At 44.2% G+C, this 288,358-nt stretch overlaps 2 protein-coding genes across 2 annotated transcripts in view; both read left to right on the plus strand.

The window, feature by feature from the left end:
• Positions 1 to 23,792: 23,792 nt before the first annotated feature.
• GPR149 (G protein-coupled receptor 149) lies at positions 23,793 to 202,913 on the plus strand. Its single transcript, XM_077290715.1, has 4 exons — positions 23,793 to 25,126; positions 56,143 to 56,335; positions 92,518 to 92,978; positions 200,725 to 202,913. Exons 1-4 carry the CDS (start codon positions 24,200 to 24,202, stop codon positions 201,292 to 201,294), a joined length of 2,151 nt encoding a protein of 716 aa, XP_077146830.1. The 5' UTR covers positions 23,793 to 24,199; the 3' UTR covers positions 201,295 to 202,913.
• A 67,975-nt stretch (positions 202,914 to 270,888) lies between these two features.
• DHX36 (DEAH-box helicase 36) overlaps positions 270,889 to 288,358 on the plus strand; it is a 103,283-nt gene continuing 85,813 nt past the window's right edge. Inside the window, exon 1 of the mRNA XM_077290716.1 lies at positions 270,889 to 271,284. Within this exon, the coding sequence (XP_077146831.1) occupies positions 271,081 to 271,284 (204 nt within the window). The 5' untranslated portion in view covers positions 270,889 to 271,080. The remainder of the gene's footprint in view (positions 271,285 to 288,358) is intronic.

Raw genomic sequence — 288,358 nt, forward strand, 5'->3', positions numbered from 1 at the left:
CTTTAGAAACCCAATAATATTTAAAAAAAAAAATAAATAGGCTTTCTATGGCCCACTGAATGAGAGGGAGAGAGGTGGCACACCCAGGAGTCAAGACTGGCACACAAGCTGAAAGGGCAATATTACTCTCCCACTGTTTTTTTAGGGTTTTTTTTTTTTTTCAGGGAGACTTTAGAAACCAAATAATATAAAAAAAAAAAAAAAAAAAAAATAGGCTTGCTATAGCCCACTGAATGAGAGATAGCACACACAGCAGTGGCACACAAGCCCTGACTGAGGCCAATATTTTTCTCCCACTGATTGATGTAGTGTTTTTGTGTTGAGGTAGAATTTAGAACACAAATCACGGAAAAAATAAATAGGCTTTCTATGGCCCACTGAATGAAAGGGAGAGAGGTGGCACACCCAGGAGTCAAGACTGGCACACAAGCTGAAAGGGCAATATTACTCTCCCACTGTTTTTTTATGTATTTTTTGTTTTTTCAGGGAGACTTTAGAAACCCAATAATATTTAAAAAAAAAAATAAATAGGCTTTCTATGGCCCACTGAATGAGAGGGAGAGAGGTGGCACACCCAGGAGTCAAGACTGGCACACAAGCTGAAAGGGCAATATTACTCTCCCACTGTTTTTTTAGGTTTTTTTTTTTTTTTCAGGGAGACTTTAGAAACCCAATAATATTTTAAAAAAAAAATAAATAGGCTTTCTATGGCCCACTGAATGAGAGGGAGAGAGGTGGCACACCCAGGAGTCAAGACTGGCACACAAGCTGAAAGGGCAATATTACTCTCCCACTGTTTTTTTAGGTTTTTTTTTTTTTTTCAGGGAGACTTTAGAAACCCAATAATATTTAAAAAAAAAAATAAATAGGCTTTCTATGGCCCACTGAATGAAAGGGAGAGAGGTGGCACACCCAGGAGTCAAGACTGGCACACAAGCTGAAAGGGCAATATTACTCTCCCACTGTTTTTTTATGTATTTTTTGTTTTTTCAGGGAGACTTTAGAAACCCAATAATATTTTTTAAAAAAAATAAATAGGCTTTCTATGGCCCACTGAATGAGAGGGAGAGAGGTGGCACACCCAGGAGTCAAGACTGGCACACAAGCTGAAAGGGCAATATTACTCTCCCACTGTTTTTTTAGGTTTTTTTTTTTTTTCAGGGAGACTTTAGAAACCCAATAATATTTAAAAAAAAAAATAAATAGGCTTTCTATGGCCCACTGAATGAGAGGGAGAGAGGTGGCACACCCAGGAGTCAAGACTGGCACACAAGCTGAAAGGGCAATATTACTCTCCCACTGTTTTTTTAGGTTTTTTTTTTTTTTTTCAGGGAGACTTTAGAAACCCAATAATATTTTAAAAAAAAAATAAATAGGCTTTCTATGGCCCACTGAATGAGAGGGAGAGAGGTGGCACACCCAGGAGTCAAGACTGGCACACAAGCTGAAAGGGCAATATTACTCTCCCACTGTTTTTTTAGGTTTTTTTTTTTTTTTCAGGGAGACTTTAGAAACCCAATAATATTTAAAAAAAAAAATAAATAGGCTTTCTATGGCCCACTGAATGAAAGGGAGAGAGGTGGCACACCCAGGAGTCAAGACTGGCACACAAGCTGAAAGGGCAATATTACTCTCCCACTGTTTTTTTATGTATTTTTTGTTTTTTCAGGGAGACTTTAGAAACCCAATAATATTTTTAAAAAAAAATAAATAGGCTTTCTATGGCCCGCTGAATGAGAGGGAGAGAGGTGGCACACCCAGGAGTCAAGACTGGCACACAAGCTGAAAGGGCAATATTATTCTCCCACTGTTTTTTTAGGTTTTTTTTTTTTTTTCAGGGAGAATTAGAAACCAAATAATATTAAAAAAAAAAAATAAATAGGCTTTCTATGGCCCACTGAATGAGAGGGAGAGAGGTGGCACACCCAGGAGTCAAGACTGGCACACAAGCTGAAAGGGCAATATTACTCTCCCACTGTTTTTTTAGGTTTTTTTTTTTTTTTCAGGGAGACTTTAGAAACCAAATAATATTAAAAAAAAAAAAAAAAAAAAAAAAAATAGGCTTGCTATAGCCCACTGAATGAGAGATAGCACACACAGCAGTGGCACACAAGCCCTGACTGAGGCCAATATTTTTCTCCCACTGATTGATGTAGTGTTTTTGTGTTGAGGTAGAATTTAGAACACAAATCACGGAAAAAATAAATAGGCTTTCTATGGCCCACTGAATGAAAGGGAGAGAGGTGGCACACCCAGGAGTCAAGACTGGCACACAAGCTGAAAGGGCAATATTACTCTCCCACTGTTTTTTTATGTATTTTTTGTTTTTTCAGGGAGACTTTAGAAACCCAATAATATTTTTTAAAAAAAATAAATAGGCTTTCTATGGCCCACTGAATGAGAGGGAGAGAGGTGGCACACCCAGGAGTCAAGACTGGCACACAAGCTGAAAGGGCAATATTACTCTCCCACTGTTTTTTTAGGTTTTTTTTTTTTTTCAGGGAGACTTTAGAAACCAAATAATATTAAAAAAAAAAAAAAAAAATAGGCTTGCTATAGCCCACTGAATGAGAGATAGCACACACAGCAGTGGCACACAAGCCCTGACTGAGGCCAATATTTTTCTCCCACTGATTGATGTAGTGTTTTTGTGTTGAGGTAGATTTTAGAACACAAATCACGGAAAAAATAAATAGGCTTTCTATGGCCCACTCAGTGAGAGATGGCACACACAGGGATGGCACTGTAGCAGAAATGCCAATCTTAATCTCCCACAAAAAAAAAAAAAAAAAAAAAAAAAAACTGTCCTACAATTACTATCTCCCTGCAGTAATGTAAGCCAGGTATGGCAGGCAGCAATAGGAGTGGACTGATGCACAAATTAAATAAAAAGTGTGGACAAACAAAAAAGATAGCTGTGCAGAAAGGAAGGAACAAGAGGATATGTGCTTTGAAAAAAGCAGTTGGTTTCCACAGTGGCGTACACACAGCAATACAGCTATCACGGAGCCTTCTAGGGCAGCCCAATGAGCTACAGCGCTGAGGGGAAAAAAAAAAAAAAATAGCTTCCACAGTCCCTGCACACCGAAGGTGGTGTTGGACAGTGGAAATCGCTGCAGCACAAGCGGTTTGGTGGTTAGTGGACCCTGCCTAACGCTCTCCCTGCTTCTGACGAAGCGGCAGCAACCTCTCCCTAAGCTCAGATCAGCAGCAGTAAGATGGCGGTCGGCGGGAACGCCCCTTTATAGCCCCTGTGACGCCGCAGACAGCAAGCCAATCACTGCAATGCCCTTCTCTAAGATGGTGGGGACCAGGATCTATGTCATCACGCTGCCCACACTCTGCGTTCACCTTCATTGGCTGAGAAATGGCGCTTTTCGCGTCATTGAAACGCGACTTTGGCGCGAAAGTCGCGTACCGCATGGCCGACAAGCACAGGGGTCGGATCGGGTTTCATGAGACGCCGACTTAGCCAAAAGTCGGCGACTTTTGAAAATGATCGACCCGTTTCGCTCAACCCTAGTCAGGAGAAAACTAAACTTAAAATAGATTTAGCGCACTGGGTGCGCGCAGCGTCGCTCTGGCGGACACCACTAGCCGCCCTAACTGGGAACAGGTAAGCGCACTGGTTGCGCACGGTGCCGCACTGGCTAACGCTGCTGATAGACACTATAGATTGTGCCTGGTGCTGGATGGCACTAACTGGCGCTGAACAGCTCCAACATTCGCGAGCAATCATCAACACTAGGGATGGGTATGATTCGGACCTTTCACCAGAACAGGCATACATCCACACACACACAATAACTGATTTATACTAGTGCATGGCCGTGTGGCCATGCAAACCTTTTATAGCTGTAGCTCTCCAGGACCTTCCTAGTGATCCAATAGGAGCTGCTACAGTACCTGAGCATGTGACCGCCGACCTCCAATGAGAGGTCAACCCGTGGGCATGTGGAGCGCCCCCATGGGGCCATGGGGTACTCGGTACCAGGTCCTTCGGTTCACAGGGGGATGTCATGGTGGCTGACCCGGTCTGTGGCCCTGGGACGTCCGTATAAAAGGGGAAAGGTCTTTAAAGGAATATAGTTTGTGTTCGTGATGCCACCTGTGGTATTCGGTCAGGGTGACTGATGCTCCTTTAAGGGGTCCGCTGGGGTGATGTTATGGCAGCTAGATGGTAAACCTTCCCACAGGTAAAGTATGTCCCCAGGGCTTCCCGGTGTGTAGATGGTGGATGGTGAGAGGCACAGAGAAGAACAAGGACACAAGGTTACAATCTCTTTACCTTTACTGAAGACTTCAGCATCCACAGTCCAGGGCACCAGATCACAGGGCAGGCAGAGTCTGGCCGGTTTGGAGGCAAGTCCAGAGTCCCCTTGTCCAGGTGGAAATAAAAGCCTTGCTCTAGCGCCGTGGTGTTGTAGTCCCTTACTGCTAAGCTTCTCATAAGGTCCTCACAACTGTCATAGATATTATGTCTCTCTCTGTCCCCCGGATAGGATAGGACAAACCCGTATGACTGGAGGCTTGAGGCGGTTTATAGGGACTCTATCATGCCCCAGCCTCTAAGGGGTGCCACCGTGCCTCCTGGGTGTAGGGGCGTACAGGTAACATGAAATTAGCTGTCCTGCCGGTCTCTGAAGTAAAGCATAAGGGTCCTTACTCCCTCAGTGTTCCAGCTACAGGGATCCTGCGCCTCAGAAAGAGGCTGCCTGTGTGATGGCTGGTCCCCTTCAGGTATCCTCTCCTTTGCTTCCTCTCCTTACATGCTCGCTGCAATACAATTCTGCCTTCAATGTCTCTTTCTGGGAGCTGCAGCTCTGAGGGCATGCACAGCTCCTTTAACCTTCCATCCTCCTCAGACTCTGGTCTGGAACATTCTAACTTTCCCTACAGACTACCAGTTATATATATGGGGAGTGACCTAATAAATAGGAGCAGAAGCTCCCCCTGGTGGTCTGGAGTGTGAAATGTGTTGCATGTTTGTGATACCTGGATGCAGTTATCCTTCTTTGCCTCCAAACGTAGCATCACTCTCCCCGAGAGGAAGGCAATACCACTGCGACGACCAGGACCCTGGGGCGTCGCACATGCTCAGTAGGGGAAAAGCAGGACATAGTCCCTGGAACGTCTGCTCGCCACTGATCAGTGCTGGCTACAAGGGCTGAGCCTGGAAAAGCAGCAGTAACCAAGAGCACAGTATAAGCTTGAGCAGAAGCTGGGATCGATGTCTCTGCTGAGCAGGTTCCACTGCGGCTGGAGGAGAATGGGAGACCGCAGCAGACATTGTTCAAGATTCCCCCTGTGCAGGGGACACCTAACAGATATGATTATAAGAAAACTTCATACTCACAAAATCCACAAAACAGATTTCTTCACCACAGGTATCATTTTAGTTAGTATCACAGCATCTCAATGTGGCTTTGTGTAAAGTGTACTTAGCAAAATCCTGCAGACAGGTTCCCCTTAAGGGAAAGTTTTTGATGGCAAAGTCTCAAAAGTGCTCTCTTGATTTTTTTAAAGGGGTTCTCTCACAATAACATGCTGTAAATGTGTCATATGGAATTACCTAATTGCAGACTGCCAATAGTTTCTCTATTGTTTTCCTTGGACATTGTACTCTTGATTGAGTCACGCTAGTGATATTGTTTATAACAGAAAAGGCTATAAAAACTAGATGATGCAATTTTCTAATCAGCCATGTTGATTGGCTGTCATCTGACTGCAGGTATGAGATTTGAATACTCGTGGTCACGTGCCGAATAGCTTCTCCTCCGCTTCTCTCAATCCGCTGCTAAGAGAAGCCTGTCGGCACATGGCTGCAATCACATACTTGTGGTCACATAACGACTGCTCGAAGCAACTGGCAGAGCTGAATCCTAACAGATTGCACTGGCATGGAAAACCCTCTTAACAGAAGGATTTACCCTCTATAAGCATTTCTATAAAGCAGTATAACAAGATTTGGGCTGTTTTGCTATATTTCTGCTTGTGTGTTGTTTGGATGCCATGTTGTAGCATTGTGGCTCTGCTGAGCCCTCTGTTATTTGAGCCAGTTGTCAATCACAGAGCCAGGGTTGTCCTTAAAGTCTCCACTCACAGTATAGCGAGCACTGCTGTGAACGATGACTGTAACTGCTCCTTACACACCTCCATGACTGAAAAACAGCGGCTCCCAAGTGGAAATAAGTTCATGTTCTCCCAGTAGCTGACTTTCAGTAAGTTGGCCATGCAGCATTGTATCATTATTTGCCTGCAGGTTTACCCTATGTCAGAATTAAAAGTGTTTTTTTTTTCAAGGAGATAGGTTCCCTTTAAAGAATAAAACATTAACAAATGAATATTAGGTAAATATAAGTAATCGATTGAGATAACAGAAAGTGACAGTTTTCTCCTAAGTGTTGTAGGAGAAAAAGCAGTATATTGTGCTTTGCTATTAACAACACAGCAATAACTTGGTGAATTTTACGAACTGTTTAGTTTACTATGTTTGGAAATCTCACGGTAAGAATTTCCTGAATGCATAACAAGTGTTAATGCACGAAAGTAAATACAGAACACAATGTGCCACTTGAGCAGTCATCCAACAAATACAGCCTGGCCCGAAGTGAAGTTTGCAGATATTTACGTTGGAAATCCATCGTTGCTTGAAACTTCCTGCATTCTTTAACACCTTAGCATAATTTATAAAGCCTTCCAAATGCATTGGCTCATTCTTTGTTTTCATTCATTATTCAGTATTGTCCCCTCTCTTCTACACTTTGCAAACAGTCATAGGATTTCTTATTTCAGAATTATATATAGGCTGCGTTCACACCACACACTGGTCCCTGCTCAGCACTCCATCAGGGGCTTTCATCTAATTCAATAAGCAACGGGTAGAGAATAATTATACCACTAGGGATCTGTAGGATATTAGCAGGAGTGGTAATATAAAACTTAACTTTTAGTGTTAAATATCAAATAAATACCCAAAAAGTCTTACTAGACTAAAGTGCAAAACAGTGCAGTGCCACACAAACAAGGACATAACATATAAAGATGGTACCCAACACTGACCAACAAATAGGACCAAAGGATCCAGGCAGTGTTAGGTTGGCCATAATTCAATTATAAATGACCTGGCATTAGTCAATATATCACTTCACCTTTGATCAATAATGCCAACAGGTATTGACATGTATATGACCCAAAGGGCAATCCCCATTGGATAAACAAACATCACTATATACAATGAATCAGAAATCTCTCACCCAATCAGAAGTATGGGACTGCCAGAGTTCATGTAGCGATGACCAGAGATCAATTACGCATAGGGGTACGCTACTTTCATCTAATTGCCTAAAATATTCTGACTCTCCCCAGATGGAACCATAGATTTCAATTACGTGAACTGAGTCTAAATACAAGACTCTGGACTCTGTTTGACCTTCTTTCTGACTGTAGACTACACACGCTATTGACAATTTTCTTATTTTCAGCAAAAGTGACAGCGACAATTGACAAACTTAGCTCTTGATTTTATGTAAATTTATTAATAGTGGCTAATTTTACATTTTGGGTGACAAAAATGACTTTAAATAGTGAAAGTCTAATTATGAAAAACACTTACAATTTTCCAAATTCAATTTTCATATTTTAAATTTTAATAGACAATCCAAATAATAGCAGTAGGTCTTCGACAATGTATATCTCAGCAACTAAAGTCAGGGGGGACCACATGTATTTCTCATTGGTATTGGACAATACTAAGGGGAAAATCAACCTGTTAAAACAATGATGTGCCATGTAAATTGTCACATTTTGTTATGATGTCTGATGCAACTGCTGTCACTACTATATTTCTGAGTAGTGTACTGTAAGGCTTATAGCGCAATGCCCTGCATCCCTGATGAAAACACATTAATGGTGAAGCACGTTGGGGGGAGCTTGTATGATAGGTTACCTGTCACAAGTAAGGTGGGGTGTACTGCAGACACATCAGCAACACTATTGTAGCAACAGGAGAGTTGAGGACTAGTGATCTCAATGGGGCAGCAATATTAGAAAACCTCCATATTAGGGACTTGGTCCGCCAGCTATATTTTAATAATTTAAGTTAGTGTTCACATTATTCATTTTCAATAATAACCAATAGTGATTTTTTTTTCCCAAATTTAAAACTTCAAATAAAGTTTTAAGAATAACATCAATAGATCAAACAACAACATAGCAATAGCATTTGATCAGTGATGTTGATAATTGATATTAACCCCTTACCGACATCGGGCATAATAGTACACTGATGTCAGTATCCCTCCCTTTGATGTGGGCTCTGGCGGTGAGCCCACATCTTTCCCGGGATATGTCAGCTGTTTTGAACAGCTGACATGTTCCCGCAATAGGCGCGGGTGGACTCGTGATCCGCTGTTGGCTATTAACTAGTTAAATGCCGCTGTCAAACTCTGACAGCGGCATTTAAATGGCAATCGCACGCTGGTGACCTGTGTCACATGATCATGGGTCACTGGTGTGTCAGCATGATAACCCAAGGTCTCATGGAGACCTCTATGGCTGTCAGTAGTGGCTTGCTGTTGCCGCTCTCATAGCAAGTCAGCAATTCTACTACATCGAGGCAAACTGACCATCACCTCTATGTAGCAGAGCTGATCGGGCTATGGCAGCTTCTAGTCTCCTATGGAGACTATTGAAGCATGCCAAAAGTAAAAAAAAAAAGAAAGATTTTAAAAATATAAAAAAATTATAAAAGTTCTAATCACCCCCCTTTCAAAATAAAACAATAAAAAAAAAATCAAACCTACACATATTTGGTATTGCCGTGTTCAGAATCTCCTGATCTATCAATCATAAAAAGGGTTAACCTGATCGCTAAACGGCATAGTGAGAAAAAAAGTGAAAATGCCAAAATTATGTTTTTTTTGGTCGCCACGACACTGCATTAAAATGCAATAACGGGTGATCAAAAGATCGTATCTGCACCAAAATGGTATCATTAAAAACGTCAGCTCGACCACGCAAAAAATAAGCTCTCACCTAACCCCAGATCACAAAAAATGGAGACACTACAGATATTGGAAAATGGCGCATTTTTTTAACAAAGTTTGGAATTTTTTTCACCACTTAGATAAAAAAGAACTTAGACATGTTTGGTGTCTATAAACTCGTAATGACCTGGAGAATCATAATGGCAGGTCAGTTTTAGCATTTAGTGAACCTAGTAAAAAAGCCAAACAAAAAACCAGTGTGGGACTGCACTTTTTTGCAATTTCACCACAACTTGTCCCTCAAAAAGCAAGCTCTCACATGGCCATATTGACGGAAAAATAAAAAAAGTTATGGCTCCTGGAAGAAGGGGAGTGAAAAAAAAGCAAAGCCGAAAAAAGCTCCATGGGTTTAAGGGGTTAATATACTCACCTACCAGTGCTTTCTCTGGGAATCAGCACCATTCCATTTTCTGCTCAGTGACGTATCACTCTTTAGTCTATCTGGCTCACTCTTTGCTCAATGCGTGAGAAAGAAGTCTTTTTTACAATGTAAGTCTATGGAACCTCGTTTTGGCGCTACATAGGCTTACATTGTAATAGGCACTTCCAAGCCATGCACAGCATGACCTGGACAGCCTGCAGAGTGGTGACATCACTGAGAAGAGGAACAGAACAGCACTGGATCCTTGAAAAAGCAGCAGTATATACCATAAGAATATTAACGTGGCTCCCAATCATCCAGGATCCAGCGGGAAAGTCGCAGATATAGCTATCATCAGTGTAGTGCTGCACCGCGTGAGAACTAACCAGCTCAGCTCACCCTACGCACCCTAGCCGCAGTGTCCTCCGAGAAGACAGAGGCAGTTTATCGCTGCTCTCTGTCTATTCTTCTGCAAGCACACAGAGCTCATTGAGCACCCTGTGCTGAGTAGAAGCTTCAAGAAAAAAAAAAGAAAAGATTTTGGTTCCTTGATAGCAAGTTGAAAAAACATTGATTGTTTTCAGTAGGAAAAATAAAATAATATTATTTTGTTTCTCTCACTGTGTATAGAAGCTTCAGCACAGCCGAGGCTTCCTTTACACCCAGCAGTCACTGCCTGACACAGAGCTGCTGTGGCATAGCTCACCCAGATCAGCACTGCCAGTCAAATTATCACTGGATATTTTCAACTACAGTGGAAATTATGTACAGTAAAGAAAAAATATACGTCCCCCATAGATTTGCTATGAGCTCTTGGGAAACAAATTATGTTAAAAAAGAAAAGAAAATGATTTATCTATCAAATAAATATAATCAAGAGTCCCCAAGAAATAATATACATTTCATTACATATGTTAAAAGAAAACTGTCAGGACAGATAATGTTATTGACTTGCAGATGTAGGGTTAATCTGCAGGTTAATAACTTCAGAGTGTTAGGATTGTGCCCAGAAACCTTACTCAAAGCACAGCTCTCGTGAGAAAATTAACTTTATTCCTCTCAAGAGGCTGCTGGCTTTCAGTCATGCAGGCCTGCGTGATTGGCTACAGTGAGCATGTAAGAAGGAAGACCGGGCTGCGGGTGCCTGCATTGAGCGGAATTGTTGAGGATGCGTCCCATGAGGCAAGGGGGAAGGAATAGGGGACCGGACAGGTCCAATGACCTGGGAAAAGCCAGAAGGAGAACTGAAAGTGCGCGAGGCATCAGAGAGTTTCCCGCCATCAGGGAGAGTGCAGCAGAGTGAGCAGCGCTCTCCGCATCCAGCACAGCAGAGCCGAGACGTGCCGCGACCAGGCTTACCCGCACGCTCCAGCGGGATTGTCACCGACGAGAGCGCCGTGCACCCAGACAAAAAGTCGGGCAGTGCTTGTACGGAGAAGTGTGGGCCGGCTACATGACACCGAGGTGCGGTTCCCTCTGCTGACCAGAGCGCATCAGCCCACGCTTGTTACAGGGACTCCTGCAGCTTTCCTCACTTTGCTTGCCATGTGGTTTTTCAATTACATCTAATCACACTTGGTCCCGGCCAACCCATATGTAGGCTTTACTGAGAGACGTGTCCACATTCACCCAGGCATACAGACATTAGCCTTAGGTAAGTGTTCACATTTGGACAGGGCGGTCAGGGACCCATCAGATTAATGAGACCACCTTGACGATGGTTGATGGGCTCACACTCTTTGGCCAAATTCTGTGCAAAGCATCTCATAAATATTTATCCTAATGTTCAAAAAGCCATTTTGCTATTCATATTTCATGTATTTCATATTCGACATGCTTTGGCACGATAGAGTGCAACCCTTTTTTGTATATTGTATATGGAGGTAGCTGCTCCTGGTATGCACCTATTCACACTAGTTTGGATGTGCCAGTCATTTTTCTGTCATTGCTGGCACTACAACCCCCATCTGTACATAACGGAGGACCAGCGGGAGTCATGATAAGCGTTGTTTAAACCTCAGACTGTCGCATCAATTCTTACAATTCCTTTACTTCATGTTTACTGTTTATTAACTCCCTGCAAGGAGATTACTTTCATCTTTACTGTTAAATTAAGTAATATTGTTACACCGCATTGGTCTGTAATCCCTGCATGCTGCACCTCAGCACCTGCTTACAAGCATACCCAGGCACTTTGACTGACAGCCAGCTCTGTAGTGCATCAGTACACAGCTGGTTGACAGTCAAAGTGCCATGGTGTGCCTACAGCCATTGTTCTCTGTGCTGTGAGCAGTGACTGTAGTTGCTTCTAGCACCCCTGTATGACTGAAAGCCAGAAGCTCCAGGGAGGATTAAACTTAATTTTCTCTGCAAATTACCCCCATTTCCATAGATAAAGTATTATCTGAAATGACAGGTTCCCTTTAAATAAAAAGATACATACTAATATGCATTCACATGACCGTAATAACCTGAAGGTATCCCTATTAACAGTGCCATAACTTGAAGCTCATGGGTCCCAATGCAAAAGCAATGGGACCTCCAATTATTGGTCTTTTCATATAGGCCAAAGAAACGTAGGCTCCGGAACACGGGTGCGATTGCAACCCTTGCACCTATTGTAGTTATGCCTAACAATACTCTCTTTTCTGCCCTTTGTCCCAGGCACATTGTGATTCAGTTCCATCATGCCTTGGAAGGTTAAGGAGACTGAAGAATTGGCCTGCGGGCAGAAAGGAGAACTGAGGAGCCAGCCCAGGGACAGAGAGGGACACTAAGGAGACAGATGAGGGAGCCCAAAGGCAGAGAGGAACACTTAAGAGACAGCTTGAGAGCACAGAGGAGTGGTAATGAGATAGCCTGATTGCAGAGAGGAGCAGCAAGGAGACGGCTTGATGGCAGAGAGGAACGGCTGAGGACAGACAGAAGTGCCGAAGAGATGAGTTGAGGGCAGAAAGGAGCACTGACGTTATTGCCTAAGTGCAGAGGAATGTTCAAGAGACAGCCAGAACCATACCTCCCAACTTTTGAAGATGGGAAAGAGGGACAAAGTTTGAGGCGCGCTTCGCGCGCCGCGGCAAATTTTAGGCCACGCCTCTGACCACACCCATTCATAATTAGTCACACCCATATCCACGTCCCAAGCACACCCATTTAGCACTGCTGATCACACTGTTTCATATACAATAGTTATAAACAAAAAAATATGGCCACACAGTGCTCCATACTGTATAATGACCACACATGATGCCCCATACTGTATAATGGCCACACATGACGCTCCATACTGTATAATGAACACACATGACGCTCCATACTGTATAATGACCGCATGCATACTGTATAATGGCCGCACATGATGCTCCATACTGTATAATGACCGCACATGATGCTCCATACTGTATAATGACCGCACATGATGCTCCATACTGTATAATGGCCGCACATGATGCTCCATACTGTATAATGACCGCATGCATACTGTATAATGGCCGCACATGATGCTCCATACTGTATAATGAACGCACATGATGCTCCATACTGTATAATGACCGCACATGATGCTCCATACTGTATAATGACCGCACATGATGCCCCATATTGTATAATGACCGCACATGATGCTCCATACTGTATACTGGCTGCACATGATGCTCCATATTGTATAATGACCGCACATGATGCTCCATACTGTATACTGGCTGCACATGATGCTCCTTACTGTATAATGACTGCACATGATGCTCCATATTGTATAATGACCACACATGATGCTCCATACTGTATACTGGCTGCACATGATGCTCCATATTGTATAATGACCGCACATGATGCTCCATACTGTATAATGACTGCACATGATGCTCCATACTGTATAATGACCCCACATGATGCTCCATACTGTATTATGGCCACAGTTCTCCATACTGTATAATGACATACAGGCACGCAGCTCACACACATGCAGCATCACACACACACAGTATCACACATACACACGCAGCATCACAAACGCAGCTCACAAACACATGCAGCTTTGACACAAATGCATCACACATGCAGCCATCACACACACACAGCCATCACACACACACGCAGCCATCACACACACACGCAGCCATCACACACACACACGCAGCCATCACACACACACGCAGTCATCACACACACACACGCAGTCATCACACACACGCAGCCATCACACACACGCAGCCATCACACACACACACGCAGCCATCACACACACACGCAGCCATCACACACACACACACACGCAGCCATCACACACACACACACACGCAGCCATCACACACACACACACGCAGCCATCACACACATGCAGCCATCACACACACCCAGCCATCACACACACCCAGCCATCACACACACACACACCCAGCCATCACACACACACACACACACCCATCACACACACACACTCAGCCATCACACACACACACCCAGCCATCACACACACACACCCAGCCATCACACACACACACCCAGCCATCACACACACCCAGCCATCACACACACCAGATACCTCATACACACATGACACACACACAAATGCAGCATCACACATCTCACACACACACACACACACATCACACACACACACAATCTCCTCTGTGGTGCAGGGGCGGCTGATCTGTCCATGTGCAGCTCTTCAGTTTCTCCGGCTGCTCACAGCTCTGCACTGTCCCGGCACCTCCCCCGTCTCTCCTTCTCTGCCGGGATAGCAGCTAAGAGCAGGAGACGCCAGAGCTCTGTGCACACACCTCAGGTAGTGAGTCGCTGACCTCTCATCTTGATCGCTGCTGGCTCTCTTCCTCAGCGTGGCAGCGCCGCACACACAGGGGGCGGGGGCGGGGGAGGGATCGGTCGGGAGGAGACCCAGCATGTATAAGAAAAAAAAAACAGCCACAAACCTAATCGGGCTCTCTCTACGTCCCGGAAGTGGGCGGGGCTTCACCGGCGGCCGCAAATTCGGGATTTTAAATGCCCGAAGCGGGACAGCGGGACCCCGGTGCCAAAGCGGGACTGTCACGCTGAAATCGGGACGGTTGGGAGGTATGCCAGAACAGAGAAGAACACTGAGGAGATGGTGGAAACAGCCTGAGGTCAGAGAGGAACGCAGAGAAATCCTGAGAGTAAAGAGGAGTTCTAGGGAAACACCCCAAAGACATAAAGGAGCACCAAGGAAATGGCCTGAGGGAAGAGAAAAGCAGCAAGGAGATGGCCTAAGTGTGGACTATTAGGAACAAGAAAGAAAAAAAAAGCATCTACCTGACTGTTGTGCCCAGCGCCGTTCTCTGCCAGCATAGTGCGGTCACAGACTTCTGTGATTTCATGTCAACAGAGCGGCAGTTTCTTTTTCTGTTCACAGGGCGAGACTACTGGTGTCATGCTGATTGACAGCTGGTTCCCTGCTGCCTAAGGCTGGGTTCACACTGCGTTACAGCAGCATGTTCAACACATACGTTAAACGGGCTGCTGTAATGCAAGTGCCGACTTGGCACCATCGCTAGCACAGATAGAGCATCTGCTAGCTCTATCTGCGCTAGCAGTGACGGACCCGGAAACGCTGCAGCCTGCGTCTCAGGGTCCGTCACTCAATGACGGCACATCCCTAGCGCCCATTGTGGGCATGCGCTAGTGATGCGCCCGACATAGAACTTAATGGCGGCGTTAACAGGCTACGTTACACCGCGGTGTAACGTAGTCCGTCTAACGGACTGGTTCAACGCAGTGTGGACCCAGCCTAATTGGGAAAAGCTGACTGTCAATCAGCATGACCCCAGTAGTCCTGTGTAATGTGTATTAGAACTGCATTTTTTTCTGGTATGCACTGCTCACCCTTCACTTTGGCTCCATAATGTATTTCACTTCACTGATGTCTTACATGCATACCTCTGAGCAGTCAGTCTATCCCCTCCCCCTTTTATGACCTTTTGTTTAACTCTGAACTCATCATCTTTCCCCCATCTCACTCTACCCCTCCACCAGACCTATCCATCAATGTCAATGGCTGCTGACTTACCCCAGTCCCACACGCCCAGTGCCTCGGGGTGATCCTTGACTCTGCCCTCTCTTTCAAGCCATATATCCAAGCCCTTGCCTCTTCCTGCTTTCTCAAACTCAAAAATATTTCCCGGATCCGTGAATTCCTTGACCGCGACACCACAAAAACACTAGTGCATGCCCTTATCATATCCTGCCTTAACTACTGCAACCTCCTACTCTCTGGCCTCCCCTCTAGCACTCTGGCACACTCCAATCCATCCCACACTCTGCTGCCTGACTAATCTATCTGTCTCCCTGCTATTCCCCAGCCTCTCCCCTATGCCAAGCCCTTCACTGGCTTTCTATCGCCCAGAGACTCCAGTTCAAAACCCTTACTATGACATACAAAGCCATCCACAACCAGTCTCCTCCATACATCTGTGACATGGTCTCCCGGTACTTACCTACACGCAAGCTTCGATCCTCTCAAGATCTCCTCTACTCCCCTCTCATCTCTTCTTCCCACAACCGCATCCAAGATTTCTCCTGTGCTTCCCCTATACTCTGGAACTCTCTACCCCAACACATCAGACTCTCGCCTACCATAGAAACCTTCAAAAAGAACCTGAAGACCCACCTCTTCTGACAAGCCTACAGCCTGCAGTGATCCTCAACCTACTGAACCGCCACATAACCAGCTCTACCCTCTCCTAGTGTATCCTCACCCATCCCCTGCAGACTGTGAGCCCTCGCGGGCAGGGTCTTCCCTCCTTATGTACCTGTGTGCCTTGTTTTTTGCTCATGTTTAATGTATTTGTCTATATTTGACCCCTTTTTCAAATGTAAAGCGCCATGGAATTTATGGTGCTATAAAATATGTGTAATAATATATGTATAATAATAATAAATATGTATAATAATATAATAATAATAATAGTCCTGCCCTGTCAACAGGAAAAGAAACAGCTGCTCTGTTGACAGCTGAAACTCCAGGAGGAGTGGTCCATGATCGGCACTGGGTGCAACATGCAGGTAGTTGTCTCTGTTAGCAACTTTATGCCTTCATGCTTAGTCATTTTTTTTAAGTCCCTGATATCCCCTTTAAAGATAGGGGTATAGTTGGACTCTGCTGAGCATTTAATAACAAATCAGTGTGCAGCTAATTTTCATTGTTCTGCTCCATTATTGGACAGGAAAAGAAAAAGATTTGACAGTAGTGTGAACACAGTCTTCAAAAAATTGTCCATTACTTTCTAAATTTTTCTAAAAGTGACCAGGTGAGAAAGAAATGGTAAATGGGTGTGGCTGTGGGTGTTAAGGGTCTGGCCTAAAATTTTGCCACTTCATGCTAGATGTGCTGCATATTAAGTCCCTGCTTCTCTTCTTCAAAGGTTGGGATGTAAGTATTAATACAGTCACACAACACTTTATGCACATACAGCTGTGACAAAAATTAAGAGACCACTGCAAAATATTCAGTTTGTCTGATTTTTTTCTTTATAGGTATATTTTTGAGTAAAATGTAAATTGTCCATTTATTCTATAAACTTCTGACAACATGTCTCCGAATTTCCAAGCAATAAATTTTGTATATTTTTTCTGAAAAGGAGAAATGGTCAAAATTTAAAAAAAACAGACCTCAAATAATGCAAAGAAAACAAGTTCATAATCATTTAGAAACAACAATACTAATGTTTTAATTCAGGAAGTGTTCAGGAATCAGTATTTTGTGGAATAACCATGATTTTTAATCACAGCTTTCATGCGTCTTGGCATGCTTTCCACCAGTCTGTCTCATTGCTTTTGGGTGACCTTATGCCACTCCTGGTACAAAAATTGAAGCAATTCTTCTTTGTCTGATGGCTTGTGACTATCCATCATCCTCTTATAATAATAATAATTTTTATTTATATAGCGCCAACATATTTCGCAGCGCTTTACAACTTATAGAGGGGACTTGTACAGACAATAGACATTACAGCATAACAGAAATCACAGTTCAAAACAGATAACAGGAGGAATAAGGGCCCTCTTGATTACATTCCAGAGGTTTTCAATGGGGTTCAGGTCTGGAGATTGGGCTGCCTATGACAGGGTTTTGATGTGGTGGTCTCTTACTTTTTGCCAGATCTGTATAAACAGATTTAATGATTTAATGAAAAAAATATTAATGGGGTGCATCTCTAATAAATAGTGATTTTTAAATCATGCTAGTGGCTATTTTGGAAAAAGGATACATTTTCTTCTGTCAATATGGACAACTGTAATGCATCTTGTATACCCTAAGACCTTTTAAGGATCTGATCGTTGTTTTTTTCCGCAACAACTACAAATTTGCATAGTCCTGTGTATTTTGTTGTTGTCTCTGAATCTCCTTTAAACTGTCACTGATACGAAACTGGATTATAATGCAACATAAGTGGGCAGGGCTTGCATTACACGGGCACACACCCAAGACAAGACAAGACTGCACAGAGCAGTCACATTGGCAGAGATGTCACTTCGACAAAGCAGTGGCTTCTCTTCTGCTTTTGCTCTGTTGACTGAGCCTGACTGCTAATGTCATGGTAATTGACAGTTGGCTCAAAGCTGCCTAACGTTGTGGAGCTGGCTGTCAATCAGCATGACATTGTCAGTCACGCACTGTTAAAAGAGCAGCCTGGAAGAGGAAGAACTGCTCTGTTGATGTGGAGCAGGCGAATTACTAGCAGGAGCAGTCAATGACCGTTCTGTGCTAGCACCAGATGCCACAAGCAGATAGTTAGCAGCCCTGCCCTTAGTTTTTAGGCTCATAGTAAATAAAAGTCCTTAATATATCCTTTAGTTCAGAGTCTTAGCAAGAGGTTCAGCTCAAAGCAGGGGTAAAACATCTGAGTGGTCCCCTAACCAGTAACCCTGATTACAACCATGGTGGTACACCCTAAGTGTGGGTATTGGGGAACCTCAGCAGATGAGTGGGCTGTTACTGAAAATAAATATTTACAAAGAGACCAAAACTGATATTACCACCATATGGTGACCATATAAAGGTAGATACCAATCCTGCATAACAGATACAAGGTTTACAGTACAGTTATAGATAGTGACTTACTGCTGACATGATTTCTGATGGAAGTTCACTTTTCCATCTTGCCTACACCAACATGACTACTTCTTCCAGCCACAATCCATCTGCAGAGAGAACACAACCAAGACAAACTTGACTTCTCACAATTCCAACACCATCTCTGTCTTATCCCAACCAGCAGAAACTACTGAAACCCCATTGTTGAACTGCTGCTGCCGTATGTGACCCTATTAGTGTCAAAGTGTGTCCAGGACAAACATGTTCTTCTTCCCTCACTACTAAAATGGGTTTCCTGTATATTAAGTGCACAGAATGTTACGAGCACTGATGTGAACAGTTTATGTGTAATAATGAGTAGGAGTATGACATAATATGAAAGGTTTTACAGAATTTAGTGTATGGATGACTCGTGTACTTTGTTAAATATGTGATGTGTGATTGTATTGAGTATAGGGCCAGTATAAGGATAGAAAGCTAGGACATAGTTATAGGAATGGTATAAAGAAATAGATATACTGTAGATAGGAATGGGAGAGTGCAGTGAAGGGCACAATAGGAACAGGAAATAGTTATGAACACTACTGTTCAAAAGTTTAGGGTCACTTAGGCTAGGTTCCCATTGCGTTAATGGGATAGCGCTAACGGACAGCGTTGCACGGCGAAATTAACGCCGTGCACTGCGTCCGTTAGCGCTCCCATTGCCGGCAATGTTAGAGCGCATTGCTAGCGCGTGTCATTTTCGGCACGCGCTAGCGATGTGCCGGTCTTTTGTAGCACGCCTCGGACGCTGCTTGCAGCGTCCGCGGCGCGCCAGAGGTCCGTTCCCCGCTCTCGCAGATCGGGGATCTGCGAGAGCGGGGACGTTAACGCGACCCCTGAACGCGGCCCCGAAAAAGACATTGCGTTAGCGCAATCCGCTAGCGCTCGCGCTAAACGGATTGCACTAACGCAATCTGAACCTAGCCTTAGAAATTTCATATTTTTGGAAAAAAGCAGTTTTTTCCAATGAAGCTAACATTAAATGATTCAGAAATACACTCTATACATTGTTAATGTGGCAAATGACTATTCTAGCTGCAAACATCTGGTTTGTAATGCAATATTTTCATAGGTGTATAGAGGCCCATTTCTAACAACCATCACTCCAATGTTCTTATGGTACTTTGTGTTTGCTAACTGTGTAAGAAGTCTAATGGATGGTTAGAATACCCTTGAAAACCCTTGTGCAAGTATGTTAGCACAGCTGAAAACAGTTTAGCTGATTAGAGAAGCTATAAACCTGATCTCCCTTTGATCTAGTTGAGAATCTGGAGAATTACATTTGCTGGTTCCATTAAACTCTCAAAATGGCCAGAAAAAAAGAACTTTCATGTGAAACTCGACAGTCTATTCTTGTTCTTAGAATTGAAGGCTGTTCCATGTGAGAAATTGCCAAGAAACTGAAGATTTCCTACAACGGTGTGTACTACTCCCTTCAGAGGAGAGCACAAACAGGCTCTAACCAGAGTAGAAAGAGAAGTGGGAGGCCCTGCTGAACAACTGAGCAACAAGACAAGTACATTAGAGTCTGTAGTTTGAGAAATCGATGCCTCACAGTTCCTCAACTGGCATCTTCATTAAATAGTACACGCAAAACGCCAGTGTCAACGTCTACAGTGAAGAGGCGACTCCAGGATGCTGGCCTTCAGGGCAGAGTGGCAAAGAAAAAGCCATATCTGAGACTGGCTAATAAAAGGAAAATATTAATATGGGCAAAAGAACACAGACATTGGACAGAGGAAGATTGGAAAAAAGTGTTATGGACAGACAAATCCAAGATTGAGGTGTTTGTATCATACAGAAGAACATTTGTGAGATGCAGAACAACTGAAAAGATGCTGGAAGAGTGCCTGAAGCCATCTGTCAAGCAAGGTGGAGGTAATGTGATGGTCAGGGGTTGCTTTGGTGCTGGTAAAGTGGGAGATTTGTACGAGGTAAAAGGGATTTTGAATAAGGAAGGCTATCACTCCATTTTGCAACGCCATGCCATACCCTGTGGACAGTGCTTGATTGGAGCCAATTTCATCCTACAACAGGACATTGACCCAAAGCACACCAGCAAATTATGCAAGAACTATTTAGGGAAGTAGCAGGCAGCTGGTATTCTATCTGTAATGATGTGACCAGCGCAGTCATCAGATCTCAACCCCATTGAGCTGTTGTGGCAGCTTGACCGTATGGTACGCAAAAAGTGCCCATCAAGCCAAATCAACTTGTGGGAGGGGCTTCTGGAAGCATGGGGTGAAATTTCTCCAGATTACCTCAGCAAATTAACTGCTAGAATGCCAAAGGTCTGTGATGCTGTAATTGCTGCAAAGGGAGCATTCTTTGACGAAAGCAAAGTTTGAAGGAGAAAGTTATTATTTCAAATAAAAATCTTTTTTTCTAACCTTGTCAATGTCTGGACTAGTTTTTCAATTCATTTGGCAACTCATTTGATTAATAAAAGTATGAGTTTTCATGGAAAACACAAAATTGTCTGGGTGACCCTAAGCGTTTGAACGGTAGTGTATACCATTAGAACAGTTAAAGTACTTAAAGAACAGCCCCAGTTTGGGAGGGCAAGGATAGTTATATGGGGAAACACTTCCTGGATTTAGTCAGATAGAGTTGTACAGCTCCTCTATACACAGTATGATGGGCCCTCAGCTCCCCTATACACAGTATAATGCCCCCACAGCTCCTTTATGTACAGCTTGATTAGCCCGCCGCTTTCCTATGCCAATGTAATGCCTGCACAGCTCCTCTATACACATGTAATATAGAATATATATAATATAATGGGCCCAAAACTCCCTTATACAGAGTATAATGCTCCCTCAGCTCCTCTGGACGCAGTATAATGGGCCAACAACTCACCTATACACAGTATGGTGGGCCCACAGCTCCCCTATACACAGTATGATAGGTCCAAAGCTCCTCTATGCACAGCTTAATGTCCCCACAGCTTCTCTATACACCGTATGATGAGCCCACAGCTCTCCTATACATAATATGATAGGCCTACAGCTCCCTTACACAGAGTATGATGTCCCCACAGCTATTCTGAACACAGCAAGATGGGCCCACAGCTCCCCTAAACAGGATACAATGCCCACACAGCTCCTCTATATAAAGTATAATGGGCCAACAGCTTGCCTATGCAAAGTATGATGGGCCCACATCGCGCCTTTATACAGTATGATAAGCAGCCCACAGCTCCCCTGTACAAAGCTTAATGTTCCCACAGCTCCCCTATACATAGTATGGTGTGCCCAAAGTTCTACTATACACAGTATTATGGGGCCACAGGTCCACTATACACAGTATGATGCCCTCACAGCTCACCTACTGTATATATAGTATGATGTCCCACTCGCTGCCCCAAAACAAAGTATAATAACCCCTCAGTAGTCCTCACACTGAATAATGGCCCCCACAGTACAATGTACAATGTATAATGACCTCCACACTGTATAATGGCCTCCAGAGTAGTCCCCACACCTTATGACAGCCCCCTCAGTAGCCCTCAAATTGTATAAGGGCCTCTGCATTAGCTCCTACACTGTATAGTGGCCCCCACATTAGCATCCATACTGTATGAGTACCCCCACGGTAAGCCTCAAACTGCATAATGACCCCCACAGTAGTCCCCATCCCCAAACTATAATGACCCCCAAAGAAGTCCCTATCCTGTATAATGACCCCCACAGTAGTCCCGACTCTGCATAATGGCCCCCACATTAGTCCCCACTCTGATGTCCTGTGTATGCGCCACCATTTTCGCCCCTGCATCTCCCTGCTGTTCTGTAGACTGCAGGCATAAAGAGACCTGCAGTCTACAGAATGAAGAGCAGTAGTGCAGGGAGAACATGTCTCCCTGCATTACCACACAGATTAATTATACTGGCGTGCTTGGGACGCTGATATAGTTAAGAGTAGCGGTAGCTCTGGGTGTGCCGCTCTGAGCGTGGGGCCTGGGGAGACTGTCTCTGCTCCCTCTAGTAGCTAAAGCTAGTTTCACATTTGGCGATGAGGGCTTTGCAGAGGACTGCGTAGTTCCTCCACTAAGCCCCGCCCACTGCCACACCTCTTCCTTCAGCTCCGCCTACGTTGGCATGCGTCCTGCGTACCTATCTTTAACATTGGGTATGCAGGACAACGCAAGTTGCGTTCGACGCAGGTCGGCGCAGCTTGAAAACGAAGCATGCGGAGGCATCCACATACATCCGCATGGCCTGAGTAGCCAATATTAAAGATAGAGTATGCAGGACGCATGCCGACGTAGGCAGAGCTGAATAAAGAGGTGCAGCAGTGGACGGAGCTTAACGGGGAAACTACCCAGCCCTCCGTAAAGCCCTCATCCACAAATGTGAAACCAGCCTAAACTACTGCTTTAACTCCTTCTTAATCACCTACTCAGAGCTGTATTATAAGCAGCTATGTATAGGACCATACCCTGTACCCCAGACAAATACAGCTACATGAAGTGTGAGTTACCCATCTTCCATACAGGGTTGCCAACTGTCCAAAGATTCCAGGACAATCGTAAAGAGGAGGGAATAAATTAAGAGCAAAAACTGAACACTTTAGCTGACAGGTCCTCCTTAACATTGATATTGTTAGAATAGTCACAAAAAAGAAAATCTACGGCGTCCAGTATCTTTTTGAAGCTGAAGAAACATACAAATTATTTTGACTGTAATTATTTTACAGGTTGCAGTGAATGCAGCTGATGTCCCTTATCAGAATTGTGGGCTGTAGACATGGATCACTTATAATCATAAAGATTATTATTAGAATGTGACCTTAAAAAATATACGGTAACCTGTCCGTGATTTTTCGATAAGCTGTCCAGAAAAAATAAAGTCATGTTGGCAACCCTGCCTCCATAGCTCATCTGGCTTATTAAATAGTGCTGCAATAAATGACAGAATGTAACCTGTTGATCACTGCAATAATCGCTATCAGACATCCTGTAGGCCACCTGTACACCATAGAAATGCATCTTGTAAACAGTGATAATGGGAATCACAGATGTATTTCTAAAGCAGTGGTTATTTACCACCACAGGATTTATCTAGGAGATGCATCTGAATATCTCAAATAAAGAAGAATTATCTAAAAAATCATTAGGTTTATTTTAAATAATGAGTCTGAATATAAAAGATTCAGTGGCTGAACAGTTGTACAAAGAAGCTCCAGTAATTTTCTGAGAGAAGATTGCGCACATCATCCTCGTGCTTCGAGTTCTCTTCCTATTGAGAGCCGTGGGCAGACTCCACCCTCCTGCAGCTCCGAACAGACTGATTCAAAGAACATCTCACTCTACTACCATCCTCACTGAGCAAACTCGCTCTGATTGTGTCTGGTCCTCAGCCTTCTCCACTTTCACCTCCTCATGTTGTGCGGGATGACCGATTAATGGATGGAGATGCTTCTTCCTTCCCCTGGCCATCCTGAACCTGACAGCTGTGGATACTTCTATAAGGCACCACAAGAGTTCAGCTCTTGAGCACTCTTCTCCTGGACCTAATCTGCAGCCTAAATGGAACTCTTACTACAGTGAAGCCTCAGAAAGCAAAGTTTGGAAAATGGCCATACATCGCCTTCTGAAGGAATTTTAAGGACCTGTGGAGTAGTATGGATGCCTCTATTCCAGTAACCTGTACACATTAAGAGAATATACAATCTAAAGCAATGTCTGTTCCAACAACTCTTCTGTATGCAAACAGCACCAGTAGAAGTATAGAGACACCAAAGTCCCCGGCGACTAGTAACATATTTCTTTTTTGTCTCACATTGACACTGACGTTAATTGTGTTGGTGAGCAGCATTTATTCCCTGTTGTTTTTGGTGAGGATAAAGAATCGGTCTGCGCTGTCTATCTTAGTGGCTTCCTTATGCGTGGACGACTTTCTCTGTGTGGTACCAGCATCTATCTTCATGGTAAAACAATGGACTAATAATCCACTTTCTCAGCCCCTGTGCACGGCCGCAGCTTTCATCTACCTGTTTCAGGGAGTATCAAGCAATTTAAAGGCATCTATAATAATTTCCTATAACTTCTGCACAGTTTCCAAACCCGCAAACTATGAAACTACCAAAATGCCTCCTAAGATATCATGGGCGATTGCCATCTCATGGCTTGTTAGCTTGACAATAAGTGCTTTTCCTTTCTGTGGTTGGGGTGCTTACAGTGCCACGTCTTGGGGATGCCTTATAGACTGCACCAGTTCTTACGTGCTGTTTTTATTTGCTTTTTACTCTTTCTGCTTTTGTGTTCTGACTGTCTTCTCCGTCCCTCTCACCCACCAGTTGCTCTGCTCGGATAACCAGGAACATCTTCTATATTTCAATTATAGAGATATTGCAAAAGGTTATCTTACCCCTAATACACCTGTGGGCAGCAACGCCTCATCTATGTCTCCAGATAATCCTGCTGGAAAAACCTTGAAGAATTTCAATGAGACCTGTGTGAGCTCAGAGGCTGTGTACAAGAAGAGTCTGGGTGACGATCGCCCAAGCTCCATGAGGGGAAGCAGGAGTGTGACCATACTCTTTGCCCAGAAGCGCTTTTCCCTGATACTTGCTCTGACTAAAGTCATTCTCTGGCTTCCGATCATGGTAAAAACATGCTCTTTCATACTACAATACAGTGTCAATATATGGCTTCATTATTCTTTATTCATTGTTAAGCATTTTTTTAGCATTCGCTATTAATATATGAAATAGAGAGTAGAAATGACGAACCTACTGGTTCTGTGAACAGATGCGGCTATGACAGAGTTAAATGCTTGTGGTATGCCACTCTGTATTGCTCATTGAAAGTAAAAGCCATTTACTGCTTTTTTTTATGTGTCGGCAACCTTGACATGTCACAAAGGCATTGCTCCAACAGTGAACTGCAGGAAATATATGTTTTATTAAGTACTCGCCTGTCAGTGATGGCTGCAGTGCTACATATTAATGTGAGCAGATGTTTCTTTAGAGGAAAAGGTTAATTAAATAGGAACAGAGTTAGCCTGGCTCCAGCGTAGAAGACCTTGGATGACGAGGAACATTACATGAATAATAAAATGTATAATAATGAATTTACCATAACTATCAGTGGGGAACAACTCAGGAGCAGGAAAGAAAATCATAGTGAATGACGCAAGTTTGCCCGCCACCTTTATAAAGCATCTAGAAACCATTCTTATGTTTTTCCAGTAAATCCAAATGCAACATATTTTATCTGAAAGGGATATTCTGGTAAGTAGAAATTTGGTCCAACTGCTGAGATCCCCACCAATCACCATTCCATTCATTTTCTAAAGTACTCGGCTATTTGTAGCAGGATAAATGGGGCAGCGGTTGACCATGTGTTCTACCGGCCCAGAAATTGTGATCTGTGGTGGTCTAAGTGGATGGAACCCAACTGATCAAGAAATTATCATCAATTCTGTGGACAGACTATAACTTCTTCTTACAGAAATACCCTTTTATTAAACCGTCATCCAAAATTAGAAGGCAATAGAGCAGGACACCGACATAACTACATCACAGCAACATTTTCAGGGAAAATTGAATACACCACCTACAAATGTTTGCACAATTTGAAAATCATGTTGCTCAATAATGGGCCGCACTTAATTCATGCTGTCCTGAAACTTGCTGCTTAAAGTGTATGGATTTTTAATTAATAAATTCATAGTACAAGTGATAAAAAAAAAACTGTTTAATGTATCTTATCAGAGAAATCTGCTTCTTTCTCCTCCGAGATTGAGCTTTCATTCTCAAAATTCTCAATTCACAGGTAAAATCGGTATCATCTATGAAGACAGATTGTTACATTACTGAGATAGGAAATGGCAGTTACTACTGATAAGATTCTACGAAGAGGGGAAAGAAGAGCTCTGCCTGTAGCTTCCTCTTCCTCCTCTCACTGCCTTCTTCATAGAATCTCATCAGTAGCAACTGCCAACTCCTATCTCAGTAATGGGAAAGTCTGAATACATTTTAGCTGTGATTTAATAATTTTGAAAATGAAAGATAAGTCCAGCTGGAGAAAGAATTTGATTTATTTGATAAGATATATGACAAAGATTATTATTCTCATATGTAGTAAATAAAAATACTTTGCACTGACGAGGGGTAATACCCCGAAACACTATGTCTGCAAATTGAGATTTTGATTTAGCTTTTATCCTAATATTGTCACATTAAAGGTCCGTTAAAGGGTCGATAGTGTCATGTAGGATAGCTGCTTCCAACTTGTGGCGCTATAGAGTTCAAGTCCTCTTCCTCTCTGAATAGACAATTTGTAGTTTAAAATCTTAGTGAATGACGCAAGTTTGTCTACCACATTTGTAAAACATCTAGAAACCATTTTTATGTCTATGTTCCAGTAAATCCAGATACAACATATTATTTATCTGAAAGGGATATTCTAGTCAATAGAAAATTTGGTCCAACTGCTGAGACCTCCACCAATCACCATTCCAATCATTTTCTAATGTGCTTGGCTATTTCCAGCAGGATAAATGGAGCAGTGGTTGAGCATGCGCTCTGCCACACCAGAAATTGTGATCAGTGGTGGTCTAAGTGGATGGAGCCCAACGGATCAAGAAATTATCATTAATTCTGTGGACAGACGATAACTTCTTCTTACGGAAATACCCTTTAATTAAATAAACGTCCAGTCCTAGGCAAATTTGCATATTAAATAAAAATAGAAGCTGAAACGGTGGTTACACATTAAGGTCAGATTCAGATGACCATAGACCTATGCACCATGGAGTAACTTTAAGCTTCTGAAGTCCAATGGAAAATATCCAATAGTCTTTTCATATGGGACAAAGGGATCTTTGAGGCCCCCTTAGGTTTCAGGGCAATTGCAATCCCTGCACCTAGTATAGTTACACCCCTGCCTATGCCTATTGCTAGTCCTGTTTTGGTATAACCGTGGATGAAACAGGTGTTGTGGCCATGGTATTGATGCTTGAATGTAACACTATGGCTGTATGAAACTGGCCATGGCTTGTAAAGAAAAGGCACTTCACACGTGCCATCAGTGTGTTCATTCCAATGTGCCAACATAAAGGTTCCTTGTCTTTCATTTTTTCTGTCGGAGATACAACATCTTTTAAGATTTATCATTAATACCTCGTGAAGCAAAAGGGCCTGCCATTGTAAGTTGTGCTTATTGACATTGGCGGTTGACGGAGATGTTTGTTGTGCTCAATGTAGAAGTGGATCAACAAGTGTATTGTCCTAGATCTAATGGTCCTGTGTGGAAACAAAAAATGCATTTAGTAAAAGCAGAATTGAGATTACAATGATATACTGTACAGTGATTTTGGTGCCAATGATGTCTTAACAAATTTATATTAAAGGGAATCTGTCATCAGGTTTTTGCTATCTCATTTGAGAGCAGCATATTGTAGGCAAAAATAAGCTGAATCCAACGATGTAACACTTAGATTACTGGGTGCACAATCAGAGGTTATAAATTTAGCAGTGGTACAGAGCTCAAAAAGCTAACCCAGCCTGCAGTAGATTCTCTGTGTACAAAGTCCATAGACAGTGAACTGCTTGTCACAGGAGGGGGCGTGGTTGGACCTGCAAGCATGTAGCTAGTCACAGCAATGATAACCTCCTGATGCCAAAACAATCATTGCAGGTAAACAAAACCTCAAAACTTGATAAGAGAGGCATCTCTGAAACCTCTGTTTTTAACCCCTACATCATGCTGTCTTCACCTTATGTAGCGCCCCCACTGCCGCAGGGCCGAGGGGTACCCAATACCGGGCCTCTGAGTCTCTGTCCTGGGGTTGTCACGGTGGCTAGACCCGGTCCGTGAGCCTACTGAGGGGTGCCCAATGAAAGGTGTGGGTGGTGATGATGTTATGGTGCGGTGCAGGCCGCAGTAAATAACGAGGACACCGGGTTGCAGTCTCTTTACCTCTTTACTGAAGGCTTCAGGATCCTCAGTCTGGAATACGGTTAACCGGGCTGCGCAAGTCCGGCCGGTCCGATGGCACCTCCAGAGTTCCCTTTGCAGGTGGAAATCTGTGCCTACCTTCTAGCGCTTGTGTGTTGTGGTCCTCCCCTGCTGTGCTTACGGGATAGTCCCCACAACTGTTGTGTCTGTTTCTGAAGTTCCCTCACAACTCGATTATGATGTTCTTCTTCGTCCCCCAGATGATATGGCTAGGATGCACCCATATGAAGGGTAGGCTCGGAGCTCTTCCTGGACCCTAGTGTCGCCCCTCTCCTGTTGTTGCCCCCTATGTCTTCTTAGGTGATTTGGGTGAGACAGCCCGCCTATAACTGACTGTCCTGCCGTAGGTTTGAAGTTAGGCCTGGAGCTCTATACTTCCTCAGCGTTCCGGCCACCGGCTGCGCGCCTCAGTAGGATGTTGCCTCATCTTACAGCACGACTCCTACTGGTGTTTCTCCTTGTTGCGTTGATCTCGTTTCTCACTCAGCACAATAAACCTCACTTCTTGTCCTTTCTTAGGGTACCGCCGCGATCAGGTGCAGGCGCGGTCCCGTAACGTTCTCTCTGTTCGCTAGGCCTCTGTCAGGATCCCACCCCTGACAGGGACCCCCCTGAATCTTCCCCTGCAACACCCTCTGCCACAGGATGTTGCCTGGTTCCAACCCAGTCAGCTTCTGACTAACTTCCTATCCAACCCCCAGTTTTACCAGACTGTGAGGAGTGGCCTAATACATAGCGCCCTTAGCTCCCCCTGGAGGCCAGACTGTGAAGTGTATTGGTGTCTGTGATACCTGGTCAGGTGAACTCCTTCAGTGCCATCAGACGTACCATAGCCCCCCTTAGCGGCGGAGCATCAGTACTGCAACGACCAGGACTCTGAGGCGCTGCACTTACATAAACACCTGCTGACAGATTCCCTTTAAGTTTATGGCGCTATTAAGAATATGATTTTGGTTTTGGCAGATTGGCTCTAGTTTCTGAGATATTTAAAAGTTAATTAATTAATTAACTTAATTAATTAATGAAGAATTCTGGCTTCAAAAAGTCTCTTTTATAGCATTGTAAGACTACAAATTTAAATACAAAATAATTGTATGGGATATTTACCTAAGACACTGTTAAAGAGTAAAAAGACTGATCAATAGGCCAAAAGCTGTTGCATTTGTTATCACACACAAGTCGCATTGGGGGAATGCATTATTTTCCTGGATGAAATACTGTATCTCAAAAATCAGAACCAATTCAGCAATGTAAAAGGATTTTTGAATTCATCACCCTCAAAATACCCTAAATGTACTCAAAAAAACCCTGGCACCTGAACAAAAAATGTTTTTGTAGACCTGTGTTATATATTACCACAGTTAAATTGAGTCTGTCACTCCCAAAATCGTATATGAGCTGCAGCCACCGGCATCAGGGGCTTATCTACAGCATTCTGTAATGCTGTAGATAAGCCCCCGATGTAACCTGAAAGATGAGAAATAAAGGTTATATTATACTCACCCAAGGGTGGTCCTGGTGCGGACCGTGTCCGACGGGCGTCACGGTCCAGCACCTCCTATCTTCATACGATGACATCCTCTTCTTGTCTTCTTGCCGCGGCTCCGGTGCAGGCGTACTTTGTCTGCCCTGTTGAGGGCAGAGCAAAGTACTGCAGTGTGCAGGCGCCGGGAAAGGTCAGAGAGGCCCGGCTCACCATGTGGTCGCTCGCCGTGTGGCAGATCATTGCTTGGGCTGATGCCCTCCGTACTGGTGTGAAATGGATAAGGGAATCTCAGGAGAAGTGAGCTCACACAGGGAGGATGCTGTGTTATCGCAAGAGGCAATACGACCCCGTAATGTACTGCAGGATGTAGGAGAAAGCATAGGGAGAGCGGAGAATATGAACTGTATGGAACGTAATGCTGATGATGTAACTGAATGTGCTGCGACAAGCAAATAGTAAACTTCATCGTTTTAAGTTTAAAAAGGACTCTGTCGCTTATAGTACAATTGAAGTAGCAGAACTTCAGTCAGCCCGGTGGGACCCAAAGGGTGAAGCGAAAGGTATGCTGTAGAAGGAACATTGTTTGCATGTAACTGGGGGCCAGAGGGCACGTAACCAGTTGTCCTCAGCCACGACTACGGCCCTGGCCTTGCCTTTTACACTGTCCTCATCACTTTGCTGTGGGGAGCCGGCTGTCAATCACATTATTCATGCCCCATCGACAGCAGCCTGGAAGAAGAAGAGCTTCTCTGTTGACGTGGAGCAGCAGAAACTTCACATAAGGCCTTGCTGTTCTGTCTTACACTATGTACTTTCGGTGGCCAAGAGTCAAACCCCCAAAGATCTGATATATAGTCAATAAAAAGAGTCAACACGCCCCTGTTAAAATTCCACGTTTTTGGCATGTAAAAAATCATACCAAGAAGAATCATTTCAGAACTTTTTCAAAATGTAATATCTTTCATAATCTGGAAAAAGAAAAAAAGAATTAAAATAATGTGGTTGCAAAAATATGCACACCCTTAAACTAATACTTTGTTAAAGTACCCCTTGAATTTACGATAGCATACAGTTTTTCGGGGTAAGAGTGTATCAGCATGGGAAATCTAGAATAGGCAATTTTTGACCATTCTTTCCTGCAGTAGATCCCAATCTCTCAGATTGTGAGGACATCTCCTGTCTACTATCCTCTTCAGGTCAACCAAAGCATGGATTTTCAAATGGAATAAGGTCTTGGCTGTTGGTCATGCTGAAAGATGAAACCTCTCTTCATCTTCAGCTTTTTAGCCGACACCTCAAGGTTTTAATGTAAAATTTACTGATATTTGAAACTTTTCATAATTCCTCCACCTTGACTAAATGGTTGGAACTATGGATCTGCTTAACAAACAGCTCCAAAATATATTACTTCCTCCATCAAGCTTATCTGTGTGTATGGTGTTCTTTTGGTGATGCGCAGTGCTGCCTTTGCACCAAACATGCCTTTTTGGAATTATGATCAAAACGTTCATTCTTGTTCTCATCAGACCATAACATGTTTTCCCACATGCTTTTCCACGTCTTGATGTAAGTTTTGGCAAAACATAGCTGAGCTTGGATGTTTTGGTTTTTAAGAAGAGACTTCCATCTTGCCGTGCCACCCCACAGGCCAGACAGTATGAAGATCACAGGAGATTGTTGTCTCAAACAGTACACAAACAGTACTCCTGCAGCTCCGTTAATGCTGCTGTTAGCCTCTTGGAAGCCTCTCAGAACAATTTTCTTTTTGACTTTTCATCAATTTTTGAGGGAAGACCAATTTTAGGCAATATCACTCTTGTTCCATATTTAAGCCACTTCTTGATAACAGTCTTCTGTGGTATTTTTAACGCCTTGGAATATTTTTGTTCCCTTCTCCTAACAGATAACATTCAGCAATGAGATCCATTTGCTGTTTTATAAGCTGTTTATAGACCAAGCTTTTTCTTTAAATTGCAACTAAAAACAAGGCAGGAAAATGCTGCCAGAACAGAACTTCTGGGGTTAATCAGAATCACTGGCAGCTGTGGTGTACTGACAAATATTTAAAGATGTACTCCTATCAAAAATGTTAACATTTTGTAAGGAGGCAAATGGCCGCGTAATCGATGGGTGGTATGTGAAACAGAGATGGCTGCTCTCTGTGATTTGATCTGGAGTATTTTCTTTAGTGCACGTAAGCACTAAGATGTCGTTTGGTGCACCTGGGTCCAGGTTGCGGGTAGCTATGAGAGATGGGTGGGTTTGGCTACCACATACCTCACCTCTGGGTGTGGTTGCAGCCTATATAATGTAGGCTGTTATTTGGCACATGGTCTGTGTGTTGGGAGGGAGAAGGCCTCCTGTGTGTGTGGCTTCAGACAGAGTGCTGAAAATTACCCCAGCCTGTGTGCCCACAGGCCTGGTGGAGCAGAGCCCTGCTCTGGACATTTATGCTTTGGTTTTTTTTGCCTGATCTAAAGGCTGTTTACCTTTTGTTTGTGCTTCTGGGTTTATGAAGCAATGAACCCACAGGAACTTTTAAAGGAATGTGCCTCTTGTTTTCCTCCTGTCGCACCCGACTGAGTACAACCCCAACAATTTTTATCCTTTTAATATATTGCAGTCATCATACAGCGATGTGTACTTACAATTGCTCATTTTGCCTTTCTATCTCTTTTCAATTAGGTCTATGACATGAGGTGATTAAAAAATGATTAGCTGAATCATTCTAAGCTCTATGTACAAACAGGGAGGTCAATTTTGTCTGTATGACACCAGTCACTGCAAAAGTCAATGGCAGGGGGAGGAGTGTAGCATCTGGGTCAGGAGTTGAAGAGAGGAAAGATTTCTGCAGGGTCAAAAGACTTTCTGTTTCTACATAGCGCACAGAAAGCAGAATAATTAACTTGGTAGAAAGGCAAAATGAGCAATTGTAAGTTCTAGGGATAATCGAACCCCAAATGTAAAGGTCAGGATTAGGGTTGAGCGAAAGATTGGACAAATTCAAAAATCGCCGACTTTCGGAAAAGTCGGGTTTCATGAAACCCAACCCGATCTTCGCGCCAAAGTCGCGTTTCATATGACGCGTTCAGCACCATTTTTCAGCCAATGAAGGAGGACGCAGAGCGTGGGCAGCGTGATGACATAGGTCTCGGTCCCCACCATCTTAGAGAAGGGCATGACAGTGATTGGCTTGCTTTCTGCGGCGTCACAGGGGCTATAAAGGGGCGTGCACGCAGACCGCCATCTTACTTCTGCCGATCTTAGCATAGGAGAGGTTGCTGCAGCTTCATCAGAAGAAGGAATATAGTTAGGGAGGGAAGATTAACCCCCAAACTGCTTGTGCTGTAGCGATTTCCACTGTCCAACACCACCTTTTTCTTGCAGGGACAGTGGAGGCTATATTTTTGTGCATCAGCTCTGTAGCTTATTAGGCTGCCTTATAAGGCTCCCTGATAGCTGCATTGCTGTTTGCACCACTGCTGTGCAAACCAACTGCTTTTTTAAAAGCAAAAATCCTGTTGCTCCTTTCTGCACAGTTATCTTGTTTATTTGTACACACTTTTGTGTGCAGAAGTCCTTTTTATTGCTGCCATACTTGTCCTGAGCTCATTGTAGGGAGATTGAAATTGTACTACAGTCCTTGTATTTTTTCATACATCTTCCAGCCACTTTCTGCCTCTTACATTGTGTTGTTTTATACACTGGGCCTGAGTTTTGGTTCAGTCTCCAAAAAAAAAAGTGAGATTCAAATTCTCACAAAGTGGATATACTTCAGTCCTGTTAGTTTATCGTATATCAGCCAGCCACTTTCTGCCACTTACATTGTGTTGTTTTATACACTGGGCCTGAGTTTTGGTTCAGTCTCCCAATAGTGTTGAGCATTCCAATACCGCAAGTATCGGGTATCGGCCGATATTTGCTGTATCGGAATTCCGATACCGAGTTCCGATATTTTTGTGATATCGGAAATCGGAATCGGAAGTTCCCAGTGTATGGTTCCCAGGTTCTGGAGGAGAGGAGACTCTCCTTCAGGCCATGGGATCCATATTCATGTAAAAAATAAAGAATAAAAATAAAAAATATGGATATACTCACCCCTCCGGCGGACCCTGGACCTTGGCGATGTAACCGGCAGCCTCCGTTCCTAAGAATGCAGTGAGTGTAGGACCTGCGATGACGTCGCGGCTTGTGATTGGTCGCGTGATCGGTAACATGAGCGGTCACGCGACCAATCACAAGCTGCGACGTCATCGAAGGTCCTTTTCTCTGCATTCTTAGGAACGGAGGCTGCCGGTTACATCGCTAAGGTCCAGGGGCCGTCGGTGGGTGAGTATATCCATATTTTTTATTTTTATTCTTTATTTTTTACATGAATATGGATCCCAGGGCCTGAAGGAGAGTTTCCTCTCCTTCAGACCCTGGGAACCATCCAGGATACCTTCCGATATTTGTGTCCCATTGACTTGTATTGGTATCGGGTATCGGTATCGGCGAGATCCGATATTTTGCCGGTATCGGCCGATCCAATCCGATACCGATACTTTCGAATATCGGAAGGTATTGCTCAACACTATCTCCCAAAAAAAAGTGAGATTCAAATTCTCACAAAGTGGATATACTTCAGTCCTGTTAGTTTGTCATATATCAGCCAGCCACTTTCTGCCACATACATTGTGTTGTTTTATGCACAGGGCCTGAGTTTTGGTTCAGTCTCTGAAAAAAAGGGAGATTTAAATTCTCAACAAGTTTATATACACCTTCTACCTTGTTTTACAGTGCCATATAACGGTTGTTATTTTGGTTAGATTTTCCAAAAAAGTCTGGTGGAAGAGCCCGTGGGCGGTGGTTGCCAGCTAGTACTGATGGTGGTGGTGGTTATGCATCTGGTGGGAGTGGCAAAAGCACAATAGTACCTAAGGCTGGAGGTGTTGAGCCAGCGTCATCGTCTAGCTACACAAGGCCTCGAAGGCTCCCTTATCTGGGAGTAGGAAAACAGCTTTTAAATCCGGAGCAGTAGGAAAAAGGTTTGGCTTTCCTTACTGAATTAGCCTCTAGCTCTTTCGCCTCCTCTTCAGAAAGTTCCAAATATAAAAGCAGCGAGTCGTCAGTGGATGCTCCCGGTCAGGAACAAGACATTTCCTTGTGTCCATCTGCACAATCCACATATAAGAAAAGATGAGGGCACTCACCAGTCTTCACGAGATTCAAACCTTTATTGATAACATGTCCAAATAAAATTCATGGCCGGAGGTGAGAGAGCTGCAGCTCGTGTGAGCAGGGGAGAACAGGGACGACGGCCGTTTCGCGCTGTGCTTGCACTTCTACGGGTCAGTTTGTGCAAAGGTAAGGTGGCGGAAATATAGTGCCGGCCATGACACCTCCCCCCACCAACCAAAACCCTCCCACAACCTTAAAATACACTAACTATTAAAAGCACACATAAAAACAAAACAGAAAAAATAGAATACTATAAATTACTTTAGATATTGCACATCACGGCTAATAATACAAGCATTTGCTGTTATTCCCGAGAAACTGATCCAACCAATTACAAACTGTATTATATCTCTTACATTGTTCATCAAATAATTTTACAAGAACTTCAGGCTATATTACTATCTAATTTATAAGAATACAGACATGTCCACCCTATCATTAAAACCCAGAGGTCCCAACGCGTTACTACGCATAATCCACCTAGCCTCACACCTAAGGAGCAAATTGTCCAGATCACCCCCTTTAACTGGTAGACTCACTTTCTCAATTCCCACAAAGGTAAGGCTTTCCGTATTGCCCCCAATTTTTTTCTTTTATGTGGGTGATTAGACGTGGTACACCCTTACCTGTTACCACCGACCTGCAATGTTCACGACACTGGACATACATCGATCGAATCGTCTTACCTATATAATAATGCCTGCAGGGGCAAAAGACCACGTAAACTACGTGGTCTGTTTTGCATGTAATAAAATCGTTAACGTAGAACCCGATCTGTTACATGTTGTCTACAAAACGAACAGTGCCCGCACCTAAAATTCCCTTTCGGAACCGTGGAGTTCAACCAATTCTGATTTGACCTAGTGATGTGGTTTTTCACTAATTTGTCTCTCAATCTGACACTGCGTTTATTGGCTATCAACGGGCCTCTGGCTGCAACCTCCGCCAAATCCTTATCTCGCCCTAAGATATGCCAATTCTTTTTGATAGCCAACCGTATCTGTCGATACTGTATGCAAAACAAAAAGTGAATCTTTTCCCTACATTAAAATTTTGGCTGGGTGATATATATTCACTCCCCATTTTTCTCTCATTAGCCACTCTATCTTTTGCTAACCCTAGTAAATTACCTGGGTAACCCCTCTGTTCAAATCAATAAAAACCTGAGCGATGGGGTGGGCACTTGTGTTAGTTCATTGGAATTATTACCTACAACAGAGACTGAAACTCTTGAAGTATCGACCCCTTTAGGAGAAAGATCCGGAGGGGCAGAAGGAAGAGCCGGTATAGGCAAGCAGCACAAACAGAAGCATGTCGCCTGGACTCGGAGATATTAAGTGCTTCAGCTGAGGATACAGTGATTAATTTGACTGACCATGTTTTGACTCCGGCTCATCTGTCATTGTTATCGAAGGGTTTGGGGTTCTGCATTCCGCAGGATTTCAACATGACTGATTTCAAAATTGATTTATTCAAATCCATCAGGAAAATCCATCTTTTTAAAGCACTCAATAATAAAGCTGAGGCTGGTAATGTTCCAGAGGGAGAGATTCCATGTTTAATTGGCCCATTGGGGTTTATGGCAGGTACAGGGGCTTTAGCTGATGTGGGAGAGGATGCTAGATTATTGTTGGGCATAAATGAAGATCCTGGTTGTTTCGATCAGCCAGATGGGGATAAGACAGTCCCATTTAGGGGAGGAGTTCCTTCTAGGTTTATGCCGATAGTTTCCCCTGGTAACCTGGTGGATTTACTTGAAGCGCAAGTCATTAAGGATGTAGAGGCACTTATATATCAGAAACCCCCTAGTAATTTGACGATAGAGGAAAACAAAGCCTTGCGGGAGATACGTACTTGGGAAGATACGGTGGTGCGAGCTGCCGATAAGGGGGGCAAAACAGTTTTGCTTCCCAGATCCTACTATGTTGCTGAGGCAAAAGGCAATTATCAGATAGTACGGTATATAGGTTGTTGCCTAGAAGTCCTGTACAAAAGTACAAAATGGAGTTGAGATCCTTTTTGAGGAAATATGTGGAATTAGGCATTATTACACGAAAGAAAGCGGAGAAACTGCTGCCGGAGTACCCCACCAGACCCCACTGGTACCACATTCCTAAATTGCACAAGTCTGTTCTTTGCACTCCAGGACGGCCAATCGTGGCTGGGATAGGGTCGCTCACTGAGCCCCTGTCCCAGTACATTGATTGGTTGTTACGGCTGTTACTTAAGGACGTCCCTGCGTATCTTAAGGATACTAATTCTTTCCTTAAAAGTATTCAAGATTTCAAATGGCAGGATGATTATTCCTTAGCCTCGATAGATATGGGAAGTTTATATACGAGGATTCCTCAGAAGACAGGGGTGGAGGCCATTGAGCAGATTTTGTGCACTACGAATAAAAGCCGTGAATTTATCAGGTTCATATGTGAAGGTTTGGATTTTATCCTTACTCACAATGCATTCATGTTTTTGGATGAATGGTATGTACAGGAAGTGGGGACTGCGATGGGGACACCGGCAGCTTGTACTTTCGACAATTTGTTTTTAGCCCTTTTTGAAGAGAGATATGTTTATGCAGATGATAACAGTTTTTTGCAACATATTAAATTCTACCAAAGATATATCGACGATATAGTAGTGATCTGGGATAGTACAGAGGAGGTTTTCAACAATTTTGTATCTCAACTGAACAGGAATAATAGGATGAATATGGCCTTCACATCAGTGTTTGGAGGGCGACGGTTGGAATTCCTGGATGTTCTAGTTGAGATTAAAGAAGATAGGATTTGTACATCATTGTATCGTAAACCTGTGGCAGCCAACACTATGATGCACTTTAAGAGTTTTCATCCGGTGCATACAAAGCGGGCGTTACCCCGCAGTCAGTTCCTAAGAGTAAGTAGAGTAAATAATACCGATGAAGGCTTTGAACGTCAATCAGATGAGATGTTACGGAGATTTGAACAGAGGGGTTACCCAGGTAATTTACTAGGGTTAGCAAAAGATAGAGTGGCTAATGAGAGAAAAATGAGGAGTGAATATATATCACCCAGCCAAAATTTTAATGTAGGGAAAAGATTCACTTTTTGTTTTGCATATAGTAATATGGATCGACAGATATGGTTGGCTATCAAAAAGAATTGGCATATCTTAGGGCGAGATAAGGATTTGGCAGAGGTTGCAGCCAGAGGCCCGTTGATAGCCAATAATCGCAGTGTCAGATTGAGAGACAAATTAGTGAAAAACCGCATCACTAGGTCAAATCAGAATTGGTTGAACTCCACGGTTCCGAAAGGGAATTTTAGGTGCGGGCACTGTTCGTTTTGTAGACAACATGTAACAGATCGGGTTCTACGTATAGGTGCATTAGAACATGTAGTTAATGATTTTATTACATGCAAAACAGACCACGCAGTTTACATGGTCTTTTGCCCCAGCAGGCATTATTATATAGGCAAGACGATTCGATCGATGTATGTCCGGTTTTGTGAACATTGCAGGTCGGTGGTAACAGGTAAGGGTGTACCACGTCTGATCACCCACATAAAAGAAAAACATGGGGGCAATACGAAAAGCCTTACCTTTGCGGGAATTGAGAAAGTAAGTCTACCAGTTAAAGGGGGTGATCTGGACAATTTGCGCCTTAGGTTTGAGGCTAGGTGGATTATGCGTAGTATCGCGTTGGGACCTCTGGGTTTTAATGATAGGGTGGACATGTCTGTATTCTTATAAATTAGATAGTAATATAGCCTGAAGTTCTTGTAAAATTATTTGATGAACAATGTAAGAGATATAATACGGTTTGTAATTGGTTGGATCAGTTTCTTGGGAATAACAGCAAATGCTTGTATTATTAGCCATGATGTGCAATATCTAAAGTCATTTATAGTATTCTATTTTTTCTGTTTTGTTTTTATGTGTGCTTTTAATAGTTAGTGTATTTTAAGGTTGTGGGAGGGTTTTGGTTGGTGGGGGGAGGTGTCATGGCCGGCACTATATTTCCGCCACCTTACCTTTGCACAAACTGAGCCGTAGAAGCGCAAGCACAGCGCGAAACGGCCGTCGTCCCTGTTTTCCCCTGCTCACACGAGCTGCGGCTCTCTCACCTCCGGCCATGAATTTTATTTGGACATGTTATCAATAAAGGTTTGAATCTCGTGAAGACTGGTGAGTGCCCTCATCTTTTCTTATATGTGGATTGTGCAGATGGACGTCTAGTTTCAGAGGAGCACCCAAAGTCAGGATTCGTTGGCTGTGTAGTCCACTGTCGGATTCCAATATACCCTGATAGTAGTCTGGGAAAAACCTTTGATTTGGAGGACTGTGCCGCTCCGTTCTTTATTTCTTCACTTATTGGTTTCCTTGTGTCCTTCACCCAAACCAAAAGTGAAGGATGCGTCAGGCGACACTACAGGTTACTCCATGTAGCTTTTTACACATACCGTGCCTGGGTTAGAAAGGGAAATTGTTAACTGCCCATTACAAGATGAATCGGACACGGAGTGCACTGATGCACAGCCACAGCTAGATTATTATGCTGTTCCATTGACTCAGATCACTACATTGCCCTCGCAGTGTACTGAGCCAGAGTCTGACCCTGATGAGACTATGGTGCTCCGTCCAGAACACTATAGCACCTTACACTGTGACACAGAGGAAGGTGCACATGACATTGAAGAGGAGGTGATAGATGACCCAGTTGTTGACCCAGATTGGCAGCCATTGGGGGAAGAGGGTGCCGCTGCCAGTAGCTCAGAAGCAGAGGAGGATGATCCGCAGCAGCCATCTACTTCGCAACAGCTGTCATCTGGCAGGCCCGTATCAGGCCAAAAACGTGTGTCAAAAACAAAAACAGTTTTAGGACAGCATGGCCCTCCGGTGAAAGTAGCACAGCGTGCAATGCCTGAAAAGGTATTCCATAGTAGGAAGAGTGTAGTGTGGCAATTTTTTAACCAAGATCCGAATGATCAGTCAAAAGTTATCTGTAAGAAATGCTCAAAGACCTTTAGCAGAGGGAAGAATCTTCAAAATTTAAATACAATGTGCATGCTTAGACATTTAAACAGCATGCACTTGCAAGCCTGGACTAACTACCAAACGTCACATACCGTTGGTGCACCTGCTCAGAATGAAGGTAGTCAGCAATGCTACATTGCTTTCCTCACTGTAAGCCCACCGGTTAGGACACCACCAGCAGCAAATGTGGAGGTATCGTCGCAAGGCCAAAGCAGTCAGGGAATCACAAGGTTAATGGTAGGAAACACTGTATGTAGGCCAACATCAAGAATACCATCACCAACCCTCTCTCAATCCGCCATGTCCACCACCAACATTGCTAGTTCCACCATATGCAGCTCTCCAGTCCAGCTCACCCTACAAGAGACTCTCATTAGGAAAAGAAAGTACTCATCCTCAAATCCAGGTACACAGTGTTTGAACGCCCACATTGCTATACTAATCTCGTTAGAGATGATGCCCTACCGGTTGGGTGAAAGCGAAGCTTTCAAAGACCTGATGGCCTACGCAGTACCACACTATGACCTACCCAGTCGGCACTTCTTTGCGAGAAAAGCCATCCCAGCCCTCCACCAGCATGTCAAAGACCGCATTGTCCATGCACTGAGGCAATCAGTCAGTGGAAAGGTGCACCTCACAACAGATGCATGGACCAGTAGGCATGGCCAGGGACGTTACTTTCCATCATGGCGCACTGGGTTAATGTGGTGGATGCAGGGTCCATAGGGGGCAGCCATAGTGGGACAGTTCTGCCTAGCCCACGGTCTAGGAAACAGTTGGCTGTAGGCGTTCGCCACCCTCCTCCTCCTCCTCCAGAACAGAAAGCTTGTCCACAGTCCACAATCATGGATTTCAAATTATTTTGCCCCACCTTCCCCTGCTGACACGTAGCTTTCCTGAAAAATGTCTTGCTTTTGGCCTCCTCTTACTGACTTCTCCAATTCCTCCATTTGCAGCTGCTGAATGTCCACCATAGGCCATTTTTATACCTCCCTAAATGGGCTGACTCCCCCCACAGGGCCATGGTCACCACCTGGCGCAAGCACCTGTGCGAGTACAGTTTGCCTGGACAGGTGGGTGGGCCCACTCTTTGGCGACGGCACTGGCACAGGGTCCCTCATAGTACAATGAAGTGTCTCTGACGGTGGTGGTGCACAACCAACGTCAGACACACCATCGTAATATGAGGGGCCCTGGGCCAGTACCGCCGCCCCCTTGAGAGTGTTCCCCCCAGCTCAAACAGTGCTCTACCACTAGCAATACTTACCTCTCCCTGCTCCACCACTGTGTAGTTTGTGCTGTTAAATCCTTCAATGGCACTACCAATACTGTACAAATTTGTTGAAATGATAGATGATAGTTAAAATATACAGGGGCCCTGGCCTCCATTTAGACAAGTTAATGCTTTGCGCCTGCTACCACTGTCTGCTACTCAGCAGAGGAGCCTGTTGTGAATTTGGATTCTGGGCTCCCCCGGTGGCTACTGGTGGAATTGAACTGGTGTCTTCATCTTCTCTGTTCACCTGTTCCCATCAAGATGTGGGAGTCGCTATATAACCTTGCTGCTCTGTTAGTTGCTTGCCGGTCAACAATGTTATCAGAAGCCTCTCTGTGCTTGTTCCTGCTCCTAGACAACTACTAGATAAGTTGGACTCTTGTCCATGTTTGTTTTTGCATTTTTGTTCCAGTTCACAGCTGTAGTTTCGTTACTGTGTCTGGAAAGCTCTTGTGAACAGGAATTGCCACTCTGGTGTTATGAGTTAATGCCAGAGTTTTAAAGTAATTTCTGGATGGTGTTTTGATAGGGTTTTTTAGCTGACCATGAAAGTGCCCTTCCTGTCTTCTGCTATGTAGTAAGTGGACCTCAAATTTGCTAAACCTATTTTCATACTACGTTTGTTATTTCATCTTGATTCACCGCCAATACATGTGGGGGGCCTCTGTCTCCTTTCGGGGTATTTCTCTAGAGGTGAGCTAGGACTAATATTTTCCTCTGCTAGCATTATTTAGTCCTCCGGCTTACTGTTGTGAATTTGGATTCTGGGCTCCCCCGGTGGCTACTGGTGGAATTGAACTGGTGTCTTCATCTTCTCTGTTCACCTGTTCCCATCAAGATGTGGGAGTCGCTATATAACCTTGCTGCTCTGTTAGTTGCTTGCCGGTCAACAATGTTATCAGAAGCCTCTCTGTGCTTGTTCCTGCTCCTAGACAACTACTAGATAAGTTGGACTCTTGTCCATGTTTGTTTTTGTATTTTTGTTCCAGTTCACAGCTGTAGTTTCGTTACTGTGTCTGGAAAGCTCTTGTGAACAGGAATTGCCACTCTGGTGTTATGAGTTAATGCCAGAGTTTTAAAGTAATTTCTGGATGGTGTTTTGATAGGGTTTTTTAGCTGACCATGAAAGTGCCCTTCCTGTCTTCTGCTATGTAGTAAGTGGACCTCAAATTTGCTAAACCTATTTTCATACTACGTTTGTTATTTCATCTTGATTCACCGCCAATACATGTGGGGGGCCTCTGTCTCCTTTCGGGGTATTTCTCTAGAGGTGAGCTAGGACTAATATTTTCCTCTGCTAGCATTATTTAGTCCTCCGGCTGGTGCTGGGCATCTAGAATCAACGTAGGCATGCTACCCGGCCACTGCTAGTTGTGCGTTAGGTTTAGTTCATGGTCAGCTCAGTGTCCATCTTCCAAGAGCTAGTTCCTATATATGCTGATGCTATGATCTCTTGCCATTGAGATCATGACAGTTTGACCGGCCCCCTAAAGGGTTAAAATCCTTGGCTGAGAAAGGAGAGAAATAAGTAGTCTGCTGAAATTTTTTTTTTTTTTTTTTTTTTTTTTTTTTCTCTCTCCTTTGAATGGCTCTGTGTTCACCTGTTTGCAATGGATCTTCAGAGTGTAACTGCAGGTTTGAATAATCTCGCCACGAAGGTACAAAATTTGCAAGATTTTGTTTGTCATGCACCTGTATCTGAGCCGAGAATTCCTTTGCCGGACTTTTTCTCGGGGAATAGATCTGGGTTTCAGAATTTTCGAAATAATTGCAAATTATTTTTGTCCCTGAAATCTCGCTCTGCCGGAGATCCTGCACAGCAGGTCAGGATTGTGATTTCCTTGCTCCGGGGCGACCCTCAAGACTGGGCTTTTTCATTGACACCAGGGGATCCTGCGTTGCTCAATGTGGATGCGTTTTTTCTGGCCTTGGGGTTGCTTTATGACGAACCTCATTTGGAGCTTCAGGCAGAAAAAACTTTGATGTCCCTATCTCAGGGGCAAGATGAAGCGGAAATTTACTGCCAAAGATTCCGTAAATGGTCTGTGCTTACTCAGTGGAATGAGTGCGCCCTGGCGGCGACTTTCAGAGAGGGTCTCTCTGATGCCATTAAGGATGTTATGGTGGGGTTCCCTGTGCCTGCGGGTCTGAATGAGTCCATGACAATGGCTATTCAGATCGATAGGCGTTTGCGGGAGCGCAAACCAGTGCACCATCTGGCGGTGTCCACTGAGAAATCGCCAGAGAGTATGCAGTGTGATAGAATTCTGTCCCGAAGCGAGCGGCAGAATTTTAGACGGAAAAATGGGTTGTGTTTCTATTGTGGTGATTCTACTCATGTTATATCAGCATGCTCTAAGCGCACTAAAAAGCTTGGTAAATCTGTTTCCATTTGCACCTTACCGTCTAAGTTTATTCTATCTGTGACCCTGATTTGCTCTTTGTCATCTATTACCACGGACGCCTATGTCGACTCTGGCGCCGCTTTGAGTCTTATGGATTGGTCCTTTGCCAAACGCTGTGGGTATGATTTAGAGCCTTTGGAGACTCCTATTCCTCTGAAGGGGATTGACTCCACCCCATTGGCTAATAATAAACCACAATACTGGACACAAGTAACTATGCGTATTAATCTGGATCACCAGGAGATTATTCGCTTTCTGGTGCTGTATAATCTACATGATGATTTGGTGCTAGGATTGCCTTGGCTGCAATCTCACAACCCAGTCCTCGACTGGAAAGCTATGTCTGTGTTGAGCTGGGGATGTAAGGGGGCTCATGGGGATGTACCTGTTGTTTCCATTTCATCATCTATTCCCTCTGAAATTCCTGAGTTCCTGTCTGACTATCGTGACGTCTTTGAAGAATCCAAGCTTGGTTCGTTACCTCCGCACCGAGAGTGCGATTGTGCCATAGATTTAATCCCGGGTAGTAAATACCCAAGGGGTCGTTTATTTAATCTGTCTGTGCCTGAACATGCTGCTATGCGTGAATATATAAAGGAGTCCTTGGAAAAGGGACATATTCGTCCATCGTCATCTCCCTTAGGAGCCGGTTTTTTCTTTGTGTCAAAAAAAGACGGCTCTTTGAGACCATGTATTGATTATCGGCTTTTGAATAAAATCACTGTTAAATATCAATACCCATTGCCGTTGCTGACTGATTTGTTTGCTCGCATAAAGGGGGCCAAGTGGTTCTCTAAGATTGACCTTCGTGGGGCGTATAATTTGGTGCGAATCAGGCAGGGGGATGAGTGGAAAACCGCATTTAATACGCCCGAGGGCCACTTTGAGTATTTAGTGATGCCTTTTGGTCTTTCAAATGCTCCGTCAGTTTTCCAGTCCTTTATGCATGATATTTTTCGCGATTATTTGGATAAATTTATGATTGTGTATCTGGATGATATTCTGATTTTTTCGGAGGACTGGGACTCTCATGTCCAGCAAGTCAGGAGGGTTTTTCAGGTTTTGCGGTCTAATTCTTTGTGTGTGAAGGGTTCTAAGTGTGTTTTTGGGGTACAGAGGATTTCCTTTTTGGGATATATTTTTTCCCCCTCTTCCATTGAAATGGATCCTGTCAAGGTTCAAGCTATTTGTGATTGGACGCAGCCCTCTTCTCTTAAGAGTCTTCAGAAATTTTTGGGCTTTGCTAACTTTTATCGTCGATTTATTGCTGGTTTTTCGGATATTGCTAAGCCATTGACCGATTTGACTAAGAAGGGTGCTGATGTTGCTGATTGGTCCCCTGATGCTGTGGAGGCCTTTCGGGAGCTTAAGCGCCGTTTTTCCTCTGCCCCTGTGTTGCGTCAGCCTGATGTTGCTCTACCTTTTCAGGTTGAGGTCGACGCTTCTGAGATCGGAGCTGGGGCAGTGTTGTCGCAGAAAAGTTCTGACTGCTCCGTGATGAGGCCTTGTGCCTTCTTATCCCGTAAATTTTCGCCCGCTGAGCGGAATTATGATGTTGGGAATCGGGAGCTTTTGGCCATGAAGTGGGCTTTTGAGGAGTGGCGCCATTGGCTTGAGGGGGCCAGACATCAGGTGGTGGTATTGACTGACCACAAAAATTTGGTTTATCTTGAGACCGCCAGGCGCCTGAATCCTAGACAGGCGCGCTGGTCATTATTTTTCTCTCGGTTTAATTTTGTGGTGTCATACCTACCGGGTTCTAAGAATGTTAAGGCGGATGCCCTTTCTAGGAGTTTTGAGCCTGACTCGCCTGGTAACTCTGAGCCCACAGGTATCCTTAAGGATGGAGTGGTATTGTCAGCCGTTTCTCCAGACCTGCGGCGGGCCTTGCAGGAGTTTCAGGCGGATAGACCTGATCGTTGCCCACCTGATAAACTGTTTGTTCCTGATGATTGGACCAGTAGAGTCATCTCTGAGGTTCATTCTTCTGCGTTGGCAGGTCATCCTGGCATTTTTGGTACCAGGGATTTGGTGGCAAGGTCCTTCTGGTGGCCTTCCCTGTCACGAGATGTGCGAGGCTTTGTGCAGTCTTGTGACGTTTGTGCTCGGGCCAAGCCTTGTTGTTCTCGGGCTAGTGGATTGTTGTTACCCTTGCCTATTCCTAAGAGGCCTTGGACGCACATCTCGATGGATTTTATTTCAGATCTGCCTGTTTCTCAGAAGATGTCTGTCATTTGGGTGGTGTGTGATCGTTTCTCTAAGATGGTCCATTTGGTTCCTCTGCCCAAGTTGCCTTCTTCTTCCGAGTTGGTTCCTCTGTTTTTTCAAAATATTGTTCGTTTGCATGGTATTCCTGAGAATATCGTTTCTGACAGAGGGACCCAATTCGTGTCTAGATTTTGGCGGGCATTCTGTGCTAGGATGGGCATAGATTTATCTTTTTCGTCCGCTTTCCATCCTCAGACGAATGGCCAGACTGAGCGGATTAATCAGACCCTGGAGACATATCTGAGGTGTTTTGTGTCTGCTGACCAGGATGATTGGGTTGCTTTTTTGCCATTGGCGGAGTTCGCTCTCAATAATCGGGCCAGCTCTGCCACTTTGGTGTCCCCGTTTTTCTGTAATTCGGGGTTTCATCCTCGATTTTCCTCTGGTCAGGTGGAATCTTCGGATTGTCCTGGAGTGGATGCTGTGGTGGAGAGATTGCATCAGATCTGGGGGCAGGTGGTGGACAATTTGAGGTTGTCCCAGGAGAAGACTCAGCTTTTTGCTAACCACCGTCGTCGTGTTGGTCCTCGTCTTCGTGTTGGGGACTTGGTGTGGTTGTCTTCTCGTTTTGTCCCTATGAGGGTCTCTTCTCCTAAGTTTAAGCCTCGGTTCATCGGCCCGTATAAGATATTGGAGATTCTTAACCCTGTTTCCTTTCGTTTGGACCTCCCTGCATCCTTTTCTATTCATAACGTTTTTCATCGGTCATTATTGCGCAGGTATGAGGTACCGGTTGTGCCTTCCGTTGAGCCTCCTGCTCCGGTGTTGGTTGAGGGTGAGTTGGAGTACGTTGTGGAGAAAATCTTAGACTCTCGTGTTTCCAGACGGAGACTCCAGTATCTGGTCAAGTGGAAGGGATACGGCCAGGAGGATAATTCTTGGGTGAATGCATCTGATGTTCATGCCTCTGATCTGGTTCGTGCCTTTCATAGGGCCCATCCTGATCGCCCTGGTGGTTCTGGTGAGGGTTCGGTGCCCCCTCCTTGAGGGGGGGGGTACTGTTGTGAATTTGGATTCTGGGCTCCCCCGGTGGCTACTGGTGGAATTGAACTGGTGTCTTCATCTTCTCTGTTCACCTGTTCCCATCAAGATGTGGGAGTCGCTATATAACCTTGCTGCTCTGTTAGTTGCTTGCCGGTCAACAATGTTATCAGAAGCCTCTCTGTGCTTGTTCCTGCTCCTAGACAACTACTAGATAAGTTGGACTCTTGTCCATGTTTGTTTTTGCATTTTTGTTCCAGTTCACAGCTGTAGTTTCGTTACTGTGTCTGGAAAGCTCTTGTGAACAGGAATTGCCACTCTGGTGTTATGAGTTAATGCCAGAGTTTTAAAGTAATTTCTGGATGGTGTTTTGATAGGGTTTTTTAGCTGACCATGAAAGTGCCCTTCCTGTCTTCTGCTATGTAGTAAGTGGACCTCAAATTTGCTAAACCTATTTTCATACTACGTTTGTTATTTCATCTTGATTCACCGCCAATACATGTGGGGGGCCTCTGTCTCCTTTCGGGGTATTTCTCTAGAGGTGAGCTAGGACTAATATTTTCCTCTGCTAGCATTATTTAGTCCTCCGGCTGGTGCTGGGCATCTAGAATCAACGTAGGCATGCTACCCGGCCACTGCTAGTTGTGCGTTAGGTTTAGTTCATGGACAGCTCAGTTTCCATCTTCCAAGAGCTAGTTCCTATATATGCTGATGCTATGATCTCTTGCCATTGAGATCATGACAGGAGCCCACCCCTCTACCTAGCTATGCCACCTGTTTATTTATGAACAATTTTTTGGCAGACAGTTAGCCCACTTTATTATTTTGGCCTACTAACTGTGTCTGCCACTCATTACAGTTTTCTCCACTGAACAAAGCAATGCCACCTGTTTAGTCCTGTTACCACATTTGAACTGCATTTAGCCCACTTTATTATTCAGGCCTACTAACTGTGTCTGCCACTCATTACAGTTTTCCTCCACTGAACAAAGCAATGCTGCCTGTTTAGTCCTGTTACCACATTTGAACTGCATTTAGCCCACTTTATTATTTGGGCCTACTAACTGTGTCTGCCACTCATTACAGTTTTCCTCCACTGAACAAAGCAATGCCGCCTGTTTAGTCCTGTTACCACATTTGAACGGCATTTAGCCCACTTTATTATTTGGGCCTACTAACTGTGTCTGCCACTCATTACAGTTTTCCTCCACTGAACAAAGCAATGCCACCTGTTTAGTCCTGTTACCACATTTGAACTGCATTTAGCACACTTTATTATTTGGGCCTACTAACTGTGTTTCCTCCTCATCCTGCCCATTGCCCAGCCACTGCTAGATGAGTCTGCTGGTACATTGACCCAGACCACTACATTCCTCTTGCACTCTACACAGCCAGAATCTGACTCTGCTGAAAGTCAGGTTCCCCTTTCTGCATACTATACCACCTTACATGGGGACAAAGAGGAAGGTGCAGATGAAAGTGCAGGTTCCTTCATCAGGTGGGGGGGGCATACTCGTTGGCGACGTCACTGGCACAGGGCCCCTCATAGTACGCAAAAGTGTCTCTGCCAGTGGGAGGCTCCACGCGCCGTCAAACACACCACCATACTATGAGGGGCCCTGTGCCAGTGATGTCGCCAACGAGTTTGCCCCCCACCTGATGAAGGAACCTGCACTTTCATCTGCACCTTCCTACGAAGGAGTGGGCCCCCCTGCTTGCTCAGGATCACAGCACTTGCAAAGTTGAAATACTTACCTCTCCCTGCTCCACCGCCGTGACGTATTCCGCGTTTCCTGGGCCCACGAAAATCTTGAGCCAGCCCTACTCCTCCCACAACTTTAGCAAAATGACCCCCAGTTTTCAATGCATATTATTATAAAGTAAATTAAGATTGACAAGCTTAAGTAATAAGAATTGATGTTTTTGGCATTAAAATGGGCACTGTAGGTGTTTTCCTGTCCTCCACTCACTGCCGACTTTGATTCCCCATTGACTTGCATTGGGTTTCGTGTTTCAGTCGGCCCCCGACTTTTAGCAATAATCGGCCGATTTCACCCGACCCGACTTTTGACAAAGTTGGGTTTCGCGAAACCCGACTCAATCCGAAAAAAGTAAAAGTCGCTCAACTCTAGTCAGGATTAGTACCAGACACCTAGTGTTCGGTACCGAAGCCTGAACATGGACTTTTAACAGGATGTTCAGTTTGCTGTTCAGGTTCATATGTCTAATAACATTTGTTGAAAGGCTACGGTGCAGCCAATCATCAAAATTTCAGGCTGTGGGCACTTTCTGAGCTATTACAACCATACCAAATATTTTCATGGCTGTGGTTGGCCGGCGCACCACGTGACCCTGTATAAATACCAGATTACAAGTGCCACCGCCATTCTACTCTGATTAGTGTAGGGACAGGACACAGCTGGATTTAGGGGCAGAATTAGACAGCACACAATGCAAAAAAGCCTCTTTGTGCACTCTGCATGTGTCTCAGCGGGAGTACTGTACCTTTAAGCCATTGTGTATACTCTGAACCCATGTTTGTGGGAGTACTGTGCCAAAAAGCCACTGTGTGTACTCTGCAACCTCGATTGTGGGAGTACTGTGCCTTTAAGCATCTTTGTGTACTCTGCACCTCCCCACCTGTGGGAGTACTGCTATGTATAATCAAATAGTGTGCCTAAAAAGTAATTCTACTCTGCAGCCATCTCTTTGACATTTTTGGTCCAAAAAATAATTTTAATCTGCAGCCATTTTTTTGCAAGTATTGTGCAAAAAAGTAATTCTACTCTATACGTCTCTTTGCCATTTGTGGTCCAAAAAATTATTTTGCTCTACAGCCATGTCTTTGTCATGTTTGGTCCCAAAAAATAATTCTACTCTGCACCTCTGTCTGCAGGAATACTGTGCCTTTAAGCCTTTTTGTGTACGCTGCACCCCTGCTTGTGGGATTACTGTGCTTTTACGCCTCTCTGTGTGCTCTGCCATTAAACCACTGTGTGTACTCTGAACCCATGGTAGTACTGTGCCAAAAAGCTGCACTCATATCTGTGGGAGTACTGTGCCAAAAAGTCACTGTGTGTACTCTGCAACCTCGACTGTGGGAGTACTGTGCCTTTAAGCCTCTTTGTTTACTCTACACCCTTGCCTGTAGGAGTACTGTACATTTAAGCCTCTTTGGGTACTCTGCTCCTCCCCGCCTGTGGGAGTACTGTTCCAAGAAGTTGCTGTGTACTATGCAGCCGTGTATATACGAGTAGTATGCCTTTTGTGGGCCCAAAAGCTAATTTTACTCTACTGCTGTGTTTATACTAGTAGCGTGCTAAAAAAATAATTTTACTCTGCAGCCATGTCTTTGCCATTTGTGAGGCCAAAAAATAATTTTACTGTACAGCTGTGTCTATATGAGTACATTGAGTAGTGTGCCAAATAAATAATTATAATCTGCAGCCGTCTCTTTGCCATTTGTGGGCCAAAATCTTTTTTACTGTATCGCTGTGTATAGAAAGTACATCAACTCTGTAGCTATCTCTTTGCTATTTGTAGGCCTAACAAATAATTTTACTGTACAGCTGTGTCTATATGAGTAGTGTGTCAAAAAATAAATCTACTCTGTAGCTGTCTCTTTACCATTTGTAAGCCAAAAAATAATTTTACTGTATCGCTGTGTCTGTAAGATTAGTGTGCCTAAAAATAAATCTACTCTACCACCATCTCTGTGAGATTAGTGTGCCTAATAGTGTTGAGCATTCCGATACCGCAAGTATCGGGTATCGGCCGATACTTGCGGGTATCAGAATTCCGATACCGAGATCCGATACTTTTGTGGTATCGGGTATCGGTATCGAAACAACATTAATGTGTAAAAGAAAGAATTAAAATAAAAAATATTGCTATACTCACCTCTCCGACGCAGCCTGGACCTCACCGAGGGAACCGGCAGCGTTGTTTGCTTAAAATGCACGCGTTTCCTTCCTCCCGTGACGTCACGGCTTGTGATTGGTCGCGTGCCGCCCATGTGGCCGCGACGCGACCAATCACAGCAAGCCGTGACGTAATTTTCAGGTCCTGAATGCCTAATTCTAGGCATTCAGGATTTTAAAATTACGTTCCGGCTTGTGATTGGTCGCGTCGCGGTCACATGGGCGACGCGACCAATCACAAGCCGTGACGTCACAGGAGGCAGGAAACGCGCGCATTTTAAACTTACGTCACGGCTTGTGATTGGTTGCGTGCCGCCCATGTGGCCGTGCCGCAACCAATCACAAGCCGTGACGTAAGTTTAAAATGCGCGCGTTTCCTGCCTCCCGTGACGTCACGGCTTGTGATTGGTCGCGTCGCCCATGTGACCGCGACGCGACCAATCACAAGCCGGAACGTAATTTTAAAATCCTGAATGCCTAGAATTAGGCATTCAGGACCTGAAAATTACGTCACGGCTTGCTGTGATTGGTCGCGTCGCGGCCACATGGGCGGCACGTGACCAATCACAAGCCGTGACGTCACGGGAGGAAGGAAACGCGCGCATTTTAAGCAAACAACGCTGCCGGTTCCCTCGGTGAGGTCCAGGCTGCGTCGGAGAGGTGAGTATAGCAATATTTTTTATTTTAATTCTTTATTTTACACATTAATATGGTTCCCAGGGCCTGAAGGAGAGTTTCCTCTCCTTCAGACCCTGGGAACCATCAGGGATACCGTCCGATACTTGAGTCCCATTGACTTGTATTGGTATTCGGTATCGGATTAGATCCGATACTTTGCCGGTATCGGCCGATACTTTCCGATACCGATACTTTCAAGTATCGGACGGTATCGCTCAACACTAGTGCCTAAAAACACTTCCAAAAATTAGGAGAGCATCAAATAAGGGACGTGGCCATGGTGGTGTTGGAGTAGCTGCTGCAGGGAGAGGACATGGCAGTTCTGTGCCTGCTATATGCCCAAATGAAACACCTTCCTATGCTGCACGCAGAGACAGGATGTTCTGCATAATTTTGTAGGGCTGAGTACTGCAAGATGTTGAAAAGGTGTTAGATTGGATGGCTGAGAGTGCCACCAGTTCCTTCGCATTATCATTCACCCAGTCCACTGCAGAAAATGCAGAGTTGGCATCTGAGGACCATGGTCATCCTATTTCCACCTCACTTTCTAGCAAATGAGCCAAGCAGTCTGAGCCACAAGTCATGCAGCATTCTCTTCTGCTTTTTGATTACTCCCTGGCTGGGGTTCCATGACCCTTCCACTTTGCCCTGCCTCAGAAGTCTAAGAGACTGAGTGCACTGATGCCCAACCACTTGGTAGGTTGGAGGATGAATACGTGGAAAGACTAGTGCATGTGGTTAGTGGAACACCATAGCACATTTCAGAGGATGACAAAACACAGTTGCCAACTGCATCATCATTCTGCAGTGTGCAGACTGGCAAGGAGTGCAGGGTTGAGGAGTGGGTGAAAGATGGTGAGAGGGATGATGATGAGGTCCTAGACCCTTCATGGAGCGGAGGACATCCTAGTGACGTGTGCAGTTTGGAGGAAGAGGAGGTGGCCACACTGCGCCAGCAACACAGCAAAAGAGGGAGCAGGGTGCAAAGGTACAGCGTGCATTCCCTAGCCAGTACATCGGTTGCTAGTGCCCACCACACTGCTGAAATCGGTAAATCAAATACAACTCAAAAGAGTAGTCTGGCTTGGCATTTCCTTAGAATAAAGAATAAAGCAGAGGCATTGGAGGAAATCGCCAATGTAGCATGGGCACCACCACCACTTCGGAAGGCAGGGTTAGCATGGCTGAAAAGTGGCAAAACTTTATGAGCAGTGATGAGCGAGTGTACTCATTGCTTGGGTTTTCCCGTGCACACTCAGGTGGTCTCCAAGTATTTATTTGTGTTCGGAGATTTAGTTTTCATCGCAGCAGCTGAATGATTTACAGCTACCACCCAGTACATGTGGGGGTTGCCTGGTTGCTTGGGAACATGTAATCAAGCTGACTAGTAGCTGTAAATTATTCAGCTGGGGCAAGGAAAACTAAATCTCCGAGCAGCCATAAATACTCAGAGACCACCCGAGCGTGCTCTGGAAAACCCGGGCAACAAGTACACTCGCTCATCACTATTTATGAGCACATTACAACTTTTATGCCTTGGAGATGCTGGCCTGCTGCAAGTGTAGTGTAGGAACATGTGCTTAGCATGTCAGGGGGTGTGATCACAGACAGGCGCATCCGCCTATCCACATTCAAAGTGGGGAACCTAACATTCATTAAAAATTAAAAGTACCCAACAACACAAACTCTGTTGGATTACTCCTCCCTTACCTCTTGTCTCCCTTGCCTCTTCCACCTACTCCGCCATATCCATCTCCTTCATGTGGACCTGTTGCTCCTTGTTTAAGATTATTATTTTTTATTTCTGCTCTACTTAGCATAGGGGCAGGACACAGCTGTAGGGAAGGAGAGTATTAGGTTTTGTTTGTGTGCAGTTTTCCAAAAACACTCTCTATGTGTACTCAGCCCCTGTGTCTGTGATAGTACAGTACATATCCGACATTTTTTCTAATCTGCAACTGTGTCTGTGTAATGCAGGTGTCTGGATGCAGTGTTAGATCGGTACTGCCTTGCAGTGATGTTATTGTAAATGAGGTATGTCCTTGTGTAGAAAACGCACATCGGTCTGCATGGTTATTACCCATGTCATGTTCATCTGCTCTTTACAATATTGACAAGCAGAGTGTAACAGTCAGGGATCGATATATTTCTATTTATTTACAGCAGTAACTTTAAACAATTAGAGTTAGTAACTATGCAAATCATTCTTAAAACGATTAGCAATAAATTTGTAATAACAAAGAAAATAGTTCACGATATAACATTAATGTTCTTTTAGCAAAGGTGGTGCACCCAGTCGTGGGAGTCACCACCTAAGTTATCTCTGCAGCTCTGGCCCTAGCGGGGGTCATTAGATTTTCTCGCTAGGCCCCAAGTGTCTTTTTGAGGTAGTTTATTAACACACGTTGGGCCTGCCATGCACCAACCAGTCCCCTCCCAACACGCTGTCCTAAACCCAGCCTACCCCAGTGTGAGCATGTTGCAGGATGCAGTAACGGACAGGAGTCAGAGCAAGAGTTAACTTGGTTTACTGGAACAGGGGTATACTCCACGCAGGGAGGAAGTAGCATAAAACTGGGGTTTAATAGTTTTGTACATGGGATGGGGTAAATTGTATAATAGAGATAACAACAGTTCTCAAAAGTTAACGTATCAGTCTGACGGCTTCCTGACTGAAGAGTCCACAATAGGTACAACATGGTCAGTGCGGGATGGATCCGGTGTCGTCCTGTAGGTATCCCTGAATCGAATCCCGACGGCAGCGGCTTGTCCTCGGCATCTTTAACGAGTTACTTGGTCCAGGGTTTGCTGTGCAGGGTGCAGCACAGTCCACAGCATTAACGGAGCCTAACGTGGCTCAACAGATGTGTACCGGGGGATGAGAGCACAGTTGTTGGTGAGTTACCCAGTATTTCCTAAGCGATGCGCGCACGTTACTCACGGACCCGGAGCGTCTGGTACCTCATGTCGCTGCAGCCAGCAGACACACGGCAAGATAATGGTCACAGTCTTTGTGAGTTACCGGAGGGAAGCACGAGCGCAGACCTGCACTACTTCGGTGCTCAGTAGACGGAGCACTCTCTTGTCCCTGCCACGCGCTGTCGATTCCCGCCAAGTCTGTCTGCTTACGTGCGCGAGCAGGCTTATTCTTAGTAGACACACTCCCTGCTCTGTCGTGCAAAGGTCGGTCCGGGTCTCTAAGCTTTACCCCAGACAACAGAGGAGACAGCCCTGACAGTTCCGGACCCGGCACAAGACAGGTACCCCTGGTCCTTCTTCTTACACTGGTACCGTAGGTTATAGCTGGAAGTGACGGCCCTGCTCACTTGCATTGTTCCGCTGCAATTGCAGACAAGCCTCTCCTGTCAGTCTCCTTGTGGAACTTCTCAGCTTGACTGTTGGTGGAAGTCTTTTAGGCTCGGGGTAGAGGGAACTAGGCCTCGGCTCTTGACAGGTGACATCTAGTCTTGGAGGCTAGACCAGCACAGGGTGTGGATCCTGGTCCTGACCATTGTAGATGGAACTTGGAGTTATCCTGAGGGGAATCCGGACCTTGCCAGGTGGTGACCAGAACCTTGGTGGCATAGGCTTCCTGCTGAGGAATGTCACACTGGTCTCAGGGTCATCTGTGTAGCACGTCTGCTCTGCACACTTCCCTGGAATCAAATCTGCCTGTGGTTTGTCGTGTAGGGCTTTTATATCAAGTAAGTTCTTCCTGTGGGTCATCTGATCTGGTCCAGCACACAAAGTCGCTCCCCCTGCAAATCTTTCAGCTGGTTCTGCTTGATTTCATCTGGCCAGGAGATGACAGTCTCTCCTCATTAATGGCACATCCTGCAAGGACTCCTCAGGGATTTCATTGCTTTTTATTACATCTGTGGAAGTCATGTCATGTGTGTCCAAAAAAATGTTTCTACTGTTAAGCACCCATGTCGCTGATGGTGCTGTGGGTAAAGACACATTTTTCTACTCTTTTGTACCTATGTCTGTGCGTAGAAACAAATTTTTCCGCTTTTATGCATCCATGCCTGTGATAGTACTGTGCGTAAAAACAAATTTTTCTAATTTGCAACCGTGTCTATGGGAGTACTTTGCCTAAAAAACACTTCAAAAAGTGAAGAGAGCATCAAATAAGGGACGTAGATTATAGGTGACATTTATTGATTATATTTGATTAAAGGTGAAAAAATTCAGAAATTATTGTTTTACATGCCAAAAAAACTTTCATTTTATCAGGGGTACTTAGACTCTATATATCCACTGTTAATGATCTATTCTCAAGGTAGGTCATCAACACCTCAGTTCAATTTAACAATGGGGATACTGATAATGTTAAATACCTAACACACGTTAGTTACTCTTTGAGTTATTATTGAATTACCTACTATATCAATTCTCTGCCTTTCAGATACAGATGGCTGTTCAGCACATTGTTGGCTTCCAGAACCTTTCATTTGAGACATTAAGTTTTCTTCTGACATTGTTAGCTGCTACCACCACCTCTCTGTTTGTCTTATCTGAGCATTGGAGTCATCTCCCATGTGGCTGCATCATCAACTGCAAAAGGAATGCATATTTAATGTCATCAGAAGATTGCCAAGGTGGGTGAATAAGTTGCTTATTGTACTTCGAAAAATGTAAGATAAAAACAGTGTATGGTTATTTTATACCTGTTGAATTTTTCCATTAATAATAGTACAGTAATATGACGTAATTTACTAGACATTTGCAATAAATAAATGGGCCGTGCTGTGTAGTAACGTTTTGATAACAATATGAAACTATTGTATATTTACCTATCTTTAATTTTAAGTTTTAGCCATCAATGTGACAATACGAAATTATTATATTTCTGTAATGTATTAGTATAGATTATGTATAACTGTGATTAATTGAATAGACAATATCGATTATAGAGAACCCTTCACTTGCTAACAATATTGAGTTAAACACCCGGTAAAAATCCCTGAGCTCTCTTGACTGTGCCACTATTTTCGTTTTTACGGTGCATCATTCCATTGTAGAGTATATTCTCATTTGTTGCTTTTGGAGTGCAGTATGTGAAATTTATGCTTGCTGTTCAACCGGGCGAAATCTTCTCTGGATGCGTGCCCTTTGCCCTCTTTTTGTAATTCACTGCAAAACACAGTTCGGCAGCTGATTTAACAGTAACATGTTGCTGAGCTTAGATTGATACTATCTGGGAGGGATAAGCGAAAGTGCACATCTCCAGAGACTGAAGAAATGTCCAATTGGACTGCAAGCAGAAATTTCACATACTGCGCTTCAAAGTAAATGAAACTAAGTAGCAAAAGAAAGAAAAAGAGCAGCAGAATCAGGAGAACTGGAGCATTTTTTACAAGATATTTAATAAATTTTTGGATCAAGTGAGAGCTCCTCTTTAATCAACTGCAAAACACTGAAATATGTCTAAGTTAGCATTCCCTTCTTAATTAGATACGCTCTTTCTGTAAAGGTACCTTCACACGAAACGACATCGCTAGCGATCCGTGACGTTGCAGCGTCCTCGCTAGCGATATCGTTTAGTTTGACACGCAGCAGCGATCAGGATCCTGCTGTGATGTCGCTGGTCGCTGAATAAAGTCCAGAACTTTATTTGGTCGTCCGATCGCTGTGTATCGTTGTGTTTGAAAGCAAAAGCAACGATACCAGCGATGTTTTACACTGGTAACCAGGGTAAATATCGGATTACTAAGCGCAGAGCCGCGCTTAGTAACCCGATGTTTACCCTGGTTACCAGCGTAAAAGTAAAAAAAACAAACAGTACATACTCACCTGCGCGTCCCCCAGCGTCTGCTTCCTGACCCTTACTGAGCGCCGGCCCTAAAGTGAAAGTGAAAGCACAGCGGTGACGTCACCGCTGTGCTGTTAGGGCCGGAGCTCAGTCAGTGTCAGGAAGCAGAAGCTGGGGGACGCGCAGGTGAGCATGTACTGTTTGTTTTTTTTACTTTTACGCTGGTAACCAGGGTAAACATCGGGTTACTAAGCGCGGCCCTGCGCTTAGCAACCCGATGTTTACCCTGGTTACCCGGGGACCTCGGCATCGTTGGTCGCTGGAGAGCGGTCTGTGTGACAGCTCTCCAGCGATCAAACAGCGACGCTGCAGCGATCGGCATCGTTGTCGCTATCGCTGCAGCGTCGCTTCGTGTGAAGGTACCTTAACTCACATTTATTACTATATCTTACGTAACCAACATAGCTGCTCTAAGTGGATTCTATAGCTTCATCTACAGTGGATCGAGATGGACTGGATTATTCCCCTTTTAGCCATGAAAAGCTGAGATAGGAATAACCCTTCAGCAGTGCACATTTATCACTTACAAGTGGAGCCATCATCTAAAACAATGGAACAGAAACAATTAGGATTAGAGAATAACTCAATTTGTCTCCCCATGTTTCAGCTCACAACCTCTGGGACTGATGCTTTTAATGGAACAGTCTTCAGTGTTGTCTTAAGATAAGAAGACACGCGAAGACGAAAATGTATTGGAATACACAAGTATTCCAACCTACTAGAATAAAATTCGAATACTCAAAAGTAAAAATAGAATTTAAGTAAAGTTTAATTGAGAAAATGATTAAAGGGAATCTGCCAGCAGGTTTTTGCCATGTAAGCTGAAGACATCATGCTGTAGGGGTTAAAACACAGATTTCAGCAATGCCTCACTTCCCAAGCTCCATGTTTTTGTTTGCCTTTAATGATTGTTCTAGCACCAGGAGCTTATCATGGCTGGGTATCATTGAAGAATATAAAAAAAATGCGGCATTCACTGTTCCTTTAAAATTAGTCCTTTATTCCGTGATGCCGGACATGTTAGCAACGGGCAGGGTATGCGGGGAAAGAAGGACGACGGCCAGTTTGCGCTCAGCAAAATGCTTCTTCGGGTGCAAGTATGTGGTGACGTAGATCTACTTTCTTTTAAAGGCAGTCAGGTAACATATGTCACAATGATAAAAAACATATGCTGGAATAGAACGGGATAAATACTCTCCAAAAGGAGGAGATCACAATAAATGACTCTTACAAAGAGAATTAAAATGGATTCTCAAGACAAGAGCCCATGGCCCATTAGGTTTAAACGACAGAACAGGTTTATCTATATTTTTATATTTGCATATATTGCTTTCATCATTGTGACGTATGCTACCTGACAGCCTCTAAAAGGAATTATATCTACCCCCTTCTTTATTTCCTCGCACCACCTAGCATGTCACGCATCAAGGAATAAAAGGTCTAATTTTAAAGAAACAAGGAGTGCCGCATTTCTTCATTTTCTTCAATAATACCGTTTCTAACTAAAGCTGAGAGCCTGGTGTGGGTGGGGTTAGCTTTCTCAGCTCTGCTTTCTTGCTAAATCTAAAAGCTCTGATTGTGTTAGAACTGCTGCACCCAGTAATCTAAGTGATACTGTACTTCATTGGATGCAGCTTCTCTTTACCTACACCATGCAGCTCTCAGGTGAGGTACCAAAAACCTGCTGACAGATTTTGTTTAAAAAGGTAGTGGAGTGGCCATTCCCTTAATTATTACATCAAATCTAAGATGCAATGTAGAGGATTCAAAAAACAACATCAAACTTAAATGAAGCAAAACAAAAAACAATGGTAAAATGTGTTTTCACTTTCTTAACAACAAGTATTAATCAAACACTGATATTTGTACCATAAAATGATGCAAAAAAAATCCAAAACTACAAAAAACAAGATCTCGCACAAAAAAAGTCAAAAATACCTTACATCTGAGTAGCCAAATTTGGCTCATTTGCTCTGTCTACACATTGAAATGTGTCATGAGACACCAATTCTCAGACGTGATCCAAAATATCTGTACAACTTGCCAGACACTGGATTTTATACAGATACAGGGGAACTCTAGAGGCACGAGAAATCTTTACAATGTTCTTTTTCTTACTAAAGCTAATAATAATAATCTTTATTTTTATATAGCGCTAACATATTCCGCAGCACTTTACAGTTTGCACACATTATCATTAGTGATGAGCGAATATACTCGTTACTCGAGATTTCCGGAGCACCCTCGGGTGTCCTCAGAGTATTTTTTAGTGCTAGGAGATTTAGTTTTCATCACCTCAGCTGAATGGTTTACAGCTATTAGCCAGCATAAGTACATGTGGGGGTTGCCTGGTTGCTAGGGAATCCCCACATGTAATCAAGCTGGCTAATAGCTGTAAATCATTCAGCTGCGGCGAAGAAAACTAAATCTCCTAGCACTAAAAAATACTCTGAGGACACCCGAGCGTGCTCCGGAAATCTCGAGTAACGAGTATATTCGCTCATCACTAATTATCATCACTGTCCCCAATGGGGCTCACAATTTAAATTCCCTAGCAGTATGTCTTTGGAATGTGGAAGGAAACTGGAGTACCCAGAGGAAACCCACGCAAACACGGGGAGAACAAACAAACTCCTTGCAGATGTTGTCCTTGGTGGGATTTGAACCCAAAACTAGTGATGAGCGAATATACTCGTTACTCGAGATTTCCCGAGCACACTCGGGGGTCCTCCGAGTATTTTTTAGTGCTAGGAGATTTAGCTTTCAGCGCTGCAGGCAACCCACACATGTACTTATGCTGGTAACAGATGTAAATCATTCAGCTGCGGCAATGAAAACTAAATCTCCGAGCACTAAAAAATTCTCAGAGGACAACTGAGCATGCTCGGGAAATCTTGAGTAATGAGTATATTCGCTCATCACTACCCGTGACTCTAGCGCTGCAATGCTAACCACTGAGCCACCGTGCTGCCCCAAAGCTATATATATATTAACCATAGCAGCATAAATAATGGTGGAAAGAAGTTACTAAGATAAAGTTCATGAAAAGAAGCTATGGCAACAAGGTCCTTCTAATCATCCTAGAAAATGATGTCAGTCATTTTTATCACTTCTTTTCTCTACTTTATGCTTCCACTGAGATATAGTTTTCAATTACCTTGCCAATTACATGACAGTGCTTGCTCCTTCCTATTTGCTGTGCTGGGGATACAAGAGCACTGTAACAAGCATATAATGTGTAGTGTGACTCATAAGCAGCAGAAAAGAAACACTCAGCTACAGAAGAGTATTCTTGAGCATACCTCACAATACTAGAGACTCAGCACTATTACACCTGAGAAAGTATCCCCCGCAGGCATTACAAACTACTGCAAAGCTCAAGAAAAGAACACAACACCCACTGGAGTCAGGGAGAATGGAAATATGCAAAAATGACATTTGCACCATCAAATGCATTTAAATTTACAATAGTCTTTTTTTCAATAGGCTTATTAAATGTGATAAAGAATATGATTTGGTGGAATAACATGAAATATATTATTTTATAAACTGAAAAATATATCCAGTAGTGAACTAAAAAAACAACAACATAAAAGAGAATAAAAAAGGTCGGACATAAGGCAATGTTATCTTGGAAAAATATGCAAACGACATCTCATGTGCGCTATGTGTCCTAACATATGGTATCTCCATAAGGCATTTGTAGGAGAATACCTCCGGCATATGACGGAACATGCTTTAGTTTTCTCACAGATTTCACTTATTCTTGAAAAAAAAATCCTTACTGTGCCTTTGTATAAAATTTCAGGCTTTGGATGTCATATTACAGATCCAATATATATAGATCTGCCATAAGGCAGTGCTCATGAGGCTCTAATTGTTTTGCTTAATGGGGTTGTGAACATGATCCTGATATTTACTAACCAGAATTGGCTTTTTTTTTTACCAAACCTATCTTGTCCTTCACAGTACAGAAAAATCTGATTAGCAATGTTGAGCAATTACACACTTCTTCCCCTGTCATCACCCCTACCCTAATTCAAAATACCAAGGATTGTATGTCTGCTGTCTCTAACATCATGTCCTCCCTCTATCTGAAACTAAATCTCTCCAAAACGGAACTTCTTGTTTCTCCCTTCTACTAACCTCACTCTTCCCAACATCGAAATTACCCTGGAGGGTTCAACCATAACTCCAAAGCAGCATGCCCGCTGTCTTGGGGTCACATTCGACACCGATTTTCCTTTACCCCTATATCTGATCACTCACTCGCTCTTGTCACCTGCATCTTAAAAACATCTCCAGAATCCGACCTTTTCTCACCTTTGAACCTGCTAAGACTCTTACTGTCGCTCTTATTCATTCTCGTCTGGACTACTGCAACTCTCTTCTGATCGGTCTCCCTCTTACCAAACTTTCTCCTCTCCAATCCATCTTGAATGTGGCAGCCAGGGTCATATTTCTGTCCAGCCGCTTCACCGATGCCTCCATCTTGTGCCAGTCATTACACTGGCTACCCATTCGCTACAGGGTCCAGTATAAACTCATCTCTCTCACCCACAAAGCCCTCCACAGTTCCGCACCGCCTTATATCTCCTCTCTCATCTCTGTCTATCGCTCTACACGTGCCCTCCGCTCTACAAATGACCTAAGGCTAACATCCCCCGTAATCCGAACCTCGCACCTCCGTCTACAAGACTTCTCTCGTGCCGCTCCAGCTCTCTGGAATGCACTTCCCCAGACGATCAGACTGATCCCTAGCCCTATTCAAGCGCGCTCTAAAAACCCATCTCTTCAAACAAGCCTACCACATCAACTACTCAGTAAACTAACTTTGCTCTGTTCCCTCCTTCCAAATATTATTCGAAATCTGCACCCTACTATTCATCTGTCTCCACACCCTCCATGCACATGATAACTGCACTTGATACTTGACTATTGCACTTAAACACACGGGCTGATGACCGGATCATGCAGCTTTATATGAAAATCCCTATTTATTATAATTGCCAGACCTGAAATAATAAGCACTTTTCACCTATTGTGTCCCCCCACTTCCTTGTAGATTGTAAGCTTGCGAGCAGGGACCTCACTCCTAATGTCACTGTTTAAATTGTCCTAACTTGTATTGAATTTATTGTCTGTACATGTCCCCGCTTAATTGTAAAGTGCTGAGGAATATGTTGGCGCTATATAAATAAAGATTATTATTATTATTATCTAGGAATTTAACTATCGTGTGTACAGGGGTTGTAGTTGCATATGGCATTAGAGCCTAGGAGGACCCAGTAGGTTCTGTTGGTCCATACTATTAAGGGCCCTTAACATCGGGGGGAAGTGTTGGAGATTTTGCAGTGGCACCCGCAAAGTTCAAGTTACAATACAGAAAGTATTGTAGATAGACATGCCAAGCGGATATCGACTGCAGATAACAGTGGAGATGTAGAATGATGGCAGACATGTAGAATAACAAACAGACATGTAGGATTCAGACAGCTTAACATCTGCAATAATGACAGATAGATACCGTGGTATGATGGCAGATACACGTACTATAATTAACAGATATATAGTATAATAATAAATAATATTAGTTATATAGCACCAACATATTCCACAGCACTTTACAATTGTGTACACACAATAGTGACATCACTAGTTCAACAGTTACAGGAGGAGTGAGGGTCCTGCTCACATGCTTATAATCTATAAAAAAAAAAATGTGGGGACACAATAGGTAATAAGTGCTTGTCATGTGTGGTTCAGCCATCGTTATAATAAATAGGAGTTTTCAAATAAGCTGCATGATCCGTCATCAGCCAGGATCTGTGTAAGTACAGTTACCAAGTGCTATTGAGTGCATGAAGGATGTGGAGACCGATGAGCAGATTCTGAAGAAAATTAAGAAAGAGGTAACATGGAGGAGTTAGATTAGTGAATTGAGGTGACAGGCCTGTCTAAAAAGATGTGTTTTTAAAGCACACTTAATGAGAGAGCTAGTATCGTATGAGAGAAGTGGGAGGTTGGGATTATGGAGGATGTTAGTCTTAGATCAGTTGCAGAACAGAGCGCGCGGTTAGGTGGTATACATAAATAAGGGAGAATATGTATTGTGGTGGAGCACTGTGAATTTAGCTCTTACTGACGCATTCAGGATGGATTACAGAAGAGAAAGTTTGGTGAAAGGGAGACAGATCAGTAGAGACTTGCAATAGTCCAGACAAGAATGAATAAGAGTGACAGTACGAGTTTTTTCATTTTCAAGGGTGAGAAATTCGGATTCTGAAGATGTTTTTAAAATGGAGGTAACGTGAACAAGTGAGTGATTGGATATAGGAAATAAAGGAAAAGTTGTCTTGCATTTACCCAATAGGGGTACTATATAGAGAGAAGGATGGATCTAGAAGTGAACCTTGAGGAACCCCAACATTAAAGAGAAGAGCAGAGGAAGCAGAAAGGTAGTAGGAGGACAAAGGAAGAGCAATTTATTTGAGGCCTCTAGAGCAGAGCGTAGTGATGAGGAGCTGGTGATCCACATTATCAAATGCAGCAGAGAGATCCAGGAGAATCAGCAGAGAGCAGTGACCATTAGATTTAGCTGTTAATAGATGGTTAGTGACTTTTGTAAGGGCAGTTTTAGTAGAGTGTAAAGAACTGAAATTAGATAAACCAGATGGTAAAGGGTTAGGCAGAGAGTTTTCTGAAAGATAAAAAATAAAACGAGAGAGGCCCAAGCGTTTCAGGAGTTTATAGATGAAGGGAAAATTAGAGACTGTTCTATAGTTAGCAATATCAAAGAAGGAAAGATTTTTGCTTTTAAATAATTATTCACTGATGGATCTGTTGCTGGTTCCCTTTCTTTCCTTGATACTGCTCGTTTGCTGCTAACACGAACTTCTTTCCGTGCACGGCCATTGGGTTCTAATGTGGTGAGCTCGATTTTCTCTATAAAGTTTTTTTTGTTTTTCTGTAGTTAACAGTGCAGTTCTGGTCGAGGGTTTTTTTTTTTTTTTTTTACCAAAGGGGTTATAACAGAGAGTTTGAATGAGAAGGAAAAGATACCAGAAGTAAGGGAGAGGTTAAATATTTTAGTTAGGAGGGTAGTGATGGTCTGAGAGAGGTAATGAAGGAGATGTGAGGGAATAGGGTCAATGGTTAAGACTGTAGGTCAAGAAGAGGTGAAGAGCCTGCTAATTTCTACTGTGACAGATTCAAAGGTGGAAAGTGAACTTGAGGTGCGGGGGCGAAGGAGATCCGAGATGTAAGGAGATTTGGTGAAAATGTCCTGTTGGATATGGCTTACTTTTTATTGGAATTAAGTGGTCAGATCGTCAGTGCTGAGGTTTGTGATTGTGGCCTGTACTTTAGGGCTTATGAGGGATTGGAAATTTTCAATAAGTCATGAAGTAGGCTTGTTTGGCCAGATGGCGAGCAGAGTTATAAGTTTTAAGCATGAACTTATACACTGTGTTCCAAATTATTAAGCATAAAGAGTTTAGAAATGATAAGGTTAGAATTTTTTTGTTTGTCATTTAAACTCATTGATGGTGATGTGTGTCAGGGATCTTTATATCACTGAAAGCAATTGCAGATACCTGTGCAAATTAGTTTGGCAGGTGTGTCCAAATAAAGGCAAAACTACTTAAGAAGGCTGTTCCACATTATTAAGCAGCCTACATTTTTTGCCAAAATGGGAAAGAAAAAGGATGTTTCGGCTGCTGAGAAGCAACAAATTGTGGAGTATTTAGGTCAAGGTATGACTACAATCAACATTTCCAAGACACTTTATCATGATCATCGCACAATCAAGAAGTATGTAGCTGATTCCCAGCACACACGTGTGTGTGCTGATAAGGAAAAATTGAGGACTCTTTCCAACAGGCAATTGCGTAAGGTTAAAAGAGCAGCTGCAAAATGCCTTGTCATAGCAGCAGACAAGTTTTTGAAGCTGCTGGTGCCTCCAACGTCCCCAGAACAACAATATGCAGGGTCCTTCAGAGGTTTGCAGCTGTGCGTAAGCCATCCTGTCGACCACCTCTATCCACTGCACACAAGCAGAAACGGCTCCAGTGGGCCAAATGATACATGAAGACTGCCAAACTGTTTTGTTCACCGATGAGTGCCGTGCAACGCTCGATGGTCCAGATGGATGGAGTGGAGGATGGCTGGTTGATGGACACCCCATGAAAACACGGCTAAGGCGCCAACAAGGAGGAGGTGGAGTAATGTTTTGGGCTGGAATCATGGGGAGAGAGATTGTCGGCCCCTTTATCATCCCTAAAGGGGTAAAGATGAACTCCATAATCTATGTGGAGTTTCTAAAACAACACTTCCTGCCATGGTTCAAGAGGAAGAACTGTGCTTTCCGCAGCAAGATCATTTTCATGCATGATAATGCACCGTCTCATGCTGCAAAAAACACATCTGCATCTCTGGCTGCTATGGTCATAAAAGAGGACAAACTTATGGTGTGGCCACCATCTTCCCCTGACCTCAACCCCATTGAGAACCTCTGGAGCATCATCAAAAGGAGTGTCTATGATGACGGGAGGCAGATCACATCTAAGCAACAGCTCTGGGAGGGTATTCTGTCCACATGCAAAACAATTGAAGCAGAAACCATCCAAAAACTGACAAATTCAATGGACGAGAGAGTTCAGAAGCTTATTTCGAACAAGGGGTCCTATGTGCAAATGTAACATCACCTAGAATAAAGTTTTCACTTGAAAACTGTTTGATTTCATTTTGTAATAAGCTGATAATGCTTATAACTTTACAACTGACCATTTTTTTGTTAAAAATAAAAAAAAAAGGTTGAAAACTCTGCTGTGCATAATAATTTGGAACATGCATTTTGAGTGTTTATTTTTTTTTTTAAAGATACTGTTTTCATAGGCAGTTTGTTCCAAAACATTGCAATTATACTAGAATAGTAGATGACTGGAAAATAACAATGACTACAATTCAGATAGGCAATTTAGAGAAAATATGAGGAAATATTATTTGCATAATAATTTGGAACACAGTGTAGTGCATTAAGTCTTCTGCTTAAAGTGATTTTCTCCACTGATGCTCAGCATGCATGGAGTACTGCTGGAGAAAATGTGTTTTCAGCATGTGCTTGGGCTCCCATCATGTGTCTTGGCTCTTTCTGCGTGTAGCAGCTACTGCTTCATCCAGAGCTCTTTCCAATGTTTTATTATAAAGTTACAATCCTACGTCTGGACAGCAGAGGGAGGAGATATGAGCTAAGGATGAATGTAGATTGTTCATAAGCTGCTGGGTATTGATAGTACATATGCGACACCCACTAGGGTCGTGGGATACTCTGAACCGGGTCGCACAGCTCTTAAAGGGGTGGTCACGGCAGCCGTGACCCGGACTGTGGCCCTGGGCGCGCAATAAAAGTGATGAGGGGAATAGAAAATGGATGATGGTGGAAATGGGAATAAAGTTTGTATAGGAAAAGGGGGATTGTTCGTGATGCCACCTATGGTGTTCGGCTATAAATGGCCGACGCTGCTTAAGGAGACAGCTGGGGCTGATGGTGATGCAGTTGGGATGGTTCGCGCTCCCCACAGGTGGAGCATGGCCCCAGGGCTACCGATGCAGTTCTGTAAGGGAATTGTGGACGTTGGGGTGCAGGACTGAGGATCCAGGACTGAGGGTGCAGGAATAACTAGAGGACACAAGGGTTGCAGTTTCTTTATGTTTAATCCCAGGTTGAAGGTGCAGTCCGGGGCACAAGTCACAGCTGGTGATGGAGATCTGGGCAGCTTGGAAGCAATTCAGAGTCCCCCTAGCCAGGTGGGGTTGGAGGCCTTCCTACTGTGCTGCTCTCTGGGTGCTTGGTGCTTTTAGTTCTCCTCAAGTCCCTCTCTCAGTCTGTCCACTAAGTGAAACACTACCCACATGGCAGGCAGCCAGCTTGAGCCTGTTCCAAGTGTCACTCCCTCGTGGTGACTCCGGGCTCTCGTATGATGCTGTGCCTTCGAGTGTCAGCTGGGGCCAGGAGACCTGCAATCTCCTGTCCTCCGGATTTGATTGCGGGGCCTGAAGTTCCTTCATAAACATGGACTATGGTGTCCTTTCTTCGACGCTTAATCCTGGGTTGAGCTCAGTCACAGCTCCTATCCCCCAGATTCTACTCACTTCTTCCCTCTTCCTCCTTCACTGTCTGTTCACAGAGTGAGAGAAGGGCGTTGATAAAGTTATACACTTAGCAGAGCTGGGAGAAGTCCAGGTCCAGTTTATAATAACCTGTAGGAATATAAAAACTAAGACAAATTTACAAAATGTAAACCATTTGTGTAGTATAGTGACATATAGAGATGTAAAATTATGACAGATGCATAGCATAATAACAGACATATAGAATGATGGCAGATATACCTATAGAATGATAACAGACGTAGTATGATGACACATAGACATGTAGTATAACAGACATGTACTATGATGATAGATATACCTGTAGACTGATAACAGACGTAATAGACATGTAGTATGATGACAGATACATATAGTATAACAGGTATGTTATATGATGACAAAGATGTACAATGATGACAAATATACCTGTACAATGGTAACAGACATGTATAATGATGGCAGATAGACATATAGTATAACAGACATATACCTGTACAATGATAACACACATAGTATGACTTTTAAACATTTGGAAATAAGAAACATTGATGTTTGGCCACATATTTATGTAAAAATATGTTTATAGACCAATTATGTCTTGATTGTGATGTGAGCAGATGATTATATATGATAAGTATTTCAGTGTATGCATACATAATTCACAATTATCATACATCTGCTATAAAACTTCTTGGCACTTGTACACATGTACACCTGTGAGTATAATTCATTATTGCCTGTACTCTGGGATGATGCTATATATTTCTATAAGATGTTGGTTTTAATCATCTTTTCTTTTAAAAAATGTAAATAGCAATAAAAATATCTGTAACCAGGATTCTTTATAGGTAATTTCTTGACTTTTTGACCTGAAGCCGTTTTGTTACCATCACCTGAGCGTTTTATTAAGGTGTTTTGGAACAAAAACTGAGCTCTTTTTTCAAGCAGAAACTCCTCGAAAAACTCACACATAGCCATTTTTTTTTTTTTAAGCAATATTGTGGGGGCGTTTTTTTCTCACATTTTTTCAAATCCTTTAGAAGATGTGTTCACGGATATTTTTAAGTCATTTAGAGTGGATCCCATTAAAAACCCCTCTCAAAAACGGTTTCAAAAACTCTTAGAAAACTTTCAAATTCATTTGAAGGGGATCCTGAAGGAAACTGCTCTGATACAGGCAAATATATCAAAAGGCTGCAAAAAAAAACTACTTCCAAAACCTCAGAATAGCAGTAAGAAATGCTTCAGAAATAGAAAAAATCATCTAAAACCTCCCCAAAACAGCAGAGATTCCTGAAACCTTTCTGCTAGAAAAACTGTGTATATGGTCTAAACTAATGAATTAAATGTCAGTATTTTTGAAAGGAGTTCTTTTTTTAGCTTTTCCAATTACTTCTATTGTGAAGTATAGAGTGGCACTATAGCAGAAAATGCTTGAAGAATGTGTTCACACTGAGACTTTTTACTGAGTTTTTGTAGTGTAAACTGAGAGGGAACTTTGCAAATCTTCAAACTCAAAACTCCTCAAAAATGTGACACTGCCACTCTAAAACTGAGCAACAAAAGTAAAAACTCAGCAAATGTAAACGTTAGTCTATTTAAAGGGAATCTGTCACCCCTTTGGACGTACCTAAGTTATTAATATGGGCATATGGGTACTAGAATACTTAAAATCAGAGGTGTCAAACTGCATTCCTCGAGGGCCGCCAACAGGTCATGTTTTCAGGATTTCCTTGTATGGCACAGGTGATAATTTAATCACCTGCACAGAATGATTCCAGCACCTTGTGGAATGCTAAGGAAATCTTGAAAACATGACCTGTTGGCACCTCTGCTTAAAATAATCATACCTGTATGCCTCATACTGTAAAGGTGGTCTTGTTCTTCAGAAATCCTCTTTTTAATCCTTTGTGTTAATCAGTTCTTCCAGGCTCTACCGCGTGCGGTGCCTGGAAGGAAACTCGGCCTCCAGTCTTCATCTACGTGCCTGTCGCCTCCCATCACATGGCCTTGTGATGTCTAGTGGTTGTCCCGTGTCTCCGCCCTGCAATTGCAATAGTCCGCTCTTCTATGGGCATTGGCTTGTTTCTTCTGCTCAGGTGCCAACGCAAATGAAGACTGGAGGCCGAGTTTCCTTCCTGACACCGCACGCCACGGAGCCTGGAAGAATGCATTAACATAAAGGATTAAAATAGGATTTCTAAAAAACTGGACCGCAGATATGAGGCATACAAGAATGATTATTTTAAGTAATCTAGTACCTTCATGTCCATATTAATAGCTTAGGTACATACAAGGGGCGGGGGTGACCGATTCCTTTTAAACAACCTCAAGCATTATACCTCAGTACTGGGTTGTGTCTTGATTTACTTCTATAACTTGGCGTGCACCTGCAAAATCAGTGGGTTTCCTTTGCACTTGAACAAATCGTGACGATTATAATTTATATGTTCAAAATGGCATACAGTAAGCTGTTCAGTCCATTTAACTCAGATCTACCACTGGTTGGCATTTATAATATCAGTTTATTTTGCTCATAAAATTACTTTTGCATATGATTTGTAAGCTTTTTCATAAAACTGTATTGGGTACCCATCATAGATTCCATATTACATATTGGCCTCACCTCTTGCATTTATACTCCTAGGAAGGGGAGCTTTGAAGACAAATTATCATATTCCCATCTTCTATGGCAGTATGCTAACTGCAACCAAACAAAAGGGAAGATACACATCTGGACATTAAATAACACTCAATGAATGGGAAACTACCAATTTCTTCCAAGCTAGTTTGATAAGATGTTAGTATTAGCATAATGCATAACACACAGTGCGGGGCTGGGATTCCAAAGGTGGGTGGCCGCACTGCCCGCACAGGCGCAGTCTGCAAGCCTGCTGGGACGTCAGACGGCCAGAGCTTACTGCGCCTGCGCAGCACAGTACTACACAGCGCAGGCGCCGGTTTTGAAGCGTAAACAGCGCTGAGGGGGCGGCGCCGAAAGCCCCACAAGATTGGAGTGACGGCAGAGTAGCGGTTCAAGCTGGGGAGTGAGGACCCGCCTCCCTGGCTAACGACAGGTATTTTGGCTAAGTTTCAAAACGCTTTATTTTGGGAATACTTGAACCAAAAACTAAAAGAGCCACCTTGTTAGAATGCAGCATTACTGCTGCACAAGGTGGCTCTTTTAGTTTATAACGGCTGGAGGGGGGGTGACAGTGGCCCTTTAAGTTTTGGCATCAGTCATCTTTTTAACATTTATAAGCCAAAGAAATAATTTTTCAGGACCACTGTTTGTTTTTTAGTATTATGGGAAACACATAATTGGCATGAGCTATCTTGTTTCTATTTATAAGCCAAATAAATAATTTTTCATGACAGCTGTGCATTTCTTAGTAGCCTGGGATACAAATAATTGGCATTAGTCATCTTGCATCCATTTATAGACCAAATAAATAATTTTCCTAAACCGGAGTGTAATTTTTAGTAGTCTGGGAAATAAATAATTGCCATCAGTCATCTCATTACCATTTCTAGGCCAAAGATTTTTTTTTCAAGACTGCTGTGTGTTTTCTAATAGTGTTGCAAAGAAATAATTAGCATCAGCCATCTCATTGCCATTTAAAGGCCAAATAAATATTTTTTCTGTACCGATGTCTTTTATAGAAGTGCGGCAAACAAATAACTGGCATCAGCCATTTCGTTGCCAATCATAGGCCAAGCAAACATTTATTCTATACTGCTGTCCTGTCTAGTGGTGTGGCAAATAAATAATTGTCATCAACCATCTCATTGCCATTTAAAAGCCAAAGAAATAATTTTCCTAAACCTGTGTGTTTTATAGTACTGTGGGAAATAAATAATTGGCATCAGCCATCTCGTTGCTATTTCTAGTCCAAAGAAAACATTTTCATAAACCAGTGTGTTTTATTGTAGTCTGGGAAATAAATATTTGGCATCAGCCATCTAGTTAACATTTATAGGCCAAATAAATAAGGTTTCAGGACCACTGTGTTTTCTAGTAGTGTTGCAAATAAATAATTGGCATCAGCCATCTCGTTGCCATTCATAGGCCAAAGAAAATATTTTTTCTGCATCACTGTCTTTTCTAGTAGTGTAGCAAATAAAAAATTGTCATCAGCCATTTTGTTGCCATTTCTAGGCCGAAGAAATATTTTTTCTGTACCGTTGTATTTTCTAGTGATGAGGCAAAAAATAATTGGCATCAGCCTTCTCGTCACCATTTCTAAGCCAAAGAAATAATTTCCTAAACTGGTGTGTGTTTTATATTTCGGCCCTGAACTAAGCCGAAATCTAGATCTGCGCATGCGCCACCTCCCGTGCCATTTTATTTAAGTCCTGCACACAGGACACCGGCTCCCACTGTGCATGCACCACCCACACAATGATGGTGGCGGTCAGGAATTTTAAAAAGGAGGCAGATCACTACTGACCTGCACAAAAACAGAGTAGGCTGGTGGGGGTCAGAGAACAAGAGGAAGATCCTGCCCCTACGACCCACCCCGAAGCACACTGGAGCACAGAAGACATAATTTTCTGTAAACTTCATAAGGTGAATATTCTACAACCACTGAGTGGATCCCTTCACATCAGGTATCATATTAATCAGCATTACAGTGCTATTATAGCCATGCCATTAATTTATAGGGCTAATTCCTGCTGAAAGGTTCTCTTTAACCCATTTCTGACATCGGACATACTATCCCATCGAGGTGGGCCCGTATGACCACCGACGGGATAGTACGTCCAGCGCGATCGGCCGCGTTCACGGGGGGAGCGCGGCCGATCGCGGCCGGGTGTCAGCTGACTATCGAAGCTGACATCCGGCACTATGTGCCAGGAGCGGTCACGGACCACCCCCGGCACATTAACCCCCAGCACACTGTGATCAAACATGATCGCAGTGTTCCGGCAGTATAGGGAAGCATCGCGCAGGGAGGGGGCTCCCTGCGGGCTTCCCTGAGACCCCTGGAGCAACGCGATGTAATCGGGTTGCTCCGAGGGTCTCTTACCTCCTCCTCCCTGCAGCAGGCCCGGATCCAAGATGGCCACGGCATCCGGGTCCTGCAGGGAGGTGGCTTCACTGCGCCTGCTCAGAGCAGGCGCCGGGAAGCCTCCAGGAGCTGTGCACGTCAGATCGCCGATCTGACACAGTGCACAGCAAAGTGTCAGATCGGCGATCTTACACTATAACATCATGCCCCCCCCGGGGCAATGTTATAGTGTAAAAAAAAAATTTCACATGTGTAAAAAAAAAAAAAAAATTCCCCAAAAAATTGCAAAAAAAAAATATATTGTTCCTATAAATATATTTCATTATCTAAATAAAAAAAACAAAACAATAAAAGTACACATATTTAGTATCGCCGCGTCCATAGCGATCCGACCTATAGAACTGTCCCACTAGTTAACCCCTTTAGTGAACACCGTAAAAAAAAAAAAAAAAAAAAAACAGGCAAAAAACAACGCTTTATTATCATACCGCCAAATAAAAAGTGGAATAACACGCGATCAAAAAGACGGATATAAATGACCATGGTACCGCTGAAAACATCATTTTGTCCCGTAAAAAATGAGCTGCCATACAGCGGCATCAAAGAAAAAATAAAAAAAAGTTGCAGTCCTCAGAATAAAGCGATGCAAAAATAATTATTTTTTCTATAAAATAGTTTTTATCGTATAAAAGCACCAAAACATAAAAAAATATAAATGAGGTATCGCTGTAATCGTACTGACTCGAAGAATAAAACTGCTTTATCCATTTTACCAAACGCGGAACGGTATAAACGCCTCCCCCAAAAGAAATTCATGAATAGCTGGTTTTTGGTCATTCTGCCTCACAAAAATCGGAATAAAAAGCGATCAAAAAATGTCACGTGCCCGAATATGTTACAAATAAAAACGTCAACTCGTCCCGCAAAAAACAAGACCTCACATGACTCTGTGGACCAAAATATGGAAAAATTATAGCTCTCAAAATGTGGTAACGCAAAAAATATTTTTTGCAATAAAAAGCGTCTTTCAGTGTGTGACGGCTGCCAATCATAAAAATCTTCTAAAAAACCCGCTATAAAAGTAAATCAAACCCCCCTTCATCACCCCCTTAGTTAGCGAAAAATTAAAAAATTTAAAAAATGTATTTATTTCCATTTTCCCATTAGGGTTAGGGCTAGGGTTAGGCCTAGGGTTAGGGCTAGGGTTAGGGTTAGGGCTAGGGTTAAGGCTACAGTTAGGGTTGGGGCTAAAGTTAGGGTTAGGGTTGGGGCTAAAGTTAGGGTTAGGGTTTGGATTACATTTACGGTTGGGACTAGGGTTGGGATTAGAGTTAGGGGTCTGTCAGGGTTAGGGGTGTGGTTAGGGTTACCTTTGGGATTAGGGTTAGGGATGTGTTTGGATTAGGGTTTCTGTTATAATTGGGGGTTTTTCACTGTTTAGGCACCTCAGGGGCTTTCCAAATGTGACATGGCGTCCGATCTCAATTCCAGCCAATTCTGCGTTGAAAAAGTAAAACAGTGCTCCTTCCCTTCCGAGCTCTCCCCTGCACCCAAACAGGGGTTTACCCCAACATATGGGGTATGAGCGTACTCAGGACACATTGGACAACAACTTTTCGGGTCCAATTTCTCCTGTTACCCTGGGGAAAATACAAAACTGGGGGCTAAAAAATAATTTTTGTGGAAAAAAAGGATTTTTTATTTTCACGGCTCTGCGTTAAACTGTAGTGAAACACTTAGGGGTTCAAAGTTCTCACAACACATCTAGATAAGTTCCTTGGGGGGTCTAGTTTCCAATATGGGGTCACTTGTTGGGGGTTTCTACTGTTTAGGTACATTAGGGGCTCTGCAAACGCAATGTGACGCCTGCAGACCAATCCATCTAAGTCTGCATTCCAAATGACGCTCCTTCCCTTCCGAGCTCTGCCATGCGCTCAAACGGTGGTTCCCCCCACATATGGGGTATCAGCATACTCAGGACAAATTGGACAACAACTTTTGGGGTCTAATTTCAACTGTTACCCTTGGAAAAATACAAAACTGGGGGCTAAAAAATAATTTTTGTGGAAAAAAAATCTTTTTTATTTTCACGGCTCTGCGTTATGAACTGTAGTGAAACACTTGGGGGTTCAAAGCTCTCACAACACATCTAGATGAGTTCCTTAGGGGGTCTGCTTTCCAAAATGGTGTCACTTGTGGGGGGTTTCAATGTTTAGGCACATCAGTGGCTCTCCAAACGCAACATGACGTGGGGTATCAGCGTACTCAGGACAAATTGTACAACAACTTTTGGGGTCCAATTTCTTCTCTTACCCTTGGGAAAATAAAAAATTGGGGCGAAAAGATCATTTTTGTGAAAAAATATGATTTTTTATTTTTACTGCTCTGCATTATAAACTTCTGTGAATCACTTAATGGGTCAAAGTGCTCACCACACATCTAGATAAGTTCCTTAGGGGGTCTACTTTCCAAAATGGTGTCACTTGTGGGGGGTTTCAATGTTTAGGTACATCAGGGTCTCTCCAAACGCAACATGGCGTCCCATCTCAATTCCTGTCAATTTTGCATTGAAAAGTCAAACGGTGCTCCTTCCCTTCCAATCTCTACCATGCACCCAAACAGTGGTTTACCCCCACATATGGGGTATCGGCGTACTCAGGACAAATTGTACAACAACGTTTGGGGTCCATTTTCTCCTGTTACCCTTGGTAAAATAAAACAAATTGGAGCTGAAGTAAAAAAAATTTTTTAAAAAAAGTTAAATGTTCATTTTTATTTAAACATTCCAAAAATTCCTGTGAAACACCTGAAGGGTTAATAAACTTCTTGAATGTGGTTTTGAGCACCTTGAGGGGTGCAGTTTTTAGAATGGTGTCACAATTGGTTATTTTCTATCATATAGACCCCTCAAAATGACTTCAAATGAGATGTGGTCCCTAAAAAAAATGGTGTTGTAAAAATGAGAAATTGCTGGTCAACTTTTAACCCTTATAACTCCCTAACAAAAAAAATTTTTGGTTCCAAAATTGTGCTGATGTATAGTAAACATTTGGAAATGTTACTTATTAAGTACTTTGTGTGACATATCTCTGAGATTTTATTGCATAAAAATTCAAAGTTGGAAAATTGCGAAATTTTCAAAATTTTTGCCAAATTTCCGTTTTTTTCACAAGTAAACGCAGGTAATATCAAAGAAATTGTATCTCTATCATGATGTACAATATGTCATGAGAAAACAGTGTCAGAATCACCGGGATCCGTTGAAGCGTTCCAGAGTTATAACCTCATAAAGGGACAGTGATCAGAATTGTAAAAATTGGCTCGGTCATTAACGTGCAAACCACCCTTGGGGGTAAAGGGGTTAAAAGGAGCAGTGGAGGCCAAGATTAGGTCCGGAAAGCCAGGCAAAATTTCAGTGAGAGCTGCTCATAGGATTGCTAGAGAGGCAAATCAGAACCCGCACTTGACTGCAAAATAACTTCAGAAATATTTAGCAGACTTTGGAGTTTTGGTACATTGTTCTACTGTTCATAGACAGCTGCACAAATATGGCTTTCATGGAAGAGTCATCAGAAGAAACCTCTCCTGTATCCTCAAGATAAAATTCAGCATCAGAAATATGCAAAAGAACAGCTAAACAAGCCTGATGCATTTTGGAAAACAGTCCTCTGGACTGATGAGGTTAAAATAGAACTCTTTGGCCACAATGATCAAAGTGAGGTGTGGAGAAAAAAGGCCTCTGAAAAGTTGCAGCCAATGGCACGGGAAACATTTCACTGGTAGAGGGAAGAATGGATTCAACGAAATTTCAAAAAACTTTTTAGTGCAAACTTAACACTATCTGTAAAAAAAAAAGCTGAAGATGAAAAGAGGATGGTTTGTACAAATGGATAATGATCCTAAACATAATTCAAAATCCACAATAGACTACCTTGAAAGGAGCAAGCTGAAGGTTTTACAATGGCTCTCACAGTCCCCTAATCTGAACATCATTCAAAATCTGTGGCTAGACCTCAAAATAGCAGTGCATGCAAGACGACCCAGGAATCTCACAGAACTGGAAGAATTTTCCAAGGAAGAATGGATGAAAATCTCTCAAACAAGAATTGAAAGACTCTTGTCTGGTTACACAAAGTGCTTACAAGCTATGATACTTTCAAGAGGGGGTGGTACTAGGTACTAACCATGCTTTTTCATTGGCCCATTTTCTTTTTTTAATTTTTAAAATGTAAAATATGGCAATATTTTTTTTTACCTAAAAAACAAAGTAAATGTGTCATCTTTAACCGTAGGCCTTTTGGAGATCATTTCCTCTTCAACTTGATTAAGTGTTCACAGTTACAGTAATTTTGACTAGGGGTGCCCAAACTTTTACATGCCACTATATATACATTTTATAAAGGTGACTATGTAAGACAGCAGTCTTTAATGCAGGTAATGACTAATGAGTAGTGTTGAGCATTCCGATACCGCAAGTATCGGGTATCGGCCGATACTTGCGGGTATCGGAATTCCGATACCGAGATCCGATACTTTTGTGGTATCGGGAATCGGTATCAGGATTAATATCAATGTGTAAAAGAAAGAATTAAAATAAAATATAGGGATATACTCACCTCTCCGACGCAGCCTGGACTTTACCGCCGTAACCGGGAGCCGTTGTACCTAAAAATGCGCGCTTGAAGGGCCTTAGAGACGTCACGGCGCTCTGATTGGTCCATAGCGGTCGCGTGACCGCTACGTGACCAATCACAAAGCAGTGACGTCACCTAAGGTCTTTCAAGCGCTTGAAAGACCTTAGGTGACGTCACTGCTTTGTGATTGGTCGCGTAGCGGTCACGCGACCGCTACGGACCAATCAGAGCGCCGTGACGTCATCTAAGGCCCTTCAAGCGCGCATTCTTAGGTACAACGGCTCCCGGTTACGGCGGTAAAGTCCAGGCTGCATCGGAGAGGTGAGTATATCCCTATTTTTTATTTTAATTCTTTCTTTTACACATTGATATGGATCCCAGGGCCTGAAGGAGAGTTTCCTCTCCTTCAGACCCTGGGAACCATACAGGATACCATCCGATACTTGGTGTCCCATTGACTTGTATTGGTATCGGGTATCGGTATCGGATTAGATCCGATACTTTGCCGGTATCGGCCGATACTTTCCGATACCGATACTTTCAAGTATCGGACAGTATCGCTCAACACTACTAATGAGTTGATTAGGAGCATTTAACTGGTCTGGTGGTGCCAGAACTCTTTATGGTTGTAGGGGATCAAATACTTATTTCTCACTGCAAAATGCAAATAAATTTGTATAATTTATACAATGTGATTTTCTGGATTTTATTTTTGATATTCTATCTCTTAATGTTAAAATTAACCTACCCTTAAAATTATAGACTGTTCATGTCTGTCTTTGTCAGTGGGCAAACTTACAAAATCAGCAAGGGATCAAATACTTATTTCCCCCACTGTACATACATGGGGATATTAACACAGCAGAACTTTGATACAATACCAAATCATTTTAAAAGAATACATTTAAACTCTAATATCATGAAGTCATTGTTCATGGTAGCCTGGAAGCTCTGAATAGTGTTTCCACTGAAAACGCTATTCACTCCATCTACTGGATTCCAGGGGTTGCCTTCTTTTTTACGCTTCAACTCTTGTACAGGGATCTAACTTGGTTTCAAGCGACAGGTAGGTTGCTGGCCAGTCGAGCAAGGAGGAGGCAAGAAGGGTTATTATGCAATTTGTGCACTGTGCCAGGCTGTTAAATCACATTGGAATTTGGGAGCTACATTAGGATAGGCCATTAATGCAAAAGTCCAGGACAACCCCTTTAACTATTTTATTTGCACAACACTAACTTATGTTTGGGTAGTAGCTTGTGTGAATGAAACGATGGGAATGGGTAAAGTAGCACCAAACTAAAAAAAATGCTAAAAATTTTACTTTGAAGCTTGTCTCTTATGCTAATAAAAAAAATTGCACATTTTTTTTTCAAATAGCATGCACATCATAATGGTCTTTTAGACTGGAAATTAAATAAACAATATTTTGGTCTTTGATTTTGCACAGTATTGTAACTATTGAATACTACATACTGCAAAGGACATCAGAATATGACATTTAAAAATGATAAATGCACCGAGAATGAAATGTGATTTCTTTTCCAAACACTCTGTCACTGCATATTTATATTTTTCTCTAACTTTACATATTAAACAGAATAAGCTTGAATACACCCAACATCACATGCTCAGCACTGCTGAAAAATACTGTATGTAGAACAATATAATGCTAATTATTCTCTTACATTTTTTAGGTGGATTCATTCTGCCTAACAGATTCATACTGCTTCATCCAAACCACTAGGTAGTTCATATGGAGTAGTATGAAGTTTATATTTTGAGTTTTGAGTAAATCTGCTGTAAGGTCCCTTACCACACATAGAAGAGGCATGAGATGAGAACCACTAACCACCTGCCATGAAAAGACAAAGATAAATGGTTGAAGTAGGGTGTTAGGACTGACGGAACACACCAAATAATAGTAATAGAGAATATGGGGTGCGTTCGCAGTCTGGGGTCCACCGTGCAGAGATGACACCTGCTGCTGAGTAATGGCGGACGGACGCTTGCTCACACGTGGGTTAGACCTCACCCAGTGTAAATAGAAGCAAACTCTGTTGCTTCACAGAGTCGCCACAAATACGCTGTGCCCTGTTAGCAGTCACAGGGTGCAGCAGAAAGACACTAGTGGGATCCCTATGAATCACCCCCACTAAACTGGTGATTGGACCCGCTCTGACCCTCGGTGACTTTTGAACCCGCGCCTGAGGACATCCTGAGTCAGATGCAAGTCCAAGCGGGAATTCCCACCCTACACTGATCGGTTGTCAGGAAAGCTCAGAGATTGTGCACGGTGCATTGGCAGGCACTGTGAAGAGACACTGTAACGTGTGCTGAGGGTGCCAGGTAGCTTCCACCATTTGCGAGCAGTCATCAACACAAGGAATGGGAATGATTAAGGAGCTTTCATCCATCAACAGACATTCATCTACACACACACGTTGACAAGTTTACACTAGCGCATGGCCAAGCGGCCATGCAAACTTTTTACAACAGTAGCATACCGGGACCTTCCAGATGGTCCAATAGGAACTGCAACAGGACCTGAACATGTGATCCCGGACCTCCAATGGGAGGTCGTCCTGTGGGCATGCTCAGTATGAGAAAAGCAGCACTTAGTCCCAGAAAGGCCTGCTTGCTGCTGATCAGTACTAGCTACAAAGACCGAGCCTGGAAAGGCAGCAGTTACCAGTCGCACAATGTTAGCTTGAGCCAGTTGCTGGGACCGACATCTCCGCTGAGCAGGTTCCACTGCGGCTGGTTAAGAATGGGAGACCGCAGCGGACATGGTTCGAGATTCCCCCTGTGCAGCTGTGGGAACTCGACACCTAACATTACCCCCCCTCCTCGGGCGTCCCCCTCGCTACGTTCAAAGGCTGCAATGAGCAGCGGAGCCCAAATGTGCTCCACAGGCTCCCAGATTCTGTCCTCTGGGCCGTGACCCTTCCAGTCCACCAGATAGAACTTTTTGCCATGTACCACCTTGCACCCCAAGATAGCGTTCACCTCATAATCATCAGAGGATGAACCCGATGTCCCAGCAGATGACTCAGAAAACTGGGACATGTGAACGGGCTTTAAGAGGGACACATGAAAGGTGTCAGTGATATCCAGGCATGGAGGAAGAGCCAGAAGATAGACAACAGGGTTAACCTGTTCCAGAACCCTGAAAAGCCCTAAGTAGTGAGGCGCAAACTTAGTGGACTCAACTCGCAGCCTGATACTGCGGGCGGAGAGCCACACTAAGTCACCAGAGCGGGGCGCCGATGTGCATCAGCAGAGACTCTCATTCTATCCTTTGAAGCCCGGATAGCATCCTTTGTATGGTCCCAGATGTCCCGTGCTTCCACTGCCTAGTCTGCCACCCTAGAGTCGGCAGAAGTCATGGGCATGTGCACAGAAACCCGCGGATGCTGGCCGTAATTAAGGAGGAATGGGGTTTGCCCAATGGAGTCAGCTATGGCGTTGTTCAAGGCAAACTCTGCCCAAGGTAGCAGGGATGCCCAGTCATCCTGCCCAGCTGAGACAAAATGTCGTAGATATGTGACCAGGGTCTGGTTGGCCCTCACTACCAACCCATTCATCTCGGGATGGTGCGCTGAAGAGAGGTTCAGCTCAATACTAAGTAGGCGACAAAGCTCTCTCCAGAACAGAGATGCAATCTTGTCAGGCATACCGTGTAAATGGAAGACATGTTTGACAAACAACGCCACCAAGGCTCATGCAGAAGGTAAACGTGGGAGAGGCACCAAATGCACCATTTTAGAGAAATGGTCGGTAACTACCCAAATAACGGTGCAGCCAAGGGACTTGGGTAAGCCTACCACAAAGTCCATCCCGACCATCTCCCAGGGCCTATCAGCCACCGGTAGGAGGTAGAGTAACCCAGCAGGCCGTTGTTGAGGAGACCTATTCTTGGTGCAGGAGACGCACACCTGAATATAGTCTCTAACGTCACGGGCCATATGCGGCCACCAGTATGTTCTCACCAGAAGCTCAGATGTCCTTTTGATCCCAAAATGTCCACCCTCCCTGGACGAGTGAGCCCAACTGAGAACCTCCGGTCGCAAATTGGATGGCATGAAAGTCTTGCCCGGAGGGGCAGACTCTAGCGACACCAGAGCCACAGTTCTCAGACTCTCAGAGGGAACAATTAGCAGAGGCTCCTCCTCCTCCCCTGATGACACCATGGAGCAGGAGAGAGCATCAGCGCAAATGTTCTTCTCCCCAAATAGGAAATGAAGGGTGAAGTGGAATCAGGAGAAGAACAGGGACCATCTGGCCTGGCGAGAATTCAGCAGCTGGGCTGTCTGCAAATATACCAAATTCTTGTGGGCAGTGTAGACTTGGAAGGGAAAGAGAGCCCCTTCCAGAAGGTGTCTCCATTCTGAAAAAGACAACTTCATTGCTAACAACTAGTAATTATCCCCTTGTCCCCTTGAAGGACAATTTGAAGGAAAACACCACAGTGTCTAGTGAACCTCCTCCTACAGTTACTAGATGGGGTCGTTTCCCTGCTGCGGACGATTCTTGGAATAATGTCCTGACTGCTGGCAGACACTACAGACCATGGGTGTTCGAGCAGCCCGAGAATTAGGACCTGCTCGAGATACTTCCATGGCCTCATAGGGCTTGGATGCCTGGACAGGTGACTCCAGAGGTTTGGCGAAGGTAGGCGCCAACCGAAACCTCTGTCTACACTGGGCTCGCTCCAACCTTCGCTCGTTAAAACGGAAGTCTATGCGAGTGGATAAAGTTATTAACTCCTCCAGTGTAGCGGGAATCTCCCTAGTGGCCAAGGCGTCCTTTATATTGTCAGCCTGTCCTCTCCAAAACACTGGAATCAGAACTTTGTCCTGCCACTCCAGCTCAGATGCTAATGTCCGGAAGTGGACGGCAAAATGGCTGACCAAGGATGAACCCTGTGTCAATGCCAACAGTTCAAGCACCGAATCATGGGTGATGCGAGGTCCCATAAAGACCTGTTTCAGAGTGTCCAGGTACCTGGGAGCACTCTGCACCACATGATCGTCACGCTCCCACAGCAGTGTTGCCCATTCCATCGCCCTGCCCGACAGAAGGGATATAATAAATCCCACTCTAGCCCGTTCTGTGGGAAAACGTGCAGCCAGGAGCTCAAGATGGCTAACGAATCAACGACACAGCTTACTGTTTCCAGTAAACTGGTCCGGTAATGGGAGACGAGATAATGTCGGAGCAGGGGTGGCAGTGGACAGACTGGCTGCAGCCACGCTAGCAGCCTGAACAGCGACAGTGGTAACATCCACAGCCGATGTTGTGCGCTCAAGAGCCGCCAACCTACCCTCCAGCTGCTGGATGTACCGTTGTAATCGCTGTTCGTCCGCCATTACGAGCCAGACCCTGGCGCTAGTGTAATGTTAGGACTGACGGAAAGCACCAAATAATAATAATAGAGAATGGGAGACTGCAGCGGACATGGTTCGAGATTCCCCCTGTGCAGCGGCGGGAACTCGACAACTAACATAGGGTTACACTATTATCTGTTTACATGTCAATATCTATAGCAATAATTTAGCCTTACCATCATAACAAATGCATCTAAAAATCCATGCTACACAATGCCCATTCACAACCCTTTCCATTTGTGCAAGAACATCTTAGAACATGTAATCGGAGCAGTAAACCACATATCCCCTTGGAACAACCTGAGCTATCAGTAAATGTTTCTTGTATTAAATATGAATTCAGCATCTGTAGACACTATAAAGTGAACCATTAGTTTTTGTAATGAGAAAACTATGAGAACATACTGAGTATGCCCCCTATTTGAGGAAGCCAGTCAGGCAAAACGGCGCTTTCGGGGTCGCTGTGGAACGCTCCTTACCAGGAAAGGTAGTCATATAAGTTCACAACCTTCATTTGCACTATAGATTTCAGCTTACAGATATGCACTATGCATCTTATAATGTAGTATTGGCTAGTTAGTTTTAAGGATATTTAGCAACTTAGCAACTTTGTTCCATGGTAATTGGATACGTGCAATATACTCTTTATTATACAGAGTGAGATTTCACAGAATATCATATTGCTGATTGTTTGCTGCTGTTAGATAGGATCACTATTAATATTGTGACTCCACCTGGTTTGGATTTTGTTCCCAGCCGTATGTACTATGAGCATTTGCCTGTTTTATACACTTGTTGTATTTTAAATTGATCTATTAAAAACCATGTTTTTTAATGAATTCGAATTTATGGCTTATGCCTCTTTTTCCCTGAATATATATTGGGGATTTTTGGTCTAAAATGAGTATGAGGTAGGGAGCCTATCTCCACCTGAGGTCTGGTTATCAATAATATCTTTGCAGTCTCTTTATATACACCACTGACATAGCTTAAAGAGGTTGTCCACTACATGGACAACCCCTTCTCAATTTCTAGATTCCCTCTTATAAAATAAAAACAGCCTATACTCACCTCCGATGTTAGTACTGTTCCAACATTGACGGCTCTGGCTCTCCCGAGGCGTGTGTGACGCTGTTATGTCACGCCAACCCTGCAGCTGAACCGCGGCCACATCACTCTCACTTCCTTCAGACAAAACTGACACCCGGCGTAAGCAAGAGCTTCTGCTGTTACTAATGCTCTCTGACGTCTATCATGTCACTACTGCAGCCAAACACTGGCCTAGGGTCTCATACCAGTCAGTAAAGCAGAAAAATGCTCAGCCCAACCGCAGATGTCATGTTCTCATACAGCACTTATCACTCTTTCATCAGGTAAACACAGACCAGCGGTGGAGTACTAGTGCTTAAAGTGCAAGAAGAGCTGGAAATTTAACAACCGTCTTTTTTAATCTAATAACATTTGTAAATGATTTTGCTTTAAAAGGGTTATCTGACCATTAAATATTGCATTTATTATATAAAAAAATAACAATGTTTTCCATTTACATGGTGTTAATAGACACATTATGCCATTTGCTTACATAGCACGACACCACCTTCTCTTATAAGTGTATGGTAATGGGCATATCTACCAAGTGTGCAATGTGTTGGTGGATACCCACACTCACCCACTCTCGGAACATCCATTTTTTTCTGCATTGTGAGCCATTGTCTAGGCATAGCAATCAATACAAATAGCTTTCTTCCCTGCTTGTTAGCAAATGAGCAGAGTGTCTCCATTAGGTCTCATTCAGAAATTTGTGTTGCATATGTATGTTCCATTGATATTTAATATTTTTCACAGACACAACATGTACGCATTATAGTCTATGGGGTTGTTTCATTCTTGTGTGTTTTCATGGACGATATGTCCGTGCAAAAGTAAGGAGACATAGTAATTTTATTCTGGCAGTGCCAATACAAGTGTATGGGTCAGTAAAAAAAAGAGAGCACACAGATAGCATCCATGCTCCATCCATGTACTGTCCATGTTTAACATTGCAAAGGATGGAAGAAACTTTGTAATTTATTTATATATTCATCTGTGCATGAAAAACACTGATGATACCAGTACCACATTTTTGTGTACATAAATAACACTGACATATGAATGAGCATTTTCTATGCATTATAGATGAGAAGATGCCTGCAGATTAAGTGACATGAGCATAAATTGTCAGCTGACGAAGAGGAAGGAGACTGCTTCTGTCCAGAGCCCCAAGCAGTATAGATCAGCAGTACACATGGGGCATGTAATGATGAGAAAGATATTTTCTGCAAAAAAACACAGCAAATTACTTTGGAGTATTACTCCTTCATGACCTTGGACGTGCTCAGTTTGTCTTGATTGGAAAGTGCTTCCCGACCTTGGACGTACTGAAAACGTCCAGGCGATTTTACATGCATAGGGGCTGTGCGCACAATCGCCACTGGATGATCAGGAGCTGGTTTCAAACAAGCTTCAAATTATTCCACAAAAAAGCAAGTCCACACTCAGGTCCATCATCTGTTAACAGAAATATAGAGGTTTGGACGTTACTGGTAATACAACGGCTCTGGAAAAGTGCACTTAGCTTTCCAAAAGAAATTCAGCAAATTCTGCACTCCCAAATCCAAATGCCCCCTTCCTTTCTGAGCCGCAGTGTGCCTAAACAATATTTAGCATCCAAATGTTTGGCATTTCTGTATCTCTAAGAACCTGCCTAATTTACAGGTGCGTGTCTCCAGAAACAAGAGCTGTGCAGAACAACATACTGGTCACTACAATGTACTGGTCACTACAACGGCAATTTGCAATTTTCACCTAGCAACATCCACTGCTGCTTGCTTCTAATAAACACCTATGGAGTCAAAATTGTCCCTATACCTGTAGATAAATTTCCAAAGGGGTGCAATTTCCAAAATGGGGTCACTTGAGGGTGGGATTATGCTCTTCTAGCACTTAGGAGCTCTGTATATGGAGTCTGCAAACTGTTCTAGAAAAATATATGCTCCTGAATGCAAATAGCTTTCCGGCCCTCCTGAGTCTCGCCGTGTGGCTAAGCAGTAGTATACAGCGACATATGGGGTATTTCCACATTCAACAGAAATTGTGGGACACATTTTAGTGCTATTTTTACCCATTTACCTGTATGAAAATGTAAAATTTGGAGCTAAAACTAAACATTGGTAGTAAAAATGTGAAATAATGAACGAAATGCGGCAACACTCACCGATCCTGTGTATAAAGGCTTGTCTTTATTGCAACATATTGTACAGCATCTTCACGGCACGGGGGAGTGAGACGGAGGATATAGTGAGCAGAGAGGGATGACGGCCGTTTCACGCTACAACCAGCGCTTCTACGAGTCCATGCATGCCGCGTTTCGTTCATTATTTCACATGGTTCTCCTGTTTTTTCTACGTGAGCACCTCCCGATTACTATCGGGTTGCGGTTTAAAGGACTGATTACAGATTTGGTCTCTGACACAGGCTGTGCTGCTTTGCTTTTCTTTGTTGGACATTGGTAGTGAAAATGTAATTATTTTTTCTTCACTGCCCAACGGTATATAATTCTGTGCACAGCGGTGGTGTCAATGCAGTGCCACAGAGTCCTGGTCGTTGCAGTAATGTCGCTCTTCCACCAGGGGGAGTGATATTATGTCTGATGGTACTAAAGGAGTTCACCTTGCCAGGTATCACGTCACACACTACACCTCACACTCCAGTCCACCAGGGGGAGCCTTGCTTCTATCTATTAGGGCACTCCTCACAGATGGGTAAAACTGGTGGGTTGGATAGGAAGTTAGTCAGAAGCTGCCTGGGTTTGACCCAGAGAGGACATGTCAAGCAGACAGGGGGAAAAGGAGGAACATCTGAGCTGCAGACAGAGGGTCCCTGTCAGGGGTGGGATCCTGACAGAGGCCTAGCACGAGATAGAACGTTACGGAGCTGCGCCTGCACCCATTGCAGCAGCATCCTACGAAAGGACATGAAGAGAGGTGTATTGTGGAGAGTGAGAAATGAAGTCACAGCACAAGGAGATAATACCAGGAGGAGTTCTGCCCCAAGATCGGCAGCCTCCTTCTGAGGCATGTAGCCGGTGGCCGGAACACCGAGGGAGTAATTGACTCTATGCATTACTTCAGAGACCGGCAGGACAGTCAATTCCAAGTTGGCTGCCCGACCTTAATACCTAAGAAGACACGGTAGCAAATTGTGGGGGTCGGGGCGTCTCTAGGGTCCCTACAAACAAGCCCCAGGCTATCCCAGTCATACGGGTTGTCCTATCCATACCATCTGGGGGACAGAGAGAGAGAGAACATCAGAAACATCTACGAAAGTTGTGAGGACTATCCCGTGGTGCTCAGCAGGGAGGTACTACAACACACAGGCGCTAGTAGGAAGGCTACTGATTTCCACCTGGTTAAGAGAACTCTGGATATGCCTTCGGACCGGCCGGACTCTGCCTGCCCTGTGAACGGTACTCTGGACTGTGGACACTGAAGTCTTCAGTAAAAGGTAAAGAGACTGCTCCCTTTGTGTCCTCGTTATTCATTGCGCCTTACATCATCCACCATCACCACCTACATATCTGGGAAGCCCTGGGGACATATTTCACCTGTGGGAAGGTATACCATCTAGCTGCCATTCCATCACCCCAGCGGACCCCTAAGCAGCATCGGTCACCCTGACCGAGTACCACAGGTGGCGTCACGAACACCAGACAAACTTCACCTTTAATTGGACGCCCCTCAGAAGGGCCAGGGACTGGGTCGGGCCACAGTGACATCCCCAGAACCGAGAAGAGATAGACCCGGTGCCGAGTACCCCATTGCCCTTAACGTGGGGGCGCTCCATCAATATGATCACTACACCCCCAGATTTATTAATCAACAGGTGTAGTTTGTAGAAAGGGATCACTTATGAAAGGTTCTGCTGTTCTGGCATCTCTTATGGCTCTCCCAGTGGATCATCATACCAGCAAACCATAACAGCAAAATCTGCACTATTACATGGCACTCCTTCCCTTCTCAATTTTGCACAGTGCCCGATAAGTATTTTTCGACTACATGTACGGTATTGACACAATCAGGAGACATTTTTACAACAAACAGGTCCATTTTCTCCTACTAGCCCTTAGAAAAATTAAAAACTTGGGGTCAAAACAACATTTTAGTGGTAAAAATATAATTACTCTGTTACGATCCATGTTTGGATCTGTGGCAGATCTGGTTTCCCTATGATTAAAACCTTTTTTCCTTTCTGATCATTTGAGGTTAATAGTTTTCCCCCCTGGTGGCCGCTGGTGTTATTGCATTGCATTGCTGCTGGGTCAGCTGATGTTGGTGGTGACCACTCCCACCATCCTTCATAAGGTCACCTGATGCATCAGCTGACTGTTGGTTATACAGGTCCTTCTGGTGATCAACCAAGCAGGTAGAAGGAGTTTTCTGAGTCCAGTGGTTCTTCTGCTGAATATTCATACCTGGTGCATTACTCTGCTGAACTGTGCATTGCAGCAAAGAAAGCAAAGTGTTGTTTGCTTATATCTTGTTTGTCTACACTTTCCCTTTGTGTTTTATTAGTGCAGCGGTGGGACCAGTGCTCTCACTAGCCAATTCCCTACCCAGGGATAGGTGCAGGGCGAGCAAGGGCTAAGGTATCCTATTCGGCAGCAGGTTGAAAGAACCTGTATAGGGACGTCATGAAGATTAGGGCACATCCTTAGGAGAGTGCAGGAGGTGTCCATTTCCCCATTCTTTATTGCAGGGCCCACCGTTGTTATTGTGCCCCCGGTGTTCCCCTGTGAGTTCTGCTGTTTTGTGACCGACCACCCGTTGGGTCGTGTCACGCTTGGACAGTCACTTCGTGAAATATTCTTTCCCAATGGTATAAAATTCTGTGAGGCACATGTGATGTCAATATAATCAGTGCACCTCTATATGAATTCATTGGGGGGTATACTTTGTAAAATTAGGTTATATATTTGGGGTTTCTGCTGTTCTGGCACATCAGGTGCTCTGCCAATGTGACATGGAACCCTCAAACTATTCCAGCAAAATCTAAACCCCAATATGGCACTTCCCTTCTGAGCTTTGCACTATGCATTAAAAGATGTTTTCAATCACATATGGGTTATATGTGTCCTCAGGAGAAACTGAACAACACATTTTTTGGACCATTTTCTCCTGACATTTTTTTGTGGGAAAAGTTTTATTTTTTTATTTTCACAGCTCAATGTTCAAACTTCTGTGAAGCATCTGGGGATTCACGGTGCTCACCACAGATCTAAATACATTCCTTGAGGGATCTTGTTTCCAAAATTTGGTGACTTGTGGGGGGTTTCCACTGTTTAGGCACATCAGGGGTCACTTGTGGAGGGTTTCCACTGTTTAGGCACATGGTGTCCACTAATGATTCCAGCAAATTTTGAGTTCAAAAAGTTAAATGGCGCGTCTTCCCTTTTGAGCCCTGCCATGCGCCCAAGCAGTAGTTTTTCCCCACAGATGGGTATTGATGTACTCAGGAGAAAATGCAAAACAAACGGTATGATGCAATTTCTACTGAAATTTTCATAATGTTACTCTTGTGAAAATAAAAAAATGGAGCAAAAATCAAATTTTTGTGGGAAAAATTTGATTTTTTTATTTTTACAAGTTAATGTGATAAACTACTGTGATGCACCTGGGGGTTCAAGGTGCTCACCACACATCTATATACATTTCTTGAGGGGTCTAATTTTCAAAATAGTGCCACTTGGGGGGTTACTGTTTAGGCATATCAAGGGCTCTAGGGAATTTTGTATTCAAAAAGACAAACAGTGCTCCTTTCCTACTGAGCTGTACTTTTCCCTCACATATGGGGTATCGAAGATATGGTGCTCAGGAGAATTTGCAAAACAAATCTTGGGGTTCATTTTGTCCTGTTTACCTGTTGAGAATAAAAAAATTGGGGTCTAAAGTAAAATTTTTGTAAAAAAAAGTTACATTTAATGTTACGATTCAACTGGCTAGTGACCTGGCACCTTTCCTGGCCCTAACACTAGGGGGCGCCCTAGGTAGCCCTGTTCCCCAGGAGACTTTGGAAGGAAAAGATGCCAGGGCCTCCACCCTTGCCCTATCTCCAAGATAAGCCCTTCGTCTGTCCCCTTCCCTCATCCAGGGAAGAGGGGGCTCTACTCTGCATTGCAGTACACCTACCCGACAGACGTGGTAACAAGACAAGGGTAAACTGAAAATTCCATGCACACAAAATACACACTCACATATAACAGAGGTATTCACCAGGGTGTGTAAGGAGGGGGAAGAAAGCAAAAAAGGAAACTATAAGGAATTTCCAAGCGTACAAACCAGGCAACAGTCTCTAATAAATTTCTCCAGCACTGCTTCACAAAACCGACTTGTCCCACTCCTATGTCTTGCAGCAATTGCTAACTCAGTCAAGGACTTGGTAATCGAGCCCAGATTTTATAGGGGAAAGGAGTGGCTAACCAAGCACAGCTGAATACAGGAATTTCCAACATGGCCGATTAACCCCAGTTCTGCTGAATAATTACGTTTAATACACTGGGGAAGTGCATCTTCTCAGCAGCGGAGTAGGAGCCACCAGACGCTGCAATCTTCTGGCTCTGCTCTGATGCAGTAACCCTGTGACAGTTAATTTTTTCCTTCCATATTGCAAAAACCCTGTGAAGCTCCTGAAGAGTTAGGGTATGTGCACACGTTGCAGATTCTCTGCGGATCCGCAGCATTTTTTGCAGTGCAGAAACGCTGCAGATCCGCAATTGATTTACAGTACAATGTAAATCAATGAGAAAAAAAAAACGCTGTGCACACGTTGCGGAAAATCCGCTGCGGAAACGCTGCGGTTTAAAAGAAGTAGCATGTCACTTCTTTTTTGTGAATCTGCAGCGTTTTTGTACCCATTCCATTATAGAAAACCGCAGGGGTAAAAAACGCAGCAAATCCGCAAGAAAACCGCAGCAAAAAACGCACAAAAAAACGCTGCGGAACCGCACAAAAAACCGGAGGCAGGAGAGGCAGAATCCGCACCAGAAATTCCTAAGCCTAATCCGCAACGTGTGCACATAGCCTTAATAAACTTCTCGAATGTTATTTTGGGCACCTTGACGTGTGCAGTTTTTAAAATGGTGTCAATTGTGGGTATTTTCTATTATGTAGGCCCCTCAAAGTCACTTCAAATTTGAGGTGGTCCCTAAAAAAATGGTTTTGTAAATTATGTTGTAAAAATGAGAAATTACTGGTAATTCAAATTGTTTCAAATATTGTGATGATGTAAAGTAGACATGTGGGAAATGTTATTTATAATTTTGTGTGGCATAACGCTCTGATTTAAGGGCATAAAAATTAAAAGTTTGAAAATTGCAAAATTTCTGATTTTTTTCACAAATAAACGCAAGTCATATCGAGCAAATTTTACCACTATCATGAAGTACAATATGTCTCAAGAAACATTGGCCTGGTCGTGAAAGTGAAAATAGGCTTGGGGTGTAAATGGGTTAAAATGAACCTGCCATGTTCCTAAATATTATTAACCTGCAGATATAGGGTTAATCTGCAGATTAATAGCTTTCTAAAACTTTGCGGCTGCTGAGCTGAAAGCCTACCTGCCAAGTAAATGAAATTTATTTTTCTCAGTGGCCTTCGGCTTTTAGTCACGGTGTGGCTTCAGTTACTGCTCAGTGAGCAGCAGCTGTATCCATGCTCAGACACTGACTGAAAGCTGGGTCATCAGTGCATCAGTGGTGAGCTGGCTGTCAGTCAGTGCTGGAGGCGTGGTTACAGACACTGCTCACTGATTACTGAGTACTGAGCGGTCAATTAATTAATTTTCTCGTGGTAGCCAAGCTTCCAGTAAAAGGCTGCAATGATTTAGAATGCCATTAACCTGCAGATTAACCCCATATCTGCAGATTAATAGCATTTGGGGACATAATAGGTTCCATTTAAAACAGCTATTAACAGTAAGGGCTTTTGGAATTAAAATTATTAATTGGAAAACCGTTTAAGGCGTAGAACTATTTTCTTTGGTGCTTAATCAGAAAATCAGGTGTGTATAGTTCTCTAATGTCTACATTTTAGCAGCAGCCATACATTTCTATACATGAATGAGCAACTATGGACTATCACTAACTAAACACAAATAATAACTCAGAATCTTTAGGCTATGTGCCCACATTGCATTTTTTAGGCGTTTTTGCCGCGATTTTCCGCAATTGATGTGCCCATGCTGTGTTTTTTTCCGTGGTGGAAACACATTGCGGAAAAAATCGCAGCATGTTCATTATTTTTGCCAAATCGCGGCAATTCCGCACCCATAGACATGCATTAGAAATCCTCTTGTAATCTGCTTGAAAAACGCATGGAAAATGTGGTGAATACACGGTAAAAATGCGTATAAACCACGTCTAAATCCGCATGTGTTTTTCCTGCCAAGGGTATGCAGAATTGAAGCAGAATATTCTGCTTCTCTTGTGCAACGCGGGCACGTAGCCTTAATGGTGGTCTGCATTCATGTGTTCACTAAGAGCATGGCTTGCCTACACTCTCTCACCTGCTTCTATGCACTTGTCATAACTTTACCAATTCAAACTGTACGTTTATTACATAATCACATATGTACATCAGTCCATATAATACTAAACTATATGTACGTCTAAGATTCATCGACAAGAAGTATAAATACCCTGATGCTTGCTTCTAATAATAATCACTGTATTCATGTATTTTATCTTTATAGTCAAGAAAAGAGGACTTGATTTCAATCTGTCCTTCAATAAAGGCTATGGTATTTACAAGATATCCCAGGAAAATCATAACTCTGAAGAAAACTCTGTTTCCTACCATAATTTAATAAATTATGAATGTGAAAACTCCAGTGACCCTCGTTGTGACAGGATCCTCAATTCGGCCGCACTGGATTTCAGCACTATAAGTCTGCAGGACAGCTCCATGCTGAAGGATGTCGGAAAAATTCGAAGTCTTAACACAGAGTTAAAAGCAGATCCAGCGAAAGATAAGGCCATTGGGCGGCTCCTATCTGAAAAAATTGGAGTCTTTAAAAGGGAGGACATGAGAAATTTTGAAAATTCTGCATTTTATGAAGGTCAGGACAGGAGACTGTCACATGAGGAAAGTCGTAAGCCAGAACTCACAGACTGGGAATGGTGTAGAAGCAAGTCTGAACGGACACCACGACAGGTAACGCTACTCTTATAATGAGGGCAGAAAATGTATTGATTGGCATACGTTTCTAGACAATATCAATTCTTGTAACGTACCAAAATCTTCTTGTGAAAACTAGTTTTAGATATTGATGAAATACATTTATAAAGAATATAATGAATGTGTTATTTTTTAATAGTTTATAGGGTTCATTAACCCCTTCACGACATCCACCTTACAGCGCTGCGGAAACTGAGATATCCCTGCATGTCACCCCCAAGGGCTGTACTGCCTGCGTCACGATTCTGACCTGTCAATCACAGTGATTTGGCAATAAAGTAAAAAAAAATCAATGTGACATTCAGTGATTGGATCAATCATAGCAATCAAAATGGATGGGGTGATAGCGACGTCACCGCTGATAATTAACCCTTTTGATGGTGATTGGCTGAACAATAGTTACTGACTAGCGATGAGCGAATATACTCGTTACTCGAGATTTCCTGAGCACGCTCGGGTGAGCTCCGAGTATTTTTTAGTACTCGGAGATTTAGTTTTCCTCACCTCAGCTGAATGATTTACATCTGTTAGCCAGCTTGATTACATGTGGGGATTCCATAGCAACCAGGCAACCCCCACATGTACTTATGCTGGCTAACAGATGTAAATCATTCAGCTGCGGCACATAACTCTAAAGGGGTTCTTCAAAGAGCTTACACTGGTTTAAAATAAAATCCGTGATACTCACTTATTTTAAACCAGTCTGAGCCCTTTGAAGAAAAAATCTCCACTGAACACCGATTTAATATTTCCATATGGATAATCCTCCTGTCGAAAAATATTGTAATATGGTTACGGTAATAATTATCTTATTTTACTGCCTTTATTCAGAAAACGGGTGCAGCCGTGTGCTATACCAAGAGATTAGATATATACACCCAACTAGGAGTGTGGGAGTAGGAATATCCAGAGAGTTCCTGCAGCCATAGTGAAAGAACTGCAGGAGCAAATTGCACATGTAGGACATACTGGGTGAGTATTTGGAATTAATAATTCCAATACTCAACCAACGTAATTGAATCCTTTCATCTTGTTTATGAAAACTGAAAATGCACTGGTCAGCCGGTCAGGCAGTGTAAACAGGTTGCCAGTTATACAATGAAAAAGCAAAGCGGTCCTTCATCAGTAGTGATGAGCGAATATACTCGTTACTCGAGATTTTCCGAGCACGCTCGGGGGTCCTCCGAGTATTTTTTACTGCTCGGAGATTTAGTTTTCAGTGCTGCAGCTGAATGATTTACATCTGTTAGCCAGCATAAGTACATGTGGGGGTTGCCTGGTTGCTAGGGAATCCCCACATGTAATCAAGGTGGCTAAGAGATGTAAATCATTCAGCTGCGGTGATGAAAACTAAATCTCCGAGCACTAAAAAATACTCAGAGGACACCCGAGCGTGCTCGAAATCTCGAGTAACGAGTATATTCACTCATCACTATTACTGACCAATTGTCTGATTTAAAATAATGATTACCCCTCTGCCTGCCATCTTTTCCTCAGATCTGGTGTGCAGAGTGGTTGTATATCTCTGTATACCTGTCAGATAAGGATACTGCATTGATGGCCAGTATAATCCTGCTGCGTCTCCTGCGATCTGCTTCTGTGCTGTGCTGTCTGTGACTGATCTGTGATCATAGCAGCAGCAGTAGCAGTTCCCATGCTAGCGCATTAGAAGAGCGTACGTCGCAATGTTAGTGACGTCCATTTATCTTTTGCACAGAGTTATATTATCATAAATTGACAGTGGTCAGAATTGAAAAAAATGGCTTAGACATGAAGGTGAAAGCACACTTCGGGGTGAAGGGTTAAAACAGTACAATTTCTAAGGTTGGGATGGAGTCGGATTCTTTTTCATGATGCAGGTCCCTTTTGTCCATGCTATAACCCAGATATCAAATTATATATTAATTTTAGGGATCAGTATAGTGTATTCTGCCATCTATTCTATGATTTACTATGAATAAAGATGTAGTAAATACATTGAATATTAAGATGCGCCCAATCTCTCTCAGCATGACGTTTGTTTTCCTACACCATTTTGCATTTGTAATGTATTAAAAAGAACTTGACTTGATGATCATGAAATAAACTGTTGTAGACAGTTTCATGGTGTAAATTAGGATTTGTAAAGGTTCCATTCACAGCCTTTGTGATCATCACTTTTTGCAGTTGCTTTTTTTTTGCTTATGTCTGACAGGATTATGGTTTTGAACACCAGCCAAATCTATGGAGCATATGAGATTTTTAATAGCAAAGAACTGACTGCCCACCCATAGTTTGTCTGGTCAGGCCAGGCATACAGGCTGTGACATTTTAATTATTTTTTGACATTTGGAAGATTTTGTAAGCTTCAGTGAGCATCCTTCTCAAACCAGTTTTTAAACCAGAGTTAAATAAACTCATGAGACAATTTTGAAAATGTATAGCTATTATTTGCCAAAGTTTTTTTCTTGGCTGCAACGTGCTGCTGATCTGTGAGGTCAGGGTCCCAAGACCCCTACTCATCTCTCAAATCACTGATTTGAAGTGCGCAGCTCCTACTTGGATACACACATCACAATATATAGGCTCAGTAGTAAGTCTATGGTCCATACACCACTCTTGTAGCATATAGTATGGATCTATAGTATATTGTATACCAACAGAAGAAGCAAGTAGTTGTGAAGTCTAAGGCTATGTGCGTGTGTTGAGTATTTGATTGAAGAAATTTCTGCAAGGTTTCTGCATATCTTGGCAGGAAAAACACTGCAGAAAACAACATGCATTTTTGCTGCCTTTTTGTATGTGTTTTTGCATGCATTTTTGTTCAGCAATGAATGCTTTTTTTCAGCTAAATAAAGATATTTAAAAAAAAGTTTTGTGATGTAATTTTTGGTTCAACACCACCTTTTTCATGCTGATGCAGTGGCATCAGGGTAATGGGATTAGGGCTTGGTGTCAGCAGCTGTCATTGACACCTAGCTCTAGGCTTAGTAATGAAAAGGTGTCAGCCTGACATCCTCATTACTAAGTTGATATGTAAACACAAACACACACAAACACACATTGTCACCAGCCTATGTAGGAACTTTAACAGAAGGAACTTACATAGGCTGTAACCAGGCAGCAACTGTTAGTTTTAAAGAAAAAAAATGAAAAAAATTGTGTGGGTTTCCGTGTAATTTTAATAACCAGAAGAGGGAAAGCCGATGGATGAGGGCCGATCTTAATATTCTGGGAAGGAGCCAATAGCCATAAAGGTTGACAGGCTATTAACGCTTTCATGACCTTGGGATTTTCCGTTTTTCCGTGTTCGTTTTTCGCTCCCCTCCTTCCCAGAGCCATAACTTTTTTATTTTTCCGTCAATTGGGCCATGTGCAGGCTTATTTTTTGCGGGACGAGTTGTACTTTTGAACGACATCATTGGTTTTACTATGTCGTGTACTAAAAAACAGGAAAAAAATTCCAAGTGTGGTGAAATTGCAAAAAAAGTGCAATCCCAAAATAGTTTTTTGCTTGGCTTTTTTGCTAGATTAACTGAATGCTAAAACTGACCTGCCATTATGATTCTTCAGGTCAGTACGAGTTCATAGACACCTAACATGACTAGTTTATTTTTTATCTAAGTGGTGAAAAAAATTTCCAAACTTTGCTAAAAAAAAAATAAAAATTGCGCCATTTTCTGATACCTGTAGCGTCTCCATTTTTCATGATCTGGGGTCAGTTGAGGGCTTATTTTTTGTGTGCCGAGCTGGCATTTTTAATGATACCATTTCAGTGCAGATACGTTCTTTTGATCGTCCGTTATTGCATTTTAATGCAATGTTGTGGCGTCCAAAAAAACGTGATTCTGGCGTTTCGAATTTTTTTCTCGTTACGCCGTTTAGCAATCAGGTTAATGCTTTTTTTATTGATAGATCGGGTGATTCTGAACGCGGCGATACCAAATATGTGTAGGTTTAATTATTTTTTTATTTATTTATTTTGAATGGGGCGAAAGGGGGGGTGATTTAAACTTTTATATTTTTTTAATCTTTTTCACTTTTTTTTTACTTTTTTTAACTTTTGCCATGCTTCAATAGCCTCCATGGGAGGCTAGAAGCAGGCACAACACGATCGCCTCTGCTACATAGCAGCGATCTGATGTTCGCTGCTATGTAGCAGAAATGCAGGTGTGCTGTGAGCGCCGACCACAGGGTGGCGCTCACAGCTGCCGGGGATCAGTAACCATAGAGGTCTCAAGGACCTCTATGGTTACTATTCTGAAGCATCGCCGACCTCCGATCATGTGACGGGGATCGGCGATGCGCTCATTTCTGGCCGCCCGGCTGGAAGCGCCGGTTAAATGCCGCTGTCTGCGTTTGACAGCGGCATTTAACTAGTTAATAGCGGCGGGTGAATCGCGATTTCACCCGCCGCTATTGTAGGCACATGTCAGCTGTTCAAAACAGCTGACATATCCCGGCTTTGATGCGGGCTCACCGCGGAGCCCTGCATCAAAGCAGGGGATCTGACCTCGGGCGTACTATCCCGTCCGAGGTCACAAAGGGGTTAATAGCAGCTCACAGCTGTTTGTTTAGCCTTTACTGGCTAGTTTACAGGGGGAACCCAGAAAAAAATTGACATAGAGTCCCCCTACAAAATCTAACCAGCAAAGGCTAGGCAGACAACTGCGGGCTGATAATAATAGCCTAGGAAGGGGCCATGGATATTGGCCCCTCCCAAACTAAAAACATCAATTCTCAGCCACCCTAGAAAAGGCACATCAATAAGATGTGCCAAATCTGGTGCTTAGCCTTGCTCTTCCAACTTGCCCTGTAGTGGTGGCAAGGGGGGTTCATATTTGTGGGGTTGATGTCGTCTTTGTATTGTCAGGTGATATCAAGCCCAAGGCTTAGTAATGGAAAGACATCTATCCATTAGTAACCCCATAGTGATATTGTATAAAAACAGACACCCAGAATAAAGTCATTTATTTGAAATAATGACACAGACTCCTTTAATGAATCTTAATTAAACCGTACCACTGAAGCCAACGTCTCCTGCAACAAAAATAATATAATAAACCACAATATTCCTCACCTGTCTGCAGAGAAGATAATCTATAATGTCCCACGATGATCCTGATCAAAGGCAACAAAACCCTTAGCTAAAATTTAAGTAAAAATTAACTTTTATTATTAACTCCTAAAGGAAACACACATTAAAACTCGCACAAAGTCAGTGTCGCAGGTCTTGGTTCAGCACCTCCCATCTTCTTGCGATGCCGCCCTCCTGCTTGCTTCATGGCTCCCCGGCATTACGCTCCTGCGCAGGCATACTTATCTTCCCTGTTGAGAGCAGGGCAAAGTACTGCAACACACAGGTGCTGGGCCTCTGAGCTTTCCCGGCGCCTGCGCACTGCAGTACTTTGCTCTGCCCTCAACAGGACAGATTAGTATGCCCTGTACCACCCTGCAGGTGAGTATAATAAAACTTATTTTTCTTCTCTTGCAGGTTGGATCGGGAGCTTAGCATTATAGAATGCTGTAGATAAGCCCTGAAAAGCGGTGGCCGTAATTCGTATCAGCCAAACCTGGTGACAGGTTCCCTTTAAGGAAATTTACTGATTATGTGCACAACACTTCAGGATTGTCATTGAATTAGCTTGCATAATAGATTTGTAGCTTGTAGCTTGTAGATTTCTGAGCATTAAAAATGCTGCAAAAGCGCACTGTGTCCACATAGCCTAAAAGAAATTATACATTGTTTTTTAAATACTTTAAAAATGTAAATCTGAAAATACTGATATGCATTTGTATTCAGCCCCCTGAGTCAATAGTTTGTAGGATCATCTTTCAATACCACTCTTTGCAAACTATCTCTAGCTGAGCCAGATTGGATGGAAAGCATCTGAAAAGCAATTTTCAAGTGTTGCCACAGATTCTCAATATTTTTTAGGTCAGCACTGTAACTGGGTGATTCAAACACATGTTTTGATCTCAACTATTACATTGTAGCTCTGGCTTAGGGTCGTTGTCCTGCTGGATGGTAAACTTATGCTCTAGTATCAAGACTTTTGCTGCCTCTAATAGATTTTCCTCCACGATTGCCGTGTATGTAGCTCCATCCATCTCCCTATCAACTCTGACCAGCTTCCCTGTCCCTGCTAGAGAAAAGCATCCCAAATGCTGCCACCACCATGTTTGATGGTGGGGATGGGTTTTTCAGGGTGATTTACAGTGTAAGTTTTCTGCCACAAGTAGTGCTATGCATTCTGCTCAAAAAGTTCTACTTTGGTCTCATCTGAGCACCTTCTGCACACATGCTCTTCTATATGGCATGTGGAAGAAGCTGCTCTAGTCGGATGATACCAAAGAAGATCTTTTTGGGCTAAATGTAAAGTGCAATGTAAGGAGAAAAATTAACACTGCACATCACCCTGAAAACACCACAGCACAGGGAATTGAGGATGGTCAGATAAAGCACAGACTCTGATAGCGGTGTACGCTAATTGCCTAGGTAACTGGCCAATCTGAAACTTTCTAGAGTATTGAGAGGATTATTAATAATATGAAAACCCTTTTCATACTAATATTTTTGTATCCATTCTTAATAAAAAAAAAGTTCAATGAATGTTTTAGACAATATTTGAACAAAGCCTAGAGGTGTGTATACACTTTAGATAACTCTTAACACTCATTTAGTTAACAGCTATCTCCCCACCAGTACTTGTGTACACACACTCAGCTAACCCAAGAGGGAAATGCTGGGCAACTCTGATGGCAGCTTAACTCCTAGGAGAGTGAAAGCTTGATCCTTCTCTTCCTCAACATTATTTGATGGGGATAGGACAGGAGGACCCCATACACACAGTGGTTAGCACATTTTGCCAATAACAGAAAGGCCAGCTGAGTTTATTTTAATGTCTATTAGGTATATAAAACTTTCCAAACTCTAAAAGTTTTGCCGAGTGTCTATTACAACTTGCTTCCCTGTCTATACTCAGGCTTGCAGAGGCAAAACAAAAGCTGGACATCCCTGGAGTGAACATAGTTGAAGGAAAGAAACAACCAGATAAAAAATTGATACATCCACAGATATTTCTGGTGGACGATAACTTTGTAACGGCATATATTAGGATATAGGAGACAAAACATGGATTTTTTCCATGCTGCTGATAACTGGAAATGAGGATCCAAAGCCAGGAAGTGTATTTAATTGTTTGGTTTTTTAAATCCACTTAAATACAGTCCCTGGCTTTGGATCCTCATTTCCAGTTGTTACCAGCAGCGCAAAAAAATTCACATATGTTCTCCTACATCCTTTATGCCAGTCAGGTGACCTGTAGATCTTCTGCAGCCGGATATCCATACTCTTTCATTGTTGTGTGATCACAATTCACTCCACCAGGTTAGCACAACCTATAATTTTATTTATTTTGTATTCCGGGTAAAACTCTATTGAGCATATCTGCTCACCAGCTCCTGCATATACCGTATATACTCGAGTATAAGCCGACCCCCCTAATTTTGCCACAAAAAACTGGGAAAAGTTAATGACTCGAGTATAAGCCTAGGGTGGGAAATGCAGCAGCTACCGGTAAATGTCAAAAATAAAAATAGATACCAATAAAAGTAAAATTAATTGAGACATCAGTAGGTTAAGTGTTTTTGAATATCCATATTGAATCAGGAGCCCCATATAATGCTCCATACAGTTCATGATGGGCCCCATAAGATGCTCCATATTAAAATATACCCCCTATATAATGCTGCACAAAGGTTAATAATGGCCCCATAAGATGCTCCATAGAAACATTTGCCCCGTACAATGCTGCATAAAGGTTGATGGCCCCATAAGATGCTCCACACATTATGGCCCCATGAGATGCTCCATACATTATGGCCCCATATGATGCTCCATATATTATGGCTCCATAAGATGCTCAAAACATTATTCCCCATAAGATGCTCCACACATTGTGGCCCCATGAGATACTCTACACATTATGGCCCCATAAGATGCTCCACACATTATGGCCCCATGAGATGCTCCATACATTATGGCCCCATGAGATGCTCCACACATTATGGCCCCATACGATGCTCCACACATTATGGCCCCATGAGATGCTCCACACATTATGGCCCCATATGATGCTCCATACATTGTGGCCCCATGAGATGCTCCACACATTATGGCCCCATGAGATGCTCCACACATTATGGCCTTATACGATGCTCCATACATTGTGGCCCCATAAGATGCTCCACACATTTGCCCCATTTGCCTTTGCTGCGATTAAAATAAAAAAAATCACATACTCACCTCTCTTCGCTCAGGCCCCCGGCACTTGCGATAGTCACCTTCCTCGTTCCATCGCTGTGCGCTGCTCTGTCTTCCATCCTCTGCACTGACTGTTCAGGCAGAGGGCGGCGCGCACTAATCGCGTCATCACGCCCTATGACCTGTACAGTCACAGCCAGAGGACAGAAGACAGAGCAGCGCGCAGCGGTGGAACGAGGAAAGTGACTATCGCGCAATGCTCACCTCCCCCGATATACTCACCTGCTCCCGGCCCGGTCCCTGGCAGTGTCTCACTGTCAGATGGTCTCTGGGAGCCGGCAGAGTCTTCCTGTGTTCTGCGGTCACGTACCGCTCATTACAGTAATGAATATGCGTGCATATTCATTACTGTAATGAGCGGTACCACGTGACCGCTGAACAGAGGAAGAGCTGCCAGGAGACCATGGGACATGCAGGGACCGCGTCAGGAGCAGGTGAGTATGTGACAGCCACCCCTCCCCCTCACCCACCGACCCCACGCCGACACTGACTCGAGTATAAGCCGAGAGGGTCACTTTCAGCCCAAGAAAGTGGGCTGAAAATCTCGGCTTATACTCGAGTATATACGGTACATAAAGGAATCTATTGACACACAGATTGTAGGTGATCTACGGTACTTACATCTCATGACAGCCACCCATGAGCCATCCATTCATATATGACAAGTGATAACTGTGTAGACTTTCTTTATTATCATCATAGAGACTGCAGATTACAGTGACATGTAAATGTTTGGTACCTCTATTATTGTAAACAGTTAATCTATTTGAAGGTGAAATGATCTCTAAAAGGCCTAAAGTTAAAGGATATATTTGGGACTTTATAAAGAACAAAAAACATACCTAAGAAATAGCAGGCAGGTAATTGTAATATACCTGCCTGTTGTGCACTGCACCATTCCTCCCCGGCACAGAGCGGTCCCATACCGCTCCTTCCTGCCAAGGATTCAGCTGCCTCTGCAATTGCGACCGTACATAACTTCCAACTTCATTCTGACTGAAAACCAGCTCTGCCAGTTAGGCAGCGGGGACCCGGCTGTCAGTCAGAATGACGTCGAAAGTCCCGCCCCATCGACAGAGCAGAGCAGAAAAGAAAACTTCTGTCACCGGGTTACCGCAACAGTGTTGAGCCAGAAGACCGCAAAGACTGATTGCTCCTACTCCAGCGCTGAGAGGAAGCACTTAGTTTTAAATGTGTTTATTTCTTCTGGCAGAACAGGGGTTAATCGGCCATGTTGGGAATCCCTGTGTTCACAACTGAGCTCAGTTAGCCACTCGCTTCCCCTTTATAATCTGGTCTCTGTTACTAATCTTTGTCAGAGCAAGCATTTGCTGCATGGCTAATGGTGGGAGAGGAGTACATATGAGGAGAGTTGAAGGAGTTATTAGTAACTGTTGCTTGGTTTGTATGCATGGTAATTCCTTATACATCTCTGTTTTGGTTTATTCCCCTACCTTCACAGCCCGATGCATTCCTCTGTTACATGTGAGTAAATATTTTGTATGCCTGGAACTTTCTGTTAACCCTTGTCCGTGTTGACTTGTTTGCTGGGTTAGTGTACTACAGTGCACAGTAGCACCCCCTCTTGCCTGAGAAGGGGAAGAGAACTGGAGGGCTAACTCTGAAGATAAGGCAAGGGTAGAGGCCCTGGCATATTCACCATCTGAAGTATCCCAATGAGCAGGGTGAGCTAGGGCGCCCCCTAGTGTTAGGGGCAGAGAAGGAGCCCCTAGTCTCGGGTCACCCGACAGCTGTGTTGTGACATTTGCGCTGAATGTATCCATTTTATTGATACATTATGGATCCAATCGCTGCTCTGACAGGGCAACTGCGGCAGCTCAGTCGGGAGGTGGCGGATTAACTCATGGTGGTTTTGCAGCACCCTGATACATCAGGTGTGGGACTCCCATCTCCCCAGCAAACCATAATGGACCCCAAGATCGCTTTGCTTGACAGGTTGTCTGGGGCACGTGACAAGTTTGCTTGGTCTGTAAACCGCACTTCAGGTTACATCTGGTTTCCTCAGGTACAGAGGAGCAACGGGTGGGGATAGTAATCAGGCTCCTCCGGGGGGACCCCCAGGCGTGCGCATTTTCTCTCCTGTCTGACTCTCGGTCGCTTCAGATGGTAGAGGGCTTTTTCTGGCACTGGGCCTTATATATGATGACCTCGATTGAGTCTCCTTAGCTGAGTCCGCACTGCACCAACTTCGGCAAGGAGACCGGCCTGCAGAGGAATATTGCTCTGAGTTCTGGAGGTGGGCCAGGGACACCAAGTGGAATAACCCCAATTGTTATCTATCTTGATGACATATTAATTTATTCCCCTGACCTTGAGTCACACCGGGCAGGTCATGCTGCGATATCGATAATAGCATTTAGAAGGCAGAGAGAGGGAGGCGGGCTCTGATCTCCCTTTGCCCTATAAATTTGTATTTTTATGTAAAAAAAAATTAACAAAGTACACATTTGATATCTCTGCATCCGAAACTACCCACTCCATAAAACTGTTACACCAGTTACTCTTTCATTGAACACCGTTAAAATTTTTTTAAAAATGCTGGGCAAAAACGATGCTTTTATATCATTCTGCCAAACAAAAAGTGGAATAAAATGCAATCAAAAAGATGAATATTAATAAAAATGCTATCAATGAAAAAGTCCTGCAAAAAACAAGCAACCTTAAAGCTTTTTCAGTGAAAAAAACCAGCATAAAAAAACTCAAAAATTAATTCCTGAATAGCTGATTTTTGCTTATTCTACCTCCCAAAAATTGGAACAGAAAGTGATTAAAAAAATGCAATGTGCCCAAAAATGGATCCTATAAAAATGACAACTCATCCCACAAAAAACAAGCCCTTGAATGACTGTCTGTAGAAATATGGAAAAAATATAGCTCTCAAAATATGAGGATGTAAAAAGCAATAAAAAGAGTTTTCAGTGTGTGACAGCTGCCTAACAGAAAAAAACATGTAAATCTGGTATTGCTGTAATCCCACAAACCCAAAAAATTAGGTTGTCTATTCTCTCATACTGCATGAGGAATGTCGTAAAAAATAATTAATAATACCAATTCTCCACCTCCTGTTAAAATATTCACTCTGCCTTCCAAAACTGGCTGTAATGTTCTTTTCACATCTCCTGGTGATTCCTGTACAGGAAACCCTAGTAGCAATGTGATCCATGGTCCATGAGCCATTCGCGTGGCCCTGTGCTGCATCCGTGTGTCTGTATGTCCGTGTCTGAATGACATCTGTATGTCCGTGTGCCATCTGTGTGATATCCATGTGTCAGTGTGCTGTCTGTGTCCATATGCTGTCCATGTCATTGTGATACGTATGGAATGAAATGCAGCATAGAAATTAAAGAGTGTTATGTATTAAAGATGTTCAAAGATAGAGATAATGATGAGGAGCATGATATACATACTGTAGATAGATAGATAGATGTCAGCGTGCTATATAATCATTGATGTGTGGTATTTTTCTGTACTTGTTATTTTTTATTTTTAAATGAATTAATTAATTTAAAAAAAAAAATGGTGTGGGCTCCCGCATAATTTTCATAAGCAGCAGAGGGAAAACGGACTTCTGGGGGCTATTATTAATAATCTGGGAAAGGGGCCATTAGCTTTAAATATTCCCAGGCTATTAACAACAGCTCACAGCTGTTTGCTTAGCCTTTGCTAGTTAGTTTACAGGGGAGCCTCAGAAAACAAAATATGTAGGGCCCCCTATAAATTCTAGCCAGCAAAGGCTAAACAGACAGCTGTGGGCTGATATTAATATTCAGGGAAGGGGCCGGGGATATTGTCCCCCCTCTCAGGCTAATGACATCATCCCTCATAGGCCCCAGAAATGGCACATCAATAAGATGTGCCAAATATGGTGCTTAGCCTCCACTCTTCCCACTTTCCCTGGTGCGTTAGCAAGTGGGGTAATAGGGTTGTGGTTGATGTCAGCTGTTTTATGACCACTGACATCAAGCCCAGGGATTAATAATAGAGAGGCATCTATTAGATACCCCCATTACTAACTCCATAGTAATTTTGTAAAATAATATACAGCAAAAAATGAAGTCCTTTAATTGAAAGAAAGACACACACCTTTATCTGAAATAAACAACATTACACACACTGTTTTACATATTTAATTGTGTAAAATATAAAAGCATCATATTATTCACCTGTCCAATGATAATTCACTTGTCCCACGCCGTAATCCATCTCTGCTTCATCTGGATGCCTTTCTGAATGTTGGCATGATGCAACTTTCAGCCTGACATCCTGGAGACACTGAACTGAGCATCATAGTTCAGGTTTAGGGGCCTGCGGTGACGTCATTGAGCTTACCACACGTCACTGAAGCTGCGGTTCCCATGGGCAGCTCATTGTGAACTGCAGTGACCTCAATGAGATCACTGCTAACACCGTGAGAATTTTCTCATGATGCTAGCATTGACGTCATGAAGGTTACCACAGTTCTTCGGCCAACTCACAGTGAAATGCCTGTGGGAAAAGCTGGCAGTGACCTGCGGTAACCTCCATGAGATTTCCTGCTTGTCACTGAAGCGGCATCCCACACTCAACCCAGTGTCTCCAGGATTCATGGCTGTGCATTCACATCATGCCACTGCTCAGCCATGAAATCCAGATGTAGCAGAGCTGGACTTTGTGGGACAAATGGATTGTTGTCAGACAGATGAGGAATATGTTTTTTTATTATTATAGTAATAAATGGGAACATGAGGGTGGGGTGTATTTATTTCAATTGAAGGACTTTATTCTGGCTGTGTATTTTTTACAATATGACCATGGGGTTAGTAATGGGGCATCTTATAAATGCCTCTCCATTACTAATCCCTGGGTTTGATGTCAGTTGACAATGCAAAGCTGTCATCAACCTCAACCCTATTACCCCACTTGTCACCGCACTAGGGCAAGTGGAAAGAGTGAGGCTAAATTCCAGATTTGGCATGTCTTATGGATGTGCCGTTTCTGGGGCAGCTAAGGGCTGATATTGGAAGCCTGGGAGGGGGGCAACATCTCCAGAACCTTCCCTGGCTAATAACATGAACCCACAGCTGTCTGCTTAGCCGTTGCTGGTTAGAATTTATAAGGGTACATTTCAAAAAACTGACCGTCACATCCAAACATAGACTAAGTGTGAACAGGTGCTGAACCTAGAGTAACCAATTCATATACAGTCAAGTAAATAAAGCAGCACACTGCAGCGCTGAAACATGCAAACATGAAACATGAAAACTGAACTGCATTACAGCACTAGAAATATGAAAAATGAGAGCGTTTAGCGCATAAAAATGGCCAATTTTATGTGTACCTGGTAGCCACTTTAGGGCATCTCTCGTATACCAGGTCCTACGCTTTCCTTTCCTTGCTGAGAATAAACGTCTCCATCTGAATGGGTACCTGTGAAAAACTCTTCTTAGACTAACATTCTCTCTCTCTGTGGAGGGGTAATGGACCTGTTGCGATTAAAACACCTGTGGCTAGGAGGCGGAGTGCTCGGTCAGAAGGCTAAAGTATACATTTCAAAAAACTGACCGTCACATCCAAACATAGACTAAGTGTGAACAGGTGCTGAACCTAGAGTAACCAACTCATATACAGTCAAGTAAATAAGGCAGCACACTGCAGCGCTGAAACATGCAAACATGAAACATGAAAACTGAACTGCATTACTGCACTAGAAATATGAAAAATGAGAGCGTTTAGCGCATAAAAATGGCCAATTTTATGTGTACCTGGTAGCCACTTTAGGGCATCTCTCGTATACCAGGTCCTACGCTTTCCTTTCCTCGCTGAGAATAAACGTCACAGGTACCCATTCAGATGGAGACGTTTATTCTCAGCGAGGAAAGGAAAGCGTAGGACCTGGTATACGAGAGATGCCCTAAAGTGGCTACCAGGTACACATAAAATTGGCCATTTTTATGCGCTAAACGCTCTCATTTTTCATATTTCTAGTGCAGTAATGCAGTTCAGTTTTCATGTTTCATGTTTGCATGTTTCAGCGCTGCAGTGTGCTGCCTTATTTACTTGACTGTTTATGAGTTGGTTACTCTAGGTTCAGCACCTGTTCACACTTAGTCTATGTTTGGATGTGACGGTCAGTTTTTTGAAATGTATTATTTAGCCTTCTGTTATGACCCCAATGGCGAGGGTCTCAGAGGAACGTGGAAGTCGCAGAGTACAAAAATCCAGCTCATAGGGCAGTGGTAACTGGGTTGACCATATATCTACTCCTAACGCCAACACTAGAAGTAGCCGGGGATCATTCCTACGTTGATTCTAGATGACACGCGCCAGCCGGAGAATCTAGCTACCCCTAGTAGAGGAAAACAAAGACCTTTCTTGCCTCCAGAGAAGGGGACCCCAAAGCTGGATAGAAGCCCCCCACAAATAATGACGGTGAGGTAAGAGGAAATGACAAACACAGAAATGAACCAGGTTTAGCACAGAGAGGCCCGCTTACTGATAGCAGAATAAAGAAAGGTAACTTATATGGTCAACAAAAACCCTATCAAAATCCACACTGGAAATTCAAGAACCCCCGAACCGTCTAACGGTCCGGGGGGAGAACACCAGCCCCCTAGAGCTTCCAGCAAAGGTCAGGATATAGATTTGGAACAAGCTGGACAAAAATACAAAACCAAAACAAATAGCAAAAAGCAAAAGGCAGACTTAGCTGATATAACTGGAACCAGGATCAGTAGACAAGAGCACAGCAGACTAGCTCTGATAACTACGTTGCCAGGCATTGAACTGAAGGTCCAGGGAGCTTATATAGCAACACCCCTAACTAACGACCCAGGTGCGGATAAAAGGAATGACAGAAAAACCAGAGTCAAAAAACTAGTAACCACTAGAGGGAGCAAAAAGCAAATTCACAACAGCCTTCTGACCGAGCACTCCGCCTCCTAGCCACAGGTGTTTTAATCGCAACAGGTCCATTACCCCTCCACAGAGAGAGACAATGTTAGTCAAAGAAGAGGTTTTCACAGGTACCCATTCAGATGGAGACGTTTATTCTCAGCGAGGAAAGGAAAGCGTAGGACCTGGTATACGAGAGATGCCCTAAAGTGGCTACCAGGTACACATAAAATTGGCCATTTTTATACGCTAAACGCTCTCATTTTTCATATTTCTAGTGCAGTAATGCAGTTCAGTTTTCATGTTTCGTGTTTGCATGTTTCAGCGCTGCAGTGTGCTGCCTTATTTACTTGATTGAGAATTTATAAGGGGACTCTACATAATTTTTTTTCTGGGGTCCCCCATAAACTAACCAGTAGAGCTGCTTTTAATAGCCTGGGAACCTTTTGAAATATTGTCCCTTTTCCCAGATTAGTAACATCATCCCCCAGCCATGGGCTTTCCCTCTAATGGCTATCAAAATTACAAGGGAGCCCACGGCAATTTTTTAAACTATTTATTTTACACAGTACAGCAGGTGTTGAATACAACTACTATCATTGTCACCTGGTCGCACTGCGCTCAGGGAGACCAGGCAACAATAATCAGAGCTGTCTTAAGCTGGGAAATGAATGAACTGTACAGCTTTTCTCAAACGCCGGTATGTGTCACACAGATGACGCATGGATATAATCAGTGTGTCATCATTATGAACGTGTTTGGGGCGTTTTTGCCGCCTATGCTGCTGATAAAAAATGGACATGTCTGACTCTTTTTCACACGGACACAACAGGCCTGGATTTAGAGGGGGCCCTGGGCCACCCACGAGGCGGGGGCCTCCCACCAATATAGGGATAAATATCTCAAAACATGTAAAATACACGTCTCTTTGCTGTGAACCATTTCTAATGTTAAGGAACATTTAACAAAAGAGAAACTATTGAAAGTGTAGGGACCTGGCTACGGTCTTACATCTCAGTGGCTGGCGCAGAGCGGCAGAGTTATGGCACCTGACCTGTGTCAGCATCCACTGACCTGGCTAGCCTAGCCAGACTTCCTTAGTACCCTCTCTGTACCTAATGCATAGCTTATGGCATGTGGCAGCCTTCTCCAATCCCAACAGAAGCTTCTAGGTGCTACCTATTCAGCAACATGCAAAACTGATCTAAACACCGCTGTGGCGTCACTGACCAGCTTAAAAAACTATGTCGCATCAAAGCGTGACTCCTTCAAAATTTATGAGAAGCAAGGCAAAGAGCTGTCTGGTTCATCTAAACTTACCTGGAGCAGCCAGTGCCAGGCAGCAGCTGCCAAGGCAAACAGGATCATGGGGTGCATTAAAAGAGGTCTGGATACACATGATGAGAGCATTATACTGCCTCTGTACAAATCCCTAGTTAGACCGCACATGGAGTACTGTGTCCAGTTTTGGGCACCGGTGCTCAGGAAGGATATAATGGAACTAGAGAGAGTACAAAGGAGGGCAACAAAGTTAATAAAGGGGATGGGAGAACTACAATACCCAGATAGATTAGCGAAATTAGGATTATTTAGTCTAGAAAAAAGACGACTGAGGGGCGATCTAATAACCATGTATAAGTATATAAGGGGACAATACAAATATCTCGCTGAGGATCTGTTTATACCAAGGAAGGTGACGGGCACAAGGGGGCATTCTTTGCGTCTGGAGGAGAGAAGGTTTTTCCACCAACATAGAAGAGGATTCTTTACTGTTAGGGCAGTGAGAATCTGGAATTGCTTGCCTGAGGAGGTGGTGATGGCGAACTCAGTCGAGGGGTTCAAGAGAGGCCTGGATGTCTTCCTGGAGCAGAACAATATTGTATCATACAATTATTAGGTTCTGTAGAAGGACGTAGATCTGGGGATTTATTATGATGGAATATAGGAATATAGGCTGAACTGGATGGACAAATGTCTTTTTTCGGCCTTACTAACTATGTTACTATGTTACTATGTTATCTGAGTTTGTTCAGACGATAACTCGACACAGGCACCGAAATGTGTGTCTCAATCCATTGGATTATGGTCATACAGAAGAAGTACAACTCAGCCCTTCTGAAAAATATAGAACAGAAACTTTCTTGCCTATCAATGATCAGTTTATCGCTTCTCTTGACCAACGTTTTCAAGCATATAAAGATATATCAAGCAAATTTAGGTTTTTTTAGCCATCTGAAAGAACTGTCTTCAGACGAGCTTAAGGCCACAGCAGAGCAACTCGTCGGGTCTTATTCAGATGACTTGGACATTACATTTATCGATGAACTGTGTCAGTTTGTAACATTTGCCAATTTACTCACAGACGAGGAGCCAAAAGATATCGGCACTGAACTTTTCGGCCATGTGCACACGTTCAGTATTTTTCGCGGTTTTTTTCGCGTTGTTTCGCTATAAAAACGTGATAAAAACGCAAAAAAAACGCTTACATATGCCTCCCATTATTTTCAGGGTATTCCGCATTTTTTGTGCAAATGTTGCATTTTTTTCCACGAAAAAATCGCATAGCGGAAAAAAAAGCAACATGTTCATTAAATTTGCGGAATTGCGGGGATTCCGGACACCTAGGAATGCATTGATCTGCTTACTTCCCGCACGGGGCTGTGCACACCATGCGGGAAGTAAGCCGATTATGTGCGGTTGGTACCCAGGGTGGAGGAGAGGAGACTCTCCTCCACGGACTGGGCACCATATAATTGGTCAAAAAAAAGAATTAAAATAAGAAATAGTCATATACTCACCTTCGATGGCCCCCGGAGTGTTCCCGCCTCTCAGCGTTGCATGCTCTCTCTTCCGTTCCTATAGATGCTCTGTATGAAGGACCTGCGATGACGTCGCTGTCTTGTGATTGGTCGCGTGACCGCTCATGTGACCGCTCACGTGACCGCGACGTCATCGAAGGTCCTGCACACACACACCATCTATAGGAACGGGCGCCGCTGAGGCGATCGGCTGTCTGCAGAGGGTGAGTATAACCATTTTTTAATTTTTATTATTTATTATTTTTAACATGATATCTTTTTACTATTGATGCTGCATAAGCAGCATCTATAGTAAAAAGTTGGTCACACTTGTCAAACAGTATGTTTGACAAGTGTGACCAACCTGTCAGTCAGTTTTCCAAGCGATGCTACAGATCGCTTGGAAAACTTTAGCATTCTGCAAGCTAATTACGCTTGCAAAATGCTAAAAAAACGCAAAAAAAAATGCGGATTTCTTGCAGAAAATTTCCGGTTTTCTTCAGGAAATTTCTGCAAGAAATCCTGACGTGTGCACATACCCTTCATGTGCAAGCTTATCATGGAAAAGGGTGTGTAGGACACTTTCCCAAATATTGAGATAGCTCTAAGGATATATTTAATTTTGATGGTAACAAACTGCAGTGGTGAGCGTTCCTTCTCAAAACTCAAATTAGTTGAAAACCGATTAAGGACATCCATGAAGCAGGAACGACTTGAAAATTTGGCTATCATGAGCACTGAGTCAGATATACTGCATCAATTGGACTTTAGTGACATCATTAGTGATTTTGCAGCACGAAAATAAAGGAAAGTGCTTGGATTGTAAAAAATGAATGATTTTACCTTAATTACTCTGCGTAAATGATTTTTGTAAATAAACTTGCTTTCGTCTCATTTTGTGTTTTTGCATTACATATTGCAACACCTTGAAAAATGGGCCTCCCTCCAAAATGGGCCCCGGGCCACCCACCTCTTAAATCCAGCCCTGGGACACAAGGTGAAAAACCTGACATATGCTCACCAACATTGAATACAATGGGTTTGCGTGTGTCTGTATTAGTGCTTCTTAAAAAATGGACCGCATATGGCCATAAAAAAACGGACATGTAAAGGGGGCCTAGGGCTCAGCTCACATTCATCCTATGCTCTGCACTGAGCGCTTACACCAGGGTTTCCATGTAAATCTCTGAAATACCTAATTGAGACAGACCTCCTGGCAGAAAATTCCCTATAGTGAGGCAGATAGTCACTTTGGACGCCGTCTGGCTTATCATCCGGCAGTGTTCAGCATTATGGCAAAAAGTGCAAACTCACAAGTGTGGAGTATAATAACGCACAGTGGCACAAGGAAAGAGAATCTCACAAGTCCATGAAAAAACACAATTTTTTTGCCACTTTACGATCTCTGACTTGGATTATAATCACAATTAGTGATGAGCAAGTGTGCTCGTTACTTGAGATTTCCGAGCAGTCTCGGGTTGTATCCAAGTATTTTGGGCGTGCTCAGAGATTATGCTTGCTAGACAGCCTGAATATATGTGGGGATTCCCAAACAAACAGGCATCCCCCACATGTATTCAGGCTATCTAGCAGCCGCAAATCATGCAGCTGCGGTGACTCAAACATAATCTCCGAGCACGCCGAAAATACTTGGAGAACATCCAAGCATGCTCGGAAATCTCGAGTAACGAGGACACTCGCTCATCACTAATCCCTACACATGAACATGTCCTGCTTATGGTGTCTTTTTCACATTGATATCCATCTGTAACATCTAAGCTGTGTAATATCTTATTACTTACCTTTAGACTTTATTATATCATGTTCATGTAGTTTGGAAATTTGTGTTATGCTGTGTATTACTCTCATCAGCTATGAATGTCTTGTGTCTTATGTTTTTAATACCTTTTTAAATCATGTTGAAATAAAAAAAAATGTTTCTATATACAGGTGTTTCTCACAAAATTAGAATATCATTAAAAAGTTAATTTATTTCAGTTCTTCAAAGCAAAAAGTGAAACTCATATATTATATAGAGTCATTACAAACAGAGTGATCTATTTCACGTGTTTACTTCTGTTAATGTTGATGATTATGGATTACAGCCAATGAAAACCCAAAAATAATTTTCTCAGTAAATTAGAATACTTTATAACACCAGCTTGAAAAATTATTTTAAAATCCGAAATCTTGGCCTACTGAAATGTATGTTCATTAAATGCACTTAATACTTGATCGGGGCTCCTTTTGCATCAATTACTGCATCAATGCAGCGTGGCATAGAGGTGATCAGCCTGTGGCTCTGCTGAGGTGTTATGGAAGCCCAGGTCGCTTTGATAGCAGCCTTCAGCTCGTCTGCATTGTTGGGTCTGGTGTCTCTCATCTTCCTCTTGACAATACCCCATAGATTCTCTATTTCTTGGATAACTTGGCCTCTCACACAGCCAAACCAGATCTCCGCTTTGCACTGACAAGGGGCAGTACCCCGAAACAGTGTCTGCAAATTGAGATTCTTGTTTGGCTATTATCCTAAGTCATGTGACAAGGCTCGTTAAAGGGTCCAGATTGAATTGTAGGATTGCTACCTTCAAATAGGTGCCACTAGAGTTCTAGCTCTCTTCCTCTCTGAAGAGACAATTTGCATAATAAGCATATTACCCAAAGGAGCATTGTGGCTTTTAAGTCTCCTCATCTCGGCATGCTTAGCATGTCGATCTCCGTAAGGAGAAATGATACTTCTTGGACTATGGGGTTAAGGTCAGGCGAGTTTGCTGGCCAATGAAACACAGTTTTATTGTTGTTTTTAAACCAGGTATTGGTACTTTTGGCAGTGTGGACAGGTGCCAAGTCCTGCTGGAGAAGGAAAAAAAAGTTTGTCGGCAGAGGGAAGCATGAAGTGCTCTAAAAATTCCTGGTTGACGGCTGTGCTGCCTTTGGTCTTGATAAAACACAGTGGACCTACACCAGCAGATGACAAGGCTCCTTAAACCATCACTTATTGTGGAAACTTCACACTAGACCTCAAGCAGCTTGGATTGTGTGCCTCTCAACTCTTCCTCCAGACTCTGGGATCTTGATTTCCAAATGAAATGCAAAATTTACTTTAATCTGAAAACTTGTTCAGTGGAGCAACAGTCCAGTTCTTTTTCTCCTTGGCCCAGGTAAGACACTTCTGGCATTGTCTATTGGTCATGAGTGGCTTGACACAAGGAATGCGATACTTGTAGTCCATGTCCTGGATATGTCTGTGTATGGTGGCTCTTGAAGCAATGACTCCAGCAGCACTGGAGTGGACTCCTTCCACTCAACTTTCCATTAATATGCTTTGATAAAGCACTCTGTGAACAGCCAGCTTCTTTGGCAATGACCTTTTGTGGCTTACCCTCCTTGTGAAGTGTGAATGACTACCTTCTGGACATCTGTCAAGTCAGCAGTCTTCCCCATGATTGTAAAGCCTACAGAAACAGACTAAGGGATCTGTTGTGAATTCTGCTCTTGGGCTCCCTCCGGTGGTTGTTGGTGGTAGTGCAGTTGTCTTGGGGTTGTAATCCAGGGCAGGTGTTTCTGCTGATTGCAGCTTTACTAGGTATTTAGGTTTGCAGGATCCATGAGTCCTTGCCAGTTGTCCATTGTTTGTTATGACCTGGTGGTTAGGTGCACCAGAAATGACCTGATAGTTAAACACGGAATCGGGACGAGCTCTGGGGAAATGGGAATTCTGCTGACCGCAAACCCTACTCCTCTCAACACAACTAGAAATAGCCGTGGAGCGTGCCTGACTCTGCCTAGACGCCTCTTCACAGCCTAAGAGCTAACTTCCCCTAAAGAAAGGAAACAAAGCCTCACTTGCCTCAGAGAAATTTCCCCAAAGGTAAGAGCAGCCCCCCACAAGTATTGACTGTGAGATAAGAGGAAATCACAAACACAGGATGAGACAGGTTTTATCAAAGAGAGGCCAGTCTAACTAAACAGATTGAGGATAGAAAAGGGATCTTTGCGGTCAACACAAAAAGCTACAAAAACCACGCAGAGTGTGCAAAAAATACCCCCGCACCGACTCACGATGCGGTGGTGCCACTCTGCACCCCCAGAGCTTCCAGCTAGCCAGATAGTTTCATGAAAGCAAGCTGGACTAGAACTTAGCAAGAAAAACCATATGTAACAAATGAACAAGCAGGAACTTAGCTTGTGCTGGAGTAGACAGGTCCACAGAAAGATCCAGGAGAGATCTGAACCAGTACTAGAACATTGACAGCTGGCATGGAGTAACGATCTGAGTGGAGTTAAATAGAAAATCCAGCCTAGCCCCAAACGAGGGCAGCTGGAGAAGGAATCTCAGAACCAGCAGCTCCACTCACAGCCACCAGAGGGAGTCCACGGACAGAACTCACCGAAGTACCATTCATGACCACAGTAGGGAGCTCGAGAACGGAATTCACAACATTGTTATTGGAGGGATTGCATCTCTCTCTGGTTCCTCATGCCCTGCTGCCAATTCAGCTAAGATAAGTGTCTGGTTTTGTGTCTCTGTGAACACATTCAGTGTTCTTTGAAATTCAGTACAACTGGCCAACAATGAGTTAAATGCATCTCAGAAGAAGGGAAGAAAGAGCCATTTTTTTTTCTGTAGCCTGCTTTGTCTTTTCTTCCCTCTTTTCCTCTGGGTGACTGAGGAGTCTTGTGCTAGCATGGATGTTCAGGGATTAGTTTCTCGTGTAGACCAGCTTGCTGCTAGGGTACAGGGTATTTCTGATTATACTGTTCAGACTCCGCTTTTAGAGCCTAGGATTCCTACTGGCCACAACCCTTCCATTTGACAAGGTACTGAAGCCTCCGCCTCGAAAAGCGAGAATCCAAAATCTTCTCAACCACATACTCCAACTCCCCATCAACCAACACAGGAGCAGGAGGATCAACAGAGGTAACAACGGGCACCACATATTTCCGCAATAAACATCTATGGAAAACATTATGGATGGCAAAAGAGGCCGGAAGGGCCAAATGAAAAGACACCGGATTGATAATCTCAGAAATCCTATAATGACCAATAAACCAAGGGAGTCAAGCACCGTATTGTGGTCTTGACCGTGATCTTATTCAAGAGTCGATAATCAATACAGGGTCTCAAGGAGCCATCCTTCTTAGCAACAAAAAAAAATCCCGCTCCCAACGGTGAAGAAGATGGCCGAATATGCCCTCGAGGTGTCTAAGACGTGTTAGGTACATCCCATGGCTACTTCTAGTTGCGGTGTTAGTTTAGGGTTTGCGGTCAGTACAGGTACCACCTACTCCTGAGAAAGTCTCTCATGCGGCTCCTAGGTCACCGGATCATAACAGGGATCTTTTTAAATGCTAAGAAAGCCTTTGCAGGTGTTTTTGTTAATTATTCTAAATTTACTGAGATAATGTCTTTGATTTTTATTGGCTGAAAGCCATAATCATCAACATTAACAGAAATAAATACTTGAAATAGACCACTCTGTTTATAATGACTGTCACGATTCCTTTCCTCAGAGTGTCTGGGAAGGTGCAGATATTTCCACAGGTGCTCCCTGTTCTTGGTAATTACCCTGCTATTTAGGTGAGCTGTCTATCCCAGATCACTGCCAGTCAAAAGCTTGTTCTAAGCTTGTGCTCCCTGGTATGTGTTCGCCTGTTTCCTGTGCTGTAAGTCCTGATGTGCTGCTGCTGACCTTTGGACCGTGTTCTGACTACCCGATTGTTATTGCCCATTTGCTTATCTGCTATCTCTATGGTATTCTGACCCTGGCATGTGACCTGACTTACAACTTCGTATTTTCCCTTGGCTTACAATGTGCTCTTTTGGAATTGACCCCGGAACATCTAACTTCGCTGACTCACCGCCTGTCCGTAGGTTGTGACTAGGGTAACAGACTGTATATAATATGAGTTTCACTTTTTGTATTGAAGAACTGAAATAAATTAAACTTTTTGATGATATTCTAATTTTGTGAGATGCGTCTGTATGTTTTGTGCCTTGCACTTACTCTCTTTCGGCTTTGTTCTCAATAACAGTAATTATGACCAGGGGTGCTCAAACTTTTACATGCCACTGTAGTTTGTAGGTTCGAAATAGTATTATAGCTGTGAATCTCATCATTGTATTTCTAGATGTAATCATTATTATCATCCCTTAATCACTGCTCAGATTCAGTGAGATCTTCTACTTTGTCAGTACAACACATGAATATTTTTTGTTGTCACATATGCTATGCATCATGTTCTATTTTTATTTTCTGTATCGGAGCACATTGAGACAGGTAGCCATACCTGGACTAATTGATTGTCATGTGTTTTAAGACAGGGACATTTTGGTGTCAGTAAACACCATATGCCTCAGGCTGTATTGTACAATTTCTAATCCATAGTGAAACTTCTGTTTGGTGCCACTTACAACTTGTTACTGCCAACTTGATCTGTTATGTCAGTGCAATATGCATCCATATGTGTCTCCTGTTAATTGTATTTCTTCAGGGATTTTGAGCAAATTAAACATGCAGCCATATTACTTTACAGAGAAAGGGCCATCACAAAAGTCTCTTGGCATGCAGGCACATTTATGCTGTCATATGCTGTTATGTATAATCTGATATTTATACAATATATATGCCAAGATGTTTTGCTATGCCAGTTGTATGAATCATAAGAGGGTCACAAAAGCATAAAAGTTAACAATGCTTATTGCATATTTCCAATATGTTTTTCATTATTAGCATTCGTTTTCTTCAAGCCAATAGAAACATTCTGCATCCTAATTTTTTGGTGTCATTTCTTAGAAATGTCGAGTGATAGCTACTAACTATTATGTTAAAATGCACATAATCATTCTGACATAGAAAATACACAAATCACAACCACCTGACTTTGGGGTAAGTGGCCCCAATACCTAGCAGCAATGGGATACACATTAACTAAGAATTTACTGAGCTTCTCCTTTTGTTTCCTTCCGAAAGTATTTTATATAATGCCTACTGCACTTGAAGAACTCTGTAAGTGTCCCATCTCCCTGCTTGCATTTAAGTCTACCAGCTCTAAATTTAATTCTCTTAACGACAAGGCGTATTTCAGTTTTTGAATTTCCGTTTTTTGCTCTCCTTCTTCTTAGAGCCGTAACTTTTTTATCTTTTCTCAAAATGGCATGTGAGGGTTGTTTTTTTGAGGGACAAGTTGTACCTTTGAACGACACCTCTGACTTTAACATATTGTGTACTGGAAAACAAGAAAAAAATTGCAAGTGTAATGAAATTGCAAAAAAAAGAGCAATTCCACATTTTCTTTTTTACCATGATCACTAAATGCTAAATTTGACCTGCCATTATGATTCTCCAGGTCATTATGAGTTCATAAACACCAAACATGTCTAGGTTTTTTTTTATTTAAGCGGTGAAAAAAAAATACCATCTTTGGTAAAAAAAAAACTGTGGCCATTTTCCGAGACCTGTAGCGTCTCCATTTTTCATGATCTGGTTCTGGGAGAGGGCTTATTTTTTTGTGCGCCAAGCTGACAATTTTATTGATACTATTTAGGTGTAGATTGATTGCCCGTTATTGCATTCTATTGCAGTATGTAGTAGCGACCAAAAAAGCTTAATTCTGGCGTTTTGATTTTTTTTTTTCTCATTACGCCGTTTAGCAATAGGGTTAATTCATTTTTTATATTGATACATCAGGCGATCCTCAAGGTCGTGATACCAAATGTGTATATTTGATTTTTTATTGTTTTATTTTGAATGGGGCTGATTTGAAATTTTATATATTTTTATTTCTTTATGTTTTTTTTTATTTTTTTTACTTTTTGCATGCTTCAATAGTCTCCATGGGAGACTAGAAGCTGCAGTACTTTGCTACACACAGACGATGATCAGATCGCCTATGTATAGCAAAAATGCTCACTTGCTATGAGCGCCAACCCCGTGATGAAGCTCATAGCAATCTGACAATGACAGCCATAGACGTCTGCTGCAGGCCTCAGGTTGTCATGCTGACCTATCAGTGACTGGTTCACCGATGGGCAGGATTAGTGACGCACTTCCTGTAAACGCGAGTTAAATGCAGCTGTCAGAGATTGATAGCGACATTTAACTAACAGCAGCGGGTGGATCACAATTCCACCCTTGGCTATTGTGGGCACATGTTAGCTGTATAGATAAGCAGTCATGGACCTGGGCTCACCTCCGTATCCTGCACCAAACAGGGGGAGTTCCGCATGGGTGTACTATTACGCCCAATATCAGAAAGGGGTTTATATTTACTCATAACTTAAATCCTGAAAAGGAACTTTACTTTCCTGATGAGGTCACAGTAACACTTTGCATAGTGGTAGTATTACATCCCTGTACTCAGGGTTGGACTGGGTCTCTGAGTACCACCTGCAAATGCATCTCTGATGCTGTGTTCCAAATATTTAATCTGTAATGGAAATAAATAATCTTTTCCTGATTAACATCACAAATGACCACCATAAACAACATTATCCACTATTCCAAGACCAATAATACCACATACAAGGGAGAAATACCCCCACACTGTGACCAGACGGCATAGTGACTGAAAAATACCACATACAAGGAACGAATGCTGCCATACCCTGACCAGACCACATATTACCACCACATAGTGAACGAATAGTAGCACATACAAGGACAAGTACCATCACACCATCAGACCACATATTATCATTACATAGTGACCGAATAGTACCACATACAGTACAAGGAACAAATGCTGCCACACCATGACCAGACCACATATCACCACCACATATTGACCGAATACTATCACATATAAAGGATAAATACTGCCACACCATGGCCAGACCACATATTACCATCATATAGTGACCAAATAATACAACATACTGTGCAAGGGAGAAACATCATCACACCATGACTGGACCACAAATTACCACTTGAGAGTGACCGAATAGTACAATAATGATTGTGAATAAAAACCACAAAACTAACAACGCTGTTATTACCACCAGTGACATTACATGCATGCAGTGTATAGTTTAAATGTACAGGTAATACAGTGATCACCAGTAACATTATACACAGGAGCTCTGTATATAGTGTATAGTGTACAGGTAATGCAGTGATCACTAGTGACTAGAAATGGTCGAACCTGAACAGTAAAGTTTGACGTAAAAAAACCGAGCATCTACTGTTCGGGCATGGACACCGAACATGGACTTCACCAGGAAGTCTGTGTTACTGTTTGGGTTCGGCCCCCGAACACCGGTTGTTTGTTGTGCCGTCATGTGCATGGCAGCGCGGTAAACACTGATTGTAATTATTTTACCCCTGGTCAGACAGCTGCGGTTCCCGTGTTGTCAAATGACAGCTTGAGCCTGCAGCGGTGAGTGGAGGCAAAAAGTTTACCTCCGGTCACTAGCGTCAACTGATGAGACTACTGCTCCCATCAGCAGATGCCTGCTGCCGCTAATAACAGCGAGAGCAGGAGCAGCTGATGGAAGTATTTATCAACTGGCTTTTAAATAATTAAAAAAAAACTGAGTGGTTTCCCCTGTATTTTTCATAACCAGCCAGGCTAAACTGACAGCTGCGGGCCGCAATCCTCAGCTGTCAGCGTTAGCAAGGAAGGTTATCAAGAATAGTGGGGTCCCAATGCTGTTTTATTTAAATAAATAATTTTTTTTTAAAAAGCGTATGGATTCCCTATTTTTGACAAACTGCCTTGCTAAAGCAGACAGCTGGGGGCTGGTATTCTCAGGCTGGTAAGGGGCCATGAACCGGATGTTTACATAGAGCACGCTTCAGCTCTTGGAATGCCATCTCTGTCTCAGCAGTCAATTTAATCATCGTCAATTTGGTGCTTTTAAAGGAGATCGGTCAATGGTGCAGCAATTATGGTGAAACTTGGGATAAACCGCCCTTAATATCCCACAATTCCAAGAAACACCCTCACTTGCTTCTTAGAAAGCAGTTGCAACCACTTTTGAAGTGCCTCGACCTTGTTTATTTGTGGCTTGATTTTTGCCTCTCCCGATGACATAGCCTAAGTACTTAGCCTCTTCCTCCCTAGGGCACATTTTTTCAGATTTGCGGTGAACCACGAATTTCTCTAAGCATCCAGAATTGCCTGTACCTTTGGTAGATAACTACCCCAGTCAGGGCTGAAGACCACAATATAATAATAATCTTTATTTTTATATAGCGCTAACATACTCCGCAGCGCTTTATAGTTTGCACACATTATCATCACTGTCCCTGATGGGGCTCACAATCTAAATTCCCTATCAGTATGTCTTTGGAATGTGGGAGGAAACCAGAGAACCCGGAGGAAACACACACAAACCGGGGAGAACATACAACCTCCTTGCAGATGTTGTCCTTTGTGGGATTTGAACCCAGGACTCCAGCGCAGCAAGGCTGCAGTGCTAACCACTGAGCCACCGTGCTGCCAATGTCATGGCATACTTCTTATGCAGAGCTAGGATCTGATCCATAGCCCTCTGGAAGGTTGCTGGTGCCCCCTGCAGTCTGAAGGGCTTTCTGGTGTATTGAAAACACCCATCGCTCGTCTTACCACCTTCCAGATGTATGTGTCGTCACCTGGACTTGTGGAACAGGCTCCTGGCCTCCCACGAACCACCTCGGCAAGCAAGTAAATCTACTGCTGTTGTCTGAACTGGTCTTGTTGGTATTGCTGCTGTTGTTGGAGTTGCTACTGTTGCTGCTGTTGTAGCAATTTTTGCATAAGCAGCTTACTCGTCTCCTGATGGGCCAGCTGTTGCAGCTGCTGTGCTTTCACCAGATGCTTGATCAGGTCCTCCATGCTGTCTGTCATCTCCTGGCTTATGGTCGACTTTACCCAGGACATGCGAATTGTCCACAGCCGCTACCCGTGTTTCTGGTACATTGCCCGCATCAGAAAAACTACTTGTGGTAGGTTGGCTCACTCAGCTGCTCCCCGAGTTAGACACGGAAACACTTGTTATTAAAATCTCTGGGTGGTTTTTGCTTCATAAACCACAAAGCAAAATAGTAACACAAACAGCGTTTCTGGCACAAATGAAAATAAAAAGCCCATACAAAAGTCCTCCCGAACGTGGCTCCTGCCTTTTGAGGCAAGAACACACTTCAGCTCCCACTAGAGCTTGAGCCTGGAGACTTCCGTCCTCAAACACACAGCCGAGAAAAAAAAAAAAAACAGTAGCTGGACATTTAACTTCCGCCAACCACACCCTTGAGGTGGAGATATGGTGAGTAGGTGTCCCTCCCATCTCTTACACCTACTCTCAAAAGCCCAAAACCTTGTAACTGCTGATTAACCCCTCAGCAAATAGCATGCTGGAAACATATGGGTTTCACATCACGCAGGATAACAACCTTCACAACGCATATCTCCACTCACAAAGAGTGCCAGTGGCCCTGTCACAGCCTATAAACCTTAATTTACCCATGAGACATCAGTGAGGAGAACGGACAAACATCACTGTAAAATCCAAAAACACTATATTCACAGCTACCCCTCTGTCCAAGTTTCTACTCACATCTTCATAAACACTTTTCAGGTTAGTTTGACCTTTTCTGTCCTTAGAAAATTATATTTTAAGTGATAGCCAGCATGATTTTACTACCACATATTCCTGTATATTGTCCCTTACAGGATTATTGAACATTATTCCCACAATGGATGTTAAGCGTAATGTCAATAATTACCTGGGAAAGACTTATTTTGAAAATGGGCATCATTAGATTTCTGCCAGTAACTTGTCACAGTACTAGTCACTACAGTCTTTAAAACTTACCGGTATGTACAGGGTCACAGCAATAACTGAGCCAAGTGTCTTAAGAACTCTTTTATGCAGCCTACCCTTGCCTGGGGCCTTGTTCACATGGATTTTATTTAGTTTTGCTTGGGCCATATCTACGTGTAACCAAAAAAGTATATTAGATGACATAGTATGAGTACTGACCTTGGGTACACCAGTCTCTCTTTGCTGTTTGGGATATAGAAACCTAAATAACTTAATTAGTAATTCTGCATTCTTTTCATCCTCAGTGGCCACCTCCCTGTTACCGCTGCTTAGGGGACCCACTCAATCGGACAGTAGCTGATCCAAGTCAATGCCCTTAAGTGCAGCCATCAAATTGGCCTTTAAAAAAATTAAGTGTTTTTGTTCTCCTTGTCTCTTACAGTGTAAGTAAAATGACATTGCAACAATCTCTGCATTGTTACAAACGACCTGGACGGCCCTCTTTGTGAGCTGATCCTCGAGCTGTTGGGCTACGTCCTGACCCACAACTTCTTTGTCTTTAAAGACAATTTCTATTTGCAGAAGCGTGGCACAGCCATGGGCGCGGCCTGTGCGCCCTCATATGCCAATCTTTTCCTTGGTGCCTGGGAGAGACATATTTTTGATGACGGGGGCCCACCGGCCGCATCCCATGTGCTGTGCTGGTACCGCTATATTGATGACATCATTTTGAGGTGGGACGGGGTGGCCTGTGAGCTCGAGGATTTTATGAGGACTCATAATGATAACAGGTTTAACATTCGGCTTACATACAATTTTGATGAGAGGACAGTTGACTTCCTGGACGTCCGCCTTGAAATTGATTTGGATCGGCGCATTCAGAAGGACGTTTTCAGGAAGCCCACTTCTGTCAACTCTCTGTTACATGCCTCTTCTGCTCACCATCCTGCCACTGTGAGGGCCGTCCCGGTTGGACAGTTCCTCAGGATGCGGCGAATATGCTCCTCTGATTCTAAATTTGAGACTCAAACCTCGGATTTAAAGAAACGTCTCTTTGACTGGCTACAGTCGTTGATGTGTCAAATCTGGATATGATCGTTCAAGGAAAACCTCACGTAACAATTTGTTGCATCCAACTAAGAAAAGCGGGGATGTGGGTGGCGAGGGACTGATTCGGTTCATCTCCACCTACAATCATGAATGGAATACTATGCGTGATATTTTGAATAAGCACTGGCCTGTTTTGGGGGCTGATCCTGCCCTGGGGGCCACCTTGGGAAGGTTTCCCCTAATGACCCCTAAGAAATCTAAAAATCTTGGTGATTTGCTGGTTAGGAGCCACCATGTTCCGGCTCCAAGCAATCCATTTGGTACTTGTGGTCCTCTCCTTGGATCATTTGCATGCAGGCACTGTCTTGCCTGCGCGAATGTCCTGCGCTGCTCCACTTTCGTCTCTTCAGATGGACTTAAAGAATTCCAGATAAGACAGCACATCTAATGTGATTTATTATGTGACATGTTCATGCCCCAAGATATACATAGGTCTTACCACAAGAGAGTTGAGAGTACGGATTCGGGAGCATGTGCGGGACATTGGCGCGGCCAAGACAGTATCCGATATTTCGGACTTAAAGACGATTCCTCGTCATTTCAAACTATTTCATAACAGCGATGCAAGAGTATTGAAAGTGAGGGGGATTGATGCCCTCCACATGGGCATAAGAGGAGGTGACAATAAGAAACTCCTCGCACAAATTGAAACTAGATGGATCGTTCCATTGGATACTATGTCACCGAAGGGACTTAATGAATCCCTAAGCTTTGCTCCCTTCTTATAGTGTTCTGATAATGTTCCTGGCGGCTATCTAACCTCCTGTCCCTTCATGCCCCTTTGTTCAAGTTCCTTCGGATATTTGTTTTTAATTATGTTTTAATTTTATTGTTTCCTAATGTTCGTGACCTTGATTGTATCTTACTATGTTTTGCATTGGGAAAACTCCCTCCACAGACCTGAGGATTAACCTGAAAAATATTCCTGGATCGCAACCACATCGCATGGGCAAGAGCATAACTTCTCCACAGCACTTATGGACTGTACAATTATGTGCCTAAATGATTTATTTGTAATTTGTTACCACCTTGATTGAATGTGATGCATTCTTGTAGTGGCTACTAGTCTGTGGTACCCTCCGGCGATGTGGATTGCGACATGCTTGATTATTTTACCTTCTTGTGTGGCTTGTTATGACCCCAATGGCAGGGGGTCTCAAAGACAAATAGCGAAGTCTGCAAACATAAAACCCAGCTCATAGGGCAGTGGTAACTGGGCTGACCATATACCTGAACCTAGCACACAAATAACAGCAGCCGGGGAACGTACCTACGTTGATTCTAGACGTCTCGCGCCAGCCGGAGAACTAACTAACCCTAGCAGGGAAAAGAAAGACCTTTCTTGCCTCCAGAGGAAATACCCCAAAAAGTTGGATACAAGCCCCCAACAAATAATAACGGTGAGGTAAGAAGAAAAGACAAACGCAAGAAATGAACTAGGTTTTTAGCAAAGAGAGGCCCACTAACTAAAAGCAGAATATAGGAAGATGACTTATATGGTCAGCAAAAACCCTCACAAAAACTCCACGCGGAAGATTCAAGAACCCCCGAACCGTCTAACGGCACGGGGGGAGAACATCCGCCCCCTAGAGCTTCCAGCAGTATCAGGAATCGCATTTAGTACAAGCTGGACAAAAATAAGAGCACAGTAAATAACCAAAAACAAGAAAGCAGGACTTAGCTTAATTTTGCAAAGAACCAGGACCAGCAGAAAGGAGCAAACAGAAGGATCTGATTACAACGATGCCAGGCACCAGACTGAAAATCCAGGAAGTTCAAATAGCGACACCCCTGGACTAACGAGGCCAGGTGGGTACCAAGCAAGGGAAGGAATATCAAAGTGTCATATCACTAGTGACCACAAGAGGGAGCCAAAAAGTCTAATTCACAACAGTGGCTGCGCACATCGCGCTGTGTCCAGCCTGGTTCTGTCTGCGGATGGGCGTCTTTATGCTGTGCGCACCATGTTCTGGGGCTTTTTCCCCGGCGCGTGCGCACTGCATGATGCCTTATCGGCAGTCTAGGACCTGGCGGCCCCAGTGCACATGCGCCGACTTACGCCACCACGATTGGCCGATTACGACCATGTGTTTGGGTTCATCGGGTTACTTAAAGGTCCTGGTGGGGGCTTATTGTACATTCCCTTGAGAAAGCAGCCCCACACTGCCGCGAAACGCGCGTCAGGATTCCACATCCGACCCCTCTTGCCCCCACCTACTTACTGGTAAGCAAGGCAGATTCTCACTGTTTATTGTTGCACTTCAAGTATGGATATGCTCAGTGCACATATTTACCTTTATTGTTTACCTAGCTTACTATGGCTCTGGCTTACATTCTGTCTCCTTCTATGATTATAGGATCATTTTTTGATGGGCCAGTGCATGCTATTATTGTATGGGGGGTTTATGAGGGTGGGGACTTAGCTATCTGCATTACATTGGTGTGTTACGTATTGTAGTGATATTTATATGTATAACTTTTTTTTACTATTTAATAACTTAATAAAATTAATGTGTTGATTTTTATCAAATGTCATTGTCTTGCTCCTTTTTCTCCTATTGTTCCTTGATATCTTTTTGGAGCTGACATAGTCTGGCTAGGGGTAGTGGACAATTTGTGTCACCCCCCCCCCCCACCCCGGTTTTTAATTATGTGTATGGGTTTTCTGTTATCATTGTTAGAAACGACCAGATCCAACTAAACATTATCTCTTGCTTTCAACAAACTGGCCCATAAAATTATCCTACAACCTGATGAATTTTCTCCCCTTTGCAGCAGAACCATAACCCCAGTCAATAGCAGGGTAGCTAAAATCTCCCATAATCACTGCTGTACCAGCTTGTTCATCCCACACCATCTGATTATGCAACCGACCTCCTAACTCCTCAGTGATATTAGGGGGTCGATAACAAAAAATGAATTTTCAGTATTTAACTTCCTATATAATTCCACCCAGAAGGTTCAGCTTCCCCACAACCATCCTCCTCTATTGCTTCTGTAACACTGGCTTTCATATCACTCCTAACATACAGACATAATCCTCCGTTTCTATTTGCTCTGTCTTTCTGAAACAGCATACAATCAGAAAGAGTCCAACTATGTCTCAGTAAAGCCAACTACATCAATCTCTTCCTCTAGTACCAAAGCCTGAAGCTCTCCCATTTTGCTTGTCAGACCTCTGGCCTTTGTGAACATTCACTTTAGATTTACACAGTGGATTTATTGCACTTGCCTTCTAACAACAAAGGATGAATACTTGGGTGTGTGGTAAATGGTAATTTCTACATCATTTACGTTTTCATTCATTTATCTATATTTAATTTCAGAAATGCTAATTCCAGCTATTTTGTGGGCATGATTTGTCTTCACTGTTTGTTTGGAAAACATGGATCTCCCTATTTTTAGCCCACAGTCCACTTCTCTACCATCTGATAAAATCTGACCCCTCTATAAACCTAACTTTTAATTTCTGCCTTTTCTTCTCTAGTTTAAATATTATGTCACCCTTACTATAATTATCTCCCCAGAAAGTTTGTCCACTGCTCTAGAAACTAAATCCTTCTGTTTTGCAGTAATGCTTCTGCCATATATTTAACTCCCTACGTTCTCGCTGTCTCTCCTGTAGTGCCCATGGTACAGGAAGTATTCCAGAGAATGCCATCTTGGAGCTCCATCCCTTTAGCTTGCAGTCAAATTTTCTAAAATTATTCTTAAGGATCTCCACCTTCCACTTATTCTGTCATTGATTTACATGTGGAACATGCCATCTGGATCATCACCAACCCCCCCACAGTAATTTTTCAACCCGTTCCATCACATGTCGAACTCTGGCACCAAGAAGACAGCAAACCATTCACTTGAGTTTGTCTTTTAGACAAATTATTCTCTCTGTCTTCCCATTATAGAATCCCTTATAACCATCAACTGTCTAACTCTTCCTACATTGCCCTCCCGCCAACTTTCAGCTGGGCTGTTAGGAAATGCTGTATACACTAGGGTTGCCATTTCTGAATATATCGTGTCTTCTGTCTCTGATGTAAAACCTTTACACGATAAAGAATTATAGATTAAAAACTGAGTCATGTAAAAGAAAGCAGTCTTTCTTTTATGAACTTCTTCCTTCAAGGATTGTTTCAAGATGCAAATCCAAAGACTATTTCCAATCTCCTGCTCTCAGATGATGCATAATAGATGAAACAAAGGAAAAAAGAAGTTCAAGACTACAATGACACATGCAGTTTCCAGAGTGATCTGACGCCTGGCAGATACACGCGGTAATTCTGTTAATACCAGGTGGTTTCTGAGCTACAAAATGCCTTTTCATATTTGGCACAATAAGTAGTCTTATTGGACTGGAATCAGTCAATTCTTTTCTCGCAAGGACATCTTTTCATTAAGTGCCAGGAAGCCAACATACACAATAACAAACATCCCTCTCTACTTTTTTATGGTTAAAAATCCATGCACTGGGCTTTCTGTGTGAAGAGATAGCTGTAAAAAGAAAGTATTCTTTATGTCAAAGGAAAGTAGTCATCCAGATTTTTATATATTTTTTATACTAGACAAGAAGATGTTGTAACAAATTATACAGCCAGCATCCACCTCTAACAGCAGTTCTGGGAGTTAGTTCAAATGGCTGCTGTTTAACCAAAGAGTTATCGTTGGGGCGCATCTGTTTAGTCTCTCATTGGACTCCCTCTGATTTAATTACAGGGTAACAATAAATTGCCAAGGCATCTGGGGCTTGCTGTAGACCCAAGTTGCTGCCATCTTTGTCTTCTTGTGAAGACAAAGATGAGCTTCATAAGACACTAAATTTTCTTATATACTGCAGTACTGAGACACTGCAGTATATTGTACAAGCAAACAGACAATTGCAGATTAATGCCCCCTGTGGTGACTAAACAAAAAAGTGAAAAGTCAAAAAAAAATTCTATTTTCCGTCCAAAAATTAATAAAAAATTAAATAAAAGAGGCATAAAGTTGCTATGTCCATGAAAGTCTGATCTACAAAAAAAATTTATTTAACTCACAAGATATAGCTGTAAAGGAAAAAAAAATGAAACTACCAGAATTGCTATTTTTCTATTGTCGCAACCGCACAAAAAAGCAATACAAAGTGATCAAACATTGCAAGTATTCCAAAATGATACCAATAAAATCAATAGCACAGAAAAAACAGCTCTCATTCAGGTCCGATATGGAGTGATTAAAAAGTTAAAATGGTGACATAATCCAAATTATTTTTTTTTTTATAAAGTGCAACCTTTTTTTTAAGCCACTAAAATAATTAAAAAAAAACTATACAAGTTTGGTGTCACCGTGTTATCTGGAACTGATATTGTCAGGTCATTTCTACCTTATAGTGAACGAAGTGAAAAAAAAACACAAAAAAACTATGGCAAAATTGCAGGTTTTTTTTCACCATTTTACTTCACTTGGAACTTCATCCTTATTTTTCAGTACATTATATGGGTTGTTGAATGTTGTCATTCAAAACCACATTTTCCTGTAAAAAATCAAATCCTCATATGGAGATAAAAAAAGAAAAAAAATGAACAAGGTATGGCTGTAGTAAGAAGAGGAGGAAAAAAAACAAAATGGCAAAAATTAAAATTGGCTGCAGGAGGAGGGGTGGGTTAACATATTTCTAACTGTTCAATATTTTTGCTTGATTCCACATACCTTATTTACGTGCATTGTGTACGAGGGGGTACCCAAAAAGATAATCATTTTCTGTAGGCAAGTGGGGGGAAGTACTGCCCTCTCCTGTTAGGTACACTTACAAGACACTCTCCCTGCTCAGAAACTAATGCTCTTGACGATTTTGTGATGACAAACTTTAAGGAGCAACGTGCCAACATCAAATTCTGTTTACTGTGAAAGAAAACAGTGGCAGAAACAGTTTCAATGTTTCAATGATTCTGGAAGCTCTAAGCCAGGCAAGAATTTACTAGTGGTTTGCCAGGTTCAGAAGTGGCCAAATGCCACTTAAAGATGAACCTTGTTCAGGTCGCCCATGAATGTTCAGAACAGATGAAAATGTTCAAAAAGTATGCAATGACATCATGTTTGATTGTCGCAAGACAATCGACAAATTGGAGGAAATAACTAAGGTTTCTTTGGCAAGAACTCTAGGAAATTCAACTAAAGATTTGAACATACGATGTGTTGTGGCAATGTTTGTTCAGCGACTTCTTTCCGATTACCAGAGGGAAAACCGTCTAAGAGTGTGTCAGGAATTAAAAGAACAGGGACAAACTAACCCTGATTTTTTGTCAAAAGTCATCACAAGGAATGAATCTTGGTGTCCCGACCTGTGGACACCAGCCTAGGGAAGCTTTTTAAATGTATTTCTTTGTATTTTTGGATTCTGTGCAAGCCGGGTGTGGCCTCCCTCCCTTGAGCTGGAAATTACATTTAGAAGATTCCCTAGGCTGGTGCCCAAAGGTCGGGACCTGGCCCTTTTGTCTGCCCTTATTCACACACTGAGGTCAACTCTGACACATGGTAATGTTTTTAATATTAGACAGCGTAGGACCGTCCTGATCAGGGTCACCTTGTCGACGATGGGATAGCTTTTATGCCATTTTTTTATCAAAAATGGTGTTACTAAGAACCGTGTTTTATTTAAATGCACTTTTGCTTTTTACTTATTTAGTTACAGAAGGGTTTATGTTTATTTTGCTTCTTGTAGGTTTTGTATGCTTTATGGACAAAGTGAACATGCTTTTATGTGCTGCATGTATACCAACTTCAACCAAGCTCAATTTTTGTGTTTTTTCTAAGTTCAGGGCTGTGGAGCAGAGAGAGGTCAGTCAAGAAAAGTCTCACACACAGAACATTTGAATACAATGTATATACTATATATAGCTGAGCAGCAGTTGGAAGGAGCTTACAAATGTGCACAAATTTGGCAAAGAAACATCACTTCCACATAGTATTAACTATAAAAGATGGCGAAATAAAATACTCAATTATATTACAAAAATTCATAACTTTCCATTGCCTGAAGGATACTTAAATCAATACAAAATTTAGTTAACCTATGTTGCCCTCAAAATTGCTTCAAATTTTCCCTCATGTGACTATAATACTGTCACATTGTTTATGATGGTCAGGTCGCACATTAGGATTGCACGGTTATGCAATTTGAAATAAATATTATTTGCAAAATGAATGTGAACTGCAGGAACGTCTGGCAGAGAGGCCTTGGAACACACCTCTATCGCCAAGATATCGCCAGTTTGTTGTATGGGCCGACAGCTACGTTAGCATAGCCTAAGGCTGGATAATGTAGCTTCACTCAAATCATTGGTCACATCGTACGATTGGTAGTGCCCACATGATGACCTTAATGTAATGGTACGGTCAAGTACTGTCATGTCACTGTGTGACAAGAGGCTAAAGGTCATCAGAAATAAGAAGCTCATATATATTTATTTGTCTTTAAATTATGCATTAAATAACTATAACTAGAAGCTAGAAAAAGGTAGAATTTCACTGTTAAAACTGATTTATTTATAAGGAACACTCTTTACTACACATTGATTAATTAATCACTATCTGGAATGGAGAAAGCATGTTATGTATCTAGGTAACACTACAGTCGCCCAACAGGCTATGTAACACTACAGTATAGGAGAAAGATATGAGAGAACATAAAACATCTAGTGCACATTTGTAGAGTCAAATAATGGCAGTGTGTAAGGTCGCTCTGACATATTTTCCGGGTGTTAAAGGTAACTTGTTTGATGATTACTTGTTTTCACCCAGGAACCCCTATAAGTGCATCTTATTACAAGTATTAAAATACTTATGGAAATAAAGAATCTTCTACTACTTAATATTAGAGAGAAAAAATGACCGCCACACACAACACAATCCACTACACCAAGACCAATATTAATTAATTAATTAATTATTATTATTATTATTCATTTACATTATACCACATACAAGGGAGAAATTGTTGTGAATTCCGTTCTTGGGCTCCCTCCTGTGGTTATGAATGGTACTTTTGTGAGTTCTGCCCTTGGGCTCCCTCTGGTGGTTTCGAGTGGAACTGCTGCTCCTTGAGGTTCTGCAGCAGCTGCTTTCACTAATCGGCTCCACTGGCCTTGCTATTTAACTTGGCTCTGGTCTGTAGTCCATGCCAGCTGTCAATGTTCTCTGGGTTGGATTCAGATCTCTACTTGGATTTCTCTGATGGCCTGTCCATTTCAGCATAAGATAAGTTCTTGCTAGTTCTTTGGTTGTCCATTTGCTTTGGACCTTACTGCTCAGTTAAGTTATGTTTCTTTTGTCCAGCTTGTCATTATGAAATATTCAGGCTAGCTGGAAGCTCTGGGGAAGCAGATTTGCCCCTCCACACCGTGAGTCAGTGTGGAGATCATTTTTGTAAACTCTGCGTGGATTTTTAGTTTTTAATACTGACCGCACAGTATCCTTTTCTATTTTCTGTCTATCTAGATTAGAATTGGCCTCCATTGCTAAAATCTGATTTCATTTCTGTGTATGTCATTTCCCTCTCTACTCACGGTTAATATTTGTGGGGGGCTATCTTTCCTTTTGGGAATTTCTCTGAGGCGAGATAGTTTTCTGTTTCCATCTTTAGGGGTAGCTAGTTCTTAGGCTGTGACGAGGCATCTAGGGAGTGACAGGAACGTCCCACGGCTATTTCTAGTGTTGGTGTTAGGATTAGGAACTGCAGTCAGTAAAGCTACCACCTCCCAGAGCTTGTCCCATGACTCATTTTACCCACCAGGTCATATCAGTGCTTCTCCGTAACCACCAGGTCATAACAGTACAGCTGGCCCACAATGTGTTGAATGCATCTCAAAAGAGGGAAAAGAAAGTTCTGAGCCATTTTTTTTCCTTTGTAGCTTGTTTTGTCTTTTTTTTCCCCTTGATCTTTGGGTGGTTCCGGATTTTGGTGCTGATATGGAGGTTCAGGGTCTGTTCTCATGTGTTGATCAGCTCGCTGCAAGGGTACAGAGTATCCAAGATTATGTTGTTCAGACTCCGGTTCTGGAGCCTAGAATTCCTATTCCTGATTTGTTTTCTGGGGATAGATCTAAATTTCTTAACTTTAAAAATAACTGCAGATTGTTTTTTGCTTTGAGACCCCGTTCCTCTGGTGACCCCATTCAGCAGGTGAAGATTGTCATTTCTCTTCTGCATGGAGACCCGCAGGACTGGGCATTCTCCCTAGAGCCAGGGAATCCTGCATTGCTCAATGTAGATGCATTTTTTTCAAGCACTCGGACTGCTGTATGATGAACCTAATTCTGTGGATCAGGCAGAAAAAATCTTGCTGGCTCTGTGTCAGGGTCAGGAAGCAGCAGAAGTATACTGCCAGAAATTTAGAAAGTGGTCTGTGCTCACAAAATGGAATGAGGATGCCCTAGCAGCTATTTTCAGAAAGGGTCTTTCTGAAGCCCTTAAAGATGTTATGGTGGGGTTCCCCATACCTGCTGGTTTGAACGAATCAATGTCTCTGGCCATTCAGATTGATCGGCGCCTGCGCGAGCGTAAGGTTGTGCACCATATGGCGGTGTCCTCTGGGCTGAGTCCTGAGCCTATACAATGTGATAGGATTTTGACTAGAGCAGAATGGCAGGAATTCAGACGTCAGAATGGGCTGTGTTTTTACTGTGGTGACTCTACTCATGCTATTTCTGATTGCCCGAAGCGTACTAAGAGGGTCGCTAGGTCTGTTACCATTAGTACTGTACAGCCTAAATTTCTCTTGTCTGTTACCCTGATTTGCTCATTGTCGTCCTTTTCTGTAATGGCATTTGTGGATTCTGGTGCTGCCCTGAACTTAATGGACTTAGAATTTGCCAAGCGCTGTGGTTTTTCCTTGGAGCCTTTGCAGAGTCCTATTCCCTTGAGGGGGATAGATGCTACGCCATTGGCCAAGAATAAACCTCAGTACTGGACACAGTTGACCATGTACATGGCTCCAGCACATCAGGAAAATATTCATTTTTTGGTGTTGCATAATTTGCATGATGTAATTGTGCTGGGTTTTCCATGGTTACAGCTACATAATCCGGTGCTGGATTGGAAATCTATGTCTGTGACTAGTTGGGGTTGCCAAGGGATGCATTGTGATATTCCTTTGATGTAGATTTCCTCTTCCCCCTCTTCTGAAGTTCCTGAGATTTTGTCGGATTTCCAGGATATATTTGATGAGCCCAAGTCCAGTTCCCTACCTCCTCATAGGGACTGTGATTGTGCTATTAACTTGATTCCTGGCTGTAAGTTCCCTAAGGGTCGACTCTTCAATCTGTCTGTGCCAGAGCATGCCGCTATGCAGAGTTATGTAAAGGAGTCCTTAGAGAAGGGGCATATTCGCCCGTCTTCGTCACCGTTGGGAGCGGGGTTCTTTTTTGTTGCCAAGAAGGATGGCTCCTTGAGGCCCTGTATAGATTATCGCCTTCTCAATAAGATCACGGTCAAATTCCAGTACCCTTTACCTTTACTTTCTGATTTGTTTGCTCGGATTAAGGGGGCTAGCTGGTTTACCAAGATCGACCTTCGAGGGGCGTATAATCTTGTTCATATTAAACAGGGCGATGAATGGAAAACAGCATTTAATATGCCCGAAGGCCATTTTGAATATCTTGTGATGCCTTTCGGGCTCTCTAATGCTCCATCTGTGTTTCAGTCCTTTATGCATGATATTTTCCGGGATTATCTGGATAAGTTCAAGATTGTATATTTGGATGATATTTTGTTTTTTTCCGATGATTGGGAGTCTCATGTGAAGCAGGTCAGGATGGTATTTCAGATCCTTCGTGCTAATGCATTGTTTGTGAAGGAGTCTAAGTGCCTTTTTGGAGTTCAGAAGGTTTCTTTTTTGGGTTTCATTTTTTCTCCCTCGGCTATTGAAATGGACCATGTTAAGGTCCAGGCCATTCATGATTGGACTCAACCCACATCTGTGAAGAGCCTTCAGAAATTTTTGGGCTTTGCTAATTTTTATCGCCGCTTCATTGCTAATTTTTCTAGTGTGGTTAAACCTTTGACCGATTTAACGAAGAAAGGTGCTGATGTGGTGAATTGGTCCTCTGCGGCTGTGGAGGCCTTTCAGGAGCTTAAACGTCGCTTTACTTCTGCCCCTGTACTGCGTCAGCCAGATGTTTCTCTCCCTTTTCAGGTTGAGGTTGACGCTTCTGAGATTGGGGCAGGGGCCGTTTTGTCTCAGAGAAGTTCTGATGGCTCTTTGATGAAACCGTGTGCTTTCTTCTCCAGAAAGTTTTCGCCTGCTGAGCGTAATTATGATGTCGTCAATCGGGAATTGTTGGCTAAGAAGTGGGCATTTGAGGAGTGGCGACATTGGCTTGAGGGAGCTAAGCATCGCGTTGTGGTCTTGACCGACCATAAGAATCTGATTTACCTCGAGTCTGCCAAGCGGTTGAATCCTAGACAGGCTCGATGGTCTCTGTTTTTCTCCCGTTTTGATTTTGTGGTCTCGTATCTTCCGGGATCTAAGAATGTGAAGGCTGATGCCCTTTCTAGGAGTTTTTTGCCTGATTCTCCGGGAGTCCTTGAGCCGGCTGGTATTCTCAAGGAGGGGGTTATTCTTTCTGCCATCTCCCCTGATTTGCGGCGGGTGCTTCAGGAGTTTCAGGCTGATAAACCTGACCGCTGCCCAGTGGGGAAACGGTTTGTTCCTGATAGATGGACTAATAAGGTAATTTCTGAGATTCATTGTTCTGTATTGGCTGGTCATCCTGGGATTTTTGGTACCAGAGATTTGGTTGCCAGGTCCTTTTGGTGGCCTTCCTTGTCGCGGGATGTGCGTTCTTTCGTGCAGTCCTGTGGGACCTGTGCCTGGGCCAAGCCCTGCTGTTCCCGTGCTAGTGGGTTGCTTTTGCCTTTGCCGGTCCCTGGGAGGCCCTGGACGCATATTTCCATGGATTTTATTTCTGATCTTCCTGTTTCTCAGAAGATGTCTGTCATCTGGGTGGTTTGTGACCGGTTTTCTAAGATGGTCCATTTGGTACATTTGCCTAAGTTGCCTTCCTCCTCTGATTAGGTTCCATTGTTCTTTCAGCATGTGGTTCGGTTGCATGGCATTCCGGAGAATATTGTGTCTGACAGAGGTTCCCAGTTCGTTTCTAGGTTTTGGCGGTCCTTTTGTGCTAGAATGGGCATTGATTTAGTCTTTTTCGTCAGCATTTCATCCTCAGACAAATGGCCAAACGGAGCGAACCAATCAGACCTTGGAAACCTATTTGAGATGCTTTGTGTCTGCTGATCAGGATGATTGGGTGACCTTCTTGCCATTGGCCGAGTTTGCCCTTAATAATCGGGCTAGTTCGGCTACTTTGGTTTCGCCTTTTTTTTGTAACTTCAGTTTTCATCCTCGTTTTTCTTCGGGGCAGGTTAAGCCTTCGGACTGTCCTGGTGTGGATTCTGTGGTGGACAGGTTGCAGCGGATTTGGACTCATGTGGTGGACAATTTGACATTGTCTCAGGAAAAGGCTCAGCGTTTTGCTAACCGTCGTCGGTGCGTTGGTCTTCTTGTTGTGGATTTGGTCTGGTTGTCTTCTCGTCATGTTCCTATGAAGGTTTCTTCCCCTAAGTTCAAGCCTCGCTTTATTGGTCCTTATAAGATTTCTGAAATTATCAATCCTGTGTCTTTTCGTTTCGCCCTTCCAGCTTCTTTTTCCATTCATAATGTGTTCCATAGATCTTTGTTGCGGAGATATGTGGTGCCCATGGTCCCCTCCGTTGACCCTCCTGCTCCGGTGTTGGTTGAGGGGGAGTTGGAGTATGTGGTGGAGAAGATTTTGGATTCTCGTCTTTCGAGGCGGAAGCTTCAGTATCTGGCTAAGTGGAAGGGTTATGGCCAGGAGGATAATTCTTGGGTTTTTGCCTCCAATGTCCATGCTGCTGATTTGGTTCGTGCTTTTCATTTGGCTCGTCCTGATCGGCTTGGGGGCTCTGGTGAGGGTTCGGTGACCCCTCCTCAAGGGGGGGTACTGTTGTGAATTCCGTTCTTGGGCTCCCTCCTGTGGTTATGAATGGTACTTTTGTGAGTTCTGCCCTTGGGCTCCCTCTGGTGGTTTCGAGTGGAACTGCTGCTCCTTGAGGTTCTGCAGCAGCTGCTTTCACTAATCGGCTCCACTGGCCTTGCTATTTAACTTGGCTCTGGTCTGTAGTCCATGCCAGCTGTCAATGTTCTCTGGGTTGCATTCAGATCTCTACTTGGATTTCTCTGATGGCCTGTCCATTTCAGCATAAGATAAGTTCTTGCTAGTTCTTTGGTTGTCCATTTGCTTTGGACCGTACTGCTCAGTTAAGTTATGTTTCTTTTGTCCAGCTTGTCATTATGAAATATTCAGGCTAGCTAGAAGCTCTGGGGAAGCAGATTTGCCCAGTGCTTCTCCGTAACCACCAGGTCATAGCAAGAAATACCACCACACCATGACTAGACCAAAAATTGCCACCACATAGTGACCAAATAATTCCACATACTATACAAGGGAGAAATACCGTCACACCGTGACGAGACAAGGTATTACCAGCACATAGCGACTAAATATTTCCACATACAAGGGAGAAATACCACCACACCATGACCAGGCCACAGAGTGACCAAATACCTCATACAGGAATAAATACTGCCACACCATGACTGGACCACATATTACAACATAGTGACCGAATATTACAACAATGATCATTAATAAAACCACAATACTAACAACACTGTTATTACCAATAATTACATTATACACATGAGCTCTGTATATAGTACAGTGTATAGAGTAAGTTTACAGGTAAAACAGTGAAATGTTAAATTCTTTATCATTAATGTGCACCTATAAATTACAATTTACATACTGTATACTTTTTTAAGCTATCGGTGACTTATGCGATTATCTCGCCTGACATGCAATATTTCTCTTGTGATCCTTGTTCGCTAGGATTAGTCTTCATTGTGTTAGGGTACCGTCACACAGTGCAATTTTGATCGCTACGACGGCACGATCCGTGACGTCGCAGCGATCGTATGATTATCGCTCCAGCGTCGTAGACTGCGGTCACACGTTGCAATCACGGCGCTGGAGCGATGCCGAAGTCCCCGGGTAACCAGGGTAAACATCGGGTTACTAAGCGCAGGGCCGCGCTTAGTAACCCGATGTTTACCGTGGTTACCAGCGTAAAAGTAAAAAAAAACAAACCGTACATGCTCACCATCTGATGTCCGTCCGGTCCCTTGCCGTCCGCTTCCTGCTCTGACAGATCCGGCCGTACAGTGAGAGCAGAGTGCAGCGGTGACGTCACCGCTGTGATCTGCTCTCACTTTCCGGCCGGATCTGTCAGAGCAGGAAGCGGACGGCAAGGGACCGGACGGGCATCAGATGGTGAGCATGTACGGTTTGTTTTTTTTTACTTTTACGCTGGTAACCACGGTAAACATCGGGTTACTAAGCGCGGCCCTGCGCTTAGTAACCCGATGTTTACCCTGGTTACCAGCGAACGCATCGCTGGATCGCTGTCACACACAACGATCCAGCGATGTCAGCGGGTGATCAAGCGACGAAAGAAAGTTCCAAACGATCTGCTACGACGTACGATTCTCAGCAGGATCCCTGATCGCTGCTGCGTGTCAGACACTGCGATATCGTAACGATATCGCTAGAACGTCACGAATCGTACCGTCGTAGCGATCAAAATTGCACTGTGTGACGGTACCCTTACTCTCTCTTCAGTAAAGAGTGTGTTATTTCAAAGTAAATAACAACCATCTGGCTTCAAGTGGCTGGGCATATGCCTCTTTTGGAAAATCAGGTTTGGAGGCCTTTACTACAGGAGAATCTATAGGTTTAATCTTTGCAATTTCATTTGCTCTTGCATGCATACTCATGGTTGAAATGAAAATATAAAGAATGTTATTACATTTTTACCTGTGCCCTTCATAATGAGTAAAAAGGGAAAATTGTCTAGCCATTTACTGAGTTGTATCACTATGTAATATTGCCCGTGTTTGTGTTGGTATATATTAGTGTATGAAAGAAAAGTCATTAACCCCTTTAACCTCAAAGGTGGTTTGCACATTGATGACGAGGACAAATTTTACAATTCTGACGACTGTCACTTTATGTGGTTATTTGAGCAGATAAACATGTGCACAACTGATGAAGGTGCGAGAGTAGGTTCCCACACCGTTAGCATATAACAAGAAACTCGGCGCTCAACTTTAGTGATCAAACGATAATTTAATGTTGCCCATTGCCGTAGTAAACAAAACGTTTCGGTCTTACATTAGACCTTCTTCAGTTACTGATTAAAGTGTGTCTATTAGGTCAGGTGGACCAATAGCTACAGTTGAAGATCACTAAATTGAATGACTTTTCATCATGCAAAAAGGAAGTGGAGATGATGGAGTCTGTAAGCATGTAGGATCAAGTGCTCCGTGCCTCAGTGGCATGTGCGGACGCGGTAACTTTTTTCACAAAAAATTAACTTCAGATCCAATTTTTTTTTTATTTTGACAAGGTTAATGTCATGCCGCTGCCGCCGCCGCTCCCCGTGCCCTGTCATACTTACCCATCCTCGGCGTCCCGGCGCAGCTCCTCTGCTGAAGCGTCCTCTCTCCAGCACTCGCCCCCGGCTTCTGCAGCTCATCGGTTGCGCGCGCGCGCGTCGCATTCAGCTCTATCTATGGATTCATTCATTTATCTATGGATTTCATCACTGATCTGCCTCATTCGTCTGGTTGCACCGTCATCTTCGTGGTCATGGACCGATTCTCCAAGATGGCTCATTTCACCGCTCTACCAGGTTTACCTTCTGCTCCCGAATTGGCAAAGATTTTTGTTCACCATATTTTTCGTCTTCATGGTCTTCCTTTACATATTGTTTCTGACCGAGGTGTTCAATTCACCGCCCGCTTCTGGAGATCCCTCTGTAAATCTATGAACATCTCGCTTGACTTTTCTTCGGCCTACCATCCGCAGTCCAACGGCCAGGTGGAACGTACTAATCAGACGTTGGTAACTTATCTCCGTCATTTTTCCAATACTCATCAGAATGATTGGTCTGACTTACTACCGTGGGCTGAGTTTTCCTACAATAACCATCCCAGCGAAGCTACTAACAAATCTCCATTTTTTATCGTCTACGGTCAACATACTGGTCTTCCTCTACCGGTTCCTCCTGTCTCTACTCTACCAGCGGCTGATCTTCTGTCTAGAGAGTTCTCCAGGGTCTGGCAGGAGACCAAGTCTGCCCTTGAGTTGGCGCATGTTAGGATGAAGAGACATGCTGACAAAAGACGTCTCGATTCCCCTATATTCCATCCTGGGGACAAGGTCTGGGTTTCTTCTAAATTTATCCGTCTCAAAATCCCTTCACATAAGCTGGGTCCTCGCTATATCGGTCCATTCGAGGTTTTGTCTCGTATTAATGACGTTTCTTACAAACTTAAGTTGCCTGCCTCTCTGCGTATTTCTAATTCTTTTCATGTGTCTCTCCTTAAACCAGTAGTTTTTAATCAGTTTCATGCTTCGAACCTTTGTTCTCCTTCGCCTGTTTCCGAGGATGATGTAACACATCACAGTAACATCAGGCCATGGACCCCGCTGGAGTCTCCGCCACTCAAAAAGAGTTACTCTTTTTGCGTGAAAACCAGACTAGGATCATGTCGTTTTTATAAAATATGGAGTCTCGCCTAGCGGCTTTACAGCCTTCTGATCCTGGTATTGCCCCGCAGTTGGTTGCCCTTCAGCAGGAGCTAGGTCAACAACGGGACACTCAGTCCCATATTTTGAATTTTATGGCCTCCATAAATGATCGGCTTCTCTCCATCCAGAATGTTGCCTCTGTTTCCACTCCTGCCTCTGCGCCACAACCCTCGCCCTGACTTGCTAGACCTCCTCGGTATGGTGGGGACCCTAAAGCGTGCCGTGGCTTTCTTAATCAATGCCAGTTGCATTTTGAATTGTCTCCGCTACTTTACCCTACCGACCGAGCTAAGGTTGCCTTTATAGTGTCTCATTTGGAGGGTGAAGTTTTGGCGTGGGTTAATCCCCTCTGGGAGCGTGATGATCCTTTGGTCTCCCAACTCAATCCATTCCTAGATACCTTCCGCAAGGTATTTGATGAACCAGGTCGTCTTGTCTCTACCACTGAGTCCCTCTTTAACCTTTACCAGGGTACTCTCTCTGTAGCCCAGTACGCCATCCATTTCCGGACTCTGTCCTCAGACCTTGGGTGGAACAATGAGGCTTTGGTTGGAGCGTTTTGGCGTGGTTTGTCTTCACGGATTAAGGATGAGCTGGCGGGACGGGACACTCCCACCTCTTTGGATGATCTTATCTCCTTGGCCATACGCATTGATCTGCGCTTTCAGGAGCGCACTCACAAGCTTGCCAGAGAGAAGAGACCTCTTCGCCAGACCACTGTTACTCGAGGGACTTCTTTTTCTCAAGCAGCACCGGTAGCCTCTTCATCTTCTCCTGAACCCATGCAGGTCGATCGCCTTAAATCTTCTGAGCAATGCCACAAGGAAAGACTCGCACAAGGTCTTTGCTTTTATTGTGGCAGTGCCTCTCATCTCTTACGCGCCTGTCCTCAGAAGCCGGGAAACGCCTCTGCCTAGGACAGGTAAGAGAGGTCTTCCTAGGTGGTTATGATTCCTCTCCGCCTCTGGTTTTATCTGTTATTCTACATTTAGGTTCCCGTCACTTTTCTCTGGAGGGTTATGTTGATTCAGGAGCGACTGGGAACTTTGTTCAGCTCGAGGTTGTTAACAGGCTTGGGATACCTGTTAGACCCTTGGAGACTCCTAGACAAATAGCTTCAGTCGATGGTCAGCCTTTGCTGGAGACAGTCAACTTGGTTACGGAGGAAGTCGAACTTCAGATTGGAGCTCTACATCGTGAGAAACTGGACTTTTATGTTTTACCTTCTTTGTCTCATTCTTTCCTTTTGGGTCTTCCTTGGTTGAGAAATCAGGAACCCACTCTGGACTGGCGTACTGGAGACGTTCTACGGCGGGGACAGTCTTGTCTGAACAGGTGCCTGCTTCACGTCAAGCCTGCGACCTCCTCTCGGCCTGCTCCGGTCAGTTTCATGCTTCGAACCTTTGTTCTCCTTCGCCTGTTTCCGAGGATGATGTCTTTGAAGTTAGGGACATTTTAGCCATGAAAAAACTTAGAGGGAGAACTTTGTTTTTGGTTGACTGGAAGGGTTTTGGTCCTGAGGAGAGGTCCTGGGAGCCTCGAGAGAACATTCAAGCTCCTCGTATTTTGTCCCGGTTTCTTTCTAGTCTTAAAAAGGAGGGGCGTAAAGAGGGGGGTACTGTCATGCCGCTTCCGCCGCCGCTCCCCGCGCCCTGTCATACTTACCCATCCTCGGCGTCCCGGCGCAGCTCCTCTGCTGAAGCGTCCTCTCTCCAGTGCTCGCCCCCGGCTTCTGCAGCTCGACGGGTGCGCGCGCGCGTCGCATTCAGCTCTGCGCGTGCGCACATCTGATTCCTCTGCTGGCGCTCCTTCCTGCCCTCTCCGTCATCCTGGAGGACTGTAACCCGGAAGTGTCTCCCACACTGGTATATAAGCTGTTTCCTGCTGCTCCTCTGTGCCTGATGTTCATTTGTGCTAACAAGTGCTTCTGGCCGCCTGTGGTCTCTGTGCGTTCCTTGCCCTCTGACCTTGGGTCTCCTCCTCTCTCTGTAGTGCCTTGCCTGTTTCCAGTGTTCCTGCCATGTTCCTTCAGTTCCTGTTTCTCTGCGGTACCTGCCCGGCTCCTATATCCTTTCCCTGCTCCCGTCAGCCTCTGTGTCTCCGTATTTTCCCGCCAGCCTCCGTGTCATCGTAGCGTTCCCATCTGCTCCCTCGTCTCTGTAGTACCTTGCCATTCCCTGTGTCTCTTCCCTGCTCCCTCGGTCCCAGTGTGCCTGTAGTGTACCCGTCAGATCTCTGTCTCCGTCATACCCTCCAGTTCCTAGTCTCTGCAGCTCCCACCTACCCTGAGTTCCTGCCGTCATCGTCAGTCCATTATTTTTCCCCTTTTTGTCTTGATCCTCCAGCTTCCGTGGCGATAGTCCCTCATGGGCCTGCCCCTAACTCTTCCTGTATAGGGGGCGGTCCATCTGGTCAGCTCGTCCATGAGGGGTTCGTCGTCACGGTCCAGAGGGTCCACTTTTCGTTTTTTATCTACGTAACATCACAGTTAATAGGAAAAAAATGGACCACAAAATTTGTTGTGTAATTTCTCCTGAGCACACATATACAGCTCAGAAGGGAAGGAATGTCATTTGACTTTTTGAATGCAAAATTTCCTGGAAGAATTGGCGGACGCCATGTCATGTCTGGAGAGCCTCTGATGTGTCTAAACAGTAAAAATCCCCCACATGTGACACCATTTTGGAAACTAAACCTCATAGAGAACTGATCTAGATGTGTGGTGAGCACATTCAACCCTCAGGTGCTTCACAGAAGTTTAGAACGTTTAGCCGTAAAAATAAAAACAATAAAAAAATCTAATTTTCCCCACAAAAATGTTTTCAGCACAAAATATTGCATTTTCATAAGGGTAACAGGGGAAATTGCACAATACAGTTTGTTGTGCAATTTCTCCTGAGTAAGGAGAAACCCCATGAGGGAGAAAACCACTGTTTGGGTGTATGGCAGAGCTTGGAAGGGAAGGAGCGCCATTTAACTTTTTGAATGCAAAATTCGCCAGAACAATTGGCAGTTACCATGTCGCCTTTGAAGAGCCTCTGATGTGCCTAAACAGTGAAAATCCTCCACAAGTGATAATTTTAGAAACTAGACCCCTCAAGGAATGTATTTAGATGAATGGTGAGCGCCTTCAACCCCCAGATGCTTCACAAAAGTTTATAACGATGAGCCATGAAAATAATAAAATCACATTTTCCTCACCAAAAATGTTTTAGCCCCAAATTTTGCATTTTCATAAGGGTAACATATATGAATACAATTTGCAATTTCTCCTGAGTATGCCGATACCCCATATGTGGGGGAATACTACTTTTGAGGCACAGTGCAAAGCTCAGAAGGGAACAGGCACCATATTGGAATTCAGATTTTGCTGGAATAGTTTGAGGGTGCCATGTCACATTGGCAGAGCCCCTGAGGTGCCAGAACAACAGAATTCCCATATATGTGAACTCATTTTACAAACTACACTCCCCAATGAATTCATCTAGTGGTGCAGTGATCATATTGACCACATGTGCCTCACAGAATTTTATACCACTGAGCGGTGAAGAAGGAATAATTACATGTTTACCACTAAAATGTTGTTTTAGCCCCAAGTTTTTAATTTTTCTAAGGGCTAATAGGACATTGTTTTTTATAATAAACTAAGGTCCATTTTTTCCTGAGTGCGCCAATATCCTACATGTAATAGGGAAATATTTTTGAGGCACAGTGCAAAGCTCAGAAGGCAAGGAACGCCAAATTTTACTGTTATGGTTTGCAGGTGCCATGACCCACTGGGAGAGCTCATGAGCTGCCAGAACAGCAGAAGCCCTCATAAGTTACCCATTTCACAAACTACACCACTCAATAAATTAAACTAGGGGTGCAGTGATCATATTGACAGCACAGGTGTCACAGAATTTTATACCATTGGGCAGTGAAGAAAAAATAACTACATTTTTTCCGCCAAGATTTTGTTTTAGACCCAGATTTTACATTTTCACACAAAAAGTGGGTAAAAATGCCACCAAAATGTGGCCCACAATTTCTACTTAAAGTAGCAATACCCCATATGCGACTGTACAGTACTACTTAGCCATATGAAGAGACTCGGGAGGAATGGACCGCTATTTGCCGTCATGCTCACGCCCTGACTGGTGGGCATGAACCAGGGGGTTGTGGCCCCACTGTGCCACAAACCAGACTACCCTGGAAGGGGCGTGACTAGGACAGCTGCCTTGGTTTTCACTGGAGCCTCTGATGGTGAGGTCAGGCTTGTTCGGCAGGCAGCTGCCAGGTGCCACTCCAGGGTGGTGTCTGGCTGTGGCTGCTGATCCCACTTGGGAAACAGGAACACTAGGACGGGTGTGCACGACTGGCAGATGAGCACGTCTGAAACTTGGACGAGTAGGCAGGCACGGCTGAGACACAGGGCAGGCAGGCACGGCTGAGATACGGGACAGGAGAGGTGCATGGATTAGTAAGTGTGCTGTTCACACTGCGGGTGTAGGTACTGTACTGATATGAAGGAATGGTGTATGAAGAAACAGGTAGAGACCTGTTCACACAGGAGGAGAACCACAAGGCAGCAGATAAGAACTGTAGAGCAGCAAGAGATTCTGCAGCAGCAGAACCAGAGCGTCGCAGAACCGCAGGAGTACAGAGCACAGGCAGAGCAGCAAGAGTACAGAGCAGGCAGAGAGACAAGGGTACAGAGCAAGCTGAGCCACAAGAGTGCAGAGCATAGGCAAAGCTGCAAGAGAGCAGAGCACAGGCTAAGTCACAAGAGTACTTAGCAGGCAGAGCCGCAATAGTGCAGAACATAAGCAGAGCTGCAAGAGTACAGAGCACAGGCAAACAGAGAGAACACAAGGAAAGACTGCAGGGAAAGAAGCCACAGACAAGGAGACAGGTAGGACAGAGTTCAGACAAGGTAATGGTACGAGACAAGGTACAGGAACAAAGACACCAGGATATTCTGCCTCCTGGAGGGCGGACAGACAAATACAGATCAAGGCTAGAACTAAGTATACAGAAAACAGCAAGAAAACCCAGTTGCATTTTATATGCCAATAGTGGGGGTACTGAGTAGTATCCCCACAGCAATCAGAATATTTTAAACTCTATTAAACCATATTAGAAATAGGAGAAAAATCGGAGTAACAAAATAATAGGTAATAAAGTACACACGTGTGGTAAATTTTTCTCTGAATCTAAACCCATCTACTTTTCTTTGGGGTTATTTATATTATTAGTTTTCGCTTGGCTAGACTTACCCCCGGTTATGATTATATCCAGTACATATATGTACGATATTATGATGAACTTTATCATCGTGTGCATTTTACCTTAATACAGTATATACCCTACTTTGTCTGTCCTGATTGTCAGTTTTATGGTGTGTGCTCTTAACTCTTCTAATAAGATTTGTACTTTTTTACCTATTATTTTGTTACTCCGATTTTTCTCCTATTTATAATAAAGCTAGAACTAAGACTAGGATATACAGCCTCCTGGAGGGCAAACAGGGAAGAACCAAGCAAAGCTAGGAGTAGATACTCCAGAGAAAGAGGCAAACAGAGCAAGACCTGGCAGCTCAGTAGCAAGACACTAACTGAGTTAACACATTGCACAGGCAAGTTCCACAGGGTGGAGCTGCCCTAAATACTAGAGGCCTCTTGGCAATTGATCAGGGACACATTAGACAGGTGCACCCTGATTCCATAAGAACCAGAGAGTTCTGGCGCCGCCCCCATGCACACAGCCAGAAAGCATGCAGAGAGCAGGCAGAAAGCAAGAGACACAGAATATGGAGCCAGCAGCAGACAGAAATCACAACATGACCTGGAGCAGTGAGTAAGATGGTGTGTGAGGGATGGGAGGCCATGCAGCTATGTCGGCAGAGTTGTTACATTTGCCTCCTGGAGCGCAGATGTTCCTAGAGCAGTGTGCGGAATTCATAGGCTGGGGTCACGCTCAGCATGGGAAAATACAGGACATTTTTTACGGGCGAGATACGCAGAAATGTTCCCTAAACAGTGTTCCGTATGTAATCCGTTGGCAAGGTGTGGCAGCGTATTTTGCACATGTAATCCTGCATATGTAATCTGTATGGCATCCATACTGCGTTTTTTCTCACAACCTTCCAAAATGGACATTTAACGGTTTTCAGGTCTGAAATTAATTTAAATCATCATCAGCAACCCTATTTAAGGCCTCTACAACAGGTTGCACCCTCCAATCTGGCCATTTTGTTGCTGTGCTTCTGTTGGTGCGTTGGTGGTTCTTTGGCAACATGTCTGACCTTCTGCATTTTCCCCAAGTGAGCGGGTGTTATATAACTGGGTGTTGTCACGTCGCTTTGGCCAGCCATACCCAGTGATGTAGGTACATCCACTTTTGAGGCAACGCCTCACTAAAGGCCATTTTCACAGGCTATATGCATCTCTGCGGAAACATCCAGAGAAATTTTACCAGTACTGTCGCATGAGTATATCCACATGTGATATTTTGTGGGAGACAGTGCGACCTGGAATTACATATCAGAACACCAGGATGCGGAAATGTATATCCACAGAGGAGTGTCTTCTCCTTACTTTACGGTATGTATTTACCATCCTCACATACTCTATGTTGATGATGTTTTTATAATATAAATGTGCTTTTATTTTGGCGCAGCAGCTGAAGTAAATTGATTAATATTATATGTCAAAATTTAATTAAACTCTAAGTTAAAATATGTAGTTAATGTTAACTTTCTATTGCCAGTGTATATTTTTGAAGGTACTGGTATCCTGCCTTTTTATCTCCACACATTACTTGTTGACTATGAATTTTCAAAAACATTATAACATTGGTAATAATTTATATTTTTGTCTGCTTTCAGCTTCCTGTCAACTGGAATCTCTTATGCTGGCCTACATCTTGTTGAATTTTTAATTGGGAGGTCAATTATCTCTGGCATAATGCAGGCTACGTGTGTGGAAATTTAGTCAAGACTTCACGAACTGGTGATGCCTGTGCCCAAAATGGAAGATTAGGTGAAGATTGCATGTGGCTTTCAGGAGCATTGTGATTTCCCACATTGTATTGGAGCCCTTGATGGGAAACACATCCGTGTGCGTAAGCCGCCGAACTCAGGGTCCCAATTCTACAATTATAAAGAGCATTTTTCCGTAATACTGTTAGCTGTAGTTGACAGTCACTACAGGTTTATAATTGTAGATATTGGGGCCTATGGGAGAACTGGAGACTCTAGAGTCTTCAATTCTTCCATCATGGGTCAGTGGCTGCGCGATAACCGGTTGGACCTACCACCACCACGTCAACTCCCAGGCTCCAATGTTGAAGCTGTGCCATATGTCCTTGTGGCAGTTGAGGCCTTCCAGTTGACAAGGCATGTCATGAGGCCATATCCCCGTGGAAACCTGGACCACCGGTGGCGGATATTTAACTTGCGGTTATCACAGGCACGGTGACTGGTGGAGTGCGCCTTTGGCATTCTTTGTGCCAAATGGCAGGTCCTCCAGTCTGCAATTCAGCTGAATGAAGCAAATGTCAATGAAGTTATTAAAGGAAACCTGTCACCCCCAAAATGGAAGTTGAGCTAAGCCCACTGTCATCAGGAGCGTATCTACAGCATTCTGGAATGCTGTAGAAAAGCCCCCGATGTAACCTGAAAGATGAGAAAAAGAGGTTAGATTATACTCACCTGGGCGGGCGGTCCGATCCAATGGGCGTCGCGGTCCGGTCCGGGGCCTCCCATCTTTTTACGATCATGTCCTCTTCTTGTCTTCATGCCGCAGCTCCGGCGCAGGCGTACTTTGTCTGCCCTGTTGAGGGCAGAGCAAAGTACTGCAGTGCGCAGGCGCCAGGAAAGGTCAGAGAGGCCAGACAAAGTACGCCTGCGCCGGAGCCGCAGCATGAAGACAAGAAGAGGACGTCATCTTATGAAGATGGGAGGCCCAGGACCGCGACGCCCATCAGACCGGATAGCAGCGGGAACGCCCCTGGGTGAGTATAATATAACCTCTTATTCTCATCTTTCAGGATACATCGGGGGCTTATCTACAGCATTCCAGAATGCTGTAGATAAGCCCCTGACGCCGGTGGGCTTAGCTCAACTTCCATTTTGGGGGTGACAGGTTCCCTTTAAAGCTTGTGTAGTATTACATAACTTCACCAGACTACATGAGTGCTCCTCAGCTGATGGTGTTGAAGGTGTGTTGTCCAATATGGGCCTACACCACGTCAGTAGTCAACGTCGTCCCCTTTCTTGCCTCTAAGTTCGGGATATTTTTACAAATTATTTTCTTTCACCTCAGGGTGCTACTCCCTGGCAAGATAATGCTGTCTTTATGTTGTTATTTGTTTATACATATATCTATATCTATATATATATATATATATATATATATATATATATATATATATATATATATATATATAAAATTATGTTAAGTAACTGTGTGTTGAATTGACTTATTTAAGAGATGGTTGAGAATCTGTATTCTGTATGGTGTATTAATGATTGTTACAACAAACTTAAATTGGCTTTTGAATTTTTTTTTTATTTTTGCAAAAGCCAAATACTTTTTTTCGAAGACCATATTTCCATCATATGGCTTTTGTGGCCATCTAAATTTGGCCAAACAGAACTCAAAAAAACAAGTGCTATCACAGCAGAATAACAAATCTGTGTATATCCAACAAAATTTGCAACCAAAACAAAGTTTTTTTAAAGATTACGATAAGTTGGCGGAAGTGATGGCGGCAGTTTGGGTTGTTGCTCTTAAGGCCTTTTTTTCGGCCAATTGTCCTTCACTCTGTGTGGGTAATCTCTGTTGCCCCTGCTCAAAATACTGGGCATGCTCGTATTGGCCAGTTGTGGATTGGCCATAAGGGTTTACACTATGGGCCTCATGAGAATGATAATAGTCACGTGACTCATAACCCCCCCCCCCCCAATATGGCCAAGTCGTCCAAACCCAGGTTGGGACCAGCCTCCCAACACTGGGTCTGGACAAGTGCCCATATTGGGAAGATTGCTGGTAGGATGGCATCTGGTAAGGTGTTGGCATTAGTTGGTTTTGGGGGAAAGGGTTGAGGTGTTGGCACACATGGAGGAGGTGCTTCAGATCCCTCTTGAACATGCACTTGTTGAATTGTTTGAATACGCATGAGGTTACGTGGTGACAGTTTCCACCTCTCCAAGTATTCAAATACCTCATAAGGGCTATTTGGAGGGTGCATGCATCAAGAAGGATCTGAAAACACCCTCTCACATGTAGCCTCACCTCACGGGGTAGGGGACGGAGGTACTGGGCCAGGCTCCGCGAATATGTCTCCTCACCCTCATCCTGAGCAGCCCTAGCCAGATAATTTAGGTCACCAGTGTCCACATTCCTCCTAGTTTCCATAAGCTCTCTCCTTCTGCAGCCATGGCGTGAAGTAACAGCAGGCTATGGGGAGGTCGCCAATGGGACAGTCGGACTACTGCAGTTCCTAGGACCCCCCTGGCTGATTGGAGCTGTTGCAGCTGTGGGTGGTGGTGGAGCATCTGGGCCAGTTGTTGCCGGAGTATGTGGTGCAGCAGAGGGTGGTCCAGGAGGGATGGAACTGGAAGGATCCGAAGATGGGCCAGCCACCTCTTCACCTTCCCCGACCGGATCAATCACAGCCTCTGAGTCGGAGCTGATCTCCCTCTCAGTGAGGTTGGACTGAGTTCTGTTATGAAAGTATGACAATAATAAAATAAAATTTAATATATGAGCATTCAAAACATATGTGTAATGTGGTGTGAGGTTTTTACTTAGTCGCAGATCCATACTGGGATCCAGAAAGGACAGGCTGTCAAAATAAATATATTTTCTTTTCGAAGGAGCAGATGCCCCATTCCTGGCCCGCTGCTGCCTTTCTCGGCGGTACTGGTCCCTAATGCTGTGCCATCATCTCATAACATCTTCCACTGCAATGACAGAGAAGAAAATAATGTATAAGCCCATTGTGCACAGTGGTACAACAAGGTGTCAGGGATTTTACATATTAATGTGGCCTATTAAGCTGCATTTTTAATAACAAAATATTTTCAGTAATCATATTAGCATCACAAACAGCACAATAGGATTTAAAGGGATAGTGTGAAAACCTGTTAGTTACTGCAGTTTAGAATATTATTTCAGAAACATGAGTGAACTTACTTATTTGCCTCTGGCCCTCACGTGGCCGCTACCCAAAATCCGGGAAAAGGAGCCCACAGATGCTCCTCCATGCCGCCTCTTTTCTGGCCCGGTTTGAATAATGGGCAACTCTCTGATCCCAGATTTCTGGCCTCTCTTGCACCAGGACCAGCAGCATATCTACATTAATTATCGAAGCCATGTTGCAGGACTCTGTGGAGGTGTGCGGCGTACTTCCGGGATGTCTGTCTGGCTTTTTAAGCTAATTAGCATGTCTAATCTTCCTGATTGAGGGCTTGGCACATTTCCTATCACCTGCAAAAGTCTTGCATATTTCTCACAAATCACATGCATGGTCCGTGTGCAATCTGAATTTTTCTCGCCCCCATAGACTTTCATTGGCGGATTTGTTGCGCAATACCGTGACAAACGCAGCATGCTGCGATTTTCTCAGCCCGTAAAATACGGCTGAGAAATATACGGCAGATAGGAGCTGCCCCATAGAGAAACATTGGTCCGTGTGTAATGCGTTGTTTCTGCGCCTCTCATACGTCCATATTCCTCTCTAGTGTGACCCTGGCCATATACAGAGTCCCTAATTGCTTAAAGAGCAGAACCCCACACCCCCCTCAAGTGACCCAGTTCTAGAAACTATACCCCTGGGGAATTTATCTACAAATGTAGTGCTGATTTTGACTCCATGGGTATTTTCCAGAAACAAGCAGCAATGAAAGTGGCCGAGTGAAAATTACAAACTGCCGTTGTAGCGACCAGTACGTTATGCCCAGCCCATGCTTCTGGAGGCATGCACCCATAAGTTTGGCAGGCTCTCATTTTACATAACGTTTGGGATCACATTTATCCAGCGCTCTACGCTGAGTACTTACTTTGGGGTTTCCATCTAAATCTGTGAGTGACATGATTCAGATGAAACCCCCAAGGGATCCATTCACTATAATGAGGCATGAAGAAATTGAAGAAACGAGCACTCACCATAAGTACAAACGAAATCTGTCTTTATTGTGGCTTCATGCGTAAAAACAGCAAGGCAGTACAGAGAGAACCTTTGGTTCCTAGCAGACGACGATCGTTTCGCTCGACTGAGCTTCAACGGGTCCCGTTGAAGCTCAGTCGAGCGAAACGATCGTCGTCTGCTAGGAACCAAAGGTTCTCTCTGTACTGCCTTGCTGTTTTTACGCATGAAGCCACAATAAAGACAGATTTCGTTTGTACTTATGGTGAGTGCTCGTTTCTTCAATTTCTTCATATTCACAAGGACTATTTTGCTTTTTTCACGAGCACCCCATTAGTTGTGGTACCTGGACTTGAGCTGCTATGTGGAGGTGAAGACACAGGTGAGCGGTGCTGATTGTGTGCTTGACTTTTTTACTTTCATGGTTCGTTGTACTATAATGAGGCAGCAGAGTTACTCTGGACTCCGTCTGGTCTCTGTTCAGCGGTGTCCTTTTCAGAACTGCACAAAACTGTGGCCAACGGCACTTTTATGCAATCCTAAAAAGACAGACACCGCTGGATCATAGGTCCTATGGCGTCCACAGTTCATCCATCTGTCTTATTATAAGGAATCTTCTGCCAGAGGTTCCATCTGAATCATTTATTTCAGATATTTACACGGAAACCCCAGTGCAATCGCTCAGCGCAGGATACATTTGTGCCGATCCTTACTGCGATCTTTGGGAGGCAGAATGAAAAAAAAATAAACAGCAGGTGATGAATTGGTTTTATTTATTTTTTATGCCATTCCTTGAGTGGTATACATGATTAGGTTACTTTATTCTTCGTGTCGGTGCGATTAAAGCAATACCAGATTTATGTCGGGTTTTTATGTTTGGCTGTTGTTGCGCACTAAGAGACGCTTTTTATTGCAGAAAATAGCTTTTGCAAAACTACCTTTTGAGAGTTATAATTTTCCATATTTTGGCCCACAGAGTCATGTGAGGACTTGTTTTTTTGCGGGACAAGTTAACGTTTTTATTGGTACCAGTTTCGGGCAATGACATTTTTTGATAGCTTTCTTTTCTGATTTTTCGGAGGCAGAATGAACAAAAACCAGCAATTCAGGAATTTCTTTTTGGGAGTGGGTATATGCCGTTCCGTGCGTGGTAAAATTTATAAAGCAGTTTTATTCTTCCGGTCAGTACGATTACAGTGATGCCTCTTTTATATATCTTTTTTATGTTTTGGCATTTTTACACAATAAAAACTATGTTATAGAAAAAAAATAATTAATTTTGCATAGCTTTATTCTGAGAGCTATACATGTTTTATTTTTCCACTGATGGAGCTCTATGGCACCTTGTTTTTTTGAGGAACAAGATGACATTTTCAGCAGGACCATGTTTATTTATATCCGTCTTTTTGATTGCGTTTTATTTCACTTTTTGTTTGGCAGTATGATGATAAAGCATTTTTTTGCCTTTTTATGGTGTTCACTAAAGGGGTTAACTAGCGGGACAGTTTTATTGGTCAAACCATTATGGACTCGGCGATACAAAATATATGTACTTTTATTGCTTATATTTTTTTGTTCATACACATATTTATTTATGCATACAATATCTTTAGACTGTTCTATTATACTGTATATATATATATATATATATATATATATGTAGGGGGCGCTGTGTGTGCTCCTTGGGATATGCATGGAGGCATATCTGTTGTGATAATGGTGGTAAAACAGTGACTGGCAGTGTTGTGAATGGCCGATATGTGTTGCAGTGGGAGTATGCGTGGTAAGTCTGATGCAATGTTGTTCTGGGACCTGTAGTCCCTCAAGAGTTTGTGTAGTTGTAAGGGAGACTTATTAGGCTAGTTGGGTGAGATGGGCGGGACAAACTAGCCACACAAACACACTCCCATCTAGGGAGTGGTTAGTAGCATATAATGTGACTGAGGTTTCGTCACAGGGGTCTTGGAGTGTGGACCTGAATGGTCTGTGCTGGAAGGTCCTGGAGCGAGCCCTATGTGTTGGGAGTGTCGGCTCCCTGAAGAGCACATGGCGGGGGGCTCTGGACCTCGCACAGACCAGACTGTGGAACGGATGGAGATCCGTGTTATACTGACCGGGGTCAGAGTGAGAATGTCTGTCTGAAGGATACCTCTGTGAAAGAGAGGTATCCAAGAACCTGTGCGGCAATGGCAGGTAACAAATGGAGATTCGTGTTGTACTGACCGGGGTCAGAGAAAAGGAAAGACAGAGTGTGAATGTCTGCAGGATGCCTCTAAGGAAGAGAGGTATCCGAGAACCTGTGCGGCACCCACAGGTAATGGGAAGGAACCGTGTTGTACTGACCGGGTCAGAGTGAAAGGAAGAGAGAGACATAGTGTCTGGGGCACCTCTGAGGCCAACAGGTGTCCAGGAACCCATGAAGGTTGCCAACGGGTAACGGTCTGAAAACCGTGTGTAATGCTGACCGGGGTCAGAGACGAACTGTAGTAAAGTTGAATATGTCCAGATACTGTTCAAGCTGTTACTAAGTTCCTGTGGATGTGGTTTATGTTGTGCAAAATAAACCTAAGAGACTGTGTTTTTGATAGAAAACCGTGCCTGAGTGCATTAATCCCGTGCCAAGCGAGTGTCCCCCAAGACACGTAGTAGGCGCTATGCTACAATATATATATATAATTTTACAATTATTTAAAAAAGTTTTACTTTTCTTAACTTTTTTACTTTGTCCCAATATTGGACTATCATTTAACTGTCAGCTCTCACTGACAGGGAAAGTTGCTGATCATGCACTGCACATGATCAGCAACTTTTCTAGCTCTGGTGACCCAGACATAGGGTCACCATGGCAACGTTACGATCCAAAGGCAGAGGAGCTGCTATCCCGCTGCTGGCTCCCGGAATGCTGCAATCGCTTTGGATCACAGCATTTAGGGGGTTAAAGTGCCGGGAGCGATGTGTGACCACTCTTGGCACTTAGGGTGCTTTCACACTAGCGTCGTACGACGCACGTCGCAATGCGTTGTTTTGGAGAAAAAACGCATTCTGCAAAGTTGTCTGCAGGATGCGTTTTTTCTCCATAGGCTTGCATTAGCGACGCATTGCGACGGAGTGCCACACGTCGCATCCGTCGGGCAGCGGATGCGTCGTGTTTTGGCGGACCGTCGGCACAAAAAAAGTTAGATGTAACTTTTTTTGTGCGTCGTGTCCGCCATTTCCGACCCCGCATGCGCGGCTGGACCTCCGCCCCCTCCTCCCCGGACATTACAATGGGGCAGTGGTTGCATTGTAAAACTGCATCCGCTGCCCCCGTTGTGTTTTTTTTTCACTGCATGCGTCGGTACGTCGGCACGTCGCATTGCGTCGTACGACACTAGTGTGAAAGTAGCCTTAGTGCCGGGTGTCAGTTGCCAGAATCAGCTGACACCTGGTGGAGATCACCCGCGCACAGCCCATATATGTGGACGATCACCATGCAGTAATAACATGTCCCTGGTCAGATAGGCCCAGTGCACAGGAATGTATTATTATGACGAATGTCAGAAAGGCGTTAAAGGGAATCTGTCACCCCATTTTGGCCTATAAGCTGCGGCCACTGCCATAAGGGGCTTATCTACAGTATTCTGTAATGCTGTAGATAAGCCCCCAATGTAACCTGAATGATAAGTAAAACAAGTTAGATTATACTCACCCAGGGGCGGTCCCGGTGCGGTGCGGTCCGTTGGGCGTCGCGGTCCGGGTTCTCCCATCTTCTTACGATGATGTCCTCTTCTTGTCTTCCTGTAGCGTCTCCTGCGCAGGCGTACTTTGTCTGCCCTGTTGAGGGCAGAGCAAAGTACTGCAGTGCACAGGCGCCAGGCCTCTCTGACCTTTCCTGGTGCCTGCACACTGCAGTACTTTGCTCTGCCCTCAACAGGGCCTCAAAAAAACCTCAAAAACTTAATTGTGGCATTTTGATTTTTTTCACATTACGTCGTTTACCAATTGGATTAATTCTTTGTATATATTAATCGGACAATTCTGAATGCGACAATACCAAATGTGTATTATTTATTTTCAGTTTATTGTTTAATTTTGAATAGGGGTGTGATTTGAATTTATATATTTTTGAAATTGTAATATTTTTAAAAACTTTTTTTTACTTTACACTTGCTTCAATAGTCTCCATGGGGACTAGAAGCTGTGATCATCTACAAAGAGCAGGGCTTCAGCCCTGCTCTGTGTAACTGAAATGCTCACTTGCTATGAGCGCTGACCGCTGGGCAGTGCTCAGAGCAATCCGGCTAGGACAACCACAGGGGACTGCTGCAGAACCCGAGTTGTCATGCCAACCCATTGGCGACCCGTGGTCACGTGACACGGGCGTCAATGGTCATGGTTTGCGGCATTGACAGCTGCATTTGACATGTTAACAGCCACTGGTGGATCACGATTCCACCCACTGTTGTTAGGGGCACATGTCAGCTGTCATGTGCTGGAAAAGGGGAGGCACCCAATGACTACACGTTATTAAAGGGCAACTATTAGTAGGCTGAAACCTCCTAATCTGTCTATATGGGCATGCAGGTCATAGAGAATTGAATAAAAGTATACGTTGATATCTGCGATCCGATGTCTTATTCCAGAGAAATCTACATTTTTCTTAATATGTAAATGAGCTGTCAAGATCTATAGGCTGGACAAAGATCTCCCTGAGAATTTGCCTCCAGAGATTAATTTGAAAGAAAGGTGGTGTTACCAGTGTGAGACATGTAATGACTGACAATGTGTTCTCCTGATCTACAAGTCTCACACTAGTAATGCCCCTTCTTAATTATAATAAGTTCTGGAGACAGATTCTTAGCAAGATCAGTGTGCAAATCATAGATCTTAACAGCTCATTTACATATTAAGAATTGCAGATCTCAAGGTATCATTTTATTTGGCTTCCTATGACCTGTATGCCCATATAGACAGCTTAGGAGGACTGGTCATGCTGACAGATGCCCATTAACAAGACCTGATAGCTTGGTATTTCTTTGCTGTTAGAATTTGCTGGAGCTTCTATTTATGTCATCATAGGTCCAACTTGGGGAATTTTCTTGTTTCTTAAGGCTACATTCATAAGTCAGTAAATCACGAGTGCATTCTATCCATGATTTTCAAAAATAGAAGACATACATATTGTAGTCTATGGGGCTCTTTACATGTCCATAATTTTTCACAGAAAGTGTGCCGTATGGCTAGGTTCACATTAGCATTTCTGTGCGCAGCGTATGATCTGCATAGATCTGCATGCGTCATGCGTACATATCTTTAACATGGTGTACACCTGCGTCATTTCGCTGTGTGTGGCGGTGTCTGGCGAACGCAACATGTTGCTTTTTGTGAGGCGTCAAATATTGCGCAATCATGCGCATGCGGATGAGTGCGTAAAAAAATCGCATTACTGTTAGTGATGAGCGAATATACTTGTTACTCGAGATTTCCTGAGCACACTCGGGTGTCCTCCTAGTATTTTTTAGTACTTGGAGTTTTAGTTTTTAGCGCCACAGCTGAATGATTTACATCTGTTAGCCAGCATAAGTACATGATCGGATTCCCTAGCAACCAGGCAACCCCCCACATGTACTTATGCTGGCTAACAGATGTAAATCATTCAGCTGCGGAGCTAAGAACTAAATCTCCGAGCACTAAAAAATACTCGGAGGACCCCCGAGCGTGCTTGGGAAATCTCGTGTAACGAGTATATTTGCTCATCACTAATTACTGCCTATGGGAACGCATTGTTACACAAGGACATTCTTATGCATGCGTTCAGACTGCTCATGTCCAGGAAATGATTTCACCACCTTCACCATGCGCATAAACAACGCAAACGCATGCCAAAATGCATTTAAACGCATGCACACGCAGCGTTTTTTTTTTAGTCATGTGTAAGATGATGCAGACTAAAACCTCAGCGTAAGCATGCTTTTTGCCATGCGTTTGCACATGCAGATGATACGCTGTGCACATAAACGCATGGCAGACAAAGTACGCCAGCACCGGAGCCGCAGCATGAAGACAAGAATAGGACGTCATCGTAAGAAGATGGGAGGCCCGGACCGGACCGCGACGCCCGTCGGACCGGACCGCAGCGGGACCGCCCGCCCAGGTGAGTATAATCTAACCTCTTTTTCTCATTTTTCAGGATACATCGGGGGCTTATCTACAGCATTACAAAATGCTGTAGATAAGCCCCTGATGCCGGTGGGCTTAGTTCACCTTCGATTTTGGGGGTGACAGGTTCCCTTTAAATAAAATATGCAGTTTGTATGGTGAAATCTGGTGACCAAACCGCTGTAGCACCCCAATGCATCAAAAATGAAAAACAAAAGATGTTATGTTGCATCCTGACAGGCTCCCTTTAATACACGTCTCACACTGGTAACACCTCCTTTTACTTAAAATAAGCGCTGGAGGCAGATTCTCACGCAAATCAGTGTCCAGCCCATAGCCTGGAACAGCTCATTTACATATAAGAAAGACATGAATTTCTCTGTAATAAGACATTGGATCACAAATATCAAGGTATCATTTTATTCAGCTTCCAATAACCTGCATGCCCATGTAGATGGCTCAGGCTGCTGTCATACACAATTTATTGCCATCAGTCACAATCCGTCAAATTTTGAAAAAAAACGGATCCGGCAAGAGATGCCACCGGATCAGTTTTTTTCCTCAGAGACTTGTATTAGCGACGGATGGCCTCACGTTTCATCTGTTTTTCTCCAAATCCGTCAAATTGTTTATCCAGTGGCCAGAGAAAACGGACATAGTAACGTTCATGTCCACTGAAAAAACGAACAGCGATGGTTCCTTCGCCGTCCGTCGTTTGATAGACTTGAAGCCTATGGTGCGACAGAATCCGTTTTTTTTACTGAGCATGCTGTGATTTTTTTAGGATCCAATTAACTGGATCAGCTAGTTGGATCCGGCAAAAAAAACGGATCCGTCGCGTCAGTTTTTCACAATCTGTGACGGATCAGTTTTTTTTCAAAATTCGACGGATTGTGACTGAAGGCAAAAAAATGATGTGTGAAAGCAGCCTTAGGCCAGTCTCACACATCCAGATAATTCCGGTACCGGAAAAATCGGTACCGGAGTTATCCGTGTCCGTGTGTCCGTGTGCTCACATGGCACATCAGTGTGGCACACGTGCGGCAGCCGTGTGCCGCCTGTGTGCTGACTGGGTACCACACGGACCGAGCAGGAGACAGCGCTACAGTAAGCGCTGTCCCCTGCTTTGGGTGCTGAAGCCGCCATTCATTTCTTCTCTCCAGCAGCATTCACTGGAGAGAAGGAATGAAAAAACATTGTTTGGTTTTTTTTTTGCGGTTGAAATAAAGTTCCCGGTAACCAACCCCCTCCCACCCCCTGTGCGCCCGCCCGCTGGAAATAAAATACTCACCCAGCTCCCTCGATGCTTCCTCTCAGCGCCGCAGCTTGTCCTGTATGAGCAGTCACGTGGTGCCGCTCATTACAGTGATGAATATGCGGCTCCACCCCTATGGGTGGTTACCGGGAACTTTATTTCAACCGCAAAAAAAAACAAAACAATGATTTTTCATTCCTTCTCTCCAGCGAACGCTGCTGGAGAGAAATGAATGGCGGCTTCAGCACCATGCTGGGGGGACAGCGCTTACTGTAGCGCTGTCTCCTGCAAGGCACACGGATTGCACACGGACAGCATCCATGTGCGGTACGTGTTTTACACGGACCCATTGACTTTAATGGGTCCGTGTGATCCGTGCGCTCCCACGAACACTGACATATCTCCGTGTTTTTCAAACGGACACATGGTCCGTGAAAACACTCTGACATGTGCAGAGACACATTGATTTTAATGTGTCTACGTGAGTCAGTGTCTCCAGTACGTGAGAAAACTGTCACCACACGTACCGGAGACACTGAGGTGTGAAACCGGCCTTAGAAGGGTTGATTCTACTGTCAGATTCCCTTTAACCCCTTCACCCCTTTCAGTTTTTTCATTTTTATTTTTCCTCCCCCACCCCCCTTTTCCAAGAGCCATTGAGTCGCCCCGCTGGCAAGGGGCACTCGGAACCGGGTCCAATACTTTACAGGGGGATGTCACGGTGGCTGCGACCTGGTCTGTGGTCCAGGGCGCCCATGTAAAACGGAACGGTCTTTAAAAGGGATAGAGTTCATGTTCATGACGCCACCTGTGGTATTCGGTCAGGGTGACCAACGCTGCTTTAAGGGGTCCGCTGGGGTGATGTTATGGCAGCTAGATGGTATACCTTCCCACAGGTGAAGAATGTCCCCAGGGTGTCCCAGTGTGTAGACGGTGGATGGTGAGAGGCGCAGAGAAGAACGAGGACACAAGGTTGCCATCTCTTTACCTTTACTGAAGACTTCAGCATCCACAGTCCAGGGCACCAGATCACAGGGCAGGCAGAGTGCGGCCGGTTTGGAGGCAAGTCCAGAGTTCCCTTGTCCAGGTGGAAATCAGTAGCCTTCCCTTGCGCTGCAGTGGTGTAGTCCCTTACTGCCTATGGCTTCACATAAGGGTCTCACAGATGTGGTGTTTTGCTCTCTCTGTCCCCCATATAGGATAGGACAATACCCGTATGACTGGTGACTTGAGCCTGTTTATAGGGTCTCTTAGATAACCCGGCTCTGTAGGTGTCACCGTGCCTCCTGCGTGTAGGTCCGGACAGGTAACTTGCAATTAGCTGTCCTGCCGGTCTCTGAAATAAGGAGTAGTGGTCCTTACTCCCTCGGTGTTCTGGCTACCGCGATTTTGTGCCTCAGAAGGAGACAGCTTGAGCAGGGCTGGTCCCCTCCTGGTATCCTCTCCTTTGCTTCGACTTCCTTCACGCTCACTGCAATACAGTTCTGTCTTTCAATGTCTCTTTCTGGGAGCTGCAGCTCTGAGGGCATGCACAGCTCCGTTGACCCTCTGTCCTCCTCAGACTATGGTCTGGAACTGACTGAGCTGAGCTCAGCCAGCAACTGACTTTCCCTACAGACTACCAGTTATACATATGGGGAGAGACCTTATAAATAGGAGCAGAAGCTCCCCCTGGTGTTCTGGAGTGTGAAATGTGTTGCATGTTTGTGATACCCGGATGCAGTTGTCCTTCATTGCCTCCAAACGTAGCATCACCCTCCCTGAGAGGAAAGCAATACCACTGCGAGGACCAGGACCATGGGGCTCCACACGACCCCCCCCCCCCCCTGTTAAATCCAGTACTCCCGGACTGGGAAAAGAAAAACAATAGTTACGGGTTAGCAAACAGACATACAAATTTTGAAATGCTATAAAACAAGTTAATACTATATCTAAGCTTCCCTTTATGGGAGGTGAGGTCACTTGAACATTGCCATTGAGAAGAAAAATAGCAGCAACACTTCAGATGTTTGTGGTAAATATCCTTAGTCCTTTATTTCTCAACGTGTTTCATGGACAAGGTGATACGGGCAGGACAAGTGCAGGTTATGCATGCAAGAGAGACAGGACGACGGCCGTTTCGCGTTATTCACGCTTCCACGCAAAGCAGTCATCAAAGCAAAAGGTGGCTACTTTGAAGAACCTAGAATATAAGACATAATTTCAGTTGTTTCACACTTATTTGTTAAGTATATAATTCCACGTGTGTTATTTCATAGTTTTGATGCCTTCAGTGTGAATGCACAATTTTCATAGTCATGAAAATACAGAAAAATCTTTACATGAGAAGGTGTGTCCAAACATTTGGTCTGTACTCTATATCAGGACTTTTCATCTGCACTGATGTGTAAAAGTGAGGCTTTCATGAGCCCACACTGGAAGTAATGATCTTAGAATATAGTTTAGCAACTCATTAAGAAATACTGACACAAATTAAGGTTTTTCCATTTAATCATTTCTTCAAGCCATTTCTGTAATAGCTTGAATGAAAGACCGATGTAACTTTTATTCCATTATTTTTCCCATGTTTTTCCAGCATTATCAATAGTGTTTAGTTCAAGTTTTTTTTTTTAAATAAAGAGGTGTTAATTGTGAGAGCATGCTTAAAAGCATCAATCCAGTAGAGAAGAAAACTATTTTTTTCTCTGAAGACTGATAAAATCTAAAAAATTATTAATGAAAATGCAGACGCAGAGTGGGCATTAATAATAAAAAAGAGAATGGAAAATGGGGGTCATGTATGTTTCAAAGATTGCTGAAAGCATTGGTGCTGTAAAAAAAATGTACCACGCACAGTGCTTTGCAAAATTGATGTCTGAGTACAGGCAAATCAAATTAAGTACATTTTCAGACCTATGATGAATGAAATAGACCTCTTATTGACCAAGTAACAGATTTAGTTAGAAATTACCTATTATGGTATTTGGCTCAAGTGCTAAGTATGCTAGTAAAGGCCACATTTGCTGAATGATGTTGGTGGCCCGGCCTGGTGATGGAGGCTACAAACCACCATTTATGTTCTGCACTGTCAGCCAGTGTACATTGGAAACCTACAGCTACAGTGGTTATGGAAAGTATTCATACCCCTTTAAATTTTTCACTCTTTGTTTCATTGCAGCCATTTGGTAAATTCAAAAAAGTTCATTTGTTTTCTCATGAATGTACACTCTGCACCACATCTTGAATGAAAAAAACCCAATGTATTAATTTTTGCAAATTTATTAAAAAAGAAAAACTGAAATATCACGTGGTCATACTCAGACCCTTTGATCAGTATTGAGTAGAAGCACCCTTTTGAGCTAGTACAGCCATGTGTCTTCTTGGGAATAATTCAACAAGTTTTTCATATCTGGATTTGGGGATCCTCTGCCATTCTTCCTTGCAGATCCTCTCCAGTTCAGTCAGGTTGGATAGTGAAAGTTGGAGGACTGCCATTTTCAGGTCTCTTCAGATGCTCAATTGGGTTTAGGTCAGGGCTCTGGCTGGGCCAGTCAAAAATGATCACAGAGTTGTCCTGAAGCCATTCCTTTGTTATTTTAGCTGTGTGCTTAAGGTCATTGTCTTGTTGGAAGGTGAACCTTTGGTCAAGTCTGAGGTCCAGAGCACTCTGGAAGATGATTTCATCCAGAATATCTCTGTACTTGGTCGCATTCATGTTTCCTTCAATGACAACCAGTCATCCTGTCCCTGCAGCTGAACAACACCCCCCATAGCATGATGCTGCCACCACCATGTTTCACTGTTGGGATTGCAATGGGCAGGTGATGAGCAGTGCCTGGTTTTATCCACACATGCCGCTTAGAATTATCACCAAAAAGGTCTATCTTCGTCTCATCAGACCAGAGAATCTTATTTCTTATAGTCTGGGAGTCCTTTGTGTGTTTTTTAGCAAACTCTATGCTGGCTTTCATAAGTCTTGCACTGAGGAGAGCCTTCCATCGATCCACACTGCCATAAAGGCCCGAATGGTGGAGGGCTGCAGTGATATTTGACATTGCATCTCTGGAGCTCAGCTACAGTGATCTTGGGGTTCTTCTTTACCTCTCTCACCAAGGCTCTTCTCCCACGAGTGCTCAGTTTGGCTGGATGTTCAGGTCTAGGAAGACTTCTGGTGTTCCCAAACTTCTTCCATTTAAGGATTATGGAGGTCACTGTGCTCTTAGGAACCTTGAGCACTGCATAAATTCTTTTGTAACCTTGGTCAGATCTGTGCCTTGCCACATTTCTGTTTATGAGCTCCTTGGCCAGTTCCTTTGACCTCATGATTCTCATTTGGTCTGACATGCACTGTGAGCTGTGAGGTCTTATATAGACAGGTGTGTGTCTTTCCAAATCAAGTACTATCAGTTTAATTAAACATAGCGGGACTCCAATGAAGGAGTAGAACTATCTCAAGGAGGATCACTGGGAAATGGACAGCATGTGACTTAAATATGAGTGTCTGAGCAAAGGGTCTGAATACTTATGACCATGTGATATTTCAGTTTTTCTTTTTATTAAATTTGAAAAAATTACTACATTTCTGTTTTTTTTTCAGTCAGGATGGGGTGCAGAGTGTACATTAATGAGAAAAAGATGAACTTTTTTGAATTTACCAAATGGCTGCAATGAAACAAAGAGTGAAAAATTTAAAGGGGTATGAATACTTTCCGTACCCAGGCTCGGACTGACCCATAAGGTAGCAGGGGAATCCCCCAGTGGGCCCCTGTGCAGATCTGGGCCCCTAACCCAACTGTTTGGGCAGTGCTTGGCATAATTCAATTGATTCACTCTGTACAGAAAAAAGAAGCATCTCATCATTTATTAACCAAACTACCCAGTTTATTATTATTATTTATTGTTATAGCACCATTTATTCCATGGCGTTTTACATGTGAGGAGGGGTATACATAATAAAAACAAGTACAATAATCTTAAACAATATAAGTCACAACTGGTACAGGAGGAGAGGACCCTGTCCACGAGGGCTCACAATCTGCAAGGGATGGGTGAGAATACAGTAGGCGAGGGTAGAGCTGGTCGTGCAGCAGTTTGGTCGATCGGTGGTTACTGCAGGTTGTAGGCTTGTCGGAAGAGGTAGGTCTTCAGGTTCTTTTTGAAGGTTTCGAAGGTAGGCGAGAGTCTGATATGTTGAGGTAGAGGGTTCCAGAGTAGGGGTGATGCGTGAGAGAAATCTTGTATACGATTGTGGGAAGAGGAGATAAGAGGGGAGTAGAGAAGGAGAGCTTGTGAGGATCGGAGGTTGCGTGCAGGTAAGTACCGGGAGATGAGGTCACAGATGTATGGAGGAGACAGGTTGTGGATGGCTTTGTATGTCATGATTAGGGTTTTGTACTGGAGTCTCTGGGCAATGGGGAGCCAGTGAAGGGATTGACAGAGGGGAGAGGCTGGGGAATAGCGGGGGGGACAGGTGGATTAGTCAGGCAGCAGAGTTTAGAATAGATTGGAGGGGTGCGAGAGTGTTCAAGGGGAGGCCACAGAGTAGGAGGTTGCAGTAGTCAAGGCGAGAGATGATGAGGGCATGGACTAGGGTTTTTGCAGATTCTTGGTTGAGGAATATATGGATCCATGAAATATTTTTGAGTTGAAGTCAGCAGGAAGTGGAAAGGGCTTGGATATGTGGTTTGAAGGAGAGATCATTGTCAAGGATTACCCCCAGGCAGCGAACTGTAATAGGTAGGTTCGTTGGGGGAGTCGCATGAGATGGGGAAAGATGATGAATTCTGTTTTGTCCATGTTAAGTTTCAGAAATCTAGCGGAGAGGAAGGATGAAATAGCGGACAGACATTGAGGGATTCTGGTTAGTAGGCTGGTGATATCAGGTCCAGAGATGTAGATCTGTGTGTCATCAGCATAGAGATGATACTGAAAGCCGTGAGATTCGTGAGCTGTCCCAGGCCAAAGGTGTAAATGGAGAAGAGCAGGGGCCCTAGGACTGAACCTTGCGGGACTCCGACAGATAGGGGGCGAGGTGAGGAGGTGGTGTGTGAGTGAGTGACGCTGAATGTCCGGTCTGTTAGGTATGATGAGATCCAGGATAGGGCCAAGTCTGTGATGCCAAGAGATGAGAGGGTCTGTAGTAATAGGGAATGGTCCACTGTGTCAATGGCAGAGGACAGGTCTAGGAGGAGGAGGTCAGAGTAGTGTCGCTTGCTCTTGGCGGTTAATTGTCATTGGTGACTTTAGTTAGGGCAGTTTCAGTGGAGTGGTGTGACTAAAAGCCAGATTGTAAGCGGTCGAAGAGGGAGCAAGAAGAGAGATGGGAGAACAGTTCAAGATAGACGTGTTGTTCCAGTAGTTTGGAGGCATAGGGGAGAAGTGATATAGGGCAATAGCTAGATACAGAGGATGGGTCAAGAGAGGGCTTTTTGAGGATAGGTGTGATTGAGGCATGTTTAAAGCTTGAGGGGAAAACACCAGTTGTTAGTGATAGGTTGAAGAGATGGGTTAGGGTTGGGATGAAGATGTCAGGACTCTGAACATTTTTTACCTTTTGTGCATTACTGCCCTTTTCCAAGTTGGCGTCTTTGGTCTCATGTGCACTGTGTCTTCCTGCTATAAAACTCCACCCCAGCCTTCAGTCTGTGCTAGAGTATTCTGTTGTGAACTCTGTTTTTGGGCTCCCTCTTGTGGTCACAACTGGTACTGTGTAGTGCTGTCTTTGGGCTCCCTCTGGTGGTTCTTTGTGTCATTCTGCAGGTCTGAGGCTGATCAGCTGTCTCGTTATCTGTTAGCTGGTTTCCTATTTAGTTCACCTGGACTCTCAGTTGTTGCCTGCTGTCAATGTCTTCAGTGCTATTTTGGAGCTCTCCTGCAGTCCTTCGTTATCAGTCTCTTCAAGAGAAGCTAAGTTTTGCTTGATTCATTTTTTGACCATCAGTGGTCATATGTTTCTTGGTTTATTTTTGTTTTCTTGTCCAGCTTGCTAATATGTGATTTCCTTGCTTGCTGGTAGCCCTAGGGGGCTGAGTTTCTCCCCTCACACCGTTAGTTGGTATGGGGGTTCTTGTATTCTCAGCGTGGATATTTTGCATAGGGTTTTTTACTGACCGCACAGTTCACTATCTGTCTTCTGCTATCTAGTATTAGCGGGCCTCATTTGCTGAATCTGTTTTCATTCCTACGTTTGTGTTTTCCCCTTACCTCACCGTTATTATTTGTTGGGGTCTTCCTATATCTTTGGGGTGATTTCTCTTGAGGCAAGTGAGGTCTTACTTTCCCTCCAGGAGTAGATAGTTTCTCAGGCTGCGTCAAGACGTCCAGGATTTTAGGCACGTTCACCAGCTACCTTTAGTGAGTTGGTTAGGATCAGGTTTGCGGTCAGTTCAGTTACCACCTCCCTAGAGCTCGTGTCTATGTTCATAAACTTAGCTAGTCCGTTTTGTGATCCTCAGCCACTAGGATCATAACAGTACAGCAGGCCAACAAGTGTTTAATGCATCGCAGAAGTGGGATAAGAGAAGCCCTGAGTACAATTTTTTTTTTTCCTCTCTATCTTTGCTGCAGTCTGTCCAGCTTCTCTCATCCCCTTAATCTCTGGGTGGTTTTGTGTTCAGCTGCTGACATGGATATTCAGAGTCTGACTTCTAGTGTGGATCGTCTTGCTGCAAGGGTGCAAAGCATTCAGGATTTTGTTGTTCATAGCCCTATGTCAGAGCCAAATATACCTATTCCTGAGTTGTTTTCTGGAGATAGATCTAGGTTTCTGAATTTTAAGAATAATTGTAAATTATTTCTATCTTTGAGACCTCGTTCCTCTGGTGATTCCGCTCAGCAAGTTAAAATTGTTATCTCCTTGTTACGTGGCGACCCTTAAGATTGGGCTTTCTCTCTGGTGCCAGGAGATCCTGCATTGCTGAATGTGGATGCATTTTTTCTGGCGCTTGGACTGCTTTATGAGGAACCTAATCTTGAGAACCAGGCAGAAAAGGCCTTGCTGGCTCTTTCTCAGGGCCAGGATGAAGCTGAGGTGTATTGTCAAAAATTTCGGAAATGGTCGGTGCTTACTCAATGGAATGAGTGTGCCCTGGCTGCAAATTTCAGAGAAGGTCTTTCTGAAGCCATTAAGAATGTTATGGTGGGGTTCCCCACGCCTGCAAGTCTGAATGACTCAATGGCTTTGGCCATTCAGATTGATCGGCGTTTGCGGGAGCGCAAATCTGCGCACCATCTGGCGGTGTTTTCTGAACAGAGACCTGAGTCTATGCAATGTGACCGAGTTCTGACCAGAATTGAGCGGCAAAATCATAGACGTCAAAATGGGTTGTGCTTTTACTGTGGTGATTCAACTCATGTTATCTCAGCATGCTCTAAGCGCGTTAAAAAAATCGCTAAACCTGTCACCATTGGTACTATACAGCCTAAATTCATTTTGTCTGTTACTTTAATTTGTTCTTTGTCATCCTACTCGGTTATGGCTTTTGTGGATTCAGGTGCTGCCCTGAATCTGATGGATTTGTCGTTTGCCAGGCGCTGTGGTTTTGTCCTGGAGCCTTTGGAATTCCCTATTCCACTGAGGGAAATTGATGCTACACCATTGGCTGAGAATAAGCCTCAATATTGGACTCAAGTGACCATGTGCATGACTCCTGTGCATCAGGAGGTGATTCGCTTTCTTGTGCTACATAATTTGCATGATGTTGTCATGTTGGGTCTGCCATGGCTGCAGGCCCATAATCCAGTTCTGGATTGGAAAGCTATGTCTGTGTCAAGTTGGGGTTGCCAGGGGATTCATGGCGATGCTCCTTTGGTATAAATTGCTTCTTCCACTCCTTCTGAGGTCCCTGAGTTTTTGTCGGACTACCAGGATGTATTTGATGAGCCCAGATCCGGTGCCCTGCCTCCTCACAGGGATTGTGATTGTGCTATAAATTTGATTCCTGGTAGTAAGTTCTCTAAGGGACGACTTTTTAATTTGTCTGCACCAGAACATGCTGCAATGCGGAGCTATATAAAGGAGTCTTTAGAGAAGGGACATATTCGCCCGTCCTCCTCCCCTCTTGGTGCAGGATTCTTTTTTATGGCCAAGAAGGATGGTTCTCTGAGACCTTGTATAGATTATCGTCTTCTTAATAAAATCACGGTCAAATTTCAGTATCCTTTGCCATTGTTGTCTGATCTGTTTGCTTGGATTAAGGGGTCCAGTTGGTTCACCAAGATAGATCTTCGTGGTGCGTATAACCTTCTGCGCATTAAGCAGGGGGATGAATGGAAAACAGCATTTAATACGCCCGAAGGTCATTTTGAGTACTTGGTGATGCCTTTTGGACTCTCTAATGCTCCTTCTGTGTTCCAGTCCTTCATGCATGACATCTTCCGAGAATATCTGGATAAATTTATGATTGTGTATCTGGATGACATTTTGGTCTTTTCTGAGGACTGGGAGTCCCATGTGAAGCAGGTCAGGATGGTATTTCAGGTCCTGCGTGCTAATGCCTTATTTGTGAAGGGCTCAAAATGTCTCTTCGGAGTACAGAAGGTTTCCTTTTTGGGTTTTATTTTTTCTCCTTCTACTATTGTGATGGACCCAGTCAAGGTCCAGGCTATTCATGTCTGGACTCAGCCTACATCTGTTAAGAGTCTTCAGAAGTTCTTGGGTTTTGCTAATTTTTACCGTCGCTTCATTGCTAATTTTTCTGGCGTGGTTAAACCCTTGACGGATTTGACCAAGAAGGGTTCTGATGTGACTAATTGGTCTCCTGCGGCCGTGGAAGCCTTTCGGGAGCTGAAGCGCCGGTTTTCTTCGGCTCCAGTTTTGTGTCAGACTGATGTCTCTCTTCCTTTTCAGGTCGAGGTTGATGCTTCTGAGATTGGAGCAGGGGCTGTTTTGTCGCAGAGAAGCTCTGATTGCTCTGTGATGAAGCCTTGTGCTTTCTTTTCAAGAAAGTTTTCGCCTGCCGAGCGGAATTATGATGTTGGTAATCGGGAATTGTTGGCTATGAAGTGGGCATTTGAGGAGTGGTGACATTGGCTCGAGGGAGCTAAGCATCGTGTGGTGGTCTTAACTGATCACAAGAATCTGATTTATCTCGAGTCTGCCAAGCGGCTGAATCCTAGACAGGCTCGTTGGTCGTTGTTTTTCTCCCGTTTCGATTTCGTGGTCTCGTACCTGCCTGGTTCGAAGAACGTGAAGGCTGATGCTCTTTCTAGGAGTTTTGTGCCTGACTCTACGGGAGTTTCAGAGCCGGCTGGTATCCTCAGAGAGGGAGTGATTTTGTCTGCCATTTCCCCAGATTTGCGACGAGTGCTGCAGAAATTTCAAGCGGATAGACCTGACCGTTGCCCACCAGAGAGACTGTTTGTCCCTGATAGATGGACCAGCAGAGTTATTTCCGAGGTTCATTCTTCGGTGTTGGCAGGCCATCCTGGGATTTTTGGTACCAGAGATTTGGTGGCTAGGTCCTTCTGGTGGCCTTCCTTGTCGCGGGATGTGCGTTCCTTTGTGCAGTCCTGTGGGATTTATGCTCGGGCTAAGCCTTGCTGTTCTCATGCCAGCGGTTTGCTTTTGCCTTTGCCTGTCCCGAAGAGGCCTTGGACGCACATTTCCATGGATTTCATTTCGGATCTTCCAGTCTCTCAGAGAATGTCTGTCATCTGGGTGGTGTGTGATCGTTTTTCCAAAATGGTCCATTTGGTGCCCTTGCCTAAGTTGCCTTCCTCCTCCGATTTGATTCCTCTATTTTTTCAGAATGTGGTTCGCTTGCACGGCATCCCTGAGAATATTGTGTCTGACAGAGGATCCCAGTTTGTGTCCAGATTTTGGCGGATCTTTTGTGCTAAGATGGGCATTGATTTGTCTTTTTCGTCGGCCTTCCATCCTCAGACAAATGGCCAAACCGAGCGAACTAATCAGACCTTGGAAACTTATTTGAGATGTTTTGTTTCTGCTTATCAGGATGATTGGGTGACTTTTTTGCCATTGGCCGAGTTTGCCCTTAATAATCGGGCTAGTTCTGCTACTTTGGTTTCGCCTTTTTTCTGCAATTATGGTTTTCATCCTCGTTTTTCCTCGGGTCAGGTTGAGCCTTCCGACTGTCCTGGGGTGGATTCTGTGGTGGATAGGTTGCAACAGATTTGGAACTATGTGGTGGACAATTTGAAGTTGTCACAGGAGAAGGCTCAGCGCTTTGCCAACCGCCGTCGCGGTGTGGGTCCCCGACTTCTTGTTGGGGATTTGGTGTGGCTGTCTTCTCGGTATGTTCCTATGAAGGTTTCCTCTCCTAAATTCAAGCCTCGCTTCATCGGTCCTTATAAGATTTTGGAAATCCTTAACCCGGTGTCATTTCGTTTGGACCTCCCAGCGTCGTTTGCCATTCATAACGTGTTCCATAGGTCTTTGTTGCGGAGGTATGTGGTGCCTGTGGTTCCTTCTGTTGAACCCCCTGCTCCGGTGCTGGTTGAGGGCGAATTGGAGTACATGGTGGAGAAGATCTTGGATTCTCATATTTCTAGACGGAGGCTTCAGTATTTGGTTAAGTGGAAGGGCTATGGTCAGGAGGATAATTCCTGGGTTGTCGCCTCCGATGTTCATGTGGCCGATTTGGTTCGTGCCTTCTATGTGGCTCATCCTGATCGCCCTGGGGGTTTTGATGAGGGTTCGGTGACCCCTCCTCAAGGGGGGGTACTGTTGTGAACTCTGTTTTTGGGCTCCCTCTTGTGGTCACAACTGGTACTGTGTAGTGCTGTCTTTGGGCTCCCTCTGGTGGTTCTTTGTGTCATTCTGCAGGTCTGAGGCTGATCAGCTGTCTCGTTATCTGTTAGCTGGTTTCCTATTTAGTTCACCTGGACTCTCAGTTGTTGCCTGCTGTCAATGTCTTCAGTGCTATTTTGGAGCTCTCCTGCAGTCCTTCGTTATCAGTCTCTTCAAGAGAAGCTAAGTTTTGCTTGATTCATTTTTTGACCATCAGTGGTCATATGTTTCTTGGTTTATTTTTGTTTTCTTGTCCAGCTTGCTAATATGTGATTTCCTTGCTTGCTGGTAGCTCTAGGGGGCTGAGTTTCTCCCCTCACACCGTTAGTTGGTATGGGGGTTCTTGTATTCTCAGCGTGGATATTTTGCATAGGGTTTTTTGCTGACCACACAGTTCACTATCTGTCTTCTGCTATCTAGTATTAGCGGGCCTCATTTGCTGAATCTGTTTTCCTACGTTTGTGTTTTCCCCTTACCTCACCGTTATTATTTGTTGGGGGCTTCCTATATCTTTGGGGTGATTTCTCTTTTGGCAAGTGAGGTCTTACTTTCCCTCCAGGAGTAGATAGTTTCTCAGGCTGCGTCGAGACGTCCAGGATTTTAGGCACGTTCACCAGCTACCTTTAGTGTGTTGGTTAGGATCAGGTTTGTGGTCAGTTCAGTTACCACCTCCCTAGAGCTCGTGTCTATGTTCATAAACTTAGCTAGTCCGTTTTGTGATCCTCAGCCACTAGGATCATAACAGTATTCCGCCTTGCATCCAGCTCCTGACCTCTGATTACTCCCTGGCTATACACCTGCTCCTGTGAACCTGTGTGGTGATCCTGCTACTCTGCTCTGAGTTCCTGCTGCATACACCAGTTTCCAGTAATCCTCCTTCATCTGCGGTTCGTGTTTACTTCCATCTGCAATTGCTGGACATGTAAGCTGTTTCTGCTTTGCAATAACCTGAGACTATTAACCAGGCCTCCCTGGTTGAGCTCAGATATGATTTGAACTGCCTAATAAGCATATCTATCTGTGCCTGGACTAAGACAAGGATTTATTTGTGTCAAGTATCCTCAAGAATAACTGTGCTTCATAGACTTTCTGCTTGATTGCATTTTCCTCTGAAGTTTCCATAGACTGCTAAGCTGCGTTTATTATTTGCACCAAGTGTTGTAGACTTGAGTTTCTCTCTGGACCTGTTTGAATCACCATGTGATAATATAGACTTTACCACTTATAAAACTGTGTCCTGTAGTTGACTTGTTCCACCCAAAGAGTCTCCTGAGTTATCCCCTATAATTATTACAGAAGACTGTGGTGAGGTTTGGGATAAAGTGGGATGGGATCAGGTTAAGTGCACAGGTGGAGAGATGCGGTCTTGAGAGTAGAGTGGAGAGTCGATCTTCTGTAATGGTGGTGAAGTTGGTTTTGGAGGTGGAGGGCTGAGAAGTTGGAAGGCCTCTGGGGGTTCTTGACCAAAACTGTCTCTGATGTTATCAATCTTATGCTTGAAAAATGAGGCAAAGTGTTCAGCTGAGATGAGTGGGGAGGGATGAGGTGCTGGGGGATGGAGGAGAGAATTGCAGGTATTGAATAACTGTTTAGGGTTGTGAGACAGGGAGGATATGAGAGATGAGAAGTAGGTTTGTTTAGCTGTGGCGAGTGTGGCCTTGAAAGTAGTGAGGGACTGTTTAAATGTGATGAAGTGCTCGTTGGAGTGGGATCTTTTCTATCTCCGCTCAGCAGCCCTGGAAGCTCGCCTCAGTTCTTTGGTCAGGCTGATGTGCCAGGGCTGTCTGTTGATTTTATGAGCTTTGGTATGTGTAAGAGGGGCAGCAGATTCCAAAGCTACAGCTATTTTGGTGTTATATAGAATGGCAGCATCATTCGCATTGTGTAGGGAACTTATGTCTGTGAGAGGGAGGAGTGATTCAGAGAGTGAGTGTAGATCAAGGTGTTTAAGATTTCTGCGAGGGTGTGAAAGTTTGTGGGGTGGGGATTGTAGACATGGAGTGGAGAGAGAAGAGAATGTAAGTAGGTTGTGGTCAGAAAGAAGAAGGGGTGAGATAGAGAGGTTAGATAGGGAGCAGAGGTGGGTGAAGATGAGGTCCAGTGTGTGACCATCTTTGTGGGTGGCTGTAGAAGACCATTGAGTGAGGCCGAAGGAGGAAGTGACAGATAGAAGTTTAGTGGCAGCTGAGAGGGAAGTGTCAATGGGAATGTTGAAGTCGTCCATGATGATACAAGGGATGTCGGCGGAAAGGAAATGAAGTAGCCAGGTGGTGAAAGAAAGTGGTGACTGGCCCTGGGGGGCGGTAAATGACAGGCAGTTGGAGGTTGGAGGGGGAGTTGATTTGCACAGAGTGCACCTCTATATATAGACATATAGGTACATTTGAAAATGAGGGTCGTGTAATATTTGTATGCAGGTGAAAAGTGGGCCCCCCAAAGTCAATGTTACTGGTGGGCCCTTCACTCCCCAGTCCGACATTGTCCATACAAATTGTATAACTGTACTGAAAGCATGTACAGTTGCATACATGTAAGGCTTCTTTTACACTTACCGGGTTTTTTGCAGGCCTTTTTTGCGGGCCGTATCGCCGTAATTTTCACAATCTGCTGTAATAACGGACCGCTAAAAACTTTTTGGGTTTACAATACTATGGAAAAAGTATTGGAAAAAAAACGTCGGTCTGCAAAACCGAAAGTCACGGTGCACCGCAGAAACAAGATCCGTTGCTTTTGTGGCCTTATTGATTTTCAATGGGGGCCGTGTCTGTAAGCCATGAAAAAGATCGAGCAGGCTCGATCTTTTTTCATGGCCGTAAATGTGGCCCTCACGCCCATGAAACCGTGAAATTATTGCGGCCCGTTTTTGTAGCCCCATAGGAATCTATTGGGGCTGCAAAACCACGATATATGTAAAAGAAGCCCAACACTGCTGTTTAGCTGCAAAACACATGGAAGTTTTGGACACAAATATGCTAAACCCAGTTAAGACTTCTGTTACAATATAGCCTAATTAAATTTAAGGAGTTGACTAAGATTAGAAAAATATGACTACTTTGTCCAAGAAACACTGCCATGTGTGTCCATTGAAGTAGAAACTTCAGCACCACAAAAATAAGAAAATGGGACTGTAAGTCTTGCTGCAGTGTTATTTATTTTGATTCTGCAAGGAGTCAAAACAGATATGGTCATTGACTGAGAACGGTGAAGCAAGAGCCAGATGGCTTACACCCTGGTTCCCGCCTCTTGCTACACACAGATGTCCATGACAAAGACCGTTTTCGGTCAAGACGTTGTGGTGGTGAGGTTTCTACTTTGATTAGCCTGGATCACAAATCCCTTCCTCTAACACACTATATTTAAAAGGACAGTGCTGCTGGTCTTTCTCCTTCAGCACACTTGTCCATAGGTAGTGTGTGGTATTACAGCTGAATCCCATCCACGTCAATGGAGCTTAGCTACCATAGTAAATAAAGCCCACAGACAGCTGCACTGATCTGCTTTCAGGTGCCCCATTTACTTCAAGTGACAGCCTGCAGGTAGCAAAATAAGAACAAAACATTGTTATGGATTGTGTTGTGGATTATATAAATCAAAATCAGATATTACTGGACACTAGAGTTGAGCGACTTTTACTTTTTTCGGATCGAGTCGGGTTTCGCGAAACCCGACTTTGTCAAAAGTCGGATCGCGTGAAATCGGCCGATTATTACGAAAAGTCGGGGGCCGACTGAAACACGAAACCCAATGCAAGTCAATGGGGAATCAAAGTCGGCAGTGAGTGGAGGACAGGAAAACACCTACAGTGCCCATTTTAATGCCAAAAACATCAATTCTTATTACTGAAGCTTGTCAATCTTAATTTACTTTATAATAATAGTTAGGCATTGAAAACTGGGGGTCATTTGGCTAAAGTTGTGGGGGGTAGGGCTGGCTCAAGATTTTCGTGGGCCCAGGAAACGCGGAATACGTCACGGCGGTGGAGCAGGGAGAGGTAAGTATTTCAACTTTGCAAGTGCTGTGATCCTGAGCAAGCAGTGGGGGCCCACTCGTTGGCATTGGCACTGGCACAGGGCCCCTCATAGTATGGCGGTGTGTTTGACGGCGGGTGGCGCCTCCCACCAGCAGAGACACTTTTGCGTACTATGAGGGGCCCTGTGCCAGTGACGTCACCAACGAGTATGCCCCCCCCCCCCTACCTGATGAAGGAACCTGCACTTTCATTTGCACCTTCCTCTTTGTCCCCGTGTAAGGTGGTATAGTATGCGGGAAGGGGAACCTGACTTTCAGCAGGGTCAGATTCTGGCTGTACTCGGTCACGAAGTATTTGTTAATTTAAGAAAGAACTTTATTCGCATAAACAATACACACAATTAGCTGAGGTCTAGCGTGCCACGAGGCAGGAGAACGGCAGTGGCATTCAGGTAATATGTACCGAGCAGATTATATATAGTATTTATGCATTATTTAGTTATACGTCACATGTGTTGTTTATGAGGCCGACGGGAGGTGCAATAGCCCCATGGGTTACAACCTGGGGCGGCATGTTTTTCTGGTGCTCGGGTGATTATACCCATGTTAACAGCACCTATTAGGTTGGTAAAATTCTGTGGCTTATTGATCACAGGGCAGCTACAGGATATATGGTTCCATGATGCCTGGTGGTTCTGTTTGGAACATCTAGGGGTGGGCAATTGCCCTATATAGTTGAGAAATACACATTCTCTCTGGATATGGATATCTGTTTTACTAGAATAATGATTATCTAGGAATATTATGCACTTGCACCTTTTTGTGGTATGGCCTGGTAGTGACTACTCTGCACTGTCCCTTTAAAACTCGGAATATTTGCTGCGAAAAAGAAATGGACTGCCTTTAATAATTAAAGAAATTGCCATGAGCATCTACGGACATGTGTATAGCAGAAAAGGTAGCTGTTTTTGCCTGGATACCTGCAGTTTTCTTTGCTGGCCTCTATAATGCTATTTTGTTCTGGTTTTGAGGCACTGATTTTAATTGTGTGTATTGTTTATGTGACTAAAGTTCTTTCTTAAATTAACAAACACTTCATGACCGAGTATAGTTTAATAACTTTACAGTCAGTATGTTTATATCAATTTTGGAGTGTTGCCCATCCTCAGCTTAAACGAAATGGACTGGTGCGTTTTGCTTATCAGATTCTGGCTGTGTAGAGTGCAAGGGGAATGTAGTGGTCTGGGTCAATGTACCAGCAGACTCATCTAGCAGTGGCTGGGCAATGGGCAGGATGAGGAGGAAACACAGATATAGGCCCAAATAATAAAGTGGGCTAAATGCAGTTCAAAATTGGTAACAGGACTAAACAGGCGGCATTGCTTTGTTCAGTGGAGGACAACTGTAATGAGCGGCAGACACAGTTAGTAGGCCCAAATAATAAAGTGGGCTAAATGCAGTTCAAAATTGGTAACAGGAATAACCAGGCGGCATTGCTTGGTTCAGCGGAGGACAATTGTAAGGAGTGGCTGACACAGTGAGTAGGCCCAAATAAGTAAGTGGGCTAAATGCAGTTCAAAATTGGTAACAGGAATAACCAGGCGGCATTGCTTGGTTCAGCGGAGGACAATTGTAAGGAGTGGCTGACAAAGTGAGTAGGCCCAAATAACTAAGTGGGCTAAATGCAGTTCAAAATTGGTAACAGGAATAACCAAGTGGCATTGCTTGGTTCAGCGGAGGACAATTGTAAGGAGTGGCTGACACAGTGATTAGGCCCAAATAAGTAAGTGGGCTAAATGCAGTTCAAAATTGGTAACAGGACTAAACTGGCGGTGTTGCTTTGTTCAGCGGAGGACAATTGTAAGGAGTGGCTGACACAGTGAGTAGGCCCAAATAAGTAAGTGGGCTAAATGCAGTTCAAAATTGGTAACAGGACTAAACTGGCGGTGTTGCTTTGTTCAGCGGAGGACAATTGTAAGGAGTGGCTGACACAGTGAGTAGGCCCTAATAATAAAGTAGGCTATATGTATGCCAAATTTTTTTTCAGAAATAACTAGGTGGCATAGCTAGGTACAGGGGTGGGCTCCTCTGCTGAGTAGCAGACAGTGGTAGTCGGCGCAACATATAAACTGGTCTAAATGGAGGCCAGGGCCCCGGTATATTTTAACTATCATCTATCATTTCAACAAATTTGTATTGGCAGTGCCATTGATGGATTTAACAGCACAGACTACACAGTGGTGGAGCAGGGAGAGGTAAGTATTGCAAGTGGTAGAGCACTGTTCGAGCTGGGGGGGAACACTCTCTCGTGGGCGGCGGTACTGGCACAGGGCCCCTCATATTACGACGGTGTGTCTGACGTTGGTTGTGCACCACCACCATCAGAGACACTTCATTGTACTATGAGGGACCCTGTGCCAGTGCCGTCGCCCAAGAGTGGGCACACCCACCTGTCCAGGCAAACGGTACTCGCACGGGTGCTTGCGCCAGGTGGTGACCACGGCCCTGTGGGGGGAGTCAGCCCATTTAGGGAGGTATAAAAATGGCCTATGGTGGACATTCAGCAGCTGCAAATGGAGGAATTGGAGAAGTCAGTAAGAGGAGGCCAAAAGCAAGACATTTTTCAGGCAAGCTACATGTCAGCAGGGGAAGGTGGGGCCAAATAATTTGAAATCCATGATTAGTTCATTTTAATGAAGGTTAGATCATCAACATTTCAGGTAGCCAGACGTGTCCTTTTTTCGGTCAGTATTGAACCAGCAGCACTGAATACTCTTTCTGATAGCACACTAGCAGCAGGGCATGCCAGCTCCTGTAATGCATATTCTGCCAATTCAGGCCAGGTGTAGTGTTGAGCGATACCGTCCGATACTTGAAAGTATCGGTATCGGATAGTATCGGCCGATACCCGAAAAGTATCGGATATAGCTGATACCGATACCCGATACCAATACAAGTCAATGGGACACCAAGTATCGGAAGGTATCCTGATGGTTCCCAGGGTCTGAAGGAGAGGAAACTCCCCTTCAGGCCCTGGGATCCATATTAATGTGTAAAATAAAGAATAAAAATAAAAAATATTGATATACTCACTCTCTGACGCGCCCTGGTTGTAACCGCCAGCCTCCGTTCATAAGAATGAGCGCTTGATAGTCCTTAGATGACGTCGCGGCCTGTGATTGGTCGCGGAGCGGTCACGTGACCGCCACGCGACCAATCACAAGCCGCGACGTCATCTAAGGTCTTTCAAGCGCTTGAAAGACCTTAGATGACGTCACGGCTTGTGATTGGTCACATGGCGGTCACGTGACCGCTCCGCGACCAATCACAGGCCGCGACATCATCTAAGGACTTTCAAGCGCTCATTCTTAATAACGGAGGCTGGCAGTTACAACCAGGGCGCGTCAGAGGGTCAGTATATCAATATTTTTTATTTTTATTCTTTATTTTACACATTAATATCGATCCCGATACCGATTCCCGATACCACAAAAGTATCGGATCTCGGTATCGGAATTCCGATACAGCAAATATCGGCCGATACCCGATACTTGCGGTATCGGAATGCTCAACACTAGCCAGGTGTCTATTTTAGATGCCCAGTAATCAAAGGGGAATGACCTGTGAGGGAGAACATCGATAAGGGCGGAAAAGTAGTTCATAACCATACTGGACAAATGCTGTCTCCTGTCACTTTGAATCGATGCAGCAGTACCTGTCGTGTCAGCGGTCGTTGCGAAATCACTCCACAACCTGGTCATAAAACCCCTCTGTCCAACGCCACTTCAGATTTGTGCACCTCTAACACCTCTGCCATGTTGCCCACTACGGATCGTGTGAGAACCATCACCGCCGCTGTGTGCTGGGAATGCCTGAACCAAACGGTCTACAAGAGTTGCTTGTTTGGTAGCCAATATTTGCTCAAGGTTCTCATGTGGCATGATATTTTGTAATTTTCCTTTATATCGTGGATCCAGGAGGCAGGCCAACCAGTAATCGGTGGGGGTCCCTTTTTAGGATACGCAATGCATAATCAGCCATGTGGGCCAATGTTCCAGGTGTCAATTCACTGCTTGTGCTGGGTTGAGGAGCACTTTCTTGCAAATCAACATCACTTGTGTCCTGCAAAAAGCCTGTACCTGACCTTACAACGCCACCAGTTTCTATTGCCCCCTGAGAAGCATCCTCCTCCCATAAATATTCATCCCCATCATCCTCCTCCTCTTCATCCGCCACCTCGTCCAGGAGAGTTCCCTGAGCTGACAATGGCTGACTGTCATCAAGGCTTCCCTCCTCTTCGGCTGCAGACGCCTGCTCCTTAATGTGCGTCAAATTTTGCATCAGCAGACGCATTAGTGGGATGCTCATGCTTATGATGGTGTCGTCTGCACTTACCAGCCATGTGCATTCCTCAAAACACTGAAGGACTTGACAGAGGTCTTGTAGCTTCGACCACTGCACACCAGTCAACTCCATGTCTGCCATCCAAGTGCCTGTCCGTGTATGTGTATCCTCCCACAAATAAATTACAGCACGCCGCTGTTCGCACAGCCACTGAAGCATGTGCAGTGTGGAGTTCCACCTTGTTGCAACGTCGATTATTAGGTGGTGCTGGGGAAGATTCAGCGATCGCTGATGGTTCAGCATACGGCTGGAGTGTACGGGCGACCGGCGGATGTGCGAGCAAAGTCTTCGCACCTTCAGGAGCAGGGCTGGTAAACCCGGATAATTTTTCAGGAAGCACTGCACCACCAGGTTCAAGGTGTGAGCCAGGCAAGGTATGTGTTTCAGTTCTGAAAGAGCTATGGCAGCCATAAAATTCCTTCCGTTATCACTGACTACCTTGCCTGCCTCAAGATGTACACTGTCCAGCCATGACTGAGTTTCTTGCTGCAAGTACTCTGCCAGTACTTCCGCGGTGTGTCTGTTGTCGCCCAAACACTTCATTTGTAACACAGCCTGCTGACACTTACCACTAGCTGTTCGATAATGGGACACCTCATGTGCAACACTGGCAGCTGCGGATGGAGTGGTTGTGCGACTGCGCTCTGTGGACGAGATTTCGCTTATGGAGAAGGAGGAGGGGTGGCGAACGCCTACAGCCAATTGTTTCCTAGACCGTGGGCTAGGCAGAACTGTCCCACTATGGCTGTCCTCAGTAGACCCTTCATCCACCACATTAACCCATTGCACCGTTATGGACATGTAACGTCCCTGGCCATGCCTACTGGTCCATGCATCTGTTGTGAGGTGCACCTTTCCACTGACTGATTGCCTCAGTGCATGGACAATGCGGTCTTTGACATGCTGGTGGAGGGCTGGGATGGCTTTTCTCGCAAAGATGTGCAGACTGGGGTAGGTCACAGCGTGGTACTGCGTAGGCCATCAGGTCTTTGAAAGCGTCGCTTTCAACCAACCGGTAGGGCATCATCTCTAACGAGATTAGTATAGCAATGTGGGCGTTCAAACCCTGTGTATGCAGATGAGAGGATGAGTACTTTCTTTTCCTAATGAGAGTCTCTTGTAGGGTGAGCTGGACTGGAGAGCTGAATATGGTGGAACTAGCGGTGGTGGTGGTGGTGGACATGGCGGATTGAGAGAGGGTTGGTGATGGTATTCTTGATGTTGGCCTACATACAGTGTTTCCTACCAATAACCTTGTGATTCCCTGACTGCTTTGGCCTTGCGACGATACCTCCACATTTCCTGCTGGTGGTGTCCTAACCGGTGGGCTTACAGTGAGGGAAGCAATGTAGCATTGCTGACTACCTTCATTCTGAGCAGGTGCACCAACGGTACGTGACGTTTGGTAGTTAGTCCAGGCTTGCAAGTGCATGCTGGTTAAATGTCTAAGCATGCACGTTGTATTTAAATTTTGAAGATTCTTCCCTCTGCTAAAGGTCTTTGAGCATTTCTTACAGATAACTTTGCACTGGTCATTCGGATCTTGGTTAAAAAATTGCCACACTGCACTCTTCCTACTATCGAATACCTTTTCAGGCATTGCACGCTGTGCTACTTTCACCGGATGGCCACGCTGTCCTAAAACTGTTTTTGGTTTTGACACATGTTTGTGGCCTCATACGGGCCTGCCAGATGTTGTGATATAGATGGCTGCTGCGGATCATCCTCCTCCGCTTCTGAGCTACTGGCAGCGGCACCCTCTTCCCCCAATGGCTGCCAATCTGGGTCAACAACTGGATCATCTATCACCTCCTCTTCAATGTCATGTGCACCTTCCTCTGTGTCACCGTGTAAGGTGCTATAGCGTTCGGGACGGGGCACCATAGTCTCATCAGGGTCAGATTCCTGCTCAGTAAACTGCGAGGGCAATGTAGTGATCTGAGTCAATGGAACAGCATAATAATCTAGCTGTGGCTGTGCATCAGTGCACTCCATGTCCGATTCAACTTGTAATGGGCTGTTAACAATTTCCCTTTCTAACCCAGGCACGGTATGTGTAAAGAGCTCCATGGAATAACCTGTAGTGTCGCCTGACGCATCCTTCACTTTTGGTTTGGGTGAAGGACACAAGGAAATGTCTTGTTCCTGACCGGGAGCATCCACTGACGACTCGCTGCTTTTATATTTGGAACTTTCTGAAGAGGAGGCGAAAGAGCTAGAGGCTGAGTCAGCAAGGAAAGCCAAAACTTTTTCCTGCTGCTCCGGCTTTAAAAGCTACTCCCAGATAAGGGAGCCTTTGAGGCCTTGTGTAGCCAGACGATGACGCTGGCTCAACACCTCCAGCCTTAGGTGCTATTTTGCTTTTCCCACTACCACCAGATGCTCCACCACCACCATCATTACCAGCTGGCATTGGGAAAATGTAACTAAAATAACAACTGTTATATGGTACTGTAAAACAAGGTAGAAGGTGTATATAAACTTGTTGAGAATTTAAATCTCCCTTTTTATTTTGGGGAGACTGAACCACAACTCAGGCCCAGTGTATTTTACAACGCAATGTGAGTGGCAGCAAGTGGCTGGCTGATACACGAGAAACTAAGAGGAGTGAGGTATATCCACTTTGTGAGAATTTGAATCTCACTTTTTTTGGGGAGAGACTGAACCCAAACTCAGGCCCAGTGTATTTTACAACGCAATGTGAGTGGCAGCAAGTGACTGGCTGATACACGAGAAACTAAGAGGACTGAGGTATATCCACTTTGTGCGAATTTGAATCTCACTTTTTTTGGGTGGGAGACTGAACCCAAACTCAGGCCCAGTGTATTTTACAACGCAATGTGAGTGGCAGCAAGTGGCTGGCTGATATATACGCCAAACTAAGAGGACTGAGGTATATCCACTTTGTGAGAATTTGAATCTCACTTTTTTGGGGGGGGAGACTGAACCCAAACTCAGGCACAGTGTATAAAATAACGCAATGTGAGTGGCCGCAAGTGGCTGGAAGATATATGAAAAAATACAAGGACTGTAGTACAATTTCAATCTTCCTACAATGATCTCAGGACAAGTATGGCAGCAACAAAAAGGACTGCTGCACACAAAAGTGTGGACAAATAAACAAGATAACTGCAGAAAGGAGCAACAGGATTTTTGCTTTTAAAAAAGCAGTTGGTTTGCACAGCAGCGGTGCAAACAGCAATGCAGCTATCAGGGAGCCTTATAAGGCAGCCTAATAAGCTACAGAGCCGATGCACAAAGATATAGCCTCCACTGTCCCTGCAAAAAAAGGTGGTGTTGGACAGTGGAAATCGCTACAGCACAAGCGGTTTGGGGGTTAATCTTCCCTCCCTAACTATGTCCCTTCTTCTGACGAAGCTGCAGCAACCTCTCCCTATGCTAAGATGGCAGAAGTAAGATGGTGATCGGCGTGCACGCCCCTTTATAGCCCCTGTGATGCCGCAGAAAGCAAGCCAATCACTGTCATGCCCTTCTCTAAGATGGTGGGGACCGAGACCTATGTCCTCACACTGCCCACACTCTGCGTCCTCCTTTAATGGCTGAGAAATGGCGCTGAACGCGTCATACGAAACGCGACTTTGGCGCGATGATCACCAACCTCATGGCCGATCCCACACTAGGATCGGGTCGGGTTTCATGAAACCCGACTTTTCCGAAAGTCAGCGATTTTTGAATTTGTCCAATCCGTTTCGCTCAACCCTACTGGACACCTGACAGCTTGTCCTCTGCGAGTAGGTAATTAACAAGGAGTCAGCCGGTCTACAGAGAGAACAAATGCTCCCTGTGTATTTCCTAGCTCGCAAAGAGATACTAAAATGTACAGGGAAGATAATTGCCCTTAAGGTAGACGGGACTTCTGCAGCCCATATCAGGGACATCACATAGCACAATTGGATTGAAATATTTCCATGCCATATTGATAATAATCTGCTGTCAATACAATCCACAGATATATCTGTGATCAGGGAACATAATCGGTTCTGTGCTTCCAATCGCCAAGATTTTCAGTGTTGATAAATCACACAAATGTCACATCAAGAAATGTCATAGTTCTATTTGGTGTGGCTAGGATGGTAAAAGTGTGCTTGGCGATATGGCTGTCTTATATACTATGGGGGCTGCATTATATTCTATGGGGGCTGCATTATATATTATGGGGAGGTGTGCTGTATTATATTCTATGGGGGGCTATATTAGATTTTATGAGGGATGATTGCATCATACTCTTTGATGGGGCTGCATTATATTCTATGGGGAGGTGGGCTGTATTCTATTCTATTCGGGGCTACATTATATTCTATGGGGGGCTGTATTATATTTATATTCTGTGAAGGGTGATTGCATCATACTTTATGAGGGGGCTGCATTAAACTATGAGGGGGCTGCATTATATTCTATGGGGGTTACATTATACTCTGGGGTGGCTGCATTATACTCTGAGGTGGCTGCATTATACTCTGGGGTGGCTGCATTATTCTCTGTAGGGTGGTATCTGCATTATATTGTATGTGGGCTGCATTATACTGTATCGATGACTATGGGGAATACGTTATACTATACGAAGAACTATGGGGTGCATTATACTATGGGAAGTGAATTGTACTACATGGATGACTCTGGCGGTGCATTACTATATGGAGCACTGTGAGGAGTGTATTATGCTATATGGAGGACTATGAGGAGTGTATTATACTATGTGGAGGACTGAGCAGTGCATTTTAATATATGGAGGACTATAGGGAGTGTATTATACTATATGGAGGACTGTGATGCACATTATAATATATGGAGGACTATGGGGTGTATTTTACAAAACAAGTAAAATGCTGCATATTCAGATTGTTTTTGCCGGAACAAAAATCTTTGTTTTCAGCAGCACATCGCCGGTGTAAACTGTAGATGTGCTGCTGATAACATGATACTGTATGGTGATCTATTAGTGACTAGATGGTGGCCTGATTCTAACGTATCGGGTATTCTAGAATATGTAGGTAGTATATAGCACAGGCTACGCACTATATTGCACAGTGACGTAGTATATAACACAACCGACGTTGTATATAACATAGCTACGTAGTATATAACAGAGCTACGTAATATATAACACAACGTACGTAGTATATAGCAGAACAACGTAGTATACAACACAGCCACATAGTATATAACATAGCCACGTAGTGTATTGCACAGATATGTAGTTTATTGGGTCAGCCACGTAGTATATAGCAGAGCCACGTAGTATATAACATAGCCACGTAATATATTGTAGAGCCACGTAGTATATTGCACAGGCACGTAGTATTGATTAAAGAAGATGTGGAGGGCACCACTTATATGATAATGAAGAAGACTTTTAAAGGCACGTAGTATATTGCACAGCCACGCAGTATATAACACAGTCATGTAGTGTATTGTACAGCTACATAGTGTATTGCACAGCTATGTAGTATATTGGTCAGCGACGTAGAATATAGCAGAGCCACGTAGTATATAACATAGCCACGTAGTATATTGTAGAGGCACGCAGTATATTGCATAGCTACATAGTAGATTGCACAGCCACATAGTATATAACAGAGCCACGTAGTATATTGCACAGTCGACGTAGTATATAACAGAACCGACACAACTACATAGTATATTGCACAGCTACGTAGTATATAACACAGAGCACGTAGTATATTGCACAGCCACGTAGTATATTGGACAGTCACGTTGTATATTGCACAGTCACATTGTATATTGCCCAGCTACACAGTATATAGCACAGAGATGTAGTATATAACAGAGCCCACGCAGTATGTAACACAGCACACGTAGTATATAGCAATGTGGGCACTATATGCGTGGTTAAAAAGACTTAAAATAAAAAATAAACATATACTCACCTTCCGAAGGCCCCTTGAAGTCCTGGCGCCTGTGTGCGGTGCACACGGCAGCTTCCGGTCCCAGGGTTGGTATGAGCGCAGTATCTGTGATGACGTTGCGGTCACATGACCGTGACGTCATGGCAGGTCCTTCTCGCATAGCATCCTTGGCACCGGAACCTGCCGCTTGCACTGCAGAGGACAGCCGCGACGTCGGAAGGTGAGAATAACCTTTTTTTATTATTATTATTTGTAACATTAGATTTTTTTACTATTGATGCTGCATACGCAGCATCAATAGTAAAAAGTTGGTCACACAGGGCTAATAGCTGCGTTAACGGAGTGCGTTACACCGCGGCATAGCGTGGTCCATTAACGCTGCCATTAACCCTGTGTGAGGGCTGACTGGAGGGGATTATGGAGCGGGGAGGAAGGAGCAGCCATTTTGCCGCCGGACTGTGCCCGTTGCTGATTGGTCGTGGCAATGGTCATGGGCGTTTTGCTACGACCAATCAGCGACTTGGATTTCCATGACAGACAGAGGCCATGACCAATGAATATCCAAGACAGACAGACAGACGGAAGTGACCCTTAGACAATTATATAGTAGACTAGATGGTAGCCCGATTCTAACACATCGGGTATTCTAGAATATGTATGTAGGTTATTTATGAAGATTTTAGAATAATACATTGAATACACAGGATTCAGCCGGCCGTGACCAATTAGAGAAATGTGGTTCAAATCCCGCGCCAATTCACGGCCGGACTGCGCCTGTCGCTTGATTGTTCGTGGCTGGCCATGTAGTATATAACAGCCCACATAGTAAATAGCACAGCCACGTAGTATATTGCACAGCCATGTAGTACATTGCACAGCCATGTAGTATATAGCACAGCCACGTAGTATATAGCACAGCCACATAGTATATAGCACAGCCACGTAGTATATAGCACAGCCCATGGAGTATATAGCACAGCCATGTAGTATATAACACAGCCCACGGAGTATATAGCACAGCCACGTAGTATATAGCACAGCCCACAGAGTGTATAACAGCCCACATAGCATATAACACAGCCACGTAGTTTATAACAGCCCACATAGCATATAACACAGCTCACATAGTATATAACAGAACACGCACGCAGTATATAACACAGCCCACGTAGTGTATAACACTGCCCATGTAGTGTATAACACAGTCCACATTGTGTATAACACAGGCCACGTAGTGTATAACACAGCCCACATATTATATTGCACAGCTCACGTAGTATATTGCACAGCCCACGTATTATATTGTACAGCCCACACAGTACATTGCACAGCCCACGTAGTATATTGCACAGCCCACATAGTATATTGCACAGCCCACATATTATATTGCACAGCTCACGTAGTATATTGCACAGCCCACGTATTATATTGTACAGCCCACGCAGTACATTGCACAGCCCACGTAGTATATTGCACAGCCCACATAGTATATTGCACAGCCCACGTATTATATTGCACAGCCCACGTAGTATATTGCACAGCCCATGTATTATATTGCACAGCCCACGTATTATATTGCACAGCCCACGTAGTACATTGCACAGCTCACGTAGTATATAGCACAGCCCACGTAGTATATAGCACAGCCCACGTAGTATATTGCACAACCCACGTAGTATATTGCACAACCCATGCAGTACATTGCACAGCCCACGCAGTACATTGCACAGCCCACGTAGTACATTGCACAGCCCACGCAGTACATTGCACAGCCCATGTAGTACATTGCACAGCCCACACAGTATATTGCACAGCCCACATATTATATTGCACAGCCCATGTAGTATATTGGACAGCCCATGTAGTATATTGCACAGCCCACGCAGTATATAGCAATGTGGGTATCATATCCCTGTTAAAAAAAAAAATAATTAAAATAAAAAATAGTTATATACTCACCATCCGTTGGCCCCGGATGCAGGCGAAGCGGTTACCGACGCTCCTCGCGCACTCCGGTCCCAAGAGTGCATTGCGGTCTCGTGAGATGATGACGTAGCGGTCTCGCATGGAGCGGTCACCAGAGCGTCGCAAGGAGCGGGGAAGGCCGGTTCTGGATCCGAGGGGCCGACGGACAGTGAGTATATAACTATTTTTTATTTTTTTATTATTTTTAACATTAGATCTTTTAACTATTGATGACGCATAGGCAGCATCAATAGTAAAAAGTTGGTCACACAGGGTTAATAGCAGCGGTAAAGGAGTGCATTACACCGCGGCATAACGCTGCCATTAACCTTGTGTGAGCGGTGACTGGAGGTGAGTATGGAGCAGGCGCCGGGCACTGACTGCGGGGAGGAAGGAGCGGCCATTTGCCCCTGGACTGTGCCCGTTGCTGATTGGTCATGGCTGTTTTGCCGCGACCAATCAGCGACTTGGAGTTCAATGACAGAGGCCGCGACCAATGAATATCCGTGACAGACAGACAGACAGACAGAAAGACAGACAGACAGAAAGATAGAAGTGACCCTTAGACAATTATACAGTAGATGGTTCTGCCCATCATTCTTTCTCAGATGGTGGAAAGAGACCGGGAAACAAGCGTTGAACAACTTCAGTATTGTCGATCAAACTCATTTAGCGGCCTGAACTCAGCGCATGTAAATACAACTGAAATGCTTTTGTGTGATGTGCAATATGTTAGCATTTGGGGCCCCATTATAAACTTTGCCTAGGGCCCCACTTTGCCTAAAACCGGCCCTGCCTACAAGTGTACAAAGATATTATACAGTCACCATGTGACAAGTGGGCCTGTGTAACTTCAAATGCCTGGGCTGAATTTTAGTCCCAGTCCGGCCCTGGTCAGGTGAGGTGGAAATGGGTAACGGAAGTCCTGGATGCTGCAGGCAAACAGGAGACCAGGAAACAGTTGCAGGGGTACTGGAGGATGCAAGCATACAGGAGACCAGGAAGCAGATAGCAGAAGTACTAAAGGCTTCAGGCAGACAGGAGATTGGGAAGCAGGTAGCAGAAGTACTAAAGGCTTCAGGTAAACAGGAGACCAGGAAGCAGTAAGCAAAGGAACTGGAGGCTGCAGGCAAAAAGGACTCAAGAACACCAAAAGTCCAGGTGTGTGTCTTGGTAGGCTTTATAAGGGCCCGGCAGATGATCACATGGGAGCTCGCTACCTGCAAAGCCAGATGTGGACACAACAGAGTTTAGCAGACTGTTGTGAGGGGGACAAAGCCCGGATCCGGAACAGATGTGTAGCAGTAACAGGTTGACTTCCATATGTTGTAAATCACTCATTTGTCCAGCTCATGCAAATATTGAATGGAGGAGATGAAGATGGAATAAAAATCTTGTCCTTTATTAGTGCATCATAAAAGCAAGCTGAAGTGTTTCAGGCAAAACTGCCCTTAGTCATAGCCTATAGGAAATACTCTTGAAAAATAATAGCTGCACTGTGATTGGTTGTCCTGTGTTTAGCTAGACTATGATGAATTGCTCTGTGTTTTGCTGTTCGCAGTTTTCTTATAGATCTTCTATATTGCTAAAACAGTGACCTCTCTATATAATCACCCAGTATAGAAAAGTATCCCAAACACTGCCAAAAAAGAACTAAAGCTATTTTTCACAGTTTTGTAACTTGTAGTAATATTTCAGCTTATTAAATGTTAAAGCGCTGATCAATATGACCTGTAAATGAAAATTGTGTCCCACTTCCAAACAGACATAATGGCTGAAAAATATTCCAGACAGACTTTCGTATTGATTGGAACACTGCAGTGACATAATACCGTTGTTTGCCGTAATAGTCCAGATCTGATTTCTAGAGCAGATGATGTGATTCATTTACTGTACAAGGGCTTGGAAGCCACATAACCCACATACAGAATATAGATGCCTGACTTTCATCAGTCAAAAAGAAATAGCAGCATGAGAAAAAGAATGTGACATTGACAGAAAGGAAACATGAAGGTGCAGTAATATCCATCTTTGCAACCAATTTATTTTTTTTATATTGCAACAATGCTTCTGAAATGAATATGTCTCCATGTATGTCTGCCCCGTTTTTGCACAGGACATGTAGAACAGTAGAAGATGGGTCAGAGGGAAGGATGCAACATAACATCTTTTGGTTTTCATTTTTGATGCATTGGGGCGCTACAGCGGTTTGGTCACCAGATTTCACCATACAAACTGCATATTTTACTTAACAGATTTCTCAGACCTGATAAGGCTGGTGTACTTAAAAAATGATGTCAGATTGGCTGTTCAGTCTAGATTTTAAACTAAATACAGGACAAACCCCTGGCGCTAGCGTGATTGGGACCCCTGCTGCAAATGAAGGGACAATATCACCCTTTTGCCCCAATGTGCAAAGTAGAGAATCAAATAATTTGTATTTGCGCTGAGTATCACCCTAATGACTCTATTGACTTTTGTTGATGTGTCAGCAATGGAAAAGCCCTAGGACTAGACCCTAAATGGTTACTTTCCTTGTAGCTCTATTATATTACCTGCCTCTGTAATTAAAAATGTAATTATGCCAATACAGTATGCTTGGCTGATGAAATGAATGTACACGTAGCAAATAGGTTGAATATACATTACAGAGTAAACGTTTGGACACACCTTCTCATTTAAAGATTTTTCTGTATTTTCATGACTATGAAAATTGTACATTCACACTGAAGGCATCAAAACTATGAATTAACACATGTGGAATTATATACTTAACAAAAAAGTGTGAAACAACTGAAATTATGTCTTATACTCTAGGTTCTTCAAAGTAGCCACCTTTTGCTCATCAAGAGAATGCCAAGAGTGTGCAAAGCACAGAATCGATCGATTTTTTTAGATTTGAATATTTTTATTGACAGAGGCACAATTCAAACACGGACATACCAAAAGCCCACAGACGCGAATAACTATATTTCTCTAGAAAGCTGTCCCCTTCCAAGCTGGCTATTAAATGTCTCCAAAAGCCAACTGATACGGGCCCACAGGAACTGCTCAAAGATACAGGATTTCAACCAAGAAGCTGACTCACTGACTAGAAAATTTATTACCAATGGATACACTCAAAGTTCTTTAATTCAAGTAAAAAAACAAGTAGAAAAAATATCCAGAACACAGCTACTTCAAAACCAGAAGAGACAGGGAAATCACATATCAACTGATGAGGTCCCTATTACCACCCAATACAACGCCAACACACATATCCTCAGGAGAATAGTCAACAGACAGTGGGGTATCCTGAAGGAAGACAAGATCATTGACGAAAAACTACCTGATCGCCCAAAATTCATCTACAAAAAGGCGAATAGTTTAGGCAATAAAATAGCTCCCACTATCCCGAAATCCTTGTTCCCATCCACAAACCACTTTCAACAAAAACATTCAGGTTTCTTTCCATTCCGAAAATGAGAGCCATGTAGACAGCTAAACACAAGAAAACAGGCCAGCATCTCTAATGGAACCTCTGAATTGACAATCAATGACTTTATTACATGCACTACAGAAGGGGTGATTTACTCACTGAGATGCCCCTGTGGGAAATTATATATAGGGAGAACTAAGAGGCCACTCTATGTCAGAATAAGTGAACATCTGCGGAACATAAATAAAACATTTTCTGGTCACCCTTCATCCAATCACCTATCACAGGCCTTAAAATTGTCCATAAAAACTGGAGAAAGGGCAATTATATCCAGCAGATGTCCAGGGAAGAAAGCAGAATTATCTTTGAAATGGATACCCTGATACTGAAAGGCCTTAATAGCAAGATAGAGCTATTTGCCTTCAACACTTGAGAGACTGCTGCAGGATGGCCGGTAACTATAAATGTGCCCAGGACCATCAATGGACCATCCCTGACGAAGGAATCTGTGAATTCCGAAACGGGTAGGATTATTGGTCCAATTCGCTCTCCATAGCCAGTTATGTGATCTATCACGTGACCGTGACGTCACACAAGGTCCTGTCAGCCCAGTGTACCTATTGGCTTTCTTCAGCGGTATTCAGCTACCGCCGCACGTGAGACAAAGCTCATGATGGACGTCTGTCACCGGCCGGGACAGCGCCCTGGGGCATTAAATCTGCAAAGATACCACCGACTCCAATCGGCAGAAGTACTTTTCGAAGACAGCACGGACACCAGTGTTCGAACAGAACCGCAGGATAACCGGTACCTTTCTCCTGGACACAGGTGGTTTCACTGTTTTATCGAAGGCATATATATTCAACCTATTTGCTACGTGTACATTTATTTCATCAGCCAAGCATACTGTATTGGCATAATTACATTTTTAATTACAGAGGTAGGTAATATAATAGAGCTATAATGATAGTAACCATTTAGGGTCTAGTCCTAGGGCTTTTCCATTGCTGACACATCAGCATAAGCAGGTTACGTACCATACCAACCAAATAGAGTCATTAGGGTGATACCTCAGCGCAAATACAAACTATTTGATTCTCTAGGTTTTAAAATGAGCAGTATAGGGGTCCTGCTGAAGAGATAGAGAGCTCATGAGCCCACCCACTGAAAGCTGCAGCATGTACAAAGCAGTGTGAGGTGTAATCTGCAGCAGGGATGATGGACACCAAGGGCTCTACAACAGGCTAGGTCGGTGGAGATCCAGCAATAACAGTGAGGAGTGACACAGAAGAACTGTCATTCAGGTTAGGTGGGTGGAGTTCATGTTTAAACATTCAAAAAGAATTATACAGACTTTCTGATACTGATTCAGAGTAAGTACACCAGTGGCATCAGGTCAAATAAATCTTTTTCAAAATGTGTTATTTGTATTTGTGAACTCTGGTGACATATCCACATTACAAAAGTGTACACTGCCTGTAAATTGGGGTTCCAGGGAAAAATACTGTAGATAAATTCATCTGGAATTCCTAAATTATTTAACTTCCTGACTTAATTTTATTTAAAGGCTTGGCCACTACATTTTTTGATGGCTTATTCTTACAGCTTGTGCATGCGACCGTATTTTCAGTTCGAGTGCGATCTAACAAAACATCATATCGCACTCAGACCAATGTTGTTCTGTGGGGCCGTGCACGTCTGATTTTTTTTTACCTCAAACAGTCTGTCCAAGGAAAAAAAAAATCACAGTATTCCAGAACTGTGATCTATATTATGATAGCACTTAGCCGTGCAAGTTAATGGGTCTGAAAAACATGAGACTGCACTTGGATGACATCTGAGTGCAGTATAAATGTTACAGACTGACACAAAGGAGGAGATTGAGAATTTTGTTTCCATCTTCTCCTCCTCCAAGAAAATCGGAACACAGTATGATCACACTCTGATCAAACTCTGATCAGAGTTTAACAAAATAGGGTGGTATGACCCTAGCCGTAGGATAGGCCATCAATATCTGATTGGAGGGGGTGCTGCACCAGTCACCCCCACTGATCAGCTGCTACCGGAGGTGGACAGAAGTTTTTTGACACTGCCAGAATACAGCAGATCCATCAAAACTAAAGTGGCCATGGCCAGGTACTACAGATTCACGCCTATTCATGGCTGTAGCCACTATAGAAATGACATAGCTAGCGGAGGCAGGTGTCGCACTGCATCGATCAGATATTGATGCCCTACCCCAACATTAGGTTATCAATAAATAAGTAGTGGCCAACAAATTTTTCTTTAATGCTCTCTCCCCTCTGTAGCCCCTCTAGTCTCAACTCCTGACAACGCAGGGCAGTGTTTCCTGGGTCGGTGTGACACTAGTCACTTTTCATGGGCAAGCTGTGAGGTAGGATATTCAAGAGGTCCGGGGGTCAGACACCAAGAGAGCTCTTGTAAATTAAGTTAAAAAAGTAAAGTAAAAAAAAGTAAGTAAATTAAATTAAAAAACTCAGAGCAGAGAACAAACACACAACACTTGAGCTAAGCTACAACTATCAGTAATTGAAGACAGATAGCCAGCTAAACAGCCAGGTACTGCCTCCAAACAGGACACACATGGAGGAAACACCACAGGCTCTGAGAATGATTGGGTTGTTGGACTGTCACTCGAAACACTGATAGCTGATCACGCCCCTGCCTCCAATTGAATGGCTAAGCTGTCCATCACCATACTGAATGGACCGCTGAACTGTCACTCATTGTATCCAGACACACCGATAGGAGGAATCGAGACAGTCAGCATGTGACCGCAGCGGAGTGTGAGTCTGACTGATTTAAAGGGAACCTATCACCCCGTTTTTTAAAGATTAGATAAAAATAGTGTGAAATAGGGGCAGAGCTGGGCTTTACATTAGTGCCTTTTTGTTGCCTTTATTCCCCCGTTAGGCTGCCGAAATACCTTTGTGAAGTGTCCGTTTTGTCCTGTCACTCAAGTTGGTCAGGTCGGATGGGCGTGGTTAAATAGCGGTTCCTCCCCCCTGCTTCTCGGCGTGTCTTTCGTAAACGCGATCAGTGAATGGCACAGATCGCGCTTTTTCTTAGCAGTTGCGCAGTGAATTTGCCTCCGGCGCCTGCGCATTATGTTTTTCCCAACTGTGGGCATAGCATATTTTATATCATTGCACATGCGCGGGTCGTAACTTTAGCCTTGGTGCCCCGGAAGTGATCATATGGGCATAGTGTTTATCTGGATGCCGGTAAAAAACGATAGAACGATAGGCAGGCGAGCGATTTTGGCACCAAACTTACGCTCGCAGTTCGGGCTGAGAAAAAATTACCGGCATCCAGATAAACACTATGCCCATATGATCACTTCCGGGGCACCAAGGCTAAAGTTACGACCCGCGCATGCGCAATGATATAAAATATGCTATTCACTGCGCAACTGCTAAGAAAAAGCGCGATCTGTGCCATTCACAGATCGCGTTTACGAAAGACACGCCGAGAAGCAGGGGGGAGGAACCGCTATTTAACCACGCCCATCCGACCTGACCAACTTGAGTGACAGGACAAAACGGACATTTCACAAAGGTATTTCGGCAGCCTAACGGGGGAATAAAGGCAACAAAAAGGCACTAATGTAAAGCCCAGCTCTGCCCCTATTTCACACTATTTTTATCTAATCTTTAAAAAACGGGGTGATAGGTTCCCTTTAATGTATTAGCTCAGTTGCCCTCTGCTCTCTTTTCATTGAGGTCGGTTTTTCCATGTCTTTTATATGACAGGAGGAGGCTCAATTAGATAAACTGAGCCAGACAGCCATCCCTTTCATACACATAAACAATGGACAGTGTAGGAAGAAACCTGCTGTCACCTGAGGCTGAGACACTGTCACAGCTTACAGGAGAAACTCTGAACTTCCCGGACCAAGAGACTTTGGGGAAAATCAGGTGATTCCTGAAGTCTTAGAAATTAGATTATATTAGCTTATATTAGTAAATTGCTTTTTTTAACATTTGTACACAACAGAACATGTCTATTGGCATCAGGCAACTCGTTAATAAAATGCTGCTTTCAGCTTTATAAATTACTACTGCTCTGAATGTTGTGCATTAATCCTCCGAGCTGACAACTTCTTCTCTTACTGCTTTCACTCCCTGACACGTATGGAGCCTTGTTTTAATGAGAGCCACTACCATTCAGACATTGCACATTGAATTGATGATTCATGTTGTCTGGCGCTGTCAATACGATTACATCATCAGATTCAGGTTAGCCCATGGGACAGAAGGATAAAGATTTATTTTAGCTAAGATTTCAGTGTGACGGTTGAATTTCCTTTTTTTTCCTTTAAAAAGTAATTAAACATGATTTACAGAGCGCGTAATTGCTTCATTACTCTGATCGATTATTTATTAAAGTGAACCGGATTTGCTGACGAGCATCTGGCGTTCTGGAATCAAACTAAACACGTTTATGGGCCACCCTATACAACTAGGGTATATAAAGTTGTGTCCCCTTAACACACATAGGCCCGTACTTCCTTTTCCTCACTCACTTTCATGATCCTGTCCCTGTGTGAACGCCTGGGCCAGCTTTCCCTCTCCCCCCCTTCTCCCCGGTCGGTCTACTGCGCACCCACCGGGCCTGAACTCTCCTTATGACCTCCGGAAGCGCTCAAGCACGTGACCGCAGTTCATTACTACTATACGATAGTGCGTGTCATGGTGCGTGATTCCGGAAGTCCCTTTGGCAACAGGAGGCAGGTCCCAGTATGCATGCGCTACACAAGTTCCCGGAGAACATCCCCGCACTAAACGTCATCCAGTTAGCACCTAGCACCATTATATTTATACCTACCCAACACCTACATACCTGTCATGACCCTGGAAGAAGCAACCTTGCGAAACGGCGCTCGTCAGGTGAGGGGATCCTTAACAGCAGCTGGCCCTACCGCACAGTCTCACAGTACCAGTCTTATAGCAGGTATTTAACCACATGAACATTCTGAACTTCTTGGCCTTTTTTAACTGTGATCTGCCGGTACACGTGATGCAAAGAAACTAGCCTCTATGGCAAATAATCCATAAGCACCTAACCTTGTGCTCACTTCTCCTGGGCTTTGTTTCTCTCCTTTTTCTTCATAGGTAGCTATTTAATATTACATGCGCAAAACTTAGCACTTAAACCAACATTGTAGTGCTTGCTAAGTCTCCCCCATTTTCTGCCCCTTCTTGAATCTAAGGACTATACATTTGCCCTGTCCTTCTATGGCTACGTTCACATTGGCGTTCGGCGCCGCAGCGTCGCTCCATGCGTCATGCGCCCCTATATTTTACATGGGGGCGCATTGGCATGCGTTGCACTTGCGTTTTGTGACGCATGCGTCACTGTGGTGCATGCGTCAGGGCGCAGAGAACGCAGCAAGTTGCAGTTTTTTCTGCACCCAAAACCATGCAAAAATGGACGCATGCGTCACAAAACGCTGCGTTGTGCATGCGTTTACATTTGCGTTGTGCATTGGTCGCCGACGCTGCGGTGCACAATGCAAATGTGAACGTAGCCTATGTGTGGTGCTTGCATTATATTCTTTAACTCTTTTTGTGCACTTTATCATTACCTGCAGCTGCTTCCTTTCCCCATCATTTTGGAGGCCCCTTTCTTGCCCTGTCTTTCTAAATTTATTTTTATACTATTGTTATTTAATAAAGCTATCCTTTTACTTGTACGTTGTTTTCTATCACTTCTATCTATCTTATCTATATGGCACCTTAGCATAGTAGATTATGCTAATCATATTTTGATGAAGTGTCCTTAGCCTCTTTAATTGGGGAATAATTACTCTGAAAATGAGTGTTAGCCAGGACCCAGATTATATAGGAGATGGGAGTGGCTTACAGTGCACAGCTGAGAGCCTTAATCCAGGAAAGCTTCCAGGAACTCTCAACTGAGCAGAGTAACCCCTGCACTGCTAAAAGAAACCTGCTAAGCCCACCGGCATCAGGGGCTTATCAACAGCATTCTGTAATGCTGTAGATAAGCCCCTGATGTATCCTGAAAGATGAGAAAAAGAGGTTAGATTATACTCACCCAGGGGCAGTCTGATCTGATGGGCGTCGCGGTCCGGGGCCTCCCATCTTCTTACGATGACGTCCTCTTCTCGTCTTCATGCTGCGGCTCCGGCTCCGGCGTACTTTGTCTGCCCTGTTGAGGGCAGAGCAAAGTACTGCAGTGAGCAGGCGCCGGGAAAAGTCAGAGAGGCCCGGCGCCTGCACGCTGCAGGACTTTGCTCTGCCCTCAACAGGGCAGACAGAGTACGCCGGAGCCGGAGCCGCAGCGTGAAGCCAAGAGGACATCACCTGATGAAGATAGGAGGCGCCGGACCGGTCCGCGAAGCCCATCTTTTCTCATCTTTTAGGATACATTGGGGGCTTATCTACAGCATTCCAGAATGCTGTAGATAAGCCCCTGATGCTGGTGGGCTTAGCTCACCTTTGATTTTGGGGGTGACAGGTTCCCTTTAAAATTAAGGTGAAGTGCTTTTAATCGGTGCAGGAGTAGGAGAATTCAGATGCTGCGGTCTTCTGGCTCCTCTCTATCATGATAAACCCGTGACATCTCTATAGTTTAACCCCTTACCGACCTCCGCAGTACTATTACTGCAGAGGTCGGATCCCCTGCTTTGATGTGGGCTCCGGTGCTGAGCTCACATCAAAGCTGGGACATGTCAGCTGTTTTGAACAGCTGACATGTGCCTGCAATAGCGGAGGGTGAAATTGCGATTCACCTGCCGCTATTAACTAGTTAAATGCTGCTGTCAAATGCTGACAGCGGCATTTAACTGGCGCTTCCGGCCACACGGCCGGAAATGAGCGGATCGCCGACCCCCGTCACATGATCGGGGGTCAGCGATGCGTCGGCATAGCAACCAGAGGTCTCCTTGAGACCTCTATGTTTGCTGATGTCGGATTGCTGTTAGCGCCACCCTGTGCTGTGAGCGCCACCCTGTGGTCAATTTACAATATTAAATAGTGATTTAGAAAATGTATTATATTGAAAGCTCCTCCACCAAAATGATTTTTTCTACCTAATTGGAGGTGCATATCCGATACCAGTGCCGATTATAGTCAGTTCAAGGTTGAGGTGGCTGCATGTCAGCTGAATGTTGTTTTTTTTGGCAAATGCAATTTCTTTACATAACCTTATTTCATCAAGTTTTAGGGATCTGGGATAATCTGGTCTTTTGCGTTACCTCTTCTCCCCATTTCTGTAGCTGTCCTTAGGGGCAGATCATATTGTTGCACTATGTATCACCTTCAAAGGGGCTGTTTTATCAGAAAATCTAGTTTATAAAAACATCTTCAGCATCTCTGGTACAGCAATACCCCAGAGTTCAGCTCACATAACTCTGGAAAAGTGCAGCAGACAATGATTGTGAAGTGAAGTGGACATCTTGTGATACGTGGATTGGCCATGCAAAGTACTGCTGATTGGGAGCAGCTGCATTTGATGGGACAATGCATTTAGATACCAGACTTACGCACTTGTGCTCTGAGATGTTGCATGCTTTGTCATATCCGCTTTTTCTGATCTTTGTGGTTGCATATTGTTTTTACCTGCGGTTCACCAGATGTTTTAGAAATGTATAACTTCTTAAACAATCATTTTATATTACCCCAAGAGTTCTCCTGTCAACCTAGCAGTCCCAAAAATCATTTCATTGGGACAATGGCATAACAATACAACATTATACTATTGCTTGAGGTTTAAAGTGATGGCATTGTTTGGCTTTGTTCCCTTGTTCAATTCATATCTTGTTTTTTTGCAGCAATTTTATTTTGCATGTGAAAGATATACTTTAAATATTCATGTTTTCATTTCACACGGCAACTGATGTTACTGTATAAAAATAGCAATGGAACTAGCGCCCCCTAGAGTCTTCCAACTCCAAAAGAAGATGAATCCTGATTTTAAACGATTTTAGTTTGCATCTATGTTACAGAACATCAAAAAAGCTTACATTTATGGTCATCAGTGCACTAGATAAAAGCCTACAAAGATGGAGTTAGACAATGATTTTATTCTCACACTGAAAGGATGCAACCTATGAATGAATATCATTGTAGAGTTACATACATGGAGGCAACATATCCATTGCAACAATTAAAATGTTAACTAGTAAAATATCTGCCGTGACTATTTAAGGGTCAATTAGTAACATATAATTGGTGACAATTTAGGTGTCAACTAACTCTTGGGATGTTCTGGTATAAATGACTGGCACACAAATTACTTACTCCAAAACAATTCAAAACTGACAGCAACCAGCTTTATATTCATAAACAGCAAAGCAAGGAGGTCAGAGTACAAAGGAAGTCCTGGGTCATCTCATCTGGTGACTACTAAACATCTCAGCAACCTTCACTAACAGAGGTTCTGAACCTAACAATCAGAACCTCAAAAGCAAACACAGTCTATTCCATTTCTTATGATGACAACGCTCTCATGCCTGGACACAACCTGCCTTTCTCCATACATGAAGTCCTTGTGGGAGTACATGTAACCTTTTGAAGGAGCCTTCTTAGCTTTTCCCTAATAAGGCTTACTAGACAGCCCACACCTACGAATGATCGGTATGGACCTGAGTCTTCTCTAATTTTTTTATTCCGGAAAAAGGTAGATAATCTGAAATGACAGTTACTGACATACTCTAAGCATGACACTTTAGCAGGCGCCGTGCTACACCATATTAACAGGACAATTCAAATAAATAGGTCAACATTTTGAGCAACAGGACAGTCATGGTCAGATTTCCAATATGGCCAACCAAGGCCATGGCTTAGGACACAGCAGTCAGGGGGGCGTATATACAGAAGAAATAACCAAATGTTTACACATTTTTCAGTATTATTTTGAAAAGATCAAATAAAATGTTTTTGTTCTTCACATTTACATAAATATACATTTTTAAAAAATTGGGTGGTACATTTATGTTGCCCATCTCTACAGCTTGTGCTGTCTTGCTCAGTCAAAGGTAAAAAGCATTTGTTATTTCTCTCTCACACACTCAGCGCGTTGATGGCAGATTTGTCATTAGAATAAAGATTCCAAGTGACTCATTAAGCTCGTTTCGCTTGACTGGCCCAGTCGCAAAGAGTGGTGGCCTATCCTTAGGCTAAGGTTTCACATACTATTTGGTGTGTGTAGTGTGTATCTGACGTGGTGTCTAAGAAGCAATTTCATAAAACCCAAGTTGAATTGTCTTCCTGTCTTCCATAATGTGTTACACACAACAAATGCTACCTGAGACCCCTGTCTTAACCTGTTTATGTTTACCCTCACATGTCCACTCGCTGTAACACCCCAGTGTGCACAGTCACACATAATGCAAGATTGCAATACACAAATGATAATAATCTGGAACCTGTTGTCCATCTGAAATCTGCCATAACTGATTGCAAAATTGGGACTAAAAAACCCTTCGAACTTTGCAAGTGGCTAAGAAAAAAATGACTACAGGCATTTTATCCAAACATTAACATTTTATTAAGAATGTCTGCTCACCAATGACGAATTCCTCGGCTGAAAGGTCTTTTTCTTCTCTGATCAATCAAGGATCATTTAAGATCTGCGATGCAGCAAAATAAGCTGAATGCCCTTGCACTTCTTTACATTGAGACAGATTTAAGAAGATCTGTCGACAACAATGAAATAATTGAACTCTAGTAGTTATTTAATATTATTTGAAGAAATTTGATGGAAAGTCTTTTTGTAGGTGTTAATGTTATGCAATTTAATAAGTAGTGCAGCAGTGCAGTTTTGAGTTCAAAATATAATGGGACTAAAATATTATAATAGGTTTCAAAAATAAACTATTACATATTAAATTGAAAATTATAAATCAACTTTTTGAGTGAAGGTGGGAGAGGGTGCAGAATTATGTGCATTAGCCTAAAGCATAAAAACTTGTAAATCTGGCCCTGAGGACAACCACAGGGCAGATACAGTTTTTGAAGAGTTTTTTTTTTTGCTTGGCAAAATCTAAAGAAAGTCAAAGCATGAGTGAAATACTTAAATATTAGTACACCTACTAGATCAGCCTCTGGCTTTGGCTGAAACAAAGCATAAAAATGAACATGGCCTTACCCTGTGCTCAATATATGCACTTTATGTAAGATTTAGAAATTACTGGTCTTATCAAGTAGATTATGACTATTTTAGTATCAATGTTTCACTAAATTAATGTTAAAAATAATAATGAAAACTATTTTCTTTTCCAGCGTTTTGGAGGAGCACTGGCCATACCACTGTGTGCTTTCCAAGGAACAGTATCTCTTCAAGCACCAACTGGGAAGACTCTTTCCTTGTCTACCTATGAAGTAAGCAGTGAGGGCCAAAAAATTACACCGACATCTAAGAAAATTGAAGTATACCGGTCAAAAAGTGTGGGCCATGAGCCAAGCAAGGAAGACTCTCCCACCCACTTTCCAGATACCAATGTCAAGATACATCTTGAAGTCCTAGAAATTTGTGACAATGAAGAAGCAATGGACACTGTATCTATTATCAGCAATATAAGCCAATCTTCTACTCAAGCCCGTTCTCCTTCACTGCGCTATTCTCGAAAGGAAAACCGATTTGTCTCTTGTGACCTTGGAGAAACAGCCTCTTATTCTCTATTCATTCCAACCAATAATCCAGACAGTGACATAAACATTTCTATTCCAGATACTGTTGAAGCTCACCGTCAGAATAGCAAACAGAAGAATGTGGAGAGAGACAGCTACCAAGAGGAAATACAATTGCTGAACAAAGCTTATAGGAAACGGGAGGGAGATAGGGAAAGTTAAGACTGAAACATACTCGAAATATTAACTTATTTGTACTTCTATATTCACGCCAATTTGTCTAGTTAATGAAAGAGCTGAATGTCTTATTTCATTATTTTGTACCTACTTTGTTTCTTGCCGTACAACACGAAAGCTGTGAAATGTCAGGTGTTATTTATATCAATATATCACTAAATGGAGAGTGTACTGTAGCATTACAAATTAGAGAAGTTTTGTGCCATTAATAAGAAAAACAGATTACTGTACATATATCTATTGCCAACTGCTGCATAAGATAGGAACAGACCATTACATGTGGTGAAGTTAATCTTAGGCAGTGGTGGCATCTAATTTATCAGTAATGTTAGAGCAAGTAATAAAATACATCTAATATGTGCTTAGAATATTGATTACAGATTTAACCATAAGGATTCAGTTTATTTTCTTATACACATGGCCGAAACAAAGGAATTTTTGATATATGGAGAAACTTATATATTTCCAAAGTGGTACGTACAGAAATGCTCAGAAAAGTGGACACTCAACAGAGAGGACAATAGAGGGTAACCATGCTTATGTATAAGATGAAATTGTAATGTTTTTTATATGAAACCATTTCAAATGTCAAATTGTGAAATTATTTCACTTTTCCACCCAAATTGACAATTTCATTTTCAATTTGCTTTGTCTATAAAGTTTGGCCCTACACAGTCTTAAACTGGACAGTGCTGGTGCGTGAAGTCAAGAGACCCATTGGCACGAGGCATGGTAACACCTATTTGAACATTTCTGGAGCAAAAATAAAAAAGTATAATACAGGGATCTGAGAAAAGATGCCCCAGAATTGATATTTCATGAGGAATATTAAATATTTGCTCAAACAGATATGTCATAAGAGTTGATAGATCCTCTTTAACTAACACAGGACAGCTTATACATCTGGTGAAATGTTCTAAAACTGCAAGCCATCTATAGCGTGTTTGAGTATATCAGTTGATGGACAATGCATGTCATTGTTTATTTCAATTTTGTGATCTATTATTGTCCCAGATATGATGCGAAAAATTATACAATGCAAAAAAAATTGTTAAGGAGAAAAACGGAGATATGTCAAATGTTCTCCTGAGATCTTTCATGATCTAATGGAGAGCAAATATTTTTAAAAAGGTGTATACATATATACACAGTATATGTAAAACATCTGAAAAAATTAAAAAGGAGTCCCTACTACAATTTTTTTTTATAAGATACAGTTTCGCACATACGTATAACCTACACATATTAGGTATCCACATGACAGTAACAATCTGGAGAATTCCTTTAGTTGCCGTTTTGGTGTAAAACATGAATAATAAAAAACTGAAGAAAAGGAAACCAAAATTTGTTTTTTATATTTGCATCACAAAAAAAAAAATAGAACTTACACTGTAATTTATAGGTACCCCAAAATGGTGCTGAAAAATCAAACAATTTATCCTATATAAAACAAAGCCTCATACAGCCACATTAACAAAAAAGATATGACTGCTACAAAGAGAAGCAAAAAATGAACATCAAGGAATATATAAATAAATTGCTGGTCATTAAGATCCATTCAGGTCTGGAAAATTAAGGACTTAGAGGCTATAATTACCCTTAGGGCTCATTTCCACATGCGAGGCACACGTCCGTATCTCGCATGTGGAAACCAAGCTGTGGAGCCGGCACTGAGGAGCGGAGCATGCGGCCGCATAGGAGCACATGGAGCTGCACAGCTCCGCTCTGGAGTGCCGGCTCCACAGCTTGGTTTCCACATGCGAGATACGGACGTGTGACTCGCATGTGGAAATGAGCCCTTAGGCTGAAAATTTGATGCTGATGTAATGTTTTACCACTGATTAGCCATAAAATAAAACCACCTGCCTATAATTATCTATGTACCCCACCAATGCAACTTTGTCCCTTTAAATGAATGGACTACACAAGCCCTCTAAAAGTGTCCCATAGTATTTGTCACCTAGGCATTAGCAGCAGATGCTTCGAGTCCTGTAAGTGGCGAAGAAAATCCTCTATAATTCAGACTTGTTTTTTCAATTTCTTCCTTTGAACCAACTCTTGCTTTCCAACTTCTTTTTTAGAATTTTGGAGACCAAAACTGGATCCCCTATTCAAAATGTGACCTTACAAGGGATTTATAGAGTGGTAATATTACATTGGGATCACTGGTTAATATCCTTCTTTTTATGTGACCCAAAATTTAGGTTTTTCTGTAACATTATACAGTCAACCTGAGTTTTAACTCTTTAATGAGCAGGGAAATGTTTGTCTTTGTGCTATTCTTTTTACCTTCCCGTACCTTCTTCCAAGAGCCATAACGTTTTTATTTTTCCGTCAACGTACACATATCAGGGCTTGTTTTTTGTAGGATAATCTGTAGTTTCTTAATGGAACCATTCATTTTATCATTTAATGTATTGTAAAATGAGAAACAAATTTCCAAGTATGATGAAATTGTGAAAAAAAAGCAATGCTGCCCTTGTTTTTTTTAAATATTTTATGCTGTTCATTTTGCTGGAAAAAAGTCCAGGTAAGTGCAATTACAGCAATATCAGACTTGCATCAAAGTTAAAAAAAAAAATCTTAGTTTTGTAAAAAAAAAAAAAGAATTGTATTTGCTTTGTGTCTCCATTTCCTGAGAGCCATAAATTCATATTTTTCCGTTGATAGAGCAAGGACTTGTTTTTTCCGCGGTGATCGAACATTTTTATCAATACCAATTTAGGGTATGTACTATCTTTAGACTGGTTTCCATTGCATTTTTTAAGGGAATAAGATGAATAAAATGTGCAATCTTGGCATTTTTTTGTTTATGGTGTTCATCACTTAAATAAGTAAACTAACTTAATATATTGATAAACTGGACTTCTACAAATGCTGCAGTACCAATTTTCTTTCCTTTGTTTTAATTTAGTGGGTGAAAAAGTAGGGGATTTGAATTTTTTTAAACTATTTTGCATATTTACAGTATGTTAATTTTTAGCTCCCTTGGGGGACTTGAATTTGTGATTGCTTTTAAAACATACTGTAATACACATGTATTGCACTATATAGTAAAAATCATGACCCACTATTGAGGTCAGACTGTGGAGTACCAATATGGCAGCCAGGAGAGCCTTCACTCCATGAATGCTATGATACATCTGTGCTCTGGCAGCTCTGAATTTAAATGCAGCCCTCAGAGATTAACACGAGTATCTAAATGATTAACAATCATGGGTGTTAGACACAGATGTTAGCCATGTAACAAAGCTGGCATATACAGTTGTGTGAAAAAGTGATTGCCCACTCCCTGATTCTGTTTGTCACATTTAAATGTTTCAGATCATCAAACAAATTTAAGTACCGTATTAGGGAAAGATAACACAAGAAAACACAAACTACAGTTTTTAAAAGATCTGTATTAAGGAAAAAGGAAATCCAAACCTACAGGGTCCTGTCTTAAAAAGTGATTGCCCCCAAACCTAAACTGGCAATGAGTTTTTACCAATGCTCTGGAGGAATTTTAGCTCACTCATCTTTGCAGAATTGTTGTAATTCAGTCCCAATGGAGGGTTTTGGAGCATCAACTGCCTTTTTAAGGTCATGCCACAGTATTTCAATCAGATTAAGGTCAGGATTTTGACTAAGCTACTCTAAAGTCTTAATTTTGTTTTTCTTAAGCCACTCAGGAGGTGGACATGCTGGTGTGTTTTGGATCATTGTACTGCTGCATAACCCATGTGCGCTTCAGCTTGAGGTCACGAACAGATGGCCGGACATTCTCCTTCAGGATTCTCTGGTAGATAGCGTAATGAAGCAGCAAAAATAGCCCCAGACCATCACACTACCACTACCATATTCTACTGTTGGCATGATGTTCATTTCCTGAAATGCTGTGTTATTTCTACGCCAGAAGTAATGGTACATACACCTTTGAAAAAGTTCAACTTTTGTCCCGTCAGTTCAGAGTATTTTCCCCAAATTTTTGGGGATCATCAAGATATATTTTGGCAAAACTGAGATGAGCCATTATGTTCTTATTGCTCAGCAGTGGTTTTTGTCTTGGAACTCATTTATGCAGGTCATTTTTGCTTAGTTTCTTTCTTATGGTGGAGTCATGAACACTGACCTTAAGTGAGGTAAGTGAAGCCTGCAGTTCTTTGGATTTTGATGTGGGGTCTCTTGTGACCTCTTGGATGAGTCACCGCCGTGCTCTTGGGGCAATTTTGGTCTGTTGGCCACTCCTGGGAAGGTTCAGCACTGTTCCATGTTTTCGCCATTTGTGAATAATGGCTCTCACTGTGGTTTGCTAGAATCCCAACGCTTTAGAAATGGCTTTATAACCATTTACAGACTGATAGATCTCAATTACTTTATTTCTCATTTGTTCTAGAATTTCTTTGGATTGTGGCATGATGTCTAGCCTTTGAGGATGTTTTGGTCTACTTCACTTTGTCAGGCAGGTCTTATTTAAGTGATTTCTTGATTTAGAACATACATGGCAGTAATCATGGAGCGCCCCCACACCGCCGCAGGGCCTAGGGGTACCCGGAGCCGGGCCTCTGGGTCTCAGTCCTGGGGTTGTCACGGTGGCTAGACCCGGTCCGTGGCCCTGTCTGTCAGTGGGGGACGTCCGGTAGAATAAGTGATGATGATGGTGCAGTAACGGTGGTGTAGCGGTGCAGTTGTGGAGTGCAGGTCGCGGTAAATAACGAGGACACCAGGTTGCAGTCTCTTTACCTCTTTACTGGAGATCTCTCAGTCCGCAGTCCAGAATACGGTTCACCAGGCTGCGCAAGTCCGGTCGGTCCGATGGCACTTCCAGAGTTCTCCTCACAGGTGGAAATCAGTGCCCTCCTTCTTAGCGCTATGTGTTGTAGTCCTTCCCTGCTGTGCTCACGGAAAGTACCCCACAACTGTTGTGTCTGTTTCTTAAGTTCCCTCACAACTCGATTCACTGATGTTCTTCTCGTATTCCATCCCTCCCTGTTATTCAGGTTGGAACGGCACCCGTTTGTCAGGTAGGCCTGGAGTTCTTCCGGGACCCTAGAGACGCCCCTCTCCCGCAATTGCCCCCCAAGACTTCATAGGTGATATGTGGTAGACAGCCCGCCTTAAACTGACTGCCCTGCCGCTGTTTGGAGTATGGCTTGAAGCTGTATGCTATTCCACTCCCTCGGCGTTCCGGCCACCGGTAATGCGCCTCAGTAGGATGTTGCTCCGGTCCTACAGCATGACCCCTACTGGTATTCTCCTTTTTGCTTGATCTCGTTTCTCACTCAGCACAATCTATCTCGCTTCTAGTCCTTTCTTGGGCACCGCCGCTATGCTGAGCAGGCACGGTCCCGTTACGTTCTTTCTAATGCCAAGCCTCTGTCAGGATCCCACCCCTGACAGAGACCCTACTGTCTCTTCCTCCACAACACCCTCTGCCACAAGGTGTTGCTTCGTTCAATCCAGTCAGCTTTCTCTTCTAACTTCCTGCCTGACCCCCAGTTTACCCACTATGGTGGGGAGTGGCCTAATGAATAGAACCCTTAGCTCCCCCCGGAGGCCCTGCGGTGAAATGTATTGGTGTCTGTGATACCTGATCAGATGAACTCCTTCAGTGCCATCGGACGCACCATGGCTCCCCATAGTGGCGGAGCCACAGTACTGCAACGACCAGGACTCTGGGGCGCTGCAATCAGACCTGGGTGTAGCTAGGGAATTTGAACTCATCTTCTCAATGATGTGATAAACCACAGTTAATTTATGTTTTAAGGGGAGTAAGCACTTTTTCATACAGGGCCCTGTAGGTTTGGATTTATTTTTCTCTTGATAATAAAAACCTTCATTTAAAAACTGCATTTCGTGTTTAGTAGTGTTATCTTTGTCCAATATTTAATTTTGTTTGGTGATCTGAAACATTTAAGTGAGACAAACATGCAACAGAATAGGAAATCCGGAAACAAACAAACACTTTTTCACCCAACTGTATTATGCATGGAGTGAGCTCAGTTCCCGAGCCCCCTCAACACTTGTGAACAAATACCCAGGACTGTTTATTCAAGTCCAAATGCTGGAAGAGATTAATTAGTGCAAAGTAATATTTCATCAGCAATGATTGCAAATTGTCTCTTCAGAGAGGAAGATGACTAGAACTCTAGTGCCACCTATTGGAAGTAGCAATCCTAATAGTCAATGCCGACCCTTTAACGAGCCTTGTCACACTACTTAGGATAAAAGCCAAGCCAGAATCTCAATTTGCAGACACTGTGTTTCGGGGTACTGTCCCTCATCAGTGCAAAGTAGAGATCTGGTTTGGCTGATTGAGAGGTGTCTGACCGGGATCCAAGAAGTATTGTTTCTCCTTGCGGAGAGTGACGTGTTAAGCATGTCGAGGTGAGGAGACTTAAAGCCACAATGCTCCTCTGGGAAATATGCAAATTGTCGCTTCAGAGAGGAAGAGGACTAGAACTCTAGTCCCACCTATTGGAAGTAGCAATCCTAACAGTCAATGTCGACCCTTTAATGAGCCTTGTAACATGATTTAGGATAAAAGCCAAACCAGAATCTCAATTTGCAGACACTGTGTTTCGGGTACCGCCCCTCGTCAATGCAAAGGGGTTATCTGGTTTGGCTGAGTGAGAGGCGTCTGACCGGGATCCAAGAAGTATCGTTTCTCAGGAAGTATCTTTTATCCTAAGTCATGTGACAAGGCTCGCTAAAGGGTCGACATTGACTGTTAGGATTGCTACTTCCAATAGGAGTTCTAGTCCTCTTTCTCTCTAAAGAGACAATTTGCATATTTCCCAGAGGAGGATTGTGGCTTTAAGTCTCCTCACCTCGACATGCTTATCATGTCACTCTCTGCAAGGAGAAATTATACTTCTTGGATCCCGATCAGCAACGACTGAAATTTTAATTTCAATTTCATCTTACAAGAGGGTCTAGGAATGTGAAATATAATGGTCTATCAATTACCGAACTCAGCTCCTCAAACCATTCCTGAAAAACTCTTGCTGTGTGGCAGAGAGAATTATCCTTCTAATAAAGTCCACTGCCATTTTGGAACACTGCTGCCATGAAAGGGTGTTCATTTTAGGTTACATGTAACATGGTCCCTCTGTTTCCAGCAGCAAATTGCCAAGAGCATCATGCTGCCTCCGTATACTTGACTTCTTTACATAGTATAACCTGGTACCATTGTAAGTAAAAGACATGCACCCAGCTATCCAGACAATGTAGAAAAGTGTGATTTATTACTCCATCAATGGATTAAAAAGCCTTGGGTGCATCTTAGTCTCTATTCCTGAGCAATTTTTAAAATATAGTAAGGTACATTATGTTTATGAAATAGGACATTATCATTAAGGATTATCATTGCCATGAAGAAGTTGTTAAAAATGTTTAGTTAGGTGGTCTGTTGTGGATTCTGTTTGTGGGCTCCCTCTGGTGGTTACTGCTGGTACTGGGTGACTTTGGTGGGTTGCGGCCTTTGGTTTCCACCTGTCCATCAGTGGCTGGGTGTTTCCTATTTTACCTGGCCTTTCTGTCATTCCCTTGCCGGCTATCAATGTATTCAGATGTGCTCTGTTTGGTTCCTGCCTACCTGCTCCCAGATCTTTCAGGATAAGCTAAGTGCTGATTTTCAGTTGTTTGGTTTTTTTGTCCAGCTTGCTTATTATGTCTCTATGCTAGCTGGTAGCTCTAGTGGACTGAGGTTCTCCCCATGTGCCATGAGTTGGCACATGGGTTCTTGTAATCTCAGGATGGTTTTTTTGATTAGGGTTTTTTGCTGACCGCTCAGTCCCCTTTTGTATCGTTCTGCTTTCTAGTTTACAGCGGGCCTCAATTTGCTAAAACTATATATATCATCTCTATGTGTGTGCCTTCCTCTCATTTCACCGTCAATACATGTGAGGGGGCAACTATATCTTTTGGGGTTCATTCCTCTGGAGGCAAGTGAGGTCTTTATTTTCTCTGCAGTACTAGTTAGCTCTTCGGCTGGTGCGTGGCGTCTAGAACCAACGTAGGCACGCTCCCTGGCTATCTCTAGTTGCGTTTGTCAGGCGTAGGGCAGCGGTCAGCCCAGGTTCCATCACCCTAGAGCTCGTCGGTTATCTATTTGTACTTTGCTTGTCCTGTGCTATCCCTAGCCATTGGGGATTCATGACAGTGGTCCATACCAAAGTAACAACCACATGAATGACAGGACACAAGGATCATTGCCGGAGCTTCACACTGCCACCAACAGCTTGCCTTCATTCAATAGCACATCCCGGTGCCATCACTGCTCCAGATAAGAGACACACACCCCTGGATGTCCATATAATATTAAAAAAACATGATTCACTAGACTAGCAATGAGTTTTACGCACCTCTGACCCCATACCTGGTTCACCAGCTGACCCTTTTTTGACTACTTTTAGTCAATGCTGACCACAACGTTCTGGGAACAAACCTGTTTAGCTGCCCTGACTTAGACATCAGAGACTTTATTTCCTGCTTATAACCCATCAGTCTCAAAAAACCACCTAACTAATTTCTGTCTATCCTCTCCTACGTCTGGACAGGTGACATTGTAACGACACAACAAAAGTTTAAAATAATGGCTAATCCATATGCAGAAATATCGGTAGGTTGTGAATTTTTCTAATAAAGAGCTCATAATTCTCTGCAATAAAAAGAAATAAAGCAGCAAACCCATGTATGACTAATTTACTGGTAATTATAAAAAAAAGATATTTTTATGTGAAAGTCAGATCATAATGACCTTTTTTTTGTGGCAAAAATAAAATGTACAGATGGAGTGAATGAGGCCATACTGCGAATTAGCTTTCAATGTTAACAATGAATACATAACATACATCCGAATTCTGCGTACTCTATAGGTGTTTACCACAGCAAATCATTTTGTAGAGGCATCCGCTTTGTACACTGTTATTCCATGAGGAATAGTTAGCCAATAGCAAATTCACTGCAAGCATTTATGTAGTGATGTTTTCTGCCACTTTGCAATGTACATGGCTTTTTCCTTCTACTATGACCAATACTGTGTTGTTAATGTAGAAATTAATAATAAAAGTTCATTACATCAGATTTGCTTGGTTTGAGTGTATTTTTTCTTATTTAAAGTTTATTATACATATGCAAATAACTAATCACGTTCACAAAGTGTGTTCATTTGAGACGAGTAAATCTTCTAAAATTCATATTTGGCAGATACACTCAGAAATAACATGGGAACTTCGATTTCCATCAAATGTTTTAAATGCAAATCGAATGAGTCTCGATTGGCGGTAAAGGGAATCTGTCAGTAGGATCAACTCTACTAAGCTGTCTTATATGGACATGTGGGTCATAAGAAGCTGAATAAAGTGATACCTTGATATCTGCACTCCGATGTCTTATTCGAGAAATCCAAATTTTCTTATATGTAAATTAGCTGTTGTAGGGTTGATACAGTATCTGAAAAGTTCTTTCTAAATATCTATAGTTACACCCTAATTACTTTGGTAATTAGATATATTATAAAATGCCCTACACGTCATCCCATACAGCTAATCCCTAAATGTGTTTCTTTTTTTAACTTCACTTCCTGTGATGTTTCATTTGAGAGGAGTCTCAAATGGGACGTCACAGGAGGCTGGGGCTGCACTCACTTCCCTGCAGCATCTGTAACCCCTCCTAAAACAGGACATTATCAGGGTGCAACATTGGAGTTACTCGCTAAAGTTTTTTGCATTGTTGCCCTCTGAAGACATCCTTGATTCATGGTCATGGTCATGGTGATAAAATCTATGGAGAGGTGAGAGTAGCACCTGCGCTCTGCTTCTAGCTCCACTGTCGTTGCTTTTTACTGTGAAAGAAGACATCGTCTTGGGGTGGAGATTAAAGTAGTGAGTGACGCCAGCTCTGCCCGCTGTTGATGATTCATTTGTGGGTGATGCTATAAGCTGTGGGGCATCACTCACTGTTTCTATCTCTGTCCCTTGATGACATCTTTCACAGTTAGAATCAGCAGCGGTGGAGATAAAAGCAGAGTGCAGGTGCTGTACTCACCTCTCCTGCAGCGTCTATCACCGTGGATCCATGGATGCTGAGATCACCAAATAGAAAATACATATCTACTTTATTTTGATACAGGGACAAATTACAGCACACAACTAAAACCATTTAGGCTGCTTTCACACTAGCGTCGGTAGGGGGCCGTCGCGCTGCGTCGGCCCGACGTACCGATGCATACTGTGCAAGTGCCGCACAACGGGGGCAGCGGATGCTGTTTTTCCACACATCCGCTGCCCCATTGTGAGGTGGGGGCGGAGTTCCAGCCGCGCATGCGCGGTCGGAAATGGCGGACCGTTGGCACAAAAAAAGTTACATGTAACGTTTTTTGCGGCCGGTGGTCCGCCACAACACGACGCAACCGTCGCATGATGGTTGCGACGTGTGTCAATACGTCGCAATGCGTCGCTAATGTTAGTCTATGGGGAAAAAACGCATCCTCCAGACGACTTTGCAGGATGCGTTTTTTCGCCAAAACGACGCATTGCGACGTATGCAAAAAAACGCTAGTGTGAAAGTAGCCTTATAAAGCCAAAGAGGCTACAGAATAATACACTGGGCGTGTCCATAGTAGGGCTAACACCTCTCCGCAAATGTCCAAATGGTAGCAATTAACAGAAAACCCCGTATGCAAAAATATGTCACAGTTAGAAATATTTGATAACAGTGATGGTAAAATTATATATAATGAAGAAAAAAAAACAATGATGGACAAGTATGAGCAAATTTAAGGTTATATAAATAAGTCTGTGGATCAATAAATACACAACAAAGAATCCAAAATACCCATAAAGCAACAGATATTCAAGAGAGGGTTATCCATGTGATATACTGCATCCAAAAGAAAACAATGGTGACTTGTGCTACACAAAAGAAATAAAAGCACCTGAGGAATGCCAAAACCTAAGGTAAGTATAGGCATCCCGAAAGGGCCCAGTGGTCATGAAACTCGTAGTGCTTAAAGTCGAAAAGCATCCATAAATGGATAGAAACAAAGTGCTGGAGAGTTCTGAAGTAGCCAGCAATGAGTCCGGATCCAAATCCGAATTAACACATGTGAAGAGATCTTAAAATTGCTGTTGGGAGAAGGCACCCTTCAAATATGAGCGACCTGGAGTAGTTTGCAAAAGAAGAGTGCTCCAAAATTCCTGCTGAGGGGTGTAAGAAGCTTGTTGATAGGTGAAGCAGAAGTCCAGCGTGGGTGATGTCCATACAAAATACCTTTTATTCCATTTTCATTAAAAGCACATAAGTCCAAAATCCATCTTTATATCCAAAGACACAGCTGATCTTTGTTGCTTTTTCTTTTCAGAAGCTTGTTGATAGCTACAGTATAGGAAGCGATTGATTGCAGCTCTCTATTCCAAAGGCTGTACAACCAAATATTAAGTTGAGGGTGCCAACAATTTTGTCCGGACCATTTTTGAGGTTTAGTATGAAATTATGCCCAATTTTTCTTTTTTCTCTGTTTTTTTTGCTCTGTTCCAATACACACAAAGGAAATAAACATGTGTATAACAAAATGTGTAATAATTTTCTGGGAAAGATACTTCATTTTCTGGAACAATTTCAAGGGTGCCAACACTTTTGGCCATGACTGTATACACACACAATTCCTTTTTACATATGCATATTCAGCTTATATGCAGATATTCCAGCAGCTCCTTTAACGTTGCTGTAAGCCTTTTGGCAGCCTCACAGACAAATTTTCTTCTTGTCTTTTCATCAATTTTTGAGAGATGTCCAGGTATTGTCTCTGCTATGCCAAATTAAAGCCATTTTTGATGACCGTCTTCACTATGTTCCATGGTATATCTAATGCCTTGGAAACATTTCTGTACCCTTCTCCCAACTGATACAGTATCTTTTAACAATGATATATCTACACATGCAGGCATTATATACATTTCACAACATGAGGGAAATCAAACAGCAGCAGGGGAGAGCACATCTTACATTTTCAAAAATGTCTTCACCAGCACTAATGACTTTATTACACAGCTTCATGTGTAAGGTTCTGCCACTTAAAGTATTTGTTGGGCAGGTGTTGTCATTCCCCGACACATCCCCATTTTAGCGGTGCTGCCTGAAAGTGGTGTGAGAGCACAAAAAGTCGCAAGATTTTTGAGCAACTTAGTGTTCCAGAACAATGTTGTGACTTTTCAAAGTATTTTAAGGGTGTAAACACTTTGATGAATCAGGGCCATAGTGCTAGTTGGGAGCGGTAACAGGAGCACACACGGAGGAGAACTGCACCCTCATCAATTATCCAAACTCTAGCATGACAACAAAGATCGGGTTGCTACGGTAATGGATAGAGACAACATTTCAGAACCAAGTGCACTTCCTTGAAGAAGCAGCGCTTTTCAGCCGCGAAACACGTGTCGGGGTCGTTATTCTGGCGGGACCCCGCTCCTCTGTCTCTCCCCTTTTGTCCTGGTAAGCTGACTTGGGCTGATTTACCCCTTACATAATTACTTTTGGGCTTGGTACTTAGTTACTAGCTGGCCGCTGCACCAGGCTATACTGCATGGAAGGGATTTCTGATTTATCTCCCTCCCAGTGCTATTGCACAGTATGGGGACTCTAGAGGGGTGGGTTTTCCCTGATATATGTGAATCATGGTAATTACTATGCACCTCTAAGTATTACTGATAGTTGTTGTTTTTAACTTTTGTATCAATAAAGTATTCTCATATTATGCTCCGGGTTCTCCTATCCTTATTCACAAGAGGAAGAATGGAGATACAGGGGGAAGAATGATGATACAGGGGGAAGAATGGAGACACAGGGGGAAGAATGGAGACACAGGGGGAAGAATGGAGACACAGGAGGAAGAATGGAGACACGGGGAAGAATGATGATACAGGGCGAGGGAAGAATGGAGACACAGGGAAGAATGATTATACAGGGGGAAGAATGGAGAAAAAGGGGGCAGGATGGGAGATACAGGTGTCAGAATGGGAGACACAGGAGGCAGGATGGAGACAGATGGGACAGGATTATGGGGCAGGATGGAGAGATATGGTGCGATCAGGTAAGGAGAAAGGTTTTTTTATTTTTATTGAAAGCGGCAATACGCAATATGTTTTGACGGCAGGATGGAGACACAGGGGGCAGGATGGAGACAGATGGGGTAGGATCATGGTGCAGGATGGAGACAGATGGGCAGGATGGAGACAGATGGGGCAGGAATATGGGGCAGGATGGAGACAGATGGGGCAGGATCATGGGGCAGGATGGAGACATGGGGCAGGATGGAGACACATGGTGCAGGATCATGGGCAGGATGGATACAATGGAGACAGGTGGGGCAGGATCATGGGGTAGGATCATGGGGCAGATGGGGCAGAATCATAGGGCAGGATGACAGGACAGATGGGTCAGGATCACAGGACAGATGGGGCAGGATCACGGGACAGATGGGGCAGGATGGGACATCACATGGGGGCAGAATGGATACTCATGAGGACAGGATAGGAGAACATATGGGGCCAGGATGGGAGAACATATGGCTGGAGCCAGGAATGAGACACACGGGGCGAGGATGGGGGATATTATTATTACCATAAGGGCTAATTAAGGAATAGTATTACTGCAGTGATGTATTTATTTTATTTTTTGAGGATACTGTTTTAAATGCGGGAGGTGGTCCTGTTACTATGCAGAGTGACATTATGTCACCTTTTTTCTTTATCTGGTGTAGTTTAGAAGTTGGGAAAAAAATAAGTTATGTGTTCTGCAAGCGGTGCTCTAGCTAATTGTTTTATTTCCTGCAGAGACGAGCCCTGGCTGGAAGAAGTGATGGTGGTCTGTGCTGGATAAATATGAAAAGCAAAGATGAAGGACTTCACCTAGTGAGTCAGTGTGTTACCTGTCCACTGACACTATACACTGTATACTATATACAGTGATCCTGTGTATAATGTCACCGGCGATGACTGTATTACCTGTACACAGACACTGCATACTAAGTACAGATCTCTTGTGTATAATGGCACTTATGGAGATATTAGTATTGTGTTTTTTTATTAATGATCAGTATTGTGGTATTCAGTCAGTATGTGGTGGTAATATGTTGTCCGGCCATGGTGTGGCAGTATTTTTTTTGTTGTATGTGTTATTTGGTCAGTATGTGGTGGTAATATGTGGCCTGGACATGGTGTAAAGGTATTTGTTCCTTGTTTGTGGTATTATAGGTCTCTATGTGGTGGTAAAATGGTGTCTGGTCATGGTGCGGTGGTATTTGTCCCTTGTACTGTATGTGATATTATTGGTCATTTTAATAATTGAAAAATACATAAAAATATGCCTAAATTGTATTGGATATTTTAACAAATGATTAATAGATTAGAGTAGAGTAGATCCCAGCCAGAGGAGTCTACCTAGTCGTGGTGGCGGCTTAAAAATCTTTTGGCCAAAACAAAATCTGCTGGCTATATGTGTGATCTGGTGATGGGAATTGTTAATGTGTGATTGGTGAGAAGTTGAGTTTTAACAAGAGTTTTAGGCTATGTTCACACGCTGCGGATTTAGCTGCGGATCTGCAGCGTTTCCGCAGCTGCGGGTCCGCAGCAGTTTCCCATGCGTTTACAGTACAATGTAAACCTATGGGAAACGCAATCTGCTGTGCCCATGCTGCGGAAAAAAATGCACAGAAACGCAGCTTGCAAAGATAGAAAAATCAAACTCCACGAAAACCCCAAACTCTTCTTTATTGGTGTGAATAGAAAACACTCCAGTAGGTGAAGAAACATGCCATGGTAGTTGCTAAAACAACTAGTTTCAGCTGGTGAAACCCTTAATCAAGTTACCATACAATGGGAAAGGTTGGACCATACGTCGGGCAGAATCCTGTTCTCACATTTGATGCCTAATTAACCATCAGATTAACCCCTTCACTTGCACAGAAAACAAAACCCATGATAATACTGACAAGAACAAGTGAGATATAATGTAGCAATATACAGAATGTATGATGCCCTTACAATAAAATAAATATACAAAGAAAGATACAAAAGATGCATCATATATACAACATTGTGCAATAATTATACAAAAATAAAACACAAGGAAAAGCATTAGGTATACAATATGCATGATATGTGCACGGTATGTAGTATATTATATTTTACATTTTATATAATTATTGCTGTTGCAGAAGCATATATGTTTACAGAAATTAAGAATTTTCTTACTGCATTTTTCTTATTACAGTATTTCTCTTGTCCGCAAACAGTTATACCTCAATGTATTATAAACAATGGGACGCATAGGAACATTATGATCCAAATCCATTCAGTCCTTCACCTACTTTGATGGAAAATATGAATAACTAATAATGGAGCATAAAGTCCTTTCTAAGATTTAGACCCATCTGTACCCTTGAATTCAAATTAAATATCTAAGCCTCACTGTCACGAATCCCACCGTGCTGCCACCAATATGTCATGGATCAAGGGTGATATTTGGCCAGTACACAGCTATCACATGTGCAGGGGGCTTATCTTAGTTATCCTTCCACTGTTACAATGTGATGAAAACACAAACAAGGCTATTGACCTACCAATTTACCGCAGGGGCTTATTTTAGTTATCCCACTGCTGCCACCAAAATGTCACGAATCCCACCGTGCTGCCACCAATATGTCACGGATCAGGGGTGACATTTGGCCAGCACATGGCTATCACATGTGCAGGGGGCTTATCTTAGTTATCCTTCCACTGTTACAATGTGATGAAAACACAAACAAGCCTATTGACCTACCAATTTACCGCAGGGGCTTATTTTAGTTGTCCCACTGCTGCTACAGTATAACACGAACTGCAGGGATTTATGTATATCACGCTTTCCAGTTCCGCGTTGGAACTTGCAGCTCTCAGACGCCCCCCTTACCCTCAGGTCAGTCAGGGAACTCCACCAGGGATAATTAGTCGCCGCTTCACTGTGGACTGGCTAGCAGGCATGCTGCAGCAAGGGAATTATAAATGCTCAGGCCGCAGCCAGACAATAGCTTATAAAACCCCATTCCATCACTGCCAATGGCACCCACCTAGCCCAGAACACACTTCGCTGCCACCAGCTCAGATTTTTCCACAGAGGGGTTCAGAGCCAACCCAATTTAGTAGCGTAATTAACTTCAGGCACGTGAAAAATTTGCATAGAACATGAAAAATACGAACTAGTAGTTTTATAGTTTACTCCAAAAGATTAGGCAGTGTTTATAAAAGGTATATAAAGATGTTAAAATATGAGACAAAGTATATACAAGGCAATCACAAAATAAACAGGGATTAAAACAGAAATTAACACTTACATGTGCTCAGATCATTGCAGCTAACCAGGCTGGTGGGCGGAGCCAAATATCCCAGTTCATCAGAGGGACCTGCTGTAACAGCTCCTCAGGCAAGACTGAATGCTGGGTGGAGTGCAGGAACTTATACTGCTGGGCTTGAGACATCCCAAAAGGGACTGGTTTACCTGCACCCTCCTCTAGCTGACAGGGTGCAAATTTGGTATGAAAACTTATAAAACTCCTAGATATGCTTGCAAACCTAGCAGAATCACGGCACACACATCTCTCATCTTATATTAAAATTATCTTCTATTGATACCAAATTCGTACTAGTTGTTCCACACGGTCCAGAGAAATCCGCACTTTGTACTTGTTGTGTTTAGCTGCTAGCGCTTACAGTGGTTGACAGATCTACCGATGGAAATTCGCAATATGTACTCCTTATTTTTCTAGCCCAAATCGGTGGCCCAATATCTTACTATAATAGAACAAAGAACCTCATGTCTTTTGAGAGTGACAATACCAGTTGCAGCTGGTACTAGATGGGAGGATTGTCTACCGCAGCTACAGGGGCAATAAACATTCTTTTGGTGGGAGGCAATGAGAGGTTTGGGATTCACTCAAACACATATCAGCAGGCAGAAGCAAGAGAGAAGGGGGGGTCAGAGCCCATGGCATGTGTGAAGCAGGGAAAACTAAAAATCACATAACATAATACATTATCATCACACTCACATTTTTTCAAAACAGCCTCTCTGTTTTCCCTCTGTTACTGGTGAAGACCTATTTGATTATTATTACTCCTGATGTGTCACAATTATGTTTTTCAATGAATTGCTTTGATGCCTGAGAGATTCACTTATGAGAATTTTGATGGTTGTGTGTCTTAGGTTTTTGTCACCCAATCTGAGAGCAGCATAATATAAAGAAAGATACCCTGATTTCAGCAATGTGTCACTTACGGGGCTGCTTGCTTTAGTCTTGATAAAATCAGTTTTATCAGCAGGAAACTATCACTAGAGTATTACTAAACCTGTCACCATGTAATCCTCTATATCCCTGAGCTCTGTATAACTCCACCCCTACCACTGATTTGCAGCTTTCTGCCTATGCACAGTATACACATAAAGCTGCCCATCAGTGGGGTGTACGGGGTTACACAAAGCTCAGCATTCAGTAATAGATCTGCAGGAGATAAATCTATTTTCAAATAAAGCCTCAATATATATTTATGCAAAAAAAGTGTCACTCCTGAGGGTGAAGCTGACAACCCAATGGCTAACATATGAGGTTTAGTGCAAATGTGCACGAGTTAGAAGTCCACAAAATGAAGGAAAACACATCCGCACTGCTGATATATAAAAAACACCCAAATAAAATGACTCCCAACCCGACACCCTGAAGGTTGCAACGGCTATATGTATCCTCTACACCTTGTCTGTAGGGGTGCTGCGTCGAAAGAGTGTGAGTGGAATCCAACGAAAAACAGAAAAAAGTAGGAGCGCACTTACCCTGGTGGGATAATCATCACTTTATTTGGACATTATAAAAAGCAAGCGGCAGGGAGGGATGGAGTCAGCTACGGACAACGGCCGTTTCGTGCGGCACGGCACTTCAACGGGTCCTAAAGCTGAATGGATCGAAGGAGGGCTTTATAGACCAACATGGGTCACAAACTCCTCCCTACACATTTTCAAAACATAAACATTATTACATTTAAAAACAACAAATGTGATTTAAAAGCAACCTCTGTGAACCTGAATTGGAGCAGAACTGGACATTAAAGACAAAGAATATAGATTACAAAAAGACCGACATGTCAACTTTTTCGTTTAGACCAAACGACCCTGCCGCGTCTGCGCGCAGAATTCATCTAGCCTCCCTGCGCAGTAAGAGGCGGCACAAATCGCCTCCTCCCTCCGGCAGGGAGACCCGCTCCAAACCAGCGAATCTCAGTACCTGGGCATTACCTGCATGGTGAGTACGGATATCGTCTATTAGCCTCGGAGCTCCCTTGCCCGTTCTAAAAGAATTAAAGTGCTCTCTAATGCGGACAAATAAAGGCCGAATCGTTTTGCCAATGTAGAAATTCCTGCACGGGCAGAAAAGAATGTAAACAACATGTGTAGTCCTGCAAGATATAAAATCATGCACTACATGTTGTATGTGACCAACTCTGACTCTGTTTCCTGTATGATGATACATACAGAAATTGCATCCCCCACATTTGAAATTACCTTTGGGGATACTATCCGTAAGCCAATTATTTCTGTTTGTCACCAAAGATTACGGACTACACTATCCCTAATATTTCTGCTCCGGCGACTGGCAAATAAAGGTCCCCTATCAACTATCTCTTTTAAATCATTATCTTGTCGCAGGATCTGCCAATTCTTGCGGATAACAGCTCTGATGTGATTGTCGAGCGGGCCAAATTTAAAACTAAACACGAATTTTTTCTCATGTTTTTTCTGGGGGACAATGGAAATGTCTGTTGCAACCGCCTTATCATAGGCACTCTTCAAAACGGCAGGGGGGTACCCACGTTTTGTGAATCTATCAAATAGATCAACTGACTGCTGCGTAAACCCCATTGGGTCACTATTAATTCTTTTCACCCTGAGAAATTGACTATAAGGTAGAGATCGTTTTGTGTACGGGGGATGAGCACTATCATAATGTAGTAGTGAATTTGATGCAGAAGGTTTTCGATACACTTCTGTGGAGATACCCCTCTCATTAATTTGCAATTTTACATCCAAAAAGACCAAACTGGCTCTTCCAAATTGCGAGGTAAACCCCATGTTCATGGTGTTGGATGTCCCCAGGTACCTCACAAATTCTGTGAATGTATCCTGGTGCCCATCCCACACCATGAACATGTCATCGACATATCTAGCATAAAGCTTGATATGTTGGAGGAAAGGGTTGTTTGAGGAATAAATATATTCCTCCTCAAACCTGGCGAGGAAGAGGTTAGCCAGGGTGCATGCGACGGGGGTACCCATCGCGGTACCCACCGTCTGCAGGTACCACTGGTTGTCAAATTGAAAAGCATTATGTTTTAGGATGAAAGAAAGTCCCTCACAAATGAACTGAACAGTGTCCTGTCCAGTAGGTGTATTCTCCAAAATGCATCTAATTGTGTCCACCCCCAATTTTTGTGGAATTCTCGTATACAAACTTTCGATGTCTATCGAAGTCAGGGCATATGAATCATGCCATTCAAAATCTTTTAAAATCCTCAGAAAATCTCCCGTATCTTTAATGTACGAAGGGACGTCCCGCAATAGGGGACGCAGCAGCCAGTCGATATAAGAAGATAGCGGCTCTGTCAAGGAACCCACCCCCGACACGATAGGATGGCCGGGGGGGGCCTCTACCGATTTATGCAGTTTAGGTATATGATACCAGTGGGGTCTTCTCGGAAATTCTGGTAATAGTTTCTCAGCCTGTTTAGAACAGAACACCCTTTTGTCCACATAATATCTTAATAAAGAGCGCAACAGGTTCTTAAATTTTGCGGTGGGATCCCCCTTTAATTTCAAATATGTTCTCTCGTCCGACAATTGCCTTAATGCCTCTGTTTTATAATATTCCCTTGTCATCAACACTACATTACCCCCTTTATCTGCACCGCGGACAATAACATCAGACCAGCCTTGTATTTCTTTTAGGGCCCGTTTCTCTTTAGACTGCAAATTCTCTATGGGCTATTCATATATTAGTGCCTCTATGTCCTTTAAGACCTGCAACTGAAAAATGTCTACGGGATTACCCGGAGATACAGGGGGCATATAGGTGGATTTATTGCCACCTGTAAAAGGTGATATAACTGTTTCGTTACCAATGGTGGAAACGGGCATTGGATCCAAAGAATCAAGAAGATTGCGTGTCTCTTCCCGCACGTCACCAAATGGGTCCTCCATGACAATTTGACAATTTGACATTGACATGTTTTGAAGATGTGTGGGGAGGAGTTTGTGACCCATGTGGGTCTATAAAACCCTCCTTCGATCCATTCAGCTTTAGGACCCGTTGAAGTGCCGTGCAGCACGAAACGACTGTTGTCCGTAGCTGACTCCATCCCTCCCTGCCGCTTGCTTTTTATAATGTCCAAATAAAGTGATGATTATCCCACCAGGGTAAGTGCGCTCCTACTTTTTTCTGTTTTTCGTTGGATTCCACTCACACTCTTTGGACGCATCCCCCCTACAGACAAGGTGTGGAGGATACATATAGCCGTTGCAACCTTCAGGGTGTCGGGTTGGGAGTCATTTTATTTAGGTGTTTTTTATATATCAGCAGTGCGGATGTGTTTTCCTTCATTTTGTGGACTTTTGACATTGATTTTCATTTGCACACTACCAGCACGCTGACTTGTTCACACCCACCCACCGCACCAGGTTGTGATTTACAGGGCGGTGATTATTCACTGACCATGACTCCGCAACATGGAGTCAGAGGCTGTATCTTTATCACATGGACTCTTGGCAGGGAGGGAAAATGTGGATTCCTATTTTTCAGAATGTGAACTACATGACAACGTTTTTTCTCTGAGTACCAAGACACTAGAATATAAATTATTCATGGCCGCGGAAAGGGAAGTTAATTTGTTTTGGACCAACAATTCCCTTAAGTCTTATATGGAGTGTGGCCGTGTGCCGCGAGGATTGCGAGTCATCAAAGAAATGGCCCAGTATAAGGACAATGAATCTTTTGTTAAAGAATGGGAAAAAATTTTATTACAATGCTCCCAAGATTTATTACGTTTGGTCCTGCAGCAAAACATCATTAACTATGAGGCCACTAAAGCAGAATTTATTAAGACAAAGGAAGAATTAAAGACCAGGCTGTCTGAAGCACAGTGGACAGCAGTAGATAAAAAACTGGACATGAAATTGGTAATTTTGCAAAATGAAATAAAACAAAGGAAAAGGGACAAGTTTATTAGAGATAAAGTGGACTTTGAGTCGGGTAAGATCTTCACTTGGAACAAGGGTGGTCCACCACATGGCCACCGTAAATTTCCTAATAAATGGAATCAAAACAAAGGACAAGTGCGGAAAAAGTCCTATAATAAAAACAAAAGGGATTACCTTACAACAGATTCCGATTCAAGCGCTACGGAAGACCCCAGCACGTCTACAGGATCGGTGCCTCCGCTACAAATAGCCACTCCTAGTGTATCCCCTTTAGACGCAGGACGCGCCGAGGGGGTAGGAGAAATGGCAGAAACAAACGCCAAAAAAAGGTGACAAGTTTCGTGGAGACCAACGAAATAACTGTGGTTAATTTAACCCCACGTACACTGGATGAAGTGTATTTATCAGTTCTATCCAAAGGATTGAATTTTTGTATACCAGAGCAATTTAATATAGTGGACTTTAACCCCTTTCTGACATTAGACATACTATCCCGTCGAGGTGGGGTGGGCCCGTATGACCACCGATGGGATAGTACGTCATACGCGGGGGGAGCGCGGCCGATCGCGGCCGGGTGTCAGCTGCTTATCGCAGCTGACATCCGTCACTATGTGCCAGGAGCGGTCACGGACCGCCCCCGGCACATTAACCCCCGGCACACCGCGATCAAACATGATCGCGGTGTGCCGGCGGTATAGGGAAGCATTGCGCAGGGAGGGGGCTCCCTGCGGGCTTCCCTGAGACCCCCGGAGCAACGCGATGTGATCGCGTTGCTCCGAGGGTCTCCTACCTCCCTCCTCGCTGCAGGTCCCGGATCCAAGATGGCCGTGGCATCCGGGTCCTGCAGGGAGGGAGGTGGCTTACCGAGTGCCTGCTCAGAGCAAGCGCTGGTAAGCCTGCAGCCCTGCACAGCAGATCGCAGATCTGACAGAGTGCTGTGCACATTGTCAGATCAACGATCTGTAATGTCCCCCCCGGGACAAAGTAAAAAAGTTAAAAAAAATTCTCCACATGTGTGTAAAATAAAAAAATAAAAAATCCTAAATAAAGAAAAAAAAAAATTTATTATTCCCATAAATACATTTCTTTAGCTAAATAAAAAAAACAAAACAATAAAAGTACACATATTTAGTATCGCCGCGTCCGTAACGACCCAACCTATAAAACTGCCCCACTAGTTAACCCCTTCAGTAAACACCGTAAGAAAAAAAAAAAAAAAACGAGGCAAAAAACAACGCTTTATTATCATACCGCCGAACAAAAAGTGGAATAACACGCGATCAAAAAGACTGATATAAATAACCATGGTACCGCTGAAAACGTCATCTTGTCCCGCAAAAAACGAGCCGCTATATATTATCATCAGCAAAAAAACTAAAAAAGTTATAGTCCTGAGAATAAAGCGATACCAAAATAATTATTTTTTCTATAAAATAGTTTTTATCGTATAAAAGCGCCAAAACATAAAAAAATGATATAAATGAGATATCGCTGTAATCGTACTGACCCGACGAATAAAACTGCTTTATCAATTTTACCAAATGCGGAACGGAATAAACGCCTCCCCCAAAAGAAATTCATGAATAGCTGGTTTTTGGTCATTCTGCCTCACAAAAATCGGAATAAAAAGCGATCAAAAAATGTCACGTGTCCGAAAATGTTACCAATAAAAACGGCAACTCGTCCCGCAAAAAACAAGATCTCACATGACTCTGTGGACTCAAATATGGAAAAATTATAGCTCTCAAAATGTGGTAACGCAAAAAATATTTTTTGCAATAAAAAGCGTCTTTCAGTGTGTGACGGCTGCCAATCATAAAAATCCGCTAAAAAACCCGCTATAAAAGTAAATCAAACCCCCCTTCATCACCCCCTTAGTTAGGGAAAAATAAAAAAATAAAAAAAATGTATTTATTTCCATTTTCCCATTAGGGTTAGGGCTAGGGTTAGGGTTAGGGCTAGGGTTAGGGTTAGGGCTAGGGTTAGGGTTAGGGCTAGGGTTAGGGCTAGGGCTAGGGTTAGGGCTAGGGTTAGGGCTAGGGTTAGGGCTAGGGTTAGGGTTAGGGTTGGGGCTAGTGTTGCGGCTAGTGTTAGGGCTAGTGTTAAGGCTAGTGTTAGGGCTAGTGTTATTGTTAGGGTTAGGGCTAGGGTTAGGGCTAGGGTTGGGGCTAGGGTTGGGGCTAGGGTTGGGGCTAGGGTTGGGGCTACAGTTAGGGTTGGGGCTAAAGATAGGGTTAGGGTTTGGATTACATTTACGGTTGGGAATAGGGTTGGGTGTGTCTGGGTTAGAGGTGTGGTTAGGGTTACTGTTGGGATTAGGGTAAGGGGTGTGTTTGCATTAGGGTATCAGTTATAATTGGGGGGTTTCCACTGTTTAGGCTCATCAGGGGCTCTCCAAACGGGACATGGCATCCGATCTCAATTCCAGCCAATTCTGCGTTGAAAAAGGAAAACAGTGCTCCTTCACTTCAGAGCTTTCCCGTGTGCCCAAACAGGGGTTTACCCCAACATATGGGGTATCGGCGTACTCAGGACAAATTGGACAACAACTTTTATGGTCCAATTTATCCTGATACCGTTGTGAAAATACAAAACTGGGGGCTAAATATCATATTTGTGAAAAAAATAATAATTTTTATTTTCACGGCTCTGCGTTATAAACTGTAGTGAAACACTTGGGGGTTCAAAGTTCTCACAACACAACTAGATAAGTTCCTTGGGGGGTCTAGTTTCCAATATGGGGTCATTTGTGGGGGGTTTGTACTGTTTGGGTACATCAGGGGCTCTGCAAATGCAACGTGATGCCTGCAGACCAATCCATTTAAGTCTGCATTCCAAATGGCGCTCCTTCCCTTCCGAGCTCTGTCATGCGCCCAAACAGTGGTTCCCCCCCCACATATGGGGTATCAGCGTACTCAGGACAAATTGGACAACAACATTTGCAGTCCAATTTATCCTGATACCCTTGTGAAAATACAAAACTGGGGGCTAAAAAATCATTTTTGTGAAAAAAAAAAGAATTTTTATTTTCACGGCTCTGCGTTATAAACTGTAGTGAAACACTTGGGGGTTCAAAGCTCTCAAAACACATCTAGATAAGTTCCTTAGAGGGTCTACTTTCCAAAATGGTGTCACTTGTGGGGGGTTTTAATGTTTAGGCACATCAGGGGCTCTCCAAACACAACATGGCATCCCATCTTAATTCCAGTCAATTTTGCATTGAAAAGTCAAATGGCACTCCTTCCCTTCCGAGCTCTGCCCTGCGCCCAAACAATGGTTTACACCCACATATGGGGTATCAGCGTACTCAGGACAAATTGCACAACAATTTTTGGGGTCCAATTTCTTCTCTTACCCTTGGGAAAATAAAAAATTGGGGGCGAAAAGATCATTTTTGTGAAAAAATATGATTTTTTATTTTTACGGCCCTGCATTATAATCTTCTGTGAAGCACTTGTTGGGTCAAAGTGCTCACCACACATCTAGATAAGTTCCTTAGGGGGTCTACTTTCCAAAATGGTGTCACTTGTGGGGGGTTTCAATGTTTAGGCACATCAGGGGCTCTCCAAATGCAACATGGCGTCCCATCTCAATTCCAGTCAATTTTGCATTGAAAAGTCAAATGGCGCTCCTTCCCTTCCGAGCTCTGCCATGCGCCCAAACAGTGGTTTACCCCCACATATGGGGTATCAGCGTACTCAGGACAAATTGTACAACAAATTTTGGGGTCTATTTTCTCCTGTTACCCTTGGTAAAATAAAACAAATTGGAGCTGAAATAAATTTTGTGTGAAAAAAAGTTAAATGTTCATTTTTATTTAAACATTCCAAAAATTCCTGTGAAACACCTGAAGGGTTAATAAACTTCTTGAAAGTGGTTTTGAGTACCTTGAGGGGTGCAGTTTTTAGAATGGTGTCACACTTGGGTATTTTCTATCATATAGACCCCTCAAAATGACTTCAAATGAGATGTGGTCCCTAAAAAAAAATGGTGTTGTAAAAATGAGAAATTGCTGGTCAACTTTTAACCCTTATAACTCCGTCACAAAAAAAAATTTGGTTCCAAAATTGTGCTGATGTAAAGTAGACATGTGGGAAATGTTACTTATTTAGTATTTTGCATGACATATGTCTGTGATTTAAGGGCATAAAAATTCAAAGTTGGAAAATTGCGACATTTTCAAAATTTTCGACAAATATTTGTTTTTTTTCACAAATAAACGCAAGTTATATCAAAGAAATTTTACCACTATCATGAAGTATAAAATGTCATGAGAAAACAATGTCAGAATTGCCAAGATCTGTTGAAGCGTTCCAGAGTTATAACCTCATAAAGGGACAGTGGTCAGAATTGTAAAAGTTGGCCCGGTCATTAACGTGCAAACCACCCTTGGGGGTGAAGGGGTTAAGATCGATTTGTTTAAAGCGGTTCGCAAAATTCATCTATTTAAGTCGTTTGCCACTGTTAAAAATAATGCAGCTCATCCAGCTTCCCGGGAAGTCTTCCCAGGAGAATCACCTTGCCACGTGGGTCCTCTTGGCTTTTTTGCCATGGAGGACCCATTTGGTGACGTGCGGGAAGAGACACGCAATCTTTTTGATTCTTTGGATCCAATGCCCGTTTCCACCATTGGTAACGAAACAGTTATATCACCTTTTACAGGTGGCAATAAATCCACCTATATGCCCCCTGTATCTCCGGGTAATCCCGTAGACATTTTTCAGTTGCAGGTCTTAAAGGACATAGAGGCACTAATATGTAAACAGCCCATAGAGAATTTGCAGTCTAAAGAGAAACGGGCCCTAAAAGAAATACAAGGCTGGTCTGATGTTATTAAAGGGGGTAATGTAGTGTTGATGACAAGGGAATATTATAAAACAGAGTCATTAAGGCAATTGTCGGATGAGAGAACATATTTGAAATTAAAGGGGGATCCCACCACAAAATTTAAGAACCTGTTGCGCTCTTTATTAAGATATTATGTGGACAAAAGGGTGTTCTCTTCTAAACAGGCTGAGAAACTATTACCAGAATTTCCGAGAAGACCCCACTGGTATCATATACCTAAACTGCATAAATCGGTAGAGGCCCCCCCTGGCCATCCTATCGTGTCGGGGGTGGGTTCCTTGACAGAGCCGCTATCTTCTTATATCGACTGGCTGCTGCGTCCCCTATTGCGGGACGTCCCTTCGTACATTAAAGATACGGGAGATTTTCTGAAGATTTTAAAAGATTTTGAATGGCATGATTCATATGCCCTGACTTCGATAGACATCGAAAGTTTGTATACGAGAATTCCACAAAAATTGGGGGTGGACACAATTAGATGCATTTTGGAGAATACACCTACTGGACAGGACACTGTTCAGTTCATTTGTGAGGGACTTTCGTTCATCCTAAAACATAATGCTTTTCAATTTGACAACCAGTGGTACCTGCAGACGGTGGGTACCGCGATGGGTACCCCCGTCGCATGCACCCTGGCTAACCTCTTCCTCCCCAGGTTTGAGGAGGAATATATTTATTCCTCAAACAACCCTTTCCTCCGACATATCAAGCTTTATGCTAGATATGTCGATGACATGTTCATGGTGTGGGATGGGCACCAGGATACATTCACAGAATTTGTGAGGTACCTGGGGACATCCAACACCATGAACATGGGGTTTACCTCGCAATTTGGAGGAGCCAGTTTGGTCTTTTTGGATGTAAAATTGCAAATTAATGAGAGGGGTATCTCCACAGAAGTGTATCGAAAACCTTCTGCATCAAATTCACTACTACATTATGATAGTGCTCATCCCCTGTACACAAAACGATCTCTACCTTATAGTCAATTTCTCAGGGTGAAAAGAATTAATAGTGACCCAATGGGGTTTACACAGCAGTCAGTTGATCTATTTGATAGATTCACAAAATGTGGGTACCCCCCTGCCGTTTTGAAGAGTGCCTATGATAAGGCGGTTGCAACAGACATTTCCATTGTCCCCCAGAAAAAAACATGAGAAAAAATTTGTGTTTAGTTTTAAATTTGGCCCGCTCGACAATCACATCAGAGCTGTTATCCGCAAGAATTGGCAGATCCTGCGACAAGATAATAATTTAAAAGAGATAGTTGATAGGGGACCTTTATTTGCCAGTCGCCGGAGCAGAAATATTAGGGATAGTGTAGTCCGTAATCGTTTTGTGACAAACAGAAATAATTGGCTTACGGATAGTATCCCCAAAGGTAATTTCAAATGTGGGGGATGCAATTTCTGTATGTATCATCATACAGGAAACAGAGTCAGAGTTGGTCACATACAACATGTAGTGCATGATTTTATATCTTGCAGGACTACACATGTTGTTTACATTCTTTTCTGCCCATGCAGGAATTTCTACATTGGCAAAACGATTCGGCCTTTATTTGTCTGAATTAGAGAGCACTTTAATTCTGTTAGAATGGGCAAGGGAGCTCCGAGGCTAATAGACCATATCCGTACTCACCATGCAGGTAATGCCCAGGTACTGAGATTCGCTGGTTTGGAGCGGGTCTCCCTGCCGGAGGGAGGAGGCGATTTGTGCCGCCTCTTACTGCGCAGGGAGGCTAGATGGGTTCTGCACGCAGAGGCGGCAGGGTCGTTTGGTCTAAATGAAAAAGTTGACATGTCGGTCTTTTTGTAATCTATATTCTTTGTCTTTAATGTCCAGTTCTGCTCCAATTCAGGTTCACAGAGGTTGCTTTTAAATCACATTTGTTGTTTTTAAATGTAATAATGTTTATGTTTTGAAGATGTGTGGGGAGGAGTTTGTGACCCATGTGGGTCTATAAAACCCTCCTTCGATCCATTCAGCTTTAGGACCCGTTGAAGTGCTGTGCAGCAGGAAACGGCCGTTGTCCGTAGCTGACTCCATCCCTCCCTGCCGCTTGCTTTTTATAATGTCCAAATAAAGTGATGATTATGCCACCAGGGTAAGTGCGCTCCTACTTTTTTCTGTTTTTCGTTGGAGTGCACGAGTTAGAGTTCAATTGTAGTAGAGACAAATGGAGACAGGTCTCCCTATATGGTGTTGCAGGTTGCTTGTACACTTTTACCCGTATAAGTGGAAGCAGGCACAGGAATGCAGTAATGGTTGGAGGCAGAGCAAGGGTTAACGTGGGGATTTAATATAACAGGTATACTTCATGCAAGGAGGAGGTGTGAGATAGGCAGTGTGGTAAAACAAGGGTTTAGAATCTTAGGGGGTCACGGATGTAAACGGAGGGAGGGTAGAGTTCAAAAGAATCAAACTTAAGAGGCCGGCGATGCGGAGGAGCAGTCTCTCAGATGATGGTGGTGGTGTCCCGGCCTGGACGCTTGAAGAATCCGGTGTCGTCCCACTGAGGAAGGAGTCCGGGGTTATGATGTCATATGTGATCCTCTAATGTACAGTCGCAGTCCTTGCGTTCAGAAGAAGAAGACCCAGGCGGGGAGCGGCCGACACTGCCCTTGAGTGTCTGGGAGCAGGTAGATCAGACAGCCGCACTCTGCGTGCGGCCTAGTTTCCCCGGTTGGGAATGCGCAAGTTAGGGCCCGGTCTTGGGAAAAAGTCACTCACTCTAAGCGATGTCACAGAAGTAGGCAGGGACAGCAGTCTCTGGATGTGTCCCCGCCTGTAGTCTCTGGCAGCCACCTGCGGGCCCCTATGGCTTCGGCCTGCTTTCTCCTAACACTTTGCTCCCGCGCTCTGCAGCTTTCTGCCATAACCACCCGCGTTCCCGCGCACTGCCTCCCTTTTATCCAGTCCCCTCCCCCTCATCCTGGGTTCAAGGGTCGGTCCAGGGAACTAAACTCTCCCCCCTGCAACTCGGGTGACAGCATCGGTGGTTCAAGACCCGTCCCAGATAAAGCACGCTGAGTCTGGCTCTCAGTCAATAATCATTAATGTCAGTCATTCCACCTTAAAAGTATGTTATCTGCAAAGTGCAGAGAGTCAGCAGTTACATACTGCAAAACAAACTATCATTGCAGGGGGAAACTCATCACTTGCACCACATCATGGATGATCTATATCATTAAATGTCCTTGTAACCAACTATATGTAGGGCTTACCAAACGCCCTATGTATGACAGAATTAATGAACACCAGGAATATTAAGAATAAATTTGAGGGACATCCCCTTTCCAAACACTTCCTAGAACATCATGGAGGCATGGTGCGAGATCTGGAAGTAATGGGAAACGAAATTGTCCACCCACACTGAAGGAAAGGGGATTTCATAAAATAAATGTCAAGGGCTGAGAGTAAATGGAATTATCTACTAGATACTCTAAGACCCAAAGGGTTAAACAGTGAAGTGGAGCTATTCGGATTCTACTAACTGCATATTCATCAGCAAAGGCATTTAAAGCCTTGTTTCACAAGCAGGACCAACCCTGAGGAAGGAAACCGGAGTTTCCAAAGCGCGTATGATAGAATTGGTCCTTCTGGTGCATCTTACCGACCACCATTCACGTGATCCTCACATGACCCTCCACGTCACACAGGTCCTTTCTGGTCGGACGCTTAATGCCGCAAGTATCCAGATACAGTGGGGGAGCCGTGACCGCACGGCAGGACGGACGAGCTGCTTAGAGCGCCTTTCACCGGCCGGGACAGCGCTCCACCACCATCGATATCACTCACCACTTACCACGTGGGTGAACAAGGAAAAGGCACGGAAGCCTGTCACTTCGCAGTATCATCTCGCCTCGCCACCTCACTCCATCCTGCCAAACCTCTAACACACATGGTTCATCATAAGGCTAGGTAATAAAATCTCTCTGCACTTTGCAGATAACATACTTTAAGGTGGAGTGATTGACATTAATGATTATTAATGCCTATACTGATGAAAGTGTACAAGCAACCTGCAACACCATATAGACAGATATAAAGACATACTGATAGGGAATTTAGATTGTGAGCCCCATCAGGGACAGTGATGATAATGTGTGTAACCTGTAAAGCGCTGCGGAATATGTTAGCGCTATATGAAAATATATATAAAAAATTGTCTCTCCTACAACTGCACTAAACCTCATGTGTTACCCATTGGGTAGTCACCTTCTCCCTCAGGAGTCACTTTTTTAGAACAAATATATTGAGCCTTTATTTTAATTATTTGTCAATTTTGTGGTTATTGTTTTATTTGCATCTGAAGAGTTTCCTAGTATACTAGCGCTACTGTTTCTAATTGTAAAATCTATTTTCAAAACACCAGAAAGCAGTGCAGTAAGTGACACATCACTGGAATCAGGGTCTCTGCCCCTTCATTGATCTGCTCTCAGTTGGGGTAGCATAATATTGGGTGACAGATTCCATTTAATATTTGCAGGAAAAATTGGTACTGTTCACAGAAATAAATAAATGGTTGATATGTTTTAACCTTTCCAAAGTAACAAGACAAATAGCATTTATTTTACATTATACTCTAGAGTGTAGAGATGCGACTCAGTTTGCTTTTAAACAAGTTCATTTCAAAGGTTACCAGGCAACTCCACCGATGTCTACGAAAAGTGCAAATCATTGTCAGATGGCATTGTCACAATTTTATTTATCAACTTTACTCTGTTCATCTGATTAACCCCTTCACCCCCAAGGGTGGTTTGCACGTTAATGACCGGGCCAATTTTTACAATTCTGACCACTGTCCCTTTATGAGGTTATAACTCTGGAACGCTTCAACGGATCTTGGCGATTCTGACATTGTTTCTCGAGACATATTGTACTTCATGATAGTGGTAAAATTTCTTCGATATAACTTGCGTTTATTTGTGAAAAAAAACAAATATTTGGCGAAAATTTTGAAAATTTCGCAATTTTCCAACTTTGAATTTTTATGCCCTTAAATCAGACATATGTCATGCAAAATACTTAATAAGTAACATTTCCCACATGTCTACTTTACATCAGCACAATTTTGGAACCAAATTTTTTTTTGTGACGGAGTTATAAGGGTTAAAAGTTGACCAGCAATTTCTCATTTTTACAACACCATTTTTTTTTAGGGACCACATCTCATTTGAAGTCATTTTGAGGGGTCTATATGATAGAAAATACCCAAGTGTGACACCATTCTAAAAATTGCACCCCTCAAGGTACTCAAAACCACTTTCAAGAAGTTTATTAACCCTTCAGGTGTTTCACAGGAATTTTTGGAATGTTTAAATAAAAATGAACATTTAACTTTTTTTCACACAAAATTTATTTCAGCTCCAATTTGTTTTATTTTACCAAGGGTAACAGGAGAAAATAGACCCCAAAATTTGTTGTACAATTTGTCCTGAGTACGCTGATACCCCACACGTGGGGGTAAACCACTGTTTGGGCGCATGGCAGAGCTCGGAAGGAAAGGAGCGCCATTTGACTTTTCAATGCAAAATTGACTGGAATTGAGATGGGACGCCATGTTGCATTTGGAGAGCCCCTGATGTGCCTAAACATTGAAACCCCCCACAAGTGACACCATTTTGGAAAGTAGACCCCCTAAGGATCTTATCTAGATGTGTGGTGAGCACTTTGACCCAACAAGTGCTTCACAGAAGTTTATAATGCAGAGCCGTAAAAATAAAAAATCATATTTTTTCAGAAAAATGATCTTTTTGCCCCCAATTTTTTTTCCCCAAGGGTAAGAGAAGAAATTGGACTCCAAAAATTGTTGTGCAATTTGTCCTGATTATGTTGATACCCCATATGTGGGTGTAAACCATTGTTTGGGCGCAGGGCAGAGCTCGGAAGGGAAGAGCGCCATTTGACTTTTCAATGCAAAATTGACTGGAATTGAGATTGGACGCCATGTTGCATTTGGAGAGCCCCTGATGTGCCTAAACATTGAAACCCCCCACAAGTGACACCATTTTGGAAAGTAGACCCCTTAAGGAACTTATCTAGATGTGTGTTGAGCACTTTGACCCAACAAGTGCTTCACAGAAGTTTATAATGCAGAGCCGTAAAAATAAAAAATCATATTTTTTCACAAAAATGATCTTTTTGCCCCCATTTTTTTATTTCCCCAAGGGTAAGAGAAGAAATTAGACCACAAAAGTTGTTGTGCAATTTGTCCTGAGTATGCTGATACCCCATATGTGGGGGTAAACCACTGTTTGGGCGCATAGCAGAGCTCGGAAGGGAAGGAGCGCTATTTTACTTTTCAACGCAAAATTGACTGGAATTAAGATGGGATGCCATGTTGCGTTTGGAGAGCCCCTGATGTGCCTAAACATTAAAACCCCCCACAAGTGACACCATTTTGGAAAGTAGACCCCCTAAGGAACTTATCTAGATGTGTTGTGAGAACTTTGAACCCACAAGTGTTTCACTACAGTTTATAACGCAGAGCCGTGAAAATAAAAATTCTTTTTTTTTTCACAAAAATGATTTTTTAGCCCCCAGTTTTGTATTTTCACAAGAGTATCAGGATAAATTGGACCCCAAAAGTTGTTGTCCAATTTGTGCTGAGTACGCTGATACCCCATATGTGGGGGGGGAACCACTGTTTGGGCGCATGACAGAGCTCGGAAGGGAAGGAGCGCCATTTGGAATGCAGACTTAAATGGATTGGTCTGCAGGCGTCACGTTGCATTTGCAGAGCCCCTGATGTACCCAAACAGTACAAACCCCCCACAAGTGACCCCAGATCGGAAACTAGACCCCCCAAGGAACTTATCTAGATGTGTTGTGAGAACTTTGAACCCCCAAGTGTTTCACTACAGTTTACAACGCAGAGCCGTGAAAATAAAAAATCCTTTTTTTCCCACAAAACTTATTTTTTGGCCCCCAGTTTTGTATTTTCCCAAGGGTAGCAGGAGAAATTGGACCCCAAAAGATGATGTCCAATTTGTCCTGAGTACGCTTATACCCCATATGTTGGGGTAAACCCCTGTTTGGGCACACGGGAGAGCTCTGAAGGGAAGGAGCACTGTTTTCCTTTTTCAACGCAGAATTGGCTGAAATTCAGATCGGATGCCATGTCCCGTTTGGAGAGCCCCTGATGTGCCTAAACAGTGGAAACCCCCCAATTATAACTGAAACCCTAATCCAAACACACCCCTTACCCTAATCCCAACAGTAACCCTAACCACACCTCTAACCCAGACACACCCAACCCTATTCCCAACCGTAAATGTAATCCAAACCCTAACCCTATCTTTAGCCCCAACCCTAACTGTAGCCCCAACCCTAGCCCCAACCCTAGCCCTAACCCTAGCAATAACCCTAGCCCTATCACTAGCCCTAACACTAGCCGTAACACTAGCCCTAACCCTAGCCCTAACCCTAGCCCCAACCCTAGCCCTAACCCTAGCCCTAACCCTAGCCCCAACCCTAGCCCTAACCCTAGCCCTAACCCTAGCCCCAACCCTAGCCCTAACCCTTGCCCTAACCCTAACCCTAACCCTAGCCCTAACTCTAGTCCTAACTCTAGCCCTAACCCTAACCCTAATGGGAAAATGGAAATAAATACATTTTTTAATTTGTTTATTTTTCCCTAACTAAGGGGGTGATGAAGGGGGGGGTTTGATTTACTTTTATAGCGGGTTTTTTAGCGGATTTTTATGATTGGCAGCCGTCACGCACTGAAAGACGCTTTTCATTGCAAAAAATATTTTTTGCGTTACCACATTTTGAAAGCTATAATTTTTCTATATTTGAGTCCACAGAGTCATGTGAGATCTTGTTTTTTGCGGGACGAGTTGACGTTTTTATTGGTAACATTTTCGGACACATGACATTTTTTGATCGCTTTTTATTCCGATTTTTGTGAGGCAGAGTGATCAAAAACCAGCTATTCATGAATTTCTTTTGGGGGAGGCGTTTATACCGTTCCGCGTTTGGTAAAATTGATAAAGCAGTTTTATTCGTCGGGTCAGTACGATTACAGCGATATCTCATTTATATAATTTTTTTTATGTTTTGGCGCTTTTATACGATAAAAACTATTTTATAGAAAAAATAATTATTTTGGTATCGCTTTATTCTCAGGACTATAACTTTTTTACTTTTTTGCTGATGATGCTGTATGGCGGCTCGTTTTTTGCGGGACAAGATGACGTTTTCAGTGGTACCTTAGTTATTTATATCAGTCTTTTTAATCGCGTGTTATTCCACTTTTTGTTCGGCGGTATGATAATAAAGCGTTGTTTTTTGCCTCGTTTTTTTTTTTTTTTTTCTTACGGTGTTTACTGAAGGGGTTAACTAGTGGGGCAGTTTTATAGGTTGGGTCGTTACGGACGCGGCAATACTAAATATGTATACTTTTATTGTTTTTTTATTTTACTTAGCTAAAGAAATGTATTTATGGAAATAATATATTTTTTTTTTCTTTATTTAGGATATTTTTTTTATTTTTTTTTTACACACATGTGGGGAATTTTTTTTTAACTTTTTTACTTTGTCCCAGGGGGGGACATTACAGATCATTGATCTGACAGTGTGCACAGCACTCTGTCAGATCGACGATCTGCTGTGCAGGGCTGCAGGCTTACCAGCGCCTGCTCTGAGCAGGCACTCGGTAAGCCACCTCCCTCCCTGCAGGACCCGGATGCCGCGGCCATCTTGGATCCGGGACCTGCGGCGAGGAGGGAGGTAGGAGACCCTCGGAGCAACGCGATCACGTCGCGTTGCTCCGGGGGTCTCAGGGAAGCCCGCAGGGAGCCCCCTCCCTGCGCGATGCTTCACTATACCGCCGGTACACCGCGATCATGTTTGATCGCGGTGTGCCGGGGGTTAATGTGCCGGGGGCGGTCCGTGACCGCTCCTGGCACATAGTGCCGGATGTCAGCTGCGATATGCAGCTGACACCCGGCCGCGATCGGCCGCGCTCCCCCCGTGAGCGCGGCCGATCGCGTATGACGTACTATCCCGTCGGTGGTCATACGGGCCCACCCCACCTCGACGGGATCGTACGTCAGATGTCAGAAAGGGGTTAATATATACAGTGGATTGTGAAAGTAATAACCCCCTTGGCATTTTGCTACCTAACCTGGAAATTCAGTCTTTTTTGTGAGTTTGCATCAGTTTATGTAAATACAACAACTGTGAACATTTGGTTTTCTTTTTATTTTGAAACAAACAACAAATAGGGCAAAATAACTGAAAACTTCAATGTGCATAACTATACACCCCCAAGCATCAGCACTTTGTAGATCCTCCTTTTGCAGCAATTACACCTGCAAGTGGCTTTGTATAAGCCTCTATGAGCTTTGTACATCTTGCTACTGAGATTTTTGCCCATTCCTCAAGGCAAAACTGCTCCAGATTCTCAATCTGACCACAGATTCTCAATTGGATTAAGGTCTGGGCTTTGACTAGGCCACTCCAAAACATTTACACATATCCCCTTAAACCACTTGAGTGTTGCTTTATCGGTATGCTTTTGGATCATTGTCTTGTTGGAAGGTGAACCTCCATCCCAGTCTCAAATCACTGACAGACTGAAACAGGTTTTGCTCAAGAATATCCCTGTATTTTCGCCATCCATCTTCTCCTAGACTAGAACCATTTTCCCTGTCCCTGCTGCCACAAATCATCCCCACAGCATGATGCTGCCACCACTATGTTTCACTGTGGGGATGGTGCTCTTGGGGTGATGAGCTGTATTGGTTTGGTGCCAGACATAGCGTTTAAAAGTGCACAGAAGAAAAAAGAGATATGTATATACTAGTGATCACCTTAAAGGCCTTTAGGCATATACTCAGCACTATATGATGTATGCTGGTAGGGATACTTGGAAACCACAAGTTAGGTGGATCTAAGTTTTATACTAGGTTTTGAACTATGTTCTCTCCCTTTGATGATAATAGATTTGATGGTGTTCTGGGGGCTCATCAGAGATTGGGATTTTTTTTACAACCCAACCCTGAATTGTACTGTACTTCTGTCCCTGACTTGGTTGGAGCTCTCCTTGGTCTTCATGGTGTTGTTTGGTTAGAGTAGCCTCTTGCTTAATGGTGCTGCAGCCTCTGTGGCCTTTCAGAAAAGGTGTGTGGAAACCATCCACAAATATCCATTTCATTGAGATTGTGTAGTCAGGAATAGCCAGGGGTCGGTACACAGTAGAAGCGGTATAGTCTTGGATGAAGCAGTAGGTGAAAGGAAGGGCTGACAAAAGGCTGGGAGCTCAATAATATTGCAAGGAAGGAAGTGCAATGCCAGGTTTAAGTAGGGTGTTCAAACAGGAGATTACAGGGTGGAGCCAATCAGGAACTCAGGGTGGAGACAATCAGAAACAACACAGGTACTATTATTTTGGTTAGCAAGGAACTGCCCAGCGAGATGAATAGATCAGAGGGAAGAGCTGCCACCCAATGCACAAGAGCTGCTGAGTTCGAGTCCAGACATTGAGACTGGGACGGCCTACATCTGTGTCTGCTATTTTCCATCAAGGAAGTTCCATGGGTCTCTATAGGGTTCTCTCCATTTGAACTGTTTCATTGCACAGCACCCTTGGGGTCTCATGGATGTTGCAAAGACTTGGGACACAGAAGTTAGACCTCACCAGAGCATCATCAAGCATGTGGCCCAGATGCCTGAGAGAATTGCAGAGGTAATGCCGATTGTGAGATGGAGCCTCATCCTGGCATAAGAGGCTCAATCAAGGGCCTATAATTGGGTGGCAAGGCTGAAACAGTTTAGCCCTGGATATCGAGCCGCATGGCTGATTCCCATGGTGAAAAGTACATTTCAGGCTCAGTAGCAAGGGCCATACAAAGTGGTCGAAAAACTGAGTGAAATATACTACAAGGTTCACCAGCCAAGGAGAACAAAACCCTATCAGATCTACCACGTCAACCTGCTCAAGCCATGGTGTGACAGGGAGCCAGTGGAAGCTCCATGTCTGGAGGGTAACCTCGGAGCCGATGCTGAGAATGTAAAAATGACAGAGACATTATTATCAGCCCAGAAACAACAGCACTGAAAACTTCTCTGAGATCTGCTTTCAGAGTTTCCGGGACGTACTCAGACTGTGGAGCATGAAGTTCTGATGAATCCGTGCATGCTGTTAACCCTTAAGCTATATTGAAACCCTGAAGCTTGCCGCGACATGGTTTTGAAGGAGATGAGAATAATGTTGAGCCTGGTTGTCAATAAACAATCGAAGAGCAGCTGACTCTGTCCTTTTATCCTTGTGCAAAAAGCCAAATGGAGAATGATGGTTTTGTAATGATTATCGTAAGCTGAATGAGTTGTCCAAGTTTGATGCATATCAGATGACTTGGTCAATGAGAGGTTGTGGTCAGCAAGATACATCACCACTCTTGATCTAAAGAAAGAATACCGGCAAATTCCCATTTCCCAAATGGGGTGGGTGTTTTCAATACACCAGGATGCCTTATGGTCTGCAAAGAGCCCCAGCTACCTTCTAGGGCTATGGATCAGGTCCTAACTCCTCACAAGAAAAACACCACAGCTTATCTAGACGATATTGTGATCTTTAGCCCGGACTGGGAAATGCATCTGCAGAAGGTCCGGGTGGTACTACACGCACTGAGGAAGGTGTGGTTTACCATAAACCGAAAAAAGTGCGCCATTGGGAAGGAAGAGGACAAATACCTAGGCTATAGGTAGGGGCAAAATAAAGTCACAAGATACTAAGATGGAGGCAACTCCAAATTGCCATGTATACACAGTCTCCAAGAAACAGGTTTGGTGTTTCTAGGAATTGTGGGACAATATTGACAATTCATCCCGAATTTTGCTATGAGAGCTGCACTCTTGCCTAACCTTCTTAAAGGAACAAAGTCATTGATGGCTAAAAGAACTTCCAAAGCGGAGGCGGCCATCAAGGGGTTAAAGCTAGCCCTGTGTAAACAGCCAATCTTAGTCACACAGGACTTCAAGAAAGAGTTTGTGGTCCAGACGGATGCATCAGAGGTCGGGTTGGGTGCCGTGTTGTGACAAGAAATGGGCAATATCCAATCCTATAGCTAAGTAGCAAATTCTCCTCCTGTGAAAAGAATTACGCTATGGTGGAAAAAGAATGTTTTGCCATCAAATGGGAAACTGACAATTTGAAACACTACTTGCTAGGCCGAAATTTCAGGATAGTGTCAGACCATGCGTTCCTGAGATGGGTGAGGGAAAGGAATGAGAATAGACTGGTGACTAGGAGGTTTCTAGCGCACCAGGACTTCAGCATCCACATGGAGCATTGGCCAAGGAAACTACATGCTAGCACAGATGCTCAGTCGAGGTTTCCCTGTCTAGTGACTGAAGGCAACACAACACCTGTAATATATCCTTAAGTGGTTGGCCGAACATTAAATACCCACCTATAAAAAGAGGCACCACACATACATAATATAAAAATAATATTTTATTAATGACAAAGATTAAGACCACAACATGGTCATAAAAAAGCCAAAACAGGCAAAAGTGAGAAACAACAGACACAGAAAAACGGTGGACGACCTGGAAATTACTACAATAATACAAATACCAGTGTATCAATATAACCACCACCTGGTTTCTCTCCATTCCTTTGGTAAATACATGCTGCTTTATGTATTGTATTGGACACATATGTATATTGGGTGACGGTTTTTGGACATTTTGCATGTCAGTACATATGGCATACTTAGCCTTACTTACTAATAGTGTGATACATGCTTGTCCTTTTTATTGAGCCTTTTACATGTAGTTATTTATATCTTTATTCTGTGTAATGACTATAGCATTGCTTATGAACAACTTTATTAGTGCCGTCTTGTCTTAAAATTTACTATGTCTTTACCTGAATGTGAGTTATATTGATACACTTGTATTTGTATTATTGTAGTAATTTCCAGGTCGTCCACCGTTTTTCTGTGACTGTTGTTTCTCACTTTTGCCTGCTTTGGCTTTTTATGTCCATGTTGTGGTCTTAATCTTTGTCATTAATAAAATATTATTTTTATATTATGTATGTGTGCTGCCTCTTTTTATAGGTGGGTAGAGACTGAAGGTGCCAAACCTCCTGGCTTTGGGGAGAGGGGTGTGTGTAAGAGGGTCGCTGGTTGTCAGGCGTTGGGATTCTCCCGCTGTGTGGGATGGATCTCAGGCATTGTCTGGTGCGGTGGTCTCCCATTCAGGCCCAGCCGCTGCGGTTGCTGCTCAGCGCAGATGTCGGTCCCAGCATTTTGCTCAGGCTCGTGGTGTACGTTTGGTTACTGTTGGCTCTCCAGCCAAGTCTATGGTAACCAGTGATATGCAGGTGCAGCCTTGCACTCTGGAGTCTAAGTGCAGAGATCACCTAACTGAGCATGTCCGTGATGTGGCGTCTTCTCATTGGTGGATGGACGTTAGTTGCTCTGATGATGTGGCAGCTCAGAATTGGCCCGCGGGCAATGTCTCGGCTGACTGGGCGTTTTTGGGGTGGAGCCTTGTGTATAAAAGGCTCTCAGTGACGCACGTGGGTGCACTAGTGTCATTTGTTTGATTTGTGAGGGTGGCTACTCTACCACTCTGTTTGCATGTTTGTGTGTGGGTGTCTTTGCCCACAGACTGTACACGTTGGCAGGCAGGTTGCACACTTATGCAGTTTCGTACCCTTGGCTCAACGCCTGTGTCTTTAGTCTGCTACATGCTTAGGGTGCCAGTCAGGCACAGATTCAGTAGTGTCAGGACTGGGGTAACTAGCCGCTTGACTTAGCATCTGTTTCGTACATGTGCGCGATTGGCACAGTTCAGTTACAGAGCAAGCTCAACCCTTATGCTATACTTCTGGATGAAAGAGACAGGGTATTGTATCTAGCGTCAAAGAGCGCTCTCTCTTGGCTCAGCATCTTCTTCATTCATGTGTGAGGTTAGCACTGTTTAGTTGAAGAGCTAGCCCAATTCATGTGCTATTATCGCTGTGACGTTAACAGGTGTAATGCTGTGGTAATATCGTACACAGTGAAGAGGCAGTGACCCACAAAGTTCAAACACAAAAGTCTCTTTACTGTGTTACTTCACACATAAAGATGCATAGCGTTTTACAGAACACGACATCAAAGTTAAATACACACAGTCGCATCTCATCTCAGTGCACGTTTCATAGCACTACACACCATACGGCTTTAGATTGCAGTCCCTAGACAGCATGGACTTCCCTTGTCCAGTTTCCCTGGGCAACCGCACACCATTTTTCAGTCTCCAAACACACAGCTTTACATGTCGCAGACACTACACATGCCAGTCCTCCTCTGACTAGTTCCCGTGGGTGTCTTGCATCGCTGTATCACAGTCTCTTTACTCACATAGCTGTACACAGCCCAGGATATCCTCCGGATAGCAGCTGGGAACCATATCCACCTGTTTGCAATCATTACACATGCCAGTCCTCTTTCGGGCACAGGACATCCACCTCAGGTTCACCTCCTGGCACAGGACTGTCCACATCCAAGACCAGTTACCATGGACGACTTGCATTGCTGTATACGCTGCAAGTGCCAGGCTATTCAGCTGCCATAGCTGCTAGCTCCGCTGGCCTGTGCTGCTTCACACACACAGCCAGCGCTCTGCAGGCCTCTGCTCTGCACAAGAGCACACACCAGAATGATACTGACGCTGCACCTGACACACCCTTACTGCAGGGTTTTTAACAAACAAACCTGTGACTTCCAGCCACATGGAAAACGCAGACCAGAAATCCGTGACTCCCTTGCACACCTATGGACTTCATCCATCACCATGCACAAGCTGGGGCGAACACACAGGCGACCCCTACCTGTGACACGAGTCACTGTCTCACACAGAGTAGTATTTCACATACTCATGCCATACCTCTCAGTGAAGTTTCTGAGCTTGGTACTCAGTGTTCTGTTCACACTGAGTGGCGTTAACTCTGCGTGTTCAAGGTAACGCTTGCTGTTGTGTTTCATCATTATTCACACTAGCAGCAGGGCTCTTCTCTGCACGGTGGATCCCGGGTTGTGATTGCACTTTATTTTTATATTTTATTTAGTGCAATCCACCAACTCTACCAACTCTAAGGGTATGTGTCCACGTTCAGGATTGCATCAGGATTTGGTCAGGATTTTCCATCAGTATTTGTAAGCCAAAACCAGGAGTGGAACAATTAGAGGAAAAGTATAATAGAAACACATGCACCAATTCTGCATTTATCACCCACTCCTGGTTTTGGCTTACAAATACTGACGTAAAATCCTGACCAAATCCTGATGCAATCCTGAACGTGGACACATACCCTAACACTGATAATGTGCTGCAGGGGAGATATGTTTCACTGAGGTTATTAGCTTCAGTGATATGAACCTGGAAGTTTGCTCCAGCATGTTATGAGCTGAGAGGGGTTAATTGGCCATGACAGGGCCAGGTGTTTTGTTTAACAGCTAAAGAGAGGGGAGGGAAGATTGTTCACTGTATCTCCACCATAGGGTGCTGTCCATGAGGTAAAAGTGAAGCCTCTGCACTTAATGCTTGTTCTGTGTGTGCTCTGAAGGTGAAGCTGAGCTACGGAGCTGTGCTCTTGCTATGGAGAGCTGAACGCTGTTTTCTTTGTGCGAATCCCCGCAGTTGTACGGACTGTAAAGGGTGCTGTTTGTTTATGCCAACAAGTCTGAATACGGCTATTTTTCTGTTGACCTTGTTTATTAAGCCTGTTTTAATAAACCAGCAGATTTAAATGAAAAGCATTCCTGTGACAACCTCAATAAGCAGATGAGTGAGCCGATCTAGCACACTACAAACACAAAGCTTAGCTTCCTCTGTTTTAAGGCTCAGTGGTGTTTTTTTTTTAAATGAAGAACGCCTTAGATATGGCCTTTTCTGTTAGCGTTTTACTAATAAGCTTCTTTATAGGACTTAAAGGGAATGTTTTACCAGGTTTTTCCCATATAAGGGTACGCTCTCGTATACAGCAGTTTAGAATGCTGTATATATATCCCCAATGCGCGCTGCATAACACCAAAAAAGCTTTTCTTATACTCACCTACGGTGTGGTCCGGTCCAATGGGCGCATCTGGTCTTGAGCTGGCACGTCGTCTTCTTGCGATGCTGTCCTCCTTCCCTGCTTCGTGTGGTTGACACGTCCGAAGTTATCCACGGTGTTCTCCAGCGATGCCCATTGGATCGGATCGCCCCATAGGCGAGTATAATAAAAGCTCTTTTTAGTGTTATTCAGAGTGCACTGGGGACTTATATACAGCACTAGATGGTAGCCCGATTCTAACGCATCGGGTATTCTAGAATATGTATGTAGTTTATTTATGAAGATTTTAGAATAATACATTGAATACACAGGATTCCGCGACCAATTAGCGAAGCGTGGTTCAAATCCTGCGCCAATTCGTGGCCGGACTGCACCTGTCGCTGATTGTTCGCGGCCGGCCATTTAGTATATAACAGCCCACGTAGTAAATAGCACAGCCATGTAGTATATTGCACAGCCACGTAGTATACTGCACAGCCACGTAGTATACAGCACAGCCATGTAGTATATAGCACAGCCCACGGAGTATATAGCACAGCCCACGGAGTATATAGCACAGCCACGTAGTATATAACACAGCCCACGGAGTATATAGCACAGCCACGTAGTATATAGCACAGCCCACGGAGTGTATAACAGCCCACATAGCATATAACACAGCCACATAGTTTATAACAGCCCACGTACCATATAACACAGCTCACATCTATATATATAATTGTCTAAGGGTTTTTCTGTCTGTCCTGGAAATCCCGCGTCGATGATTGGTCGAGGCCGCTAGGCCTCGACCAATCAGCGACGGGCACAGTAACGACGTAGATGTCATAATGGTTGCCATGGCGACGATGATGTCATAAAGGTTGCCTCGACCAATCAGCGACGGGCACAGTCTGCCGCGAATTCTGGAGTCATCATTGTCCATATACTACGGGACATGCATATTCTAGAATACCCGATGCGTTAGAATCGGGCCACAATCTAGTAGTATATAACAGCCCACGCACGCAGTATATAACACAGCCCACATAGTGTATAACACAGCCCACATAGTGTATAACACAGCCCACGTAGTGTATAACACAGGCCACGTAGTGTATAACACAGGCCACGTAGTGTATAACACAGCCCACGTAGTGTATAACACAGCACACGTAGTATATAGCACAGCCCACCCAGTATATTGCACAGCCCACGTAGTACATTGCACAGCCCACATAGTACATTGCACAGCTCACGTAGTATATTGCACAGCCTACGTAGTATATAGCGCAGCCCACGTAGTATATTGCACAGCCCACATAGTATATTGCACAGCCCACATAGTATATTGCACAGCCCACGCAGTACATTGCACAGCCCACGTAGTACATTGCACAGCCCACATAGTATATTGCACAGCCCACGCAGTATATAGCAATGTGGGCATCATATCCCTGTCAAAAAAAAAAAATAAAATAAAAAATAGTTATATACTCACCTTCCGTTGGCCCCGGATCCAGGCAAAGCGGTTACCGACGCTCCTCACGCGCTCCGGTCCCAAGAGTGCATTGCGGTCTTGCGAGATGATGACGCGAGACCGCTACGTCATCATCTCGCGAGACCGCAATGCATGGAGCGGTCACCGGAGCGTAGCGAGGAGCGGGAAAGGCCGGTTCTGGATCCGAGGGGCCGACGGACATTGAGTATATAACGATTTTTTATTTTTTAAAATATTTTTAACATTAGATCTTTTAACTATTGATGCCGCATAGGCAGCATCAATAGTAAAAAGTTGGTCACACAGGGTTAATAGCAGCGGTAACAGAGTGCGTTACCTGCGGCATAACGCGGTCCGTTACCGCTGCCATTAACCCTGTGTGAGCGCTGACTGGAGGGGATTATGGAGCGGGCACTGACTGCGGGGAGGAAGGAGCGGCCATTTTGCCGCCGGACTGTGCCCGTCGCTGATTGGTCGTGGCCGTTTTGCCGCGACCAATCAGCGACTTGGATTTCCATGACAAACAGAGGCCGCGACCAATGAATATCCGTGACAGACAGAAGGACAGACAGAAAGACGGAAGTGACCCTTAGACAATTATATAGTAGATTCTAGAACTCTGTATATGAGGGCTTACAAGTGCTGGCTGTACTTTCCATAGGAAAAACCTGGTGACAGGTTCTCTTTATAAACATTCAAAACAAACCAAAACACCAAATGTGCAAAGTGTTATACATTATAAATGAAACGCAAACATTACTTAAGAAAGATTTCATTTTTACAAGTTTAAAAAAAACCACTTAGATACATTCTCATTACATATGAAAATTGCCTCTTCAAAGAGGAACATGACAGAAACTTTAGGAGAAACGTTACCTCCTGGTTCTCTTTACTTCTCACTTTAAGGCTATGTGCACACGATGCTTTTTTGATGCATTTGTTTAAGCACGTAAATGGTACAAAAACGCAATGGAGTACTAAAGCAAGGTAATTCAATGACAATCCTAAAGTGTTGTGTACAGGATCAGTAAATTTCCGTCTGTATATGTATATATTTTCAGCAGCATGTCAATTATTTTTGCATTTCTGCAATTCTTTCTGCGTTTGACTAATTGACTTCAACTGAATCAAATCTGCAGCAAAAAACGCAGGTGTAAAAAGGTTTGCGTATTTGCTGCCAAAAATACTGCTATTTTTTCAAAGGGAAATGATGCGTGTGTCTCTGTGTGTGGGCGAAGAATATGTGCGTGTCTGTGTGTGTCTGTTTGTGTGTGTGTCTGTCAGTGTGTGTACCCATGCAACATGTGTACCCAGGCATCACCTGATGGGATTACTACTCCCATCCAGCTACATCTTTTGTCACATATAACAGAGACAGCATAAGCCGATAATGGGATAATAGTCTCATCATCCGGCGCCTGTGTTCAATTGTAAATCAAAACATTTTCATATTCACATACAAAATACATACTCAACGAACACCTAATCCCTGGTCTCCTGCAGGTCTCCTGCCCTGGGCCTCCTGCCCGGGTCTCCTGCCCTGGTCTCCTGCAGTGTATCACTGAGCTGCCATGAGAGTTCACCAGAGTTCACCAGCTCCGGTACTCGCACTTACGGCGCTACCTGTTATGGACCTGGTGGTTAGGAGCACCCGGAATGACCTGATGGTTAAACTTGAAATCGGGACAAGCTTTGGGGAAGTGGGAACTCTGCTGACCGCAAACCCTAATCCTATCACACACACTAGAAATAGCCGTGGATCGTACCTAACTCTCCCTAGATGCCTCTTCACAGCCTAAGAGCTAACTACCCCTAAAGATAGAAAATTAAGCCTTACCTTGCCTCAGAGAAATTCCCCAAAGGAAAAGGCAGACCCCCCACATATATTGACTGTGAGTTAAGAGGAAAGTCACAAACACAGGAATGAAACAGGTTTTAGCAAAGGAGGCCAGTCTTCACTAAATAGTCAGAGGATAGAAAAGGGAACTATGCGGTCAGCACAAAAAAACTACAAAAACCACGCAGAGTATGCAAAAAAACCTCCAAACTGACTCACGGTGTGGAGGTGCAACTCTGCACCCCCAGAGCTTCCATCTAGCAAGGAAATATCATGGTAGCAAGCTGGATTAGAACATAGCATGTACTAAGAAATAAATTCAGAAAGCAATGAACAACAAATGAACTAGCAGGGACTTAGCTTCTGCTGGAGTAGACAGGTCATTAGAGAAGTCCAAGAGAGATCTGAACCAATACTGAGACATTGACAGCTGGCAAGAAGTAACGATCAGAGTGGAGTTAAATAGGGAAGCCAGCATAGAAATAAACGAGGGCAGCTGAGCAAGCCAACCTCAAGGACCAGCAGTTCCACTCAAAGCCACCAGAGGGAGTCCAAGAACAGAACTCACCAAAGTACCATTCATGACCACAGGAGGGAGTCCAAGAACGGAATTCACAACAGTACCCCCCCTTGAGGAGGGGTCACCGAACCCTCACCAGGGCCCCCAGGCTGATCAGGACGAGCCAAATGAAAAGCACGAACTAAATCGGCAGCATGGACACCCAGGAATTATCCTCCTGACCATAGCCCTTCCACTTAACCAGGTACTGAAGCTTCTGTCTCGAAATACGAGAATCCAAAATTTTCTCCACCACATACTCCAACTCCCCCTCGACCAACACCGGAGCAGGGGGATCAACGGAAGGAACCATAGGCGCCACATATCTCCGCAACAACGACCTATGGAACACATTATGGATGGCAAAAGAGGCTGGAAGGTCCAAACGAAATGACACAGGATTGAGAATTTCAGAAATCTTATAAGGACCAATGAAACGAGGCTTAAACTTAGGAGAAGAAACCTTCATAGGAACATAACGAGAAGACAACCAAACCAAATCCCCAACACGAAGTCGGGGACCAACACAGCGACGGCGGTTAGCGAAACGTTGAGCCTTCTCCTGGGACAACGTCAAATTGTCCACTACGTGAGTCCAAATTTGCTGCAACCTGTCCACCACAGAATCCACACCAGGACAGTCAGAAGGCTCAACCTGCCCTGAAGAAAAACGAGGATGAAAACCAGAATTGCAAAAAAAAGGCGAAACCAAAGTAGCCGAAGTAGCCCGATTATTAAGGGCGAACTCAGCCAATGGCAAGAAGGTCACCCAATCATCCTGATCAGCAGAAACAAAGCATCTCAGATAGGTTTCCAAAGTCTGATTGGTTCGCTCGGTTTGGCCATTTGTCTGAGGATGGAAAGCCGAAGAAAAAGACAAATCAATGCCCATCCTAGCACAAAAGGACCACCAAAACCTAGAGACAAACTGGGAACCTCTATCCGACACAATGTTCTCCGGAATGCCATGCAAACGAACCACATGCTGAAAAAATAATGGGACCAAATCAGAGGAGGAAGGTAATTTAGGCAAGGGTACCAAATGGACCATCTTAGAAAAGCGATCACAAACCACCCAGATGACAGACATCCTTTGAGAGACAGGAAGATCAGAAATAAAATCCATGGAAATATGCGTCCAGGGTCTTTTCGGGACCGGCAAGGGCAAAAGTAACCCACTGGCACGAGAACAGCTGGGCTTGGCCCGAGCACAAGTCCCACAGGACTGCACAAAAGAACGCACATCCCGTGACAAGGAAGGCCACCAAAAAGACCTAGCCACCAAATCTCTGGTACCAAAATTCCCAGGATGACCAGCCAACACCGAACAATGAACCTCAGAAATAACTCTACTAGTCCATCTATCAGGGACAAACAGTTTCTCCGCTGGACAACGGTCAGGTCTATCAGCCTGAAACTCCTGCAGCACCCGCCGCAAATCAGGGGAGATGGCAGACAGAATTACCCCCTCTTTGAGAATACCAGCCGGCTCAGGGACTCCCGGAGAATCAGGCACAAAACTCCTAGAAAGGGCATCAGCCTTCACATTCTTAGAACCCGGAAGGTATGAGACCACAAAATCGAAACGGGAGAAAAACAGCGACCATCGAGCCTGTCTAGGATTCAACCGCTTGGCAGACTCGAGATAAGTAAGATTCTTGTGATCCGTCAAGACCACCAGGCGGTGCTTGGCTCCCTCAAGCCAATGTCGCTACTCCTCGAATGCCCACTTCATAGCCAGCAACTCCCGATTGCCAACATCATAATTACGCTCAGCAGGTGAAAACTTTCTAGAGAAGAAAGCACATGGCTTCATCACAGAGCCATCAGAACTTCTTTGAGACAAAACAGCCCCTGCTCCAATCTCAGAAGCATCAACCTCGACCTGAAAAGGGAGAGAAACATCTGGCTGATACAAGACAGGGGCCGAAGAAAAACAACGTTTCAGCTCCTGAAAGCCTCAACGGCCGCAGAGGACCAATTCACCACATCAGCACCTTTCTTTGTCAAATCAGTCAAAGGTTTAACCAGACTAGAAAAATTAGCGATGAATAGTGTTGAGCATTCCGATACTGCAAGTATCGGGTATCGGCCGATACTTGCTGTATCGGAATTTCCGATACCGAGATCCGATACTTTTGTGGTATCGGGTATCGGGTATCGCAACAACATTAATGTAATAATGTGTAAAAAAGAGAATTAAAATAAAAAATATCGCTATACTCACCTGTCCGACGCAGCCGGGACCTCAGCGAGGGAACCGGCAGCGTTGTTTGTTTAAATTTTGCGCTTTTACTTGGTTACGTGAAGTCCCGGCTTGTGATTGGTCAGGGCGGCCATGTTGCCGGGACGCGGACCAATCACAGCAAGCCGTGACGAAATTACGTCACGGCTTGCTGTGATTGGTCCGCGTCCCGGCAACATGGCCGCCATTAACCAATCACAAGCCGTGACGTCACGGGAGGCTGGACATGCGCGTATTTTGAAAAGCGCGCGTGTCCAGCCTCCAGTGACGTCCCGGCAACATGGCCGCCATTAACCAATCACAAGCCGTGACGTCACGGGAGGCTGGACATGCGCGTATTTTGAAAAGCGCGCGTGTCCAGCCTCCAGTGACGTCCCGGCAACATGGCCGCCATTAACCAATCACAAGCCGTGACGTCACGGGAGGCTGGACATGCGCGTATTTTGAAAAGCGCGCGTGTCCAGCCTCCAGTGACGTCCCGGCAACATGGCCGCCATTAACCAATCACAAGCCGTGACGTCACGGGAGGCTGGACATGCGCGTATTTTGAAAAGCGCGCGTGTCCAGCCTCCAGTGACGTCCCGGCAACATGGCCGCCATTAACCAATCACAAGCCGGGACGTCACGGGAGGCTGGACACGCGCGTATTTTGAAAAGCGCGCGTGTCCAGCCTCCCGTGACGTCACGGCTTGTGATTGGTTAATGGCGGCCATGTTGCCGGGACGCGGACCAATCACAGCAAGCCGTGACGTAATTTCGTCACGGCTTGCTGTGATTGGTCCGCGTCCCGGCAACATGGCGCCGTGACCAATCATAAGCCGGGACGTCACTGGAGGCTGGACACGCGCGCTTTTCAAAATACGCGCATGTCCAGCCTCCCGTGACGTCACGGCTTGTGATTGGTTAATGGCGGCCATGTTGCCGGGACGCGGACCAATCACAGCAAGCCGTGACGTAATTTCGTCACGGCTTGCTGTGATTGGTCCGCGTCCCGGCAACATGGCCGCCCTGACCAATCACAAGCCGGGACCTCACGTAACCAAGTAAAAGCGCGAATTTTAAACAAACAACGCTGCCGGTTCCCTCGCTGAGGTCCCGGCTGCGTCGGACAGGTGAGTATAGCGATATTTTTTATTTTAATTCTTTCTTTTACACATTTATATGGTTCCCAGGGCCTGAAGGAGAGTTTCCTCTCCTTCAGACCCTGGGAACCATCAGGAATACCGTCCGATACCTGAGTCCCATTGACTTGTATTGGTATCGGGTATCGGTATCGGATTGGATCCGATACTTTGCCGGTATCGGCCGATACTTTCCGATACCGATACTTTCAAGTATCGGACGGTATCGCTCAACACTAGCGATGAAGCGACGGTAAAAATTAGCAAAGCCCAGGAATTTCTGAAGGCTCTTTACAGATGTAGGTTGAGTCCAATCATAAATGGCCTGAACTTTAACAGGATCCATCTCGATAGTAGAAGGGGAAAAAAATGAAACCCAAAAAGGAAACCTTCTGAACTCCGAAGAGACATTTAGACCCCTTCACAAACAAGGAATTAGCACGAAGGACCTGGAATACCATTCTGACCTGCTTCACATGAGACTCCCAATCATCCGAAAAGACCAAAATATCATCCAAATATACAATCATGAATCTATCCAGATACTTTCGGAAGATGTCATGCATAAAGGACTGAAACACAGATGGAGCATTATAAAGCCCGAATGGCATCACCAGGTACTCAAAATGGCCCTCGGGCGTATTAAATGCTGTTTTCCATTCATCGCCCTGTTTAATACGCACAAGATTATACGCCCCTTGAAGATCTATCTTGGTGAACCAACTAGCCCCCTTAATCCGAGCAAACAAATCAGACAGCAGAGGCAAAGGGTACTGAAATTTGACCGTGATTTTATTGAGAAGGCGGTAATCTATACAGGGTCTCAGAGAACCATCCTTCTTGGCCACAAAAAAGAACCCTGCTCCCTATGGTGACGAAGACGGGCGAATATGCCCTTTCTCCAAGGACTCCTTTATATAACTCCGCATAGCAGCATGTTCTGGCACAGTTAAATTGAAAAGTCGGCCATTAGGAAACTTACTACCAGGAATCAAATTAATAGCACAATCACAATCCCTATGAGGAGGTAGGGCACTGGATTTGGGTTCATCAAATACATCCCGGTGATCCGACAAAAACTCAGGGGCTTCAGAAGGAGTGGAAGAAGAAATTGACATCAACAGAACATCGCCATGTACCCCTTGACAACCCCAACTAGACACAGACATTGATTTCCAATCCAATACTAGATTATGAACCTGTAGCCATGGCAAACCCAACACGACCACATCATGCAAATTATGCAACACCAAAAAGTGAATATCTTCTTGATGTGCAGGAGCCATGCACATGGTCAACTGAGCCCAGTACTGAGGTTTATTCTTGGCCAAAGGCGTAGCATCAATTCCCCTTAATGGAATAGGATACTGCAAAGGCTCCAAGGAAAAACCACAGCGCCTGGCAAACTCCAAGTCCATCAAATTCAGGGCAGCGCCCGAATCCACAAATGCCATTACAGAGTAGGACGACAAAGAGCAAATCAGAGTAACAGACAAAAGAAATTTAGGCTGTACAGTACCAATGGTGACAGACCTAGTGAACCGCTTAGTGCGCTTAGGACAATCAGAGATAGCATGAGTGGAGTCACCACAGTAAAAACACAGCCCATTCTGATGTCTGTGTTCTTGCCGTTCAGTTCTGGTCAAAGTCCTATCGCATTGCATAAGCTCAGGCCTCTGCTCAGAGGACACCGCCAAATGGTGCACAACTTTGCGCTCACGCAAACGCCGATCAATTTGAATGGCCAAGGATATTGATTCATTCAGACCAGCAGGCGTGGGGAACCCCACCATAACATCCTTAAGGGTTTCAGAAAGACTCTTTCTAAAAATTGCTGCCAGGGCACACTCATTCCATTGAGTAAGCACAGACCATTTTCTAAACTTCTGGCAATATACCTCCGCTTCATCCTGACCCTGACACAAAGCCAACAAGATTTTCTCTGCCTGATCCACTGAATTCGGTTCGTCATAAAGCAATCCAAGCGCCAGAAAAAACGCATCTACATTACGCAATGCAGGATCTCCTGGCGCAAGGGAGAATGCCCAGTCTTGAGGGTCGCCACGTAACAAAGAAATAACAATTTTTACTTGCTGAATGGGGTCACCAGAGGAGCGGGGTTTCAAAGCAAGAAACAGTCTACAATTATTTTTGAAATTCAGAAACTTAGATCTATCCCCAGAAAACAAATCAGGAATTGGAATTCTAGGCTCTAACATCGGATTCTGAACTACATAATCTTGAATGCTTTGTACCCTTGCAGTGAGTTGATCCACACAAGAGGACAGACCTTGAATATCCATATCCACACCTGAGTCCTGAACCACCCAGAGGTTAAGGGGAAAAGAGAGACAAAACACACTGCAAAGAAAAAAAAATGGGTTCAGCACTTCTCTTATCCCTCTTTTGCGATGCATTAACACTTTGTGGGCCAGCTGTACTGTTATGGACCTGGTGGTTAGGAGCACCCGGAATGACCTGATGGTTAAACTTGAAATCGGGACAAGCTCTGGGGAAGTGGGAACTCTGCTGACCGCAAACCCTAATCCTATCACACACACTAGAAATAGCCATGGAGTGTACCTAACTCTCCCTAGACGCCTCTTCACAGCCTAAGAGCTAACTAACCCTTAAGATAGAAAATTAAGCCTTACCTTGCCTCAGAGAAATTCCCCAAAGGAAAAGGCAGCCCCCCACATATATTGACTGTGAGTTAAGAGGAAAGTCACAAACACAGGAATGAAACAGGTTTTAGCAAAGGAGGCCAGTCTTCACTAAATAGTCAGAGGATAGAAAAGGGAACTATGCGGTCAGCACAAAAAAAACTACAAAAATCACGCAGAGTATGCAAAAAAACCTCCACACCGACTCACGGTGTGGAGGTGCAACTCTGCACCCCCAGAGCTTCCAGCTAGCAAGGAAATATTATGGTAGCAAGCTGGATTAGAACATAGCATGTACTAAGAAATAAATTCAGAAAGCAATGAACAACAAATGAACTAGCAGGGACTTAGCTTCTGCTGGAGTAGACAGGTCATCAGAGAAGTCCAAGAGAGATCTGAACCAATACTGAGACATTGACAGCTGGCAAGAAGTAACGATCAGAGTGGAGTTAAATAGGGAAGCCAGCATAGAAATAAATGAGGGCAGCTGAGCAAGCCAACCTCAAGGACCACCAGAGGGAGTCCAAGAACAGAACTCACCAAAGTACCATTCATGACCACAGGAGGGAGTCCGAGAACGGAATTCACAACAGTACCCCCCCCTTGAGGAGGGGTCACCGAACCCTCACCAGGGCCCCCAGGCCGATCAGGACGAGCCAAATGAAAAGCACGAACTAAATCGGCAGCATGGACATCGGAGGCAACAACCCAGGAATTATCCTCCTGACCATAGCCCTTCCACTTAACCAGGTACTGAAGCTTCCGTCTCGAAATACGAGAATCCAAAATTTTCTCCACCACATACTCCAACTCCCCCTCGACCAACACCGGAGCAGGGGGATCAACGGAAGGAGTCCGAGAACGGAATTCACAACAGCTACCGCTGTGTGAGAACTTTCCCACGCAGCAGTGTCGTAAGTGAGAGCACAGGAGCTGATCGGCTGATGAATTCCGGTGAACACTAATGGCAGATCAGTGATACACTGACAGGAGGTAATCACTCCCACAGTGTATCGCTGGCGGCCAGGTAGAGCGGTCACATCTCCCGATGTGAATGTTCTACACGAGAGATCACCATGGGACATATGATATTAAATGGACTACGGTGGACAGGTGAGTATATGTTGGTTTATTATTTTTGATTGTTTGATCCTATTTTCTATGGCAGTAATGCATTTTCAATGTTTTAGAGTAATAATTCTTGGTAAATAATGGTGCAACCGTTATCGTTTTCAACTTATATGTTTTTTTGGTTGGCGCCTGTTCACACTAGCTTGGATGTGCTGGTTTTGTTCTCTATTTTTATTACACCTTTTTGGACATGTGCACTCCCACTCCCAATAGCCACAGGTGATTTTAAATAGTTAGGTGGTCCACTCCGGACCCAAAAATTGTAGGCTTTTTTGCCCAGGAGAGGTGACAAAACATGACAGGGACCCAATTACGAAGGATGCCTTGACATGGCAATTGGGCTCACATACATTGGCCAATTTATGCACAAAGTACCTTCCTTTTTTCATAACAATTTTTGCAGAAAAATATTTCATGTGTACATTATATAGCGCTTTTCTCCTATTTTCTATGGCAGTAATGCATTTTCAATGTTCTAGAGTAATGAATCTTCGTAAATAATGGTGCAACTGTTATCGTTTTTCAACTTATATGATGATGATGTGAATGTGTGCGCTACAGTGTATATAATGTGCATGCTATAAAACTATATGTGCATGACACACATGCTGCATAGAAACACTAACTTCCATATTCTAACCTAGAGCATTAAAATTAGAGATATTGACCATTGCCATACTTTACATCACCAGTGAAGTTTTTCTTTTATTTAGTCGCAAATATGTTTTTCCTATTTTCTGCTGCCTAAACCTGGAATGTGTCTTATAACACGGAGCATCCTAGAGTCCAAAAAATATGTGCAATTTAATATCCACTGTTAAAGTTGCATCACTATGTTCAACACTCCGTCACATAGTCAAGAAGAAACGTATCTAAGCTTTAATGGGAATCCACACTTCATTATTTGAAAAAAATATATGTTTTATTATTTAATGAAATCATAACAAAATATTTATGTATTTAACAAGGGAAAAGGGCCACCAAGTGGCAATAAAAATGCTGGAATCAGCACTAGGGCATGAATAATTACATACATATGATAAATTACATAAAGTAAGTACAAAAAATAGCAAGTGGTATTGGAACAGTGACGATAAAATATTTATTTTTAAAAAGAATTTTAGAAAATTATATCCCACTCTCCAATAATAATTAGATATTGTATGATATTTTGTAGCGCAAAAAATACATATAATATATATCTGATTGTAGTAAATAAATAGTAAATACAATGATTGGAATATAATACTTCACTTAAGATCTAATTATTCCCAATCAAAAACATAATCCCTTGCTAGAGAACATACATAAAATGTATATGCCTTTCTCTAGCAAAGGATTATGTTTTTGATTGTCTGTTTGCGCAAGGAATGTATATTGCACGGTGGCACTTTTCTATTAGCGAATGCTATATCAATCACTTTTGTTCCTAATAGTTTGATCAATATTACTGATATTTATTATTAACTTATACTATATTGTTATGGCATATTGGGAATATTACTATTTATTTACTATAATCAGATATATATTATATGTATTTTTTGCGCTACAAAATATCATACAATATCTAATTATTATTGGACAGTGGGATATAATTTTCTTAAAATCTTTTAAAAAATAAATATTTTATCGTCACTGTTCCAATACCATTTGCTATTTGTTGTACTTACTTTATGTAATTTATCATATGTATGTAATTATTCATGCCCTAGTGCTGATTCCAGCATTTTTATTGCCACTTGGTGGCCCTTTTCCCTTGTTAAATACATAAATATTTTGTTATGATTTCATGAAATAATAAAACATATTTTTTTCAAATAATGAAGTGTGTATCATATGTATAGGTGTATAGTGATTAGTGGGTACACGTCAAGCTTAATTATAGTTTCTTTATGATAACTATTTAATGGGAATCTGTAAGATTGTCTGGAAGATCAGTGTCCGGCCCATAGATCTTAACAGCTCATTTACATATAAGGGAAATGTGGATTTTTCTGGAATAAGACATCGGATCACAGATATAAAGGTGTCATTTTATTCAGCTTCCTATGACCTACATGTCCATATAGGCGGCTTAGGATGGTTGATCCTACTGACGAATTCCCAGATATCATCTTAACTCTACAGGAGGCCCTGGTTTATATGTTTTATTACTATTATGGATGAATTACAGGTTACATGTTCTGTATCCCACGTGCCACATTCATCACTCACTAGTACAGCCTTGAGCTGTGAAGTATTCTCATATATAACAATGAAGTATCATTCATTACGCTTACATAGCGGCGCAGGTCTCTTAGCAACAACAGCTCTCCTATTAAACTTACGGCGTAGTCCGCCCTTGTCCTTGCCCTTACGGCATCATCCACTCCTCCCCTATCATGCAGTACACATCAGGTCAGGTAGACTGATGCCAGTACGACGTACATCTCCCCCTCTCGAGCCCCCTCTTCTGCTGTGCACATGCTTCAGCCATGTGATAGAGACCTGTGCGCTTGTACTACGTCATTACAAAGCAATTCGATTTTCATACACAGCTCTGAACACAGGTATTTTTTTACCTTTCTTAAAGGGATTGAAGCTAAATCTGCAAAAAAGTTAGTCAGAAAAGTAAAAATACGGCAGTGTAAAAGTTTGTAGCTGATAGCAATGATTATACCATCAATGTACTACATGCAATGCTAAGAGTATAGTACAATCAGGACTGCCCAGATAGTTTCATATTTGTGGGAATGGCAGAAAAGACGCTAAAGAGTATAAAATGGAAACATAAAAAAAACTAGATCCACCTTAGCACATTCCACTGAACAGTTAAAAACACCATCCCATAATATACAGCTCTGGCAAAAATTAAGAGACCACTGCAAAATTTTCAGCTTGTCTGATTTTTCTCTTTATAGGTATACTAGCTATTGAACCCGTTCTACGCCCGGGTGGCGAACATTTATATTGGTATATGGTCTCCATCCTGGTATGTGCTGCTAACATCTTGCGCCTCCATCTTGTCATGTGCTACTCTCTTCCTGTGCCCTCATCCTGTCATGTGCTGCACCCATCCTGCACCCCATTCTGTCAAGTGGTCAGGCTCGGACTGGCATACAGGGTAACAGGGGACCCCTGTGTAGATCTGGGCCCCCAACCCCACTGTATGGGCAGTACTTGGCATAATTCACTTTGTACAGAAAAAAGCAGCATCTCATGGTTCATTAACCACACTACCCAGTTTATTATTATATAGAGATATAGGTACATTTGTGAACGAAGGTAGTATAATATTTGCATGCAGGTGAAAAGAGGGCCCACCCCAAAGTCAATGTTATTGGTGGGCCCTTGTCACACCAGTCCGACACTGCATGTGGTGCTCACATCCTGCGTCCCCATCCTGTCATGTGCTGCACTCATCCTGCGTCCCCATCCTGTCATGTGCTGCTCCCATCCTGTGCCCCCATTCTGTCATTTACTGCTCCCATCCTGAGCCCCCATCCTGTCATGTGCTGCTCCCATGCTGCACCTCCATTCTGTCATGTGCTGCTCCCATCCTGTGCTCCCATGCTGTCATGTGCTGCTGCCATCCTGCGCCCCCATTCTGTCATTTACTGCTCCCATCCTACATCCCATCCTGTCATGTGCTGCTCCCATCCTGTGCCCCCATTCTGTCATTTACTGCTCCCATCCTGCGCCCCCATCCTGTCACGTGCTGCTCCCATCCTGCGCCCCCATTCTGTCATGTGCTGCTCCCATCCTGCGCTCCCATGCTGTCATGTGCTGCTGCCATCCTGCGCCCCCATTCTGTCATTTACTGCTCCCATCCTACATCCCCATCCTGTCATGTGCTGCTCCCATCCTGTGCCCCCATTCTGTCATTTGCTGCTCCCATCCTGCGCCCCCATCCTGTCACGTGCTGCTCCCATCCTGCGCCCCCATTCTGTCATGTGCTGCTCCCATCCTGCGCTCCCATGCTGTCATGTGCTGCTCCCATCCTGCGCTCCCATGCTGTCACGTGCTGCTCCCATCCTGCGCCCCCATTCTGTCATGTGCTGCTCCCATCCTGAACCCCCATCCTGTCATGTGCTGCTCCCATCCTGTGCCCCCATTCTGTCATTTACTGCTCCCATCCTGAGCCCCCATCCTGTCATGTGCTGCTCCCATCCTGAGCCCCCATTCTGTCATGTGCTGCTCCCATCCTGCTCCTCCATCCTGTCATGTGTTGCTCCCATCCTGCGCCCCAATTCTGTCATTTACTGCTCCCATCCTGTGCCCCCATCCTGCCATGTGCTGCTCCCATCCTGCACCCCCATCCTGTCATGAGCTGCTCCCATCCTGCGCCCCCATTCTGTAATGTGCTGCTCTCATCCTGCGCCCCCATGCTGACATGTGCTGCTTCCATCCTGTGCCCCCATCCTGTCTTGTGATGCTCCCATCTTGAGCCCCATGCTGTCATGTGCTGCTCCCATCCTGCGCCCCCATCCTGTCATGTGCTGCTATCAACTTGCGCCCCCATCCTGTCATGTGCTGCTCCCATCCTGCGCCCCCATTCTGTAATGTGCTGCTCTCATCCTGCGCCCCCATGCTGACATGTGCTGCTCCTATACTGTGCCCCCATGCTGTCATTTGCTGCACCCATTCTGTGCCCCCATTCTGTCATGTGCTGCTCCCATCTCTCTCTCTCCTGCTCTACTGCCTGAGTGCGGCTCTACTGCCTGAGTGCAACTCTACTGGCTGAGTGCGGCTGTACTGCCTGAGTGTGGCTATACTGAGTGTGGCTGTACTGCCTGAGTGCAGCTATACCGAGTGTGGCTGCACTGCATGAGTGCGGCTATACTGAGCATGGCTGTACTGCCTGAGTGCGGCTATACTGAGCGTGGCTGTACTGCATGAGTGCGGCTATACTGAGTGTGGCTGTACTGCATGAGTGTAGCTATAATGAGCTTGCCTGTACTGCCTCAGTCCGGCTATACTCACTGAGTGCGGCTGTACTGAGTGTGGCTGTACTGCCTGAGTGCGGCTATAGTGAGTGTGGCTGTACTGCCTGAGTGCAGCTATACTGAGCGTGGCTGTACTGCCTGAGTGCGGCTATACTGAGCGTGGCTGTACTGCATGAGTGCGGCTATACTGAGTGTGGCTGTACTGCCTAAGTGCGGCTATACTGAGCGTGGCTGCACTGCCTGAGTGCGGCTATACTGAGCACAGCTGTACTGCCTGAGTGCGGCTGTACTGCATGAGTGCGGCTATAATGAACGTGCCTGTACTGCCTGAGTGCAGCTATAATGAGCGTACCTGTACTGCTTCAGTGCGGCTATACTGAGTGCGGCTGTACTGAGTGTGGCTGTACTGCGTGAGTGCAGCTATACTGAGCGCCGCTGTACTGCCTGAGTGCGGCTATACTGAGTGAGGCAGTACTGCCTGAGTGCGGCTATACTGAGTGCGGCTGCACTGCCTGAGTGTGGCTATACTGAGCGCCGCTGTACTGCCTGAGTGCGGCTATACTGAGTGAGGCTGTACTGCCTGAGTGCGGCTATACTGAGTGCAGCTGTACTGCCTGAGTGCGGCTATACTGAGCGCGCCTGTACTGCCTGAGTGCGGCTATAATGAGTGTGGCTGTACTGCCTGAGTGCGGCTATAATGAGCGTGGCTGTACTGCCTGAGTACGGCTGTACTGCCTAAGTGTGGCTATACTGAGCGCAGCTGTACTGCCTGAATGTGGCTATACTAAGCGTGCCTGTACTGCCTGAGTGCGGCTATACTGAGTGCGGCTGTACTGAGCATGGCTGTACTGCCTGAGTGCGGGTGTACTAAGTGCGGCTATACTGAGCGTTCCTGTACTGCCTGAGTGCGTCTGTACTGCCTGAGTGCGGCTATCCTGAGTGAGGCTTACTGCCTGAGTGCAGCTATACTGAGTGCGGCTGCACTGCCTGAGTGAGGCTATACTGAGCGCGGCTGTACTGCATGAGTGCGGCTATACTAAGTGCGGCTGTACTGCCTGAGTGCGGCTATACTGAGTGAGGCTGCACTGCCTGAGTGCGGCTATACTGAGCGCGGCTGTACTGCCTGAGTGCGGCTATACTGAGTGCGGCTGCACTGCCTGAGTGCAGCTATACTGAGCGTGGCTGTACTGCATGAGTGCGGCTATACTGAACGTGCCTGTACTGCTGAAGTGCGGCTGTACTGCCTGAGTGCGGCTATACTGAGCACGGCTGTACTGCCTGAGTGCGGCTGTACTAAGTGTGGCTATACTGAGCGTTCCTGTACTGCCTGAGTGCGGCTGTACTGCCTGAGTGCGGCTATACTGAGTGCTGAGTGCGGCTATACTGAGTGTGGCTATACTGAATGCGGCTATACTGAGCGTGCCTGTGCTGCCCCACGCCCCCTGATTCCGGCCCATAAATGCCCCCCTACTCCCAGAATCGGTGCCTGCGTAGTCTGCACTTTCCGGCGCCATTTTCTTGAAGACACACTGCAGTATGTATTCAAGAAAATGGCGCCGGAAAGCGCGTACTGCGCAGGAGCTGATTCTGGGAGCACGGTGACATTTATAGGCTGGAATCAGGGGGCATGGGGACACTGTGGGGGTGAAAACTAAGTGATTTGGGCAGGATTGTGACACAGAATTCGGCGCCAGCGCAGTTGGCGCTTTCCGGCGCCATTTTTTCTTGAATATGGACACTGTGCCTATAATCTAACGCTAGGAGCGTCGCGCTTGTGCAGTCTATTATATATTATATATATATTATTATTATAGATTTTTGAGTAAAATGTAAATTGTTCTTTTATTCTATAAACTACTGACAACATGTCTCTGAATTTCCAGGCAATAAAATTTGTATTTATTTTCTGAAAATGAGAAATGGTCAAAATAACAAAAAAAAAATACATTGCTTGCAGATCTCAAATAATACAAAAAAACACAAGTTCATAATCATTTAGAAACAACAATACTAATGTTTTAACTCCGGAAGTGTTCAGAAATCAATATTTTGTGGAATAACCATGAATTTTAATTACAGCTTTCATGTGTCTTGGCATGCTTTCCACCAGTCTTTCACACTGCTTCTGGTGCAAAAATTTAAGCAGATCTTCTTTGTTTGATGGCTTGTGACTATCCATCATCCTCTTGATTACATTCCAGAGGTTTTCAATGGGGTTCAGGTCTGGAGATTGGGCTGTCCATGACAGGAATTTGATGTGGTGGTCCTTCATGCACACCTTGATTGACCTAGCTGTGTGGCATGGCGCATTGTCCTGCTGGAAAAAACAGTCCTCAAGTTGGAGAACATTGCCTGAGCAGAAGGAATCAACTGTTTTTCCAGGATAACCTTGTATGCGGCTTGATTCATACGTCTTTTGCAAAGAACAACCTGCCCAATTCCAGCCTTGCTGAAGCATCCCCAGATCAACAACTGGTCGTCTAATGGTTAGACGGAGACCTGGAGAGGCGTACAAGCCACAGTGTCTTGCACCCACTGTGAAATTTAGTGGCGGATCGGTGATGATCTGGGGATGCTTCATCAAGGCTGGAATTGGGCAGGTGAGAGGTCACCGCTGTCGCTGGCGGCTCAGGAGTCCCACCCGTGGAGGGTGCGGCCGTCGCCTCTGGAGTCCCACCCATACACAGCATCTACATTAGTGCACTGCCTCATACACAGCATGTACATAAGTGCACTGCCTCATACACAGCATCTACACCAGTGCACTGCCTCATACACGGCATCTACATTAGTGCACTGCCTCATATACATCTACATTAGTGCACTGCCTCATACACAGCATCTACATTAGTGCACTGCCTCATACACGGCATCTACATTAGTGCACTGCCTCATACACGGCATCTACATTAGTGCACTGCCTCATACACAGCATCTACATTAGTGCACTGCCTCATACACGGCATCTACATTAGTGCACTGCCTCATATACAACATCTACATTAGTGCACTGCCTCATACACAGCATCTACATTAGTGCACTGCCTCATATACAGCATCTACATTAGTGCACTGCCTCATATACAACATCTACATTAGTGCACTGCCTCATATACAGCATCTACATTAGTGCACTGCCTCATATATCATATACAACATCTACAATAGTGCACTGCCTCATATACAACATCTACATTAGTGCACTGCCTCATATATCATATACAACATCTACAATAGTGCACTGCCTCATATACAACATCTACATTAGTGCACTGCCTCATATACAGCATCTACATTAGTGCACTGCCTCATATACAGCATCTACATTAGTGCACTGCCTCATACACAGCATCTACATTAGTGCACTGCCTCATATACAGCATCTACATTAGTGCACTGCCTCATATACAACATCTACATTAGTGCACTGCCTCATATACAACATCTACATTAGTGCACTGCCTCATATACAACATCTACATTAGTGCACTGCCTCATACACAGCATCTACATTAGTGCACTGCCTCATATACAGCATCTACATTAGTGCACTGCCTCATACACAACATCTACATTAGTGCACTGCCTCATATACAACATCTACATTAGTGCACTGCCTCATATACAACATCTACATTAGTGCACTGCCTCATATACAGCATCTACATTAGTGCACTGCCTCAAACACGGCATCTACATTAGTGCACTGCCTCATATACAGCATCTACATTAGTGCACTGCCTCATATACAACATCTACATTAGTGCACTGCCTCATATACAACATCTACATTAGTGCACTGCCTCATATACAGCATCTACATTAGTGCACTGCCTCATATACAGCATCTACATCAGTGCACTGCCTCATACATAGCATCTACACCAGTGTACTGCCTCATACACGGCATCTTCATTAGTGCACTGCCTCACACACAGCATCTACATTACTGCACTGCCTCATACACGGCATCTACATTAGGGCACTGCCTCATACACAGAATCTACATTAAGGCACTGCCTCATACACAGCATCTACATTAGTGCACTGCCTCACACACAGCATCTACATTACTTAACTGCCTCATACACGGCATCTACATTAGGGCACTGCCTCATACACAGAATCTACATTAAGCCACTGCCTCATATACAGCATCTACATTAGTGCACTGCCTCACACACAGCATCTACATTACTGCACTGCCTCATACACAGCATCTACATTAGTGCACTGCCTCACACACAGCATCTACATTACTTAACTGCCTCATACACGGCATCTACATTAGGGCACTGCCTCACACACAGCATCTACATTAGTGCACTGCCTCACACACAGCATCTACATTAGTGCACTGCCTCATACACGGCATCTACATTAGGGCACTGCCTCATACACAGAATCTACATTAAGCCACTGCCTCATATACAGCATCTACATTAGTGCACTGCCTCACACACAGCATCTACATTAGTGCACTGCCTCATATACAGAATCTACATTAGTGCACTGCCTCATACACAGCATCTACATTAGGACACTGCCTCATACACAGCATCTACATTAGTGCACTACCTCATACACAGCATGTACATTAGTGCACTGCCTCATACACAGCATCTACATTAGTGCACTGACTCATACACAGCATCTACATTAGTGCACTACCTCATACACAGCATTTACATTAAGGCACTGCCTCATGCACAGCATCTACATTAGTGCACTGCCTCATACACAGCATCTACATTAGTGCACTACCTCATACACAGCATTTACATTAAGGCACGGCCTCATACACAGCATCTACATTAGTGCACTGCCTCATACACAGCATCTACATTAGGGCACGGCCTCATAGACGGCATCTACATTAGTGTACTGCCTCATATACAGCATCTACATTAGTGCACTGCCTCATATACAGCATCTACATTAGGGCACTGCCTCATACAGAGCATCTACATTAGTGCACTACCTCATACACAGCATCTACATTAGTGCACTGCCTCATACACAGCATTTACATTAGTGCACTACCTCATACACAGCATTTACATTAAGGCACTGCCTCATGCACAGCATCTACATTAGTGCACTGCCTCATACACAGCATCTACATTAGTGCACTGCCTCATACACAGCATCTACATTAGGGCACGGCCTCATAGACGGCATCTACATTAGTGCACTGCCTCATATACAGCATCTACATTAGTGCACTGACTCATATACAGCATCTACATTAGGGCACTGCCTCATACAGAGCATCTACATTAGTGCACTACCTCATACACAGCATCTACATTAGTGCACTGCCTCATGCACAGTATCTACATTAGTGCAATGCATCATGTACAGCATCTACATTAGTGCACTACCTCATAAACAGCATCTACAGTGAAGGAAATAAGTATTTGATCCCTTGCTGATTTTGTATGTTTGCCCACTGGCAAAGAAATAAACAGTCTATCATTTTAATGGTAGGTTAATTTTAACATTGAGAGATAGAATATCAAAAATAAAATCTATTAAGTCACATTGTATAAATTATATAAATGTATTTGCATTTTGTAGTGAGAGATAAGTATTTGATCCCTGTGTTAAACAAGACAATACTTTTGCAGATCATCTCTAAATCATTAAGATTTTGAGGCTGTCGCTTGGCAACTAGGAGCTTCTCGCTCCATAAGTGTTCTATGGGATTAAGGTCTGGAGACTGGCTAGGCCACTCCATGACCTTAATGTGCTTCTTTTTGAGCCACTCCTTTGTTGCCTTGGCTGTATGTTTTGGGTCATTGTCTTGCTGGAAGATCCAGCCATGACCGATTTTTAATGTCCTGGCGTTGGGAAGGAGGTTGTCACTCAGGATTTTATGGTACATGGCTCCATCCATTCTTCCATTGATACGGAAAAGAAGTCCTGTGCCTTTAGCAGAGAAACACCCCCAAAATATAATGTTTCCACCTCCATGCTTGACAGTAGGGATGGTGCTCTTTCAGTCATAGGCAACTTTTCTCTTCCTCCAAACACGGCAAGTTGAGTTAATGCCAAAGACCTCAATTTTTTGTCTCATCTGACCACAGCACCTTCTCCCAATCACTCACAGAATCATCCATGTGTTCATTGGCAAACTTCAGATGGGCCTGCACATGTGCCTTCTTGAGTAGGGGGACCTTGCGGGCACAGCAGGATTTGAACCCTATAAAGCTTAATGTGTTACAAATAATTTTCTTGGTGACTGTGGTCCCAGCCGCCTTGACATCATGAACAAGCCCCCCCCACCCGTGTAGTTTTAGGCTGATCTCACCTTCCTCATAATCAAGGATACCCTTTATAAAAGGTGACTATGTAAGACAGCTGTCTTTAATGCAGGTAACGAGTTGATTAGGAGCATCTAATTGGTCTGTAGGAGCTGGATCTCTTAATGGTTGATAGGGGATTAAATACTTATTTCTCACTGCAAAATGCAAATAAATTTATACTAGTTGGCCCGTGTGAAATTTTCGCACATTGGTTGTTGGGGGCGCAGGCAATTTCTGAAAAAGCAAGCTGGTCAACTGTAAATGTATTTAATGACATGATGAACACAGAGAGGTATTTATCCTTATATATTACTAGCTATTGAACCCGTTCTACGCCCGGGTGGCGAGCATTTATATTGGTATATGGTCTCCATCCTGGTATGTGCTGCTCCCATCTTGCTCTTCCATCCTGTCATGTGCTGCTCCATCCTGCGCCCCCATCCTGTCATGTGCTGCTCCACCGTGTCATGTGCCTCTCCATCCTGCATCCCCATCCTGTCATGTGCTGCTCCACTGTGCCATGTGCTGCTCCATCCTGCGCCCCATCCTGTCATGTGCTGCTCCACCGTGTCATGTGCTCCCATCCTGCGCCCCCATCCTATCACGTGCTGCTCCATCCTGCGCCCCCATCATTGCGGGCGGCTGTGCGGAGTGCGGGCGGCTGTGCTGAGTGCGGGCGGCTGTGCTGAGTGCGGGCGGCTGTGCTGAGTGCGGGCGGCTGTGCGTGGCGCTGCTGGGTGCGGGCGGCTGTGGGTGGCTGTGCTGGGTGCAGCGGCTGTGGTGGCTGTGGGCGGCGGCTGTGCTGGGTGCGGCGGCTGTGCTGGGTGCGGCGGCTGTGCTGGGTGCGGCGGCTGTGCTGGGTGCGGCGGCTGTGGGTGGCTGTGCTGGGTGCAGCGGCTGTGCGTGGCTCTAGGCAGCTGTGCGTGGCTGTGGGCGGCTGTGGACGGCTGTGCTGGGTGCGGCGGCTGTGCGTGGCTGTGCTGGGTGCAGCGGCTGTGCTGGGTGCGGCGGCTGTGCTGGGTGCGGCGGCTGTGCGTGGCTGTAGGCGGCTGTGCGTGGCTGTGGGGTGCGGTGGCTGTGCTGAGTGCGGCGGCTGTGCTGAGTGCGGGCGGCTGTATGTGGCGCGGCTGTGCTGGGTGCGGGCGGCTGTGGGTGGCTGTGCTGGGTGCGGCGGCTGTGGACGGCTGTGCTGGGTGCGGTGGCTGTGCTAGGTGCAGCAGCTGTGCGTGGCTGTGGGTGGCTGTGCGTGGCTGTGGGCGGCTGTGCTGGGTGCGGCGGCTGTGCTGGGTGCGGCGGCTGTGCTGGGTGCGGCGGCTGTGCGTCGCTGTGCTGGGTGCGGTGGCTGTGGTGGGTGCGGCGGCTGTGCGTGGCTGTGCTGGGTGCGGCGGCTGTGGACGGCTGTGCTGGGTGCGGTGGCTGTGCTGGGTGCAGCGGCTGTGCGTGGCTGTAGGCGGCTGTGCGTGGCTGTGGGCGGCTGTGCGTGGCTGTGCTGGGTGCGGCGGCTGTGCTGGGTGCGGCGGCTGTGCGTGGCTGTAGGCGGCTGTGTGTGGCTGTAGGCGGCTGTGCTGGGTGCGGCGGCTGTGGACGGCTGTGCTGGGTGCGGTGGCTGTGCTGGGTGCGGCGGCTGTGCGTTGCTGTGGGCGGCTGTGCGTGGCTGTGCTGGGTGCGGCGGCTGTGCTGGGTGCGGCGGCTGTGCGTAGCTCTAGGCGGCTGTGCGTGGCTGTGGGCGGCTGTGCGTGGCTGTGCTGGGTGCGGCGGCTGTGGACGGCTGTGCTGAGTGCGGCGGCTGTGCTGGGTGCGGCGGCTGTGCATGGCTGTGCTGGGTGCGGCGACTGTGCTGGGTGCGGCGGCTGTGCTGGGTGCGGCAGCTGTGCGTGGCTGTGGGCGGCTGTGCGTGGCTGTGGGCGGCTGTGCGTGGCTGTGCTGGGTGCGGTGGCTGTGGACGTAAGTGGCGTAAGTAACAAATAGCTGTGGCATGAAGTGCCACAGCCTCATGGCACAGCAATTTGTTACTTGCGGAGGGTGAGTATACTTACCTGTCCCGTTCCACCGACGCCATTCCGGGCCATGAATATCCCCCTGCTCCCGGAATCGGCGCCTGCGCAGTCCGCGCTTTCCGGCGCCATTTTCTTGAAGACACATTGCAGTGTGTCTTCAAGAAAATGGCGCCGGAAAGCGCGGACTGCGCAGGCCCCTTTTCCGGCACCAGGAGGACAGATTTTCTGGTCCTCCTGGTGTCGGAAAAGGCGCCTGCGCAGTCTGCGCTTTCCGGCGCCATTTTCTTGAAGACACACTGCAATGTGTCTTCAAGAAAATGGCGCCGGAAAGCGCGGACTGCGCAGGCGCCGATTCCAGGAGCAGGGGGATATTCATGGCCCGGAATGGCGTCGGTGGAACGGGACAGGTAAGTATACTCACCCTCCGCCTCCTGGCTCGTCCCTGTTTCTCTGTTGGAGATCGCGGTGTGCGTTCAGCGCTTACGCATACCGCGATCTCCTGGGAGCGTCGCTCTGTGGGGTCCAGACTGCGCCGGCGCTTGCGCTTGCGCAGTCTATAAAGGCTTCGGACAGAGTGACGCTCCCAGCGTTATATTATAGATTTTTATATTATTATTATATCTTTTTCGGTGATTACTTTGTATCTTCGTTCATACTGCACCCACACACACGAATCATACACCAATTGAAAGGTAAACTTGCCCCCTTCAGCATGAAAATAGCTAAACAAACCACACATCCAGGATGTGATCACAAAATACAGTTTAAACATTAATTTTCATAAACCTGCAGTAAGGAAAAATGATCTGCGGGTGGCACCGCATGACTTCACCTAAATAGAGCTTTGCTAAACAATGTGGACATACTTTATCCATACTCCCAACACTGTTTTAACGGTTTTAACTTCATTGTCTGGAAGTAATAAGCGAGCACAACTGTATGTCTTTGGAAGTGAATGTTGGCACCTCCTTGCACAGATGTCTTCTTGTAGGTGCAGGAAGTAATCAGGTGGAACTAAATCAATACAGTGCTCTTGCAGTAGTGTTCTACGCTGATTCAATATCTGTTGTCTGTGCTTCTGTTGAGTCTGTTTATGGTTTTCAAGTCTTTGTTGCCTTTGTTCATGAGGTTGTAGCCTGTTTGATGTTTGCTGAGATGGTGTCAGAAGAGGTGTGGGACGTCTCATTCGTGTTGGCCTGCTTTTTATACGCCTCTTCCTAGTCATCCTGTAAAGTAATTGCAAACCCAAACACTGTCAGGTCTGCGCTCCAAATGCAGCTTGAAATGTACAATAGGCAGTGCATGTTTCCAAATTTGTTTGCATATGTGACTCACCTGCAGTGAAGTGTGCAATCAGTTTGGATTTGTTTGTGATGCCTGTAATCAGCTTTGTATTAGTATGCTTTGGAGTAGTGTGGTGCCACCCGCAGGTCATTTTTCCTTACTGCAGGTTTATTAAAATTAATGTTTAAACTGTATTTTGTGATCACATCCTGGATGTGTGGTTTGTTTAGCTATTTTCTTGCTGTAGGGGGCAAGTTTACCTTTAAAATGGTGTATGATTTGTGTGTGTGGGTGCAGTATGAACGGAGCTACAAAGTAATCACCGAAAAAGAGTGTTTTGAAATAATATATAAGGAAAATGAATACAATGTGATGGTAGTAAAGTCATCACTGTGGAGGTAATAATTACCAATACAATTCTATGCCTATATATTTTGTCATGTACCACTAAGTGAAGGGACTGTACACGTACCTCATTTATGTGTTTTTGTGGTAACAAGTACCTGGTTTTGCACATCCTGCAGAGCCTTACACAGGACTGCTTGGTATGTAATCAGCATACTTCATTGCCTGTTATCACATACACAGCCTAAGGGCTTATCTCTACTTGTGAGAAACACGTCCATGTCTCGCATGTGGAGACCAAGCTGTGGCACCGGCACTCCAGAGCGGAGCGTGCGGCCGCATAGGAACACATGGAGCTGCACGCTCCGCTCCAAAGTGCCGGCGCCACAGCTTTGTTTCCACATGCGAGATACAGACGTGTGCCTCACAAATGGAAATAAGCCCTTAGACTACAATCCCTTGTTCCCCTCTCTGGTTTCCCAGTCTTTATCTTTCCTGATCAACAAGTTATTTCCGGCTTGCAGTAGCTTCCCCTCCTTTTTTGGAGGTCACATTCCCCATTTCCCCCGTTTTAAATGATTTTAATATTGTATATCAATAAAAATATATTATTTTATGCGGAAATGTTGGGAATCTCTTCTTTTCAGGTGAATTCACTCATCACCTGTCTTTAATTTTTCATAGCATCTTTATTAGTGCACGGCCTCACCCTCATAGTACAGGTGTGGATCAGGGCATCCAGGGTCACCGCCGCTGAGCGGGCGCCATATCGCTGACATTAGGGGACCGGCCTCCGCTGTCAGGGATAATATCATTTTTGAAAGGTTTTTTGAGTGTTTGTGCTTTTAATAAAAGTGATTTTTAGGGGTCTATTTTCTTTCTAGTTCCAACGCTATAGAGGCTCTGCTGCCTATCAGATACTAGGTTTTCTAATGTTCCACACGTCTGCTGCCCTGTGCACCGGATGGACTCCGCTCCCTGTACCGAGGACGACGTCCAGTTACTACGGAAAGGCTCTGAGCCCACCTGTGCCCCGTGCACACAGGTGACACCTGGAGATGCCGCCCACAAACCGCACTAATGACATGACGCCTGTGATTGGCTGCCGCTAAGGCCGCACATAAATGACGTCAGAAGAAAGGCCTGACTAGCTGCTCCCCAGCTCTGCTCTCGGTCACGTGGCACAGGCCCTGCAGCTTTAGTTAGCAGCACACTCATTTCCCTTCTTTCTTCTTTTTCCGTTCCCCGCTCTGACGTCACCGAACACCTAGTAGTAATACGTCAGTGAACTGAGGGGATATTTCTCTAACCAGCTTTGCCAACCAACAAAATGGCTGCATCATCCTTAATGGCGACAGTTCCGCAAAGATAGTGACGTATATGGCCGCAATTTGTATAAAGCGAAAGTGCGGAATTATTTTGTCTCCTCAGAATCCATTTTCTATTTCACACCCCAATCCTCACACACAGTAAACAAGGCGCATTATCTTATTTAACTTGCGTCACATGACCAGTGACGTCACGTGTCTGTTCAGCGATTATTCGAGCATCTATCCCAATCCCAAGGCAGGTCTTTCAGAGGCTGTACGGTGGCTTCACTGGTCCACACTTCCTCTGTTTTGATTGACTCGTCTCGCAGCCGTGCCGGTGACGGTTTGGCTGAGGTGGTCCCGGCTGTTTGTCTTTTCTTCTGCGCCATCATCCAGCGGTATGAGTTACGAGCAGCGGAAAGGCTGGGGCCGGGGTCGCGGGGGACGAGGGCGAGGGTCCTTCTCCCATCACGAAGCTGGATCTTCCAGGGACACTGGAGAAGGTGTGAAAGAAAGACCCCCGCCGCACCTGAGAGGCCGGGCCATAGGAATGTGGTATGCACGGAGGCAAGGCCCGAAGAGCAAGGAGAGAGAGAGGCTGGAGGTGAGAGGTCCCCGCTGTCACTGGCGGCTCTGGAGTGCCACCCGTGGGGGCGCATCTGTCATTAGCGGCTCTGGAGTGCCACCTGTGGGGGCGCATCTGTCATTGACGGCTCTGGAGTCCCTCCCGTGGGGGGGTGCGGCCGTCGCTGGGGGCTCTGGAGTCCCTCCCGTGGGGGGGTGCGGCCGTCGCTGGGGGCTCTGGAGTCCCTCCCGTGGGGGGGTGCGGCCGTCGCTGGGGGCTCTGGAGTCCCTCCCGTGGGGGGGTGCGGCCGTCGCTGGGGGCTCTGGAGTCCCTCCCGTGGGGGGGTGCGGCCGTCGCTGGGGGCTCTGGAGTCCCTCCCGTGGGGGGGTGCGGCCGTCACTGGGGGCTCTGGAGTCCCACCCGTGGGGGGTGCGGTCGTCGCTGGGGGTTCTGGAGTCCCACCCGTGGGGGGTGCGGCCGTCACTGGAGGCTCTGGAGTCCCACCCATGGGGGGTGCATCTGTCATTAGCGACTCTGGAGTCCCTCCTGTGGTGGGGGGGTGCTGCCGTCGCTGGAGGCTCTGGAGTCCCACCTGTGGGGGGTGCGGTCGTCGCTGGGGGCTCTGGAGTCCCACCCGTGGGGGGTGCGGCCGTCACTGGGGGCTCTGGAGTCCCACCCGTGGGGGTGCATCTGTCATTAGCGACTCTGGAGTCCCTCCTGTGGGGGGGTGCTGGGGGCTCTGGAGTCCCTACCGTGGGGGGTGCGGCCGTCGCTGGGGGCTCTGGAGTCCCACCCGTGGGGGTGCATCTGTCATTAGCGACTCTGGAGTCCCTCCTGTGGGGGGGTGCTGCCGTCGCTGGGGGCTCTGGAGTCCCTACCGTGGGGGGTGCGTCCGTCGCTGGGGGCTCTGGAGTCCCACCCGTGGGGGTGCATCTGTCATTGGTGGTTCTGGAGTCCCACCCGTGGGGGGGGTGCGGCCGGCGGCTCTGACCTGACCTGCATTGTCCGAGGGCCGGAATGTGTATATAAAAGTAATAAATCACAGAGGTGACCGATTCTAGTCATGAACAGAGGAGACCGGCAGGGGTCTGGAGGAGCATTCGGGTGCTTGCTATTTGTGGATGTGCAAATAACATCTTCAGAGAGGAGTGGGACAGCAACTCTAGAGCTCTGGCAAAATAAAAAACCCCTCGCCCGTCAGCCTGTTCCAGGGCGCTGGTTCTGCTTTATTGGGCCACTTTTTTAGTAACTACTAAGCACAGTATAATAGGAACACCCCAGACAGTCATTCCGAGTATTGGAAGATTCTCAGGATGGAGAGAATAAAGTGGTTTCTGCCTTTCGCAGCACAGCTGTGTTCACGTTTACCTGCATCAGAGATCTGCCCTCACTGCTAGTTCAGACCACTTCAAAAGGGAATCTGTCAGTAGGATCCCCCTCCTAAGCCATCTATATGGGCATGTAAGTCATAGGAAGCTGAATAAAATGTTACCTTGGTATCTGCGATCTGATGGTTTATTCTGGAAAAATCCACTTTTTTCTTTATATGTAAATGAGCTGTTCAGGACTAAGGGCTGGACATGGATCTGTCTCCGGAGCTGATTTTAAAGGGAACCTGTGACCAGGAATATGCAGTCCAATCTGCAGGCACCATGTTACAGAGCAGGGGGGCTGAGCAGACCAATGTATAGCTTTGTGTAAAAAAGATTCAGTGTTACCCGAGCTTCATTCATTTAATCCTTTGCTCTTTCTGGGATTTTTAGTGCAATCAGTGACTGATAGGTATTTCTGTATGAGCACTTATATGAAGGAAAATGTTAGTCACCTCTGCAGCTGAAACAAGATGTTGTGAGGGGGCAGGGATAGAAGCAGTGAGTTACACCAGTGCCGCCTCATGGCTTCTAGCACGACCTTCAAACGAATCGTCATCAGGGGTAGACACTGGTGTCACTCACTGCTCCTATCTCTGCCCCCTGAGGGCGTCTTGATTCACAGAAGCTGCGGCGGCAGAGAAAGAAGCCGATTGCGGACGCTCCACTCCTCTCTTGCAGTGTCTATCATCATGGATTTAGGACAACTTCAGAGGGTGGCAAAACAAGAACTACAGTTCTACTCACTATGACGTCCTGTTCCAGGAGGGGTTATAGACGCTGCGGACAATTGAGTGCAGCCCCAGCATCCTGTGACATTTTATTTGAGATTCCGCTCAAGAAGTGCAGTATTAAAGAAACATTTGGGTATTAGCTAGATCATGAGAAGTGAAATGGTACATTCCCACGGTCAGTAAATTATTATTTATTTTTATAGTGCCAATTATTCCATGGCGCATAACATGTGAGGAGGGGTGTACATAAAAAAAACTACAATAATCGTAATCAATACAAGTCACAACTGGTACAGGAGGAGAGAGGACCCTGCCCATGAGGGCTCACACTCTATAAGTAAATGCTGTGGGTTGGAAGCTGTGTACATCCGCAGGGTCCAACCCACAGCGTCCAGATGTTACAGCACAGTGGATGGAATTTCAAGAAATTCCATGTCCACTATACGTGCACCGACTCCCGCGGATCACCCATGGAGACGGACACGTGGCTCTTCTTTCCAGACGGCAGCACGTCAATTTATCTTGCGGAGATGTCTCCACAAGATAAATGTCACCCTTACAATGTACTGGTGAATCCGCACGGTTCAGTGATCACATGCGAAATCACCTGCGGTAAAAAGCCGGCAGCGCTTTGGATGCAGTGGACATGTGCTGCGTCCAAAGCATGACCAATTACAATTACTGATCGTGGTAACATACTCTATGGTATCTATATATATATATATATATATATATATATATATATATATAAGAGGCATCGTGATTACTCACTAATCCCGCCCCCTGCACAGTAGCGCCCCACCACCACATTACCACACACAATCCGCACCACATAACCACACACAATCCCGCCCCCAACACATCACCACACATAATCCCGCCCCCCACCCCATTACCACACATAATCCCGCCTCCCCACCCCATTACCACACATAATCCCGCCCCCCCACCCCATTACCACACACAATGCCGCCCCCCTAACACATCACCACACACAATCCCGCCCCCCACCCCATTACCACACATAATCCCGCCCCCTACCCCATTACCACACATAATCCCGCCCCCCACCCCATTACCACACATAATCCCGCCCCCCACCCCATTACCACACATAATCCCGCCCCCCACTACATTACCACACACAATCCCGCCTCCCACCTCATTACCACACATAATCCCGCCTCCCACCTCATTACCACACATAATCCCGCCTCCCACCTCATTACCACACATAATCCCGCCTCCCACCTCATTACCACACATAATCCCGCCCCCCACCACATTACCACACATAATCCCGCCCCCCACCACATTACCACACATAATCCCGCCCCCCACCACATCACCACACATAATCCCGCCCCCCACCACATTACCACACATAATCCCCCCCCACCACATTACCACACACAATCCTTCCCCCCACCCCATTACCACACATAATCCCGCCCCCCCACTACATCGCCACACAATCCCGCCCCCCCACCACATTACCACACTTGTTATTACCGTATATACTCGAGTATAAGCCGACCCGAGTATAAGCCGACCCCCCCCCTAATTTTGCCACAAAAAACTGGGAAAACTTAATGACTCGAGTATAAGCCTAGTGTGGAAAATGCAGCAGCTACTGGTAAATGTCAAAAATAAAAATAGATACCAATAAAAGTAAAATTAATTGAGACATCAGTGGGTTAAGTGTTTTTGAATATCCATATTGAATCTGGAGCCCCATATAATGCTCCATACAGTTATGGCCCCATAGATGCCCCATATAATGCTCCATGCAATTATGGCCCCATATAATGCTCCATATTATGCTCCATACAGTTCATGATTGGCCCCATAAGATGCTCCATACAAAATACGCCCCATATAATGCTGCACAAAGGTTAATAATGGCCCCATGAGATGCTCCACACATTATGGCCCCATTAGATGCTCCATACATTTGCCCCATTTGCTGTTGCTGCGATTAAAATAAAAAAAATCACATACTCACCTCTCTTCGCTCAGGCCCCCGGCACTTGCGATAGTCATCTTCCACGTTCCATCGCTGCGCGCTGCTCTGTCTTCCATCCTCTGCACTGACTGTTCAGGCAGAGGGCGGCGCGCACACTAATCGCGTCATCGTGCCCTCTGACCTGAACAGTCACAGCCAGAGGACGGAAGACAGAGCAGCGCGCAGCGGTGGAACGAGGAAGGCGACTTATCGCGCAATGCTCACCTCCCCCGATATACTCACCTGCTCCCGGCGCGGTCCCTGGCAGCGTCTCACTGTCAGATGGTCTCCGGGAGCCGGCGGCATCTTCCTGTGTTCAGCGGTCACGTACCGCTCATTACAGTAATGAATATGCGTGCATATTCATTACTTTAATGAGCGGTACCACGTGACCGCTGAACACAGGAAGAGCTGCCCGGAGACCATCGGACAAGCAGGGACCGCGCCAGGAGCAGGTAAGTATGTCACCGTGCCGCTCCCCCTCAACCGCCGACACTGACTCGAGTATAAGCCGAGAGGGTCACTTTCAGCCCAAAAAAGTGGGCTGAAAATCACGGCTTATACTCGAGTATATACGGTATCTTCATTTTAAGTTAATTTACCACCTGTGTAAGCGCTATTGAATGTTGTCATTATTTAGTTTAATCACCAGCAGCGTTAATTAGATAGCAATGAGCATGCCGAGCGTTAGCTGGCTGGAAACATCTAGTTCTATAATAAAGATAATTGCAAAAGTGGATAGGGTGTAAAGATAAATATTTAGAAAGTCAGTTATCACACACAGCTCTGCAGTGAGCTCATGAGAGCAGAGAGCGGCTGTCACACTGGTAACCATTACACATCAGGTGGCACTAGAATTCTAGCTCTCTTCCTCTCTGAAGAGACAGTTTGCATAATTAGCATATTTCCCAGAAGAGCATTGCGGCTTTAAGTCTCATCATCTCGGCATGCTTAGCATGTCAATCTCCGCAAGGATAAACGATACTTCTTGGATATTGGTTGGACGCCTTTCACACAGCCGAACCAGATCTCCACTTTGCACTGACGAGGGGTAGTACCCCGAAACACAGTGTTTGCAAATTGAGATCTGGTTTGGCTATTATCCTAAGTCATGTGACAAGGCTCGTTAAAGGGTCGACATTGACTGTTAGGATTGCTACTTCCAATAGGTGGCACTAGAGTTCTAGTCCTCTTCCTCCCTGAAGAGACAATTTGCATAATTAGCATATTTCCCAGAGGAGCATTGCGGCTTTAAGGCTATGTGCACACGTTCAGGATTTCTTGCAGAAATTTCCTGAGCAAAACCGGACCTTTTCTGCAAGAAATCCGCATGCGCTTTTCTCAGTTTTACTGCATTTTTGGTGCATTTTTTTTGCGGATTTTTCCGGAGGTTCCCAATGCAATAATATAGTGGGAAATCCGCAAAAAATCCGCAAAATTAATGAACATGCTGCATTTTTTACCGCGATGAGTTTTTTTCGCGGAAAAAAATGCATCATGTGCACAAAAAATGCGGAATGCATTCTGAATGATGGGATGCATAATGTATGCTTTTTTTTCGCGTTTTTATAGCGAAAAAAACGCGAAAAATCTGCAACGTGTGCACACAGCCTTAGGCTATGTTCACACGATGCGGTTTTTGCTGCGGATCCGCAGCAGTTTTGAGGCTGCGGATCCGCATCCTTTTTCCATGCAGGGTACAGTACAATGTTACCCTATGGAAAACAAAAACCGCTGTGCCCACTATCCTTTTTTCGGCATGAAAATCCGCGCTGATTTTCTGCGGAAAAAAAGAAGTACCATGTCAATTCTTTCTGCGGATTCCGCTGCGGGTTTCCACCTGCCCCAATAGGAAAGTGCAGTTGGAAACCCGCAGTGGAATCCGCAGGAGAAACAGGACAAAAAACCACCGCGGATTTGCACTGCGGGTTCTCAAAATCAGGACCTGAAAAATCCGCAGCAAAAAAAGGATCGTGTGAACAAGCCCTTATTAGTCTGCTCATCTCGGCATGCTTAGAATGTAAGTCTCCGTAAGGAGAAACGATACTTCTTGGACATCACACAGGTAATACTGCCTTTCATTTACAATAATCTCTGAAGGCAGATTCTTAAGCAGATCAGTGTCCGGCCTGTAGTCCTGAACAGCTAATTTACAGTGGTTTGGGAAAGAACTCAGCCCCTCCCCAAGGAATGTTTTTGTGTTTTGCAACCTCACATCCTGGAATCTCACTTTTTATAGGATTTGCATCAGTTCACGTAAAGAACATGCCTACAACTGTGAAAGTTTTTTAATTTTTTTTATATATTCAGTGTGCAGACCTATTCTTCCGCCTACATTCCACATCTTGACCCCAGGGATTTTTGTCCATTCCTCAAGGCAAAACTTCAGCTCCTTAGATGGTTTCCACTGATGAATATCAATCTTCAAGTCAGACCGCAAATTCTCAATTGGATAAATGTCTGGGCTTTGACTAGGCCACTCCAAAACATTTACACGTTTCCCATTAGGCCTCTTTCACACTTCCGTCTTTCTTTTTCCATCACAATGCGTCGTTTTGTGAAAAAAAAAAAAACGGATCCAGCAAATGTTTCTGCTGGATCCGTTTTTTTCTCATAGACTTGTATTAGTGACGGATGGCCTTCTATTTCATCCGTCGTGTACTGGATCCGTCGTAGAATTGCTGTCCGTCGGGCAGAGACAACGCACAAAGGAACGTTTTTTGTGTATGTCGGAAAATCACGCAGCGACGGATCCTGCACCATCTGTCATTGGCTATAATGGAAGCCTATGGACGCAGTATCCGTTGCTGTGTGTGAAAAGCAGGAATCCAGCGACTGATGCCGTCTTTTGAAACTGAGTATGCGTGGAAGAATTTCCAGACAGGGAAATGCTCTCTCGCTCGCTCTCTCACTTTTTACTATTGATGCTGCCTATGTATATTCCGCCCAGGGAAGCCATATTTTCTCGAATTTACTGACTTTGTCCATAAGAATAGCCGACAGTTTTTCGTTGATCATATACCAGGAGAGGCGTGATTTAACTGCGGAGAAGTCTATGGTTGGTTTTCTCCAAGCCAAAGCTATAGTTTGCTTGGTTGCTAGAAATATGAATGATATAAGAGCCTGGGTGTGTTTGGGAATGTTGGAGATGCGTTTGTTGAGTAGGGCTTCCCAAGGGTTTTTTCTGAGGTTTATATTTGTAACAGAGAAAACTAAATGGTAAATTCTGATCCATAGTCTCCTAACAGTTGGGCATAGCCACCAGATATGGAACGTGTCTCCAGTAGAGTTACAACCTCTGAAACAATTTGGGGAGTAGTTGGCCACTGCCTCAGCCACTCTAGCTGGGGTCAGGTACCAACGGGTCAACACTTTTTAGTTGGTTTCCAGCATGAGGGTATTTAGTATTCCTCCTGTTGAGGAGGACCAGATTTGTGACCACTCTGAGTCAGTCAGGGTAGACCCAATATCGGACTCCCAGCGAAGAGTGTATTTTAGACAATTCCTATGTGAGGGGGAGTTGATTTGTGAATAGAGGAGGGAGGTAGTACCTGATGCATGGGGGCTTTGACGACATCTTTGTTCAAATGAGGTAAAGGAGTATGGAGGGGTAGAGTTTTTCAATAAAGAGCTGACAAAGTTCTTTAATTGCAAGTATCGAAATATCTCTCGGGGGGGGACCGTATTTTTCTCTAAGGGCTGGGAATGGGATAATCCCGTCCACATTAAAGAGATGGTGAACTCTAGTTATCCCCGCTTCAACCCACTTATGGAAGTATCTAAGGGATCCCATACCTGGGGGGAATAGAGTGTTGCCCCAAATTGGAGCGAGGGGCAAAAAGGGTGAGATTAGTTGTGAAGAGTATTTATGCGAGTCCCAGATTGCAAGAGAGTGTTTTATAATAGGGTTCGAAATGTGTTTACGTTGGGTTTGGAAGAATCCATAATATTGTATCTAGGGTATCGGGTTGCAGCTCGGAGGCCTCTAAAGATAGCCATAATGGGGGTTCAGTGAAGGCATGTTATAGGGTCAGTTGGCCCAATTGGGCTGCGCGGTAGTATTTAGAAAGGTTGGGAACTCCCAAACCTCCTTTTTAGGCGGTGACGGTAGAGAGTGGCTTTATTTACTCTGGGGAGATCTCCCCTCCAAACAAAAGAATCTATTGATCTTTGAGCCATTTTAAGGAAGTGCGAAGGGATAGGGATTGGCAGGACACGGAATAGATAAAGTAGTTTGGGGAGAATAGACATCTTTAGGGCACGCACTCGGCCTAGCCAGGAGAGGTGCAATTTCTCCCAAGATTGAAGTAAAAGGCGAAGTTTTCGAAACGTGGGCGGGTAGTTGGCTGTGTAGAGGGAGTCTAGGTTAGCTGTCATCTTCACTCCTAAATAATCCAAGTGTTTAGTAACCCACTAGAACGGAGAGTGTGTTTGGAGATGTATTATAGTTGATTGCGGGAGGGATACATTCATAGCATTAGATTTGGCAGTGTTTATTTGCAGACCGGATATGGATTCAAAGTCTTGTAAGGTTTGGAGAAGGGCTGGCAGGGATATCTGAGGGGACGATAGAAGGAGAAAGATGTCGTCTGCAAACATGAATAGTTTGTGTGGGACTGATGCCACTTCTACACCCTGTATATTGGAGTTGAGACGCATCTGGATAGCTAATGGTTCAAGCGCCAGGAGAAATAGTAGGGGTGAGAGGACAACCTCTGCTGATTGGAAAAAGCGTAGAGGAGAAGCCGCTATAGCGTACGTAGGCGGAAGGGGAATTATAAAGAGCGTGGATCCAGGAGAGAAAGTGGTCGGGGAACTTCCGTCTCTGCAGCACCGCAAACAGGTAGGGCCACGATACAGAGTCGAAAGGATCCATCTTTTCAACATGTTGACAGATTGTGAGTGATTGTAAAAAACGGAAGTGAGAAAGAGGCCTTAAACCACTCGAGTATTGCTTTAGCTGTATGCTTTGGGTCATTGTCTTGTTGGAAGCTGATCCTCCGTCCCATTCTCCAATCACTGACAGGCTGAAACAGGTTTTGCTCAAGAATATCCCTGTATTTCGCACCATCCATCTTTCCCTTATCTCAGACCATTTTCCCTATTCCTGCTGCTGAAAAACATCTCACATCATGATGCTGCCACCTGTCTTCATGGGGTTGTTTGGTTAGTGATGCCTTGCAGCCTCTGTGGCCTATCAGAAAAGATGTGTATAGACTGACAGACCTTGTGACACTTAGGCTGTGTGCACACGTTGCTGATTTTTTGCGTTTTTTTCGCGATAAAAACGCTATAAAACCGCAAAAAAAAGCATACAATATGCATCCCATCATTTAGAATGAATTCGCCACGACAGCACCCACAACGAGAGAGGGGATCCGCCCACCTTCCGGACAGGAACCTACAGGTTAAAAAGGGGCGGTCCCCCTCGCCCTCCAGTTTGGGTTCCTGTCTGGACGGCGGGAGCCTACAGGTTTCGATCGCTTACCCGGGTCCGCCAAGCCTCTGTGCGGTGTCCAGGTGAGAACGGCAGAGTCGGGGGCCCGGAAGCAGCGTCGGGGGAAGTCCTGTGTTCAGCTTCCCCCCTCGTCTGGCGGCATGACCGAGCGGTCAAGGTGGCGTTCCCGGGGGAAGGCGCGCCGCCCCGGGTCATCCACGCGCGCGCGACGCTGCAGGAGCAGGTTGGCGCTTATGACCCGGAAGTGATCTGACGACTTCCGGAGGAGGCCGGGAGGAGGAGCGCGGGACCTTTTGAAAGGCAAGCAGCGCTTGGTGAGTGGTGTGCGGCAACATGTCTTCCACAGGAGACGCCGAACACCGACAGTTAGGAGAAAGGAGCAGCAGCAGATCTCGTTGTGGAGAGGCACGCGGGCAGCAGGACCCGGGCACGTCACGCCACACCTCACCCCCTCAGAAACTGGTACTCTAAGTTCATCAGCAATGGTGAGTTAATATTTGAGCCATTGGCTGATACATCTGTCTTCTATACTATGCTTTGTTATAGGGAAAGAAGGTCTCAAAGACTAAGCATAAGCAGTGCGCGTTATGCACAGAGCCACTACCTGACACCTACTTAAAGAAGTTATGTCAGTCGTGTATATGCCGTACGTTAGAAGAAGAAGCCCCCCTCCGTGTATCGGATTTGAGGGAAGTAATTAGGGAAGAAATTAAATCGTCCCTTAAATCTAGACGGCATGAGAAGAATAGTGTGGAAATGGTATCCGATTCCAGCCCTTCGTTGCAAGAGGGCGAGTGCTCGGGAATCTCATCACCATCCTCCTCAGATGAGGAGGGAAGGCCTTGCTTTTCCACCGAAAATATGGAGACTTTAATTAAGGCTGTCCGTTCAACTATGGGTATGGCAGAGAGTAAAGAGCCGAAAACAACCCAAGAGATCATGTTTGCAGGGCTGAGCCAGAAAAGTCGCAAAGCTTTCCCAGTGGTTGATACCGTTAAAGGTCTGGTTAGACGGGAGTGGGACAAGCTGGATAAGGGGTTCTTACCTTCGGCCGCAAAAAGAAGGTACCCCTTTGAGGATGACACCTTATCCCAGTGGATGAAGATCCCAAAAGTAGATGCGGCAGTGGCCTCTACCTCGAAAACAGCCTCGCTACCATTAGAGGATGTGGGACTCCTTAAAGATCCTTCAGACAGGAAGGCTGACATGCTTCTTAAGAAAACGTGGGAAGCATCATCTGGAGCCTTTAAGCCGGCAATCGCAGGCACCTGTATGGCGAGATCAGTTATGGTCTGGGTAACTCAGCTGGAAGAACAGCTTAAAGCAAAAGTACCAGGGATAAATTATTAAACTCCCTGTCTCAGGTCAGAGAAGGAGCAGCTTATCTAGCGGATGCCTCGATTGATTCCCTGAAATTGGCTGCAAGATCGGCGGGTCTCTCGAATGCAGCCCGACGGGCGCTCTGGCTAAAGACCTGGAAGGGTGATGCTCAGGCAAAAGCCAAATTGTGCTCCATTCCGTGTAGGGGGGAGTACCTATTCGGCCCGGTGCTGGATGACATCCTTGCAAAGGCAGAAGACAGAAAGAAGGGATTTCCTAAAATATTTAATCCCACTTTTAGGAATGCCTTCCGGAGACGCATACCCTTCAGAAAATTCCAGTCAGACCAGCAGGGATATAATCGTGACTGGGAGACGTCGGATCAAAAGAAGAAAGGTGGATACTATAAAAACCCTTCATCTTTCTCAAGACGTACACGTAATTACAGATAGAATAGATCTACCAGTAGGAGGAAGACTAAAATTCTTCTCAGCAGAATGGAAAAGGATAACTTCTAGTGCCTGGATAATGGGGGTAGTCGAGTCAGGATTAAAATTAGAATTTTTGAGAACTCCCCCAAATCATTTTGTTATAACATCACTGGACACTCCGGCCCAACAACAGGCCCTAGAATTAGAGATTCAACAATTGCTTAGAAAGCGAGTTATTGAAGAAGTACCAAAACATCAGGAGAAGACGGGTTTTTATTCTCCCCTATTTTTAATCTCTAAACCTGATGGGTCCTTTAGGACTATCATAAATTTGCGTAAATTGAATGAATATCTTCAGTACCACGCTTTTAAGATGGAATCCATTAAATCAACAACTAAGCTTTTGTTTCCTAGGTGCTACATGTCGGTTTTGGATCTAAAAGATGCGTATTACCATCTTCCAGTTCACAGAAATCACCAGCAATTCCTCAGGATGGCAGTATGGGTAAACCATCAGATTAAACATTTCCAATTTTTAGCAATGCCCTTTGGCCTGTCCATGGCTCCTAGAGTTTTTACAAAGGTTGTTTCGGAAGTAATGGCCCATATTAGGGAAAAGGAAACCCTTGTAGTGCCCTATCTAGACGATTTTTTAATAGTTGGAAATTCAATTGCTCAGTGTACGTCTAGGGTAAATGCCATAATATCATCCCTACAGGAACTCGGATGGATAATCAACTGGGAAAAGTCAAAACTGGAACCCACAAGATGTCAAATGTTCCTAGGAGTTCTTCTAGACTCGGAAAATCAGAAGATCATTCAAAGGATCACGGCCGTAAGGGAAGCTCCAAGCTTAAGTTTAAGAGACGCAATGTCTCTGCTAGGATCTCTGACTGCATGTATATCGGCGGTGAGATGGGCTCAGGCTCATACCCGAATGCTTCAATACGAAGTTCTTCAAGCAGAAAGATCTTCACGGTGCTCTGAGCAGAAGATTCAGTCTATCAACCGCCACTCTTCTCGATCTGAGATGGTGGCTCAATCTGGCACATTTATCAAAAGGAGTTCTCTGGGCCATCACTCCGGACAACATAATTACAACAGATGCCAGTCCATTCGGTTGGGGAGCCCATATGGGAGACAGTCTAACCCAGGGACGTTGGTCGACTCAAGAGTCCCAGAATTCCTCAAATCTAAGAGAGCTTGCTGCAGTCAATCAAGCCCTTCTTTGCTTCCTACCATCCCTGAGGAATTCGCACGTACAAATACAAACAGACAATATGACTGTGGTAGCCTACATCAATCATCAGGGGGGGACAAGATCACGATCCCTAATGATCACTACAGCACAGATATTGTCTCTGGCCGAGAATCACTTACAATCCCTGTCGGTGGTTCATATAAAAGGGAGCTCAATATACAGGCGGACTACCTCAGTCGCCATACCCTGCGTCAGGGAGAATGGTCCCTAAACCAACACATATTCGATCAAATAGTCAATCTGTGGGGGTTGCCGATAATAGATCTATTTGCTACCAGGGAGAACAGGAAGGTCAGGAGGTTCGCATCCTTACACATAGCAGACCAACCATTCATAGTGGATTCCCTTCGCGTCCGTTGGGACTTCCAGCTAGGGGGAAAGGCATATGCTATGTGTCTAATTCCGATAGTTCTCAGGAAGATCCGAGAGGAAAGAGCCAGAGTGATTTTGATTGCTCCCTTCTGGCCCAGGAGGCCTTGGTTTTCTCTCCTCAGGACAATGTCTGTGACCGATCCCTGGGTGTTGCCAGTGGTTCCGGAACTCCTTTCTCAGGGTCCATTTCGTCATCCAAATTTGCAGACTCTTCACTTAACGGCTTGGAACTTGAGAGGGAGCTTCTGAAGTAGAGGGGGTTCTCTAGTGCTTTAATAGCTACCTTATTGAAAAGTAGGAAGGAGGTTACTACAAAGATCTATACAAAAATTTGGAAGAAGTTCCTTATGTTTTATCAGCAACCATTAGGAGATAATGCTCAAATTTCAGCTATTTTGGAATTTCTTCAAAAAGGCTGGGAATTGGGTTTAGCAGTCAACACTCTAAGAGTTCATGTTTCAGCCTTGGGAGCTCTATATAATAGTGATATAGCTGGTAATAGATGGGTTGCTAGGTTTATTAAAGCTTGTCAGCGTTCTAACCCAATCCATATTGTAAGAATACCCCCTTGGGATCTAAATTTGGTGCTTGAGGCGTTGACCGAACCTCCCTTTGAGCCTTTAGACTCTATTTCGATAAAAAATTTAACCTTAAAAACAGCCCTACTTTTAGCATTAACGTCTGCCAGGAGGGTCAGTGATATACATGCGTTATCAGTAGATCCTCCTTACCTAATAATTCTCCAGGATAAGATTGTCTTAAAACCTGATCCTGCATACTTGCCAAAAGTAGCAACTAAGTTTCATAGAAGTCAGGAGATTTATTTACCATCTTTCTATGAAAATCCAGGTTCAGAAGAGGAGAAAAAATATCATACCCTAGATGTTAAGAGGGCAATATTAGAATACCTGGATAGGACACAAAGCTGGAGACAGAGTAGGGCTCTGTTTATTTCTTTCCAGAATCGGAAAAAGGGTTCTGGTGTCACGAAAAACTCTATCGCCAGATGGATTAGAGAAGCGATATGTCTTGCCTACTCTGCCAGGGGAGTACCACCAGAAGGCATCAGGGCGCACTCCACTCGGGCCATGGCTTCATCCTGGGCGGAGAAGGCAGATGTTCCCATTGAAATGATATGTAAGGCGGCAACTTGGTCATCACCTTCCACCTTTTATAAACACTATCGCCTTGATCTATCTGCTAATTCCAGCTTACAGTTTGGCCGTTCAGTACTTAGTGCTGTGGTCCCTCCCAGTTAATAGTCTTTGAAAGTCTCTCGTTGTGGGTGCTGTCGTGGCGATAGGAAAACCGGTTTTTACGTACCGGTAATAGGATTTTACAGAGTCCACGACAGCACCCATACATTCCCCCCCCCCCCGTATTTAGTTACTTATTCCTGCACTCTGTTGGAAGGTGTGCCTTAGAGATCACTCTATAGAGGTGGTGGGATTTAGTAGTGTTTAAGATAATATTGTCATGTACTGATTCATTGGCGGTATCCCTTGTACTCTGGAACACAAACTGGAGGACGAGGGGTCCGCCCCTTTTTAACCTGTAGGTTCCTGTCCGGAAGGTGGGCGGATCCCCTCTCTCGTTGTGGGTGCTGTCGTGGACTCTGTAAAATCCTATTACCGGTACGTAAAAACCGGTTTCGCATGTTTTGTGCACATGATGCATTTTTTTCCGTGAAAAAAACGCATCGCGGTAAAAAACTCAGCATGTTCATTAATTTTGCGTTTTTTTTTGCGGATTTCCCACTATAATAAGCATTGGGAAATGTCCGGAAAAAAACGCATCAAAAATGCTCAAAAAAACGCATGCAGATTTCTTGCAGAAAATTTCAGGTTTTTCTCAGTAATTTTCTGCAAGAAATCTTGAATGTGTGCACATAGCCTTAAAGTGATTGCACCTTGTGTTCTGTGTCCCCTTCAGGACATACGTCTGAAATTCCCCTCAGAACAGATTCTGGAGGCATGCGCCGACGAGGCCATCAGACTGCAATGGTGCAGTGAATTTTGGACTTAAGCCCCAACCGGGACATAGAACGCAATGTGCATGCACCTTTAGATTGCACACAGGGAGACTTCTTTTTACTTAAGCCCCATTCACACCTCAGTATTTTACCTCAGTATTTGTAAGCCAAAACCAGGAGTGGAATAATTAGAGGAAAAGTATAATAGAAACATGGCACCACTTCTGTATTTATCACCCACTCCTGGTTTTGGCTTACAAATACTGATGTAAAATCCTGACAAAATATTGACCGTGTGAACGTGGCCTAAGCATGTGACTTATGAAGATAATTGCTTGCACCAGAAATTTTTAGGGGCTTCATAGCAAAAGGGGTGAATACATATACACATGACAATGTTTAGTTATTTTATCCCTTACATTGAATGTATGCCTATATTTTTTTCACTTCATCGACTTAGACTTTTTAGTGCTGATGAATCACACACAAATCGGATTACAAACATCTTTAAACACAGGCTGTAATTAGAGATGGGCAAAGCCCAACAGTAAAGTTTGGTGTCCATACCGAACAGCTACTGTTCAGGCACAGACACCGAACACAGACTTCACCAGGAAGTCCGTGTTACTGTTGGGGTTCGGCCCCCTTAACACCCGGGTGTTTGTCGTGCTGTCATGTGTATGACAGCACAGCAAACGCTGCTTGTGATCGGCAATAAAATCATCACCCTGATCAGACAGCCGTGGTTCCCATGCTGTCAAGTGACAGCGTGAGCCTGCAGCTGTGATCGGAGGTATAAAGTTTAACTTTGGTCACTGGTATCAGTTGATGGGACTATTGCTCCCATCAGCCAATGCCTGCTGCCGCTAATAACAGCTAGAGCAGCTGTGGTTGATGAGAATATTCGTCAGCTGGTACCTGCGCTCTAAATTAAATAATAATAATAAAAAATAAAAATCGACGTGGATTCCGCTGTAGTATTTTTGATAACCAGCCAAGCAAAACTGACAGCTGCAGGCTGCAACCCTCAGCCGTCAGCGTTAGCAAGAATAGAGTTTTTTTTATGCTGTTTTTTTAAACAACCAGCCCTGCTAAAGCAGACAGCTGGGGGCTGGTTTTCTCAGGCTGGTAAGAAGCCATGGATATTGGCCCCCGCCAGCCAAAAAATAGCAGGCTGCAGCCGCCCCAGAAAAGGCACATCTATTAGAATTGGCACTTTGCCTGGCTCTTCTCACTTGCCCTGTAGTGGTGGCAAGTGGGCTTCATATTTATAGTGTTGATGTCACCTTTGTATTATCTGATGACTTCAAACCCACAGATTAGTAATGGAGAGGCATCTACTTCCCTATGCTGGTTATGAAAATTATGTGGAAGCCCCATCAAATTTTTTTTTCATTTTTCTTTTTCTTTAAATTAAGTGTTTCTGTTTGGTTACAGCCTATGTAGGTTCATTCTGTTGAGTCTCCTACATAGGCTGCGGCAATCTGTGTGTTTGTGTGTGTGTTTGTTTACTTAATCGGTTTAGGCTACTTTCACACATCTGGTTTTTTGCATCAGGCACAATCCGGCGAACGTTGGAAAAACTGGATCCGGCGCAAATTGTGAAAAAATGATGCGACGGATCCGTTTTTTCGACGGATCCGGGTAGCATATCTAGAATATTGGATAAAAATAAAAATTGGAGCATGCTCAGTTTTAAAAAACGGAATCTGACGCCGGAATCCGTCATTTTCCGGATCCGGCTTCCATTCTAGCAAACAGTCGGAAGCACTGGATCCGGCGCTTCCGGCTTTTTTGCCGGAGACAAAAGAACGTTGCTAAGGATGTTTTTTCCAGAAACCGGAAACGGCAGATTTGCCAGATCCAGCGAAAACCGGACGGAACGCAATGTCATCCGGCGCAATCTGGCACTAATACAAGTCTATGGAAAAGAAACGGATCCAGCGGCAACATTCGCCAGATCCATTTTTTTTTTTAAATTTAGCCGGATTGAGCCTGACAGCGAAAACCTGATGTGTCAGCTGACGTGTGGCCATACGTCGCAATGCGTCGCTAATGCAAGTCTATGGAGAAAAAACGCATCCTGCGGGCAACTTTGCAGGATGCGGTTTTTCTCCCAAAATGACGCATTGCGACGTATGTCGCACAACGCAAGTGTGAAAGTAGCCTTAGTAATGTGGGTGTCGGGCT

The sequence above is a fragment of the Ranitomeya variabilis genome, chromosome 2, assembly GCF_051348905.1.
Source record: "Ranitomeya variabilis isolate aRanVar5 chromosome 2, aRanVar5.hap1, whole genome shotgun sequence".
In the NCBI taxonomy this organism is placed as follows: Eukaryota; Metazoa; Chordata; class Amphibia; order Anura; family Dendrobatidae; genus Ranitomeya; species Ranitomeya variabilis.

Excerpts from the sequence above, each read along its gene's own strand:
- GPR149 (XM_077290715.1), top strand. The coding sequence starts at position 24,200 with ATGTCTGTTCCAACAACTCTTCTGTATGCAAACAGCACCAGTAGAAGT. Across the intron at positions 25,127-56,142 it reads TTCTCTGGCTTCCGATCATG|ATACAGATGGCTGTTCAGCA; the intron begins GTAAAAACATGC and ends TCTGCCTTTCAG. Across the intron at positions 56,336-92,517 it reads GTCATCAGAAGATTGCCAAG|TCAAGAAAAGAGGACTTGAT; the intron begins GTGGGTGAATAA and ends TTATCTTTATAG.